Raw genomic sequence first — 288,358 nt, forward strand, 5'->3', positions numbered from 1 at the left:
TCTTTGGTCTCAGTTCCCAAAGTAAAGGAAAAGCAAGAGGGAAACAGAACCCATACGGTATATTTTGCATGTTATCTATGCTTTGCAAGATTTTTTTTTTAAATCTATTTGATTGCAACTCACAGTAAGAAATACATTTTAAATCACCACATAGGACACAAACCTTCCTGCCCCTCCTCCCACCCAACTGAAACAAAAGTTTCGCAAAGAAGTTCTTGCTAGATATTCTATTCTTATTTCGTTAAAAAATAAAATCAATTTTTGAGTCACAGTCTGAAAAGCACTGCTCTAGAAAATGGGAGACAGGTTTCAAACTGTTGACGACTTCAAAGTTACTGTAGTTGTCATAGTTGCCACTGAGCTGTCCAAGTGACTAAAAAACCATAGTTGCCATTGAGTTGATTCCAAGTGACTAGCTTTGCTGAAATATTCCCGTTCAAAGAACAATAAACTTCCCTCACGTTTGTCTGAACTACAAGTACTCAGACTTCAGAACAGAACCTGAATCTTTTCCTTATTAGAATACCAGTTCATTACCATATCTCAGATTCTAAAACTCATTGTTTTTCGCATTTTAATATCTCTGAATTCAAGAAGGGTCTTAGACAATCACTGGCGTAACATAATTTGGCAGCATTTCTTTTCTTTCTTGGGGAACATAAAATAATGGTGTGTCTTCAAGAGCATGATTTCTAAAGCTTGTATAAAATTTATTAATAATGAGGATTATATAGGCCAAACTCTATTGGTTATTCATTTCAACGTATACAGCCGATTAGAATGTCTTTTGATTTCTTGTCAAGAAAATGTTAAGAGCAGATAAGACTCACTTAATAGCCTTAGATCTGGGCAAGAAGGGAGAATGACGATCTACAAACTGAGTTTGGTTATTACAGAAAGCTGTCTCATTTGCCTTCGCTGTTATAGCAGGGCTTTATAACGATCTTTCTGCTCCTCTGCTTCCTTTCTGTATTATTACCTTTTTTTTTTTTTTTTTTTTTGGTGACTTGCATTCTACTGCTTTTCTCTCATCAACAGGGTTGGGGGTGAGAGAGGGTCTAGGAAGTGTTTCTCGAACCGTAAAGGCAAACGAGTTAAGTCCAAAAGTTGAGGTGCTCGATAAAGAATTAGGATTTATTTAATAAATGGAAAGAATGCCAAATTGCTGTGTATCTATTTAAACTGCCACCAACCTAACACACTGTAAAGCTTAATTGCTGTAAAACTGGCACCAAGGATTCCTGAACATGACTAGGAACAAAATTAAAAATAAGTTTCCTAGGCTATTTTCATCCCAGCATGACTGAAATGCACCACCCTTCCCTCAAAAATAAAAACTTTTAATGAAGAGAACAGTAATTTAAATGCCACAATTAACGTGCTACTAGAAATAGGAACAAGTAGTTACTGAAAGCTCTTCAAACCAGACATTATACACACGATGCCTTTTTTTCTTCACTTGGCTCAAGCTTTAACCAAGTGGAGGCTGGGGAGGCGAGTCTCACACTGAGGGCGCAGAGTGTGGGACTGGGGTCCTGACTGAGCCCTGACCAGTGCGTTACAGGGCAGTCTCCTTAGGTTAGCAAGGGCGCCAGACTACCGGTCCACAGGGCCTTGTCTTAGCAGGTCAGCAGGCGCGGGGCCCGTCTCCTGAGGCCGCCCTTGGGTGTGCGGAGGCGGTTCTGTAGGCGAAAGACCTCGGTAGAGCTAGGTGTTGACAGCTCCTCCGGAGCACCTCACGCGGGCCCTGCGGGGGTGGTAACCCTGCTGCCACCACCGCCCGACGTCACGTGACGGGAAGGGGGTGTGGCCGGAGCCCGCCAGCCGGGGGGCGGGGCCGGGAGGGGGAGGGCGCTAGAATGTGAAGGATCGTGGCGGCTCGGGGTGCCCAGAGACGCGGCGACGCGGCCGATGACAACATTAGGCCGCGACGCACTCCCAGCCGGGTGGCGGTGGTAGCGGCAGCCCAGGCTGCTGCAGCGTTAGCTTTGGCCGCTGCAGGAGCCGCCGCCGATAGCAGGCGGACTGTGGGAAGGAGGGGGCCCGCCCTGGCTTGTGTACCACAGGGTCAGAGTTCCCGCCCACCTCGCGCGCGGAACCGGCAGCGCCTCCGTGGCGGCAAGGCAGCGCCCTTGTTCTCCGCTCGCGCCCCAGCTGCCGCCGGCGACTGCGGCCGAGAGAAGTTGGGGTCCAACCGGACGCGTGCAGGGCCTCGAGTCCCGACGCCACCCCGGCCCCGGAGGAACCGGTCCCCTGCGCCTCTCCCCGGGGGCTCCGCACTGGTGAGTGTTGCGCCGGTCCCTGAGTCAGGTGCGAGGCGTCGGCACCCCGCTGAGGGACTGTACCCCCTTCTTCCCACCACGTTCAGAGCTCGGGCCGGCGAGGGCTTCGGGACACCCCGCACTGGAGAGTTCCTTTTTGGCTCCTTTGTCCCCTGTTGGAGTGGGGGGTTTCTAAAGGCTGGTGGGGGCGGAGTGTTGAGGCCCACAGGAGGCGCGTCTGCAGCCTTACAAAGCCACGCAGGGGAGCAGGACCGGGGGGCGTTTCGCACGTTTTAACTGCGCTAAGTGTGTGCCTCCTGCCGAAGTTTGACAGAGCGGACGGCGGGCCTCGCCGGAAGCCCCCGCGCCCAGAAGAGCGGGCGCTTTGTCTCTTGGTGTGTGCGGTTAAGGCCAGGCTCCGGTTTTCCTGTGACAGCCCCAGAGCAGGCTGTGCCGTGCACCGCAGACCGCACCCGCCTTGCAGAGCCGAGTGGCGCCGTGTTCCTCTAAAGCTCAGTTCTCCTAACGTAAGAGGAAAGGCGAAGCCTTCGCCGTGCTTTTAAATTAATATTTGTTTCTGAGCACCTCAAGAATGGGATCAGATTCCAAAGAGCTACACATGACCCACCCACTCAGGACCGACTGAAGCAAAGCAACGGTATATGTAGATATTCCATTCACAAAAGTCATTTAACACTCTTCTTTATGAGAGAGATCTGTGCTGCTCAACATTACCTAATTTCACTTTATCTAAATGCCATCCTAAATAATAAGTAGCTCGGGCTCCAGTTTCAGCAGATGGGAAAAACTTATTTAACTGATGATATAAGCATATTTGCATTAAATAAATAATTTAATGAAGTTCTGCTTTTCTGCCACTGGAAGACTTAAATAGCTTCTAAGTGGTATTAGAGTGCCCTGAGTAAGGAAGATTTATTAATTTTTATTACCTGACCAGCCTCAAATTAGTGCCACTTTAGAACTTTTCAGATACTCATTTAAAATAGATTTTTCCTTTACCAGGATTCCAGAAACAGCATAAATTGTGGGGAAACATGGAAAAATTGCTTGTTAGGTTTTCTCCATCTCACTGGGTTTAATATAAACTTGGTAGACGATTATCAGTTTTTCTGCTTGCTAGAACCTGTTTTGCGGTGAAATGATTTTAAGATTGTGCTCAGATTGGGGAAGGGTTAAGGCCATCCAATTTTAATTGTTCTTAATTTAGAAGTACAAATATTTTTAAATATTTGTTACCTATTTTTTCATAGCAGTTGTATACAAAATGCCTATGATATGCCTGTTCAGGGTGGTGGGAAGGAGAATAGATGAAACCTAAGAACTAGCTTCTAGGTCTTTAATTATGGAGATTTAAGTTGTTGAGGTCAAATTCCATGTGAACAGTTTGAGCCACAATGCATTGTACACAGGTGCTTAGAAATGCCTGTTTAATTAAAAAATGGTTCTGGTTTATTTCTCTTTCATTGAATCATAATATTGTATCTCAGATCTGTGGATAAGATGCTGCTACATTTTTTAGTTAGAATGTTATTGCATTTTAGAGGCAATCAGTATATTACAGCGCATGGCACTTGTATGATATTTCTTGGCTCATTTCTGAATTGAGAACCTTAAAATATAGTTTGGAGATAAACGTACAATTCTACGTAGTAAAATTATGTTTTAGTTTAAGAAAAACCGATAAAATTGTGAATTTACAAAATTTGCATTGCAAAAGGATCATTTTAAAGGATGAAGTACAGTATGTCTTAAATAGTGAGTGCTTCTTAGTACATTTAAATTTGGTTTATATATAATCTTTCAAGAGCAGATTGCTTGAATTGAGACATAAATGACAAAATAAAGAATTGAGATACTTAGACATAGTTTTCTAATATTATTTTGAAAAATTTTTATTCTAATGGCAATATCTGAAGAATTTCGCGTGTGTGTATGCATTTATATATATATATATATTTTTTCCTCTTCTGCCTCAAGTTGAAGACATTACAATACATTTGGGCTTACTTATAACACAAATATTAGTGATCAGTTGTGGAGAGCAGCATAGAGGTCAACAATTTAGGGCCTGAAGCCCTTCCTAAAGCTAAAAACATTCATAGATGTGATCGTGGAGCATTGGATGATGCTAAAGGAGTACACATAGGTTCTGCCTTAATCTTAAAAATAGGACCTATGAATAAGATAAAAATACCACTTGAATAAAAAAGTCTGAGAAATATACTTCTTTTAAAGAAGTTGGCTGGTGCGCAAGGAGATGAATGGATGCATTTGATTGGGATAAAATATAGTTCCCTTGTGGATGGGACACAGAAGTAGATGTCTGGGCTAAGGTTGTGTGCAGATTTCATGCCAGTATTTGGGAAACCATACCTGAGTGATTTTTAGATATATCCTTCCCTTCCTTCATCCCTCCTTTGTTCTCACACCCATACCCATAGGCACATGCGCGCACACACAGGAGAAGTTGAAGTTCTCATCTGTGTGGCATGATAGAAGGGAATTTTCTCCCTGGTAGGTGTTACCAAGTTTGGAAGGAGGAGAACTTCAGAGATTTTGTAGGAAAGGAACCTTTGTCTTACAACATCATACTCTTAAATTGTTATTTTTACCTTTGTTAACAAATTTCCAGACGATTCTCCATGACTAGCAAGGACCTTACCTGTTTTGTTCATCATTGAATCCCCAAATGTTTAGTATTTATTCAACAAAAAAATGTCGTTCCAGATACACGACTGGAGAACAAAGAGAAGTATGTGATAATGTATTCCAAACTAAACGCAAGCCCCGTAGAGTTTCCAGGGAGTGGCTGATGGATTTGAACTGCCGACCTTTTGGTTACCAACCAGGTTCTTAACCACTGTGTCACCGGGACGCCTAGATACAAGCAGTGAGGTGATAATAAGGAAGAATGTTAGCTTGGGAGGTGGGGAGCAAGTCATTCAATCTGGGAAACTTTCTTGGAGGAGATAATTCTTGAGTTAGGTCTTACTGAAGGCTGTGTAGCTGAAGATAAGTGCGTATTCTAAGGGAGTAGACAGCATAAACCAAAGCGTTTAATTTGGACTGGTTAAGTCATGTTGGGTTAAGCACAGTGAGTCTTTTTGTGTAACATGAAAAATTTTTCTTCTCCCTGCACAACTGTTGCCTCTTACCAGATAAAATATTTGGCACATATTGTAAGAGCTAATTATTTAGAGTACTTGAGTTTTGGTAGTGGTGCATTGGAGGCTAACAGCATTGAACTGGGGCTCAGAAAATTTAAATTGGAATTCTGACTCTGCACCATATATAAGCAACATGCCTTTGGGCAAATCACTGACCTTAGTTTCCTGATCTGTAAAATGAGGGTAATAATCCCTACCCTACATGGTTGTTGGGAGAATGTGTATGAAAGCACCCACCTCACTGTCTAACACAGGAGAACTTCAGCAAGTATTAAATTATTTAAAATATTTCCTTGTCTCTGGCTCTTTAAAAAATATTTCAATTCCTTTATTATGGACTCTGATCTCTACTTGACTGTTCGGATGACCCATACTGTTAACTTTAAATATACAGTATCAGAGTTTTTTTGTTGTTGTTAGGTATTGTCAAGTCAGTTCCAACTCATAGGGACTGTGCGTACAACAGAACTAAACATTGCCTGATCCTGTGCCATCCTCACAGTTGTTAACGCTTGAGCCCATTGTTGCAGCTGTTGTGTCAATCTATCTCCTTGAGAGTCTTCCTCTTTTTCCTGACCCTCGACTTTACCAAGTATTATGTTCTTCTCCAGGTACTGGTCTCTCCTGATAACGTGTCCAAAGCATGTGAGACGAAGTCTAGCCATTGTTGCTTCTAAGGTGCATTCTGGCTGTACCAGATTGTTCAGCTGGCAGTCCACGGTATATTAAATATTCTTCGCCAACACCATAACTCAAAGGCATCAGTTCTTTTTCGGCCCTCTTTATTCATTGTCCAGCTTATGCATGCATGTGAGGCGATTTTCTTTCAGGAAAACTTAACGTTTTCTAGTAGAAACAAAGCTGAATTATGTTACTCTTTAATGTTACAGACCACAAAGAATGTTAAATGCCTCAGAGTTTTAAAGCTTTAAGTAAGGGATATGTGTGGCTGAAAATCTGAGCCTTTGGGCTTTTCTTCTCCCCAGAATTTGTTTTTGGAATTTTGGAATAAGCAGGGGTTTTCCTGCTATTAAGAAAAAAACATTTTCAAAAGTATCCTCTATATGTTTTTAGTGATGTGATGATTGTAACCACGAAGGATCTCTGCTGTGTTTTTAGTATCCGTTATTTTTTTTGAGCAGGCTAATAGACTTCTTGTCTTTCTTATCTAAGCTTTTTGCTGCAGTAGCTGTTTGTTCTTTTATGAATCTCAACATTTTAATATACTTTATGTACTCTTCAGAGTGTCTATGATCCATGGAGCAGTCTTTCCATTGTATGATATTTGGTAGAGAATTTTATTATAAAAAGGCTAAGGACAGTCTTATTATAAAGAAGACAATTACCTACCATCTTCCATATTCACAAAGCACTGGAAAAAAAGAGGAAGTTGGTTTTAAAGCAGGAAGACTCTTTTCAGATAAAAAGGAGAAGCTTTTTGATTTAGGAATGTTTTATTATAGCTCTCGAAGGTGTCTTAGTAGGAATGGTTGGTCATAATAATAATAATGGCAAATATGCATTGACTGCTATGTGCCAGGTACTGCTTTAGAAGCACTTGACACGTTACTCACATTTAATCATCACCATGACCCTAAAAAAGGAGCCCTGGTGGTGCAGTGGTTAAGTGGTCAGCTGCTAACAGAAAGATGTGTGGTTTAAACCCTCCAGCTGCTCCCTGGGAAAAAGATGTGGTAATCTGCTTGAAATCCTATGGGGCAGTTCTGCTGTGTCCTATAGGGTTGCTATGAGTCGGAATCAACTTACAGCAACGGGTGTTCTTTTTTTCCCATTGCGTGACCCTAAAAATCAAGCAGTTTTCTTGTACTTTTTTTATCCAAGTGAGAAAACAGGCATACAGAGGTTAAGTAGTAAGTGATAGAGCCAGGATTTGAACTTGAGATCTAACTTGACCTTTGCCTTCAGAGCCTGTCCTTTTAAACACATTATACTTTGTTGTATAGTTTATTTACAGTTGTCCCTTATAATAAATCTTAACTTTAATTATTTGCCTTTGGGGGGGCTCAAAAGGTGAAGTGCTCAGCTACTAACTGGAAGGTTGACAGAACCCACCCAGAGGACCCCCAGAAGAAAGGCTTGGTGATCTGCTTCCAAAAGGTCATAGCCATGTAAACCCTCTGGAGCACAGTTCTACTCTAAAACACATGGGGTCGCCATGAGTTAGAATCGACTTGATGGCAACTTTTTTTTCCCCCTTTTATCTAATCTTTCTGAGTCTGTTTTGGCTGTGTAATTTGATAAAGATTCATTTTGTAATAAGATGAAATATAGCCTTGATTTCTTTTTTCCATTTTACTTGTATTTGACTGATGTCCTGTTTTTAAATCTTGCAAATTTGGAGTAAAATGAATAATTGTTTTATTGTTCTTTCGGTTGTCATTTTCTCACTGGGGAATTCTAGGCTACACTAGAAATATAAGTATGTAAGAGATACACTACTTCAGTGAATTGTTATAATTTTATAAGTTTCTTTATATATATATATTTATTGTGCTTTAGGCGAAAGCTTACAGCTCAAGTTAATTTCTCATACAAAAATTTATATACATATTGTTATGTGACAGCACACTCCCCTTTCCACCCCAGGTTTTTTGTGTCTATTCAGTCAGTTCCTATCCCTTCCTACATTCTTATCCTGCCCCTGGACAGGAGCCACCCATTTGGTCTCATGTATCTGCTTGAGCTAAGAAGCGCTCTCTTCTACATACATATATATATATATATATTTTTAAAGAATAAGATTTTTGCACAGAATTGGTATGGTTGGTTTTGATGTGGTGATATTTGAGGGATGAAATCTGTCTAACCTGTGGAGATTTCCACCATTAAAATAACTTGTCATTCGGCTGCCCACAAATTAGGAATACTTTATCAGACTAGATAGTATCTTATAAAGAAGGCTCAGGTTCCTCTGGAAATTATGGAATTCCTGTAGATACTTTTGATGGGGTGTCAGTATGGTAGATCTGGGGAGAGAGCAGTTCGGTCTAAGTAACACTATTACTGGGTGGGAGTAATTTGGTGAGAAGCCCTGGAGATGAGAAAACCAGGTACATTGTTATGTTGGAGAGTAGGTTGAGGGACTTCTGAAAACTAGCTTTGTTTACTGTGTAATTTTGCCTGTTTTTGTGACTAATTTAAGATAGCAATACAGAAATAAAGAAAGACAATGCTGTGTATCATGATATTGAGTTTGTAATAGTTCCTGGGCTGTTTTGCAAGATGCGAGTACTTTACAAATATTAATTGATAATAATGGAAGGATATTCTTACCACCTGTTATTTCAGAAATCTAGAGAGGCAGAATAGCATAGGCTCTGGAGCCGGTCTGGTTAGGTTCAGAATCTGCGCAGCCACTCACTAGTTTCTGCCCTGTATCTGGCTGTGTGCCAGCATGGACTGGCCACAGAAGAAGAAAATGGTGTCGTATAGTCAGAGAGAGGGCCAGAGATGGTATCATGTGAGTTTCCCTTGGTTCTTACATGACATGAAAGACATCTGGAAGTTCTTATATATTTCTAGTGAAGGAAATAGGGGGTAGTGAAGTGAGGGCCAGCAAGCCTGTCATGAGGCAGTTATTGTAAGGGGAGGGACCGTATACTAGATGTTGTAGGGAGTGCAGCTGTGGCAGATTCAACTCAGTGCCCACCAAAATTTATGCCCCCTCTTTCATAGTGTGTGCTTCATAGAGCTGCTGTAAGAAAATACCATAAACTGGCTGGCTTATAATAACAGCAATGTATCATTTCACAGTTCTGAAGTCTGGGAGTTCAAGATCAGGGTGTCAGTCATGTTGATTGCTTCTGAGGCTTTGAGGGAGAACCTGTGCCATACCTCTCTCCCAGCTTCTGGTAGCTCCAGGTGTTCTTTGGCTTGTAGCTGCAGGGTGACATGGTATCCTTTCTGTGTCTGCTTCTCTGTGTCTGTAGGTAGTCCTTGAGTTATGATGTGTTGGAGTTATGACGAACTGCACTTAAACAACTCTTTTTTTTTTTTTGTACATCTTATCATTAGTTATATGTTGCAAAGTGTAATTTGTTGATGTTATCATTTTCAGGTGTTCTCTCGAAGATGTTCAGTTTTATGACTTAACTTGCAAACACTGCGAGATTTATAAAGATACTGTTATTAACAGGCAATAGTAATGAAAACTAAAAAAAAAAAGAGAGGTATTCAACTTATGTCAGAATCGACTTAGGGCAGAGTCGTTGGAACGGAACTCTCTTGTAAGTTAGGGACTAACTGTATATTCCTCTTTTATAAGGACAGTACTCAAATTGGATTAGGACCTACCCTATTCCAGTGTGAACTCACGTTAACTGATAACATCTTCACAAGTCCTACTTCTAAATAAGGTCACATTCACAGATTACTAAGGGTTAAGACTTAAACAAATTTTTTGGGGGGAGCACACTTCATTCCTTAATATACAGTTTAGTTATCATTGGGAATCGCTTGCTGTTTTAGTCATCTAGTGCTGCCAGAACAGAAATGCTCAAGGGAATGGCTTTAACAAAGAGAAATTTATTCTCTCACAGTCTAGTAGGCTACAAGTCCAAATTCAGGGCGTCAGCTTCAGGGGAAGCCTTTCTCTGTTAGCTGTGGGGGAAGTTTGTGTCATCAATCTTCTCTTGGCCTAGGAGCTGCTCTCTGCAGGAACCCTGGATCCAAAGTACGCGCTCTGCTCCCAGCACTCCTTTCTTGGTAGTATGCGGTCCCCATGTGTCTCTGCTGGCTTCTCTCTTTTATATCCAAAAGAGATTGACTTAAGACACTATCTAATCCTATAGATCTCATCAATATAACTGCCACTAATCCATCTCATTACATCATAGTGATAGGATTTACAACACATTGGGAAATCACAGCAGATGACAAAATGGTAGACAGTCATACAATACTGGGAATCAGGACCTAGCCAAGGTGACAGATATTTTTGGGGAACACAATTCAATTCGTGACATTTCACCCTTTTGCCCCCCCAAATTCATGTCCTTGCCACCTGTAAAACATATTCACCCCATTATATCATAGCAAAAGTCTTAAACCAACTCCAGGTCCAAAATCCAAAAATTCTTCCGTATCTGTGAAATCTAGAATACAAATTATCTGCTTCCAAAGGTACAGTGGTGCAACAGGCAGGCACAAGCTGGACATTTCCATTACAAAGGGAAGAAATTGGAGGGAAAGAAGGCATAACAGGCACCAAGTAAGTCAGCAGAACACATTACATTAGCCCTCAAAGCTTGAAAATAATCCTCTGTTCTCTGAGACCATTTATACAGTGGCCCTGCCCTCAAGACTGTAGGTATTGGCCACACTGTCCAGATTTTGAGTGGAGACACCTTGGCCCTGTGCTTCAGCTCTGCCTTTGAGGCCCACTGGGACAGTAACTCTGCTCCCTTGGCTTTAGGCGCACCATTCTTCTAGTCCACCTGAGTGACCACTCCACCCTTAGAAACACTAGAGGCCGTGGTTATACCTTTTGAGACTGAGGTAGCTTGGCTTCCTGTGTTCTGTGTGTTTCAGCTTCTGCTCCTTGGTTCCTTGGCCCCTGGGCCTTCTGGCCTCACCAACAGCTGCCTTACTGGGGCAAGTGTTCCAAAGCTGTGTATCGCCACTGATAAGTGTCTGTAGGTACCCCACCCCTACGGTAAATTTTGGCTGGAAGAGACTCAGCTCTCTTGCTCCATGGATTGGCAAGCCTAGCTCCACTGATAAGTGCCCAGAGGTACTCCACTCAGCCAGGAAGCCTCCTGTGCACACGTACTCAGCTCTCTTACACTCTGTGGGTCAGCTTCCATGCTGTCTGGCACTGCTCTCCTGGCTCTGCTGCTGCCAGTCCTCTTCTGTTGCCACTTCTCTGTTGCTGCTGGTCCTCTGCTGCTGCCGATTTTCTGCTGCTGCTGGTCCTCTGCTGCTGCTGGTCCTGTATCCATTCAGTTTCAAACTGGTTCCACATTTTAGGTATCTGTTAGAGGAGCACCCCACTCTCGGTACTAAATTCTTTCTTAGTTGTCTAGTGCTGCTGTAACAGAAATACACAAGTGGATAGTTTTAACAAAGAGAAATTTGTTCTCTCACAGTCTAGTAGGCTACAAGTCTAAATTTAGGGTGTCAGCTCCAGGGGAAGGCTTTCTCTGTTGGCTCTGGAGGAAGGTTCATGTCATTAATCTTCCTTTGGCCTAGGAGCTTCACCATGCAGGAACCTTGGGTCTAACGGATGTGCTGTGCTCCCAGCAGTGCTTTCTTGGTGGTATGGGGGCCCCACGTCTCTCTACTGGCTTCTCGCTTTTATATCTCAAAAGAGATCGATTTAAGATACTGTCTAATCTTGTAGATCTCATAAGTATCACTGCCACTAATCTGTTTCATTACGTCATAGTGATTGGATTTACAATGCATAGGGAAATCACATCAGATGACAGAATGGTAGACAATCATACAGTACTGGGAATCAGGACCTAGCCAAGTTGAGAGATATTTTGGGGGGACACAGTTCAGTCTATGACAGTTGTTCAGCCAGGAACATGTTTCTCATTTGTTCAGTCCACTACCCCTATTTGCCCCCCCCTTGTCTAGGTGGAGCGCATAACTAGTTTTCACCAGTGGAATGTGAGTAGAAATGATGTGTTCCCACTTCTGGGTTGGTGGTAGAAAAGTGGTGTTCTTTCCATCTTCTCTTTTCCAATCTAAGAGCTGGATTCAGAAGCAGATGGTTGAACCATAAGATTGGAAGGATGTAGAGTCCCTAAATTACCGTGTGGAAGAAAACCGTACACCAAACAGGAACTCCCACAATAGATTGTTAACTTAATGAGAAACCTTAATTGTGTAAAGCTACTGAAAATTTGGGGTTTATTTGTTAAGATTTTAGCATTGCCTTAACTAAAAAAGCAGTGTAAGCCAAGCAGTGGTGTCTTAGGCTGGGTTCTCTAAAGAAGCAAAAGGAGTAAAACGTATAAATATATATATGTATAGAGAAAGATTTATATCAAGGAAACAGCTCACTCTATTGTAGAGGTTGGAACATCCCAAATCCTTGGATCAGGATAGAGGCTTTTCCCAGTTCATGGAGCTGCAGAAGCTGGTGAACCCAAGAGCGGCAGGTCAGAAAGCAGGGCTCCTACTCACAGGTTCTGAAAGTCGAGGAATACCAAGGTCAGCAGGCAAGACCACAAGGTTTCTCCTGACTGACGTAGCTGCAGGGGCTGGCGAACCCAAGATCGGCAGGTTGGAGAGCAGGACTCTTGCTAGTAGGCTGTGAATGTGAAGATTGATGAATCCCAAGATGGACAGGTAAGCTGCTAGCTCAAATCCCAAGAACTGGAGATAGACAAGAGGCAGCTGCTGGATCCAGAACGAGCCAAAAACCTTGGCAAGGCGATTAGGAACGAAGTAGGTGGGAGAAGGTGGAGAGGTGATGGCTGAGGAGGTGGTGAGCTGCCGCAGGCCCAGGCCCCACATCTGCTCATACCGCTCAGCAGATTCCATCGTGGGGGTGATCACGTAGAGATTTCAACAGGGAAGTGATCATAACATCATACAGCTGCCAAAACACTGAGAATCATGGCCCAGTCACCATCACAACTGGTTAGAGGAGGTAGTTGAGAACCCAAGAATATCCATATCAATAGGAGCTGAAGTGGGGCCAGTTTATAATATACAGGATGCTGTTCCAACATACTCACCAGCATGTGCCATTAAGACTCTTATGAGGGCCAAGGGCCGAATCTTAGAGGGTAGTTCATGGATCTGCATTCAGACCAGTATAAGACTCAAAGCTTTCCCCTAGTCACAGACACAATCATAAGAATGACAACCAGAGCTATAAAAATCTGAAGAGTTCTCTTAGCACTACTGACATTTTGGTCTTGATAATTCTTTGTTGTGAGAGGTTGGTATGGGAAAAAAAGAACTAGAAAATTCTTAAATTATCCCCCAAAAAGTAAGCGAAGAGTAGAAAATTTAAAGAAATCTCCAGAACACAGAAAGAAGGAGTCACATAATATGAAAGCAAAGATGAGACAAAAAAGGATCAATCCAAGAGAGAAAACATGTACCTACTGAAGAACAAACAGGCAAATGAGAAAATTATCAAAGGCATAATAGAAAAGAATTTCCTAAAGTTGAAGAAGAATCTGACTGGAAAGGCCAACTGAGTGCAACAAAGGAAGCTCTGTTGTGTTTAAAACACTATTTTCTATTGAATCTTTTATCCACACTTCTATTAATTTATGAGCTTTAGACTTTTATCTAAAATTTCCATTTTTTCCTTCTGTCTCTAAACTTGTAGCTACACTTCTCATTGCCTAGATAAAACACATTTTTTTTTTCCCTGTAACTTCAGCTCTCATGCCCATAGGTTGTCTTTAAATAATAAAAACCAGTAAATAGTGTTGATATCAAGACTATGTAAATATCCATGTATGTGCTCAGATTATGATTCCTTTTCTATAGATCCTTAACAAGTAGCCCCTGGGCCACTCCAAGAAAAGTGTTGGTAACATCAAGGTCCAGTGGATTTTTTTTATTCGTTGTTCAAAATCTAGTTGTTAAATTAAAAAAAAAAAATTGGATATGACTTTTTGTTTCTCCTGGTGTTTTTATTTTCCCCCTATTCTTGTACTATCTGCCTTTCTCCTGCACGCTAACTTGCCAGCATAACACCTATTGTATTGTGTTCCCTGTTTATTTGGAGTCCTTCATAATCCTGCCTAGGATCCCTGGAAGTGCAGTGAGTAAGTGCTTGGCTGCTAACAGAAAGGTCAGAAGGTTGAAACTGCTCAGTGGCTCTGTGGGAGAAAAGATCTAGTGATCTGCTCCTGTTAAGTTTACGGCCTAGGAAACACTAAGGGGCAGTTCTACTCTGTCCTATAGGGTCACTGTGAATCAGAATCGACTCAACAACATAATCCTACCTCAGTTTGGACTGATTACCTTTTAGATCTCTTCCTGAAACTTCCTTTCACTTCATTCTTGGCTTGGACCCCTTCTATTACAGATCTCATGTCTTCCTTTTTTTTCTTGATTTAATTGATCTTTTTCCTGGAGTAGATCCTCAAGTAACTTACTAGAAAATTGTGTATGAGAAGCAACTTTCTGAATTCTTCCATATACAAAAATGCCTTTGTTCTATTCTCATATTTGACTGATAGTTTGACTGAGTACAGTATTGTAGGTTGAAAATAATTCTCCTTTAGAGCTTTGAAAACATTGCTCCATTTTCTTTTAGCATCCAGGAATGCTGATTAGAGTCATATGTCAATCTAACGCACCATTCTTCTCAGGTAATATTTCTTCTTGCATTGTGGAAGCTTTTAGAATCTCTGTTTTATCTTTGTGCTACAAAGCCGTAATTAGGTATATAAGTTGTTTTGTTCTGGTTAATTTAGGCACTCAGTTGGCCTTTCCAGTCAGATTCTTCTTCAACTTTAGGAAATTCTTTTCTATTATGCCTTTGATAATTTCCTCGTTTGCCTGTTTGTTCTTCAGTAGGTACATGTTTTCTCTCTTGGATTGATCCTTTTTTGTCTCGTCTTTACTTTCATATTATGTGACCTCTTCTTTCTGTGTTTTGGGGATTTCTTTAAATTTTCTACTCTTTGCTTACTTTTTGGGGGATAATTTAAGAATTTTCTAGTTCTCTTTTTCCTATACCATTTTTATTTTATGTTAATATCTTCTTGAGTCTCAGAATGTTGTAAAGTAGATTTCAGAAAAGTATCTTTCATTTCCTGAATTATTTCACTTTCTCCTCTGGTCAGTTTTTATGTTTGTTTTTATAATCATTCTTTTCCTTATATGCTTGGTGATTTTTGGTTGTCCATTCACATTTAAGAAAGAACTGGATTACTGCTCTGGGGCTCCTCCTACCTCCCCTTCCTGGGACTGCTATTAGGCCTTTTTTAGGGGCTGGGCAGTACAGGGTGGGGCCTGTCTATTGGTAGGCTTTGTTTTAGGGTAAGAGGGAGGGGAGCTAGCTGCCAGGCCATGAGCCTTCTATATGCCATAAGAGAAGAGTTTACTCTTTGCCAGTATCCCTACTTAGCTTTCCCTAGACAGCCGTTCACTTTCGTTAGAGAAACGTTGACTATCTTTTTGCCTGGGGGTAAATGTTACATATTTAGGTGTTGCTTGGGATGGGGAATGGAAGATGTAGTTGTCCCTTATACAGTCAGCCAACAACAAAAAAAACCCCATTGCCCTTGAGTTGATTCCAACTCATAGTGACCCCTAGACAGAGTAGAAGTACCCCATAGAGTTTCCAAGGAGCGCCTGGTGGATTTGAACTGCCGAACTTTTGGTTAGCAGCTGTAGCACTTAACCACTATGCCACCAGGGTTTCCACAGTCAGCCAAGTAATATTCTCTTATTTTTAGCCTCACTGTTCATTTTCACCCTCTGCTGTACCAGTTACCGTACAATCATGCTTCCCTGGGTTCTCATCCCATCTGCACGACTCTTAAAGGGTATAATGAGAATGTAGCTTTCTCTGCTTGTTATGTTGATCAACTTATGTCTGCTTCAGTCTTTCAGAAATTTGAATTTCTTCTTTACACCCATCTTCAATTTTAATCTCTTTGCTCTTACGGTTTTATTTCTCTCTGTATGAATTGTTTTTGTTTCAGTGGGTTATCTGGACAAAATGGAGGGGAAATTTAAGTCTAGTCTGTTATCTTTTATTGGAAGTCTTTTTCTAGCTTCATTACCAGAAGATACAGAACCTAGTGAACTCTTTTTGTTCATGAAAGTTTATCCACAGAAATTATGATTATGATACTGTGTTTTAGTAGTGATGTTCCTTCGTAATTGATTTGTGTAGGTGTGTGTGTCTTCATGCCAGTTGGTCCTGTGTTCTTTTTGAATTCTTGTTTGCATCTTAGTTTTTCTGTTTTGTCTTTGTTGTTTGCTACCCCAGCTCTCACATTTCATTGTGATTCTCTTGCCATTTCTGATTTCTGCTTAGAAACTGAATGAGACCAGTTAGCATTGTACACAGAATGGTAACTTTGCTTTGGAGAATGGCACCTCAGCTTTAAGTGGATGGCCCTTGTGCTATTTTGATTACGTAGACGTCTATTTATTTTCTTTTTCTGTACTATATCCAGGGAAGGGAGGTGCTATCATTCTTTTTCATATACATTTAGTGTGTTAGCTATCTTGGTTCAGTAGTTTTTGATATTTTTTCTCTCTCTTCTATTGTATTATCTTTGGTACTTTTCATATTGTACTTATATTGTCCAGCTAGTTCATTGAAGGCCTTAATTTTCATTTTTTCCTTTCATTTCATACAAAAAAATTTCTTAGCATTCCTCGTAGTATTGTGTTAAACTTGTCTTTATTATTCTCTTTTTCATTTTCCAGCCTCTTTTCTTGAATCTTCAGACCCTGAATTGATGTTGAGCTTTGAAAAGTACCATAAATTATCCTGGGCAAATAAAATGTACATTTATTCATTTCTTTATAACCTCTTCTGTGTTACTGCCACGTTTTTAATTTAATCTTGTTCAGTTCTTCTTTCATGAGACTTTGTAGTTCTTTCTTCTGTAGCTATGGTTTTGACTGTGTGTCTCTCGTTATTGTGTGTCTCTCTCATTATTGCAGTTATTTATTCTCCTGCCATCAGAAGTTTAAAATTCTGTCAGAAGAGTTGCAACTTGGAACACTTAAACCGTCAGATTTAGCCTGATGTATAAGGTATTATAGAACTACGTAGTCATTACTTTTTTGAAATAAATTGGCTCTTGAGCAATTTATTTGTCCAAGAAAGAAGTAAAAGTTGTAAATATTCCCTAATGCATTTGACATGTATTTACTGATTATTTTATTTGTGAATTTTTTCTATATTCTGTGAAACTCTTAATTTTAGAATCCATAGATTGGAATGAAAGAGTGGTTATATATCTCTTGCTTTATACTTTGCATGTATTACCCTTTCAGAAACCTGATGTTATGATTAAGGAGCCCTGGTGGCACAGTGGCTAAAGTGCTCTGCCACTAACTGAAAGGTCAGTGGTTCAAACCCACCAGCTGCTCCAAGGGAGAAAGATGTGGCAGTTTGCTTCCGTAAAGATTTACAGTCTTGGAAACCGTACGGGGCAATTCTGTCCTGTCCTATAGGATCGCTGCATGTTGAAATTGACTCAACGGCAGTGAGTTTGGTGTTTGGTTTGGATGTCATTAATTTCCTTCTTGAGTAGCTTGATACAGTACCCTTTATTGCTTCTATTATGTTTATAATTTTGTTGTCCCTTTTCTTGCTATTCCTGAAAATTTAGAATATAACCTTCAGCATTATATAGGTAAATAGTTTGAATATTTTCAAAGGTTTGATTACTTGGGAAGTTATGGATATTATATCCTAATTTTCCCGAGAATTTCTGATTGTTGTTGTTAGTTGCTATCGAGTCGGTTCTGACTCATGGCAATCCTATGTGTGTCAGAGTAGAATTGTGCTCCATAGGATTTTCAAGACCATCACTATTTGGAAGCAGATCACCAGGCCTTTCTTGGGTGGGTTTGAGCTGCCAGCCTTTCAGGTAGTAGTCAAGCACTTAACCGTTTGAGCTACCGAGGTGCCCTGAATGTATGATTAGGATATAGGAATTAACACAGACACACACACACACAAACCCTGTCATTACTTAGGAGAAACTCCTCTGTAAGAGCAGAGATTCGCTTAAAAGGTCCATTGCTTAACATGTTTAGCATTTTAACTAGCAAAATCTTGTTTGGTTATCCTTTTGGAGTTTGTTCATAATTCACAGTAGCCATGATTAGCCTGTTTAAACTCATAAACTGAAGTTAATCAGGGATACGATTGTCTATAGGGCAACTATGATTTTAATTAAATTCACAAAATTTCTTCCTTTTTTTGTATTGAGTAATACGTTTTCATTGTTATTATGTTGATTAGAGTTTTCTTTAAGGGACAGTCTCCCATTGTAAGAATTATATCTGTAGTTTATCATTTTTGATAGTGACTCTTAACTCAAGCGTGAAAAATTGAGTTGGCTCTCACAGTGTCATATTTGAATAGGCACGTATAAGTGTAATTAAGTGTTCTGGTTACTAACATGATAAATTAGAGATGATGGGTACTTTGGTTGTAGTAATTTATACCTAGAATTCAAAACCCAGGAGTATCTAGGCCATAGCTAGGCACTCATTCATGCCAAGACAGAAAGACATTTTTAGTCTGTATCAGAATTTGAAGATATTGACTTTTTAATTGAATAAGAAAAACAGTAATACATTTTTTTGAGTCTATCTTGAAGTAACCTTAGAACTTATTTCAAGTTTTGATCCTTAAAGAGCCCTCAGTTTAAGTATGTAGGAAACTGGATAACTCTTTTGGTTTATTATAATCAGAGACTATACTTCTGAATATGGAAATTATCGAACAATACCATTAATATCACATGCAAGTAAAATTTTGCTGAAGATCATTCAAAAGCAGCTGCAGCTGTATATTGACAGGGAGCTACCAGAAATTGAAGCCAGATTCAGAAGAGGATGTGGAACCAGGGATATCATTGCTGATGTCAGAAGGATCCTGGCTGAAAGCAGAGAATACCAGAAAGATGTTTACCTGTGTTTTATTGATTATGCAAAGGCATTCCAATGTCTGGATCATAACAAATTATGAATAACATTATGAAGAATTGGAATTCCAGAGCACTTAATTGTGCTCATGAGGAACCTGTACATAGATCAAGAGGCAGTTGTTCGAATAGAGCAAGGGGATATGCCATGGGTTAAAGTCAGGAAAGGTGTGTGTCAGGGTTGTATCCTTTCACCATACCTCTTTAATCTGTATGCTGATCAAATAATCCAAGAAGCTGGACTATATGAAGAAGAAAGAACAGGGCATCAGGATTGGAGGAAGACTCATTAACAACCTTCGTTATGCAGATGACACAACCTTGGTTACTGAAAGTGAAGAGAACTTGAAGCACTTAACTGATGAAGATCAAAGACCATAGCCTTTGGTATGGATTATACCTTAATGTAAGGAAAATAAAAATCCTCACAACTAGACCAATAAGCAACATCATGATAAATGGAGAGGATATTGAAGCTGTCAAGGATTTCATTTTACTTGGATGCACAATCAATGGCCATGGAAGCAGCATCAAGAAATCAAAAGACGTATTACATTGGGCAGATCTTCAAAAGACCTCTTAAAGTGTTGAAAAGCAAAGATGTTACCTTGAAGACTTAGGTGCGCTGGACTCAAGCCATGGTGTTTCCAATTGCCTCATGTATGTGCAAAAGCTGGACAATGAATAAGGAAGACTAAAGAATTGACACCTTTGAATTGTGGCGTCGGTGAAGATTATTGAATATACTATGGACTACCAAAAGAAGGAACAAATGTGTCTTGGAAGAAGTACAACCAGAATGCTCCTTAGAAGCAAGGATGGCCACACTATATCTCACATACTGGGTCATACCATCAGGAGGGATCAGTCTCTGGAGAAGAGCATCATGTTTGGTAAAGTAGAGGGTCAGCGAAAGAGGAAGACCCTCAACTAGATGGATTGACAAAGTGGCTACAACAGTGGGCTCAAACATAACAATGATTTTGAGGAAGGTGCAGGACCGGGCATTGTTTCCTTCTGTTGTACGTAGGATTGCTGTGAGTTGGAACTGACTCTACAGGGCACCTAACAGCAATAACAACAACAACAACATGCTTAATCTTAGTAAATAAGAAACAATTGTTTTTTTGATCCCTGGAGTCAAAACAAAGTTCATATATTCTTTAGAAGGCAGCCTTTTAAGAAAACAGTGAATTGTGCAGAATTAGATACTTTTAGCTGAATTTAAAATATCTAACTTGAAAGAAATAAAGACTTAAAATCCAAGGGAGACACTTAATATATAAGACTGCACTGTTGACATATGGTTGCCAGCTTCATATTGGCAAGCACTTTCCTTAAGAGGCCTTGAGGCATTATTTTCTCAGAGATACTCCTTGAGATTTCTGCCACAGATTGCAACCTAGCATTACAGATACCAACTGATTTAGTAAATAGATTCACTGGGAAAATAAGACACCTGCCAGAAGTATTGTCTTTCGTGCTAAGTATCTGTGTGACCTTGGCAAACCACTTGGTCTCCCTGGGTCTTAGGAAAATGGAGTGTTTGGAACAGGTAACCTGTTAGGTTATTTCGAGAATTCCTTGAAGATATTAGGATCTAGAATTATAATCAGGGAATATATTATTTAATATGATCCTTATTAGAGCTCTGAAATTGATGGTGTTTGTCTTAGTTATCTAGTGCTTCTATAACAGAAATACGTAAAGTGGGCGACTTTAATGAACAGAAATATATTTTCTCTCAGGCTTGGAAGTCCAAAATAGGGCACTGGCCCTGGCGGAAGGCTCTCTCTCACTTCTGTCAGCTTTGGAGGAAGGTCCTTGTCTCTTTTCAGTTTCTGTTCCAGAGGTTCCTTGAGGATCATGTGTTGTATATCTTCCCACCTATGCTTGCTTGCTTGCTTAATCTGCTCTTTTTTTTTTAATCTCAAAAGAAATTAAGACATACCCTACACTAACATTGCCTCGTTAACAAAGAAAACCCATTCCCGAACGGGATTATCAGCACAGGCATAGGGGTTAGGATTTGCAGCATATTTTGTTGTTGGGTGCTGTCAAGGTGGTTCGGACTCACAGCATTCCTATGGACAACAGAAGGAATCGCGGCCCAGCTCTGCGCCATCCTGACAGTGGTTGTATGCTTGAGCCCATTGTTATAGCCGCTGTGTCAGCCCACCTTGTTGAGGATCTTCCTCTTTTTTGCTGGCCCTCTACAAAGCACCATGTTTTTCTCCAGGGTCTGATCCCTGTTGATAACATGTCCGAAATATGTGAGATGTTGTCTCACCATTCTTGCTTCTAAGGAGCATTCTGGCTGTACTTCCAAGACAGATTTGTTCATTCTTTTGGCAGTCTGTGGTGTATTCGGTATTCTTCTCCAGTACTACAATTCAGAGGCGTAAGTTCTTCTTTGGCCTTCCTTATTCATTGTCTAGCTTTCACATGCATATGAGGCAGTTGAAGACACCATGGCTTGGGTCAGGGACACTTAAGTTTTCAAGGTGACATCTTTGCTTTTCAACACTTTGAAGAGGTCTTTTGAAGGAGATTTGCCCAGTGTAATGTGTCTTTTGATTTTTTTTTTTTAATTTTTATTGTGTTTTAAGTGAAAGTTTACAAAACAAGTCAGTCTCTCATAAAAATTTATATACACCTTGCTACATACTCCTAGTTGCTCTCCCCTTGATGAGACAGCAGACTCCTTCCCTCCACTCTTTGTTTTCGTGTCCATTTGGCCGGCTTCTGACCCCCTCTGCCCTCTCATCTCTCCTCCAGACAGGAGCTGCACACATAGTCTCATGTGTCTACTTGATCCAAGAAGCTCACTCCTAACCAGTATCATTTTCTATCCTGTAGTCCAGTCCAATCCATGTTTAAAGAGTTGGCTTTGGGAATGGTTCCTGTCTTGGGCTAACAGAAGGTCTGGGGACCATGACCTCCGGGGCCCTTCTAGTCTCAGTCAGACCATTAAGTCTGGTCTTTTTACGAGAATTTGAGGTAAGCATTCCAGTGCTCTCCTGCTTCCTCGTCTTTTGATCTACTGACTGCTGCTTAGCAACGATACCCCCGGTTCCACGTCCTCTTCTGAATCTGGCTTGAATTTCTGGCAGTTCTCTGTCAGTGTACTGCTGCAGCTGCTTTTGAATGACCTTGAGCATAATTTTACCTACGCGTGGTATTAGTGATACCATTTGATAATTCCTCATTTGGTTGGATCACCTTTTTTGAGAATAGGTGTAAATATGGATCTCACCCGGCCAACTGACTGGAAAACTGCCTTCCAAATTTCTTGGCACAGACGAGTGAGTACTTCCAGTGCTGTATCTGTTGAAACATCTCAGTTGGTATTCCGTCAATTTGTGGAGCTTTGTTTTTCACCAGTGCTTTCAGTGCAGCTTGGACTTCTTCTTTCAGTACCATTGGCCCCTGATCATGTGGTACCTCCTGAAATGGTTGAACGTCGACCAATTCTTTTTGGCGTAGCGACTCTGTGTATTCCTTCCGTCTTCTTTTGTTGCTTCCTTTGTCGTTTGATATTTTCCCTGTGGAATCCTTCAGTATCGCAACCCTGAGGCTTGAATTTTTTCTTCAGTTCTTTCAGCTTGAGAAATGTTGGGCATGTTCTTCCCTTTTGGTTTTCTTCCTTCAGGTCTTTGCACATATTTTGGGGGGACACAGCGTATTTTAAGGGGACACAGTTCGGTCCATGACAGTATTGTTTCCATTTACAGAGGGAATCATTCCTGTTTTACAGACTCCATGTTTAACGTGTTCAGTCATGTAACTACTAAGGGGCCAAGCAAGAACTTGATTCTTGGTCTCTCTCATTCTACAGCATGTTCTTTTTCGTGTACCATACTGCCTCCCCAAGCGGTGTTGTTGTTTTAGACCATCAGATTTTATTTGTTCTTAAAATTTGTTCTGTTTCTTAATCTGTAGTTTGTAATAAATATGCTTTTGCTTTATTGTAGTCCAGTTCAAACCCCTGCTGAAAATTTGTATTTCCCACCACAGACATACTGAATCAGAACATCCCCAGGTGATTCTTACGTATAATGAATTCTGAGAACCACTGCTCTACTAGTGGAGACTGTGGTTGCATATTGGTTAAGAGTTCGGCTGCTAACCAAAAGATCAGCAGTTCGAATCCACCAGCTGCTCCTTGAAAACCCTGTGGGGCAGTTCTACTCTGTCCTATAGGGTCGCTGTGAGTCGGAATGAACTCAGCAGTGACGGGTTTGGTTTTGGTTTGGGCTTTACTAGTGGCTCTCAGAATTGGTACCTAACTAGCATCATTAGCATTGCCTGGGGCCTTGTTAGACGTGTACATTCTCAGTAGGGCTTCGAACCTGAAGGAACCTGTTCAAAGCCCTGCATTATAGCATTATCACTCACGAAAACCAGAAGTCAGGGGTAAGGCCTGTCTGTGAGTTATGCCCAACGTATTAATATGACCTGTTTTAAAATGAATAATATTAGAACTTAGGTGTTTAAGAGATGATGGATATGTTCAGAGTTATCTTGATTTTATTTTAGTAATATTACTCTGTTGTTACTGATGTTACTGATAAAGATCAAAGACTGCAGCCTTTGGTGTGGGATTACACCTCAACATAAAACCAAAATCCTCACAACTGGACCAATAAGCAACATTATGATAAATGGAGAAAAGATTGAAGTTGTCAGGGATCTCATTTTACTTGGATTCACAATCAACGCCCAGGGAAACAGCAGTAAAAAATTAAAACACACATTGCATTAGGAAAATCTGCTGCAAAAGACCTCTTTCGATTGTTATAAATCAAAGCTGTCACCTTGAGGAAGGACTAAGGTGTGCCTGACCCAAGTCATGGTATTTTCAATCGCCTCATATCCATGCAAAAGCTGGACAATGAGTAAGGAAGACCAAAGAAGAATTGATGCTTTTGAATTATGGTGTTGGTGAAGAATATTGAATATACCATGAGCTGACGAAAGAAAAATCCGTCTTGGAAGAGGTACAGCCAGAATGCTTCTTAGAAGCAAGGATGGTGAGACTTTGTCTCACTTACTTTGGATATGTTATTAGGAGAGACCAGTCCCTAGAGAAGGACATCATGCTTTGAAAAGCAGAGGGTCAGTGAAAAAGTGGAAGACCCTCAATGAGATGAATTGACAACAGTGGCTGCAAACTTAGCAACAATTGTGAGTGTGGCACAGGACTGGGCAGTGTTTTGTTCTTTGTACATAGGGTTGCTGTGAGTGGGAACCAACTCAATGGCATCTAACAACATCAATAACAGCACTGTCACTCTTATTTACAAAACACTTTCAGAATTACTCTTTTGAAATTTCTTTAGTGCCATGAACTTCGTTCTTTTAACTGTATTGTATGAGGCAAATTACATTTTATGAGAATGAATTTTGTATGTAGAAAAAGCAGAAAGTCATTCATAATCAAGTCTTATATATAAACTTAGGGATCAGAATGGGGAATGCTATTTTTAGCCAAAAATAAGTAGTGACCAAACGGATGAAACCTATTCTTGTGTCATAAGATAGCTAAGAAGATGGTTACTAAAAAGGAGTTCCAAAATCATTTTTTGCAGTGGCAACTTGGGATAGTCTTAAAAGTGACTACTTTGAATGGAGATGATGTTCATTTGGGTGTAAATTTTACTCTGTCAGTTAAGTTACATCTTAAGATCGTTACGCCTGTTCTCACTTCCCCACTTAGGCCAATGCTGTGCGGATTTATCTGTACTTTAAAGAGATGGTAAATATACATGGTAGGTATTCTTTACTTTTTAAAACAGATCAGGTTCTGTAAACTAGTGTTTGCATAATAATTTAGTTCTTGCTTATATTAATATTTATTATGTAATTTGTGATCATCTATACTAAAACCAAACCCAGTGCCGTCGAGTCGATTCCGACTCACAGCGACCCTATAGGACAGAGTAGAACTGCCCCATAGAGTTTCTAAGGAGTGCCCGGCGGATTGAACTGCCAGCCCTTTGGTTAGCAGCCATAGCACTTAACCACTACGCCACCAGGGTTTCCGTGATCGACTCTAAAAACCAAAAAACCAAACCCAGTGTCGTCGAGTCGATTCTGACTCAGCAACCCTATAGGACGGAGTAGAACTGCCCCGTAGAGTTTCCAAGGAGTGCCTGGCGGATTTGGACTACTGACCTCTTGCAAATACTTAGGCTTAATTCTATGCAGTTACCCCATCCCATTTTCTGTCATGAACTGAAACTACTTCAGTTGCAAAGCTTGAATGTACTCTCTGATGCAGGCTTACAGCTAATTAAATTTTCTTTGACTGCAGATAAAAAATAAGATAAAAATTATCCTTGGCTGCATTATAACATTCTGAATGAATGGCTTTTAGATATCAGTGCTATACTTTATTTTTGCAGATAATAAATAATGTATCTATATTTCTTGTAGCAGAGAAACTTGTTATATGAAAGTTTTATCATTTGAAGGTATTATATTTCTTGATTTAAACTCCCAAATGGTGGAATTTAATGAAGCTTCCTCATTTGTAAATATTTAAAAATACTACAAGGTGCCGTAACACCTTTAACAAAGCTTTTCCCTTTTAGGTTCTAAAATAATCTAATGTTACAAGACCATTCATTAATTCAACAGATATTTGAGTGCAAGTTACTAAGCCAAGTGCTGAAAATACAGCAGGAACTAGATAGATATGTTCCTTGACCTCATTGAGCTTTTATGTATGGGAGGGGTGGGGAACAGACAGTAAACTAATTGCAGAAAAACCATTGTCGCACGTACTAAGAGGAAGAAATATGGAGTGACATAAGTTTCTAATTTACTGGAGAGAAAGGGCCAAAGAAGGTGACTTGGGCTGGGGGAAAAAATATTTCTGGCAGAACATCTTATTTGAAGATGGACCAACATCTTCCTGGACCAGCAAGGAACTTGACTTTTGCTAGGAACTGAGAGAAGGCTACTGTGGCTGGAGTTAAAACAAATGAGGGGAGCGATAGCAGTGTGGCGAAGTAGGTAGGGGCTGGATCGTGTGAGGCCTTATAGACCATGATAAAGAACTTAATTTTTGTCTTAAGATCCTTTGGAAACCATTAAAGAATTTTGAACGAAGAAGTGGAAGGATCAGGTTTAGCTACTGATCTAAATACTGTGGATACTGGATACTGTGTGAAAATGGTTTGGCGGGATGATGAGGGTAGATGCTGGGAGACCAGTTAGGTCATGTTGAATTTAAGGGCCTGTGGCTCATCCAAGGGGAGTAGGACAGTGGTTCTCAAAGTCATTTGGGAGCTTGCTAGAAACGCAGATTCTTGAGCCCCATCCCAGACCTTCTGAATCAGAAACTCAGGATAGAGCTCAGAAATCTGTGTTGCACAAGCTGTCCAGGTGATTGTGATACATACTAATATTTTTGTACCTCTGCAGTAGGCCATTATATATATGATTTTTGAATGAGAAGAAAGTTCTAGGCTGGTATATGGATAACGGGAGCCCTGGTGGTGCAGTGGTTAAGCTCTTGGTTATTAACAGAAAGGTTGGTGGTTTGAGCTCACCAGCTGCTCTGTGGGAGAAAGGTGTGGCGATCTGCTTCTGTGAAGATTATAGCCTTGGAAACCTTATGGGGCAGTTTCGCTTTGTTGTATAGGATCACTATGAGTTGGAATTCACTTGACAGCAAAGGCAAAACTGCGTTTAGGTGGTAGTTGAGAGTGAGTGGAAGGGAGAAGAAAGCTCTACTAGAACCAAACCGTGAAGCAGCTTACTGCTTCATTGATACTAAAGTGAATTTAGTGTCAAAGTCCTAGATGGAAGAAGGGGGGCTAGTGAAAGAATCAAAAAGGATTGGTTAGAGAAACAGAAATACTGGAAGGCCAGGAGTGTCTTTGAAGAAGGAAGTGGCGAAATAAGCATTAAATTTGGCAGTTAATGACTTTTGCATGAGTAGTTGCAGTGGCATTACAGGGCTGAGTGCCAGATTTCAGCAGGTTGTAAAGGAAATGGAGAGAGAAGGAGTAGAAATAACAGTTGATTCATTTAAGACATCCTTTACTCTTGCGACAGATACTTAATATTCTCTAAATTATGGGAGATACAAGGAAATGATAACCATGAGGGGCAGCTAACCAGCATAAGATTCTATTGAGAACTATATAATAAAATATCATTGTTTGGTCTCGTTGATTCAGAAATTCATAATTTATACAGAAGACCGAACTCTGCTTTTAAGAGATATTATGCAAGGAATGCCATAGTAAAATAGTAGTTAAAGGGGTGATGTTTAGCCTATCAAGAATGCTGTTTTTAAGCATTACTAAAATCACTTTAGCAGTATATATTTACATCTAAATAATTTTTAAATTTCAAATAGTTTTATTCATTATAGCAATACTTTCTATCACTAATATATATTTAAAAGAAGATGTCTTTAAATGCATTTTATAATTCAGTCTTTTAAATTACTTTCTAACACATTAAGATGATGCTGTTCTTAAGGGAAGACCACATTTAATCTGAAGACAAAATAATTTCAGGATCAACACCAAATACAGAATAATATCTTTAGAGTTGTATGTGTTTATTTATCAGAGGGAAGCGAGGAGGGAGGGAAGGGGGGAAAATTTAGAGAGACTGAAACTTAAGCCGTTATGGGATACGTTTTTTCCCCCGTGTGGGGAAATAAGTGTTCACTTGTCTCAGTTTTTTTAATATAAAAAATATGGTTAGTACATCAATGTGTGCTCACTGTAAAATTCAGAAACACAAGAAGTTAGTTTCCATTGCCACCTGACCCTGCTTTATGTCCAAAATAGCCCACTTGTTAGCAGTTTGGTATCTCCAAAGCTTAAGATTGTGTGTCAGCTTGGCTGGGCCATGATTCTCAGTGTTTATATATGATCACTCCCACAATGGAATCTGCTGTGAGTAGCCAGTCAGTTGAAAGGGATTTTCCTTGGGGGCGTTGCCTGTATCAGAATATAAGCAGACGTTCTGCCTTTCTTGCTTGCTGTGGATCCTGCAGCTGCCTCCTGTTTGTCTGAACTCCGGCTCTTGGGACTTGAGCTATCAGCTTATCTGCCGATCTTGGGATTCGTAGGTCTTCACAGTCTGAGAGTGGGAGCCCTGCTCTCCGACCTAATGATTTTGGGTTCATCAGCCCCTGCAGCTACGTGAATCAGGAGAGGTCTTTCAGCCTTGCCTGCCAGTCTTGGGATTCGTTGATATTCACAGCCTTGAGCAAGAGCCCTGCTCTCCGTGACCTGCCGATGTTGGGTTTGCAAGCCCCTGTGGCTATGTGAATCGATACAAGTCTCTATGCTGATCCACAGACTTGGAACGTTACGGTCTCTACAATTGCATGAGCTGTTTCTTTGATATAAATCTCTCTATATGTATATTATACACTTCACTGGTTTTGCTTCTCTAGAGAACCCAGCCTAAAACAGTATCATTCTTCTGTATATTCCTCTATACATATATACTTGTATGTGTAATTTTTTAAAACCTTAACTATGATTATAATACTGTTTTGCAGCTTTTCCACCAACCAGTATATCTTAAATCTAAAAGGCTGATTCCTGATAATTCCTCTCGTTGACTATGTTTTCTTCTTAGAACATTGGACTGGATTCTGGTCTCCTTTCGCTCCATGATCTTGGACAAGTCATGCATAACCCCTTCATCTGTAAGATTTAGGAATGGTGAGAGGTTCAGTGGAAGATTCCTTTTACCCTAAAGTGCTCTTGGGAATACTTAGAATTTCAAAGGGCTGACATTTCCTTGAATTTTATCTGGAGAGGGTTTATCTCAACCCACCTGCGAACACTTAATAGAGATAAGTTCTTGCCAAGTTAAAAAATACAATGATGGGGAGAGGAGGAGTGTTAGATACAAGATTCAAAAAGATTGCTGTCATTTTTTAGTGTACTCAGTAGGCATACCTTCTGCTTTTGAGATAGCGGTGATCTAAAAGAAAGAAGCTTCCTTGAAGTTAAGTTTTTTGACTGAAATTTAGACCATGTTTTTTGGGGTGTGGGAGGTGGGCGGGCCTGTATTTGGTAGTACCCACTGACTGCTAATGGGAGGTAAGGCAGATGGGACTTATGGCCTGTTCAGCGTTCTTTAAGGAATTGTGTGTCTTAGAAAAGCTAGGGCACTGGCGATGGGAGCTATTGGTATGAGGCCAGGAGCCAAGCTGTCTGCTCTTTGGCTTTCCACTCTGTGATTATTTGCTGAGTAAAGTTTTCATGAAAAGTTTGGGAGGGCAGAGTGGCTTTAGCTTAAAGACTCTTTAGGGGAGGGTGTTCTGCTTTTGAATTATCATTGCTGTATTACTGTATTGATATTACTTTGATTAAAAGTGATTTGTTTTTGTGCTTTCACTGTCTTGAGTTGCTGATTGTATTTCATTTTTATATTCTTTTAATCTTTTCTCTATTTTAGTTGTATTCATCTTTTTTGATTGGTCCTAGGATTGTTTGTCCAGTAACACTTTATGTACTTTTTTTTCTTATTCCTAATTTTTAGTTTACTTTCCTAATATTTTCTTGTCACCTTTGTATATTTTTAAACTTCTTTGCTCTTTTTGACTTTTTGCTTAAACTTTTTTTTTTAATTTAGTTTTTATTCATGTGTGTATATATGCTTTTATTCTCTACATGGCTGTTGAGTATCATGATTCCAAGGCAGATATCTCAAAATACACTTCACAACCTAAGCAAGGGATTCAGGATCCTTTTTTCACTCCACCTATCTAATGGCTCAGTGCTTCGCATAGGAGACTTTCTTAGTTCTTTAATTTTGAACCTCACAGAGCTCTAGTCTGAGTAATGCAGATGCTGCACAGGCAGATTTCCCACTTCCAAACAAAGTTTATCTACAGTGATGAAGCCTTTCTTTGGACTCTACTTAAAGGGGCTCGTCTCTCTTGGTGCCAGTCCTTCCTTACTCATTCTTGAAGGTGTTTACTTAAAAAATTTTACAGTCCTTGTTTTAAAAAGTGATAAACAATATTTAATAGTATCAGCCTCTTAAAATCTCCTTTAAACAAACAAAAAACAGTTTTGTGGTGCGTCTTAACCAGATAGGTTTTTACTAATCTTATTAAGAACTTAAGAACTTTTTTCAGATTTGTTTCCTAAAATAGGAACTGCCCTTTTTTCATAAGTAAATATAAGTAAATACTTTGAAAAGTATTTTATAATGTAAAATACTGTCATCATGTGCAGTGTGATGGATTGCTTTTGTGTAAATTTTGTAGCCATGGTCTTGTTGCTCCCACCCAAGTGATTGGGTGGGACTATGCAAATAGAATAATTGTGGCCCACCGAGGGCATTGGTCAGTTTTGCCTTAAAAGTAGAGCCAATTCCAGAGCGGAGAGAGGATCCCACCATCACCGAGGAAGAGTAGCCAGAAGTGGCTGAAGCTTACTGGTGGTGTGGGGTGCCTCTGGGCACCTACTGGGAGGGGCTATATGAGTTTTATAACACTTGCCTGAGCAGGGCAGAGGCCTAGGGCCAGAGAGAAGTGTGCCTGCAAGCATGGCTGGGAAGAGGGTGTTCTGATGAAAGAACTGTATCCTAAGTGTTCCTGAGCCTTCCCTAATAAACCCTGTAAGTGTGAGTATTGTCTATGAGTTCTGTGTAGCCGTTGCAATGAATTATCGAACCCAGCAGAGAAGTAGAGAATGCTGTGTAACGGACAGTTGGCGTCAGAATTGGTAAACATGGTAGAGAGAGGAGGCATGTCTGACCTCCGCCTCCTGGGAATCAGCCTTGGGTTGCTGATCTTGATTCTCCTTCTCCCTGGTGAAGTTAGAGGAGGCCAGACTCCGCCCCCACTCCGTTTCTACATCATAAAAAGAAAATTTTAAAGGAAAAAATTATTCATGATTCTAATAGTATAACACACCAAATTATTTTTTATATGTTCATAAATATTTCAGCTACTATGTTGATACGATACATATGGACTCAAGAAGGTGAGAGTATGGAGATAAAGTCGTGCTTTTGCATCTACGTACTCTAAACTGAGCCAAGGCCGATTACTCTGATGTCGATGGAGCACATAACACCTTGTTAGTTTTCTGAATGTTACTACATGACAAACATCTTTTCTCAGTAAGGAGACTTGAGTTAATTTGATCCTGTAGCTTTGTTGTTCTTAGCATAGCTTTGTTGTTTCTGCTCTTTTTAAAGGTCAGTATTATTGCTGTGGAAACCCTGGTAGCATAGTGGTTAAGTCCTACGGCTGCTAACCAACAGGTCGGCAGTTCAGATACACCAGGTGCTCCTTGGGAACTCTATGGGGTAGTTCTATTCTGTCCTGTAGGGTCGCTATAAGTTGGAATCGACTCCACAGCAGTGGGTTTGGTTTTTTTGGTATTATTGCCCTTTAATATTTCATCTCTCATTGTGCATCTCATTCTTATTTTCTCATTGTAAATGTCTGTACGTTCTCTAATTTTTAGAACTAAATTAGCTCAAGTTTTTACTAGCTGTCTTGACTGTCTCTTCCCAGAAAGAAAACATTGAAAAGAACACTTTACTATATGTAAAATATAGAAAGGAATTACTCTGCTGCATGTGTAGAATCTTAAAGATTTAAGTTAATTTGAACACCATAAGAATGCTAACCCTGTATACTTTATTTAAACACTTTTGAATGTAGGACAGAGAACAGAGTAGAACTGCCCCATAGGGTTTCCAAGGCTGTAAATCTTTACAGCTGGTGGGTTCGAAATACTGATCTTCCAGTTAGCAACGGAGCACTTAACCATTGCACCACCAGGGCTCATTTGGTCACATTCCAAAAATCCCATCCATATCTGTTGCTGTCGAGTGGATTCCTTCACATTAGGTCTCTTGAAATATAATTTTACCAGTTCTTTAACTCCAGCATTGTGATACCTTTTAAGTAGTATGTCATGAGGGGGGAATTATTCTGTTAGCTGAATAGTTCTCTGAGGAGGTTTTTATATCTTGTTTTCCACGATAATAATCACTTAAGAAATCAGATTCTAGAAAAATGTAAAGGCTTTCATAATTTCAGGAGCACAGTGACAGCTGCACAGCAAGTCCGTATGTTGCCTAGCTATAATTATGTTTTAGTAATTATTTTTTCTTTGGGGGAGGAACTATGGCTAACCTCCAAGAGAGTGAAGCTGGTAATTGTAAGCATTCACATTTTCTCAACAGGAAGACAGAACTTTTTCTTTTTTCCCATTTCAAACAGTTGCATATATTTATCTTGTATGATAGCATCAACTGGATGAAGTTATTCTGGATCCTAGTGTAAAATTTAAATGAGTATTTGCATCAGGTGGGAAGATTACCCCTTTTTTTGTCTGTTACTCCTGTATATGGATCTGCCGCCACAGGCATACTGATTTTGCCGTCTCCTCCGTGTGACGTGCTCCTTTCTTCTTCACATTACCATTCCCTCTGCCTGCAGAATTCCCCTTCCTTTCTATCCGTTTCCTTTTCTTCTTTTAAAGCTGGCATCTGAAATTATTTAGTCTAGAAATTTTTTCATGCTTTACTCCACGTGACTGTTACTTATTTTCTTGTTTTTACCTTAATACTTAACATGGTTAGATACAGATTCACCTAATGTGAATTGTGTTTCTGTAACATACCAAAAATAGTGTTGAGAATAAATATCTCATTTAATTGTCACAGCTATCCATTTTACAGATAAAACTGAACAAATTTCCTCAGTTACACTTATTGTTTTGGCTGTGCCGAATTTAAACTTAGTTTTTTATTTTAAAAACATTGCCTTTTACAATATCATTCTGGCTTTTTCTATTTCTATATTCTTTCTTTCCCCGCTTTCTCCCACTCCACGCACCAGTAGCACTTAAAAAACAAAAGCTTTATTCAGATATAATTTACATAGAAGAAAATATACCCATTTTAAGGTATAGTTTGTTGCATTTTGGCAAATTATACACGCATGTAACTACCACCGCAATCAATGTATAGAACATTTCTATTACTCCCTCAGATTCCCTTATGTTCCTTTGCACTTATTCTTTCCCATTTTCCCTTTCCCCCAGGCAACTTCTGATGTGGATTTTGTCCCTGTAGATCATTTTTTTTCTCTTTTATAATTTCATATTAAGAGAGTATGTAGTCTTGTCTGGCTGCTTCTATGTCACATGTTTTTGAAATTGTTTTTTACTGGATAGTGTTCTTGGTGGCGCAGTGGTTAAGTGTTTGGCTGCTAACCAAAAGGTCAGTGGTTTGTATCCACCAGCGGCTCCTTGGAAACCCTATGAGGCTGTTCTGCTCTGTCCTCTAGGGCCACTAAGAGTCAGGATTGACTTAATGGCAGTGGGCTTGGTTTTTGGTTTAGTATTCCATTGTATAAATGAATGTGCTACAATTTGTTCATCCATTTACCTGTTGGTGGACATTTGATTTGTTTTTAGAGGTTTGGCTATTACAGATAAAGCTGGTGTGAAAATCTGGGTACAGACCTTTGGGTGGACATCATTATTTCTGTTTCTCTTTCATAAATACCTAAGAGTGGCTATACTGTTTGCATTTCCACCAGCAATCTGTGAAAGTTGCAGTTGCATCACATACTCGTCAACACTTACATTGTCAGTTTTTTAAAAAAAAGTTTAGCTATTCTGATGTTTGTACAGTACTGTCTCACTGTGGTTTTCATTTGCATTTCTCTGATGACCAGTGGTGTTGAGCATGTTTTCATGGGTTTATTAGCCATTTGTATCTATTTTTGTAAAGCATTTAAATCTTTTTTCATTTTTAAAGTATGTTGTCATCGTCTTACTGACTTTTAAGAGTTCTTTATATAATCTGGATCCTAGTTATTTTTCAGGTATATGTATTACAAGTATTTTCTCAGTCTGTGGCTTGCCTTTTCACTTTCTTAACTGTATTCTGAAGAGCCGAAGTGTTTAATATTGGTAAAAGTCTATTTTACCGATTTTTTTTTTATGGTTCATGGTTTTTGTCTCCTAACAAATTTTTGCCCACCACAAGGCTGCAGAGATTTTCTTTGATGTTTTATTCTAAAAGTTTTATAGTATTATTAGCCTTTATATTGAGGTCTATGATTCAGTTTGAGTTAATTTTTGTCTTTGGTTTAAGAGTTGAGGTTAGTTCGCTTTTTTTATATGAATATCCAGTTGCTCTTATTGAAAATATTTTCATTTTTCTATTCGATTTCCTTTCACCGTTTTTGAAAATCAATTGACATATATATGTGTGTGACCATTTCTGGACTCCCTGTTCTATTTCTTTGATACCTATGCAGTGTACCAATATCACACTCTCTTGATTGTTTTTAATAATAAGTCTTAGAGGTAGTGTAAATCCTCCTCCAACCCAGTATCCCATTTTCAAAGTAGAAATAACATCTTTGTATAATTTAACTTCTTGCCCTCATTGCTTCTGTGTGTATGTGTGTTGTTGATTTTTGTTTGTTTTGTTTTTGTTGGTTTCTGCTTTCAAAGTTCTTGCCATCAACAAGGGTTTTGTGCTTGGTATTTTCCGGGAAAGATACTGTTTGTATTAAGGAAGAAGGTAAGTACTTTCAGCTGGCCAGAAGGAATTAGGCAGCACTTAAAGTTCTTCTTTGGTATTCTTCCTTTGCTGTCATTAGTAGTAAACAACTCTAGGTTCTAATGGTATGCTATTTGATTTTTGAGAATGTCAACAAATTGGGGCTAAAAGTGTGTACCAACAGTCAAGTGTTTAAATACTGATCTGAAATTTGAGAGGAGATTCTAACATTCTTCAGTTACTTTAAAATCATAGGTTTCTGTTTTTCACTCTGCTGTCGGTAATAGAAATATCCTAGCTTTGCCTTAAGCAATCTTTTGTATAAATATTTGAGGAGCTCTGTATAACATTAGTTGCCAGAATTGTAGTGTGTACTTATTAGGAACATGTTGAATTGAAGTAAGAAAAAATGTTAGATACAGATTGCATTTAATTTAGATTTTGATTACCATGAAGTGAAAAAAAAAAGTGAAAAAAACCTCAGATAAATAAATATCATTCTTGGTTACAAAACAGCAACCAGATGCTTTCATCTTTCTTCTTGCCTTAAACTACCTTAATTTAGAGTAAAAGTAATATGGGAAAAGGTAAATGTAAGACATTCAATTATTTATTGATTTTTATTTCATGTGTAGTGTTGGTCCTCCAAATTAAACTGTATTTCCCTAGAAAGGAGTTTTATTTTCTGTTTATTTTGTAATCCCTTTTCCTCATTTTTCACATATTAGAAATGTTGATGGATTTTGGTTATGTATTTTAATTAACTTGTTTTGGTGAGTAATAAGTTCTGTGCTGTAGTAGAGATACGGGTATATTTTTTCTTCCTACTGAACTCATATTTCTCCTTTGAAAGACATTTCTAAGATTTGCACTGGACCTAATTTGGAATTTTAGAAACAGGTAGTGGTGGGGGTTAAGAATCTGTTTCTGAACATCAGTGTTTCCCTTTTTTGAGTTATTAGTAGAGGCTGATTGTGGTCAGGTGCCTTAGTGTAGGGTTGGCCATCACTTGTGTCTGCTACTGTATTTGCTTCATAAAGACTGCAGTAGATTATAAGACCAGGCAGACAAATGGAAATGTCAGTCAGCTGCTCAAGTAGATATTTTTAGATATGTCTTTCCTCTTGGTACTAATCATGCAGTTGACCACAAATCCTTCATTTGATAGTGAGAAGAAATAAAGCAGGAGCTCCAGAGGAAGGACCTTGGATAGTAGGATCCAAACAGAAATTGAGGTGGAGATGACATTTCTGATTAAACACAGTTTTTTGTCTTTATGATTCTAATAAAAACCTGATCTTGTATGTTTATACGATTGATCTTATTTAATGGAGTTAAAACACCTAGATAGATAGGAATAGAGAGGTGAATTGCTGTTGTTGACCTTTTTTCCTATAACGTATATGGTATTTTATATTCTAGATCTGACATTGACTTCACTTATGTAAATTCATTTAAAATATATTGAAATTAACTTAATTTTGTTTCCTTTTTCCAAATTAGCCTATTTTGGTTATAAATGGCTGAAAGAGTATATCCAATTAGGGTTCTTTGGTTCAAGCAATAGGAAGCTTTGGCTAACTTAAATAATTTACTGGAACGATAAACTCACACTCTTGAAGTAAAAGCTGAAGAACTGAGTGTTAAAAAAAGCAGGCACTTGAGCAGCTCCAGGGGTCTAGAGAGCAGTAAGCGATGGACAGTCTTTATGAAATTTCCATTAAAAAAAAAAAAATCTTCTGTAATTGTTTTTCCATGTGTGCAGCCATTCTGCTCACAGTTCATATTTCTTACAGTGAGACAGACAGGGACTGATTGGCTCGGCTTGGTTTTTTTGGCACTCTTTGCTAGGAGATGGAAGGGTACCAAGATTGCATACTTTGAAGGAGGGATGCTTTCTTCAAAGGAAGATCAAGCTGCCTGTTATCAGAAGAAGTGCAAATGATCTGGACAGATTAAAAAAATCCATCCACTACTGCTGTAGTTTCTGGGTTGATACAGCATTTCTTTACTCTTATAATAGAGTATTAACTATTTCTTGGCTAAGCCTTTATAGATTTGCTGTGATCATAATGTAGCATTTATTAAATGCCCATGACAACTGATCTGCTTTATATATTCTAGTTGCTTTTCCTCTGTCTTTTGTTCATCCTCTTAAATGAATAAAAGATTGAAATTTCTAGGCTTAATTACTTTTAAGAATTTTTTTCTTTGTTTCTTTTATTTAGTGAATTTTGTAAGTGTGTGCTATCTGTCAGGTACTATGCAAGATGCTCTGAGGTTTGAAAGATAAATAAGAGCTAGCATACTTTTTTCAAGAAAACATACTTTTTTGGCTATGGAATTTACTAAGTTGCTACAAAAAAGTTTAATGAGAAGAAACACTAAAAATATAACGTAGGAGATAGACAAGAAAACAGACAGTTTGTGATTTGTGAGAAGCATTAGTATAGAGGTAAATTCAGGGACATACTGAAGGATCATCTGTCCCAGCCTAGAGGGATCATCTTTTTTCCCAGAAGTGGGGATACTTGAACAAAGTCTTGAGTAACAAGTAGGCGTTAGGAAAGTGAAGAATGGGGGAACGTTTTTATGACATAGATGGTAGCATAGAAACCAGAACCCTGGAGGTAAGAGAAGGCCTCTAGGAGTTCAACATGGCTGGGGTGCAGAGAGCAAAATGGTTGTACATGGGCCAGATGACGAAGGGGCTTATGGAATAACTAAGGTGATGAGGATTCTTTGAAAGAATTTGAGAAGGGAAATGACGTGATCAGATTTGTATTATAGAAATACTGTATTAGCGGTGTAAAAGTGAGATCATGGAAGGCACACTAATCCAAGTCATAGGAACCCTGGTGGCGCAGTGGTTAAAGCGATAGACTGCTAGCTGAAAAATTAGTGGTTCTGAACCACCAGTGGCTCCGTGGGAGAAAGATGTGACAGTCTGCTTCTGTAGCAGTTTACGGCCTTGGAAACCCAGTGGGGTCGCTATGAGTTGGAATTGACTCAATGGCAGTGGGAATCCAGGTTATACATGATGGGAGCCAGAACCAAGGAAGTAGTAGTAGGATAGGTGATAAGAATCTAGGAAGTTAAAAGTAGAATATGGAGAATACAGATGAAGGAGCACATTTTGGTATAAAGAAGATGAGAGTTTCATTTTGGACAAGTTGAGTAGTAGGTTCCAAAGGTGCTTCAAAGAAGAGCGGCTCAGTGGGCAGTTGGATATATGTTGCTAGAGATAGGATTCAGAATAATCAGTCCACAATGGCAGTTAAGACCAGGGATGTTTAGAATGAGGAGAAGGCAGACGAAGAGATAGGGGGAAACAACATCATTGGGTAGAGCAGAGGAGAGCGGAGTTACTGTAAAGTACTGACCAGAGAAGTAGGAGAGGAGGAAAAAACTGGAATATCATGTGTCTTAGAAATCAAGGGAAAAGGGAGTAAATAACTTATTTAATATTATCAACTAAGAATTCTCTTGCTCTTCAGATTGGACAGATGATGACATCACTAATGAAGGAATCTGTTGCTGTTAATCTAATGAAGGAGCTCTGGTGGTGCAGCTATTAAAAGCTCGGCCACTAACCAAAAGGTTAGCAGTTCGAATCCACCAGCCATTCCTTGGAAACCCTTTGGAACAGCTCTACTCTGTTCTGTAGGGTCATTATGAGTTGGAATTGACTCAGCAGCAACAGGTTTGGTTTCTCTTAATCTAATAAATTATAATAATAGAAAATTAAATGTATCTTTAAGCACTCAACTCAACAAGCCTAATATTTGAACCTTATTTGGATAATATGAATTACAGGAATTTAATTAGTCAGACTTCAGGGTTTAGTGCCTGAAGGATGAACTGAAAGATTTTTCCCCTCTCTGTTGGTGAATTTGATAAAGAATTGAGAATTTTAAAGGTAAAAACAACCCCTAAGGAAAAGTAAAGGGTTTTAATTTTCTGTTTTTTAAAAAATAAGTAATAACTTGTGAAGGAAGGGGGAAAGAATGTTGTAATGGGAGATATATTGAACTCTTGTTATATTGCTATCATTCTATTTTTGTTTTGCTGTTTAAATTGCAGCCTTTTTAAATGATAGAGCTGTTGTACTATATATTTAAGTATATTAGTATGATAAAGGCCTGGTGATGCTTAAGATTCTGGAACCAGATAGAGGATTCTATACTATTAAGAGGAGAAATAGTAAATCTTGGTGATCAATCAAGGTATCTGGAAAACTTGATATCTATTTTAACACATCCCCTGCTCTATAATTTACTTATTTTAGCCATCTCAAAACATTATTTTTTTGAAGATTATACTGTTTCTCAGATTTTTTTTTTCCATAGATTAAGATAAAAGGTTGTCAGAAATATGTACATTGCTCTTAATTTATTGTATATATGTAGGGTGCATTTTACTCCTTTAATTCGTTTTGGGTAGCTTTAGTATAAAGGTATTGGTTAGGGAGAGAATTTTTATTCTCATATTAATGGATGTTTCAGTTCAATATCTGAGCAGCACGTATTTTATCAATACATTTATCTTCTGGATTTATTATTGTGTGATGAAGGGAGGTCATTTTTTTATTTAATATTTCATTGTACTTTTAGCCAGTGAAAGTTTACACAGGAAATTAGCTTCTCATTAAACAATTTCTGTACATATTGTTCGGTGACATTGGTTACATTCTTCACAATATGTGATGCGATTAATTACTTTTGTATGTGGCCTTTCTAGCTATGGTCTTGTAACTCCCATCCAGGTGATTCGGTGGAACTTGAATAGGGAAATTGTCACCTACCAAGGGAATGGGTCAGTTTTGCCTTAAAAGAGAGCCAATTCCAGAGCAGAGGAAGAGCCCATCACCAGCAAGGAAGGAGAGACTCAGCAGTAGGAGATGGCATGGTGGGCTTCCCAGCCCATGGAGAGAAGAAGCTGAGTGCTTTTGGACAGAGACTGAGGGCCAGGGAGAGGCGTGCCTGTGAGCACAGGTGGGAAGTGGCTATCCTGATGGAAGAACTGTATCCTGAGTGTTCCTGAGCCTGAACTGTAACTGTTGCTTCCCTAATAATTGTGGGTATGGTCTGTGAGTTCTGTGTGGCCACTGCAATGAATTATCGAACCCAGCAGAGAAGTAAAGAATGCTCTGTGAGGGACAGTTGGTGTCAGAATTAGTAATGATGGCAGAGAGAGGAGGCTTGTCTGGTCTCTACCTCATGGGAGTCAGACTTGCACCCTCGATCTTGGTTCTCCTTCCCCTGTGGGGTTGGAGGAGGTCACACACTGCCCCCATGCTGTTTTTTACACAATGTATCAGCATTCTCGTTATTTCTCATTCTATTTCCATTAATCTAGCTTCCCTGTCCCCCCTTGCCTTCTCATCTTTGGTCTAGGGTAAATGTTTACCATTTGGTTTCATCTAAGTGATTTTTTAATAATTTTTATTGAGCTTTAAGTGAACGTTTACAAATCAAGTCAGCCACATATAGGCCTATATACACCTTACTCCATACTCCCACTTACTCTCCCCCTAATGAGTCAGCCCTTCCAGTCTCTCCTTTCGTGGCAATTTTGCCAGTTTCTAACCCTCTCTACCCTCCTATCTCCTCTCCAGACAGGAGATGCCAACACAGTCTCAAGTGTCCACCTGATACAAGTAGCTCACTCTTCTGCAGCATCTCTGTCCAACCCATTGTCCAGTCCTTTCCATGTCTGATGAGTTGTCTTCAGGAATGGTTCCTGTCCTGGACCAACAGAAGGTTTGGGGACCATGACCGCCGGGATTCCTCTAGTCTCAGTCAGACCATTAAGTATGGCCTTTTTGTGAGAATTTGGGGTCTGCATCCCACTGATCTCCTGCTCCCTCAGGGGTTCTCTGTTGTGCTCCCTGCCAGGGCAGTCATCAGTTGTGGCCAGGCACCATCTAGTTCTTCTGGTCTCAGGATGATGTAAGTCTCTGGTTCCTGTGGCCCTTTCTGTCTCTTGGGCTCATAGTAATCGTGTGACCTTGGTGTTCTTCATTCTCCTTTGATCCAGGTGGGTTGAGACCAATTGATGCATCTTAGATGGCTGCTTGTTAGCATTTAAGACCCCAGATGCCACATTTCAAAGTGGGATGCAGAATGTTTTCATAATAGTATTATTTTGCCAATTGTCTTAGAAGTCCCCTTAAGCCATAGTCCCCAAACCCCTGCCCTTGCTCCGCTGACCTTTGAAGCATTCCGTTTATCCCGGAAACTTCTTTGCTTTTGCTCCAGTCTAGTTGAGCTGACCTTCCCTGTATTGAGTATTGTCCTTCCCTTCACCTAAAGCAGTTCTTATCTACTAACTAATCAGTAAATAACCCTCTCCCACCCTCCCTCCCTCCCCACCTCGTAACCACAAAAGTATGTGTTCTTCTCAGTTTACACTATTTCTCAAGATCTTATAATAGTGGTCTTATACAATATTTGTCCTTTTGCCTCTGACTAATTTCACTCAGCATAATGCCTTCCAGGTTCCTCCATGTTATGAAATGTTTCACAGATTCGTCACTGTTGTTTATTGATGCGTAGTATTCCATTGTGTGAATATACTGCAATTTATTTAACCATTCATCTGTTGATGGACACCTTGGTTGCTTCCAACTTTTTGCTATTGTAAACAGAGCTGCAATAAACATGGGAGTGCATATATCTGTTCGTGTGAAGGCTCTTATTTCTCTAGGGTATATTCCGAGGAGTGGGATTTCTGGGTTGTATGGTAGTTCTATTTCTAGCTTTTTAAGAAAACGCCAGATCGATTTCCAAAGTGTTTATACCATTTTACATTCCCATCAGCAGTGTATGAGTTCCAATCTCTCCGCAGCCTCTCCAACATTTATTATTTTGTGTTTTTTGGATTAATGCCAGCCTTGTTGGGGTGAGATGGAATCTCATCGTAGTTTTAAATGGCTAATGATCGAGAGCATTTTCTCATGTATCTGTTAGCTGCCTGAATATCTTCTTTCGTGAAGTGCGTGTTCATATCCTTTGCCCACTTCTTGATTGGGTTGTTTGTCTTTTTGTGGTTGAGTTTTGACAGAGTCATGTAGATTTTAGAGATCAGGCGCTGGTCGGAGATGTCATAGCTGAAAATTCTTTCCCAATCTGTGGGTGGTCTTTTTTACTCTTTTGGTGAAGTCTTTAGATGAGCATAGGTGTTTGATTTTTAGGAGCTCCCAGTTATCTGGTTTCTCTTTGTAATTTTTGGTAATATTTTGTATTGTTTATGCCTTGTATTAGGGCTCCTAACGTTGTCACTATTTTTTCTTCCATGATCTTTATCGTTTTAGTCTTTATGTTTAGGTCTTTGATCCACTTGGAGTTAGTTTTTGTGCATGGTGTGAGGTATGGGTCCTGTTTCATTTTTTTGCAAATGGATATCCAGTTATGCCAGCACCATTTGTTAAAAAGACTATCTTTTCCCCAGTTAATTGACACTGGTCCTTTGTCAGATATCAGCTGCTCATATGTGGATGGATTTATATCTGGGTTCTCAATTCTGTTCCACTGGTCTATGTGCTTGTTGTTGTACCAGTACCAGGCTGTTTTGACTACTGTGGCTGTATAATAGGTTCTCAAATCAGGTGGAGTGAGGCCTCCCACTTTCTTCTTCTTTTTCAGTAATGCTTTACTTATCCGAGGCTTCTTTCCCTTCCATATGAAGTTGGTGATTTGTTTCTCCATCATATTAAAAAATGTCATTGGAATTTGGATCGGAAGTGCATTGTATGTATAGATGGCTTTTGGTAGAATAGACATTTTTACTATGTTAAGTCTTCCTATCCATGAGCAAGGTATGTTTTCCACTTAAGTAGGTCCTTTTTAGTTTCTTGCAGTAGTACTTTGTAGTTTTCTTTGTATAGGTCTTTTACATCTTTGGTAAGATTTATTCCTAAGTATTTTATCTTCTTGGGGGCTACTGTAAATGGTATTGATTTGGTGATTTCCTCTTTGATGTTCTTTTTGTTGATGTAGAGGAATCCAAGTGATTTTTGTTATAACCTGAGACTCTGCCAAACTCTTCTATTAGTTTCAGTAGTTTTCTGGAGGATTCCTTAGGCTTTTCTGTGTATAAGATCAAGTCATCTGCAAATAGAGATAATTTTACTTCCTCCTTGCCAATCCGGATGCCCTTTATTTCTTTGTCTAGCCTAATTGCTCTGGCTAGAACCTCTAGCACAATGTTGAATAAGAGCGGTGATAAAGGGCATCCTTGTCTGGTTCCCGTTCTCAAGGGAAATGCTTTCAGGCTCTCTCCATTTAGAGTGATGTTGGCTGTTGGCTTTGTATAGATGCCCTTTATTATGTTGAGGAATTTTCCTTCAATTCCTATTTTGCTGAGAGTTTTTATCATGAATGGGTGTTGGACTTTGTCAAATGCCTTTTCTGCATCAATTGATAAGATCATGTGGTTTTTGTCTTTTGTTTTATTTATATGGTGGATTACATTAATGGTTTTTCTAATATTAAACCAGCCTTGCATACCTGCTATAAATCCCACTTGGTCGTGGTGGATTATTTTTTTAATATGTTGTTGAATTCTATTGGCTAGAATTTTGTTGAGGATTTTTGCATCTATGTTCATGAAGGATATAGGTCTGTAATTTTCTTTTTTTGTGATGTCTTTACCTGGTTTTGGTATCAGGGATACGGTGGCTTCATAGAATGAGTTAGGTAGTATTCCATCATTTTCTATGCTTTGAAATACCTTTAGTAGTAGTGGTGTTAACTCTTCTCTGAAAGTTTGGTAGAACTCTGCAGTAAAGCCATCCGGGCCAGGGCTTTATTTTGTTGGGAGTATTTTGATTACCATTTCAATATCTTTTTTTGTTATGGGTCTATTTAGTTGTTCTACTTCTGATTGTGTTAGTTTAGGTAGGTAGTGTTTTTCTAGGAATTCATCCATTTCTTCTAGGTTTGCAAATTTGTTAGAGTACAATTTTTTTGTAATAATCTGATATGGTTCTTTTAATTTCAGTTGGGTCTGTTGTGATGTGGCCCATCTCGTTTCTTTTTCAGGTAGTTTGTTTCCTTTCCTGTATTTCTTTAGTCAGTCTGGCCAATGGTTTATCAATTTTGTTAATTTTTTCAAAGAACCAGCTTTTGGCTTTGTTAATTCTTTCAATTGTTTTTCTGTTCTCTAATTCATTTAGTTCAGGTCTAATTTTTATTATTTGTTTTCTTCTGGTGCCTGATGGGTTCTTTTGTTGCTTACTTTCTATTTGTTCAAGTTGTAGGGACAGTTCTCTGATTTTGGCTCTTTCTTCTTTTTGTATGTGTGCATTTATCGATATAAATTGGCCTCTGAGCACTGCTTTTGCTGTGTCCCAGAGGTTTTGATAGGAAGTATTTTCATTCTCGTTGCATTCTATGAATTTCTTTATTCCCTCCTTAATGTCTTCTGTAACCCAGTCTTTTTTGAGCAGGGTATTGTTCAGTTTTCAAGTATTTGATTTCTTTTCGCTAATTTTTCTGTTATTGATTTCCACTTTTATGGCTTTATGGTCTGAGAAGATGCTTTGTAATATTTCGATGTTTTGGATTCTGCAGAGGTTTGTTTTATGACCTAATATGTGTTCTATTCTAGAGAATGTTCCATGTGCGCTAAAAAAAAAAGTATACTTTGCAGCTGTTGGGTGGAGAGTTCTGTATAAGTCAATGAGGTCAAGTTGGTTGATTGTAGCAATTAGGTCTTCCACGTCTCTATTGAGCTTCTTACTGGATGTCCTGTCCTTCTCCGAAAGTGGTGTGTTGAAGTCTCCTACTATAATTGTGGAGGTGTCTATCTCAGTTTTCAGTTCTGTTAAAATTTGTTTTATGTATCTTGCAGCCCTGTCATTTGGTGCATAAATATTTAATATGGTTATATCTTCCTGATCAATTGTCCCTTTAATCATTATGTAGTGTCTTTCTTTATCCTTTGTGGTGGATTTAAGTTTAAAGTCTATTTTGTCAGAAATGAATATTGCTACTCCTGCTCTTTTTTGCTTATTGTTTGCTTGACGTATTTTTTTCCATCCTTTGAGTTTTAGTTTGTGTCTCTAAGTCTAAGGTGTGTCTCTTGTAGGCAGCATATAGATGGATCGTGTTTCTTTATCCGGTCTGAGACTCTCTGTGTCTTTATTGGTGCGTTTAGTCCATTTACATTCAGTGTAATTATAGATAAGTATGTGTTTAGTGCTGTCATTTTGATGCCTTTTTATGTGTGTTGTTGACAATTTCATTTTTCCACTTACTTTTTTGTGCTGAGATGTTTTTCTTTGTAAATTGTGTGTTCCTCATTTTCATAGTATTTGACTTTATGTATGCTGAGTCATTATGTTTTTCTTGGTTTTTATTTTGAGTTATGGAGTTGTTATACCTCTCTGTGGTTACCTTAATATTTACTCCTATTTTTCTAAGTAAAAACCTAACTTGTATTGTTCTATATCGCCTTGTATCCCTCTCCATATGGCAGTTCTATGCCACCTGTATTTAGTCCCTCTTTTTGATTATTGTGATCTTTTACATATGGATTTCAATGATTCCCTGTTTTGAGCGATTTTTTTCTTTTTCAAATTAATCTTAATTTGTTTTTGTGATTTCCCTATTTGAGTTGATATCAGGATGTTCTGTTCTGTGACCTTGTGTTGTGCTGGTATCTGATATTATTGGTTTTCTGACCAAACAATTTCCTTTAGTATCTCTTGTAGCTTTGGTTTGGTTTTTGCAAATCCCCTAAGCTTGTGTTTATTGGTAAATGTTTTAATTTCGCCTTCATATTTTAGAGAGAGTTTTGCTGGATATATGATCCTTGGCTGGCAGTTTTCTCCTTCAGTGTTCTATATACGTCATCACATTGCCTTCTTGACTGCATGGTTTCTGCTGAGTAGTTTGAACTTATTCTTATTGATTCTCCTTTGTAGGAGACCTTTCTTTTATCCCTGGTTGCTTTTAAAATTTTCTCTTTATCTTTTTTTTTTTGGTTTTGGCAGGTTTGATGATAATATGTCTTGGTGATTTTCTTTTTGGATCAATCTTAAATGGGGTTCGATGAGCATCTTGAATAGATATCCTTTCGTTTTTCATGATGTCAGGGAAGTTTTCTGCGAACAAATCTTCAACTATTCTCGCTGTGTTTTCTGATATTCCTCCCTGTTCTGGGACTCCAATCACATGCACGTTATTCTTCTTGACAGAGTCCCACATGATTCTTAGGGTTTCTTCATTTTTTTAAATTCTTTTATCTGATTTTTTTTCGGCTATATTGGTGTCAATTCCCTGGTCCTCCAGATTTCCCACTCTGCATTCCAACTGCTCGAGTCTGCTCCTCTGACTTCCTATTGCGTTGTCTAATTCTGTAATTTTATTGTTAATCTTTTGGATTTCTGAATGCTGTCTCTGTATGGATTCTTGCAACTTATTAATTTTTCCACTATGTTCTTGAATAATCTTTTTGAGTTCTTCAACTGCTTTATCAGTGTGTTCCTTGGCTTTTTCTGTAGATTGCCTTATTTCATTTCTGAGGTCATCCCTGATGTCTTGAAGCATTCTGTAAATTAGTTTTTTATATTCTGTATCTGGCAATTCCAGGATTGTATCTTCATTTGGGAAAGATTTTGATTCTTTGGGGAGTTGTAGAAGCAGTCATGGTCTGCTTCTTTATGTGGTTTGATATCAACTGCTGTCTCTGAGCCATCACTAAGGTATTGTAGTGATTTATTCTATATTTGCTCACTGAGTCTTATCTTGTTTTTTTTTTTTTTAATATACGTAGATGGGCTACTAGATTGCGCTGTCTTGAGTGTTGTAGCCCTTGACTCACTTATGTCCTATTACCAGCTGGTTTGGGCTGTTACCAGATATATAAGCCTGAATCCATTCACTATTCTTGAGTAGAATCTGATTTTGGGTCATCAAGTGTGTGATGCAGACTGTCACCTATCCACCTCGAGAAGTAGTGGTGATAGATGTGTGCACCAGAGTCTAGTAGTAGCTGGGGTTCACACTCCGGGTGGGGGGCAGGATGCTGACAGGCTTCCCCCAAGTGTCAGTAAGGTAGGTGTGTCTCTATTCCTAAAGCACCTTGGTAGGTGGGCTCTGCAGCTGTACCTTAGGCCCCCAGTGCAAGTACCTCTGCAGATTGGTAGGTGTCACCCACCTTAGACCCCTAAGGCAGGAGGCTAGGTGGTCTGGGGGGAGCTTCAGCCCTCAGTTCCCTGTTGTGGGTCAGTGAGGGCTCTGTTGAAGATGCAGAGATATTAGATCTGGGAAATTTGTCTTTCCAGTAAATCTGCTAAAACAGTTGCAGTCAGATCCCTATCAGAAATGCCTTTGCATTATAATAGCCGCCTTGTTCCCCGTACGGATGAAAGCCCGAGACTGTGGATCACATATGCTTGGCTGGAGCTGGTTCTGTGTTTTTAGTCCAATTAGGGAAGGATTTTTGGTCCCTGGGTTTTTTGTAGCTGCTTCTCTCAGGCCAGGAGAATGGGTTAGGAAAAGACCAAAAGAAAAGAAAGAAAAACCGCAGGGTAGTTTGCTGTGTGGCTCAGAAAATTCCAATGTTAATGAAGCCGCCTGGGAAGGGGAGGGGAGGGTTCAGATAAATAGGAGAGAGTAGCACCCCAGAGTATAGCCAAAGTTACTTATCTTGCTTGGGATGAAAGTTTTTTCTGAGATTCCTGAAGGACACGTCCACTGTGTGCGCTGGCTGGGTAGAGATTGCCCCCGAGGGTCAGGCCGCATCCCGTGCTTGCGCTGTCTCAGAAGCTGCGGTTAGTTCCTCCGCTCCCAGTCCAAAGCCCCGCGCCAAGATTCCTGGCCTGGGACGCCGCACTCCCAGCTCCAAAACCAGTCACTGCCTCCTGGTGACTTCTCCTCCTGTCAGCCGCGTGGCTGTGCTGCCTGCGTGCACTGGCTGGGCTTCCCCCGAGGTCAATTCTGGGGGCTAGGGCTGTGCCCCGTGTTTGCACTGTTTCAGGAAGCCCTGCTCAGCTCCCCTGCGCCCAGTCCAAAGCCCGGCGCCAAGGTTTCCTGACTGGGACACTGGCTCCAGGCTCCGAAAACAGTCGCTCCTTCCCCGTGGTTGTTCGTCCTCGGTCTCTGTCACTGAGGTCAAGTCTTTAGATCTGAGCTTGATGGTCAGCGTTCGTAGATTGTCATATATGTGATCGATTCCCTTGTTTTTCTGAGTCTTTGTTGCAAGAGGGATCCGAGTTAGCTTCTACCTAGTCAGCCATCTTGGCCCTGCCTCCGTAAGTGATTATTTTGAGGCACACAATACTCACAGGTGATACTTATTTTATGGGCCAATCTGTTGTTTGGCTGAAAGGTGACCTCTGGGAGTGGTTTGAGTTTCAAGTTTATAGAGTATCTCAGGGCAGTGGTCTCAGGGGTTATGAAGTCTTTACCAGTCCGGTCAGTCTGGCCTCTTTTTAGGAATTTGAGTCTTGTTTTACATTTTTCTTCTGTTCTATCCGGGACCATCGATTGAGTCCCTGGTCGGAACGGTTGGTGGTGGTAGCCGGGCACCATCCAGTTCCTTTGATCTCAAGGTAGGTGATGTTGTTGTTCGTGTAAACTACTGTGGTGTTTTAGACTAGTTTCTTCTTGGAGTCTTTGGTTTTCTTTTTTCTCTTTAGGAGGGAGATCATATTTAATAAATGCAAAATGAAAAAATCTAAGTTGGCTGTGATTTTGAGCAACTTCAAATAGTTTCTCTTAATAGGTAATTTATAGTGACTTTTTCACCAGTGTAGTGTTTTCTGAAATGTATTAAATGCTCTTCTTTTTATGATACCACTTGGTTTAATTGGGATGAATATTAAAGAAATGAGAATACTACTTCAATTTTGAGAACCCAGATTTTTTTTTTACCTTTTTAGCTGCTATAGTGCCTTAGAACAGTCCAGAACAAAACAGAGATGTCTGTTTAGAAAAGTTTTAAGGAATGTATTCATCAGTCTTCGTGCTGTCTTTTGGTTAGTGGTTTTAGTGCCCAGTATTCTTTTGGCTTACACAATTACTGTACCTTCAAGGTTACTGGGTTAGATTTTAAGTTTTACTACATGATCTGCTAATACTCAGTTATCCTATTTTCCCCCAATATTGAAGGCTTCCAAGTATTCTATGTCTGTATGCACAATATTCTTTCCACATCGTTTCGATTTGATTTGCCTTGTCTTAGTAACGAGCCCTGGTGGCGCAGTGGTTAAGAGTTCAGCTGCTAACCAAAAGGTTGACAGTTTGAATCCACCAGCTACTCCCTGGAAAGTCTGTGGGCAGTTCTACTCTGTCCTCTAGGGCTGCAGTGAGTCAGAATCGACTCGACAGCAACGAGGATTTTTTTTTGTGTGTGTGTCTTAGTTAATATCATTCTCTGTCCTTACTTTCCATTTCTTGAATCCATGTAGGTTTGCCAAGGAGCTGCCTGCTGAAATGTACAAGCAATTGCTCTTGAAGGATTAGTTTTTATAACCTTATTTGGATCTAACTTGAAAGATGGAGGAAACAGTTTATAACCAAGAGCAGTTGTTGAAAATCAAGTAAAGATCATTGGCCTGCTTAAGAAGCTAGCTCAGAAAAAGGTGAATGGCATTGCTTAAGTAGCTTAGTTTCTTTGAATGGCTTTATTAGGATAACTAAGTGATAAAAGATTATAAAGTGATTTTAAAAAGTATAAGAACCCCAGCATTAAGGATCATGGTGGTGATCATAGGAGAATGAAGTACATTAGTCTTGTTTAGAAACTAAATGCAAATATGGTTTTCTAACCATATACTAAAAAACTCACTGTTGACAGCCTTGCAGGGTAATCAATTTGTATAGAGAACCTGAAAGTTTCAAACTTCTTTTCCTCTCTGAAATAATTGTTTTTATAACATAGTTTTTGATGGCTTAAAATTTATTAGGAACTCAACTGTTCCATTATTACAGAATCACCATTATAAATTTTCATGTAAACAATGGCAATGGCCATTTTTTATGTGTATAGTTGGGTTTATGTTGGTGAGAATTTGTATTGTCTCTGGTAATGGGAGATCTGGAATCTAGTCCTCCTTTGTTAGTGATGTGTCTTTGGACAAGTTAATTTAACCAGTTATAGAGTTTATTGCATTATTATACTATAAAGAACCTGCTTGCCTGAAGATAACTGGTTAGCTTCTTAGCTCTGCCAGTTCCCAACTTCTTAAGAAGCATCTGTCATGTGCCCGGGACTGTTCTAGTTGTTGTGAATATTCTTTTCAACAAAACAAACTCATTTTTATCATGAAGGTGAAATTTTACTTGGGGATACAAACAAACAATAAATAAATCTGTAATATGTCAGGTGGTAAGTGGTATGAAGAAAGTGGGTAAAAAGAATAGGAAGTTGGGGAAGGTAGGTTGCTGTTTTGCAGTTACAGCTTATATGGTCAGGGAAGATCTTAATAAGGCGGTTTCAGCAGAAAGACCTAGAAGAAATGAAGGAGTGAGACCTGGGGAAGAGTGTTTTGGTCAGAGAACAGTAGATACAAAGACCCTGTGGAAATTTACTTGACATGTTAAAAGGAATAACATGGAGGCTGGAATGGCTGGTGCAGAATGAGCAAGCAGCAAGTTATTTCACTTTTCTGAGCCTCAGTGTTCTCACCTTGAAAATGGGGCTAATATGTCAAGGTCACTTATCTTACAGGGTTGTTATAATGATTACTTGAGGTAATGCATTTAAAGCAATTAGTAATGTATCTTAGAATATAAATTTGATCATGTCCCTGCCACGCACAGATCCTTCACTGGCTTCCTCTTGCACAATGAATAAAATCCAGATTTTTTACTTGTGTGTTTCTACATCCTCCTCTTGGGCAGGTCTCTTCATTGTTTACCATGCCTTAGCCATACTGACCTTTAGCCGGGTCTCACCTTGGGCTTCTGTGGTGTGGAATTTCTTCCCACAGCAAATCCTTCAACTCTATTCTACAGAGAGGCCTTGTGTGATGTGTCAGTTCAGATATAGATTTGCTGTTTTAACAGAGAGCCAAATAAACAGAGGCTTAAATAAAGGAAAAAAAAATTCTCTTTTGTGTGGTATCAGATAGGTAGGTGATCCAGAGCTAGAATGGCATTGCTGTTCTAAGATATGTGGAAATGGTAAGTAATTTCATCTCTGAGGGTATCAAACAGTTGCAGCTGATTTTCTTAATGTGATATATCTTCTAAGCTTTTATTTTTTACGTATTTGCTCATTAACTTGTTTTTGGAAGGAGATGTTAACAAACTCCTAAAAGAAGAAAATTAGCAGAAATTCCAATTTTAATTCTTTAACAGCTGTTTGCTGAAACTTGAGCTAAGAATATCTTGTGGTTTTTATAGTATGCACCTTAATATCCTGGTTCAATTTTTGATTATAGCTTGTAGATGCTTTAAAAATTTTTTATCCCTAGGCAGAAATCCTTAGTGTAGCAGGAAAGAGCTTAGAATCCTTTAAAAACTTCACAAATTTGAATTTCACAATGATAGAAAAAAAAGTAAGGTACAATGAAATGAAGTAGTGGTATAATAACTTTGTACTGCCTTTTCAAAGAGGTAAACCATACTCCCCGCCTCTTAGACTGTGGCCTCCTTTGTGGCGCGGACATAGAATTGTGGTACAGCTTGAGAGGGTTGGGGAAAAGAGAAAATGTGATGAAGTTTAAAGTTGTTGTACTTTTGTAGGTCAATATGGGACCTTACTGTGGTGGCTTAAAGGATATCATGCTGTGTAATGGGTGATTCTACTACACTTTCTTGTCTTTAGGACTATGGGTTGAAGAGGCAGGTACCCAATTTTTACGCAAATAACACATGCCTTCTACATTTGTTTGCCAACCATGTCCTCCCTCCCTGGCAACATCACTATGCCAATTTTTTTTTTTTTTACATGTTACTGTAAAAAAAAGTTAGCACACTTATGAAAATACCTCACAGGGGTGGACACAGTTGGCGAACAAATGTAGAAGGTGTTATTTGTGTAAAAATATGGTATCTATTATTTTAGGAGCTAGTACCCTTTGTACTGCAGTCACTCAATTCATTTGATAATTCCTGAAACTTTTTGGGTGATGGTTAACTTTAATGCAGAAAGCATTCAGTAATTAAGGCTGGACTTGATAAGGTGTGAATTCTTATATTTAAATTAATTCCTTAAATTGTTTAAAAGCAGATAGAAAAAATTCTTTTCACAACTCTCATTAGCCATTTGCAAAAGGAAGTGTCTTAGGAATGGCTTGTGAACCACTGATGACTTGATCTTCTGGTACAAGGTAAAATGTTACACAGTGTTGTATTGGGTAGTAGTGAAGTAGACAAGGATGAACAGACTGTTGGAAGATCATTCCCTATCAGTCTTCTGTGTTTATGCGTATCTTGCAAGCAAAGCACTGACTGCCCTTTTTTCTGGAGCATCTTTTCAAGGATGTTTGTATAGTGAACAGCCTTGGAAGATACAGATAGTATCTTTCTCCTGAGCAAAGACAGCCATGCTTACTTATATATAAAAAAGTCTGGATTCCCTAAGCTCAGAGTTCTTCTGTTCTGTAGGTGTCCATATGGGCTCCTCATCCTCATCATTCCCTTGGGACTTGGTGTGGATAACTGACAAAAAAACAAAAACAACAACAAGAAAAAAACAAAGCCTGTTGTTGTCCAGTCGATTCCAACTCGTAGCGATCCGATAAGACAGGGCAGAACTGCCCCATAGGGTTTCCAAGGAGCGACTGGTGGATTCGAACTGCTGACCTTTTAATTAACAGCTGTAGTTCTTAACCACTGCACCACCAGGGCTCCCTAAGACCTTAAAAATCTATGTATTTAGTATATATTATACTCATCGTAAGTATAATAAATTGCTGGGTTCTATTATTAATTTTTTTTATTAATATATAACAAAAATATTTACTGAACTTTTTCTAATGTTTATTTTTCCATGTTCTAATGTTTATTTCTCCTACTACCCTCATATCATAAGTATAATGTATAACTCTAAAAATTAAAAATGTTCATTGGTATACCAGCTAAAGTCATCTCACACTACAGTACCAAATATAGGGAGACCCTGCCATAAACTGTTTCATGAGCATGTCAGTTCTTCAGGCATTCACTCTCCCTGCCCTGATGCAGCATGATAAGATACACATAAAGAGTATTAGACTTGCTGATAGTAAACCTCAATTGAAGTCCAGCCTCTATTGAAATTGACTCAACAGCAAAGCATTTTTTTTTTTTTTAATGTGTATTAGAAAAAATGAAACTTGTGGCTCAAACCAGAAAATTCTTGGACTTTATTAGGTAAGGCTAACTAAAGTTAAAATGAAAATGAGTAAATAAACTAAGTAAACAACTGTTTCTAGTAGTACATTGGCAAAAACTGTGAAATTGGTATATTAGTGATCATGACAAACCCTGATACAGAGAAAAATATTTATGTCTGGTAACATAGTTATGTGACTGGTAAAGAAATAAACATTAGAAAAAAGTTCAGTAAACACTTTTTTGTTATATGTTGGTAAATAGAATCCAACAACTTAATTAATTGCCTATTAATGGAAATGTTCTTTTTAATATATACATCTGTTTTTTCCTCTGGTTTATTTAAAAACATCAGTCATCACAATGAGACTTGTAGTATTCTTTAGCTAGGCCAGGAATTTGTTTCAAGGTTCCTTGAATTCACATTGAAGTACAGTAAAACTTGCAAAAGGTGGAATCTGTTTAAGGTGGAAACCCTGTCAGAGAAGGAAAACTCGGGTATTTCCCACTAAATAGCGATAGAAAAGTGGTGACTGCACTCTCACAAAGGCGGAAAACTTGGGAGACCTGGAAAAACAAGGCAGTTGCATCGAATTCTGGCTCTTACAGTTTTCACTGTAGTATAAACAAGAACAGTTAGCAACAGTGAATGGCAACCTGAATGAGTTAAAAAAAATTGATGTACAACATAAATACACAGATCTTAAGTGTACAGTTCAGCAAGTTTTTATGTATGTATAAACTTGAGTAACCACCACTCAAATCAACCTATAGAATATTTCTTGTACCCTACTAGGCTCTCTCGTGTCCCCTTCTGGTCAGTAATGCCCCCTGTAAGGATAATTACTGTTCTGACTCATTCTTCTCAAGCTGCTAGAACAATGGCTTGTACATAGTAAACCCATCCCATTGCTGTCGAGTAGATTCTGACTCACAGCAACCCTATAGAACAGAATAGAACTGCCCCATAGGGTTTCCAAGGAGCACCTGGTGGATTCGAACTGCTGACCTTTTGGTTAGCAGCTGTAGCTCTTAACCACTATGCCACCAGGGTTTCAAAAAAGCTGGCATGGTCTGGTCAATCCGGCTGAGTGACCCAACACACGGCACCTGAGAGGGCATAGTAGGTGTTCAGAAATGTTAGTTCAGTGAATGAATGAAGCCTTAATATCTTATATGCTTGAATGAATTCTTTATATGATGTACTTATTGACCTTGCAGTTTATTTTCCCTTTATAATTTTTATTTTTAAAAATATTTAAAATATTATATTTGGTCTTTTTTTTTTTTGCTATTTCTTATATTGCCTCAAAGAAAAGTTATTTCTTCCTGCATTGAGTAAATATTCCATTTTCAGCCTCCCATAATTTGAATTAAAATAAATCTTATTTACTTTGCAATTAATTTTGTTATGGCCCTAAGTTATTATTATTATTATTTTTTTTACAGTTTTCGAGTACACATTTAAAGTAGAAATAAATGAACTCTCTCAATTTTTAGAGCATATCTAGTGTTACCATTTGTGCATAATTGATGTTGCTGTCCCAAAAAAATTATTTATACTCTGTGTAATATACCAGTTGTTGCTGTTAGATGCCACTGAGTCAGTTTTTAATACAGCGATTCCATGTGACAAAGTAGAACTACCCCATGAGATTTTTTAGGCTGTAATCTTTATGGGAGCAGATTGCTAGGTCTTTCTTCCATGGAGCCACTGGGTGAGTTCGAACTACCAAGGGCTTAAACCTTAATATACCAGTAATTAACCTAAAATTCAGTTTTTTGAACATTTTGAACCACTACTTAAGTAATGGTGGTTGTTAGGTGCTCTCGAATCAGATCCAACTCATGGAAACCCTGGTGGCGTAGTGGTTACGAGATACGGCTACTAACCAAAAGGTTCACAGTTCGAATCCACCAGGCGTTCCTTGGAGACCATATGGGGCAATTGTTGTTAGGTGCTGTTAAGTCGGATCTGACTCATAGCGACCCTATGTACAATATAACAAAACACTGCCCGGTCCTGCACCATCCTCAAAATCATTGTTATTGTTTGAGCCCATGGTTGCAGCCATTGTGTCAGTCCATCTCATTGATGGCCTTCCTCTTTTTCACTGACCCTCTACTCTACCAGGCATGATGTCCTTCTCCAGGGACTGGTCCCTCCTGATAACATGTCCAAAGAATGTGGCACGAAGTCTCGCCATCCCTGCTTCTAATGAGCATCCTGGTTGTACTTGTTCTAAGACAGATTTGTTCATTCTTCTGGCAGTCAATGGTGTATTCAGTTTTCTTCACCAACACAGTAATTCAAAGGCATAGATTCTTCTTTGGTCTTCCTTATTCATTGTATAGCTTTCACGTGCATATGAGGCCATTGAAAACACCATGGCTTGGGTCAGGCCATCTAGTCCTTAAAGTGACATCTTTGCTTTAACACTTCAAAGAGATCTTTTGCAGCAGATTTGCGCAATGCAGTGTGTCATTTGATTTCTTGACTGCTGCTTCTGCGGGTGTTGATTGTGGATCCAAGTAAAATGAAACCTTTTACAACTTCAGTATTCTCTCAGTTTATCATGATATTGCTTATTAGTCCAGCTGGTCTGTCAGTTTGTCCTACTATGGGGGCCTGTGTGTTGCTGTGGTGCTGGAAGCTTTGCCACCGGTTTTCAAATTCCAGCAGGGTCACCCGTGATGGACAAGTTTCAGCTGAGCTTATAGACTAATACAGACTAGGAAGAAGCACCTGATGGTCTACTTCTGAAAAAAATTAGCCAGTGAAAACTTTATGAATAGCAGCAGTACATTGCCTGATATAGTGCCAGAAGATGAGCCCCTCAAAATACTATTGAGGAAGAGCTGCCTCCTCAAAGTGGAGTCGACCTTAATAATGTGGATGGAGTCAGACCTTCAGGACCTTCATTTGCTGTCGTGGCACGATGCAAAATGAGAAGAAACAGCTGCAAGCACCCGTTAATAATCAGAACATGGAATGTACGTAGTGTGAATCTGGGAAAATTTGAAATTGTCAGAAATGAAATGGAGCACATAAACATCAATGTCTTAGGCATTACCCGTTGCTGTCGAGTCGATTCTGACTCCTAGTGACCCTATAGGATGGGAGTAGAACTGCCCCATAGAGTTACCAAGGAGCGTCTGGTGAATTCGAACTGGCGACCTTTTGGTTAGCAGCTGTAGTGCTTAACCACTACACCACCAGGGTTTCCATCGTAGGCATTAGTGAGCTGAAATGGACTGGTGTTGGCCATTTTGAATTAGACAATCATATGATCTACTATGCCGGCAGTGACAAATTGAAGAGGAATGGCGTTGCGTTCGTCATCAAAAAGATCCATCCTGAAGTTCAGTGCTGTCAGTGATGGGATAATATCCATATGCCTTCAAGGAAGAACAGTTAATATGACTATTATTCAAATTTACACAATAACTGCTAAGGCCAAAGATGAAGAAATTGAAGTTTTTACCGACTTCTGGAGTCTGAAATTGGTCAAACATACAATCAAGATGCGTTGATAATTACTGACGAGTGGAATGCAAACGTTGGAAACGAAGGATTGGTAGTTGGAAAATATGGTCTTGGAAATGTCACTGGAGATCGCATGATAGAATTTTGCAAGACCAATGACTTTTTCATTGCCAATACCTTTTTTAAACAACATAAATGGCGACATACATGTGGACCTCGCCAGATGGAATAAACAGGAATCAAATTGATTAAATAGTGTTGATTAAATATGTTGGTAAAAATAATAGTAAATGCTTATTCTTTTCTTTCCCCTTTCCCCCCAGAAAATCACCTGATTGTGTTTCTTTGTTATTTCCTTTTCTTTTCTCTTTTTTAGTTACAAGCCTTAAAAAAAACCCTGCTACATCCATAAAATACCAAGAAAAACTTAATAACATCAATAGCTAGCTTGTGTTCAAATAATTGATTGAGACCTTTTTTTTTTTTTTGTAATTTGTATCAGGATCCAAGTAAGGTCTATACACTGCAGTGATTAATATACCTCAAAAGTGTCTTTTAATCCATAGATTTCCACTAATTTTTTTGTTTTGTTTTAATTTTCTGGCAGTTTATTTGTTTAAGAAACCTGATTGTTTTGTAGAGTTTCCCAAATTCTTGAGTTTTGCAGTTTCCGTACCCATGGTGTCATTTAATGTGTGTTATTCTTTTCACTTTAACTCCTGTATATTGGTTAAGAGCTTGGCTGCTAACCAAAAGGTTGGCAGTTTGGTTCCACCAGCCATTCCTTGGAAGCTCTATGGGGCAGTTCTGCTGTGTCCTGTAGGGTTGGTATGAGTAAGAATTGACTCGATGGTGATGGGTTTGGGTTATACTGGTAGTTAGATCTAGAGGCTTGGTCTAAATTAATGTCTTAGGTAAGTGCTGCTGCAACACAAATACTACAAGGCGGGGAAGAAGAGATTTATTTTCTCACAGTTCAGAAGGCTAGAAGTCTGAACGCAGGGAGTAGGCTCTGAGGGAAGACCCTTGTCTCTTTCAGCTTCAGTGGCCCCAGTGTTCTTGGATCCTGGGTGACCCTCATGTGGCGTGGCATCTGTCTTCCCTGTTTGTGCATGCATCTGTGTCTAATCTTTTCTTTTTGTAACTCAGAAGTGATTTAGTTTAGGACACACCCTATACTGATATGCCTCATTAATATAAAAAAGGAAACCCTATTTCCAAATAGGATTACATCCACAGGTATAGGGGTTAGGATTATAATACCTATTTTCAGGGGACACAATTCAATCCATAACGATTAGGTTTTTTTTTTTTTTTTTTAAGGAGAAGAAGAACACTGTGCACAGTGTTGTATACTTCTAATACCTGGTTGTCGTTCCTCTGTTTTTAAAACAAACACAGTTTTCCAAATATTATACCTGCTTTTTAGGATTGTTGTGAAGATGAGTGATGATGCATGAAAAGCACCTCACAAAGTCCTTAACATATTTAATAAATGATTATGCTTACTACTTTTTTACAAATTTTCCTTTCCAGGTTTTCCAGATTAAATTTGTAATTGTACTTTCCAGTAGTTATAGGATCTAAAAGATCAACATCAGTAAACCTATCAATTTCTAACAAATATTTGCAGTTTTTCAAAGATTGTTCTTATTATTCTGTACATAATTTATTCAGTGCAGTTTTTATGCCTGCTAGTTGTATTGCTTGGAGCCTTTGTGGTGCAGTGATAAAGAGCTTGTCTGCTAAGCAAAAGGTCAGCAGTTCAGATCCACCAGCCACTCCTTGGATACCTGTGGGGCAGTTCTGTTCTGTCCTGTAGGGTCACTATGAGTTGGAATTGACTCGATGGCAAGGGTTTGGTTTTTTGGTTTCATTGCTTGCATAGCCAATTTTTAATGTAGGGCCAAGGTTTGGTATTTATGGACATTTTCCTTCTTCATAACTTATTTGTCTCTGGTTTTATCATTATAACAGTCAGAAACACTGAGGGATTTATTTACCTTAAATACTAATTTTTTTCTGTTTTCTCTCAGTCTTTTGTTGTTTGCATATATACTTTCAATGGTACCATAACCCAAAAAAACCAAACCTGTTGCCATCGAGTTGCTTCTGACTTATAGCAGCCCTATAGGACACAGTAAAATTGCCCCATAGGGTTTCTAAGGAGTGCCTGGTGGATTTGAACTGCTGACTTTTTGGTTAGCAGCTGTAGCTCTTAACCACTACGCCACTGGGGTTTCTGTATAGTACCATAGTACCCAAATACTATATTTTGTGTTCTTAAAAAAAAAAAAAAAAGAACATTAATATTATAATATCTGTTTCATATTGCTTTGTAGTCTTTATGACCTTTTTATGAATGGAGTCAATTTTATTGAAAATATTTGCTGTATTTATAACTCTTCCTCTGTATTTTCGAGTTGAACAAAGTATAAACCTTTACCTTTTGTCCTTTAAGATATGCAATTTCAATATTTTTTTCCTTAGAGGTAGATAGTTGTGGAATCAGCTTTTTATAAAATGTGTGTTGTTTAAGCACCCTAAATATTCCTTTGATTTTCAGGGTAGCTACTATATTCTGTATGTTCAAACCAAAAACCCATTGCTTTCAAGTCAATTTAAACTCGTAATGACTGTAGGACAGAGTAGAAGTGCCCTGTAGGTTTTCAAGGCTATCATCTTTATGGAAGCAGACTGCCACATCTTTCTCCCATTGAGTGGCTGGTGGGTTTGAACTGCCAACCTTTTGGTTGGTTAGCATTCACTTAACTTACTGCATCACTCAACCCACTAGGACACCTTATATTCTGTATATTCCCTTATTTCATCCGCTTTGGTTTGGGAGAATTTTTATTAGGAAGAATAAAACAGTGAACTGTTTTCTTCCCTTTGAAATGTTTTCCTCTAGGGAAATGTAAGAATAAGTTTATGGTTAATTTTTGAGCAGATAATACAGATTGACACAGTGGCTGTGACAAAAACAAATTTTTTTTTTTTTACTGTAAACTCAAGATAGGAACCTACTGTTTTAGTATTACAAATACTTTTGGCTTAGGACCTTGTCCATTTACCTTAACCATACTACAGCTTTTCCAGTTAATATATTTAGATTTTATTTAAGTATCTTTTTCCCTTTAGAACCTTAAGAGTTCTAGAATTACTTAGTTCTTGAGCAGTGCCCATAGAAGCAACAAAGTTATAGTCCATTTTACTGGAAATATTTAACCTATTAGCAGGAAAGGGTACGGTCATTTGCGTACAAATGAAAAAAGAGATCATTAAGTTTAAATGGCTTTGTGTTAATAACTAGTACATTATGGAAAGGAATCGCAATGGCACCACGATTGATTTCTTTTTTTTAAACAGAACCAAATTTGTCATTTTTAAGGCAAGTTGACGTGTCTTGAATCTGATCTCTAATTACGGTATTTTTAAGTAGGACAAGTTCACATCACTTTTTAATATACTTCTTCTGGTAGCAGAAACATTCATCTTGTTATTTACACCCTTCACAGTTACATCATGTTTGCATAATTAGGAATTGAGCTTTGGCTACTGTGAAAACCTAAGGTGTGTGTTAAGAACAGTTAAGAATATTATCATTCACACTATGCTAAGTGCTGATTTAGTGGGCGTAAGCAAGATTTAAAAAGGAGCCCTGGTGGCGCAGCAGTTAAAGTGCTCTGCTGGCAACCAAAAGGTCCAGAAAACCAAGCTCATTCCTTTCAGGTCAGTTCAGACACATAACGATCCTATAGGACAGAGTAGAGCTTTCCCCATTGGGTTTCCAGGGAGTGGCTGGTAGATTCAAGCCGCCAACCTTTGTGATTAACAGCCAAGCTCTTAACTACTGTGCCACTAGGGCTCCAAAACATCCACGGTGTGTTATTACAGAGCCAACCCTTGTGTAAATGCTGTCCAGATCAAGAGAGGGAACATTGATAGGATTCAGAAGCCTCCTTGCATCTCATCCCAACTATTACCCCATTAATCCTCCTTAAAAGTATGCATTATCTAGATTTCTGTGCTAGATTAGTTTCTTTTTTTTTAAACCATAGATGAATAAGATCATACACTATGTGTACTTCTATGTCAGATGTCACTTAATATTTTGTTGATGATAGTCATCTATGTCACTGTAGATTTCTTCTTTTGCTATATAGTATTCCATTGTAAGAATTTACCACAGTTTTTCGGACTCTTTTTTGGTTGATGAACATCTCTCTTCCTTCAGACTTTGGCTATTATAAACAAAGTTGTTATGAATATGTTTGTATATGCTTTTTCGTGTCTTTGCTGACACGTGGAAATTTTGGTATGTTTTCATGTTCGTTTGTCTCTTAGTTCTCTTGTGATTTCTTTTTTTGAGCCATTGATTGTTTAATAGTGTGTTGTTTAATTTTTGTGCATTTGTGAATTTTCCAGTTTTCCTTTTGTTATTAATTTGTTGTTACATTCAATTGTGATTAGAGAAGATACTTCTTATGATTTTAGCTGTGTAAAAATTACTGAGACTTGTTTTGTGGCCTGACACATGTTGTATTCTGGAGAATGTTCCATACACATTTGAGAAGAATGTGTATGTTGCTTTTGTTGAGTGGAGTGTTGTGTATAGGTTTGTTGTTGTCAATCCATCTCATCAAGTGTCTTCCTCTTTTTGGCTGACCCTCTGCTTTACCAAGCATGATGTCCTTCTCCAGGGACTGGTCCCTCCTGATAACATGTCCAAAGTATGTGAGACAAGTCTCTCCATCCTTGCTTATAATGAGCATTCTGGCTATACTCCTTCAAGACAGACTTGTTTGTCCTGGCAGTCCGTGGTATATTCATTATCCTTCACCAACACTATAAATCAAAGGCATCAATTCTTCTTTGGTCTTCCTTACTCATTGCCCAGCGTTTCAACGCATATAAGGTGAATTTTTAAAAAATTTATTTATTGTGCTTTACGTGAAAGTTTGCAAATCAAGTCTCTCATACAAAAAGCCATACACACCCTGCCGTGCACTCCCAGCTGCTCTGCCCTTAATGAGATAGCATATTCCACCTCTCCACCCTGTATTTGCTGTGTTCATTCATCCAGCTCCCATACCCCTCTTCCTTCTCATCTGGCCACCAGACTGGAGTCGCCTGCGTAGTCTCATGTGTCTGCTTGAGCCAAGAAGTTCACTCCTCACCAGAGTATCATTTTCTGTCTTATAATCCAGTCCAATCCCTTGTGTGAAAAGTTGGCTTTGGGAATGGTTCCAGCCTTGGGCTAAGAGAAGGTCTGGGGACCATGAGCTCTGGGGTCCCTCTAGTCTCAGTCAGACCATTAAGTCTGGTCTTTTTAAGAGAATTTGTGTTCTGCATCCCATTGTTCTCTTGCTCCATCAGGGATTCTCTGTTGTGTTCACTGTAAGTCAGTCATTGGTGGTAGCAGGGCGACAACTAGTTCTTCGGGTCTCAGGCTGATGGAGTCTCTGGTTTATGTGGCCCTTTCTGTCTCTTGGGCTCATATTTACCTTGTGTCTTTGGTGTCCTTCATTTTCCTTTGCTCCAGGTGGATTGAGACCAATTGATGCATCTTAGATGGCCCCTTGGTAACATTTAAGACCCCAGATGTGAGGTGAATTTTTTGAGTGCTGCTTCCATGGGCATTGATTGTGGATCCAAGTGAAATAAAATCCTTGATGTTTTCTCCATTTATCATGTTACGTCTTAGTCCAGTTGTGAGGATTTTTTGTTTTCTTTACGTTGATGTGTAATCCATACTGAAGGCTGTAGTCTTTGATTTTCATCATTAAGTGCATGAAGTGCTCTTCACTTTCAGCAGGCAAGGTTGTGTCTTCTGCATATTGCAGGTTGTTCATTAAGGTCTTCCTCTAATCCTATGCCACATTCTTCTTCATATAGTCCAACTTCTCACATTATTTGTTCAGCATACAGATCAAATAAGTATGGTGAAAGGATATAATCCTGACGCACACTTTTTCTTGATTTTAAACCATATAGTATCCCCTGTTTCTGTTCAAATGACTGCCTCTTGGTCTACGTACAGGTTCTTTTTAAGCGCGATTAAGTGTTCTGGAACCCCCATTCTTCACAATGTTATCCATAATTTGTTATGATCCATACAATTGAATGACTTTATAAAACACAGGTAAACATCTTTCTGGCATTCTCTCCTTTCTCCAAGATCCATCCAACATTAGCATGATATCCCTTGTTCTGTGTCCTCTTCTGAATCCAGCTTGAATTTCTGGCAGTTCCCTGTTGATGTATTGCTGCAAACGTTTTGAATTATCTTCAGCAAAATTTTACTTGTGTGTGATATTAATACTGTTGTTCAATTAATTTCCGCATTCCATTGGGTCATCTTTCTTTGGCATGGATATAGATATGGATCTCTTCCTGTCGGCTGGCCAGATAACTGGATTCTATATTTCTTGGCATAGACAAGTGAGTGCTTCCAGCATTGTATCTGTTTGTTGAAACATCTCAATTGGTATTCTGTCAATTCCGGGAGCCTTGTTATTCCCCAGTGCCTTCAGTGCAGGTTGGACCTCTTCCTTCAGTACCATCGGTTCTTGATCATATGGTACCTCCTGAAATGGTTGAACTAGTTCTTTTTGGTACAGTGTATTCCTTCCATCTGCTTTTGATGCTTCCTGCATTGTTCAGTATTTTCTCTGTAAAATCCTTGCGCATTGCAACTTGAGACTTGAATTTTTCCTTCAGTTCCTTCAGCTTGAGAAATGCTGATGGTGCTTTTCCATTTTGGTTTTCTAACTCTGGTCTTTGCACATTTCTTTATAATACTTAACTATGACTTCTCAGGCCCCCCTTTGAAAATTCCTGTTCAGCTCTTTTATGTTGTCATTTCTTCCATTCACTTTAGCTACTTTAAGTTCAAGAGCCCCCAAGTGTCTGTCAGTTTGTGGTACTGTGGGGGCTTGCATGTTGCTGTGATGCTGGAAGCTGTGCTACCGGTATTCAAATATCAGCAGGGTCACCCATGGCGGTTAGGTTTCAGCTGAGCTTCCAGACTAAGACAGACTAGGAAAAAGGACCCAGAGGTCTACTTCTGAAAAGAATTAACCAGTAAAAACCTTATGAATAGCAGTGGAACATTGTCTGATACAATACAGAAGGAATATGAGCCCCTCAGGTTGGAAGACACTCAAAATATGACTGGGACAGAGCTGCCTCCTCAAAGTAGGGTCGATCTTAATGACATGGATGGAGTCAAGCTTTCAGGACTTTCATTTGCTGATGTGGCACGACTCAAAGTGAGAAGAAACAGCTACAAACATCCATTAATCATCAGAACATGGAATGTACAAAGTATGAATCTAGGAAAATTGGAAGTTGTCAAAAATGAAACAGAACTCATAAACTTCACCAGATGGAATACACAAAAATAAATCAACTACATCTATGGGAAGACATGATGGAAAAGCTCAATATCATCAATCAGAACAAGGCCAGGGGACGACTGCAGGACAGACCATCAATTGCTCATATGCAAGTTCAAGTTGAAACTGAAGAAAATTAGAACAAGTCCACAAGAGCCAAAGTATGACTTTGAGTATATCCCACCCAAATTTAGAGACCATCTGAAGAACAGATTTGACGTGTTGAACACGCATGACTGAAGACCAGATGAGTTGTGGAGTGATATCAAAAACATCATACATGAAGAAAGCAAGAGGTCATCATCCAGAGCCTTCAGCAAAAGAGTAAAAAGATAACCTACGTACTGGGAAGAAGTTTTTTCTATGACAAATCTGATCAGTGTCTGATCTCTAAAATCTACATGATACTGCAAAAAGTCAACAACAAAAAGACAAATAACCCAATTAAAAAATGGGCAAAAGATATGAATAGGCACTTCACCAAAGAAGACATTCAGGCAGCTAACAGGTACATGAGGAGATGCCATTAGAGAAATGCAAATCAAAACTACAGTGAGATACCATCTCACTGCAACAAGGCTAGCATTAATCCAAAAAACACAAAATAATAAATATTGGAGAGGTTGTGGAGAGACTGGAACACTTATACACTGCTGGTGGGAATGTAAAATGGTGCAACTGCCTTGGAAATAGATTTGGTGCTTTCTTAAAAAGCTAGAAATAGAACTCCCATAGGATCCAGCAATTCCACTCCTTGGAATATATCCTGGAGAAATACGAACCTTCACACGAACAGATATTTGCACACCCATGTTCATTGCAGCACTGTTTATAATAGCAAAAAGATGGAAGCAACCAAGGTACCCATCATCAGGTGAATGGATAAATTATGGTATGTTCACAAAATGGAGTACTACATAACGATTAAGAAAAATGATGAATCTATGAAACAGCTAACATAACATGGAGGAATCTGGAAGGCATTATGATGAGTGAAATTAGTTGCAAAAGGACAAATATTGTATGAGACTACTATTATTAAAAGAACTCAAGAAATAGTTTAAACACAGAAGAGAATGTTCTTTGATGATTACGAGGGTGGGGAGGGAGGGAGGGGGTATTCTCTAATTAAAAACGAACAAACAAACCCAGTGCCGTCGAGTCGATTCCGACTCATAGCGACCCTATAAGACAGAGTAGATCTGCCCCGTAGAGTTTCCAAGGAGCACCTGGCAGATTCGAACTTCCGACCCTTTGGTTAGCAGACATAGCACTTAACCACTATGCCACCAGGGTTTCCATTCGCTAATTAGATAGTAGAAAAGAACTATCTTAGGTGAAGGGAAAGACAACACACAATACAGGAGAGGTCAGCACAACTGGACTAAACCAAAAGCAGTTTCCTGAATACAACCAAATGCTTCGAAGGCTAGAGTAGCAGGGACGGGGGTTTGGAGACCATGGTTTCAGGGGACATCTAGGTCAATTGGCATAACAAAATGTATTAAGAAAATGTTCTGCATCCCACTTTGGTGTGTGGCATCTGGGGTCTTAAACTCTAGCAAGCGGCCATCTAAGAATCATCGATTGGTCTCAACCCACCGGGAGCAAAGGAAAATGAATAACACTAAAGACACAAGGTAAATATGAGCCCAGGAGACAGAAAGGACCACATAAACCAGAGACTCCCATCAGCCTGAGACCAAAAGAACTAGATGGTTCCTGGCTACAACTGATAACTGCCCCGACAGGGAGCACAACAGAGATTCCCTGATGGAGCAGGAGAACAGTGGGATGCAGACCTCAAGTTCTCTTAAAAAGACCAGACTTAATGGTCTGACTGAGACTGGAGGGACCCCAGAGCTCATGGTCCCCAGACCTTCTCTTAGCCCAAGGCTGGAACCATTCCCAAAGCCAACTTTTCACACAAGGGATTGGACTGGATTATAAGACAGAAAATGATACTCTGGTGAGGAGTGAACTTCTTGGCTCAAGTAGGCACATGAGACTATGTTGGCATCTCCTGTCTGGAGGGGAGATGAGAAGGCAGAAGGGGACAGGAGCTAGTTGAATGGACATGGGGAATACATGGTGGAGAGGAGAAGTGTGCTGTCTCATTAGGGGAAGAGCAGCTAGGAGTATATAGCAAGGTGTATATAAGTTTCTGTATGAGAGACTGACTTGATTTGTACACTTTCACATGCCTAGGACGCAGAGTACTACAACATCTACCACTCTTTTATAAAAGAAAAGAAAAAAAAACCTGATAGTGCTGCTTGCCTAGCTCATGTACTGTGGAATATGAGACAACATTACTAAAACATACATGACTGAACAGTCTGTATATTGAGTGCATAAGTTAAAAGATATTGGTTCATATTCAAGCCTCAATATTCACGACATCCATTAAAAAATACAAGATGAATAAGGAGAAATTCTATCTTAATAATCTGACAATCTTTATCATTGATATACAGAAATAAAAGGATACTAACTGTCATGCCTGGGGATAGACCTGGTGAGAAAACTGTAAGCATTCTATACTAACAAAGTATTCGTTCATGAATGGACAACCAGGTATCACCAAACATTTGAAGAGAACCAGCAACACAAAAGGCAAGGATCAAGATGAAGGAACAAAAATGAATTTAGAGAAAACAGAGAAGATTCCTTGGTTAAGAGAAGAGTGCTATAAAAGAAAATCTAACTGGTGTCCTTAGATTCAAAAGATAACTGCAACCATAAAACAATAACAGTATAATGAGAAATCAGGGAATAAGAAAGTGTCATTCTTTTTGAAATTGAAAAATCATTAACAAAAATAAGTCATGGATGGGCTGAGGACAAAAATCAGCTAAAAGGATCTGGGAAATAAAGTTGATAAAATCCTTCAAGATGTAGAGTACAAACATAAAGATAAATGGAAAATACCAGATTGAAATCAGGAAACATGAAGGTCAAACATTTGCTTAATAAAAATTTTAGCAGGAAAGAACTGAGAATGGAAAGGAAGAAATAATAAACAAAAAAAGCAAACGAAAACTTCCTTAAACTGGAGAAAGATGTGTTAAGGCTGAAAAAAATTTCCAGGATTAATCAGGATGATTCACATCTAGACAAATCCTTGTGTGATTTCATAACTAAATTTCTACATGTTTCCAACAGGGATACAAAAAAAAACCATTGCCGTTAAGTCAGTTCTGACTCATAGCGACCATATAGGACAGAGTAGAACTGCTCCATAGAGTTTCCAAGGAGCGGCTGGTGGATTTGAACTGCTGAGCCGTTAACCATTGTTCCACCAGGGCTCTGATAAGATGAATGAGTAATAAAAATGTAAGTCATTCGCTGGTCATTCTTCTGTTTAACGGTGTACGGTAGATGTAATTATCTTTTGGTTTTTTATGAATGATTTCTCAAAAGGCTGGAGAATAGAGATACAATATCAGACTGGCATAGTATTTTGTTATTCCGTGTTTGGTTTGCAGTTCTGTATTTTAAAATGTTAATCGTTTGGCAGCAGACCTCCATGCTGTCTAGTAGTCATAGTTGGACTTCTGAGATCCCACAGCATTTTGTTCGAATGTCTTATGTGGTACTTGTGTAGTAATTTGTTTACACTTAACGAAAAAAAAAAGAAAAACCCAAACCCACTGCTGTCAAGTCAATTCCGACTCTCAGTGACCCTACAGGACAGAGTAGAACGGCCCCATAGAGTTTCCAAGGAGCACCTGGCGGATTTAAACTGCCAACCTCTTGGTTAGCAGCCGAAATACTTAACCACTACGCCGCCAGGGTTTCCTGTTTACACTTAGATATCTTTTATTGCACTGAATTCCCTTCATTTGAGAGGCATTCAGTAAAAATGCGTTAAACAATTGAGCTAGCTGGGCTATTTTTCTGTTAACCAACCATCTTAGTGTCAGTGTTGCTGATTTGTGTTTCCCATTGATGTCTTCTGCATGTTAACATGTAGCTTACAGGAACTAGAAGAGAAATTGTTTTATAGAAAAACCAAGGAAAGAGCTAGAATATTGAGGTAGGTATTTTAACACTAGTAATGGCTTTTTTGGAAACCCTCGTGGCGAAGTGGTTAGAAGCTACTGCTGCTAACCAAAAGGCTGGCAGTTCGAATCTACCAAGCGTTCCTTGGAAATCGAATGGGGCAGTTCTTCTCTGTCCTATAGGGTTGCTATGAGTCGGAATTGACTCAACGGCAATGGGTTTTAAGGACCTTTTAATTTTTACATTTAATGAATGGACCCAAGATGGGATTAAATATGCTGTTATTACTTTTCCTGCAAATATTTTAATCAACCAGCAAGCTTTGGGTAGAGAAAGGACAGCCCTGTTTAGGCGAGTTACATAAGCCTGAGAAGTTCTGAAATCTATGCTTCGATAACCTACTCCCTTGGTGATCTGATTCAGTCCCATGGCTTTAAATGTCATCACTATGCCAACTCCCAAATTTATGGTCTGCTACTCAGTTTTTACTCAGTTTAGGGAGCCGTGGTGGCACAATGGTTAAGAGCTCAGCTGCTGACCGAATGGTCGGCAGTTCAAATCCACCAGCTGCTCCTTGGAAACCCTGTGGGGCAGTTCTGCTCTGTCGTAAAGGGTCGCTATGAGTTGGAATAGACTCAAAAGCAACAGGTTTGGTTTGATTTTGGATTTTTATTCAGTTTAGTATATATAGATCTACCTCATTTAAAAAAATTGCTGCATAATATTCCATTGTATGCCTGTAATAAAATTTAAGCAAGCCCTTAATCTCTGGGTGGTGCAGACAGTTAAGCACTCGGCTACTAACTGAAAGGTTGGTGGTTCAAATCCACCTAGAGGTGCCTCAGAAAAAAGACCTGGTGATCTAATTCTGAAAGGTCACATCATTGAAAACCCTATGGTGTGCAGTTCTATTGTGAAACACATGGGGTCGCTGTGAGTTGGAATCAACTCGATGGGAACTGATGTGGTTTTCTTTTTTTTTTTTTGTTTAATGATTGACATTAAGGTTGTGTCCAGTTTTTTTCCATTGTATGTATTACTGTAGCAGATGTGTTTATTCATATAGCTTTGTGCATTTGTATTACTGTGTCTGCCAGATAATTCCTGGCCTAGAAATTCCTGAATGAAAGCCTCTGTGTTTTCAGTTGTCTTCCAAAAAGGTGGTCCTTACTTATATTTCCACCGCAAAAGTTTATGAGAGTACCTATTTTCCCACATTACTTGCTAACATTTGATGATCGCACATTTTTTGTCTTTGCAAAAGCACTAGTGAAAAAATGTCTAATTTTATTTCATTACTTATAAATATGACAGATGTGAGCATTTTTTCAAACACCAAACAGCCTCACGTCTTTGATCTTGCTGTTCCTCTTGGAATATTTCTTTTGTTTTCCCATTCTTCAAGGCCTATGTCAAAATCTGTTTTCTCCATTGTTTGGTTTTTCAATAACCTCAATCTAAAATGATTTCTCCCTCCGAATATATTTAATGGGGGACCCTCGTGGCTCAGTAATTAAGCACTTGACCACTAACCGAAAGGTCAGTGATTGGAACCCACCAGCCTCTCCACGGGAGAAAGATGTGGCGGCCAGCTTCTGTGAAGATTTATAGCCATGGAAACGTTATGGGACAGTTCTGCTCTGTCTGTCCATATGGCTGCTGTGAGTTGGAATTGACTTGATGGCAGTGGGTTTGTTTTTTGTTTTTTTGGTAATATATTTAATGCTCTATTTCCCTGTGTCACAATTGTGTATCAGTCCTAATACATGTCATTTTCTTCTTTTAGGATTTCCAGATTTACAGGATGGCTGCATGTTAATGGAAAGAGAAGCATAAACCCATCATCTTTCACTATGGAGGCAGGTTTGGCAGATGGTGGAGAACCTGACAGAACTTTGGTGAGTGGTTCAAATATACCGTAATAAGGTACTATCATCAACAGCTGTAAAGTTTTATATAAGCTATGATTTTATTTTAAAATGTATTTAAAACAAACTTTAGAAAGTATTCAAAAGTAATACTTTAACTCCTCTGATGTTATGGGGATTACAAATAGTTTGAAGTATGTTGGAGCACAAACCAGTCACTTTTCTGTTATTTCTGCTGCTATCTCCTGGCTCTCTTCACCTACTCTCCCAGCTATATAGCGTAAGACATACTGATATAATAAACCCAGTGTCGTTGAGTCGATTCCGACTCATAGCGACCCTATAGAACAGAGTAGAACTGCCCCATAGAGTTTCCAAGGAGCACCTGGCGGATTCAAACTGTTGACCCTTTGGTTAGCAGCCGTAGCACTTAACCACTACGCCACCAGGGTTTCCATACCGATATAATAGTTGGTGTTTATTTTTTACCCAAAAAACTTTTTGTCTTCAGTGAAATCAGGAGAATGATTAACAGTTGAGGAAACAAAACAGCTCCAGATCTCAAATCACGTGCAGCTTTGAGCAGTTGGAGGAAATGAAACAGTTAAAATAATTAAGAATTAAGAGTGGTTGCCATGTATATTCTTTCCATAGAAATATAAAAATTTAATTAACATTGCTGCCCTACGATTGTGGTTTGTTTTCTGAAATTAAGATAAATGAGTAGGGATAGCAGTAAAGTATACCTTATCCCATAAATTAAAAAAGGGTAGTTAGGATAGATTAGATGATTTGTTACTGTACAAAAAAATTTTGCTCTGGAATATTTTCATTTTCAGTTCTTTTGTTATATTTGAGTGATTCCATTAAATGTTGATTTATAGACTATTAGGAATTTTTTCATTATGTTAAGTGACGGTGCCCTTGTGTAAGTGCTGGCAACTCTGTGATTTGTTAGGTGGTAGATTCTTCAACAAATTTATATTGTTGGAATATAATGGAGACCAACTTTTCTGTTACTATGGAGTTGAGAGTCGGATTATCTTCTTATTATGTGCTGTCAAGTTGATTCTGACTCATAATGACCCTATAGGACAGAGAGAACTGCCCCATAGGGTTTGCTAGGCTTTAATCTTTATGGGAGTAGATTGCTAGGTCTTTTCTTCCGTGGAGCCACTGGTGGATTCCAACTGTGGACCTTTTGGTTAACAACCAAGTGCTTAACCATTGCACCACCAGGGCTGCTTATATTATCAGGAGATGTTTGTAAATTTAAACTTAGTGAATTTCCTTGTTTAGGCTCAAATGTAGGAGCAGCCTAATGAATGATTGATAGCAAAATGTAATTCTGCTGACTTGTATTAACTCGGTCTCCACTGTTTTTGAATTTTTGGCTCATACTTGTTTTGGTTTCTTAAATGGTAAAAAAAAAAAAAAAAAGGTTAAACTTTAAAAATGATAACTTGTTAATAGAGAATAAGATGGGCATGGGAATAACTTAGTTTACAAAAAAGGTTGTAGTTACAGTAATTATAAATGGAAAACTAAGGATAGGTTATTTTATTTTCACTATGATTTTTTTTTTAAGTTAAGATTTTAAAGCCTTGTCTTCAGAATATGATCTTTATGTAAAATTTTCTTATTTACAGTTAATGCGCTGCCTTAAGAGATATTTTTTAGGTGAAATTTTTTTTTCCATCTCCTAGATAATAAAAATGCTATTAATACTAATTACAGCTGCTATTTTCTCGTGCGTGCTTTGTCAAACCAATCCTCTTAAGAGTCATTAAAGGCAGGTATTCGTTTACTTTTATAGATAGAGAAATAGGTTCAGGGAGGTTAGTTATCTTCTCTAAGGCCTCACAGCTTAGGTTGTGGAACTGAGTTTTGTCTGTCTCTGAATGCTTTACCCTGCCACTAAGGTATTGATGACATGCACATATTTCTGAATAGAATTGTTTACAATTTATTTTACCTTTTTAAAGTACATGTCTAATTTGTTACTATTATAATACTATTCCAGATACTTAGACTGTATAATAAAATTTAAATTACTTTTTATTTTAAATTCTCTTCATACTGAGAGACTAGATCAAAGTTATTTAAATAATAATGAAAGTCATTTTTTTTACTGTTCATTATGTTTCTTCTATTGAACATCATAGCTCATTTTAGAGAGAATAATTTCAATGTGAACTACTGAAATACTCTGTATTTGAAACTAATTTTGGGTTCTTTTATAACTATTTATGAAATAACACCTTTGAACTAAGTGGCCTATGCTAGTTCCTGTTTAGTTCTGAGAGAAATGGATAAGAACAAGAGCTCTGTAGTCGTTCGGTTACATGTTAAAATCTGAGTGCTGCCACTTAGTTTTATGACTTTATGTAATTACTGAGTTTCTCCTGGTTTCCAGTTACCTCACCTATTAAATAAGGGTAATAGTAATATCTACCTCCTGGAGTTGTTTTGAGTATTGAGATAACGCCTGTTAAAATGCTGGGCATATTATAAGCATTCAACGCATAAAAGCTGCTATTGTTATTATTAAAATAATTATTAATATTAAGCTTTCTCTCCAAAAAGATATATAATTAGAAGACAGGGGAAGCAATAAAATACATTGCAAAACTGTAGGGTGCTCAGTGACTTCGGCTCTCAGCTTTCTCTCAATCTTAGTTTTTCCACCTACAACATAGAGGCAAATATTTTACTTCAATAAAAAATATGTTGGCAAGAATACTTATCTACTTGATAAGGCTGTTAGGATCCATTGAAACCACAAAGTTTTCTGAAAATATAAAGCTGTGTGTCAGAGTGAGGGGGTGGTATGGTTGTTTTTGTTAATCTGATTGCATGATACTTTTTTGGAATGCTTTGTTTGCGTAAAGGTAATGGAGATGGCTAGAGATACACACTGTGTTCTGCCTTCATTATATTTATTTGGGAAGAATGGATAGAGGGATGGATTGTTACAACAAGAGCAGCATTTGCTTGTATAGTTGGAGAAGCTTTCTTAAGAGAACATAGACTTTGAATAACACAAGTAAGTAGGAATCATAGGATTGAAAATGACCAGGGATTTTGGACTTGATTCTGTAGTTTATGGCATGTCAGTGGATATTTTGGAGTAGGTGGTAAAATGAATCTGAAAGCAGGGTATAAAATGATTTGGAGATGTGAGTGATAAATATTTAAGAGGCTATTACAGTAGTCTTGGTGTGAGTGTGAGGTTGTGAAAACTTGGACTAACTCCGACTTTAGTGTTCATCTCTTTAATTTTCTTCTTTTCACATGAGATTATTCTTTTTTATTTTTTAATTTATATGCTCATTCATTTTTCTAGTTCTATTTTTGTGGTAGTGTTGTTTGTCTTAGATGGTCAGTACTGAAAAGATATTGTCTCTGTCTACCTATATGTAACATCAGTATACTGCAGAGCACAAGTGTACATTTAATTGTTGTTGTTGTTAGGTGCGGTCGAGTTGGTTCTGACTCATAGCGACCCTATGCACAAGAGAACAAAACACTGCCCGGACCTGCGCCATCCTTACGATCATTGTTATGCTTGAGCTCATTGTTGCAGCCACTGTGTCAGTCCACCTCGTTGAGGGTCTTCCTCTTTTCCGCTGACTCTGTACTCTGCCAAGCATGATGTTCTTCTCCAGGGACTGATCCCTCCTGACAACATGTCCAAAGTATGTAAGACACAGTTTTGCAATCCTTGCCTCTAAGGAGCATTCTGGCTGCACTTCTTCCAAGACAAATTTGTTTGTTCTTTTGGTAGTCCATGGTATATTCAATATTCTTTGCCAACACCACAATTCAAAAGCGTCAACTCTTCTTCGGTCTTCCTTATTCATTGTCCAGCTTTCACATGCATACGATGTAATTGAAAATACCTTGGCTTGGGTCAGGCGCACCTTAGTCTTCAGGGTGACATCTTTGCTCTTCATCGTTTTGAAGAGGTCCTTTGCAGCAGATTTGCCCGATGCAACGCGTCTTTTGATTTCTTGACTGCTGCTTCCATGGCTGTTGATTGTGGATCCAAGTAAAATGAAATCCTTGACAGCTTCAGCCTTTTCTCCATTTATCATGATGTTGCTCATTGGTCCAGTTGTGAGGATTTTTGTTTTCTTTATGTTGAGGTGTAATCCATACTGAAAGCTGTGGTCTTTGATCTTCGTTAGTAGGTGCTTCAAATCCTCTTCACTTTCAGCAAGCAAGGTTGTATCATCTGCATAACACAGGTTGTTAAAGAGTATTCCTCCAATCCTGATGCCCCTTTCTTCTTCTTATAGTCTAGCTTCTCAAATTATTTGCTCAGCAAACAGATTGAATAGGTATGGTGAAAGGATACAACCCTGACGCACAACCAATCAGTATCCCCTTGTTCTGTCCGAACAACTGCCTCTTGATCTATGTAAAGGTTCCTCATGAGCACAATTAAGTGTTTTGGAATGCCCAAAATTCAGACCAAAGAGAAATACAGTCTATCCTCATTATTTTCAGATTTCGTATTTGCAGATTTGCCTCCTGGTTAAAATTTATTTGTAATCCAAAATCAATGCTTGCGACACTTTTTCGGTCATTTGTGAACATGCTTTAAGGGCAAATACAAAATAGAAGAAAGAAAGAAAAGAAAAGAGGCTTCATTCTCCCTGCTGAAAAAAGGATAAGAGACTCCCCATCCTCCTAAGGAACCTTTACTTTAGAAAACTTTTAAGTTATTCTCTGCCTCTTTGAAATGTGTGTAAATCTTTTTAAAGGCAAAATAAGCTTCAAGCCAGTTTTACAACCCAAGAATGTCTCCTCAAGGACCTAGAAGCTTCTCTTTGAAATGTAATCAATAAGGGAAGATAGCAACCCTATCTCCCAGTTTCTTAAGAGGTAGAAGCCTGACCTCAGTGGGTACTTGGCTCCAAGTTGCAAACCTACCTCCAGTCACAAATATAGAAGTTTACTTTTTCTTTGGATAAGGCAGCAAACACAGGTGGATATCCCAATTACCAGGTGATTTTAGGATCACCTTTGGTGCTGTTAAGTCCTCTTACTTGAGAACTAGTTATCATTTATCTCAAGAACGTGTATGAAATGAGTTGTATCTCCTTAGCTGTGTAACAGGATAAACTTTCTTTCTATCTTTGCATTCTCTTTAGCTGTATCACATTTTGGTTTAATCCTATCCTTACTCACTAATAAAACTGTTTTTTGTTTGTTTTCTTCCTGCTTTTGTGGAGATTTTGTCTTGTTACTACTGGTTGGAAACCCCAGGATGTATTGGCCAATAATCGAGAGACCAAGGTGGGAGAACAAGAAAGGCACCCTTGTTATACAGGGAAATGGAGTCGGAGCCGCTGCTACCAAGACTGCTCGCCAGGGGCGGGCAGGCAAGTTACTTTTAAAGGGCTTTACAAGTAGGGAGTTCATAGAAGTTACATCAGCAACATTCTTAACCATACTATGCAGGCGCATAGCATAACATAAAACTTCCAAGCAAAAGCAGAGTTCACATGCAAATCTGGGGGAGGGTGGAGGCCAGCAAAGGACAGGATTTTTTAATATAGCGCTGTAGGGGAGGAAGCCAGGTAAAGAATACAGCGCTGTGGGGGCCTGTGTCTGGGTTGGCAGGAGATTTTGGTTTTAATTATGCTTCACAATGTGCAGAGCAGAGAAAGGTTTGAGTCACCTGACGGTCCCAGCTGAGGCCGAATAAGGCGATATTCTTACTTGTTTCAGCTCTTATACTGTACCCAGGTGACCCTTTTGCTGTCTATTTAGTAGTGTTTTTTGCATTTTTGTTGATTTTTCTGTTTAGAATGGCCCTGAAGTGTAGTGCTGAAGTGCTGCCTAGTTTCTAAGCTCAAGGAGGTTGTGATGTCCCTTAAGGAGAAAGTGTATATGTTTAGGTAAGCTTTGTCCAGGCCTCATAGTCCTGCTGGCTCTAAGTTCAGGGTTAATGAATCAACAATACATGTTAATTAGATGTCTTTAAACAGAAACATACTTAAAACAAGGTTAGATATTGGTCCATTGAGAAAGTGTTTTGACCAGAGGCTGGAAGGAACCTAAGTAACCCTTTATTTCCTCTAGAGCAGTGATTCAATATTTGCTAATTCAGTGTTCTCTGCTTTACTGAACATTACTGCTGTGCATACAGAGAGTCAACTGTGTGCTTTCCGGGTAAAAATAAAATTATAATATTCCTTACCTTAAAGAAAGATAAGAATTACATCCTTAAAGTATTATCTCTGTTACCAGAGGGAACTGCTTCATAAAGTTCATTAGAAGGCAAAAATCTTTTATTGCATTAAGAATTGATTATATAAATGACTTTTCAAAAGACAATAAAAGTTTTAAAAATATTTATGAATCATATAGTATATATATAGATTTTAAATGTAATATGACAAGAGGCTCTTAATTGAGGATGTCTTTGTTAAGATTTTAATTCAAATTGGGTACTTTGAATCAGAGGCTTTCTGTAGTGAAAAGAACTACAAAGATCATTTAGTTCAGTAATTCTCATACTGTAGTCAATGAGTGTCCTGACGGGCCTAGAGATTATACAAATTCCAGAAACGTTTACATATTTACTAAATGAGTTATTCACAATTACAGAGAGTTGATGTTCATCAACTAAAATTGGTGAGTTATTAAAGTTTACCTAGAGCATTAAATCAGTATTCTAAGAAGACTGACACTTGACAATATTGTAGAACTGTGTGCATGTGCCAGTTATTGGAATTGCACCAATTTTTGGTAACGTCAATTTTGGTTTGAGTGGGTCATCATTTTTAATATTGTTATTTTTGTTCTCTTTTTATAAATGCTATTAGTTTAGCCTCATCATTGTTGTTATTGATTTAGTGTGTCATGTGTTAATGATAGCATATTTGTAACAGCAGTATTTTTGGTCTGTGGTTTTCCAATAACTGGCCTTTAAGACATCCATGCTTTCAAGTTCAATTATAAATTATTCATATGCTTATTACTAAAGCAGATAAATACATAACCCTCCCAGAGTATTCTTGTACAGCGGCATTTCTTTATCCTCACCAGATTCTTTTTCCCATGGAAAGTGGGAATAGATGGAGAAGGATGGCTTTGAAGTCTCCTGTCTTATCTATAATAAGTGGACCTCAGTCAAAGCTTGAGTGCCACCAGGTTTGGTATGCTCATCTAATATCTGAATTTCTGTTGAGAACCTCCTGCTGAGTGTTCATCTGCCTAGTGTTTAAATGCTGTAGAGGCTGTTTAGTTATTTTTGGTTTAAAGATTATGCTGCAAGCAGAGCCTTTTGCAAACTTTGAGTCCTGGGGCTACTTTTTCCCCTTGGTCTTTGTGGGAAACCTAGAGATCATTTAATGTAAACTTCTGGTTAATGTAAGAATTCTATCTGCAGCATCACCTGACAGCTGGTCATCCAGCCTTGGCATGAACACATGTAGTTAGAATAACTTGGTGTCTCAAAAGGGAGCTCAAACCGTTATACTTGAGATTCTCTGTTAAATTTCAACATTGGTCGTTGTACTAGGTTCTTTTTGCTTCTGTAACAGATTACCACAAGTTTAATAGTTTAAAACAACACTAATCTTAGAGTTCTAAAGATCGGGAGACTAAAAGGAATATATCAGTGAGGTTGTGTACCTTCTGAAAAAGGTCCGAGGGTAGAATCCGTTCCCTTGCCTTTTATCAGCTTCTAGAGGTCAACATGCATTCCTTGGCTCACGGCCCCTTCATCGAATCACACCAATTTCTTGCCTCAGTTGTCTTATCTACTACTCACTTTGACCTTCTTGCCTCCCTTCTATAAGGACCCCTGTGATTATAAGGACCCACTTGGAAAATCTAAGATAATCTCCCATCTCAAGATATTTAGTTTAGTCACATCTGCAAAGCCTCCTTTACTATGTAAAGTTTCAGGGATTAAAATGTAGACATCTTACAAAGCAAAAACCCATTGCCTTTAAATTGATTCCGACTCATAGCAACCATATAAGACAGAGTAGAACTGCCCTCTGGTGTTTGCAAGGAGTGACTGGTGGATTCGAACTGCTGACCTTTTGGTTAGCAGTTGAGCTCTTAACCACTGTGCCACCAGGGCTCGGTTGACATCTTGAGGGGGTATTGCTCTGCCTACGACAGCCATTGTACTAACCTCTGGAACAGCCCAGTCTAGTGGAAGTGGGTCATAATGCTGGATGACCTAAAGTCTGTGCTTTGATGGGGCCTCAGCTAAACTGAGGTCCTAAATTATGTAAATTCCCTAAGTTGCAAAGCTCTCCCTATGCAAAGTGATAACTAAAAATTTTAGCGGCCGGTTTATCACTATGTATTTATTCTCTCATATTAAAATAGCTCCGTCTTCCCTATAGTTCTACTGTAACAGTTTATATTAAATATACATTCAAGAATGTTAACAAAAGTTATCTGTTTGGAACTTTTTATTATGGAAAATTTTTTAAAATCTGTCTTTCTGAACATGTTTATTATGCTTACTTTAAGTTTTTGATAAATTTGGTCTGTAAATTTTCTCTCCTTTGGCTAAGACTGTTCATTCTGTTGTCTTTCACAGCACTTAGGCTCCTTAAAAAAATAACCAAACCCATTGCTGTCAAAGTGATTCCGACTCATAGCAACCCTATAGGTTAGAGTAGAATTGCCCCATAGGGTTTCCAAGGAGCACCTTGGTGGATTTGAACTGCCAAACTTTTGGTTAGCAACTGTAGCTCTTAACCACTACACCACCAGGGTTTCCTGACTCCTTAGGATATTTAGTTATTTTTAATTACGTTTAAAATGTATATACATTTAATTTTTTTTATTTTAATTATTTTTGTTGTGAGCTCATTCTGTTCTGGAACTATTAGCTGCCTTATCTGATAACGTCCTACGTAGAAAGGTAAGAGCCCAGGGACTAGCTTTGGATCCTTTTGGTGAATCTGGGGAACATGTGGAGTCCCTGGGTAAGGCAGTTGATTAAGTGCATGACTACTAGCTGAAAGGTTGGTGATTCGAACCCGCCCAAAGGTGCCTCAGAAGACACGCCTGGTGACCTGCTTCTGAAAGTTCACAGCCTTGAAAACTCGTTGGAGCAGGTTTTCTGCACACATGAGGTCATCGTGAGTTGGAATCGACTCAACAGCAACTAAGAACAACAAGGACCTTGTATCTTAGGGTACAGAATCTTTTTTGTTAAAAATCTTTGCTTCACTATTTTCTCATTTGCCCCCTGCACTCATATATGTAATCTATTTCTTAGGGAACTTTTCTGTATTTCTTCTCTGTGCACAGTTATTTCCCCCAAGATGCCTCCTTAGTTGTAATCACTAAGCTTATTTGGGGAAAAGGGCAGTGGAAGGTAGTGGTCAGCCCCTTTATCTGCACCTATTATGTGCATGCTGCAACTGGACACATGCAGAGTTTAAAAACAAAAATGTTTAGAGCTGTATTGAATGCTTCTGGTTGGCACATTCTGCCCTGGTTATGAAGACAGGGTGGGCAATGATCTGTCCAGGGCACTCTTACAGAGAGAAAAGGTCATAGAAGGATAACTCCCATCTCCTGTCCCCCAGCCTTTCCACCATACTCTGCTCTCTTGCAGCTCTGAGATTGCTCCCCACCAATCCATCTTTAGGAATGGGTTCAGGGAAGGTGTTACTTCACTGATAACTCAATTCCCATTTGCAAAAGCAATTGGTTACTTTCTCATTGGGTTTGTGTGCTTTGCCTGTGGAGTGGTTGGTGGCTGCTGGAAGTGGACAGAGATTAAAAAGAATGGCAAGACTGTTGGACAATTCATTCATACTAAGATTTTTGGCAGCTGTGACATGCCCACAGTTTAAAAATCAAAAGTAGATCTGTAAAGGGACTGCCCAAGTAAATCAATTATGCCGTTTGCCTAGTGTAAACAAGTGCAGATATTTAATATGATAATAGAGAAAGCTATTTGTTTTGCTCGAATAGTCTTAAGGAAAAGTGACCTTAAAGATTTATTCTTCAGTATCCATAAATAATGTAATCATTCATTGTATGGACTGAAGACTTTTCATAAGCTTTATCACTTTCAGTTTTTCCTAAGTTTTAAGATATGCAGGTGCTTCTTGTAAGCATGCTATAATTAAAGCTAAGACACCCACAGCTCTACATTTAACTCTGAATTAAAATCATGTACATTAAGACTCTTAAAATACATTTCTTTGTCACCCGTGAGCCCCATGAAATCTCAGAAGGATATGTGAAAGATTAGAATTTTAGCTGGTTGGGGATATGTGAAGATAAATTTTTTTTTTATTAATTTTTGTTGTGCTTTAAGTGAAAGTTTACAGATCATGTCAGTCTCTCATACAAAATTTTACATACACCTTGCTGTACATTCCTAATTGCTCCCCTCTGATGAGACAGCACACTCCTTCCCTCCACTCACTTTCTCCTCGTGTACATTCAGCCAGCTTCTGGCCCCCTCTGCCCTCTCACCTCCCCTCCAGAAAGGAGATGCCAGCATAATCTCACGTGTCTACTTGATCCAGGAAGCTCGTTCTTCACCAGTATCATTTTCCATCCCATAGTCCAGTCCAGTCCCTGTCTGAAGAGTTGGCTTTGGGAATGGTTCTTGCCTTGGGCTAACAGAAGGTCTGAAGACCATGACCTCTGGGGTCCTTCTAGGCTCAGTCTGACCATTAAGTCTCATCTTTTTATGAGAATTTGGGGCCTGCATCCCACTGCTCTCCTGCTCCCTCAGAGTTCTCTGTTTTGTTCCCTGTCAGGGCAGTCATCAGTTGCAGCGGGGCACCATCTAGTTCTTCTCGTCTCATGCTGATGTAGTCTCTGGTTTATGTGATCCTTTCTGTCTTTTGGGCTCATAATTACCTTGTGTCTTTGGTGTTCTTCGTACTTCCTTGCTTCCGGTAGGTTGAGACCAATTGATGCATCTTAGGTGGCTGCTTGCTAGCATTTAAGACCCCTGACGCCACTCTCCAAAGTGGTATGCGGAATGTTTTTTTTAATAGATTTTATTATGCCAGTTGACTTAGGTGTCCCCTGAAACCATGGTCCCCTAACCGTCACACCTGCTATGCTGGCCTTCGAAGCATTCAGTTTATTCATGAAACTACTTTGCTTTTGGTTTAGTCCAGTTGTGTTGACCTCTCTTATGTTGTGTCTTGTCTTTCGCTTCACCTAAAATAAAACACCTACTATCTAATTAATGAAAACCCCTCTCTTTCTCTCCCTCCCTCCCCACTCTTGTAACCATCAAAGAATATTTTCTTCTTTGTTTAAACTGTTTCACCAGTTCTTATAATAGTGGTCTTCTACAATATTTGTCGTTTTGCAACTGACTAGTTTTTAATGGGTTAGTTTCACTCAGCATAGTATCTTCCGGGTTCCTCCATGTTATGAAATGTTTCATTGACTCGTCATTGTTTTTAATCGATGTGTAATATTCCATCGTGTGAATATACCATAATTTATTTAACCATTCATCAGTTTATAGGCACCTTGGTTGCTTCCATCTTTTTGCTATTGTAAACAGTGCTGCAATGAACATGGGTGTGCATATATCTGTTTCTGTAAAGGCTCTTATTTCTCTAGGATATATTCCAAGGAGTGGGATTGCTGGATCATATGGTAGTTCTAGTTCTCGTTTTTTGAGGAAGCGCCAAATTGATTTCCAAAGTGGTTGTACCATTTTACATTCCCACCAGCAGTGTATAAGTGTTCCAGTCTTTCCACAACCTCTCCAACATTTATTATTTTGTGTTTTTTGGATTAATATCAGCCTTGTTGGAGTGAGATGGAATCTCATTGTGGTTTTGATTTGCATTTCTCTAATGGCTAATGATCGTGAGCATTTCCTCATGTGTCTGTTAGCTACCTGAATGTCTTCTTTGGTGACGTGCCTGTTCATATCTTTTGCCCACTTTTTAATTGGGTTATTTGTCTTTTTGTAGTTGAGTTTTGCAGTATCATGTAGATTTTAGAGATCAGGCGCTGATCGGAAATGTCATAGCTAAAAACTTTTTCCCAGTCTGCAGGTAGCCTTTTTACTCTTTTGGTGAAGTCTTTGGATGAGCATATGTGTTTGATTGTTGGGAGCTCCCAGTTATCTGATTTCTCCTTTGCATCTTTAGTAATGTTTGTATACTGTTTATGCCATATATTAGGGCTCCTAGCGTTGTCCCTATTTTTTCTTCTATGGCCTATATCGTTTTAGATTTTATATTTAGGCCTTTGATCTATTTTGAGTTAGTTTTTGTGCATGGTGTGGGGTATGGTCTTGTTTCATTTTTTTGCAGATGGATATCCAGTTATGCCAGCACCATTTGTTAAAAAGACTGTGTTTTCCCCAATTAATGGACTTTGGGCTTTTGTCAAATATCAACTGCTCATATGTGGGTGGATTTATGTCTGGATTCTCAATTCCGTTCCATTGGTCTATGTATCTGTTGTTGTAGCAGTACCAAGCCATTTTGACTACTGTGGCAGTATAATAGGTTCTAAAATCGGGTAGCGTGAGGACTCCCACTTATTTCTTCACGTTCAGTAATGCTTTACTTTTTGGGAGCCTCTTCCCCTTCCGTATGAAGTTGGTGTTTTGTTTCTCCATCTCATTAAAAAGATGCCGTTGGAATTTGGATCAGAATTGCATTGTATCTATAGATGGCTTTTGGTAGAATAGATGTTTTTACAATGTTAAGTCTTCCTATCCATGAGCAAGGTATGTTTTTCCATTTATGTAGGTCTCTTGGTTTCTTGTAGTAGTGTCTTATAGTTTTCTTTGTGTAAGTCTTTGACATCTCCGGTAAGATTTATTCCTAAGTATTTTATCTTCCTGGGGGTTACTGTAAATGGTATTGATTTGGTGATTTCTTCTTCGATGTTTTTGTCGGTGTAGAGGAATCCAACTGATTTTTGTATGTTTATCTTGTATCCTGATGCTCTGCTAAACTTTTCTGTTAGTTTCAGTAGTTTTCTTGAGTATTCTGTAGGGTTTTCCATGTATAAAATCATGTCATGTGCAAATAGAGATACTTCTTTCTTACCAATCTGGATGCTCTTTATGTCTTTTATCTAGCCTAATTGCTCTGGCTAGGACCTCCTGCACAATGTTGAATAAGAGTGGTGATAAAGGGCATCCTTGTCTGGTTCCCGTTCTCAAGGGGAATGCTTCAGGCTCTCTCCATTTAGGATGATGTTGGCTGTTGGCTTTGTATAAATGCCCTTTATTATGTTGAGGAATTTTCCTTCTATTCCTATTTTGCTGAGAGTTTTTATCATGAATAGGTGTTGAACTTTGTCAGATGCCTTTTCTGCATCAATTGATAAAATCATGTGTTTCTAGTTTTTTGTTTATATGATGGATTACATTAATTGTTTTTCTAATGTTGAACCATCCCTGCATACCTGGTATGAATCCTACTTGGTCATGGTGAATTATTTTTTTTTTGATATGTTGTTGAATTCTATTGGCTAGAATTTTGTTGAGAATTTTTGCGTTGAAGATAAAATTTGATTGAAATTCCAACATATCTCTCCCGTCCAACTTTCTAGTTACACTAGAGCAGTGAAGGGATTTTTATCCAGACATCTTATCACCTTAGTAGGTTTTCATTAGCTTGTGACTGCTTTAGCAGTGGAATTTGAAAGACAGTGAATTTATATATGTATATATATTTATACAGTACATATGTGTATGTATATGAATTTATATGCACACATGTATATATGAGTATACATACACATAAAATTTAATTTTGGTCAAACATTTATTGAGTTCAACAAACTAATCTACCCTCATTGAGCACACTGTATATACAAACTACCTTGCTAGGCTCACGACAGATGTATTGTGTTCAGAGCAGATTTTAGGCCCCACAGGCAATACTGCTTGCTGCATTAGGGGAACTAAAAAAAAAATACCCAGTGCCATTGAGTCAATTCCCACTCATAGCGACCCTATAGGACAGAGTAGAACTGCCCCATAGAGTTTCCAAGGAGCGCCTGGCGGATTTGAACTGCCGACCCCTTGGTTAGCAGCTGTAGCACTTAACTGCTACGCCACCAGGGTTTCCTCAGGGGAACTAGTAGAAAATAAAGCCAGAGGAAATGTATAACAGCTAACATTTATTAAATTTTACTTTGTATCAGGAGCTGTTCCAAGTGATTTACAGATAAACTTAATTTAATTTTCACAACAACCTTGTTAGATAGTATTTTAGATAGTATTTATTACCTCCTTTTTATAGACAAGGCCACAGAGAATTAAGTTGCTCAGGGTCCCAGAGCTGGTGTACCTTTCGGCTCCAAAGGCCAAGTTTTATTCATTATCCTGTACTGTATCTCACATGTATTAAAATCAGATTATACAGGGCCTTGAAAACTATGGTTTGGGATTTTTATTTTTAAGGTAGCATCAAACCATTGAATTTTTCTGGGTGGGGAAGTAACCTGTTCAGAATTGTGGTTTAAGAAAGTTTATTTGGCAGGATTTTGGAATACTGGAGAGGCAACAGACCAAATATTAGAGTCATCTTGGGTGCTTTTTAAAATTCCTATTCGCACGCTGCAGCTCTGCTCAATTAAATCAGGATCTCTGAGTGGGAGATGCAAGGATCAGTATTTTTTAAGTCCCCTAGGTGATTTCAGTGTGTAGCTGAGGTTAAGAGCCGTTGAAGTAGAAGCTGTTAGCTTAGGGAACACGTAGCATGCTGTCTGTAATCTAAGTCAAAGGCAATTAAAACCCGTATTTAGGGTACTAGTATCAGAATAGAAAATATACGAAAGGAATTAGAGATAAAAACCAGCAGGACCTGGTGATTGGTTGGGTGTATGGTTTTAGGAAGATGCTAAAGACAAATTGTAGTGTACGGAGTACTTTTTCACATATTAAACATGTTGAATCCACACAACAATGTTAAGGTAGCGATATTCTCATTTTACAGAGGCAGAAATAGGTTCAGGGATGTTAAGTCGCTTCTCTAGAGTTCTACAAGTAGACAATGAAGTCAGGCTTTTGCATATCAAATTGTTCTTTCCACAGCTTTCTGGGCATTCATGCATTTAACAGTTAATAATGGGTGCAGTAACATGTTATAGATAATTGCATCTGGTGTAGAAGGAGCCAAAAGCGTTAGTGGTCAGTTCCATTAGAGGAGGAGGGGGAAGATGACGTCAGGAAAGTTTTCTCAGAGGCAATGCTTGACCTGGGTGTTGAAAGAAACTTAGGTATTTGCCTGCCTAATGAAGGAGAGAATGGCATTGTAGGTAGCAGGAGCTGTGAAAGTTAATGTAAGCAAGTTGTGCAGTATCGTGTTGTATTTGAAGAAGTGAAAGCAATTTGCAGTTTGTCGTGTTTGTAAAGTGTAGAATTGACGAGGGTGTGGAGGAATGCATGTTGTTAGGTGCCATTAAGTCAGTTCGGGAGGGATGCATGACATAAGATTAACCAATTTTGGAGATTCTTAAAGACGTTGCTAATTTTTTTTTTCTCTCTAATTTTGGTAGGCTGTAGGGAATCAGGGAGTCCCTGGGTGGTGATCCGCTTCCAAAAGGTCACAGCCTTGAAAGCCCTATGGAGCAGTTCTACTCTGCACACATGGGATCTCCATGAGTTGAATTGACTCTGTGGCAACTTAAAACAACAGGGAGCCTAGTGTCGTGGATTGAATTGTGTCCCCCCAAAATATCTGTCAACTTGGCTAGGTCATGATTCCTAGTATTGTATGGTTGTCTACCATTTTGTCATCTGATGAAATTTCCCTATGTGTTGTAAATCCTACCACTATGATGTTAATAAGATGAATTATTGGCAGTTATGTTGATGAGATCTACAAGGTTAGATAGTGTCTTAAGCCAATCTCTTTTGAGATATAAAAGAGAGAAGCTATCAGAGAGACAGGGGGACCTTACCACCAAGAAAGCAGTGCCAGGAGCAGAATGCATCCTTTGGCCCCAAAGCTCCTGTGCAGAGAAGCTCCTAGTCCAGAGGAAGATTGATGACAAGTATCTTCCTCCAGAGCAAATAGAGAAAGCCTTCCCCTGGAGCTGACACCCTGAATTTGGACACATAGCCAACTAGACTGTGAGAGAATAAATTTCTCTTTGTTAAAGCCATTCACTTGGATATTTCTGTTAAAGCAGCGCTAGATGACTAACACACCTACCAAGTACAAAATCATTGAAAGGGCTTTTCAGAGGAATCTCGTCATATGTATTTTAGAAGACTCCTTATGATAGCAGTATTGGAGATAAATTGCTTAGGAATAAGACTAGAGGCAGAGAGATATGATAACAGTGGAGATGGGAAAGGATAGATGAGAAAGTTTTGGAGTATGTAGAATCTTTAGGACCTTGTCCTGGACTTGGTGTTGGGGGTGGAGAGGAGAACGTATGTGGGGAGACAAAGGATTAGGGAGAAGTTTAGAGTGACTTCCAGTGTCTGTCTTATGTGATAAAACAGGAGGTGTCATTCATTATGGGAGAAAATGCAGAAACCGCTAACCACTGCCGTTGAGTCGATTTTGACTCGTAGCAACCCTATAGGACAGAGTAGAACTGCCCCATATGGATTCCAAGGAGCACCTGGTGGGTTTGAACTGCCAACCTTTTGGTTAACAGTCGTAATTCTTACCACTGCACCACCAGGGTTTTCAGCGTAGGAACAGGTTGGGGGAAAAGATGAGTTCAACTTTAGACATGTTGAGCTTGAGATACCTGCATCCACTTGGAGCTGTACAAAAGCAAATGGAGATACAGATCTGGAACTTGGTCTCAGCTAAAGATGAAGATTTGGGATTAGTCAGTATATATGGTGGTAGTGGGGATTTATAGATTAAAAGGGATTGAAGAGACATAACAACCAAATGCAATGTGGGAATCTTATGTGGATCCTGAGTGAAAAAAATCAACTGTTAAAAACATGAGAATGGGAAACTGAATACTGACTAGTTATTTTATGATATTAAGGAATTAATATAATATTTTGAAAGATGTGATAATAATACCATGGTTATTTTATTAGGAGTTCTTACTCAGTTAACAAACACTTGAGTCTTCACTGTGTCACAGGAGCTACCCGATGAATAAGATAGTACTTGCCCCCAAGTAAGGAGCCTTGGTGGTGCAGTGGTTAAAGTGATTGACTGCTAACTGAAATGTTGGTGGTTAGCTTCTGGAGAGATTTACAGCCTTGGAAACTGTATGGGGTCGCTGTGAGTCAGAATCGACTTGACAACAGTGGGTTTTGCCCCCAAATAGCTCCTGGCCTTAGATAATCGTGGTATTGTAGAGTATGCTAAGTACTGTAGCTAATGTTTGGAAAAGTAAACTTACTTTTTTGTTCATTCACTTGACATTTTAAAACTTTGTATAATTTCTTGACTTTTTGTTATGACTTTCATTATTTTTAATGAAATATTTTATTAAATTTTCATTTAATTTTGGGCTGTGGGGTGTTTCCTTCAAAGCGAACTCTTAAAAGAAATTTTATTGGATCACCTAATCCCGGAGAAGTTTGGAGAGATTGAAATCAAGAGCCTAAGTTCTAGCCCTGAAAAGAAGAGAACACACTTTTTCTGAAGTAGGAAAGGGTAAGAAATGCAGTTTGTCTCTGATAATGCCTGTTTGGCCTACCTGACGAAATGTTTTTTCCACGTTTTTATTATGGAAAATTTAAAATATATATAAAATTAGGGCAAATCATACGGTAAACACCTTCTGGAACAGATGTTGGACAGATTTGCTTGCAGCCTGTTATAAAAAGATTGAGGTTTCCTAAGCTTGGGAATGGTTCCCTCAGCTGTGATGCAAACCCACTGTGTGTGTAGCATTCATCTAGGTCTACCTGTGTTGCTCTCAGAGACCTTGAGGGGCATGAGGAACTAGCTTGAACATCAAACTTCGGCTGCCTGCTGTGCCATGAGTAATAAAGTCCTTTTTCTCTCACCCAGGAATGTCATTTCTTCTTCCAGTATTCATGAAATTGTGACAGGGTAACTTGTTAGCAACTAGGGTAAAATGTCAGTCTTTTCACAGTTGTTGACTTTTTGTTTTTTCTTAATGCATGAAAGTAATTATATCAACATTTTCTTAAATCATTGAACATTCAAAAGAACCAAACCTGAATAACTGAATAGTGAAGTGACCTTCCTTTGTACGTGTGTTATATGGGCGAGTGTATGAGGAGGGTGTATGGGAGGTTCATATAATTGCTATCAGTGTATTACCAGGAATTACCAAGAACTGTTCCTGGAGAGGATTGTAGGTAAGGAATTATCAGAGTACTATCTGAGTGCATTGAAATTGGGTTTCCAGAACTTGGAGACAGAATAATTAATATTTGGAAAGCATAGTTGTTTTGTCTTAGTGGTACTAAAGTTATTTAGTAGTCCCTTAGGTTAAATTACGTTTGTTTAGTTTTGTATCTGAAAACATGATTAGCCTTACTGCCATGGATTGAATTGTGTTCCACAAAAATTTATGTCAACTTGGTGGTCACTTGAGACTGTGTTGGCATCTCCTGCCTGGAGTGGGGATGGGAGGATAGAGAGAGTTGGAAGCTGGCAAAATTATCACGAAAGGAGGGGGAGAGCAAGAGGGAGTACGGAGTAAAGTGTATATAAACTTATATGTGACAGTCTGACTTGATTTGTAAATGTTCACTTGAAGCTCAATAAAAGTTAATAAAAAAAAAAACCTGAATAATAGTTTAGCTTAACTAGTTAAAAAAAAATCTGCCTTGAGCATTATGCTTTTTCAGGAACTATCTAAATGGATTCAAATTGACAACAGCAATTTGAAAAAGATTAGATAGAAACTTAGGGGGCAGTGAGTTTATGTTAATGATGGATGAAAAACTCAGAAAATGAGAGAGAGAATGGCTGTACAACTCGAAGAATGTAATAAATGTTCCTGAATTGTACATGTAGAAACTGTTGAGTTGCTGTATGTTTTGCTGTGTAGATTCTCAACAACAATAAAATAAATAAAATTAAAAAAAAAAATTTATGTCAACTTGATTAGGCCATGATACCCAGTATTGTGTGGTTGTCCTCCATTTTGTGATCTGATGTAATTTTCCTGTACGTTGTAAATCGTAATCTCTGTTTGTGATTAATAAGGCAAGATTAGGTTATATTAAAGAGGATTAGGGTGGAATGCAATACCCTTCCTCAGGTCACAGTTGGGGGTGGAGTGCGTCTTTTGGACCCAGAGTCCCTGTGCTGAGAATCTCCTAGACTGTGGGAAGCTTGATGACAAGGACCTTCCTCCAGAGCCAACAGGGAGAGAAAGCCTTCCCTTAGAGCTAGTGCCCTGAGTTTGGACTTCTAGCCTTGTAAACTGTAAGAGAATAGATTTCTGTTTGTTAAAGCCATCCACTTGTAGTATTTCTGTTATAGCAGCACTAGATAACTAAGACATTTACATTGTGGATATAACCATATCCCCAGAGTAAATCACTGTGGCAGGGTTGGAATTGGACTTGGACTCTCACAGCTAGAAGGTAAACAGCATGGTATTGTAGAAAAGGTAAAGGTCATATAGATCTACAGTTGAACTCTGATTTTGCCGTTTTTAGGAATATGACCTTGAACAAGTTACTTCTCTTAGCTTCAGTTTTCTCACCTTGAAGTTGGAATATTGCGGGGTTATTGTAACTATGTAACTGTATAAGTATATGAAAGGTTTAGTTTAGTATCTGATGCATAATTGCCATTTATTGAGCACTGTTATTTGAAGGGGTCATTAAGGATTACTATATGGTTCAGTCTACTAGTTTTGTAATCAAGTAACCTTAGTACTAGAATGGTAAAGTGCCCACAGGTTTTGGTAGGATTGGGTCTGTTGAATTATCCTGGCACTTCTCCCATTTCACTGCAAGGCCTTCCTCATATTTTGCTTTGCCAGTCTCTGTAGTCAAAAGTTATCCTAGCTTCAAAAGACGAGAATACAGTAAATAAGGAATGCACTGAGGAAGTACCTCATCACATTTTCCTCCAGAAATTTTTATAATCCGTAATAGTTTTCTGCACCATTTCTCTTTAGGACTGTTCCCACCTCCCCACCCCTGCCCCCCGCCCTGCCACACACTCACACACACTTTTCAGCCAACAGGGGGAAAGACTTTGCCTAGAGCTGGTGCCCTGAATTTGAACTTAGACTGTTCAAGAGCAAATTTCGGAGTCTATTCTGATATCCATTTTGGTCTTTTCTTACTAACGACCGTTTGCTTTCTTCATGTATGATGTCCTCGATGTCATCCCACAACTCATCTGGTCTTTGGTCATTAGTTTTCAATGCATCAGATCTATTCTTGAGATGGTCTCCAAATATTCCAACTACTGAGCCTTCTTCATTTCCAACTTCCACATTCCAGTTACCAGTAATTATTGATGTATCTTGATTGCGTGTTTGATCGATTTCAGCCTGCAGAACTTGGTAGAAATATTCAGTTTCTTCATCTTTGGCATTAGTGTTTGGTATACAGATTTGAATAATAGTTGTATTAACTGGTTATCCTTGTAGGCATATGAATATTATCTTATCACTGACAGCATTGTACTTCTGGATAGATCTTGAAATGTTCTTTTGGACAATGAATGTATGATACCATTCCTCTCCACCATTCCTCTCCAATTTGTCATTCCCAGCATGGTAGACCATGTGATTTTCTGATTCAGAATGGCCAATGCCAGTTCATTTCAGCTCACTAATGCTTAGGATATGCATGTTTATGTGTTCCATTTCATTTTTTATGAGTTCCAATTTTCTTAAATTCTTACTTTGTACATTCCATGTTCTGATTTATAATGCATGTTTGCAGCTGTTCCTTCTCATTTTGAGTTGTGCCACATCAGCATACGAAGGTCTCAAAAGCTTGCTTGCATCCACCTCTTTAAGGTCAACTCTACTTTGAGGGGGATTCTGGTGAAGCAGTGGTTAAGCATTCGGTTGCTAACCAAGAAGTCGGCAGTTCAAATCCACCAGCTGCTCCTTGGAAACCCTGTGAGGCAGTTCTCTGTTCTGTAGGGTTGTAATGAGTCAAAATGACTCAACGGCAGTGAGTTTGTTTTTGGTTTCTACTTTGATGAAGCAGCTCTTCCCTGTTTTATTTTGTGTGCCTTCCAACCTGAGGGGCTCATCTTCTGGCACTGTATGAGACAATGTTCTGCTGCTATTCATAAGGTTTTCACTGGCCAGTTTTTTCAGAAGTAACTGCCAGGCCCTTCTTCCTAGTCTGTCTTAGTCTGGAAGCTCTGCTGAAACCTGTCCACCATGGATGACCCTGTTGATACTTGAAATAACTGGTGGCATAGCTTCCAGTGGCACAACAACATGAAAGTCACCACAATATGACAAACTAACAGTTGAAGTTTGTATAATGTTATTAGCAGCCTTGCCTATGACTTAATAATGAACAGCATGATATACTAATCCGTGATTCTTTAGAAATGAAGTAGAAATCTAGAGGAGAGAAGGTATTTGTTACACAGTCCTTATGACCTTAATTCTGATTCTAGTAATTATTTAAAATGTAGGCTTATGTATCTGTATAAGGAATTGACCAAAATGAAATTCCAAATAAGATAAGCTCTTATTTCAGACTAAAAATAGAAATTATTTAAACCGATTATAAGATTAAGCATCATACACTGAAATATGTATGTAACATGGGATTGTCTTGTATAACCAGTTCTCATATGTTACCTGGCATGATTGTGATATGATTATATGGTTTCAGTTTGCTGTCATTATTGCATAGATTTCTTAGGCAACTGTGGTTGCTTAGGTCTGATATAAAGGAGAATGTTAATGAGGTCATGGGTTTAATTCCTTTATTGGATAGTTAACTTTTTTTCTTATACCATAGCCAAGGATTTTGGCAACAGTCTCACCAGATGCATGCCCTTAGTTGGAACTGAAAATCATATCGATTAATTTTGTTTGTCCTGTATGTGAAAACCTTGGTGAAAGAGATTGGTTTAATTATGGCAAGGGACCACCAGTACCAGAAGAAATATAGCTCATGCTCTGTTACTAAAGACTGATGGTGAATCTGTAACAGTTATATATGAAGGACAGAATTACTTAAGAAAAAGAACAGGGAATGTCAGGAAATGGAATTTGGGCATGTAATGACCAAAGACCAAATAGCGGGAGAAAAAATGAATTGAGATAATTTTCTGTATTGGATCCCTAGTGATAACAGAATTTTATCATCGTAATGGATCTCATGAGCAAATTAAAAAAAAGCTGATATTATGGTATTTGTTCAAGGTCGCCAAAGGAATATTGATAGAATTAGGCTTCAAACTCAGATTTCATGATTCTGGTCCATATTAGCTCTTTGTGTGTCTATATTGGGCATGACAGTATGTTAAGCTGTGGAAAATACAAAAATAGATGAACAAGATTTGTTTTTTTGTCATGTTGTTGTTAGGTGCCGTTGAGACAGCCGGGACTCGTAACGACCCTATGTACAATAGAACAAAACACTGCCCGGTCCTGTGCCATCTTTACAATTGTTGTGCTTGAGCCTGTTGTTTGAGTGCTGTGTCAGTTCATCTTGTTGAGGGTCTTCCTCTTTTTCGCTGACCCTCTACTTTACCAAGCATGATGTCCTCCAGGGACTGGTCCCTCCTGATAACATGTCCAAAGTAAGTGAGACAAAGTCTCACCATCCTCAGTTCTAAGGAGCATTCTGGCTGTACTTCCTCCAAGATAGGTTTGTTCATTCTCCTTACAGTCCATAATATGTTCAGTATTCTTTGCCAACACTGTAATTCAAAGGCATCAGTTCTTCAGTCTTCCTTATACATTATCCAGCTTTCATATGTGCATGAGGCAACTGAAAACTCCATGGCTTGGGTCAGGTGCACATTAGTTGCTAAAGTAACAGCTTTGTTTTTAACACTTTAAAGAGATCTTTTGCAGCAGATTTGCCCAGTGCAGTGTGTATTTTGATTTCTTGACTGCTGCTTCCATGTTGATGTGAATCCAAGTAAAATGAAATCCTGGACAACTTCCATCCTTTTTCCATTTATCATGACGTTGCTTATTGGTCCGGTTGTGAGGATTTTTGTTTTCTTTATGTTGAAGTATAATCCGTAGTGAAGGCTGTGGTCTTTGATCTTCATCAGTAAGTGCTTCGAGTCCTTTTCACCTTCAGCAAGCAAGATTATGTCATCTTTATATCACAGATGGTTAACGTGTCTTCCTCCAATCCTGATGCCGCGTTCTTCTTTGTGTAGTCCAGCTTTTCGGATTATTTGCTCATCATACAGATTGAATAACCTAACCCCACAGCTGTAGAGTTGATTCCAACTCAGCAACCCTATAGGAAGGAGTAGAACTGACCCAAAGGGGTTCCAAGGAGTGCCTGGTGGATTCGAACTGAAGACATTTTGGTTAGCAGCTGAATGAACTCTTAACCATTACATCACCAGGGTTTCCACAGATTGAATAGGTATGATGAAAGCATACAACCATGATGCACACCTTTCCTGACTTTAAACCATGCGATATTCCCTTGTTCTGTTCGAACGATTGCCTCTTGGTCTAAGTACAGGTTCCTCATGAGCACAATTAAGTGTTCTGGAATTCTCATTCTTTGCAGTATTATCCATAATTTGTTATGATCCACACAGTCAATTGCCTTTGCATAGTCAATAAAACACAGGTAGGCATCTTTTATTCTCCGCTTTCAGCCACAATCCATGTGACATTGGCAATGATATCCCTTGTTCCACATCCTCTTCTGAATCCAGCTTGTATTTCTGACAGTTCCCTATCAATGTACTGCTGCAACCACTTTTGAATTATCTTCAGCAAAATTTTACTTCCGTTTGATATTAATGAAATTGTTCAGTAATTTCCACATTCTGTTGAATCACCTTTCTTTAGAATGGGCACAAATATGCATCTCTTCCAGTGGGTTGACCAAGTAGCTGTTTTCCATATTTTCTGGTGTAGACCAGTGAGCACTTTCAGCACTGCATCCGCATGTTGAAACATCTCAGTTGGTATTCCATCAATTCCTGGAGCCTTGTTTCTCCCCAGTTCCTTCAGTGCAAGTTGGACCTCTTCCTTCAGTACCATCGGTTCCCAATCATATGCTACCTCATGAAATGGTTGAACATTGACCAGTTCTTTTTAGTATAGTGACTCTGTGTATTCCTTCCATCTTCTTTTTATGCTTCATGCATTAATATTTTCCCTATAGAATCCTTCAATATTGCAACTTGAGGCTTGAATTTTGTCTTCAATTCTTTCAGCTTGAGAAATGCTGAATGTGTTCATCCTTTTTGACTTTCTGTCTCCAGGTCTTTGCACATTTCTTTATAATACTTCAGTTTGTCTTCTCGAGCCAGCCTTTGAAATCTTCTGTTTATCTCTTTTACTTCATCACTTCTTCCTTTTGCTTCAGCTACTCTACGTTTAAGAGCAAGTTTCAGAGTCTCTTCTGAAATCTACTTTGGTCTTTTCTTTCTTTCCTATCTTTAATGACCTCTTGATTTCTTCATTTAAGTTGACCTTGATGTCATTCCACAACTCGTTTGGTGTTTGGTCATTAGTGTTCAGTGCTTCAAATCCATTCTTGAGGTGGTCTCTAAATTCAGGTGGGATATAGTCAAAGTTGTACTTTGGCTCTTGTAGACTTGTTCTGATTTTTTTCCACTTCGACTTGAACTTACATATGAGCAGTTGATGGTCTGTTCCACCGTCAGCTCCTGGTCTTGTTCTGACTGATGACATTGAGCTTTTCCATTGTTTCTTTCCACAGATATAGTCGATTCTTTTCTTGTGTATTCTATATGGCAAGTTCCATGTGTATAGATGCCGCTTATGATGTTGAAAAAAGGTATTTGCAATGAAGAAGTCATCAGTCTTGCAAAATTCTGTGATTTGATCTCTGACGTCTTTTCTGTCACCAAGGCCATTTTTACAACTACCAGTCCTTCTTCTTTGTTCGCAACTCCTGCATTCCAATCACCAGTAATTATCAGTACATCTTGATTACATGTGTGATCAATTTCAGACTGCAGAAGTTGGTAAAAATTTTCAATTTCTTCATCTTTGGCCTTAGTGGTTGATTTTTAAATTTGAATAATAGTCTTCCTTGTAGACGTATAAATATTACCGTATCACTGACAGTGTTGTACTTCAGGATAGATCTTGGTGTACTTTTTGATGAAGAATGCAACACTATTCCTCTTCAATTTGTCATTGCTGGTGTAGTAGACCATATGATTGTCTGATTCAGAATGGTCAATGGCAGTCCATTTCAGCTCATTAATGGCTAGAATATCGATGTTTTTATGTTTGATGACTTCCAGGTTTTCTAGATTCTTACTTCGTATGTTCCATGTTCCAATTTATAATGGATATTTGCAGCTGTTTCTTCTTATTTTGAGTTGTGCCATATCAGCAAATGAAGGTCCCCCCAAAGCTTGACTCCATCCATATTATTAAGATCTGAGCCTACTTTGAGGAAGCAGCTCTTCCCCAGTCGTATTTTGAGTGCCTTCCAACCTGAGGGGCTAATATTCTGGAGTTATGTCAGACAACGTTCTGCTAGTGTTCGTGAGGCTTTTGCTTGCCAATATTTTCAGAAGTCGACTGCCAGGTCATTCTTCCTAGTCTGTCTTAGTCTGGAAGCTCAGCTGAAATCAATCCACTATAGGTGACCTTGCTGGTATTTGAATACTGGTGGCAAAGCTTCCAGTATCACAGCAACAACTAAGCCACCACAGCAGGAGAAACTGACAGACACTTGGTGGTTTTTTGCCATGAAAGAACTTAAATTAATTCATTTTTATACCGAAGCACTCACTAAACTATGTATAAGAAGCTCTGCTAGGTACATTCGGCCCTCTGTATGTGAGTGTTCTGCATCTGTGGATTCAACCAACCATGGATTGAATATTTTGGGGGGAAAAAAATAAAGTTCCAAAAAGGAAAACTTGAATCTGCTGTGCATCAAGCATTACGCTGAATCCTGGCGAATGAAGTGATGTGTAGGCATACCCGCCCCCGTAGCCTCCTGCCATTTCACAGATCTCAGTCTTGCTTGCTGTCTACTTGCGTTGTGTGCACCCTTTGTTTCTGTGAAAAAATGGCTCCTAAAAAAAAATGAAGTGGCCCAAACAACCTCTCAAAGACTAACAGGGAGTGTAAAGTGCTACCTCTTGACGACATAATAAAATTCTTAGATTTTTTGAAGAGTGGCATGTTGCTTGCCGAAGTGGGCTGTCAGGTCTATAGGAACGAACTGGGCATTCCCACAATAAAGCAGAAAGAAGCTGAAATTTGTGAAGTATTAGTGCTGTCCTTACAATGGCAAAAGTGGTCCCTCTGGTTCTTGATAAAGTGCTTGCAAAAGCGGTGAAAGCATTGCGTTAAGTGTGAGCATTAACAGTTATTTACATATCATTTACATTGTGTTTGGTATTATAAATAATCTAGAGATGATTCAAAGTATACGGGAGGGTGTGCATAGGTTATATGCAAATATGACACCATTTTATGTAAGGGACTTGAGCATGTGTGGATTTTGGTATTGCTCGGGTCCTGGAACCAATCCCCTGCAGATACTGAAGGATGACTGCATTAGGGTTGTAAATAATGACTAAGACTTTTTTTAGTCATTCATTCAGAAAATATTTGTTGAGTGCATACAGTGTGCCAAGCCGTCTTCTAGCCCTAAGGGATATTACAGCAAACAGAACAAAGTTTCTCCCCCAATGGGTCTACCATTTGGGTGGAGAAAGAAAAAAATACATAAACATTACTGTGTTAGGTGATGATTGCTGTGATGAAAAAGGAAGCAGGGTAAGAAGGATGGAGGATGAGCCCACAGAGGGTAGTTCAGTGGTAGAATTCTTGCCTTCCATGCAGGAGACCTGGGTTCAATTCCCAGCCAGTGTCCCTCATGAGCAGGCATCACCTGACTGTCGGTGGTAGTTTGCATGTTGCTGTGATGCTGAACAGGTTTCATTGAAGCTTCCAGACTAAGACAGATTAGGAAGAAAGGCCTAGTGATGTACTTCCAAAAATCAGCCAGTGGAAGTCCTGTGAATCACAATGGTCTGATCCACAACTGATCACGGTGATGGTGCAGGACCAGGCATCATTTCGTTCCATTATGCATGTGGTCACCATGAATTGGGTACCAGCCTCCGTAGCAACAAACAACAAGAATAGGGGATGGGATATTGCTATTTTCTGTAATTATCATGGAAGTCTTCTTTTGATGAGATGATATTTAAGCACAGTCCTAAAAGAAGTTTTCCAGGCAGACCAGGAGCTAAGTGCAGAGGTCGCATGTCTATTAGGTAGGCTGACGGTTAGACTGTCAGTGTTGGAGGGGGAAAGAGTGAGTGAGGGGTCTTTCCACCTCAGTCGCGAAGACAGAGGTGCAGGGGTAGTGCCACTGAGATCCCATGAAGCTCTGTGGGCTCTTCCTGCAGTCCTGCCAATGGCCTGATAATAGGAGGATGCAGTCACAAAACAGATGGAGCCTCTCTTTGTTGTGCCTGGTGTGAGAGGTCAGGAAAGCCCTTACCAAAGATATGATATTTTATCTAGGATAAGAAACACGAGTTCACCAGGAAGATAATTGGGGTGGCCTTGGGGGTGGAACTTGCGAGAGGTTAAGGGGGAAACTAATTCAAGGAGTTGTCAGTGAATAAACCAAACCAAACCAAACCCACTGCCATCAAGTTGATTCTGACTTACGGCAACCCTATAGGACAAAATAGAACTGCCCTGTCGGGTTTTCAAAGCTACAAATTTTTGTGAATGCAGACTGTCACATCTTTCTCCCGAGTTGCAGCTGGTGGGTTCGAATCTCTGACCTTTTGGTTAGCAGCTGAGTGCTTTAACCACTGTGCCACCAAGGCTCGTCTTGTCAGTGAATTTAAAATCAAATCAGTGGAATCATCCAGGGAAATCATGTTGCATGGGGACAAAATAGATTCCAGGATGCAGCCTTGGGGAATATCGTAATGGGGCACCAGGGCAAAGGAGCCAAGCAGAGAGAAGAGAGGAGCAAGAAGAGAACACAGCTTGGAAGCTAAGGAAGGGGAGAAAGTTTTGAGAGGTAGGGTGATTAGCAGGAGCAAATGGTGTAGAGTGGCCAGTTAGGTTTAGTTGCGTTGGACTGAACTCTCCAGTAGGGTAACTTATAGCCACATGTAATAAATTTAGATTAAATAAATTAAATAAAAAATTCAGTTCCCCAATTTCACTTGCTTCATTTCAAGAACTCAATAGCCACATCTGGCTACTAGCTATTAGACAGCACAGATACAGAATATTTCCATGATTGCAGAAAGTTCTGTTCAGCAGCACTGCGCTAGACCATTATGTTAGGGAAAGGTTAAATAACAATTACATTTTTTAATTTATTTTTACTAGCAACAGAGAAAATGTTATGAGATAACTAATTAAGCAGTATCAAAAAACCCTGATATTAGGAAGTCAGAGCTGGGCAGAAGATAACTTCAGCTTGAATTTGGGTAGTAGAATTGGTAATTTATTTGAGTTGAGCCTTCAAGGTCAGGGGACTTTAGAACTGCTGAACAGGGAAGCAAATAGAAAGGAGGGAGAAAAGTACAGATCAATCTGAGTAGTCAATTTTACTAGACTAGGAAATTTAAGTAGAGTTTTGGAGTGTTGGGACTATTTCACAGGAGATCAAAACATTTCTGTGGAATGAATAATTGAGTGTGTGAAAATGGGTGGAGCCAAATTTTAGAAGATTTCAGTACTCGGGTTTGGGACTTATTTTCTAAAGAATGGAGTGCTATCAAATATTTTTGAGTAGAGAGGTAATATGGCCAAAGTGATAGTTTAGGAAATTAAATTTAGCTTGGTAAATTAATCACTCCCTTCCTAGTCCTTTGTTAGTCTTTGTTATTTGTTGTACTAAGCTTTAAAAAAATCATCTATAAAGTACATTCATATATGCTATTATTAAACCTCAACAATCCTAGAAAGTCATAAGACTTAATAATTATGTATTCACAGAGGAGACAAATAAAGCTCAGAGAAGTTAAGTGACTTGCTAGTAAGGGAATAGCTTGAAGAATGAGTAACATTTAGGTCAACTGGAGAGAAATTATTTCAGTGTCATGTACTGTCTTCAATATCTATGATGATCTTCTTAGTGGTAGGGACCATGCTTTTATCATTTTTTTTTTTGAATTCCAAACCTAGCATAGTAAACGAATGAGTGGGGAAGGACTGAATGCAGGGATATCTTTTGAAAGAAATGTGCAGAAGTTGAGAAATGAGATGATGTGGATCTAATCTAGGTGGTATTAATGGGAATTGGAAGAGAAGACTGCATGTAAGGTAGACATTGCAGAGGTCAAAATCATCGGAACTTAATGATTGATAAGATGTTAGGGAAAAGGAGAGAGACCTTTGAAGATTCAGAGTTTAGGTCTGAGTGATTGAAAGAAAGATGGTAGCGTTGAGAGAATTGGGAAAATCAGTGTGGAAGGTGGTTTCTCAGGAAAGGTAGGGAGTTCTATTTTTGACATAATGATGCTTTCTAATACAGACTTAGAGCTCTTTCTTTGGTAAAAAAATTTTTAGAACGAGTAGTTAATTTGCAGTAATGTCAGAACATACAGGTAGAAGTGTTTCGTACTGGTTTCGGGGCTAGGTTAGGTCTGATGAAGGAAACTTGGACGTTATCGGAATAAAAGTAATGAATGAGCCTTGAGCAAGACTGGAATCTGCAGGAAAAGAACAGGTAGAGAAAGAAAAACAAAATGGTTGAGGGCTTAGCACTGGTTTTAGCCATTTACTTATTGAAAGGGACAACAAAGTGGAGACAAGAAAAAAGGAGAGCCAGAGCAGTGCAGTATTTTAGAAACCAAGGGAGAAGAGGGCTTGCATGATTAAAGAACTGATGGAATTAAATACATGCAGAGAAGATAAACAGATTGAAAATGAGTTGCCATCAAGTTGAGTATGATTCATAGTGACCCCACGTACTGCAGAGCAGAACTGTGCTCCATAGTTTTCATGGCTGTGACCTTTCAGAAACAGATCACCAGACCTTTCTTCCAAGGCACCTCTAGGTGGGTTCAAACTGCCAACCTTTTGGTTAACAGCTGAGTGCTTAACCATTTGCGCCATTTAATAATTCGAAGGGAAGGTAAAACTGTGAAGAGGACTGAGAACATGCCAGTGACTGTCACATTGACTAATTTCAGGAAGCCTCAGGGCAGGTTTTTTTTTTTTTTTTACGGATTTGGTTTCCAGTGTAAAAGTATCATTGTACCTTTTCCCACTCTACTTAAAAGATTATTATTGTACAACTTACTTCATTTGATGAACTATGGGTGCTCTACTAGATTCAGGTTCCAAGTATGAGAGATTAAATCACTTCTGAGAAAATTGGTTTTTTTTAAGATCTTGCCATATTCAGAAGTTGCTTAAGTTCCAGAGCCAGTGAGTAATAAATGGTGCCACATTTGAAATGTTTACATTTTTTTCAGGATTCTTTCAGGATTCTTAAAATATATGTTTCACTGTATTTATGTGATTATAAGATGTAGCTAATGTGATTGAAAAGGCAAATTTTTAAAATTATGATTTCGTTTTTTCCAAAATGTAGATTGGCTTAGTATTTTTTCTATAAAGATAGTACATACTAGTATAGCATTTTTTTAGCAATCCAGAAAAAGGTAGTAAAATGAGAGGTAAAATTCTACCTCTTAAAGGTAACTACTATTCATGTCTTGGCGTATCTTTCCTAAGTTTGTTCGTATGTGTGTGTCTTACATATGAATCTTACATGACCGGCGTCATATTATACAAGCTTTTTTATTCCAGCCTACTTTTAAAAACCAGTATATAATGGATATCCTTCTGTCAGTAAAAAAATAATCACTGTATAATATTTCATTGTGTGGATATATTATTGTTTATTTAATATTCTTTTGAACATTTTGGTTTACTGTGTGGTTGTGATTAATATCTGTAGACACCTTTTTGAACATTTTCGATTATCACCTTAGTATATATTCCTGGAAATGGAATTGTTGAATCAAAAATATGATTTGGTTATACTTAAATAACCCCCTGGCAGGCTAGATCATTTTCTCTGTCTGATGGTGATAAGCTCTAGGTCCCATAAAAATATTTCCTTAAAAATCTCTTCTGTAAAAATGTAGAACAAAATTCTTATTCAAACACACACACACACACACAAAACAGACTTACTGATCTAACAAAGACCGGAGAAATCCCGAGAGTGTGGCCTCCAGACACCCTTTTATCTCAGTAATGAAGTCACTCCTGAGGTTTACCCTTCAGCCAAAGATTAAAAGATTAGACAGGCCCATAAAACAAAATGAGACCAAATGGGCACACTAGCCTAGGGGCAAGGACAAGAAGGCAGGAGAGGACAGAAAGCTGGTAACAGCAACCCAAGATTGGTAAGGGGAGAGTTTTGACGTGCCATGAGGTTGGCAACCAGTGTCGCAAAATAGTGTGTGTACTAATTGTTTAATGAGAAGCTAGCTTGTTCTGTAAACCTTCATCTAAAGTACCATAAAATATACATATATATTAAAACAGTTAAAAATCACCAAAATGTAACCCCCTACCCCCCCACCCCAAAAAATCTCTTCAGTAAAACATAGGGATAAAATCTGCACTTGTGTTTTTTGCAGAGAATTGCAGGAATATGAAAAATTCAACTAAATGTAGGAAGGACATACATATCTCAGCTGCATTATGTAACCCTCACTGAAGGTACTTACTCTAAGGGCCAAAGATAACATTAAATAGCATACTCTTGTTATGGTCTATAATCCGTTGCCCTCTTTGTGGTTTCTGGGAGCCAGCTGCAGCAGAATTGCCTCTATGAAAACAACTTGATAACTTCTACAGAGAATCAGTTGCCACCTGCTGCATCAATGCTTGATGAGCTTTTTATGGTTTCACTTAAGCTCATCCGATAGCTTGAGTCAAATCAATATGTATTTTAAGAGGGAGATGCTATATTAAAGGCAAGGGAATCAAAACTATAGATCTCATGGGATTTTTTCCTGAGGCTTATTCCAGGATATAGGGTATGTTTATGAAATTCTACCTATTCCTTTACATTTCTTAAAGATTGCATATTTTATGCTATTTGTGGATGGAATGGCAAATATTTAGAAGTCTATTAGAATAAAATCATGTTTTTTGGATAATGTTTTTTTCTAAGTTGTAGACTAAAATTAGTAGAGATTTAGATAATGGCTATAAATGTTTGATGCTTTTAATTAAAGTTTTCCGGTTGTGTACTGTTATTGTTGTCGTTAGGTGTCATCAAATTGGTTTTGACTCATAGCAACCCTATGTACAACAGAATGAAACACTGCCTGGTCCTGCTCCATTGTCACAATCATTGCTATGTTTCAACCTATTGTTGCAGCCACTGTGTCAGTTCATCTCTCAGAGGATCTCCCTCTTTTGCGCTGACCTTCTGTGTTACCAAGCATGATGTCCTTCACCAGGGACAAGTCCTTCCTGATAACATATCCAGAGGATGTCTGTCTCACCGTCTTTGCTTCCAGAGAGCACGCTGGCTGTACTTCTTCCAAGACAGACTTGTTTGTTCTTGTGGTATATTCAATATTCTTCATCCACACCGTAATTCACATGCATCAACTTTCCTTTGGTCTTTCTTACTCATCGTCCAGCTTTAGCATGCATATGAGATGATTGAAAATAACCATGGCTTTGTTCAGGGGCACCTTAGTCCTCAAGGTGACATCTTTACTTTTTAATACTTTAAAGGGGTCTTTTGCAGCAGATTTGCCCAATACAATACGTTGTTTGATTTCTTGACTGCTGCTTCCATTAGTTTTGATTGTGGATCCAAGTAAAATGAAATTCATGACGACTTAAGTCTTTTCTCTGTTTATCATGATTTGGCTTACTGGTCCAGTTGTGAGGATTTTTGTTGTCTTTATGTTGAGGTGTAATTCATACTGAAGGCTGTTGTCTTTGATCATCATCAGTGCTTCAAGTCCTCTTGACTTTCAGTGAGCAAGGTTGTGTCATCTAAGTATTGCAGGTTGTTAATGAGCCTCCCTCCAGTCCTGATGCTGAGTTCTTCTACATATAGTCCAACCTCTCAAATTATTTGCCCAACATACAGATTGAATAAGTATCATGAGAGGATATGACCCTGACACATACCTTTCTTGATTTTAAAACATGCAGTATCCCCTTATTCTGTTCAAACAACTGCCTCTTGATCCATATCCTGGTTCCTCATGAGCACAATTAAGTGCTCTGGAATTCCCATTCTTCACAGTGTTACCATAATTTGTTATGATCCACACAGTGGAATGCCTTTGCATAGTCAATAAAAAACACAGGTAAACATCCTTCTGGTATAATCTGCTTTCAGCCAAGATCCATCTGACATCAGTGAAGATATGCTTTATTCCACATCCTCTTCTGTGTACTAGTTAATAATAAACGAAAGAAAAATTTCGGGCATGTTACTATTACTGTATTATTTTCATCCTGTACCTTCTGCCAAAATAAAGTATTTATTTACATAACAAAGAAATTGTTGAGATGACTATGTGGGCGTCATCTGAGGGATAATGGCACGTATGATGAGTTACTCAAATAAATGTTTCTTCATGTTTTAATGGTCTTATTCTGAAAAAGCTGAAAAGTTCTTGAATTCTTTGAGATTCTAGCAATATTTTGGTTTTTCAGCAAAAGCCAAGAAGAGTGGCTAGCTTCTTACTCATTTCAATATCTTACATGATGCTTGTGCAGAATGTTTCTGCATCAATAATTTCATGTTGTCTTTATCCATCTGTTACACAGAGATAGTGCACAAATTAGATCCAGGCTTGAAAAGCAGGAAGAGTAAGAAGTTAGTAGTGTGCAGCTTAGCCATGTGCAGTAAACTTTAGTGATGTTAAATTGTTTGGTAAAATTGATATCTAATCCTCAACTATTTACATCCTATTTCCTATTAGCATCACTTGCAAAGAACTATGAGAGGGTGATTTTATATGCATTCCATCCCAGTTTAACACCTTTTTATTCACGTCCTTCTGGGGAATGTTTCTGAAGTCATGCTTATTTTTCATTGTTTTTCAGCTTTCCTTTGGAGTATTTCAGCTTGATTTTTAGGTCGCTTTCATTGTAGCATATGTTTTTCTGGTGCCTGTTCTTTTATCCTGCGGCATTTTTTAAATTCCTGTGATTAAGCCATTCAGTTTACGTACCCATACTCTCATACGTATCAGAGCTTATACTTTTCTCTTACCAGCCTGAACATTACCCTGAACTACAGGTTTGTATATCCAACTGTCTGCTTGACATTCCCACTCAGATATCTAACAGGCATTTGAAATTTAACCTGTCCCAAACTGAGCTCCTTATGTTCTCCCAGAAAACTAGCTTCTCTTGCTATGTTTTCCTTTCCAGATAATGGCGGTACCATCCTTCCAGGTGCTCAGACCCCAGCACTTGATGTCATCTTGACACCTCTCTCTTGCCTCACGTTTGTCTTTTTGGAAATTTTGTTGACTCTACCTTCAAAATATATTAGAATTTGGCTACTTTTTATTACCTTTACTGCAACCAACTTGGTCCAAGTTCATCTTTCCCTTAGATTATTGCAGTAACCTCCTAACTGGTCTCTTAATCCTACTGTTGTACTTCTAGTCTATTCTCAACATTGTGACCGGAATGATCCTGTTAAAATGTAATCAGATACATTACTCCTTTTCTCAGAACCCTACAGTGGCTCCGCATTTCATTCAGAATAAAACCAAAGTCCTGACAAGGCCCTACAAGGTCCTGCGTGATCTGGTACCCATTCACCTCTTTGACCTCATCTCGTGGTACTCTTCTACTTGCTCATTGTGTTGCAGTCACACTGGCCTTCTTACTCTTTCCTGAACTATCCAGATTTGCTCCCATCACAAACCTCTGCTCTGTACTTAACTCTTCCCTCTGTCTGGAGTACTTTCTGCCTATGTATTCTTATGGTAACTTGCCTTACTTTATTCAGTCAACTCCATAGTGAAGCCTTCTTAGGCCACCCTATTTATGATTTTAACTCTGTCTTAACATTTTATATGCCCTCATTCTCTGCTTGCTCTTTTCCTTAGCATTATGTTATATAATATACTGTGAATTTTTACTTGTTCATTGTGTTTTCATTTATCTCTCCCACTATCATAAGCACCATTAGTGCAGGATTTTTGTCTTTCTGGTTCACTGCTGTATTCCTTGGTGCCTGTAATGACACCAGGCTATAGTAGTTACTCAATAAAGATTTGCTGAATGGATGGTTGGGTGGATGGTAGCAATAGACAGTATTTATTATGATTATTCTTCAGCGCCTCAGTCTGAAAAAATACAGATAAAGTTAATCCAGTAGAATTCGATTTATGTGACACACTGCTTGAGGATATAATGTTGAAAGTAAGCGTAGTTGGAGATTTTTGAAACAAGTATTCAGGAGTTGCTGTACATTTTCTGAGAGTAAATAGGCAAGAAGTACAGCTGTACAGCAGTTGACATAGTGCTGTTAATCAACAAAACTTGAGAATATAACTTTAAAACAAAAATGACCATAATCTATTATTTCAAGTAGAATAACTCGACAACCTTCATATTTTACTGGCCTTATTAAGTGAAATACCCCCAAGTATATGTATAGATGATTAGAATTACTTTCTTTTAGGAAGTTACTAGTAAATCTAGAGAAACTAGTAATTATTTATATCAATAGAGGAATATTGGTTTTAGAAGATATCTGTGTAACACTTGTAGTTTGCCACAATTGTCTCTGTTAGCTTCCTAAGTTCTTTTAGTTTCCCAGTACTGTAGTAGTTACTTATTTCTACATAACAAATTAGCCAAAGTTTAGTATCTTAAAACAACATAATTTATTATCTCACAGTTGGTCAGGAATCTGAAAGCAGCTTAGCTAGGTGCTCTAGCTCAAGATTATATGTGCTTACAGTAAAGCTGTTGGTGTACCAGGGTATTGCTGCAATCTCCTCTGAAAGCAGCTGGCTTTCCCCAGGATTAGCTTTCCGAGAGAGTAAGAGACTGCACCCAAGATGGACGTCCCACTCTTTTTACAAGGCACTTGACTGTGTGGATTCTAACAAATTATGGATGACATTGCAAAGAGTGGGAATTCCAGAACACTTAATTGTGCTTATGCAGAACCTGTACATAGACGAAGAGGCAGTTACTCGAACAGAACAAGGGATACTGTGTGTTTTAAATCAGAAAGGTGTGCATCAGGGTTGTATCCTTTCATCATACTTATTCAGTCTGTATGCTGAGCAAATAATTCGAGAAGCTGGACCATGTGAAGAAGAATGTGGCATCAGGATTGGAGGGAGACTCGTTAACAACCTGCATTATGCAGATGACACAACGTTGCTTACTGAAAGTGAAGAGGACTTTAAGCACTTACTGATGAAGATCAAAGACCACAGCCTAAAGTATGGATTACACCTCAACATAAAGAAAACAAAACTCTTCACTACTGGACCAATAAGCAACATCAGGATAAACAGAGAAAATATTAAAGCCGTCAGAGATATAATTTTACTTGGATCTACCATTAAGGCCCATGGAGGCAGTATCAAGAAATCAAATGATATATTGGGCAAATCTGCTGCAAAAGACCTCTTTAAAATGTTAAAAAGATGTCGCTTAGAGAACTAATACACAGAGTCACTATGCCAAAAAGAATTGGTTGATGTTCAGCCATTTCAGGAGGTACCATATGAGCAGGAACCAATGGTACTGATGGAAGAAGTCCTTCCCCAAAGCATTGGTGAAAAACAAGGCTCTAGGAATGGATGGAACACCACTTGAGATGTTTCAGCAAACGGATGCAGTGCTGGAAGTACTCACCTGTCTATATCAAAAAATTTGGAAGACAGCTACCTGTCCAACTGACTGGAAGAGATCTATATTTATGCCTATGCCCAAGAAAGGTGATCCAACCGAATGCAGAAATTACTGAACAATATCATTAATATCACACATAAGTAAAATTTTGCTGAAGATCATCCAAAAGTGGCGGCAGCAGTATATCGACAGGGAACGGTCAGAAATTCAAGCTGGTGTCAGAAGAGGACTTGGAACCAGGGATATCATTGCTGATGTTAGATGGATCCTGGCCGAAAGCAGAGAATACCAGAAAGATATTTACCTGTGTTTTATGGACTGTGTGGATCATAACAAAATATGGATGACATTGCGAAGAACGAGAATTCCACAGCACTTCATTGTGCTCATGAAGAACCTGTACATAGATTAGGAGGTAGTTGTTCGGACAGAACAAAAGGATGATGGATGGTTTAAAGTCAGGAAAGGTGTGCGTCAGAGTTGTATCCTTTCACCGTACCTATTCAATCTGTATGCTGAGCAAATAATCTGAGAAGCTGCTGGACTATATGAAGAAGAACCTGGCATCAGGATTGGAGGAAGAGTCATTAACAACCTATGATATGCAGATGATACAACCTTGCTTGCTGAAAGTGAAGAGGACTTGAAGCACTCACTGATGAAGATCAAAGAGTATAGCCTTGATTATGAATTACACCTCAACATAAAGAAAACAAAACTTCTTCCAACTGGACCAATAAGCAACATCATGATAAAAAGAGAAAATATTGAAGTTGTCAAGGATTTCATTTTACTTGGATCCACAATCAACGCCATGGAAGCAGTAGTCAAGAAAACAAATGTCGTATTGCATTGGGCAAATCTGCTGCAAAAGACCTTTCTGAAGTGTTTAAAAAGCAAAGATATTACTTTGAGGACCAAGATGTGCCCGACCCAAGTCATGATATTTTCAGTGGTCTCATATGCATGTGAAAGCTGGACAACAAATAAGGAAGACCAAAAGAAAGTTGAAACATTTGAATTATGGTGTTGGTGAAGAATATTGAATATACCATGAACTGCCATAGTGGTTAAAAGCTCGGCTGCTAACCAAAAGGTTGTCAGTTAGAATCCACCATCTGCTCCTTAGAAACCCTATGGGGCATTTTTACTCTGTCCTATGAGGTTGCCATGAGTCAGAATTGACTCGATGGCAATATGTTTGGGTTTGGTCGGCCAGAAGAATGAACAAATCTGTCTTGGAAGAAGTACAGCCAGAATGCTCCTTAGAAGCAAGAATGGTGAGACTTTGTCTCACTTACTTCGGACATATTAAGAGGAGGGACCAGTCCCTGGAGAAAGACATAATAATTGGTAAAGTAGAGGGTCCGTGACAAAAAGGAAGTCTCTCAGTGAGTGGATTGACACAAAGGCTGCAGCAGTGAGCTCGAACATAGCAATGATTGTGAGAGTGGCGCAGGACCAGGCAGTGTTTAGTTCTGTTGTAATAGTGTTGCTGTAAGTCAGAACTGATTGAACAGCACCTAAGAACAACAACCGTAAATCTCAGAAATAATATTCTATCTCTTCTGCCATGTTCTGTTCTTTGGAAGTGATTCAGTAAGTCCAACTCATACGCAAGCAGAGGTGATTACATGAGGGCGTGAATAATAGGAAGTGGGGGTCACTGGGAGCCATGTTAGAGACTGTTGTTGGTTGCCATCAAGTTGATTCCAATTTAATGGCGACCCCGTGTTAGAGACTGGCTATCTTAAGTACTTTACTGTCTTCTCACAAGCTTGCTAGTTGTGATAACATGACTATCAGTAATAAGGTCTTGAGCACAATTAGTTCATTGTCACCAAGGCTTTATTTTTTTTAAAGTTTATATGTGAAACAAATCAGTTTTTAAAAGAATAATCTTAAATGGGGCAACCAAAGAAAAAGGAATATAGCAAATGCCTTTAAAGACATTAAAACATAATTTGAAGCATTGTGAACCAGCCATCATTTTAGGGAAGTAGCAGGTCCAAGATTTTTTCCAAGGAGACAAGCTTAAAGCTAGCAACTGTTCTTTGATTTAAAAAGAAAAAAGAAAAGTTTACTCCCTTTAAAAAAAAAAAAAAAAACCCCATTTAAGAGTCCCTCACTCTCTTTAGGTACTATACGCAATATTGTAATCACTGGGAATTTGTTGTTGTTGTTACTTTAGTTTCATACTTTTGAAAATGAAGGAGAGCTTAGGACTTTGTTCATACCAAAGAAGACCAAAAAAAATTGTTCATAGCCAACATCGAGAGTAATGTTGTATCTTAAAATGGTTACTTAGACAAAAAGGCCAGTAGTCTTTTTCCTGTTTCTGGCAGGCTTTTCATTCCAGAATTGGGTCTTCTGACTTCCTAAATACCAGTAGCTCCAGATAATGTGCTTGAGTGGGTCTTAAGAAAATTTTGTCTGACTTAATAAAGTTTATGTTTCTAATCAATTTTCCCTTTTTTGCTCTTTGAGAACAAGTTTGCTCTGTTTGTTGATGCCTTTGTAGAAACGGTTCACACAATGCTTGGTATATATATATTCAATAAATGTTAATTCCTTTTCTGTCATAAAGAAACAAACTAAATCTCTATGTAGTGTTAAATGCTTTCATAGCACGCAAAACTAATGTTTAATAGTGGATGGGCTGTTACGTATTTATAAATCGCTTAAATTTAAGGAACGAATAACCTTTGGCTATTCTTTATGTCTCTAAATAATTTTTTTACCACTCCTAACCCCTATCTTAAATTAAAATTGAAAGTAATTTTTTACTTCAGTAACTTTCAAACTGATGACGCAGTGATTAAAGTGCTCTGCTGCTAACCAAAAGGTTGGTGGTTCCAACTCACCATCTGCTCTACGGGAGAAAGATGTGGCAGCCTGTTTCTGGAAAGATTTACAGCTTTGGAAACTCTGAGGCAGTTCTACTGTGTCCTATAGGGTTGCTATGAGTCAGAATTGACTCCATGGCTATGGGTTTAATTTCAAAACATAATACTTGGGCAATTCCATTCTTCTCTTTCCACCTTCTTTTTCCAAAATTAAAAGAAGTATTTTATAATGGTTAACCCAGAATCTTTTTTGGGGGACAGGGGAAGGACAGTTCTTATAAATTACCACAATATTAGGATTGATACGCATGTGCTTTCTACTTATAAACTAATGCTGTTTTCCTTGTCCTTTTGTTTCACTGCTGCTTCCATCCTGATGCATTTTGCTTCTTCATGATTTGGACTATATTTGTTTGCTGCTCAATTACCCTGCATTAACAGCTTCTGGGTGATAGCAAAGATGCCCTTGGGCCGTCAAGTAAGTAGCTAAAGTTGGAATGACATGTCTGGGACCATGGTAACATTTTGATATGTGTTTATGTAAGGAAAGTGGTATTTCTTTTCTGATTTATCATATCTTCTACTTTTCTTTGCAGGCATTGAAAATCCAAAGTAAAGAATGTAGATGGTCATTCAGTGCTCACTTGATCTCGATAGACATATTTACATCTTGTTTATCTAAAGATGAACTACTTACTTAGCCAGTTATGTGTTTAATAACCTAGGCCCTGTTCTTTATAGTATTTTCTACCGTCATCATAAGATACGCATGCAACTACTTGCAGGCTAGATATAGTACAAGGAATTCACTGTCATATGGAAATGAAGACTATTGTTCTATTTTATCAGAATTTTTATATGATAGATAATCCGGTTAAGAAAAAAAAGTTTTTTTGTACTTCAGGAAGTTCATAAGTGACAAATATTTTGTCTCAGAGATTTAGGAAATAGTTACATACAATTTACCTCAACTAATTTTACTGAAAACTTTTTTTCTGCTTTTGGAGATACATGATGAATGAAACATGGGCCCTGTCCGTAAGGATCTCGGTAGTCTAGCTGGGGAGTTAGACCCATGAACCAAAAACCAAACCAGTCGCTGTTGAGTCAGTTCCGACTGAGTGCGACCCCATGTATGTCAGAGTAAAAACCATGTTCTATGAGGTTACCATGGCTGATTTTTTTAGAATTAAATTGCCGGCCTGTCTTCTGAGGTGCCCCCAGGTGAACTCGATCTCCCAACCTCCTTGTTAGCAGCCAAGCGCTTAACTGCCTACACCACCCAGGGATGAACAGATAGCTTCAAAACATTTTGACAGGGGCAGCTTTTGTATTAAAAATTATAAAATCACTGAAGTGAAAGGAACTTTAAAACCTATTGCCATTGAGTCGATTCTGACTCATAGTGACACTCTAGGACAGAGTAGAACTGCCCCCATAGGATTTCTGATGAGTTTATGTAATAAAGCCTTCATTTCGTACATGAGGAGCCTGAAATTAAAACTTAAAATATCTAAGGAGTTAATAGCAATTTGCTGAATTCAAATCTAACTAAATAATTAAAATTTTTACTGCTCCGTAAATCAGAGAAAGCTTTTAATTTTGTCGAACAGCAATTTAGGAAATTATATTGACTTAGGAATTTTAAGTATTTATCCCTAAATAGTTATCTGACCATACATGTTGGTTTACCACTCTGAGGCGCATTTTTGTCACTGGCCTGAGAAGGGGATTGGAAAAGATAACAGCCAAGGTTTCTGACAGTTGTGAAGTTCTTTTGTCTACCTCAGTTGCTGTTTGTCCCTAATACTGGTTACAGTGTGCATGTAAAGCTTTTTTCAAAAGAGAGATGAGTTAAAGTAATATACGAAAAGTCATTTTTTCATTCTTAGTATAATTCATAATATTTATATTACTGTATAACAAGTACTATTAGAATAGTAGAAATTTGAAAAGTAGAAAACAGTATACCAATCAGAAAATGTTTTTATGTTTTGTTGTTCAGCCTTACTTGTGTTACTTGCAGATATTTTCAGTGGATTCTTCAGTAACCTCTTATATTTAGGTGTTGACTCAGGTGAATGAATGGCACTGTTGAACTTTACAAATAGAATTTTATTTTGAGTATGAACTGAAATGGCTCTACTTCAGGAACTGTTTTATAAATGGCAAAGTCTTTAATTTTTACTTGGATTGGAATAAAAGAAATGTATTATGGTTACATATTTTAAGAATATAATAAATAAAAATATACAACATGTATTAGAGATGAGTTTCTACTGTCTTTTATTTTAATACTAAGATTAAAAAGCTAGGCTGTATAATTATTTACTACAGACCACATATCCTTTAGAGTGAAAAGTAATTTTGTAGTACTTTACTAGGGTTTGTACTATTAAATGAAAACTATGTGATATATCCTGAAATGTTTAAATTCTTTGAGCATTTAGGAATGAGGTATACCATCTGTAAGGACAGAGAAAGAATTTATGTAGAGATCGTATATGACTTAAAAAAAAAAATTACTTCATTTCATCTTATAGTTTCCACTTTAAGGGAAACAGCAGAGTTTGAAGCTTATAAAATTTGTTAACTTTTCTAGTGATGAGTTGGATGGAAGTAAAGAATGGTATTTATAAGCTCATGTTCTTCTTAGAATACACAACTGGTATAATAATTATTCCAGTGTGATTTCTTCTATACTTCAGATGAATAAAGCAGTATGAATAGGAAAGTAGGTTATTTGCTTCCACTGCAGTGTAGAAACCAGCAGAGGGCATTGTAATGCTATTTTAAAATAAGTGAGTCAATCCGAAAACATTGTGTAGTTGGGCATATATTGATTGTAGTGTCAGAAACTACACTGGGATCATGCAGTGATTTGCTCAATAAATATCAGTAGAATCATTTAGTATTTATTGACTGTTATATGCCAGAGCATACAGACAAAAACAAAGCCACCACCCTTCTCAAGTTTACATTCAGGATCTAGGACACCATAGTGATTTTTATATTATGCAGAGCCTCTTTAGTCTCTGTAGTTGTTAACATTTATAAATGAGGTGAAAGAAAACACTTAGGAACTTGGGCTTTATTTTTTTTCATTTTTTAAGAGATGCACTCTATACATTGCTGTTTCTACATACTCTCTCACTTCAAGGTTATCAGAATCAAACAGTAATATCTCAGTCAAAAACAGAATAGTGTAAGCAGAGCCAAACTTTCACTTCTTTATTTTCTTTTTTATATAGTGAAGTTATCTAAGATATACATACCTGTGAATATTAAACCAAACCCACTGCCGTTGAGTCGATTCCGACTCATAGCGACCCTATAGGACAGAGTAGAACTGCCCCCATAGTTTCCAAGGAGCGCCTGGCGGATTCAAACTGCCAGCCTCTTGGTTAGCAGCTGTAGCACTTAACCACTGTGCCACCAGGGTTTCCCGTGAATACTAAAGCATACTTTAATTGTGTTAGTTGTTCTTCTCAACGTATTTTAAATTAGCATTTATTAGCCAAAATAATTTACGTGGTACATGTAAACTATAAAGTGTAAGCATACAGTGGATACCTGTTGAACCTACCACCTACCTAAAGAACTATAAAACGACCTCACATTTATCTATGTGCTTCATCCCTCTTCTCTTCCTGTGCCTGCCCCCCAGAGACAATGACTAGTTCGTATTTTTTGTTTACTATAGTTTGCTTATCAAAAAAACCCAAAAAGGTTATTTTGTTAATCACATGTATATTACTAAGTTTTGTTTGCTTAATTTTCTAAGAATGGTATCGTGCTACATATGTAATCTTCTGTTGTTGTTAGTTGCCATCGAGTCGACTCTGACTCGTGGCAACATTATGTGTCACAGAAGAAACATTGCCTGGTCTTGCGCCATCTTCAGACTTGTTGGCATGTTTGAGCCCATCATTGCAGCTGTTGTGTCAGTCTGTCTCATAGGGGGTTTTCCTCATTTTTGCTGACTCTCTACTTTACCTTGCATGATTTCCTTTTCTAGTGATTGGTCTTTTCTGATGACGTATCCACACTAAGCAGGACAAACTCTTATCATCCTTGCTTCTAAGGAACATTCTGGCTGTACTTTGTCCAAAACAGATTTGCTTGTTCTTCTGACAGTCCATGGTATGTATATTCAGTATTTTTTGCAGCAACACAAATTCAAATGCGTCAGTTCTCCTTAGGCCTTTCTTTGTCATTGTCTAGCTTTTGCATGTATATGAGGTGATAGAAAAGATCATGGTTTGGGTCAATTGCACCTTAGTCATCGAAGTACTATCTTTGCTTTTTAACACTTTAAAGAGGTCTTTTGCAGTAGGTTTTCCCCGTGCATTAAATACATTGCTTTATTTCTTGACTGCTGCTTCCAGCGGCTTTGATTGTTGAACCAAGTAGACTGAAATCATTGACGACTTCAATTTCTTTGCCATATATTATGATATTGTTTATCAGACCAGTTGTGAGGATTTTTGCTTACTTTATGCTCAGCTTTAATCCATACTGAAGGCTGTAGTCTTTGACCCTAATCAGTAAGTGCTTCAAATCGCCTTTACTTTCTGCAAGCAACATTGTGTTCATCTGCACATTACAGGTGATTAGTGAGTCTTCCTCCGATCCTGATGCTGTGTTCTTCATACAGTCCGCCTTCTCACATTGTTTGTTCAGCATACAGCATAAAAGGTGAAATGATACAACCCTACCTCATACCTTTTCCAATTTTAAAACTACACAGTATCCACTTGTTCTCTTGTGATTACTGCCTCTTGATCCATATACAAGTTCCTCATGAGCACAATTAAGTGTTCTGGAATTCCATTCTTCATAATGTTATCCATAATATGTTATGATCTACAAAGTCAAATGCCTTTGCCTAGTTGATAAAACACAGGTAATCATATTTCTGGTATTCTCTGCTTTTGGTCTAGATCCATCTAACATCAGCAATGGTATCCCTCATTCAGTGTCCTTTTCTGAATCTGGCTTAAACTTCTGTAGTTCTCTTTCAGTGTACGGCTGGAGCTGTTTTTGAATTATTTTCAGCAAATATTGCTAGCACGTGATATTAACGATATTGGTTGATAATTTCTGCATTTCGTTGATTACTTTTCTTTGGACTAGGCATGTATATGGATCTCTTGCAGTTGATTGGCCAGGAAGCTGTCTTGCAAATTCCTTGAAGTCCACGTGTAAACACTTCCAGTGTTGAATACATTTGTTGAAGCATCTCTGTTGGTATTCCCTCAAGTTCTGGAGCCTTGTTTTTTGCACATACCTTAAGTGCAGCTTGATCTCACTCTCCAGTATCAGTGGTTCCTAATCATATGTGGTAACTCCTAAAATGGTTGAACGTAGACCAATTCTTTTTGGTACAGTGACTCTGTATTCCTTCCATCTTCTTTTGATGCTTCCTGTGTCATTCAATTTTTTGCTCATAGAATCCTTCAGTATTACAGCTCAGGGCTTGAATTTCCTTTTTAGTTCTTTCAGCTTGAGAAATGTTGATTGTGATCTTCCCTTTTGGTTTTCTAACTACAAGTGCTTGGACATTTCTCTTGGAGGCAGCGTATAGACAGTTTTTTTTTTTTTTTTTAATCCATTCTGACACTCTCTGTCTCTTTATTGGTGCATTTAGTCCATTTATATTCAGCGTAATTATGGATAGGTATGAGTTTAATGCTGTCATTTTTATGTCTTTTTTTAGTATGTTGTTGATAGTTTCTTTTTCCCATATAATTTTTTTGTGCTCAGTAGCTTATATATTGTCTTTTCCTCTTAATCGTTGCTTTGTTTTTGCTAGGTCTTTATATTTTCTTCTTGTATTTTATTTTGATGAGTAGGATTGTTAGTCTCCTTTGTGGTTACCTTAATATTTACCACTATTTTTCTAAGTTTAAACCTCTTATTACTTTATATTGCCTTGACTTTCTGTCCATATAAAAGATCTATGACTACATTTCTTACTCCCTCTTTATTGTTTTAATGTTGTTTTCTTTTACATAATGACATAGCTGTTTCCCAGTTTTGAGCTTTTTTTTTTTTTTTTTAAATTTTATTGTGCTTAAGTGAAAGTTTGCAAATCAGGTCAGTCTCTCATACAAAAATTTACATAACCTTGCTATACACTCCTAATTGCTCTGCCCCTAATGAGACAACACACTCCTTCCCTCCATTTTCTCTCCTTGTGTCCATCTGATAAGCTCCTGGCCCGCTCCGCCCTCTCATCTCCCCTCCAGAAAGGAGATGCCGACATAGTCTCATGTGTCTATTTGATCCAAGAAGCTCGTTCTTCACCAGTAGCCTTTCCATCCCATATTCTAGTCCAGTCCCTATCTGAAGAGTTGGCTTTAGGAATGGTTTCCGTCTTGGGCTAACAGAAGATCTGGGGACCATGGCCTCTGGCATCCTTGTAGTCCCAGTCTGGCCATTAAGTCTGGTCTTTTTATGAGAATTTGGGGTCTGCATCCACTGTGCTCCTGCTCCCTCAGGGGTTCTCTGTTGTGTTCCCTGTTAGGGCAGTCATGGGTTGTGGCTGGGCACCATCTAGTTCTTCTGGTCTCACACTGATACAGTCCTGGCTTATGTGGTCCTTTCAGTCTCTTAGGCTCATGATTACCATGTGTCTTTGGTGTTCTTCAATTCTCCTTTGATCCAGGTGGTTGAGAACAATTCATGCATCTTAGGTGGCTGCTTGCTAATGTTTAAGACCCCAGATGCCACTCTCCAAAGTGGTATGCAGAATGCTTTCTTGATGGATTTTATTATGCCAGTTGACTTAGATGTCCCCTGAACCATCGTCCTCAAACCCCTGCCCCTGCTACGCTAGTCTTTGAAGCCTTTAGTTTATTCAGGAAACTTGATTGCTTTTGGTTTAGCCCAGTTGTGTTGACCTCTCCTGTATTGTGTATTGTCTTTCCCTTCACCTAAAATAAAACTTATCTGCTATCTAATTAGTAAATACCCCTCGTGCTCCCGCCCCTCTCTCATAACCATGAAAGAATATTTTCTTCTCTGTTTAAACTATTTCTCCAGTTCTTATAATAGTGGTCTTCCACGATATTTGTCCTTTTGCAACTGACTAATTTCACTCAGCATAATGTCTTCCAGATTTCTCCATGTTAAATGAAATGTTTCATGGATTCATCATTGTTCTCTATCAATGTGTAGTATTCCATTTGTGTAAATATACCGTAATTTATCCATTTATCTGTTGATGGGCACCTTGGTTGCTTCCAACTTTTTGCTATTATAAACAGTGCTGCAGTGAACATGGGTGTGCATATATCTGTTCATGTAAAGGCTCTTATTTCTCTAACATGTATTACAAGGAGTCGGATTCCTGGACCATATTATGGTAGTTCTATTTCTCATTTTTTTAAGGAAGCACCAAATTGATTTCCAAAGTGGTTGTGCCATCTTACATTCCCACTAGCAGTGTATAAGTGTTCCAGTCTTTCCACAGCCTCTCCAACATTTATTATTATGTGTTTTTTGGATTAATGCTAGTCTTGTTGGAGTGAGATGGAATCTCATTGTAGTTTTGCTTTACATTTTCCTAATGGCTGATGGTGGTGAGCATTTCCTCATGTATCTGTTAGCAGCCTGAATATCTTCTTTAGTGATGTGCCTGTTCATATCTTTTGCCCATTTTTTAATTAGGTTATTTGTCTTTTTGTAGTTGAGTTTTTGCAGTATCATGTAAATTTTAGAGATGAGGCACTGATCGGAAATGTCAGTTAAAGACTTTCTCCCAGTCTGTAGGTGGTCTTTTTACTCTTTTGGTGAAGTCTTTGGATGAGCATACGTGTTTGATTGTTAGGAGCTCCCAGTTATCTGGTTTTTACTTTGGATTTTTAGTAATGTTTTATATACTGTTTATGCCATGTATTAGAGCTCCTAGCATTGTCCCTATTTTTTCTTCCATGATCTGTATCATTTTAGATTTTATGTTTAGGTCTTTGATCCATTTTGAGTTAGTTTTTGTGCATGGAGTGAGGTATGGGTCTTGTTTCATTTTTTTGCAGATGGATATCCAGTTATGCCAGCACCATTTGTTAAAAAGACTGTGTTTTCCCCAATTAATGGACTTTGGGCCTTTGTCAAATATCAGCTGCTCGTATGTGGATGGATTTATATCTGGGTTCTCAATTCTTTTCCACTCTATGTATCTGTTGTACCAGTACCAGGCTGTTTTGACTACTGTGGTGATATAATAGGTTATAAAATTGAGTAGAATGAGGTCTCCGACTTTGTTCTTCTTTTTCAGTAATGCTTTACTGATCTGGGGTCTCTTGCCCTACCATATGATGTTGGTGATTTATTTCTCCATCTCATTAAAAAATGTCATTGGAATTTGGAGTGGAATTGCATTGTATCTATAGATGCCTTTTGGTAGAATAGATATTTTTACAATGCTAAGTCTTCCTATCCAGGAACAAGGTATGTTTTCCCACTTATATAGATCTCTTTTGGTTTCCTGTAGTAGCGTCTTGTAGTTTTCTTTGTATAGGTCTTTTACGTCTCTGGTAAGATTTATTCCCAAGTATTTTATCCTCTTGGGGCTACTGTAAATGGTATTGATTTAGTGATTTCCTCTTCAATGTTCTTTTTGTTGGTGTAGAGGAATTCAACTGATTTTTGTACATTTATCTTGTATCGTGATACTCTGCTAAACTCTTCTATTAGTTTCAGTAGTTTTCTTGAGGATCCCTGAGGGCTTTCTGTGTATAAGATCATGTCATCTGCAAATAGAGATACTTTTACTTCTTCCTTACCAATCTGGATGCCCTTTATTTCTTTATGTAGCCTAATTGCTCTGGCTAGGACCTCCAGCACAACGTTGAATAAGAGTAGTGATAAGGGGCATCCTTGTCTGGTTCCTGTTTTCAGAGGGAACGCTTTCAGAATCTCTCCATTTAGGATGATGTTGACTGTTGGCTTTATATAAATGCCCTTTATTACGTTGAGGAATTTTCCTTCTGTTCTTACTTTGCTGAGAGTTTTTGTCATGAATCGGTGTTGGACTTTGTCAAAAGCTTTTTTTACACCAATTGATAAAATCACGTGGTTCTTGTCTTTTGTTTTATTTATATGCTGGATTACGTTAATTTTTTTTCTAATGTTGAACCATTCCTTCCTACCTGGTATGAATCCCACTTGGTCATGGTGAATTATTTTTTTGATATGTTCTTGAATTCTGTTGGCTAGAATTTTGTTGAGAATTTTTGCATCTAGGTTCATGAGGGATAAACCCACCCAAGGGATGCAGGTCTGTAATTTTCTTTTTTTTGTGGTGTCTTTACCTGGTTTTGGTATCAGGGATATTGAACTTTTTTATCTTGATTTGTTTTTGTGATTTCTCTATCTCGGCTGACACCTGGTTGCTCTGTCCTGTGTTCTAGTCTTGGGTCGATACCTGATATTACTGATTATATAACCAGAGAATTCTTTTTAGTATTTCTTGTGGTTTTGGTTTGGTTTTCATAAATTCCCTAAACTCCTGTTTTTCTGGAAAAGTCCTAATTTTGCCTTCATATTTGAGAGACATTTTTGCTGGATATATGATTCTTGGCTGGCAGTTTTTTTCCTTTAATGCTTTATATAAGTCATCCCATTGCCTTCTTGCTTGCATGGTTTCTGTCGAGTAGTCTGAGCTTATTCTTACTCTCCTTTTTGTTTATCCCTAGCCGTTCCTAAAATTCTTTATCTTTGGTTTTGGCAAGTTTGATTATAATATGTGTTGGTGACTTTCTTTTGAGATCTACCTTAATGTGGAATTTGATAAGCATCTTGGACAGATGTCTTCTCATCTTTCATGATATCAAGGAAGTTTTCTGCCAACAAATCTTAAACATTTCTTTCTGTATTTTCTGTTACCCCGTCCTGTTACTCCAATCACTGGTAGGTTATTTTTCTTGATAGAGTCCCAGATGATTCTTAAAGGTTTCTTCATTTTTTAAAATTGTTTTATATATGATTTTTCTTTGAATATATTGGTGCCAAATGTTTTATCTTCAGTCTCACTAATTCTGCCTTCCACTTCCTCAGTTCTGGACTTCTGACTTTCTATTGAGTTGCCTAATTCTGTAATTTTACTGTTTATCTCCTGAATTTTTGACTGCTGTCTCTCTATGGATTCTTGCAGCCTATTAAATTTTTCATTATGTTCTTGAATAACTTTTTTAATTTCTTCAACTGTGTTATCTGTGTGTTCCTTGGCTTTTTCCGTTTTGTCTGATCTCCATCCTGCTCTCGTTCCTGATGTCTTAAAGAGTCCTGTATATTAATCTTTTGTATTCTGCATCTGGTAATTCCAGGAAGACACCTTCATCCGGAAGATTCCTTGATTCTTTGTTTTGAGAGCTTGTTGAAGCGATCATGGTCTGCTTCACTATGTGATTTGATATTGAATGTTGTCTCCAGGCCATCTGTAAGTTATGTATTAGTTTATGTTTGCTTAGTGTATCCTAACTTCTTGCTTTGTTTTGTTTTGATATGCCCAAACGGGTTGCTTGAGTGAGCTAGCTTGATTATTTTCACCTTTGAAGCTCTAACATACTGTCACCAGATGGCTTGAACTGTTACCAGGTATATGAGCCTACGAGTCCATTCGCCTTTCTTGTGTGGATTCAGCTCAGCTGTCTAGGTAGTTGGTCATCAAGTATGTGGTACAGGCTCTGTCCTACAGTCTTAGAGGGGCAGGGGTGATTGGTGTAGGTAGAGGTATCTGGTTGCAGCAGGGGGTCACGCTCTGAACAAAGCAGGGGGCTGAGAACTGTCCCCTGAATGTCTGTGAGGAAAGCGTGTCCCTATCCCCTAGAGTGCCTATGTGAGTGGCTTCTGTAGACGGACCATGGGCACCAAATACTTTTGGTTGTAAGGACTGGGAGGTGCCAATTATCCATGGACCCCTGTCTTGTGTGACGTGGGTGGAGCCACCAGTCCTTAGGCCCCTGATGTGGGTAGGTGAAGACCCTGTTTAATAGGCAAAGCAGTTGCCAACATCAAACACCCATCTCTCCACCACCCAGCTGAAACAGTTGCAGTCTGCCAGCAAGGGCCTGTTTCTCCTGAAATGGGCCCACACGGGTCCATGCAGGGATGAAAGGTATTCAAAGTCCACGGACCATTTGTGAATGGACAGGAGCCGCTTCTGTCCTGAGCACCCCAGGTTAGTGGAGCTGGCAGATTATCTTTTCCCCCAATTGTGAATTTATTCCTTCTCCAAGTCCAGGAGAATGACTCAGGGGACACAGCAGGGACAATCTCAGGCCCAGAGAAATAGACAGCCACTGAAGCTGACCTGTGTGCTGGGGGCAGCGTAAAATAAACGCAAGTACTTAGCTTTTGCCAAGGGCACCGTTCTTCTCTGGTTCTGGAAGTGTGAGTAGGCTGTGCAGGTAGCTGTCTCTCCCTGAGGAAAACGCATTGAAAATGCTACAGCCAGCCCCGCCGCAGTTGCTCCATGAAATGGTGCTTGAGGGTTACCAGTGAGTCAAGTCAAGAAACTCCTCTCTGGTTCTGAACCGTCTCTCTCTCTCCCTGACGCTCAGTCTGTTTTCTGACTTTGATATTCAGGGCTCCTAGCTTGTCATAAATATAATTGTTTCACTTGTTTTTTTGAGTCTTTGTTGTTAGAGGGATCACTGGAAGCATCTGACTACTCCACTATCTTGGCCCCACTTCCAAGTCTTTGCACATTGCATTGTAGTACTTTACCTTGTGTTTCCAAGCCTCCCTTTGAAATCTTCTGTTCAACTCTTTTACTTCGTCAGTTCTTCTGCTTACTTTAACTACTCCACATTTAAAAGCAATTGGCTTATGTGTTCCTATGATGCTTAAAGCCATGCCAACATTATTTGAAATACCAGCAGGGTCACCCAAGGTGGACAGGTTTCAGTGGAGCATCTAGACTAAGACAAACTAAGAAGAAAGGCTTGGTGTCCTGAAAATTAGCCAATGAAAACTTTGTGGATAACAACACAGCATTGTCACGTATAGTGTTGGAAGATGAGCCCCTCAGGTTGGAAAGTACTCAAAATACACCTGGAGGAGAGCCACCTCTTCAAAGTTAGACTTGACCTTAATGATGCAGATGGAGTAAAGCTTTTAGGACTTCTATTTGCAGATGTGGAGTTACTCAAAATGAGAAGGAACAGCCACAAACATCCAGTAATAATGGGAACGTGTTGTCGTTAGGTGCTGTCAAGTCAGTTCCGACTCATAGCAACCCTGTGTACAAGAGACCAAAACACTGCCAGGTCCTGTGCCATCCTCAAAATCATTGCTATGTTTGAGCCCATTGTTGTAGCCACTGTGTCAGTCCGTCTCTTCTAGGATCTCCCTTTTTTTTGCTGACCCTCTACCTTACCAAGCATGCTGTCCTTCACCAGGGACTGCTGATTTTTATGAACTGCTGCAGTCTGAAACTGATGAAACACGCGGTTAAGATGCATTGATAACCACTGGTGATTGGAATGTAAAAGTTGAAAACAAAGAAGGAACAGTAGTTGGAAAATACGGCCTTGGTGATAGAAATTATGCCAGACATCACATGATAGTGTTCTGCAGGACCAATGACTTATTCCTCAGGAATACTTTTTTTCAACAAAACGAATGATGAGTATACATCTGGACCTCACTGGGTGGATTACACAACAATCAAGTCAGCTACATCTGTGAAACGAGATGATGGAGGAGCTCAATATTATCAGTAAAGACAAAGCAAAGGGCTGACTTTGGAACAGACCATCAATTACTCATTTGCAAGTTAAAGTTGAAGCTGAAGAAAATCAAAGTAAGTCCATGAGAGCCAGTGTATGGCCTTGAATACGTCTCACTTGAACTTAGAGACTGTCTCAAGAATAGATATGACACATTGAACACTAATGACCAAAGGCCAGAAGAGTTATGGAGGACATCATATGTGAAGAAAATAAAAGGTCATTAAAAAGACAGGAAAAAAGGAATGCGGTCTTCTAGGACTTGCTTTTTATAGTTAACATTTTATATCCAAGATTCAGCCATGTTTGGGTATAGGTGTGTATCGTTCCTTTTCAGTGTTGTGTTACATTGTATCCATAAATTAGTTTATTAATTTTTTTTCAGTTGATGAATATATTTAGTTCATTTTGGTTTTTGCTATCATGAACAATATTTCTGTGAACGTTCTTATTCTTGTCTCCTGGATGCCCATGTAAGAGTTTTCTGAGGTATAAATCTAGGAGTGAAGTTGTTGGACCATAGAGTCTGTTGAAATTCAGTATCATAAGAATAGCTCTAAATTGTTTTCCAAAGTGCTTGTATCAATTTATACTCCACCAACAGTGCTTAAAGATATTTCATTGATCCGGTCCTTATCAGTACCTGGTATTATTGGACATATTAATTTTTGTCATTTCAGCTAAGTGTGGAATATTTATTTCATTGTAACCTTGATTTGTATTTCCCCGATTACCAAGGAGGATGAATGTCTTTTCACATGGCCATTTGCATTTGTTTTAATGTGAAATCACTATTCAGATCTTTCCCCCATTTTTCTATTGTGTTGTTGAATTCAGAAAGTAAAGAATAGTAGTAGTTACAGAATATAAACTTCTTTTCTAATGGGTTTATAGGAGGTTTAAAAAATATATATTCCGAATACTAACACTTTGTTAATTGTATGTGCTCCCAATATTTTCTCTTGTTTTGTGCCCTTCTTTCAAGTTCTTTATGGTATCTTTTGATGAAATCAATACTTAATTTTAGCATGTTGTTGTTGGGTGACATCAAGTTGGTTCAGATGCATAGCAACCCTGTGTACAACAGAACGAAACACTGCCTGGCCCTGTGCCACCCTCACAATTCTTATCCTTAAGCCCATTTGCAGCCAGTGTGTCAGTCCACCTCATTGAGGATCTTCCACTTTTGCTGACCCTGTACCAAGCATGATGTCCTCCAGGGACTGACCCCTCCTGATAACGTGTCCAGAGTATATGAGACGTAGTCTCACCATCCTTGCTTCTAAGGAGCATTCTGGTCATACTTCTTCCAGGACAGATTTGTTCATTCTTTTGGCAGTCCATGGTATAGTCAATATTCTTCACCAGCACCACAATTCAAAGGCGTCAATTCTTCTTTGCTCTTCCTTATTCATCTTCCAGCTTTCACATGCATATGAGGTGATTGAAAACGCCCTGGATTAGTCAGGCATACCTTAGTCTTCAAGGTGACATCTTTGCTTTTCCACAGTTTAAAGAGGTCTTTTGCATCAGATTTCCCCAGAGCAATGAGTCTTTTGATTTCTTGATTGCTGCTTCCATGGCTGTTGATTGTGAATCCAAGTAAAATGAAATCCTTGACAACTTCAGTCTTTTCTCTGTTGATCATTTTGACTTATTGGTCCAGTTGTGAGAATTTTGTCTTATTTATGTAGAGACGTAACCCATACTGAAGGCTGTGGTCTTTAATCTTCATCAGTAAGTGCTTCAAGTCCTCTTCACTATCAGTAAGCAGAGTTGTGTCATCTGCATAACGCAGGTTGTTAATGAGTCTTCCTCCAATCCTTATGCCCCGTTCTTCTTCATATAGTCCAGCTTCTTGGATTATTTGTTCAGTGTACAGATTCAATAAGTATGGTGAAAGGATACGACTCTGACACACACCTTTTCTGACTTTAAATCATGCAGTATCCCCTTTTCTGTTCAGATGACTTCCTCTTGATCTATGTACACGTTTCTCATGAGCACAATTAAGTGTTCTAGAATTCTCATTCTTTGTAGTGTTATTGATAGTTTGTTATGATCCACACAGTCAAATGCTTTTGCATAGGGAATAGAACACAGGTAAACATCTTTCTGGTCGTCTCTGCTTTTAGCCAGGATCCATCTGACATCAGCAATGATATCTCTGTCTCCACGTCCTCTTCTGAATCCAGCTTGAATTGCTGGCAGTTCCCTGTTGATCTACTGCTGCAGCCACTTTTGAAAGGTATTCAGCAAAATTTTACTTGTGGGTGATATTAATGATATTGTTTGATAATTTCCACAGTCAGTTGGATCCCTCTCTTGGGAATAGGCATAAATACGAATCTCTTCCAGTCAGTTGGCCAGGTAGTTGTCTTCCACATTTCTTGGCATGGACAAGTGAGCACCTCCAGCACTGCATCCATTTGGTGAAACATTGATAGATATTCCATCAATTCCTGGAGCAGTAAACCGATGCAACAATGGAAGCACATACTCGTCTCTGCCTAGAAATTTGGAAGACAGCTCCCTGGCCAACTGACTGGAAAAGATCCGTATTTGTGCCCATTCCAAAGGAAGGTGATCTAACAGAATGCAGAAATTCTCGAACAATATCATTAATGCCATACTCAAGTAAATTTTTGCTGAAGATAATTAAAAAATGGTTGCAGCAGTATACTGACAAGGAACTGCCAGAAACTCAAGCCGTATTCAAAAGAGGATGTGGATACCTCACACCATGCACAAAAACTAACTCCAAGTGGATCAAAGACCTAAACATAAAGACTAAAACGATAAAGATCATGGAAGAAAAAATAGGGACAACCTTAGGAGCCCTAATACAAGGCATAAACAGAATACAAAACATTACCAAAAATGACGAAGAGAAACCAGATAACTGGGAGCTCCTAAAAATCAAACACCTATGCTCATCTAAAGACTTCACCAAAAGAGTAAAAAGACCACCTACAGACTGAGAAAGAATTTTCAACTGTGACATCTCCGACCAGCGCCTGATCTCTAAAATCTATATGATTCTGTCAAAACTCAACCACAAAAAGACAAACAGCCCAATCAAGAAATGGGCAAAGGATATGAACACACACTTCACTAAAGAAGATATTCAGGCAGCTAACAGATACATGAGAAAATGCTCTCGATCATTAGCCATTTAAAACTACGATGAGATTCCATCTCACCCCAACAAGGCTGGCGTTAATCCAAAAAACACAAAAGAGTAAATGTTGGAGAGGCTGCGGAGAGATTGGAACTCATACACTGCTGATGGGAATGTAAAATGGTATAAACACTTTGGAAATCTATCTGGCGTTTTCTTAAAAAGCTAGAAATAGAACTACCATACAACCCAGAAATCCCACTCCTTGGAATATACCCTAGAGAAATGAGAGCCTTCACACAAACAGATATATGCACACCCATGTTTATTGCAGCTCTGTTTACAATAGCAAAAAGCTGGAAGCAACCAAGGTGTCCCATCAGCGGATGAATGGTTAAATAAATTGTGGTATATTCACACGATGGAATACTACGCATCGATAAAGAACAGTGACGAATCTGTGAAACATTTCATAACATGGAGGCACCTGGAAGGCATTATGCTGAGCAAAATTAGTCAGAGGCAAAAGGACAAATACTGTATAAGACCACTATTATAAGATCTTGAGAAATAGTATAAACTGAGAAGAACACATACTTTTGTGGTTACGACGGGGGGAGGGAGGGAGGGTGGGAGACGGTTTTTTACTGATTAATTAGTAGATAAGAACTGCTTTAGGTGAAGGGAAGGACAATACTCAATACATGGAAGGTCAGCTCAACTGGACTGGACTGGAGCAAAAGCAAAGAAGTTTCCGGGATAAACTGAATGCTTCAAAGGTCAGCGGAGCAAGGGCGGAGGTTTGGGGACCATGGTTTAAGGGAACTTCTAAGTCAATTGGCAAAATAATTCTATTATGAAAACATTCTGCATCCCACTTTGAAATGTGGCGTCTGGGGTCTTAAATGCTAACAAGCGGCCATCTGAGATGCATCAGTTGGTCTCAACCCACCTGGAGCAAAGGAGAATGAAGAACACCAAGGTCACACGATAACTAAGAGCCCAAGAGACAGAAAGGGCCACATGAACCAGAGACCTGCATCATCCTGAGACCAGAAGAACTAGTTGGTGCCTGGCCACAATCGATGACTGCCCTGACAGGGAGCACAACAGAGAACCCCTGAGGGAGGAGGAGATCAGTGGGATGCAGACCCCAAATTCTCATAAAAAGGCCATACTTAATGGTCTGACTGAGACTAGAGGAATCCCGGCGGTCATGGTCCCCAAACCTTCTGTTGGCACAGGACAGGAACTATTCCCGAAGACAACTCATCAGACATGAAAGGGACTGGACAGTGGGTAGGAGAGAGATGCTGATGAAGAGTGAGCTAATTATATCAGGTGGACACTTGAGACTGTGTTGGCATCTCCTGTCTGGAGAGGGGATGGGAGGATAGAGACAGTTGGAAGCCGGCGTAATTGTCACGAAAGGAGAGACTGGAAGGGCTGACTCATTAGAGGGAGAGCAAGTGGGAGTACAGAGTAAGGTGTATATAAACTTATATGTGACAGTCTAACTTAATTTGTAAACGTTCACTTGAACCTCAATAAAAGTTAATAAAAAAAAAAAAGGATGTGGAGTGAGAGGTAGCATTGCTAATGTCAGATGGATCTTGACTGAAAGCAGAGAATACTAGAAAGACGTTTACTTGTGTTTTATTGACTATGCGAAGACACTGGACCGTGTGGATCATAACAAATTATAGATAACATTACGAAGAATGGGAATTCCAGATCACTTGTTTTTATGAGGAACCTGTACATGGACCAAGAGGCAGTCATTTGAATAGAACAAAGGGATACTGTGTGGCTTAAAATCAGGAAAGCTGTGTGTCAGGGTTGTATCCTTTCAGTATACTTATTCAGTCTGTATGCTGAGCAAATAATCTGAGAAGGTGGAGTATATGAAGGAGGACAGGACGTCAGGACTGGAGGAAGACTCATTAACAACCTGTGATATGCAGAAGACACAACCCTGCTTGTTGAAAGTGACGAGAACTTGAAACACTGATGAAGATAAAAGACCACAGCCTTCGGTATGGGTTACATATCTACATAAATAAAGCAAAGTCCTCACAACTGGACCAATAAGCCAAAATGATCAACAGATAAAAGATGGAAGTTGTCAAAAATTTCATTTTACTTGGATCCACATCAACACCCAAGGAAGCAGCAGCCAAGAAATCAAATGATGTATTGCATTGGGCAAATCTGCTGCAAAGGACCTCTTTAAAGAGTTATAAAACAAAGCTGTCACTTTGAATAATAAGGTGTGTCTGACCCAAGCCATGATATTTTCAATTGCCTCCTGTGCCTGCAAAAGCTGGACAGTGAATAAGGAAGACCTAAGTAGAATTGATGCCTTTGAATTATGATGTTGGTGAAGAATATTGAACATACTATAGACTGCCAGAACAGTGAACAAACCTGCCTTGTTAGAAGTACAGTTAGAATACTTCTTGGAAGGATAGCAAAACTCCATCTCCTGTACTTCGGACATGTTGTGAGGAAGGATCAGTCTCTGGAGAAGGGCATCATGCTTGGTAAGGTAGAGGGTCATTGAAAAAGAGGAAGACCCTTGAGGAGATGTGTTGACACAGTGGCTGCAACAGTGGGATCAAGCGTAACAGTAATTGTGAGGATGGCACATTCTGTTGTGCATGGGGCTGTTATGAGTCGGAACCAACTTGACAGCAGCTAACAACAACATAATGGAAAGCCATTTGTCTGTCTTATCTACTGCTGCTATAAGAGAAATACCACAAATGGATGTCTTCAACAAAGAGAAATTTATTCTTGCAGTCTAGCAGTCTAGAAGTCTAAATTCAGGACGTCAGCTCCAGGGGAAGGCTTTCTTTCGCTGTCACCTTTGGGGGAATGTTCTTGTCATCAACCTTATCCTGGTCTAGCAGCTTCTCAGGCACAGGGACGCTGAATCCAAAGGAGGCGCTCTGCTCCCAGCACTGTTTTCCCAGTGGTATGATGTCCCTACATCTCTCTGCTCGCTTTTGTTTTTTATACCTCAAAAGAGATTGTCTTAAGATACAACTTAATCTTGTAGATTGAGTCCTGCCTCATAAACATAACTGCCTCTATTCCTGCCTTCTTAACACTATTTCCAGCACATAGGAAAATCACATCAGATGACAAAATGATGGACAGTCACACAATACTGGGAATCATGGCCTAGCCAAGTTGACACACGTTTTGTGGGGGACACAATTCATTGCATAACACCGTTGAAGAGATTTCTGCATGATGCAAATACAATCTGTGGTTTTAAAAGATTGCTCTGGCTTCTGTGTAGAAAATGAGCCCTTCACAGGTAAAAGAAAGACGGTAAGCTGGGAGACCAGGTAGAAATAAGCCATCATAGTTCATGGGAGAGATAATGGTTGCTTGGATCAGGGTGGTAGTTGGCAAAGTAGAAGTGATAGGATTCTAGTCTAAAGATCTCATAGATGAATTTGATGTGAGGTGGGAAATAAAAAGTAAAATCAAAGAATACATCTAGGCTTTTGGCCTGAGAAAGTAGGAGGATAGTGATGTTAGTAATTGAGATGGGGAACAGACAGCTTTGGAGAATAAGCAAATCAAGAGTTATGTTTGGATAAATTTGATACACTTGTCATAATAATAATGGATGATTTTAAGGCAGGCAATTGGATGTATCATTTTGAGTTTAAGGGGAGTTAATGGCTCTACGATGTTTTGTTGCTGTTCATAAGGTTTTCACTGGCCAATTTGTTCAGAAATAGACTGTCAAGTCCTTCCTCCTAGTCTGGAGTAGTCTGGAAGCTCTGCTGAAACCTGTCCACCAAGGGTGACCCTACTGGTATTGGAAATACTGGTGGAAAGCTTCCAGTATCACAGGGATACCGAAACCATCACAATACAAAAAACAGACACGTCCAAGCTGCACTGGAAGCACTGGCAAAAAACAAGGCTTCAAGAATTGACGTAATACCAATTGAGATGTTTTAACAAAGGGATGCAGCCCTGGAGGTGCTCACTTGTCTATACTAAGAAATGTGGAAGACAGCTACTTGGCCAGCTGACTTAAAGAGATCCCTATTTGTGCTCATTCCAAAGATATATTCTTTGATTTTTACCTCCCACCTCACATCCAATTCGTCTATGAGATGTTTAGACTCTACCTTCAGAATTTATCTAGAATCCTACCACTTCTACTTTGCCAACTACCACCTTGATCCAAGCAACCATTATTTCTCGCCTGAACCATGATGGTTTATTTCTACCTGGTCTCCCAGCTTACCTTCTTCCTTTTACTTGTGTGTAGAGCTCATTTTCTACACAGAAGCCAGAGAAGTCTTTTAAAACCACAGATCATATTTGCATCATGCAGAAATCTCTTCAGGGGTGTTATGGAATGAATTGTGTCCTACTCATAGAGACCCTGCGTGCAGCAGAACAAAAGACCGGTCACATACTCTTGTCACAATTGTTGCTATGTTTGAGCCATTGTCGCAGCCAGTATGTCAATCCATCTTGTCAAGGGTCTTCCTTTTTTTTGCTTACTCTCTACCAGGTATGATGTCTCTTTCCAGGGACTGGTCTCTCCCGATAACATGTCCAAAGTAACTGAGACGAAGTCTTGCCATCTTTTTTTCCAAGGAGCACTCTGGCAATGTTTCTTTGACGATAGACTTACTCATTATTCTGGCAGTTGGAACTGCCTCGACTGCACCTAAGAACAACAGCAAAATTATGGCTGGAGATAAAATCTATACTCATCAGCCTGTAGATTTTTCTTATTGTATGTGTGTATGTATACATATATATATATATCCCCCATGTGTCTGTCAGTTTGTCATACTGTGGGGGCTTGCATGTTGCTGTGATGTTGGCAGCTATGCCAATGGTATTCAGATACTAGTAGGGTCACCCATGGAGGACAGGTTCCAGCTGAGCTTCCAGACTAAGACAGACTAGGAAGAAGGACCTGGCGGTCTACTTGTGAAAAGCATTAGCCAGTGAAAACCTTATGAATAGCCTCGAAACATTGTCTGTTACAGTGCTGGAAGATGAGCCTCCCAGATCGGATGGCACTCAACAGATGACAGGGGAAGAGCTGCCTCCTCAAAGTGGAGTTGACCTTAATCACGTGGATGGAGTAAAGCTTTCGGGACCTTCATTTGCTGATGCGTCATGACTCAAAATGAGAAGAAACAGCTACAAACGTCCATTAATAATCGGAACCTAATGTACGAAGTATGAATCTAGGAAAATTGGAAATCATCAAAAATGAAATGGAACACATAAACATCGATATCGTAGGCATTAGTGAGCTGAAATGGACTGGTATTGGCCATTTTAAATTGGACAATCATATAGTCTACTATGCTGGGAATGACAACTCAAAGAGAAATGGTGTTCCATTCATCGTCAAAAAGAACATTTCAAGATCTATCCTGAGATACAATGCTGTCAGTGATAGGATAACATCTGTACGCCTACAAGGAAGACCAGTTAATACGACTATTATTCAAATTTACGCACCAACCGCTAGGGCCAAAGGTGAAGAAATAGAAGATTTTTATCAGCTGCCACAGTCTGAAATTGATTGAACATGCAATCAAGATGCATTGATAATTACTGGCGATTGGAATGAGAAAGTTGGAAATGAAGAAGGATCAGTAGTGGAAAATATGGCCTTGGTGATAATAACAATGCTGGAGATCAAATGATAGAATTTTGCAAGACCAACGACTTCTTCATTGCAAATACCTTCGTTCACCAACATAAATGGCGACTATACACATGGACCTCGCCAGATGGAACGCACAGAAATCAAATTGACTACATCTGTGGAAAGAGACAATGGAAAAGCTATATATCATCAGTCAGAACAAGGCCAGGGGCCGACTGTGGAACAGACCATCAATTGCTCATATGCAAGTTCAAGCTAAAACTGAAAAAAATCAGAGCAAGTCCATGAGAGCCAAAATATGACCTTGAGTATATCCCACCTGAATTTAAAGACCATCTGAAGAATAGATTTGACGCATTGAACACTAATGATCGAAGACCAGGCGAGTTGTGGAATGGCATCAAGGATATCATCCATAAAGAAAGCAAGAGGTCACTGAAAAAACAGGAAAGAAAAGGCCAAGATGGATGTCAGAGGAGACTCTGAAACTTGCTCTTGAGTGTCGAGCAGCTAACGCAAAAGGAAGAATTGATGAAGTAAAAGAACTGAACAGAAGATTTCAAAGGGCGGCTTGAGAAGACAAAGTATTATAATGACATGTGCAAAGAGCTGGAGATGGAAAACCAAAAGGGAAGAATGCGCTCGGCATTTCTCAAGCTGAAGGAACTGAAGAAAAAATTAAAGGCTCGAGTTGCAATAGTGAAGGATTCCATGGGGAAAATATTAAACGATGCAGAAAGCATCAAAAGAAGATGGAAGGAATACACAGAGTCATTATACCAAAAAGAATTAGTCAGTGTTCAACCATTTCAAGAGGTGGCATATGATCAGAAACCGATGGTACTGAAGGAAGAAGTCCAAGCTGCTCTGAAGGCATTGGCAGAAAACAAGGCTCCAGGAATTGATGGAATATCAGTTGAGATGTTTCAACAAACAGATGCACCGCTGGAGGTGCTCTCGTCTATGCCAAGAAATATGGAAGACAGCTTCCTGGCCAACTGACTGGAAGAGATCCATATTTATGCCTATTCCCAAGAGAGGCGATCCAACCGAATGTGGGAATTATAGAACAATATCATTAATATCACACGCAAGCAAAATTTTGCTGAAGATCATTCAAAAACGGCTGTAGCAGTATATCGACAGGGAACTGCCAGAAATTCAGGCTGGCTTCAGAAGAGGACATGGAACCAGGGATATCATTGCTGATGTCAGATGGATCCTGGCAGAAAGCAAAGAATACCAGAAGAATGTTTACCTGTGTTTTATTGACTATGCAAAGGCTTTCGACTGTGTGGATCATAACGAAATTATGGATAACATTGCGAAGAATGGGAATTCCGGAGCACTTAATTGTGCTCATGAGGAACCTTTACGTAGATGAAGAGGCAGTTGTTTGGACAGAACAAGGGGATACTGACTGGTTTAAAGTCAGGAAAGGTGTGCGTCAGGGTTGTATTCTTTTACCATACCTATTTAATCTGTATGCTGAGCAAATAATACAAGAAACTGGACTATATGAAGAAGAACGGGGCATCAGGATTGGAGAAAGACTCATTAAAAATGTGCATTATGCAGATGACACAACCTTGCTTGCTGAAAGCGAAGAGGACTTGAAGCACTTGCTAATGAAGATCCAAGACCACAGCCTTCAGTATGGGTTGCTCCTCAACATAAAGAAAACAAAGATCCTCAGAACTGGACCAATGAGCAACATCATGATAAATGGAGAAAAGATTGAAGTTGTCAAGGATTTCATCTTACTTGGATCCGCAATCAACAGCCATGGAAGCAGCAGTCAAGAAATCAAAAGACGCATTGCATTGGGTAAATCTGCTGCAAAGGACCTCTTCAGAGCATTGAAGAGCAAAGAGGTCACCCTGAAGACTAAGGTACGTCTGATCTAAGCCATGGTATTTTCAATTGCATCATACGCGTGTGAAAGCTGGACAATGAATAAGGAAGACTGAAGAAGAGCTGACACCTTTGAATTGTAGTGTTGGCGAAGAATGTTGAATATACCATGGACTGCCAAAAGAACGAACAAATTTGTCTTGGAAGAAGTGCAGCCAGAATGCTCCTTAGAGGCAAGGATGGCGAGACTGCATCTTACATACTTTGGACATGTTGTCAGGAGGTATCAGTCTCTGGAGAAGGACATCATGCTTGGTAGAGTACAGGGTCAGCGGAAAAGCGGAAGACCCTCAACGAGGTGGATTGACACAGTGGCTGCCAACGGTGAGCTCAAGCATAACAACGATTGTAAGGATGGCTCAGGACCGGGCAGTGTTTCGTTCAGTTGTGCGTATGGTCGCTATGAGTCGGAACTGACTCAACGGCCCCTAACAACAACAACAAAACGGGCATTGTCCCTACTTTCCATGAAAATTAGAAATTAGAGTAGGCATTCTAATGAATGGAAAATATTGTATACTGGTGCTTGTTTGTATTTTTCTGATTACTAATGAGGTTGACTATCTTTTCATATGTTTATTGACCATTGTATCTTCTGTGAAATGTCTGTCTGTTCCTCAGTGCTCTATTGGCAAATGAAAGGAGTGAATAGTACAATGAAAGGTACATAGTAAACCATAGTACATTTTTTTTTTATCGGTTGAATATGTATTTCCATTTTTATAATGCCTACTGGTTGTACATTTGACTCACATATGCCTGTTAATTCTTCTTGAACTGATAAGAAACCAAAATTAAAAGAAAAAAAATGTACTAATTTATTAGTGAATTGGTAAGATGAATATAACCACTGGGACCATTTCAGTCATAATTCTGTTCCATAGTATTAACTGTGCAGTTATTGAAATCTTTGATTTTATTGTTAATTCTGTTTCCCTTCTTTCTTTAAGCCGTGGTAGTGAACAGTGACGAATCTCCACTTCTGACACCAGGAAAGATGAGTCTGCGCCAAGGGAAAGAATCCTATCCAACACCAACCAAAGATTTGCATCAGCCATCTCTTAGTCCAGCAAGTCCTCATAGCCACGGTAAGAAGTTGTGGTTTTTAATGTTTTTTTTTTTTTGGAGGAGCGAGAATTTAACATTTTGGATCTGTCATAATCATTAAAACGTAGTGGTATTGCATTGTACCTTTAATTTGCATTTCCCTGATCGCTTTTGAGCATCTTTTCATATGCTCATTGGCTATCTTCTTTTGTGAAGTGTCAGTTCAGGTTTTTTCAACATTTGAAAAACTTGGCTGTTTGTCTTCTCGTTATTGATGGTATTCCAGCATCATCCTTTGCTAGTGGTTTCTTTCAAAGAGCAGTTTTAGTTTTTATGAAGCCCAATTTGTCATTTTTTTCTCCTTACGTTTCAAGCTTTTTTTCCCTACCGAAAAACTCTGTCTACTCTAAGGTTGAATAGAACATTTTCTGTGATTTCTTCTAGAAGTTTTACAGTGTCAAGATTCTGACCTCTCTCTTCATTTTCTTTCTTGGAATTGGCATTTTAGGCCAGGTGCTCATCATTTCACATCTACAGTATATAATACCACCGCCTCCTAGTTGCTATTAGGACCTTGACCTTCAATATCCCAGGCTTATCTTTCTTATCAAAACCAAACAAAAGATTGTTACATGTTAAGGTAAAACTGTGATGAAATCGGTTCTTATAGATATATATGGCCAGGGAACCCTGGGATCTTATGAAGTAGGTCTCTGAGGGAAAGAGGTAATCGCAATTGTAAATGAAAATACCAATTTTTTTTTATTCAAGCTCGTAATTGAAAAACCTAGAGTCCTACATTTATGTCAGTCTTGTTTTCAAGAAAAGCAGTAGCTTACTGTTGCCTAGAGCAGTGGTTGCTAAGCCGGGCTGTACATGAGAACCACCTGGGAGCTCTGCTTAGATGCAGGTTCTACTCCAGCCTTTAGAGTCTCTAGGGTGAGGCTCAGTAACCTCCAAGTGTATCTGATGTAGCAACGTTTGGACTAGTAAGGGGAAACTAACAGCTGAAAGCATAAATTCCAGAATCTATAATCTGGCAGTCAGGTCTTTGTCTGATTTTACTCTACCCTTCTAATTTTATCTTGTGTTTCCTGTCGTGACGAATCCACCTAGATGTCTCCACTGTTCTCCAGTGGGGCTGTGCCTTTATTTGCTCTGGTCCTCCTTCTCTCTTACCCTTGCTTATCTAAGTACTTCTTATTCTTAAAAATGTAGTTTAAATTTTATCTCACTTAGTAAGACCTTCTTAGGCGATATTTCTATCACAATTCTCATAATTCTTGTGCGACTGCTTCTATGACTTCATAATATGCTACTTTGTAATGTAATTATAATATGTATGTATGCCCTTTCCAACAAGAAGTTTTCCAAAGAGAGTTACATGCCTTAAATTATATACTTACTAAGTGAAAGAATCCTTTTTGACATTTCTAAATAGGGAGTTATATATTGGACAACAAAAATAAAATGATTATTTAGCGTCTTGATGAATGAAATAAACTACTTTTTTAAGTTGAGTAATGTTCAAAGGTTCTAAAGATATCATGACTTGGAAGTACTTTCTAAATACTGTGTTCTCATAGCCAGAGTGATTTATGAAAAATACATGCCAGAATTTATTAAGCATCTTAACTTGACAATGGATTTTTTAAAAATTATTTTTAAAGTTGGAGGAAAAACATTAAATGTTTTCTTGAAACAAAATGTATAATATAAAAACTTCTTGAGTGAATACTGTGACAGATTTCAGTGAGAATTAGGTAATAAAAGTTCAATTTTGGAGAGGGTTGTTTACCTATATTTAAGGAATTACCAGTTGACTCTGATTTTTTAAAGCTAGCTCCATTAGGCTAGTCAAGGATCTTAACATTTTCTTGTTTTATTGTTAATCCTAAGAGACTTTATTAATAATTATCAACCAAAGTAAATAATTCTCCTATAGAGTTATAACGAGAATCATAAATTTGTTACATTAGGAAGTACTTTTAAGGTGATCTACCTTTATTAATCTTAAAATGCCTTTGCAGCATCCTATAGTCCTGAAGGATAAGTAAATGTAGGCTTGGCATGGAGTTGGTGAGAAGGCTGTTTTTCAGGCAAAGGGGGAATAGTATGTACATAAGTCCTGAATTGGTACTTTGAGAGAATTGAAAAAATTATTGAAGCATTGAAAGCTCTTGGGGAACAGTTGAGAGATAGGCGGGAGCTGAATCCTAGAGGGCCTTTGCCATGGTGATAAATTTTAGATTTTATTTTAAGAATTATATGTGTGATAGATTGTGTTTCCAAAAGTGATCACAACAGTATCTCCATCCTACATGGCTGGCCCTGTGACTGCTTTTACCAATAAAATGCTACGGAACTGACTTCCTGGGACTTTGAGCCAAGGCATTAGGAAAGCCTAACACCTTCTGTTTCTGTATTCTGGAGGAAACCAGTCATCATATTAAAAGTTTGACTACCCTGAGACCACCATGCTGTGATGAAGTCTAAGCCATTGATGTAGAGAGGTTACATAGAGGAAGGGAGAAAAGGAGGGAGGGAGAAAGGCCCTTTTATAAGTGTGTTCCTCTTGCCAAGACCATGAACTGAGCAATCCCCTTGGTAGACCACAGTCACATAATTTGCATAGTTATCAACGAATCCTTATGAGAGTTTTACAGCCTTATCTGCGTCTGTCCCAATCTCTTTGCAAGATTGGCCTAGCAAATTATCTTGGCAGAACTACAAAACCAGGGCTAGAAGGGCCATATATAAAGAGAAATCTGTTGCAGTGCAGAAGGAAAGTTAATAATAACTGGAGAAAGACATGGGGTAAAGAGATTTGTTAGTTTTAAGATAAGAGAAATTGAAGCGTGTTCAAATATTGATGGGACAAAGTCGGTAGAGAGAAATACAAAATATGAGAGGAAAAAAGGGAAATTAATAGGGCAAGTGCTCAGAGAAGGTAGCAGGGATGGGATCCAATATGAAAGCAGGGGGATTGACCTTGGATAGAAAAACTTCATAACTTGTCTGAACCAGGAATACACCTAGAAAGTGGAGGAACCACAATACTAGGATTACCATATAATGGTCAGGCTTCAATTAAGGTTGGTATCAGTCTATACTAGTGTGGATTTTCTTCTGCAAGGTTAGGCAACAAAAGGATAGTGGCAGAATGGTGTTTGGGATTCTGGCAAGGGAGTGGAAGTTTAATGAATGAGTTTGGTGAATTGCTCTGGGTGAAGGGGGGGAACAGGATCTGTAGGAGGAAATGTTAGAATCAGTGGACAGCTTAGAGGTTGTGGGAGCATAGGCAAGGGACCTCCAACACATGAATATTTAACTGATATCATAATTGGGGATTAAAAGGAAGAAAGTTGTAGGGAGCAAATTTCTTTACAGCAAGTACCTAAAGGGTTTATGTCTTTTTTTTTTTTTTTTAATCGTGCATGCCTAGTATGGCATCCCTAGTGGTGTGGATAGTTAAGTACTTGGTTACTAACCAACAGGCTGGCAGTTTGAATCTACTCAGAGTCCTCAGAAGAAGGGCCTGGCAATCTACTTCAAAAAAGCCAACAGCCATTAAAAACCCTATGTAGCTCAATTCTACTCTGTCACACATGGGGTTGCCATGAGTCAGAATTGACTCAACAGCAACTGATTTTTTTTTTTTTAAATGCCTTGTATAGTGCCTAAGGAGCCCTGATGGTGCAGTGGTTAAGGGCTTTGCTGCTAACAGAAAGGTTGGCGGTTTCAACCCACCAGCTGCTCCACAGAAGAAAGATTTGGCACTCTGCTCCCATAAAGAACATAGCCATGGAAACCTTATAGGGCAGCTCTGCTCTGTTCTGTAACATCACTATGAGTCATAATCAACTCAATGGCAATAGGTTTTCATAGTGCCTAGAAATATGTTTACCTGTGTTTTATTGACTATGCAAAGGGATTCAGCTCTGTGGATCATAACAAATTGTGGATAACATTGTGACGAATGGGAATTCCAGAACACTTAATTGTGCTCATGCAGAACCTGTACATAAACCAAGAGGCAGTCATTCGAACAGAGCAAGGGGATACTGCATGGTTTAAAATCAGGAAAGGTGTGTGTTGGGGTTGCATCCTTTAACCATATTTATTCAATGTATATACTGAGCAAAAAATTCGAGTAGCTAGACTATATGAGAAGAATGTGGGATCAGGATTGGTGGAAGACTCAGTGACAACCTGCGATATGCAGATGACCCAGCATTACTTGCTGAATGCAAAGAAGACCTTAAGCACTTACTGATGAAAATCAAAGACCACAGCCTTCAGTATGGACTACACCTCAACATAAAGAAAACAAAAATCCTCACAAATGGACCAGTAGGCAGCATCATGATAAAACGTAGAAAATATTGAAATTGTCAAGGATTTCATTTTACTTGGCTTAACGCCCATGGAACCAGCGGTCAAGAAATCAAAAGATACATTGCATTGGGCAAGTCAGCTGCAAAAAAACTCTTTGAAATGTTGAAAACCAAAAAGGTCACTTTGGGGACTAAGGTATGCCTGACCCAAGCCATGATGTTTTCAATTGCCTCACGTGCATGCGAAAGCTGGACAACGCATGAGGAAGACTGAAGAAGAATTGATGCCTTTGAATTATGGTCTTGGCCAAAATATTGAATATACTGTGGACTGCCAGAAGAACGAACAAATCTGTCTTGAAAGAAGTACGGTCAGAGTGCTCCTTGCAATCGAGGATGGTGAGACATCGTCTCACTTACTTTGGACATGTTATCAGGAGAGACCAGTGCCTGGAGAAGGACATCATGCTTGGTAAAGTAGAGAGTCAGCAAAAAAGAGGAAGACCCTCAACAAAATGGTTCGGTACAGTGCCTACAACAATGGGCTCAAACATAGCAATAATTGTGAGGATGGTGCAGGACTGGGTAGTGTTTCGTTCTGTTGTGCGTAGGGTTGGTATGAGTCAGAACCAACTCGATAGCACCTAACAACAGCAACAGAATATAGTGGTTGTTCTTATGTGTTTAATAAGTCTTTATTATCTTTATTGTCTGCTATGTGCTAATCCTTGCCCTGTGAAGCTCGCAGCCTCATTTTTTAATAAATAAATGCAATTTGGTGGGTGACTATAATGTGCTGGAAACCTGTTCTCTAACATGAACCTCGCGTAATATTGTTCTTGTCTGTTTTCTGAAGAGAGAGTGCTGTAAGAGAATGGATGACCATTTTGAGTGGCGTCCGGGGTCCTAAAAGCTAGCAAGCAGCTATCTAAGCTGCATCACTTGGTCTCAGCCCATCTGGAGCAAAGAAGAATGAAGAACACCAAAGACACAAGGAAAATATGAGCCCAGGAGAAAGAAAGAGCCACATAAACCAGAGACTCCATCAGCCTGAGACCAGAACTAGATGGTCCCTGGCTACCACCAATGACTGCCCTGACAGGAAACACAACAGAGAATCCGTGATAGAGCAGGAGAAAAGTGGGATGCAGACCTCAAATTCTAGTAAAAAGACCGGACTGAATGGTCTAGTGGAGATTAGAGGGACCACCCCAGAGGTCATGGTTCCTGGACTGTGTTAGCCCAAATCTAAAACCATTCTTAAAGCCAACTAACTCTTCAGACAAAGATTAGACTGGACTATAAGACATAAAATAATACTGTTTGGAAGTGTGCTTCTTAGCTCAATCAGACACATGAGACTATGTGGGCAGCTCCTTTCTGGAGGTGAGATGAGAAGGCAGGGAGAAACAGGAGCTGGTTGAATGGACATGGGAAATGCGGGGTCGAGAGAAGGAGTGTGCTGTCACGTTGTAGGGAGAGCAACTAGGGTCACATAGCAATGTGTGTGTAAGTTTTTGTGTGAGAAACTGACTTGAATTGTAAACTTTCACTTAAGGCACAATAAAAAAATATATATGTATATGTTATATATATACACACACATAGTGGTTGACTATGAAAATTTGTTTTGGTGATATGTGTTGGACGCATACTAATAGCTTTCCTTTTTGGAGCACTTTACTAAGGTTGAGTACTCTGCTAAATGTTGGGTATTCTGTGAAATTATATTTAACTCTTGAAAGAGCCCCCAAGATAGAGACACAATTATTATGTCTTATTTTACAAGTGAGAAAACTGAGGATTAGAAATATGAGAAATTTGTTCAAATTCACAAAACAAATAAGTGGCAGAGGCAGGCTGCAGACTCAGGACTGTCTGATTTCAACGTCTGTATTCTAAGTACCGAACTATACTGGGGAGCCCTGGTGACTCAGTGGTTAAGCGTTCACTGCTAACCAAAAGGTCTGCAGTTTGAATCTACCAGCTGCTCCTTGGAACTCCTATGGGGCAGTCCTACTCTATCCTGTAGGGTCACTGTGAGTTGGAATCGACTTGACTGCAACAGGTTTTGTTTTGTTTTGTTTTTATATACTATACTGGAAGAACTACAGTGTCCTTTCTCTTTGGTTTTATACATGCTATGGTATTTATGGTATTAGAGGAAACCCTGGTGGTGTAGTGGTTAAGTGCTACGGCTGCTCACCAAAGGGTTGGCAGTTCGAATCTGCCAGGTGCTCCTTGGAAACTCTATGGGGCAGTTCTACTCTGTCCCATAGGGTCGCTATGAGTCGGAATCGACTCGACGGCCCTGGGTTTGGTTTTGATTTATGGTATTAGAAATTTGTTTTGCCAGTGTTTTAAAGTGGCAGAGATTCTCATTGTTTGTTTTCTGGTGTTATCTCCTTCATGTGTATTGGTTTATACTAACTTAATACAGGCAATCCCTTAAAAACAGTTAAGTTTGTTTTTTGCAGTGTGATTTCATTCTGTCATTTGAGGATTTTTCTCTGTCTCTGTCTCTCTCTCTCTTTTGGAGGAGTTGGACAGACTCTGATTTTCAGTAAAGCCCACATACATCAAGATATTCTTTTATTTTGTTATACAATTAAGTTATGGTGATGAATCAGATTATTCCAAAATTTGTGTATTTGCCAAATTTTTTTCATATTCAAAGGCTGAGTATCAATTTACTTAAAACTAATTTTAACTTAAATATGATTAGTCTTTTAAATAGGATGATATTTGTTTTATGCTGACTCGTTTGGGCTAAATGTATTTCAATTGTTTATCAAGAAAGAAAGACATGTAGATTAATTAGGCTTGTTATCTTCCTTTTCCCCTCTACTTTTATGTAAGGACAACAGCAATAGAACCTAGAGGTGAAATTATAGCTCACCTCATGGATGGATACCTATTCCCCATGGATCTTGTTTGGGGTTATTGTCAAAGCTTTATGAAATACTATAGCTTATCTTGTAGCTGCCCTTTTAGTCTTTGTAAAGAGTTGTTTTGCATGCTTTTATTTTTTAAAAAGCATCTTTCAGTTTGTAGTGCTTTGTGAGAGAATATAAAATATGGCTGTTGCCAAAACTAAAATACCAGTTTCAAACTAATTTTTAAATATTTATAATTTAAAAAAACTTTTAAAACTATAAGTTTTACTGCTTAATAACTAGTCTGGTGAAAATTAATTTAGACCTTGCTCAGTTTATCTAGGCTTGAATGAAAATGTCCATTCTTAGAGTCATGTTTCTCCTGTCTCTTAGTAAATTGTCTCAAACCTGCAGTTCCTTTACTTGGAATGCTCTAGCAGCATTAAAAATAATATGATTGGATCTATAGCCACAGCTTAATAGAAAACTTCAAAGTAAAGGGGCATGTTCTCTAACACAGAGCTTACTGGTGTGAAGATGTAATAGAGTCCCCAGGGTGACATGTTAGACGTTGCTGGTATAACCTCAGGTGAAAAACACAGAAAAGTGCCTTCATTAAGTGGTTCGCAGACGAAAGGAGATAGAAATCAGTTTTCTCCATGAACCGAAGCAATTCCTCCTTTCTTGGTAAGACATTTCTGGGATCAATTCTGAACACACATGAGGCCATACACGGAAACAAATGTATTCTTGTTTATATGTGTCATATTTCATGATAATTAAGTGTGTCATAAACACTAAATGACCATACTTTGCCTGAGAGAACTAGTCATCCCCACCCCTGTTATTTTTAAATTTTCTTGCTGAATGCTGTTTGCTTTACAGTCATAAGTTGTTTCTTTACAAATAGTATAAACTGAAGACTACTGATTTTCGACTGCATTTTTGAGTTCACAGTGTTTTAAGATTTCTGTAATTCTTAAGGCACGGTGGTTTTCTGTTTTAAAATTTATGTGTTTTGGTAGTTGCTTTGCAGAGCTATGAAAGTACCTATTGAATAATGAAAGAGAACATGATATTTTTAAGTTAAAAATTAGAATAAAATACTTTTCTAAATATCTCTTTTGAGACATCGAGGTATCTGTGCAACTGTTCTTGTGTTCCCGTATGGGAAACTAAAATACTTCGAAAGCATTTATTAAAAGTGAGAATGAACTATAATTCAATTTTGTTTTAGGTATCTTTATCAAAGATGAGGGAACTCCATCTTATTCTTGCTAGGCCCTGTTAATTGCTTCTTTAACAAAGCAGTAACATGAACATTTAGAACACCAAAGGACATTTTTTTCCAAAAAGTGTTCTATATATGTGTGTGTGTGTGTGTATGTCAAAGTTACAGTAACACTAAAGGATAATCAAATATTTCTTACACTAGGTACTCAGCTCTCTCCTGTTGGAATTCTCCACATCTTGTTTTAAAGTCTGAGTGATTGAGATTTCCTTCTTAGCAGATGTTTCATCTACTTTTATGACCAAGTGACTGCTTGTGACCTGAATGAGTAATAGTGATGACATCAAAATTCAGTTTTCCTTTTTGTATTTGTGGCATGGAGAGGTGTGCTTCCTGTATTATTCAATAAGTGTATAACAAAGTGGTATCAGTATAATTTACCAAATAACATTTATATAATTTCTGAAAGAAGATAAACAGTAATTTCATAGAACATTTGCTGTTTCTTGTAACTTTGAACATATATACATTTAATTTCGGGATACAACATTGGAAGTTTACTAAACCCCCCTCTTCTCAGGTAAAGAAAGGATTAGTCGTGACAGCCAAATATCCCCTGGGGAGTGCAGGATTTCCCAAGAGTCTCCTCTAACAAGCTAGCCTTTATTTAGCCTACTTGGTACACAACTCTGTGCTGAAAAGCAAGAAGCAAACCAAAGGTGATATTCTCAGCCCCTGCCTGAAAGTGTTTGATTTGTAATTGGGAAACTTAGGGGAAAGAATTAGGGGAATATTATGAAGAAACATGAAAACATGTAAGTGAACTTTTAGTTCCAGTGACATGGTAAACTAGATGTTCAGAGAAAACTTTTCTAGTAACATCAAAATGCTCGATAAAATATTTTAAAATTTATTTTTCAAGTGTCACAGCGCTGTCAGAAAAGCAAGGGAAGTAGCAGGAGGGGCAGAATTATTGAGAAAGTGGGAATCCAGAAGGGTGATGAGCTCTGGAGTGAGCATTTGTCCTGACCACCGTCTACTGACTCCTGATGGTCTAAAGCTTGAGCTTTAACAAAAGAAAGAAGAAAAAGCCTGTGACTCATCTGAGATAGAAATTTGTATTGGGGACGTCTCTTCATGTATGTTTTTCTTCATATAATCCAGCTTTTTGGATTATTTGTTCAGCATACAGAGTGTATAAGTAAAGTGAAGGATACAACCCTACCACATGCCTTTTCAATTTTAAACCATCCACTATCCCCTTGTCCTGTTTGAATGACTTCCTCTTGATCGATGTACAGCTTCCACATGAGCACAATTAAGTGTTCTGAAATTCCTGTTCTTTGCAGTGTTATCCATAATCTGTTGTAATCCACATGGTCGAAAACCTTTGTGTGGCTGATAAAATACAGGCAATCATCTTTCTGGTATCCTCTGCTTTCAGCCAAGATCCATCTGACGACAGCAGTGAGATCTTTAATTCCATGTCCTCTTCTGAACCCAGCTTATACTGTTGACGGTTCCTTGTCAATGTACAGTTGCAGTCGTTTTTAAATTATCTTCAGCAGAATTTTGTTAGCATATAATATCAGTGATATTGTTGGACAATTTCCACATTCAATTTGATCACCTTTTTTTTTGGAGTGGGCACAGATATGATCTCCTCCAGTCAGTTGGCGAGGTAGCTGTCTTCCAGATTTCTTGACATAGATGAGTAAACATTTCCAGCATTGCATCCATTTGTTGAAGCATCTCAACTGGTATTCCATTAGTTTCTGGAGCCTTGTTTTTTGCCAGTGCCTTCAATGCAGCTTGAACTTCCTTCAGTACCAGCAATTCTTGATTATATGGTGCCTTCCAAAATGGTTGAATGAGGACCAGTTCCTTTTGTTGCAGTGACTCTGTATATTCCTTCCATCTTTTTTGACTATTACTGCATCGTTCAGTTTTTTACCCATAGAATCTTAGTAATGCCACTCAAGGCCTGAATTTCTTCTTCAGACCTTTAACTTGAGAAGTGGCATTCTTGTTCTTCCCTCTTGGTTTTCTAACTCGAGGTCTTTGCACATTTCATCATAAGACTTTGCCTTGTTTTCTCAAGCTGCTCTTTGAAATCTTAATTTGCAGCTCTTTTATTTCATCATTTCTTCTATTTGTTTTAGCTACTCTGCATTTGCAAGCAGGTTTCAGAGCTCTTCTGACATACATTTTGGTCTTTTCCTTTTTTCTTGTCTTTTTAATGATCTTTTATTTTCTTCATGTGTAATGTTCTTGATATGGTCCCACAATTCTTCTGGTTTTTGATCATTAGCTTCAGTGCATGAAATCTGTTTTTGAGATGAGCTCTAAATTCGAGTGGGATGTGTTATTCAGTGTTGTGCTTTGGCCTTTGTGGACTTGCTTTGATTTTCTTTAGCTTCAGCTTTAATTTGCGCGTGAGCGATTAATGGTCTGTTCTGCAGTTGGCATCTGGCTTTGTCTTGACTGATGATACTGAGCATCTCCATAGGGTTCCCCTATTTAGGAAGGTTGCCCTCTTTGAGCGGAAGGTCAGATGGGACTCATATTAATAAAGGAAGAATAGGATGCCGTCAGCCAGCCAGCTTCTCTATGGTTTCTTTCCATAGATGTAATTAACAAGGATAGATACATGATGAAGTAATGAAATGGGTAAAACAGAGTTTAGGATAATGGTTAACTTTGGTTGGAAGGGAGGGATGTGCAATCAGAGAGGGGTACATGGGAACCTTCAAAAGTACTTTTTATGTTTGTTTTCTTAAGTTGGTGCTAAGTACATAGGTTTCCATTTTTATTAATATTATTTAAAATGAATGTGTATTATATACACTCTTGTGGGTATAATATTTAAAATAAATGTTTTTTCTCTTTGGTGAGGTATAGTTTATGAACTACTGCTGATCTTTGTGATGTTTTCATAGTTACATAACTAGACCAGAAAAATAGTTATACTATTTTGAGTTTTCATTAGGTTAAATATTTTCAGTTCAAAGACTGTCCTTTATTATGAGATTATAGTCTTCTTGCTATATAGTATTTACTGTCTCTTTATGAACTGATAGAAATTGTGAATTATAGGCTCTTTTTAAATAGTAATGTCTTATCTTTAAAAAATAAAAAGATAGTAACTCTTATGGCAGTGTCACAATTTCTGGTGGTGGTGGTAGTGGTGATTTTACTGGTTTACAAAATTCAAAATCTGAGAAGTATAGGTTTATGTCATTTACCCACGTAAGGGAGTTGTGGGTGCAGGATAAAGATAAGAAAATCCTTGTATTTTCGATGAAATGATGACCATGAAGTTCGTTGGATGTGTGGTTACAACTGTGGAACCAAAGTAGCTTTTTCAGGATCTCGTTAGGCTTATCATTAAGGAATTTCTAGAGTGTAGCAGCCTGTAACTTAATTTTTGTCCAACTCCAGAGCTTCTGAAGTTGCATAGAGTCTTTGGTGGGTAAATGAAAAGATGTGAACACTTGGAGTGGAACCAGTATTTGAATATAAGCTAGAAGGGGAAATGGAGAGATCAGTAGCGATGCTTAGGGCTTGTAGGTACTTTTGGAGCACTGTAACATTTGAATGGTGCGTTAGTTTCCAGTGGCTGCCATAACAAAATACCACAAAGTGAGTCACTTTAAAGAACAGAAATTTATTGTCTTACAGTTTTGGAGGCTGAAGTTCAAATCAGAGTGTCAGCCATGATGATTCCTTCTGAAGGGTCCTGAGAGAGAAACTGTTCCATGCCTCTCTTCTAGCTTCTGGTGGCTCACAGCAATCCTTGGTGCTCTTTGGCTTGTGGCCAGGTCATCCTTCCTCTATTTCTGTCTATTCTACCTATGATAAGATACCACTCAAATGGGATTAGGACCCACCCTACTCTGATAGACCTCATGTTAACTGATAACATCTTCAAAGACTGTATTTCCAGGCAAGGTCACATTCAGAGGTATCAGGGTTAGGATTTCAACATAACTTTTTGGGGATATAGTTCAACCTGTTACCAAATGCATACAGTGAGGAACAGGATTTTCTTTATCTTTTATGTTTTGAGAATTTAGTTACATAGAAGAACAGTACCTGGAAAGAATAATAATTTTCTTCAGATACGGTATTTGGGCAACTTTCTACTAGTAGAACCTTTGAAACAGATGTTTTTAGTTTTGAGTTGAGTCCCTAATTTAAAAACTGCCATTATATATCAAAAACAATCTAGTTGGGTGACCTAAGGAACCCTTGTGGCACAGTGGTTAAAGCACTTGGCTGCTAACCGAAAGATTGGCGGGGTAAGGTCAGTGGTTCAAACCCACGTGCTGCTCGTGGAAGAAAGATGTGGCAGTCTGCTTCCATAAAGATTTACAGCCTTGGAAACCTAATGGGGAAGTTCTTCTCTGTCCTGTAGCATCGCCTTGAGTCAGAATCGACTCGACAGCAGTGGGTTTGGTTTCAATTTTGGGTGACCTAAGTCTTATAGGCATCCTATTCTTCTTCACTGTTGTTGAGATGTCCCTCATTTTCTCCCTTCTCACTGGAGACCCTGCTGGACTGGGATCGTCTTTTTTATGGTCTTAGAGTCTCACCACCAAACTGGTTGATGCTGCTGGCATCAATGTTGGCAGGCTTAGGGAAAGGAGAGTAAAGAGGAGAGGAGAAAGTAAATACCGCCCAGAGAACTGGATTTTTATTCTTGGCTCTATTGCTCATTCACTCTGTGATCTTGAGTATATGTCTCTCAAAGCCTGATTAACTTATCAATAAAACTAGGATACTACTCCATTTATATGCCACACTATTCTTTGAATCTATTGATAACATGTTAAAACACTTTTGAAAATGTATGACCATATAAATTTGCGGTGATATTGTGATGGTTAAATTCATAGGTACTGTTAGTTTAGTACATTTGCAGTTAAATAGATTTTTTGTGAACAGTCTCAGAAACTTAAGCACCTTAAAAAAACCTTACTTAACATTTATTTCTCTGGTATGACTCTGAGTTTCAAACAACAAACTGTTAATGCACAAGTATTGTCATATGCATGCACGTGTGTGCACACAGACACTTATATATTGAAACCTCAATAAGAGCAGAAATCAGTTCATAGCTCTCTTCTCAGTGTCTAACATAGTTCACAAAACATAGTAGGTGCTCACTAAGTTTTTGTTGATTGAATGATTATATGGTGTATATTACCTATTGTCATCGAGTTGATTCCGACTCATAGCAACCCTATAGAACAGAGTAGAACTACCCCATAAGGTTTCTAAGGCTGTAATCTTCATGGAAGCAGACTGGCACATCTTTCTTCTGCAGAGCAACTGGTGGTTTCAAACTGCTGACCTTTCAGTTAGCAGTCAAGTGCTTTAACCACTGTTCCACCAGGGCTTCTTACAATATACATATACAAAGAACTTTTCATCCAGAAGAAAATACCATCTTACACTTCTTGCAGTGAATATGGATATATAGGTAGGAATGCTATCTAGTCTAAAATTATTTTAAGCCATCCTTTTCATTTTCTATGTACATTTTTATATACTTTCATGTTGAGAATATATTTAATGCTGATAATGGAGAATCTCCATAGAAAATATATGATAATAAGATGGCTTTGTATAGTTTTCAAGCCATATAGTTATTGTCATGGATTGAATTGTGTCCCCCAGAAATGTGTGTCAGTTTGGCTAGGCCATGATTCCTAGTATTATGTGATTGTCCACCATTTTGTCATCTGATGTGATTTTCCTGTGTGTTGTAAAACCTACCTCTATAATGTTAATGAGGCAGGATTAGAGGCAGTTATGTTATTGAGACAGGACTCAATCTACAAGATTAGGTTGTATCTTAAGTCAATCTCTTTTGAGATATAAACAAAAGATGCGAGCAGAGAGACATGGGTACCTCATACCACCAAAAAATAAGCACCGAGAGCATAGAGCATCCCTTGGACCAGGGGTCCCTACTCTGGGAAGTTCCTAGTCCAGGAGAAGATTGATGACAAAGATCTTCTCCCAGAGCAGACAGAGAAAGAAAGAATTCCACTGGAGCTGGTGCCCTGAATTTGGACTTTAGCCTCCTAGACTACGAGAGAATAAATTTCTGTTTGTTAAAGCCATCCACTTGTGGTATTTCTGTTAGAGCAGCTAAGAAACTATCTTGGCCTATTAACCCATTGCCGTAGAGTTGATTCTAACTCATAGCAACTTTGTAGGACAGAGTAGAACTGTCCCATAGGATTTCCAAGGAGTGGCTACTGGATTCAAATTGCCAACCTTTTGGTTAGCAGCTATAGCTCTTAACTACTGCACCACCAGGGCTCCATCTTGGCCTGCTGGAGGGTGGAAATTGTTTAGAGCCTTATTATTGTGTTTTCTATTTTAAAGCAAAGGTCATTATCTCTTATCTCAATTTATATGTCCTTTGAAAAGTTATTAATAGACCTGTTTACGAAGTCTGAGCTGCTCTAATCAGTGAACGGTATTATTTAAATTGTATGTTCTATGTTTTTATGAGAGAACTTGTTTTTATTTCTGCAGATTTGCATAGTACCATCTTCAGATGTTAAATTCATTGTAAGGTACTGGCTCTATCCATGTTTGAACATAGTACTTTCTTAAATTCTTGTTGGTTAATTTTGTTTTCAGTATTTTCTCTTTCTCTACTACTTAAAAGAATTTTAAAGATCTCTTAGAGCCTCGGTTTTTTATCTTTGGATTCAGGATAAAGTATATTCTAAGCTTCACTAGTGTATTTTATCATGAGTCCGCATAAGGAATTTTGTAGAATTTAGATGAGTTTTCCAGCTACCAAATTAGATTATTTCAAAAATATCAGCTATGTTAGATGATTGCCATCCGTTTTTTAAATAGAGGTGACCTGGAATTTGTCCATAGAACTCATTTAAGTTCTAATATTGTACTGAGATGCCTTCTCCAACTGTAACCTTTTGGTTCTATAAAAAGAGAAATTATGGTTAAGCATTTCATCTGGGCGTATTGCAGGCATATCTAGAGAATCTTTATATTAGAGGCCTTTTGTGATTTTTATTTCTACTCCAAATGTGTGCCATTGTAATGTGGAAAGAGCCATTGGAGCAGAGATAACAGTCTGTTCTGTGGCAAGGTGGTAATAATATTGTATAATTAGTTCTTTTTATACAATTTAGGGAATTTCAAAAGAAATGTATTGTTTACTCCCATGTTTTCCAGTCTTCACCCTGTTCTACAGTAAGAAATATGGTTGATATCACTACCCAAAGTTTAGTATATACAGTTACATTAAAAAAACCTAAAACAAATGATTCATGAAACAGCTTACTTTTTTTTATCAGACTGTGATGCACTCTGATATTTCCTATGCAGATATACTCAATTTAATTTTTAAAATTTTCTATTTGTGACCCACTAAATTGATTTTTCAACCTTCAAATGGGCTGTGACTTTTATTTTGAAAAATAATTTAAAATAAATGTATTTATCTACAGATCAAAATCTGTTTTCAACATAAATGTCTTAGATGACACTCATAACTATAATGTGATCTTGCAACATTCTTGTAATTTTCACTTGTTTTCGTTCGTAGACAATGTAATGTAAAATGGGAGAAATAGTAGATGCAGAGATTAACCCAGATATACTTTAAGGGTGTTCAGTTTTGCTATAAACTTTCCAGTAGCTGAATCTAGCCAGCATGACAGAGCCACATATAACTAGGTGGTAGGTCTTCAAAAGAGGTAAATCATGTTTTGAATATAGTTCGATGGGCCCCTAGCCTGGCTTTAGAATTAATACAAAATCAGAAGTGAATATAAGTAATTCTGAAATTAAACAAATCACAAAGAATTTTAAAAATGTTTTAAAAACAGATCTTTGGTTTTTAGAACAATGAATCTAGATTTTGGTTTTAAAATCGCAATTGCCTTTAAAAATTAGTTTTTGTTTACAAAGTGGTATTTACTCATTACTAAATAAAAGAGTACTTGTATTTCTCTTATGAAATTAACATTCAGCAGTTTGTTATAGCCTGTCTTGAGATCTTTGTAATGTAGTGGTTTTCTCTGGAATAGATTATTAACTCGAAAAATGTAACTTAGTTGCTACTTTACATTTGAAAAATAATTTATATTGATCAAAGCGTTTACCTATATATATAAAATTTTATCCTCAGAGTTCTGTGGTGTATGGATAAGGCAGGTGTTAGATAACAAGCAACTCAGAGGTAGGACCCAGAAATGTTCTAACTCCTAGTTTTGTTTCCACTAATTCTAGTGAAATAATGCTTTTTGAGTTTACCAAATTTTTTTTCCTCCCCCCCCCCCTTGTATGTCTTTTTGTGAAGTTTTGTAAATATGGGTACCTCTCTGGCTAAACCACATTTATTTCACCAACAACCAGATGAGGTAAGAAACATGGAGTTCTTGCATGAATTTCTAGATAATTAAGCACCAGTGATCTTAGGGGAGAAGGGGTAGCTAGTATGACTTAGGATTATTCAGGTGAGTGTCAAGAAAGAATGAAAAGGTAGCAGGTGGCTAATAGGGAAGGGAAAATAAATCCTGCTATTTACATCATATTATTTAGTAATATTTAGTTATTCTTATCTTCCTTGCTTCTCTGAACTATGGAACTGAGAACGTAGACACAGTAATAGCTTACGTTTGTTGAATGTTTTCCACGTATCAGGCAACAATTCTAAAAATTTGTTTGGGAAGAAAATGTGTGTGCATGCGTCTGTGTATTGTGAAATGTTCCATGCGTGTCAAAGAATATATAAAACATTTTCAGTTGATAGATAGCTGCCCTTGAGTCAAGTCCGACTCCTGGTGACCTTATGTACAACAGAATAAAACATGTTGCTCAGTCCTGGGTGGTCCTCACAGTAGACAGCACATTCAAGTCCAGTGTTGTGGCTGTTGTGTCGATCCATCTCACCGAGGGTCTCCCTTGTCCTCACTGGCCTCTCCTCCATCAAACATGATGTCTTCCGCCAGCAATTGATCCCTCCTGATGATGTGTCCAAAGGAAGTGAGTGAGACAGTGTTCTGTTTTGATCCATAAGGTTTTCATTGGCTAATTTTTAGAAGAAGATCACCAGGCTTTTCTTTCTAGTCTTAGTCTGGACGCTTGTTGAAACCTGTCCACCATGGGTGATCCTGCTGGTATTTGAAATACCGGTGGCATAATTTCCAGTATCATAGCAACACGCAAGCCACCATACCATAACAAACTGACAGACAGGTGGTGGTTGCAACTCATAGAATAATGAAAACAACATTTATGTACCCAATCCCCTAGATTTAGAAGGACTTTAGGAGTCCTCATATGTCTGTCCTGATCCCATTCCTTTCCCCATCATAGGGTTTGTCCCAGGTAACCACTGTTTTGATCTTTGTGTGAATTTTCTTGCTCCTAATAGTGTCACCAGTTGGAAACCCTGGTGGCATAGTGGTTAAGTGCTATGGCTGCTAACCAAAGAGTCAGCAGTTCGAATCCGCCAGGTGCTCCTCGGAAACTCTATGGGGCAGTTCTACTCTGTCCTATAGGGTCACTATGAGTCGGAATCGACTCGATGGCACTTGGTTTTGTTTTGTTTTTTTGGTTTAATAGTGTCACCATCATGTATTTTAAAAAAAAAAAGTTGCTGTCGAGTTGATTCCCACTCGTAACGACCTTATAGGATGGAGTAGAACAGCAACATAGAGTTTTCAAGGAGCGGCTGCAGATTGAAACTGCCAGCTCTTAACCGGTGAGCCACCAGGGCTCCTGTCATGTATGTATATATGTAAACAATTTGTGGTTTATTTTGAAAGACTGAATAGCAAGCACAAACCTAGTTGGATAGGAAAAGGTAACATTATCACTACCTAACAGTTTCCCAGGAAAAGGTAAACTGAACAGAGACACTGGGTTATAATTTGGTTTGTTTCTTTGAGAGTTTATTAAGAGCCTCTTCTGGAAGTCTCTTCTGGGCAAGATTATGAATGAGTCCTGGGAAGCAGAGTTCACGATAACTTGTGATCTGGACAGTGGCAGGAATATGGTCAGGGCACATGAGGAAATGCTCGCGATCATCAGCCATTAGAGAAATGCAAATTAAAACCACAGTGAGATACCATCTCATACCAACATTAGTGGCATGAATCAAAAAAACAGAAAATAACAAATGTTGGAGAGGCTGAGGGGAAATTAGAATTTTTATGCACTGCTGATGGGAATGCAAAATGGTACAACCATTTTGGAAAATGACATGGCACTTCCTTAAAAAGCTAGAAATGGTAATACCACACTATCCAGCAATCCCACTTCTAGGAATATATTCTAGAGAAATAAGAGCCATCACAGGAATAGACATATGCACACCCTCGTTCATTGCAGCGTTATTCACAGTAGCAAAATGATGAAAATAACCTAAGTGCTCATCAACAGATGAATGAATAAACAGTGGTACATGAACACAATAAAATAGTACGCAATGATAAATCTGCGAAACATCTCACAACATGGAGGAATCTGGAGGACATTATGCTGAGTGAAATCAGTCAGTCACAAAAGGACAAATACTATGTGAGACCTCTATTATAAAAACTCATAAAAAGGTTTACACACAGAAAGAGATAATCTTCGATGGTTATGAGGGAGGGGAGGGGTAAGGAGGGGAAAATACTAACTAGACAATAGATAAGTGGTGACTGGTGACAGGTAAAATAGGACACAATACTGGGGAAGTCAGAACAGCTTGACCAAGGCACAGTCATAGAAGCTTCACAGACATATACAAACTCCCTGAGTACTGAGTTACTGGGCTGACGGCTGGGGACCATGGTCTCGGGGGATATCTAGCTCAATTGACATAACATAGTTTATAAAGAAAATGTTCTACATTCTACTTTGATGAGTAGCATCTGGGGTCTTAAAAGCTTATGAACAGCCATCTAAGATACTCTACTAGTCCCACCCCTTCTGGAGCAAGGGAAAATGAATGAAGAAAACCAAAGACACAGGGGAAAGATTAGTCCAAAGGACTAATGGGCCACAACTGCCACACCCCCACGAGACTGAGTCCAGCACAACTAGATGGTACCTGGCTAGCACCACCGACTGTTCTGACAGGGATCACAATAGAGGGTCCCAGACAGAGCTGGAAAAAAATGTAGAGCAAAATTCAGACTGAGAAAAAAAAGACCAAGCTTACTGGTCTGACAGACTGGAGAAACCCTGAGAGTATGGCCCCTGGACACCCTTTTAACTCGGTACTGAAGTCACTCCCAAGGTTCACCCTTCAGCCAAAGATGAGTCAGGCCTGTAAAACAAACAATAACACACGTAGTTCAACCATGTATATGAGACTAAATGGGCACACCAGCACAGGGGCAAGGACAGGAAGGTAGAAGGGGACAGGAAAGCTGGATAAATGGAAACAGGGAATCCAAGGTCAAGAAGGGGGAGAGTGTTGACACATTGCAGGGTTGGCAGCCAGTGTCACAAAACAATATGTGTATTAATTGTTTAATGAGAAACTAATTTGCTCTGTAAACCTTCACCTAAAGCACAGTTAAAAAAAAAAAAAAAAAGGACGGAGAAGTATTTTCTGCTTTTCAGTTCCCCATGGGCTACTTCAAGTAGGTAAAAAAGTAGAACACTTCAGTGTGTTGGAACTATCCCTAGCTGATCCAAACATCAGGGCAAGAGAGAGAAGAAACTCAATCAGCATATGGTCAAGATAAGCCAAGGTCAGAAAAGAATCTGGGAAAATTCGCTTACCCAAGCATTTTGTCCTTTGGTTAAAAAAAAAAAAAGAATGATACAGTAGCAGGGAACATTTTGATGATGATAGCTCTTGCATTGGATGTCTTATTTCCTGTATCTTATGTGTTTTGGCTTTACTGTGACTTTTTGGTAGAGTATATATTCTAGTATAGTGTTTCTCAACTGATCTCCTGTGACGGAATTAAGGCCTATAGAAAAATTATTTAAGTGACCATTTTCTCAATGCTCCCAAGGATGGGAGGTACGTAGTTAAGGTGCATAGTTAAAACCATTATAAATGCATAAGAGATGAAGTTAATTTATTATAAACAACAATTGCCTTAGGTCCTTGTGCATAATTCTGTTGTGGAACCCCAGTTGAGAAGGGCTCTTCTAGTAATTTCTTTAAAAACAGTGCATAGAAAGTAAAAGTTTGAGACTTTGCATGTCCAAAAATATCTTTATTTTATTTACCTTCATATGTAACTGATAGTTTGGGTACGCATAGAGTTTCTGGGTGGTGCAAGTGGTTAAGTGTTCAACTACTAGCTGAAAGGTGGGTGGCTCGAACCCACCCAGAGGCTTACTCAGGAGACAGACCTGGCAGTCTGCTTCTGAGAAGTCACAGCCTTGAAAACCCTATGGAACGGTTCTACTCTTCCACACTCCGGGTCTCCATGAGTTAGAATCGACTCAGCAGCAACTAAGAACAAAATGGAATTACAGGTTAGAAGTAGTTTTCCTTGCTTATATTTTTATCTTTCTTCTAGTATTATGGTGATATTTATAGCTTATCTGACTCCTGATCCAGAGGAACATGGTGTTACCAGTTCTGTGCCTTTTGGGGATTCTTTGGTGTAAATAGGATTGGTTTTTTGTTCTTACCTATAGCAGTTAGTGATTTGGCTTTCTTGGATCTGCAAGACACTTGTTCATATCATTCTTTCCAGTGTCCAGATTAATGTTGCTGATGTATCTTTTCCTAGTTTTCCTATGCTTGTGGGTTTATGTCTTTAAAAAAAAAAAAAAGTCCCTTTCCTCTAATCTTAGTGGAATTTTAGGAGGGAGCAAATTAAGTCCTTGTCTTGGTTCTGCCGTTTTAACCTGAAACCTTGCTAGGTATTTTACATATACTAATTTATTGTCAGCAATCTCATGATATAGGTACTATTATTAGCAATTTATAGATGATGAAACAGAAACCTAGGGAAATTAAGTAAATTGCTCAAGTTCATCCAGCTAGGACAGAACTGGGATTTGAACCTGAGCTGTTTATTTATTTAAAATCCTGCTAAGCCTTGAGTGATATTATATTCTTTATGCTTTGAAAGGCAAGCACCATTGCATGAATTAATGATAATTATTTCTCTGTTGTCTGTTACCAGTCACTGAGTCATGATGATCCCATGTGTATCAGAGTAGAACGGTGCTCCATAGGGTTCTCAATGGCTGATTTTTTCTAAGTAGACCACTAGGCCTTTCTTCCAAGGGGCTTCTCAGTGGACTCCAACCTCCAGTGTTGTGGTTAGAGCTGAGCACATTAACTGGTTGCACCACCAAAGGGCTACTGTTGTCTATATTTAATGGTAATTTATATTTTATGAAACATAGAAAATGAAAAACAAAACTTTACTGCAATTATGGGTATTAACCATAATCTTAAGAAGCCCTGGTGGCATAGTGGCTTAGTGGCTAAGCTCTCGGCTGCTAACCTCAAGGTCGGTGTTCGAACCCACCAGCTACTCCATGGCAAAAATATGTGGCAGTCTGCTTCCGTAAAGATTTACAGCCTTGGAAACCCTGTGGGGCAGTTCTCCCCTGCCCTATAGGGTCACTGTGAGTTGGAATCAGTTCGAAGGCAATGGGGATGGGGAGGGGAAGGTTAACCATACACTTATTTTACTGCTATTTGGCTTTGAAATGCCTTTGCCCAAAAAAGAATGCGTTATGTACAGGAAATCGAGTTGCTTGTTTTTAAGTGTCACTTCCAGTAAAGAGAAACAGCCTTAGATTATATGAGTTGCTGTTGTGTATGCATGGAGAACAAGTCTTGAGATTTATGCACAGTGAGGGGGTAAACTTCGAGCTTATGGTAAGTTACCTATAAAGATGAACCAATGAATAAATTATAGGTGAATTTGTTGTTGTCCAGCTATGTGTTGTCCACCTATTACCAGGTTGAAAGTAAGAATTGTCATCAGAAAAATCAATCTACGATATATAAACAGCAATTGACTAGAGCTTTTAACTTGAAGTAAGGTAGAGGATGGTAAACGAATTTGAATATAATTAGGAGAGAATTCTTTGGAATTTTAAGATTAGGTGTAAAGATATGAAATAGTGTTATCGTTTTTTGGCTATAGGTACATTTAAAGTTACTTTCCTGTTAGATTTAATAATGTGAGATCATATCACTCATTAAGTTTTAACTGCAGTACAGAAAGGTATTTCCATTTGCCTCTGTGATAATAAAGCTGTTTTTTATTGGGAGTTTTAAATGGAAAATACCCATTGGTAGATGGTATATTTTAAAAAGTTTAAGTATAATGAAGAAAAACTGTAGCTGCCTGTACCTGTTTCAAGGGAACATGTGTTGGAACATACAGCATTATTATAGTGTCATTTTAATCTTCTGTTGATTGGTTTGCTTAATGACTTACATAGTCCTCCCCACCCCAGAAAACCCCAGTGCCCTACTAGAGATAAAACTTAAATGTTTATTCTCTGCTTTAGCTGATGGAATTCATCAGAATTGTACTTGAAAGAGTATCTTCCCTTATGAATTCTTAATCATGGCTGAGGCAAGCAGTAGATAAGATATAAATCTAGAAGCTTCAGGGAAGATCAACAGTATTATGTTTATATCCGTTTTTGAAGTAAGCAAAAGCTCAAAAGGAAAGGGTTGGAAGAGGTGGAAAGTGTGGTGGATGGTATGAAAAGTAACGGATGTGATAAAAGGCTTCCATTTTAGAAGAGAAACCGATTTTATTACTCCATTCCTGCATCTCTAAGTATTGATCTTGCTTTGTTTTCTTAAAGCAGCCATTTCCTGCAGGGCGTTACTGGTTTGATAAAAGGGTAAAACACTAGTGGGATAGTGTTCTGCTTTATCAGTTCATTAAAAAGAAATCAGCATCATGGCTTAATGCATCTTCTTGCAGTCCCTCTCTCTGTTATTGCTGATTTGACAGTCTCTGGTCCTTTTCCCTTGCTGTTAAATGTGTGTGTCCTTTGTTTGTGCTGGTGGGTTTTGCTACATTTGGATGTGAGAGAAAAAAAGCCTGTCTGTGCTGCACTAGTCTAATTAGCCTTCTGGGTGAACATATACATTAAATAGACCTTCTAAGCCATGAAAGAAGAGAGCTCACAACAACGTAGATTTTCTTCATGTACTGGGGTTTCACCTGTTTTATTTCCTCCACGAATTGATGGCCGAAAGCTTGTCCGGAATGCTTCATTTGGAGGATACAATGAACTTTCTCCTTCGTTGTCAGGTTTGTTTGTTTAATCTTGCATGTTTGTCCTAATTTCTTGCAGACTTTTCATTAGAATAAATCAGGCATTTTAACCCCCTAAAATTGTTTTCCTGTAAACAAGAGTAAAAAACATTCTATATGAAAGATTAGGTTTCAGCAAGTGCTGCTATATGATTTGACTTTTCCATATTTTCTCTTACCATCTCTTAAGTTAAAGCTTGAGAACTAATGATACAGTAAAGTAGGAATGTTGAGTGCTTATAGCATGAATTTTTGCTTTAATTATAAAATAAATATTATGACCCTTAGATAAAATGAAAATATTTTCTAGATTTGAAGTAAATGCAAAATTCTGTTAATAAATAAATTGCCTGGAGGATTTTGCCAATGAATACCAAATATATAATATTAATATTTGACCGTTTTCTGCAGAATAGTAACTGCATTAAAATTGATGTTTGATGTAAGCTTTAATATCTCAAGTTCTGACTATATTGAGGTTTTTTTTTTTCTAAGAATGATTTCTGAAATACCTTACTTTTTTCTTGTTAAATATGTTTGTATGCAAACACAAAATTTTTGCTAGGAAAATAAAGATTTTTTAGGATTGTATTTATTAAATGAAATCAAGCGTTTGACAGCTGTGATTTAGGCATTAAATATTGGTCAATGAGATATATACATAAATTGATCTTTTATTGTTTGAAAAACATTCATTTTAGGAGATATTTGGATATATAAATTTAAATGTAAATAATCCTTTATCTTTTCCTTTAAAAATTTTAAACTGCTACATAATTATGTATACTCTTAAGGTTATATTTTTCTTTTAAAATATATATTCTTTAGTTCTCATGGCACAGAAAAATTGAAACTAATGCTTGGTTTAACCTTTATTTTTTTTTCCTGATATTTACATTTTGTCTAATTTAAATTATATTTACTATTTTCGTATTAACTGTTATTAACCCTTATTCTATGTTTTTTGTGAATATTCATGCCAGTAGGCATATATACAGTTTTTTGAGACAGTGAAACACCTTACAGAAAGTATCTACTTAGGCAAATTAAATAAATTATTATAAATTCACTAATTTGATATTTTTTCTATCAGTGTTTCCAAAATGAATTAAAAATATGAGGCCTGAACTTTCATAAGTAACATAAGCTTTAAATAGTGTTCATAATCTATATTTAGTCTTCATAGTGTCCCATAGTTACTATCATTCTTCTCTCTTATATTCTCAAACAGTATAAATTTGAGTATTTGTCTTTGCTCAGAAGTCGCTTTGAAAATACAACAATGAAATTTTTTATATGTTCTTAAATACTCTGTTTGCTTTTCCACTGAGACCTACCAGTAGTTCCATTTCTGTGTTTGTCTCTGTCTCCTTGGTTTTTGTTTTTTGTTTTTAAGCCAGCAAGCTTATTAGTACATGCTGTTTGTCGACCTTCATGCCATCAGGCTGTTTAATAGTAAAAATAATCATGTGACCTTGATAAGTAGAAAACTTCAATTTTTAGAAGTTTGATATTAATTTTGTAATTGAAAACAAAATTGTCAGTGTATCTGGTCAAAGAATATATTGAAGCTAATCCTGTAGAGATTTCTTTTAATGGAAAAATAAATGGTTTGCTTTGTTTTCTACTTCTTTTTTGTGTGTGTGCTTTCAGTCAAAGTTTACAATTCAAGTCAGTTTCTCATACAAAAACATACACACATTGTTATGTGACCCTAGTTGCTCTCCCTACAATATGACAGCACACTCTTTCTCTCCACCCTGTATTTCCCATGTGCATTCAGTCAGCTCCTGTCCCCCTCTGCATTCTCATGTGACCTCCAAACAGGAGCTGCCCATATAGCATCATGTGACTACACGAGCTGAGAAGCACACTCCTTACCCGTATCATTTTTTTATGCCTTATAGTCCAGTCTAATCTTCATCTGAAGAGTTGGCTTCAAGAATGGCTTTAGTTTTGGTCTAACAGAGAGTCCGGAGGCCATGACCTCTGGAGTCCCTCCAGTCTCAGTCAAACTGTTAAGTCTGGTCTTTTTATCAGAATTTGAGGTCTGCATCCCACTTTTCTCCTGCTCCATCAGCGATTCTCTGTTGTGTTCCCTGTCAGGGCAGTCATTGGTGGTAGCGAGGCACCATCTAGTTCTTCTGGTTTCACGCTGATGGAGTCTCTGGTTTATGTAGCTCTTTCTTTCTCTTGGGCTCATATTTTCCTTGTGTCTTTGGTGTTCTTCATTCTCCTTTGCTCCAGGGGGGTTGAGACCAATTGATGCATCTTAGATGGCCGCTTGCCAGCTTTTAAGACCGCGGACACCACTCAGCAAAGTGGGATGCAGAACACTATCTTAATACACTTTGTTATGTCAGTTGACCTAGATGTCCCCTGAAACCATGGTCCCCAGACCCCTGTCCCTGCTTCCCTGTCCCTTGAAGTGTTTGGTTGTATTCAGGAAACTTCTTAGCTTTTGGATTAGTCCAGTTGTGCTGACTTCCCTGTATTGTGTTGTCCTTCCCTTCACCTAAAATAATTCTTGTCTACTATTTTTTTTTTTTATCTAATTAGGGGATACCCCTCTCCCTCCCTCCTCACCCTCGTAACCATCAAAGAATGTTTTCTCCTGTGTTTAAACCTTTTTTTGAGTTCTTATAATAGTGGTCTCATACAATATTTGTCCTTTTGCAACTGACTAATTTCACTCAGCATAATGCCTTCCAGATTCCTCCTTGTTATGAGATGTTTCATGGATTCATCGTTGTTATTGATGTGTCGTATTACATTTTGTGAATATACTGTAATTTGTTTATCCATCCATCCATTGATGGGCACCTTCTTCGTTTCCATCTTTTTGCTAATGTAAACAGTGCTGCAGTAAACATGGATGTTCATTTTCTAGGATATATTCCAGAGAGTGAGATTGCTGGATTGTGTGGTAGTTCTATTTCCAGCTTTTTAAGGAAGCGCCAAATCAGTTTCAGAAGTGGTTGTACCGTTTTACATTCCCACGAGCAGTGTGTAAGTGTTCTAGTCTCTCCACAACCTCACCAACATTTATTATTTTGTGTTTTTTGGATTAATGCCAGCCTTGTTGGGGTGAGATGGTATCTCATTGTAGTTTTGATTTGCATTTCTCTAATGGCTAATGATTGTGAGCATTTCCTCATGTATCTGTTAGCCACCTGAATGTCTTCTTTGGTGAGGTGCCTGTTCATATCGTTGCCCATTTTTTAATTGGGTTATTTGTCTCTCTGTTGTTGAGGTTCTGCAGTATCTTATAGATTTTAGAGATTAGACACTGATTGGATTTGTCATAGGCAAAAATTTTTTCCCAGTCTGTAGGTTGTCTTTTTACTCTTTTGGTGAAGTCTCTGTACAAGCTTAAGTGTTTGATTTTTAGGAGCTCCCTGTTATCTAGTTTCTTTTCTGGGGTTTGTGCATTGTTAGTTATGTTTTGTATACTGTTTATGCCATGTATAAGGGCTCCTAGCGTTGTCCCTATTTTTTCTTCCATGACCTTTATCATTTTAGATTTTATATTTAGGTCTCTGATCCATTTTGGGTTAGATTTTGTGCGTGGTGTGAGGTATGGGTCTTGTTTCATTTTTTTGCGGATGGATGTCCAGTTAGTTACACCAGCACCGTTTGTTAAAGAGACTGTCTTTCCCTATTTAACGGACTTTGGGCTTTTATCAAATATCAGCTGCTCATAGGTGGATGAACTTATGTCTGGATTCTCAATTCTGTTCCATGGGTCTGTGTATCTGTTGTACCAGTACCAGGCTGTTTTGACTACTGTGGTGGTATTTAGGCTCTAAAATCAGGTAGTGTGAGGCCTCCTACTTTGTTCTTCTTCAGTAATGCTTTACTTATCCAGGGCCTCTTCCCTTTCCATATGAAGTTGGTGATTTGTTTCTCCATCTCATTAAAAAATGCCATTGGAATTTGGATTGGGATTGCAGTGTATCTGTAGATAGCTTTGGGTAGAATAGACATTTTTACAGTGTTGGGTCTTCCTATCCATGAGGAAGGTATGTTTTTCCACTTATGTAGTCTCTCTTGATTTCGTGCAGTAGTGCCTTCTTTGTACAGATCTTTTAAGTCTCTGGTTAGATTTATTCTTAAGTATTTTATCTTCTGGAAACCCTGGTGGTGTAGTGGTTAAGTGCTACAGCTTCGAACCAAAGGGTCAGCAGTTCAAATCTGCCAGGCGCTCCTTGGAAACTCCATGGCGCGGTTCTACTCTGTCCTGTAGGGTCACTCTGAGTCAGAATCGACTTGACGGCCCTGGGTTTGGGTTTTTTGGTTTTATTTTATCTTCTTGGTGGCTATTGTAAATGGTATTGATTTGGTGATTTCTTCTTTGGTATTCTTTGTTGGTGTGGAGAAATCCAACTGATTTTTGTATGTTTATCTTATAACATGATACTTTGCTGAAATCTTCCTTTAGCTCCAGTAGTTTTCTTGTGGATTCTTTTGGGTTTTCTGTGTTTAACACCATATCATCTCCAAATAGAGATACTTTTACTTCTTCCATACCAATTTGGATGCCCTTTATTTCTTTTTCTAGTTAATTGCTGTGGCTAGAACCTGCAACACAGTGTTGAATAAGAGTGGTGATAAAGGGTATCCTTGTCTTGTTCCCATTCTCAAGGGGAGTGCCATCAAACTCTCTCCACTGAGGTTGATGTTGGCTGTTGGCTTTGTGTAAATGCCCTTTATTATGTTGCGGAATTTTCCGTCTATTCCTATTCTGCTGAGAGTTTTTATCATGAATGGATGTTGGACTTTGTCAAATGCATTTTCTGTATCAGTTGAGAGGATCATGTGGTTCTCGTCTTTTGTTTTATTTATGTGGTGGATTACATTGTTTTTCTAATGATGAACCATCCCTGCATACCTGGTATGAATCCCACTTGGTCATGGTGAATTATTTTTTTGATATGTTGTTGAATTCTAATTGTCTAAAGTTTTGTTGAGGATTTTTGCATCTAAGTTCATGAGGAATACTGGTCAGTAATTTTCTTTTTTGTATATTTTCTTTACCTGGTTTTGGTATCACGGTTATGCTGGCTTCATCGAATGAGTTAGGAGTATTCCAGCCTTTTTATGCTCTGAAATACCTTTAGTAGTAGTGGTGTTAACTCTTATCTGAAAGTTGGGTAGAATTCTCCAGTGAAGTCGTCTGGGCCAGGGCTTTTTTTATTGGAAGTTTTTAAATTACCTTTTCAATGTCTTCTTTTTGTTTTCTAGTTCTTAAAATACATTTTAGATGTATTTGCTTTGATACAACACCATTGAAGGAGAGGTTCTGCATTAGTGATTTTTAGGGATAACTTTCTTACCACCTTGAGCACAAACCTTTTTCATTTTAATTTTCCTTAGGAATTTTTTTGGGGAGGGGGTTACTTCTGCCTTACAGAACTTATTGGTATAGCCTTTATCTTGATAATCAGCTGTGATATAGAGATCCTCCTCCCCACTTTCTACCCCATGTTCTTCCAGTAACACCATAGTACAAAGGTGCTGTTCTGTTTTTATTCATGTCTGCTTATTCGTTCCTTCCCTTATTCTCAGCTCTTCCTTCTAGATATGTTCATTGTACCAATCTCAAGAACAGTACCTAAAAATAGGAGTAAATAAACTTTGAGCAAAGAAATCTTCTCTAGACAAATTGTAAGTTTTAATGCATATGGGTTTTTTTTTTTTTTGGTCTAAATTTAGTTATCAGCCTCCTCCCCCCTTTTTTGGTTAGCTGAGCTATAATTAGTAAATTCTTTTTTTAAAATCTGTCTTGATGGTGGAAAGCATTTCTAAAAAGCATTAATATGTTCTCTTTTCTTATGAAGAGAATATGATAATACTCTTCTGCTTGAAACTTCAGTACTGTATCACTCTCAGCCATTTTTCCTAAGAGAAACTGAAGCACTGGGAGTTAAGTAGCTTGCCCAAGGTCAAACAGCTAGTAAACAGTAGTGCTAGTATTTAAACTCAAGTAGTCTGACTCTATAGCTTGTTCCTTTAACTACTCCACTGCCTTAACTTTATAAGCAGCTGTCTTACTGTATCATGATTTTTGTTTGCATACTTGACTTCTCACTAGACAATAGACTTTTTTATGATAGGGAACAATATCTACTCATGTTTTTATTCCTAATATCTAATTCAATGCTTGACTCATAATAATATTTAATCAGATGATTTAATCATTATCTCTTAGATGGTTGAGAAATTTGCCATCTGTCATTCTAAATATTTGTTATTGTTACAGGTCTGTCCAAAGAAAATGTAGAAGTCAGCCTGAATGTGTGTTAGAGAATGAGAATGAAGCCAGACTGCCTGGTTTTAAATCCTGACATAGCTACTTAATGGCCAGTAGGAAGGGATTTGTTTTCAATAAAATACTCAAAAGCAGCTCTTACTACTTTGATACCTTAATGGTAGTGACAAAATCATTTAGAAAAAGACTGTTAAAGTAGTGAAAACCACAGATCCTCCCTGGAGAAAGGCGTTTTCATTCTAGGCCTCAAATTATTATTACAAATAATGTTTCAAGGTCAGTGATAACCAGGTATATAAGACAATATGACATGATGAATAAGAACTAGTTGAAATAACAGATGACAGTAAAAAGGCCCACCAAGCTTTTTAGATATTAGAATAATGAGATACAGACTATTTTTTTAAGCTGTGTTTACTATGTTAGTAAAAAAAGCAAAGACAAACTTGGAAAACAGGAAGCTTTTGGAACAGGAAACTGTAAAAAATAGCCCAGCGATCTTGACAAATAACTTTAGAAATGAAACAAAACAAAATAACCAAAATTAAAAATCCAGTAGACATTAGTATCAGATTGGACATACAGATGAAGATAGAATTAGTGAAGAGGAAGATAGGTTAAAAGGTATTATCCAGTATGCAGCAGGGAGAGACAAAAAGATGAACAAAATAGAAGAGAGGCTGAGACCTGGAAAATATACAAGATCTATCATGTATATTTTTTTGGAGGGGAGGAGACATAGAAGAAGTGAAAATGATACAAAAACAAATACTTTCCTAGAACTGATCAAAGACACCAAGCCATAGATTTTCAACAAGTCCAGTGGATTCCAGCAAAATATGTAAAAAGATACTCACATCTAAATATATCATAGTGAAGCCACAGAACATCAGAAACAGAGGAAAGAAAAAACAGATTTCCTTCACAAGAGTGATATTAAGCAGGCTTCTACTTGACTTCTTAACTGAAATAGTGAAAGCCAAAAGAGAATGAAATTGTTTTTTTAATTTGCTGAAAGTAAATAATTACCAATCTAAAATTCTATGCCTCTAAAAAAAAAAAAACCCTTCAAGAACGGAAACAAAATAAAGACATTTCAGACAAATAATTGAGACGATTGCTGCCAGCAGACCCTCATTAAAGGAAATTCTGACAGGTGTACATCAGGCAAAAGGAAAGCGATTTCAGGTAGAAAGTCTTTAGTTTCAAGAAAAAATAAAATAACAAAGAAGTGGCCAACAAAAACCAACAAAAATAATGTGTTTCAGATTTAAAAATATATATATATGAGAGCTTTAAAATATGACAGTAATAGCATGTAAGCTAATAGTATGTAAGGGAGTAAACAGAAGTTCTTCCAAGGTCTTTGTATTGCCAAGGAAGAGGATAAAGATAATAATTAACTTTGGATTTTAAGGAGTTAAAGACACATATTGTAATTTCTACAGTAACCACTAAACAAATAGTGTGATTAACTGATTTTATCTCTACTAGTTTATAATAAAAGAAGACAAGAAAGGAGAAAAAAAGAAACTCAGTGTCGGAGAGACAAATAAAAATGATCTAAAGGTTAGGTTTTTTTAAATACCCAATAATATGCTATTTACAAAGATATATCTAAAAATAGAAAGATACAGAAAATAAAATAAAGGGATGGAAAAACTACAATAGAAACATCAATGGAAAGAGCTTCTATATCTAGTGATGTCAGACAAGAAGAACTGTGACTTGTGTCTGTCTTACGGTTTACACTTTTATTACCTATTGTGAAAAACTTCAGTATAAATTTGTCTATTTGAAGAGTGCACTTAGAATTTTATGTTCTGTACTATGTCAGAGGAAACCCTGGTGGCGAAGTGGTTAAATGCTACAGCTACTAACCAAAAGCTCGGCAGTTCAGAACCACCAGGTGCTCCTTGGAATACAGGGCAGTTCTGCTGTGGCCTATAGGGTCCCTATGAGTCAGAATCAACTCGATGGCAACGGGTTTGGTTTTGTTTTTTTTTTACTATGTCAGAAGCCCTAGTGGCACAATGGTTAAGAGCTCGGCTGGTAACCGAAAGGTTGCCAGTTTGAATCCACTAGCTGCTCCTTGGAAACCCTTTAGGGCAGTTCTTCCCTGTCCTACAGAGTCGAGCGCAAAGGGTTTTTTTTGTTTAATGACATTGAACATCTTTTCATGTGCTTATTGGCCATTTGTATATCTTCTTTGGAGAAATGTTTATTCAAGTCCTTTTCCTATTCTTTTATTAGGTTGTTTGTCTTTTTGTTGTTGAGTTGTAGGAGTTCTTTATATATTCTGGATATTAAATCCTTTATTTTCTCCTAGTCTATAGGTTATTGCTTTAGTTAATGAAGTCTTTTGATTTACAGGAGTTTTTTATTTTGATAAGACCCTTTTTATCTGTTTTGCCTTTTGTTACTTGTGCTTTTGGTGTCATATCTAAGAACCCATTGTATGGGTTTAGTTTGCGCATTTAGGTCTTTGATCCATTTGGAGTTACTTTTTGCACATAGTGTGAGGAATGGGTCTAATTTCATTCTTTTGCATTGATTCTCTCTACTGTTTCTCTGCTCTCTATTTCATTTGTTTCTCCTCTGATCTCGTGTGTCTTTGTCCCTCATTTCCTCCAATATTGCCATCATTTTGTCTAGTTGAGTTTTTGTAGTGAACAATTTTGATTCCCTTGTTATTCCTTTTGTGAATATTTTTATAACAACCTAGTTTAAATTGATACCAGTTTAACTTCAGTAGCATTTAAAAACTCTATTCCTATACCACTTACTGCAGTATGACTAATGATATCACTAATGACAAGGAGGTTGACCATCTTTTTTGTGCTTATTAGTTTTTTGGATGTATTTTTTTATCATGTGCCTATTCAGTTCTTTTGCCCACTTAAAGAAATTATGTCTGTCTTTTTCTTACTGATCTGTAGAAAGTTTGTATGTTTTCTGCATATGAATCCTTTTTCATACACCTACTTCTCACTTATCAGGTATCTAGTCATCTGACATTTTGCATTTACCACAATAGTAAAAAATCTATTTTTCTCATTAATGAGCATAGTTGTCATGGCAGCAGTGGCTGCGGATTCTCTCCTTCAAGGAGGGTCTCTGGATGGCCTCCAGGATGCTGGGTTCACTACTCCATGCCCTCTGCTCTCTCCTGCTAGCAGGGGTGCTGTTTCCTCCTTGGCCACAGCCCCCAGGCGGACTCAGAGGCAGCACCAAGCCAGCAGGGGCCTGATTCAGTTCCCAACTCCTATGCAGCCTGAGGCCTTGCAGCTCAAAATTGCTGTGAGGTGGGAAGGGAGGAAAGAAAGAGGCAGCAGAGAGGATGTTTGGAAGATACGCGTGCGAGTTTAATGACATCCCAAAGTGAGCTGAACTGGATCTGAAGCCTCCACCTCTGTGAGGCCCAGTGTTAGGCCAGTCTCCCTCATAGGAAGCCCCAAGCCTTGTGCCTAGGGACTCACGAGGCCCAGAGAGCAGAGCAGGCTCCCGTATCCTGAACACAGGGCTTGCAGGGATGGGAGTAGAGCCCTGGAGGCAGATACATGAGGGAAGCTTTGACCCAGCACAGGAGGAAGGTGAAGTGGTTAAACCTTGTGCCCCCTAGTCGCACAGCTGGGCTTTATCCAGCTTTGTCTCCTCCAAGCCCTCTTCTCCACAGAGGTATAACCCATAATTGGACTTGTCACAATGATGAGCGCATCAGTAAATCTTAGCTGTTATTATTTCTGTGGCCATATTTTCTAAATTAAAAAAAAATTAGACAAACGGATGGCCTGAAAACGGGAAAAAGGAAAATCCTCCATTTTTGCATATCACTCAATTTCGCATAACTACCTGGTCTTTGGAACCTAACCATGTCGATAAGTGAGGAGTGGGTATACATATTGAAATATCTTCTTTCAGTCTTTGGCTTTCTTTGTTACTCCCTTAGTGGTGTCTCTTAACGAATAAAAGTTCCTTATTGAACAAAGTCCATTTTTATCAATTTTTCAAAAAATTTCAGTAATTTTTTTCATTGGTTAGTGTTTTTGTTTTGTTTGCCTATCATATTGAAAACTAGCTTTGACAAAAAAAATTTCATCGTGTTTATATATAAATAGCATAATAATTTCATGTCCGTGGATGGTGCACTAAAGCACTCAGCTACTAGCCGAAAGGCTACTCATCCACCCAGATGCGGTAAGGGCCTGGCGATCTACTTCCAAAGGTCACAGCCGTTGAAAATCCCATGGAATACAATTCTACTCTGAAACACTCAGGGTTGATATAAGTCAGAATAGGCTTCATGGCAACTGGTTTTTGTTTGTTTTAGTGGGGAGGATGGTTGGAAGAGAAATTATTACCCAAAATCAGTACCAGACAAACTTAGTGAAAAGTCATGATCTGAAACTACCCTGTATTATTTATAATGGCCAATAATGTGTTGTAGTTTTCATGTTTTTGTGTGTAATTGTAATTTATATGGTTTTTAAAAATATAGTAGTAATTTTAAAGTAATTTCAAATGTTCATAAGTGGTAGAAATTAATTAAAGCATTTGAAGTTTTTTGATAGAGCCCTTTGGCTTCTTGTAAACATACTTTTGTGACTCACTTTTTCAAATAACAATTATTTTACACATTTTTAGGAAGCAGATTTTTACACTGTTCATCTACTTTTTTGCCCTTAGCTGCAACTCAAAGCATTTGATCAGACTTGGATATTTTAGGGAACTTTTTGCTTTATCCTTGTTTTTAAGTTACTTAGAAGTCCTCAGTGCTTTCTTTTTAAATAATTGTTTGATTTGTAAGTTTTAGGTGTAGAGAATCTTTTAAAATGGGATTCATTTATTGGATTTGACTAATAATGTACAAACAAGGTTTATGAGTGTCCTTTTCTAACACTTAGAACTTTCTACAAGACATAAAAAAACTATTCCAATTTATGCTTCCTGCTTTTGTTTTAATTCACTGTTTTATTTTTAAAATAATACGTGCATCCAGACACAGCGAATTGGGTGTTTTACTTAATCTGATAAGTGGGTTAGTTTAGATTCAACTGCAACCAAGAACCCTGAAGAAATCGAAGCAGAAGTTGTTGCTGTGAAGTAAAAAGATACCATCTTTTTTCATTCAAAATACAGATTTTTAGAAAATCTTTGTTTTCTTGCACGTTTAGAAGATTATTGAAGTAATTTATGCTAGTCATTGAGGATTACTTGTTCCAATATGCTATAAAGAAAAAAATACTTAAGAATTTTTTTATGGAGTTATGTAAACTTTTGTTTTGCTTTATACTGATATTTCAAATTCCTCTAAATCTTAATTTAATATTCCATGTTATATTTATGAAGTAGTTTTCTTTTCATGTATAGAGATTGATCCTCCTCCTTGTCCAAGAGAAAGAAAAAAATTAATATTTTTATATTACAGAAATAATTCACTAAAATCTTTAAGGAAATGAAATGAATTTATTTTTATATAATATAAACCAAATACTGAATAAAAGGTAATATCATTGGTAGACTAGAAATAGTTTTAAATGTTTCAGGCCCTATTATTACTTGACTGCTTTATGAATAATTGTGCATATGTTTTTAATATGTACATTCATTGGACTCCAAACAGGAAATCATAGGGATAAGTTAATATTACCTGTCTTCAACAGTAGGAAGAACCTCTTTAAAATGTATACTGCTCTTTTTATGCCATACAAATCTCAACCTTAACTTTTCTCTAGTTGTACCCTATGACATTAATTTGTTGTACTGTTTTACGTGATTGCAGAGGTATGTTTTCCCAATGCTCTCATATATTTTAGATTCACTGTTTTAGAATTTATGTAGCAATAGGTAATATAATGATAATAATAAGAGTTAACATCAGTTGTATACTATGTGGAAAGTACTGAGCTAAGTGCTTTACCTGATCCTTAATCTTTACAGTGAACGTGTTATTAGGTTTTTAAAAATATCTTTCAGTTGGGATTTATCCCCCCAGTGTTATTTTGCTACCAGTTCTGGACTTGTTTTTGAGTTTGGCAAGAGGTGTGAAAAGTATGGTGGATTTGTTCTATCAGTTATTTGTTTGAAACTGACAGAAACCAGTTCATTAGAATAAAAACTGTATGCTCTGGGAACAGAGAAAAGAAATGCTTAGCTTGTTCTAAGTCGGGAAGACTTCATTGCTTCTCTACTGTTGTTGGATGCCATTGAATCGGTTTTAACTCATAGCAACCCCATGTGACAGAGTGGAAATGTTCTATGGGATTTTCTTGGCTGTAATCTTTACAGAAGCAAATTGCCAGGGTCTTTCTCCTGCAGAGCTGCTAGGTGGGTTTGAACCACCAACCTTTTGCTTAGCAGCCAAGTGCTTAACTGTTGCATCACTAGAGCTCCTTATTGCCTCTCCAGGCCTTAATTCTAAAGAAGTATTATACTAAAGATGACCTCCGCGGATTTATAATAGTTTAAGGCTATATGTACAGTAGAGGCTTTCTGCACTGACATTCATCAAATATAATGTATGTTTAAAATTACATGACTTACATGAATTTGCTTTTTAGCATTAAGGCATATGTATGTTTAAAAGTGGTAATACTGATTGATACACTGCCCTTTTTTTTTTTTTTTTTTAAAAAAAAGGCTTTGAAAGAGGGAAGGAAGATGTTCCTCAAAATAAAGATGAATCTTCACTTTCCATGTCAAAGAGTAAGGTAAGCACGTTGTTGTCCCCAAATGTATTATTATTACGGCTTTCCAAAATTTAAGATGAGAGACCTAACACTTTTATCAGATTTTTTATTGGATATTTTTATGTTGGTTTATCTAAACCATGTGAAAAAAGTTCCACTGTGACTGATTTAAATGCTGTTGATGACTTGGAAATACAGTGTTAGTAACCAGTGTTCTCTCTAGAGTTATATTGTTTCTGGTATGTCTGCTACAATAGTACTTCTCAAATTGGGGTTTGAATGTTCCATTCAGAGGTATTCTCAGGGTTCATGGTTCTTTTAAAAACTCTGAGATATTTTGAGTTCACCCAGATGACAATGAAAACGTATGGATTTTATCAGTGAAAGGCCAAAGATCTCTTGTAGTAAAAGCCTGCAATTAAAAGACATTTTCTTAGACTGACAAGTTTCCTTAATTAGCTTTTCTCAATGGGGATGCTTGTATGTACTCTTAGGTCTGAGAGAGTTTTTTCTTTATGAGTACATATTCAAATTTGAAAAGCACTTTTTGATGCACTGGTTTTCCTATGAGTTTATAATTATGTAACTTTCTATAGCTTTGTAAAGGGTTTGACTTTTGACTATTTCTAGTCATATTTAGTAGCAGCTTTTATTCTTGTAGAATCAAACTTCAATGTATGTAAGAGGACCAACTTCTTAAACTGATAAAAATCTCTGCTAATCCCAGCAGTAGGCATTGCTCTTACAACCTTACATTTTTTGCTCCTGTTCATGGGAGTGGTTGAGAGGATTCCACAGTATGTTTACATGTGTGATTTTACACAGATTTTATTGACATTTAACTTTTCAAGCATTCATTTTTAAAGGTCCGTCTATATATGTGGAAGGTACCTAGGAGAAGGCTTAATAGTAGTTTGTTTTTATATAACCTATATTTGAGAAATACCTTGATCATTTTACATGATATGTGTAATTGAAGAAAATTAAAGAGGAAATAAGTTATCTTGGGCCTGCCATGGCTAGAAATAAAATGAAATTTATAGAATAAAAACCTATGTTCAAGCAATTAATATTAGAATCGGTGAGTGTATGGCATAATGGTCTTCCTACTGAGAAGTCTAAAACACCTAAGTCAAAGACCTACATACCACAGACACCTCTAAGTAGGCTTTGAACAAAGATTTTGGGGGAAGAGAGGCTGAAAAGAAACTTTGCATACCTTAAGGAAGCAGTGTACAATAACAAAAACAAAGAAACATGTCTTTCTTTAGAGCTACACTGCCCCTAGCCACTTGTGGCTTTTTTAATTTAAGTTAATAAAAATAGAACTTTAGTTCCTTGGGCACACTACCCACATTTCAAGTGCTCAGTAGCCACATACGGCTAGTGGCTGCCATATTGGACAACTCAGATATAGAACATTTTCATTATTCAGAAAGTTCTAGTGGACAGTGTTGCTTTAGAGTCAAAAAAGCTGAGTTTGGGTCTTGACCTCATCCATTACCTATGACTTCTTAGTTATTAATTACAATGATGTTAACAGTTCTTTGTATTGAGATCTTATTATTTGTCATTTTACTTTCTTAGGCCTATTTTATAAGGGAAAACAGGTTTTCTTAGTCCTGTTTTATAGGGGAACAAACTGAGGCTTAGAGAAATTAACTTTTTCAAGGGTCAAAATAATCAGTACTAGAGTTGGAATTCAAAATGGCTTTAGTTATCTGTATAATAGGAGTAAGACCTACTTCTCAGATTCTAATGCAGAAGGTACTTGACATTAATTTAAGAATTAATTTTCTTCCTTTAAATAATTATAGTGAATAAGTTAGACTCTTAGCACAGTAGCTATTTATATAAATAAAATTATACTCCTCCTGTTATTTTTCAAGAGCTCAAATTTACTGATTCTCTCTTAATGTAGGAAACCCTGGTAGCATAGTGGTTAAGTGCTGTGGCTGCTAACCAAAAGGTCGGCAGTTTGAATCCACCAGGAGCTCCTTGGAAACTCTGTGGGGCAGTTCTACTCTGTTCTATAGGGTCGCTCTGAGTCGGAATCAACTCAACAGCACTGGGGTTTTTTTTTTTTTTTTTTTTTTGGTCTCTTAATGTAGATTTAATCTAGGTTTATTCTGTCAACTTAAGAGATACATAGTCACTAGTTTGTTTCTAAATATTTTAGCAAATCACCCACTCTGTTGTTTTCCATAATTCTAAAACTCATACATTTGCCATTAAACCTCATTCTCATGGAATTCTGAATATTTCTATTCTTTCCTAAGTAAATTTGGGGAACAAAATTTTGTTATTCCTGCCATGATTGATCTGCATAACTGAGACCATCACATAATTTTAACTTTATACTTGTATGAACCTGATGTAAAAAAGTATCAGTGCTGTCATTTTGGTCTTAGTATTTGTGGCTTAGTATTGTTTCTTAAAATGCATAATTGAGTCCAGTAAGCACAGTGGAATACACCACCTCACCCTCAAAATGTTTTTTTAGTAAAGACAGTTCCTTATTCTTATGCATTCTTTCCTAACCATTTTAATTGTATTAATGAGTGATTTGGAAAAGTCAATTAACCAGATCATCCCACCTTCCTATTATGAATAAGATCAAGTGGCATATTTAAATGAACTTTTAATTGTCCATCTCAAGAAAGGAATCACCAGCATTAAATGTGTGTAGTGAATGAAAGGAATCCTCTCACAAGCATAGAGGTTTCTGAGCCCAAGTTCCTTGACTTGATTTTCTAGCCTTCAGTCTCTGTGCCTGAGGTTTTCTAAGTCATCTAATCACTTCCTGTCAGAATCTTTTTACCTAGACATTTAAAAAACCTTTCCAATCCAAAATATCTGATACAGTCACAATGACTGTAGTCACCTTATTGTTATTACTTTATATTCTGTAGTATTTTATAGTTTTCAAAGCAAGTCACAAGTATTCTCATACCTTGATGCTCCATTTACCTAAAGATCAGGTCTTTGACAGTGCCTGCAATCTGGAGTACGTTTATAAACCTAAAACACAATATATGCGCAAAGTACTATGTTAAACACTTTATGTAGGGCATTACCTCATTTAACCCATAAAGCAAACTGTATGAGTTAGTAGCAGCATCTTCATTTTATAGATCAGACTGACAAATTAAATAACTTCGCAAAGTCACACAGCCAGTAAGGGGACAACGTTTGAGGGGGAGGGGGAATAAAAATATAACATGCTCAGCATGTTTAATGAAGAGGCAAGCAGTCCTGTACACTAAACTCTGTGGTCATTATTAAGGAAGTTTACAAAGGCAGTGAAACTTAGTAAAATATTGCCACCATAAGTGGTTTATAGTATTTTGATATTTAAAAGTAAACTATTCATTCAGACAGTTTAGGTAATAATGTTTTAAAAAATTGTAGACTCGTTCACTGTTTTTTTTTTTTTTAATTCAGCACTATGCTGTGTAATAGACAAGGATGCCTTGAGATATGTGGGCTCTGATTTACCAAGTTCATGTGACACCCTTCTGGTGTGTTGGTCCCTTAACATACTGGAGTCTTTCAGGAATAACCAAACAGATCTTGTCATTTAGAGTTATAGGGGAAATGGATTTTTTCTTGCTCATGGAGATAGGCCTTAAATTTGAATCTGAGATGCTGTATGAACAGGTTTAAAAGATGAGAAATCAGTATGGTAAAGTGGCTGAGAATTAGACAGACCAGGTGCCAATCTTAGCTTACCTACTTACTGGCTGTGTGGCTTTGGGAAGTTATTTATCCATCAGTCTTGGTTTTCTCATCTATAAGAGGAAGATACTCCTACTAACTCATAGGATTAAATGAGGTAGTTTGCATAAACTGTTTAACATATTACTTGGTAAACAGTAAATAGCCATTAACTTTCGTAATTTTTCAGCTTATACTGTTAATATCTTCATTTAATAGTATCTAAGAAGTAAATTACAATTCACATTTTCTTTTTAAGCTGTGGGAAATAGAATCTGATAATTTTAAACATTCGTATTCCTCTTACAGTGTTTGTAGCATTTTTGGGTTATGAGGGTCAAGGAAAAGACAGGTCTACTTGGCTTGAGGAATTTTGTGAAATTGTTTAGGTTTCACAATATTTGCCATCATCATGGGAGCAAGCAATATGATGTTTCAAGCTTAGTTAGTTATTAAAGGAATAACTTTAACAAAGGTTTTACTAGGTTAACCTCTACCTTCTATATTGAACATTGTTTCCAGTTTCTTTCTACTTCTGCCATTTATTACCATAATCATAATAACTCCATTTTTAAGAGCAATGAAATGAGCTACAAATACTGGTCTCATTTTTATTTTGTTAATTCAGTAGGTATTTATGGAGTACTTTCTTTTCCCCAGTGAATATCATTAGTAAATTAACAAGGGACATGCCCTTATGGATCTTAAAATTGACTGAGGGAGTTTGTATCGAAAGGTTTTTTATCCTTAATCATATCTATTGGTATTATGCAGATCTGGCCATTCAACATTTAAAAGCCACTATTTGGATCAAACAGCCAGTAATACTTTCTTGGCATTAAGGGTATTGCTAAGAACTATAAATATCTTCTCTTATCTCTAGTAACAGTAGACAAAAATGTAAATAATAGGATGTTGAAGGAATATGTACAATTTAATTGTTCTGAGGTTTTACAGAAACAGCTTTTAGATTTGTGTTCTTCTACTCTGGTGAGAGAATGTGGTCTCCTTAAAAGAGCGTTGGATAAGTAGCATCTGGGATCTGAAAAGCTTGTGAGCAGCCATCTAAGATACAGCTATTGGTTTCTACTCTATGGAGCAAAAGAATGAAGGAAATCAAAGGCTGCAAGAAGAAACTAGCCCACGGGACTAAATAGCCCACACAACCACAACCTCTTCTAACCTTAGACCAGAAGAACTAGATGGTGCCCAGCTACCACTGACCCTTCTGACTGGGGACACAATAGAAGGTCCCACATAAAATGGGAAGAAAATGTAGAACAAAACTCAAATTTCTGAAAGAGGCCAGACTTACTGGACCGATAGAGATAAGAGGAACCCCCGAGACTGTCACCCTAACATACCCTTTGAACTTGGAATTGGAGCTATTTCTGCAGTTCACCTTTCAGCCAAATAGTAGATTGGCTTATAAAATAAACAGTGTCATCTGTGAGTAATATGCTTTCTTAAACAATTAACTATATGAGACCAAATGGTAGACAGTTACCCAGAAGCACAGATGAGAAGGCAAGGAGGGGAAGGGAAGCTAGATCAGTGGAAACAGAACAAACAGAATGGAGATAATGACAATGCTAACACATTGTGAAAATTGTAACCAATGGCACAGAACAATTTGCATAAAAATTGTTAAAGGGGAACCTAATTTGCTGTGTAAATTTTTACCTAAAACATAATAAAATATTATTAAAAAAAAAATTGGACTAGGAGACCCAGGCTCTGATGTTTTTGATCATTAGTTTGGAAAACCAACCTCGCTGAGCCACCCTTTCATGATCTCAGATGAAGATAAAGCCACTTGTTATACCCATTTCTCAAGGTTTTTATAAAGACCAAATAAAAATATAAACTGTAAGTCTTAATTTAAAGCATTAGAGAGCTAAGAAGTACATGTTAGGAATACTGGTTTTTAAAACCTGTACAAATAAAGTGGTTTAATACTAGTTTCAGAGAATGTTTGTATTTACATTCAAGAAGGAGTAGCAGCAGGACAATGTGTACAGTAATTTGCTAGAATTTACATGGTTTGGTTTTTTATTTAGAATATTTCAACTGTTAGAAAATTATATTGCTCCACCTACTTTTGTCCCAAGAGTAACTAAATAATGTATATGTTCCTTGAAAATATTCTGGAATAGAGAATTTAATTTCATATTGTAATTTATGGACTGGTTTTTGTTTGTGTGTGCATGTGGGCTTACTGTATACGCCTACTCCTCACTTACCAACTGTCTCATCTGACGTTTCACATTTATGACAATAGAAAAAAAAACTATTATCTGACTGTTTTGAGCATTAACGATGTAAGTCTACAGTAACAAACACCCAGATGCCGTGCAGGCTCTGCAGTATCTCATTCACTTGCTTGGGACCACACTCAGCAGTGTCTCACAGAGGAAGGACGAGTTGACCTGGGCCTTCTCAGCAGAGACAGCTGTGTGGAGAGAGGGAGGAGGGAGGCAGGTCTCCATTTTTTCCATGTGGCTGACTGAGGGATGACGCACTGAGGAATCACGTCAGTTGATGGACAATGATGCCTGTACACCACCATGCCTGGGCTGATGAAGGCAAGGGCCCCTCCTGCGCTCAGGGCTGCCTTCTTCCAGACAGGGGTGACACTCCCTTACCTATGCCCACGGCCCCCTCAGAATGCTTGCCAGCCCTGGTCTTGAGGGACATAGCTACATTCTGTAGTTTGGGTGACTGGCTGAAGGTATGCAAGATGCTGCAGGGTTTTGCGGGGCCCCTGGTCAGCTGGCTGGAGGCGTGTAGCTCAGCCCGTTAGTCTAGTTGCAGGCCTCTCCTAAGCAAAATGCTGCCTTACACCAGGCTTAATAGCCTGCTTGAGTGCAGGGTGCAGGGGCTCAGTGGTGGCCTTTTACTTTTTAAGTCCGTTTTTGCATAACGCCAGTTTTGCATAACAGCCTGGTCTTTGGAACCAAACCATGTCAATAAGTGAGGAGTGGGTGTAGTACTTTTTAAAGAAATGCAATATAGAAAAAACCGGTATTTGACAATTGAAATTTGCATAAATCACAGCATTAAATGGGAAGAATGTCACAAATAGCTTTAACATTAACCTTTATATGCCAGGTATGCAGAATAGGTAATTATTAATTCTGTTCATTTCTATGTGATTTCAGTCTGAATCTAAACTTTATAATGGCTCCGAGAAAGACAGTTCAGCTTCAAGCAAGCTCACAAAGAAAGAATCTCTTAAGGTTAGTTTCCACAATTATTTTTAGACAGTGACTGGTGCTTTGCATGTGTTTTTGAAAGCAGACTAATAGTCTAAGAACCTATAACTTTCCTAAAGAAAGGGGGGGAAAAAAAAGTCCAGAGAGATAGAGTGACAGTCATACATGGAAAATGTGAGTATTTATATGGTACACTGGGTCAACTGGTAAGGCTGCTTGGTGGTGGTCCCAGGGCTACTTCAGGCCCCAGCTGGCCACTCCATTGGCTAAAGACTTGAAATCTTTGCATACTTGTACTGGAGTCTGGCATGTCTGTATGTTGTGGGGTGCCTAATGGGACGGTCTGGAGCCTATTGAAATTAGTTTGCTAACTCCTAGGTCACAGGCTGATTTTAGCCTATAGGTAGATATGTTTTGTTTGGCCTGCGTAATATTTAAAAATTTTGAGCCAACAATTAAAAAATCCAAATTTCCGCCCATCAATGGATGAATGGATAAATAAATTATGGTATATTCACACAGTGGAAATACTACACATCGATAATGAACAGTGATGATTCTGTGAAACGTTTCATAACATGGAGGAATCCGGAAGGCATTATGCTGAGTAAAATTAGTCAGTTGCAAAAGGACAAATATTGTATAAGACCACTATTATAAGAACTCAAGAAATAGTTTAAACAGAGAAGAAAATATTCTTTGATGGTTACGAAAGGGGGAAGGGAGGGAGAAGGGTATTCACTAATTAGATGGCAGATAAGTTTTATATTGGTGAAGGGAAAGACAATACACAATACAGGAGAGGTCAACACAACTGAACTAAACCAAAAGCAGAGAAGTTTCCTGAATAAACTAAAGGCTTCAGAGACCAGCGTAGCAGGGGTGGGGGTTTGAGGACCATGGTTTCAGGGGACATCTAAGTCAATTGGCATAATAAGATCTATGAAGAAAGCATTCTGCATACCACTTTGGAGAGTGGCGTCTGGGGTCTTAAACGCTAGCAAGCAGCCACCTAATATGCATCAATTGGTCTCAACCCACCTGGATCAAAGGAGAATGAAGAACACCAAGGACACAAGGTAATTATGAGCCTAAGAGACTGAGAGGACCACATAAACCAGAGACTATATCAGGGTGAGACCAGAAGAACTAGATGGTGCCCAGCCACAACTGATGACTGCCCTAACAGGGAACACAACAGAGAACCCCTGAGGAAGCAGGAGAGCAGTGGGATGCAGACCCCAAATTCTCATAAAAACACCAGACTTAATGGTCTGACTGAGACTAGAAGGACCCCAGTGGTCATGGCCCCCAGACCTTCTGTTGACCCAGGACAGGAACCATTCCCAAAGCCAACTCTTCAGACAGGGATTGGACTGGACAATGGGTTGGAGAGGGATGTTGGTGAGGAGTGAGCTTCTTAAATCAGGTGGACACTTGAGACTATGTTGGCATCTCCTCCCTTGAGGGGAGATGAGAGGGGAGAGGGGGTTAGAAGCTGGCGAAATGGACACGAAAAGAGAGAGTGGAGGGAGGGAGTGGGCTGTCTCATTAGGGGAGAGCAATTGGGAGTCTGTAGCAAGGTGTGTATAAGTTTTTGTATGAGAGACTGACTTGATTTGTAAACTTTGACTTAAAGCACAATAAAAATTAAAAAAAAAAAAAATCCAAATTTCCAACTTCCCTTAAGAATTTAAGAAATATGTAGTGCTGGGCCTGCTTTTCTGAACGGCCACAGAACCTGGAGCCTAAGGAGCACATGCTTTCTTGTTGGCTGTGGTCCCCGTCTATCCTGTTACCATTTTGTGTTCCATGCCTAGGCCCTGTATGCAATTTTATTTGCAATCCCATGTTAAATCTTTTGTTAACCAAGATATGCATATTAATGAAGATCAGCAGTCAAGTTTTCTGATTGTAGAATTATTAAAATTTTGTTGTTATGCTTATGTAGTCTCTTTACCATTAAATGCAACTTTTCTGGTAGAAAATTTTGTGTTAAAGTTTGAAAAAAAAAATGTAGTCACTGATAGGTTATTACCACTCTTTCCCTGCCCAAATCACAGCCACAACAAAGTAATAAAACTATTAATATGCTGCTGTCCCACATTTTCTCAGAAGTGACTTATGGAAGTAAAACAAAGATAACATTTTGAATGAATCAATTCCTTTATATTATTTATATCTTACATAAGTATCAGGAAAGAGAGCAAAACTCTAAATGCAAACAATTGCAGCGTTGTTTGTAATATGGAAAAACTGGTAACAAAGATTTCCATTAGGAAGAGAATGCATTAAGAAAAATTGTAGAAGCAGTACAGCATGGTGGTTAAGAGTATGGAATTTGGAGCCAGTCTGCCTCTGTTTAACCCTTCCTCCACCACTTACCAGGTGTGTGATCCTGGACAGATTACTCATCTGTGAAATAAGAAAATACTCTAATTTGCAAGGTTACTGTGGGGATTAAACGAGGTAATACATGTAAAGTGCTTAAAACAGTGACTGGTACACAGTATCAACTCAGTATTACCTCTTGTTGTTTTATTCATACTAGAAATCCTCTGCAGTGGCTAAAAGAATGAGGCAGACATGGAAAACTCTCCAAAAAATATTGAATGGGCAAGCATTTTTCATGCATTAAAAAAAAAAAAAAGCCATGTTTTTCTATAGATTATATACGTGTTTATATATGTATAGAAGAGATCTCAAATGATATTTTCTAGGTGATTAACAGTGGTCATTTCTAGGAATTGGAATAGTGAAAGGGATATAATAAAGCCTATGTTTAGGTTTATTTGTGTTGTTTGAAATTTTTCCATGCGATAGTATTCATATATTGTATAATTAAAAAGAGGTTAAATTCTTTTAAAAAGATACAGAGAACTGGACTGGTAAGCACAAAAACTAGATTCTTAACCTTGGTTCTTTACAGGTTTCTTTCAGTCTAAAAAAAAAAAAGTGTTTTTTTCTAAGATGCTAGAATTCTAAAAAAGTTTAGAATTTTGTACTCTACATTCTATAGACCTAAAAAATTGGAAGAGAAACACCCGTTCTTATTGAGTTTTTTTTATTATTCCTATAAAAATAGGTGCAAAAGAAAAATTACCGAGAAGAAAAGAAAAGAGCCACGAAGGAGTTACTCAGTACCATCACAGATCCTTCTGTTATTGTTATGGCTGATTGGTTGAAGGTCAGTTTGTATTGAATCTTGAATTCAAATTGTTGGATGTTTACCTACTGGAATAGGAAAACCCGAAGTGTACCTAAAGCCCACAAGACAAAAAGCAACTCCTAAGATGCTTGTTTGCACTGGCAAAGAAACTGTTAATTGTATCCCAGAGGTTCTGTGTTACAGCCTTAATGGGGAGGAGGAACCTTAATGGTGTTTCACTTGACAATAACATCAAGTATGTGTAGCAGTTGTTTTAAAAAGTTCAATATATGTAGCATTATATTGTCTACTATAGTAACTGTAAAAAAATTTTGCTTTCTATTCAAATTATCCTTAAGTATTATTGTAGATTGGTATATGCATTATTAAGAAGAGATGAGACAAAGTTACTATAAAAGTTGTTGTTTGAAAAGCATTTATTGTCAATTATTGCTCTCTCCATGCCCTGTTCTTTTGGTCTCTAGTTATTCCCACTTAATATTTCTTTTTCTCTTGTCCTGGTTACTCTATTCTCTTTCTCACTCTTCTCTGAAGAATAGCTGGTAGGAATCTTTCAGACTTAATGCTGACTTTAAGAGTGATCTTATAAAAACTCTGACTCCCAGGAAGGTTTAGCACCTGACATTCATCTAAGAATCACCCCAGCCGGGAAAGCTTGCCATTTTCCCCATGAATTGGCAAAAGCTGCAACCTCATAACCCTTAGGAGATCTGTCATAGATGTTCTCTTGCTAAAAATAGTTTCCCTGGCCATCCTGGTAGTACTAGAATCTTCTTTAATCTTGTGCTGAAAACACCTTCAAACTTACTTTTGGCTCCACGTTGCACTTGGATTTTTCAGAGCTCTACCTACTCTTATCTTTTAACATTGGATTTCTCCAAACTGCCACTACCCTCCTAGTAGTATTCCAGGACATCCCCTGGCTGACTTCCTAAACTTTACCCTTATTCTGAAAATTTACCCTCTATGTTTTCTACTGTCACATCCCCAAGATCCAGAATGTTACCTCAAAAAGAGTAACACCCTTCCTTTTCACTTGTCTGTCATTTACATACTCACGTAACTCTTTCTTAAACATTTTCTCTCCGTTCCTGGCTGCAAATTCCTCTTTTCTACGTTTTTCTTTAGCGTTACTATGGTATGCCTACTTCTTGGGTAAGGAGACCCTACATTTATTTCACAGTACATCTTAGTACATTGAGAAAACAGATGTTTTACAGTAAATAAAAGAAGATAAATCTTATATTTTAATCTAAATATTAACATCCTTTTCACTATTGTGAAGTTAGTGACTTGCATAGAAACAATTTTAATAGATTACAGAAATAGAAATTTATAGGAAAAAGTAGTTTTAGGCTCCTTATTGGTATAGGGTTAAGTCCTAGGATTTAGGAATATTTTATGAGAGGAGAGAGAGAGACTCATGTAATTTGTGTTTTAAAATTTACCCCAAGAAATTTATATGGCCCATTTTGTAATAACTAAGAATTAAGTAATCTAGGGAAGGTAATTTTAGGGGTAGGAAGTTCTTTCCTCTTCCCACCATTCAGGGGATACCTGATGGGTGCCAAGTAGTGTCTTCGCGCTGTTTATGCAATGGTGAGGGGGAGAAAATTTAAAAGGCAGAATAATCATATACTCACACTAGTAAAATTACTTCTGTGGTAAGGTGCTATGTGGAAAACAATATTGGTACTAAGATAGTATATTTTAATGGTCTGTAACCTGGTCAGGGAGGTGAGGAAGTCCATTCTGCTTAGTACATTATTTGAAACTGTTTACCCAGGTCTCCTATTAGAATTTAAGTTCCTCAGAGGCAGGAGCCATGACATATTTGCTGTTTAGTAGCAATTTAAAAATAGCTATTGAATCTAAAATGTACATTTTATAAAAATTTTAAAATAAAGCATTCATTTTGCCTTTATTTGATTTATATCTGTGGAACAGAGAGAGAAAAACAAATCCGTATTTCTTAAATAAACTTACCTTTTTGTAGATTCGTGGTACTCTGAAGAGCTGGACCAAGTTGTGGTGTGTGTTGAAACCCGGGGTGCTACTGATCTATAAAACCCAAAAAAATGGTCAATGGGTAGGAACAGTCCTCCTGAACGCCTGTGAAATTATTGAGCGTCCATCAAAAAAGGATGGCTTTTGTTTCAAACTTTTTCATCCTTTGGAACAATCTATTTGGGCAGTGAAGGTAAGTTATTATAAGCATTTGTTATAAAGGTAAAAAGGTAAGAATGACAAGCTATGAGTAGGTCATAGATAAAACCAGTATCAAAATAATCGTAATCTAATAATTGATGCCCTCTGCCAGGACTCCTAAATTTGTTTCTGTTTCAAGCACATTATTCTACTTTCTGTCTCTACCCACAATGAAATGTGCCCCAAAAGGCTTTGTTTACCTTTAAGATCTAACTTTAAAAATTTCTCCAGGAAATTTTTCCCAGTTTCTACTTATTTATCTGTTTTGTCTCTGGGGATCAATTTGTACTGTGTTGTCTTGAATTTGTAATTACTAACTTTGCTTTGTAACATTATGTCATGTTTACTGTTAATGTTTTTTCTTTACCAAATTGTAAGATCCCCTAGAGTAGAAATTGCCTTTTTTTTTGAGGGGAGGAGGCATGAGTCTTTCCTATAAGATACATAAATGTGTGATACTAAGCCTTGTAAGCAGAAGTGGTCATACTTACTCTAACATAAGCAGTTTTCTTTAAAAATGGAGGCCTCAATTGGTATAACAGTTTATAAAGAAGATGTTCTACATTCCACTTTGGTGAGTAGCATCTGGGGTCTTAAAAGTCTGTGAGTGGCCACCTAGGATGCTCCACTGATCTCACCCCTTCAGGAGCAAAGAAGAATGAAGAAAACTAAAGACTCAAGGGAAAGATTAGTTCAGAGGACTAACGGACCACATCTACCACAGCCTCTACTGGACTCAGTCCAGTACAACGAGATGGTGCCCGGCTACCACCACTGACTGCTCTGACGGGAATGACAATAGAGGGTCATGGACAGATCTGGAGAAAAATATAGAATGGAATTCTAACTCAGAAAGAAAGACCAGACTTGCTGGCCTGACAGAGACTGGAGAAACCGTGAGAGTATGGCCCGGTCACCCTTTCAGCTCAGTAATGAAGTCAATCCTGAGGTTCACCCTTCAGCCAAAGATTGGACAGGCCCATGAAACAAAACGAGACTAAAGGGGCACACCAGTCCAGTGGTAAGGACTAGAAGGCAGGAGGGGACAGGGAGGCTGGTAATAGGGAACCCAAAGTTGAGAAGGGAATGTGTTGACATGTCATGTGCTTGTTAAATAATGTCATAAAATAATACTAACTGTTTAATGAGAAACTAGTTTGTTCTGTAAACCTTCATCTCAAGTACAATAAAAAAAATTTTAATGGAGCTGTACTGTTTTTATGACTAAACATTGTGGTGACTCATGTGTTATAAAAGCAGACATAAGCAGGAGAATAAAAGTGCCCTATTTGATTAATTTATCAAGAAATTGTACAAAGAGTAGGCATATACTAATGCTAACTGAATAAATGAGTCTAGTTTTTAAGTTTTTACAAAGTGATAATTGCTTTAGTTTTTAAGCTGGTCAGTTAAACTTGAATAAAGGTTTAGATTTCCTCATTTTAGGAAAACCAGCTAACTGAGATTGTTGATGTTATCTGCTGTTGAGTTGATTTTGACTCACAGCGACCCTATACTACACAGTAGAACTGCCCCATAGGGTTTCCTAGGCTATAATCTTTACGGGAACGGATTGCCAGGTCTTTCCTCCTGTGGAGCCACTGGTTCAAAATGCTTTTAGTTTGCAGCTGAGCATTTAACCATTGCACCACCAGGACTCCTTTTAACCAAGACTTGTTGTTAGGTGCTGTTGAGTCACTTGTGACTCATAGGGACCCTACGAACAACAAAACGAAACACCGCCTCGTTCTGCGCCATCGTCACGATTGTTGCTGTGTTTGAGCTTGTTGTTGTAGCCACTGTGTCAGTCCATCTCGTTGGGGGTCTTCCTCTTTTTCACTGACCCTCTACGTTACCAAACATGATGTCTTTCTTCAGGAACTAGTCCCTCCTGGTAAAATGTCCAAAGTACGAGATTAAGTCTCGCCATCCTCGCTCCTAAGGAGCATTCTGGCTATACTTCTTCCAAGACAGATTTGTTCCTTCTTCGCTGATATCGTAATTCAAAGGTATTAATTCTTCCTCAGTCTTCCTTATTCATTGAGCAGCTTTTGCAGGGATATGAGGCAATTGAAATTACCATGGCTTGGGTCAGGCACACTTTAGTCCTCAAACTGACATCTTTGCTGTTTAACAGAGATAAGGAATAACTAAAAGCAGCTTCAGCCCCACCCCCCCCATATTGTATAATAAGACATTATACATACACATAGAAAAAGACCTGGGATTTTTACCTTTGTTTCTGTAGTTTAGAGTCATAGCAGGAATACATTTAGGATTGTAGAATGCATCCCATTCTAAGTTACTTCCCACAAACAAAAGAGTTGAACCCACAGCACCTGTGATATATATCATGTGATTCTCAAGTAAAAAAAAAAAAATTACTTTCAAACCTTTTCCATATAGTATATATTCTTTATACTACTGATAGAAATTTCACCACGTTTGTCAGTTTGTCATACTGTGGTGGCTTGGAAGTTGCTGTGATACTGGAAGCTTTGCCACCGGTATTTCAAATACCAGCAAGGTCACCCTTGGTGGACAGTTTCAGTGGTGCTTCCAGACTGAGACAGACTGGGAAGAAGGACTTGGCAGTCTACTTCTGAAAAAATTGGCCAGTGAAAACATTATGAATAACAGTGGAACATTGTCTGATATAGTGCCCAAAGATGAGCCTCCCAGGTTGAAAGACCGTCAAAAGATGACTGGGGAAGAGCTGCCTCTTCAAACTAGAGTCAGCTTAATGACATGGATAGAATCAAGCTTTCGGGACCTTCATTTGCTGATGTGGCATGACTCAAAATGAGAAGAAACAGCTGGAAATATCCATTAATAATCAGAACGTGGAATGTACGAAGTATGAATATAGGAAAATGGGAAGTTGTCAAAAATGAAATGGAACGCATAAACATCAATATCCTAGGGATTAGCTGAAATGGACTGATATTGACCATTTTGAGTCAGACAATCATGTGGTCTGCTATGCTGGGAATGACACATTGAAAAGGAATGTCATCAAGTTCATCTTTAAAAAGGACATTTCAAAGTCTATTCTTAAGTACAATGCTGTCAGTGGTAGGATAGTATCTGTATGCCTACAAAGAAGACCAGTCAATAATAATATTCAAATTTACACACCAACCACTAATGCCAAAAATGAGGAAATTAAAGATTTTACCAAATTCCACAATCTGAAATTGATCACATGCAATCAAGATGCATTAATAATTACTGGAGATTGGGATCCGAAAGTTAGAAACAAACAAGAAGGATCAGTAGTTGGAAAATATAGCCTTGATGATAGAAAAGACACTGGAGATCACATGGTAGAATTTTGCAAGAACAACAACTTATTCATTGCAAATACCTTTTTTCAGCAGTGTAAATGATGACTATACACATAGACCTCATGGAATGGGAAACACAGTAATCAAATCGACTACATCTGTGGAAAGAGATAATGGAAAAGCTCAATATCATCAGTCAGAACAAGAGCAGGGACCAACTGTGAAACAAACCATCAGTTGCTTGTATGCAGGTTCACCTTGAAGCTGAAGAAAATTAAAACAAGTCCACGAGAGCCAGAGTACAACCTTGATTGTATCCCACCTGAATTTGGGGACTCTCTCAAGAATAAATTTGATGCCTTGAATGAACCTAATGACCAAAGATAAGACGAGTTGTGGAATGATATTGAAGACATCATACATGTAGAAAGCAAAAGGTCATTAAAAGACAGGAAGGAAAGTAACGACCAAAATGAATGTCAGAAGAGACTTTCAAACTTGCTCTTGAATGTAGAGTAGCTAAAGCAAATGGAAGAAATGATGAAGTAAAAGAACTGAACAGAAAATTTCAAAGGGCAGCTTGAGAAGACAGTCAAATATTATAATGAAATGTGCAATGACCTGGAGTTAGAAAACCAAAAGGGAAGAACATGCTCAGCATTTCTCAAGCTGAAAGAACTGAAGAAAAAATTCAAGCCTCGAATTGCAGTTTTGAAGGATTCTGTGGGCAAAATACTGAATGATGAAGGAAACATCAAAAACAGATGGAAGGAATACACAGAGTCACTGTACTAAAAAGAATTGGTTGACATTTAACAATTCCAGGAGGTAGCATATGATCAAGAACCAATGGTATTGAAGGAAGAAGTCCAAGCTACACTGAAGGTGTTGACGAAAAACAAGTCTCCAGGAATTGATGGAATACCAGCTGAGATCTTTAAACAAATGGATACACCACTGAATGTGCTTACTCATCTATGCCAAGAAATTTGGAAGACAGCTTTCTGGTCAACTGACTGGAAGAGATCCGTATTTGTACCCATTCCCAAGAAGGAGCTCCAACAGAATGCAGAAATTATGGAACAATATCATTAATATCACACGCAAGTAAAATTTAGCTGAAGATGATTCAAAAGTGGCTGTAGCAGTATGTCAGCAGGGAACTATAAGAAATTCAAGCCAGATTCAGAAGAGGACATGGAGCGAGGGATATCATTGCTGATGTCAGAATGATCCTTGCTGAAAGCAGAGAATAAAAGAAAGATGTTTCCTTGTTGTGATTTCTGTGTGAATCATAACAAATTGTGGATAACATTGTGAAGAATGGAAATTCCAGAACACTTACTTGTGTTCATGCAGAACCTGTACATAGACCAAGAGACAATCATTCAGACAGAGCAAGGGTTTAAAATCAGGAAGGTGTGCCTCAGAGTTGTATCCTTTCACCATACTTATTTAATCTGTATGCTGAGCGCATAATTCGAGAAGCTGGACTATTTGAAGAAGAACATGACCTCGGGATTGGTGGAAGAGTTATTAACAACCTGCGATATGCAGATGATACAACCTTGCTTGCTGAAAGCAAAGAGGACTTGAAGCACTTACTGATAAAGATCAAAGAATACAGCCTTCAGTATGATTTACACTTCAACGTAAAGAAAACGAAAATCCTCACAGCTGGACCACTAAGCAACATCATGATAAATGGAGAAAATACTGAAGTTGTCAAAGATTTCATTTTACTTAGATCCACAATCAACACCCATGGAAGCAGCAATCAGGAAATCAAACAACATATTACATCAGACAAGTGTACTACGAAAGACCTCTTTAAAGTCTCAAAAAGCAAAGATGTCACTTTGAAGACTAATGTGCACCTTACCCAAGCCGTGGTACTTTCAGTCGCCTTATATGCGTGTGGAAGCTGGACAGTGAATAAGGAAGACTAAAGAAGAATTGACATCTTTGAAGTATGATGTTGGTGAAGAGTGTTGAATATACCATGGACTGCAAGAAAAATGAACAAGTCTGTCTTGTAAGAAAGGCAGCCACAGTGCTCCTTGAAACCAAGGATGGTGAGACTTAGTTTCACATAATTTGAACATGTTATCAGGAGGGATCAGAACCTGAAACAGGATGACATCAACCATATTAAAGTAGAGGGTCAGCAAAAAATAGGAAGACCCTCAACAAGATGGATTGACACAGTGGCTGCAATAATGGGTTCAAGCATAGCAATGATTGTGAACATGGCACAGGACAGGGCAGTGTTTTGTTTTCTTGGACACAGTCACTATGATGCCCAACAGCAACAATACTACAGTTAGAAATTATGAGAATTATAATGAATTTTAAATTGTTAAAAGATATTTTAAAGTATCATATTTAATTCTAGATATTGGGGAAAGGGAGGAGAAATTCATAGAACTATATGAATATCACAATATTCATTGCTAGCAAAACCTACTTATGGCATTGTTTAAACATTTTCCAAGTCATTGTCTAAGATTAAGAAATAATTATGTTTATGAGTTTCTTACTATGTGTCAGATAACATTTTGAGCATTTTGTATGGAGTCTTTTATTTTCATACCTGTAAGGAGAATACTTTTTTCTCTCATTATGCAAATAGCAGATATCGGCTTAAAGAGTTCACTTAAGTAATTCTTCTAGCGGGGAGCAAGAATGGAAACCAGAAAGTCTGATTCCAGCACCTACTCTATACTAGTTCTAGGAATTGAGCCATAAATTATGAAGCTAGTTGAAAATACTTGGGAATTCTACAGGATTAGTGAAAGGCATATTGATCTTTTTCATACTTCTTTATTTTAATATTCTTTATGTTTCTTAAAATCCATTTATTCTTTGATATGATAACCTTAAGAACCCTTTGAAAACTACTTCTAAAAAATGATGCTTTTTTTTGTTTAATCAAAATTCTGTAAATTCAATCCTCAGATTTTCTTTCCAGTTAATGGCTATGTCCACCTAAGTTTGGCCTTTGCAATAATAATTTCTGTAGAGGTCTTAGTGTTGTATACTTTTGAAACAAATAGCCATGGTCAGTAACAACAATAAAATTCCTCTTTCTTTCCTGTTTCTGAAAAAGTAAAATTAGCTTTTATAATTATTCTTTTAAAAACAAGTATATTATTGGTTGTAAAATGGGGAAAGATTAATTTTCCCTAAACCCAGTCAAAATTCATTCATCTTTTCCTTGTAAGTTATATTTCTGGCTGTTTTCTTTACGCCTGTAGAAATTTAATATTTATTTTCTAGTGGTATCTGTGAGATTCATACTCTGGTAAATTCTAGCCTCTTATTAATATATGAGCAATATGTAGAAATAATATTTAACTGATTACGATGATTTGTTCAGTTTTCTGTTAAAGAAGTAGATTTGCTAGAAGAGGAAAACTCCTTAATACTTAACATTTACTTTCTCAAGGACGAAATTAGTGAAACCCAACTTGATCTTTATTAGCTTGTTTGTTTTTAAATTATAGCCCATGCCTGATTTAGATTATTGTAAGTAATAATGAATAATACAAAATTGCAATCTCATAATACTGTGCACCATTTGTTTTGTTTATTTTATTATTAAGGGCCCAAAAGGTGAAGCAGTTGGTTCCATAACTCAGCCCTTACCTAGCAGCTACTTGATCATCCGAGCCACTTCAGAGTCAGATGGTAAATACAGGTTTTTGATGGATTGGATTTTGTTCCTCATTTTTAAGGGTGTATTTATATACCACTTTATATTATCCTTTGGGAAATTTGTTTTTAGTATGGCATTTGTAGCAGAAGTGTTCTAATCGTGAATTGCTTAGAACACCAAATATTGTATAATTGAGTATGTGTGGGAGTGTTAGGAGTTAGCAGCTTAGAGTTTTCATCTCCTGTTAACAGATTTTGACTTGGTTAATGTCCTTTTTGGTAACTCATTTAAGTGTTATCATTTTACAGATACATTTAATACTACTTATATTTAGTAAATATTACAATTTATGAGGCACATATGCCCTGTTTTTTATTGTTTTGTTGTTGTTTTACATAAGAAAACATTCAGGTACAAATGCTTTTATTCCACACCCACTAATGTAATACTTAATTCATGAGGCAAATGTCAGAACTGCAAAACTTACTTATCTTGAAACAAGGTAACTTAAAAACCTTAACAATGGATTTATTCCCCACTTTCATGTTTCATAGTTTAGCCTAGGGAATGTTGTAATCTCCAGAAGTGTATTTTTACCAGATGATTCTTTTCAGCATTGAAGTATCATAAATACAAGCTTTTAGTGTGAAAATGTTTTACTTAGCTAATATTTCCAGCAGATGTTGAAACAAATATATATGAATTTTAAAAGCTACTAACATTTTTCCTGCTAATGCAGTTCTAATTTTTAAATCAAAAAAATTATTAATGTTTCTATGAACTAATATGGTAGTTAATGACAATATTGTGCAGGGATTTCCCTGACATTAAAAATTTTCATACATATAAACAGAGTGGATGTTAAACCTGGAGGTTGATCTCCTGTAAACAATGAAATATTATTCAGATAATTTGTTTATAGTAGAAATATACTCCTTTTAGTATGTTTTGTATACTTTTTTCTATCCTTAAATTATGCTACCTGTATTAGTCCGTTTTAAAAATAAAATATACATTTCTTTTAGGTTAGGTTGTACTTTTCTGGTGTATGCTGTACAATATTCATTTATCAGTATCTAATACCTTAATATCTAATAAGCATTTTTTAAACTGAAAGATTGCATTAAGAAGTCCTACCAAGTTTACCTTAAATCTCTTACACTGTAGGAGAAAATGAGCTGTTTGATTCCTTCTTATACCTATTCATTCCAAGAAAGAGAATTTTTAACACTATTTCTATATGAGATTTTAAATAAACACCTATGTAGAACATATTAAATAAAGATTTTTAATGTTCAAAATTTTTCAAAAGTTTTGTTCAGAAGTTTTCCAGTGTGTATTTCTGGAATAAATGAGTAATATGTTTAAAGTTAACAGTGCTAAATTAAGACAAATGCTAGTTTTTATAGTTTCTTGAATCATACCGCTTATGAATCTATGTTCTTCTAGGCAGGTGCTGGATGGATGCTTTGGAGTTGGCTTTGAAGTGTTCTAGTCTTCTTAAGCGTACCATGATAAGAGAAGGCAAAGAGCATGACCTGAGCATTTCGTCAGAGAGCACACATGTGACTTTGTATGGCTTATTACGTGCTAACAATCTCCACAGTGGTGACAACTTTCAGTAAGTATATATTGAAACTAACTAGGTAATTATTTTAGAGACCATGTCATTTTCTAGGTTAGTTGGCGGGCCTTGAATTTAGCAGTGTATCTAGTATTGAAACTGTCTTCTTCCCAGGATATGGCCTAAGGTCTGCTTTACAGTTTATTTAGTTGCTGTTATAGAAAGCAAGTAGAAATTTATTTACTTGATTCCAGCCAACATGAATTACTTGTTCTTTCCCAAATACACCCATGCTCACTATCCACCATCCCTTTGTGCACAGTGTTCCCTCCATTTAGCTTCTGTTTCTCATTTTTCTTTTCTTCTGTCATAATCCTATATACTTTTCAAGATAGATCTCAAATATTACATCATGTGGGAAGCCATTCCCACCTCATAATAATGAAATGTAATCTATCCTTCTCTTGCTATTCAATAGTGCTAGTATTTTAATGGCACTAGTATTTGTGGAATTCTTCTGTTCTAAGTGTTTAGAGAGTTGGGACTGTATCCAGTTTGTGATTTTATCCCCTAAATTGTGCTTAATACTAAAAAAATATTTCTCTGGAAAAAGTCGGCAGCAGTATAAATGCTTTGTTGAGGTTCATATCTCTTTTGCTCCTTTGTAAGAAAAACATTAGACTTCTCCCATTTCTCCCCTCTCCCAGCCCTCAACTGCTGCTCTGCAGCCACTTATTCCCATCAGCACTGAAGGTACTCTTCTGAAGGCTACACTGCTCCTGTCCTCCATGTAACCTGAGCTGAGCCTTTTTTTTCTTTCCTTTTTTTGGCTCTTATTAATTTATGTTCTTTTTTGAAACCTCCATTTCCTGAACTTTGCTATCATTTCTTTATATACCTATCTGGAGATTGATCTTAGTCCCAAGTACCTGGAGTCTGAATGGGATGGGATTGGAATGAGGAGAGGTGAAGGGGGCAATGGATATAGGAATTGATACTTGTTGAGGCCTCTTCCCAAGATTTTTTTCTTGTATTAGATATCGAAACTCTTCAGCTGTGACGTTTATTGTTTTTGTTGAATACCAGGCAATCTTCAAATGTTCTTATCTTGGGATTTTTAAAAGATTTATCTGCTTTGTATATTTATTCATTAAATTTTTAGACTCTTTTCTATATCAGACACTATACCAGGTGCTTCTCAAATAGGGAGATAAATCAGTTATGGATCCTAAATTTGAATCTGGTACCACCATTTATTAGCTGTGTGATCTTGGAGGTATTTTTGTTTTGTTTGAAACCTGTAAAGCAACAGGCAAATGTAAATAATGGGAAGGTAATAAGAACAAAAACAATCAAAAGAGAAATGCTTCAAAAGTAAATGCTTTAAAAGTAAAGGGTCAGCAAAAAAAGAGGGAGACTCTCAGTGAGATGGATTGACTCAGTGGCTGCAACAGCGGGCACAAACATAGCAACGATTGTGAAGATAGCACAGGACCAGGCAACCTTTCGTTCTGTTGTACATAAGGTCGCTGTGAGTTAGAGCCAACTCGATGGCACCAACAACAACAACAAAGTATAGAATTGGAGAATTTAGAGGAGGAAAACATAATGTCTGGGTATGAAATTAGGGGAAGCGTAGCGTGAAGGTTGGCGTTTGACCTGACCCTTGCAGGATGGTTTATTTTTTATTTGTTTGCTTTTGTTTTGTTTTGGTTTTGGGTATTTGAAGAAGAGAAGTTATTAAAGGAAAAAGAAACAGCATGCCATAAAAATTAGAGAAAACCTGGGAACATGAGGGGTAGTAGATACGCACAAAAAATCAAATCCATTGCCATCGAGTTGATTCCAACTCATAGCAACCCTATAGGACAGAGTAGAACTGCCCCATAGGGTTTCTAAGGAGCAGCTGATGAATTCAAACTGCTGATCTTTTGGTTAGCAGCTGAGCTCTTAACCACTACGCCTGCCACCAGGGCTTCGTAGATATGCACAGTAGAGAATAATTCGATTTGACTTAAGTGCCAACCATAAGAAAACAAGGGTGGAATAAAGGCAGTTGTAGAAAATAATGATGGAAAGGTAGGTTTGGACCAGGTCACAGGAATCCTTAATGCACCGCTGAGGAGTTAGTATTTTATTCTGTGTGGGTAGTGGAAAGTGATATAATGAGGAAGATTAATCTATAACATTGTTTGAAGACTAGTAAGACCCGAAGGAAGACTTATATAGTCCCAGATGACTGCTAATGAGGGTCTAAAATGGTGTAGTGACTGTAAGAAATGAGAGGAGGGTATTGATATAATAAGAGGTTTTACAAAAGTAGAAACAATATATTCTTTCAGTTATGTGACAGAAAACAAGCTAGAGCTAATAATACAGAGGTAAGAGAGAGACTCTGCCCTCTAAAAACTTACAGGAGACTTAGATATAAGGAACCAGGGCATGGGTAAAGTTAAAGACATTTCTCAAATTTGGTAAAAGATGATGGTAAAATGGAACAAAGGAGTACATTTGAGAGGTTGTATGATTATTTGTTAAATATTGTACATGTTCAAGATAAGGTGGTCCCAGGACATATAAGTGATGTCAGCCAAGCATTTAGATACAGGGGTCTGAAACTTAGTGCTGCATGCCTGTTTTTGGAAATCATCACATAGAAGTAATGGTGAAACCTTGAAATTAGAGAGTTTGTCAAAGGAGAGAGAAGATAGAAAAGGCCAAGGAAGATGAAGCTCTCTAAAGGATGGGAGGAATTCAGAAGAATCAGCTCAAAAAGTAGAACCATAAGAACCTAAAACCTAAGCACAGAGACAGTTTCAAGGAAAATAATTATCATCCAAGTCCAGTGATACAGAGAAGTCACAGGAGCTAAAGCTTAGACAAGACCATTGGATTTGGCAACTAAGCCGTCGTTGGTGACCTTTCAAGGGTACAGGTTCAGCGGCCTGAGGAACATGATAACTAGACAGTGATAGGTTGGGAGACGCTAGACGGTAAGGAAGGGGGGCGTTGGTGGTTTCCGTGATAGAATGCTTGCTTTTCCCATGGGAAACCTGGGCACGATTTCCACCAGATAAACCTAATGTGCAGCTCCGCTCGTCTGTTAGTGGAGGCTTCTGTGTTGTTACGATGCTGAACAAGTTTCAGTGGTGCTTATAGGCTAAGACGGACTAGGAAGAAAGGCCTGGCAATGTACTTCCAAAAATTAGCCAATGAAAACCTGGTCGTTGGGGATGGCACAGGACCAGACAGTCTTTCATTCTATTGTGTGTGGGGTCAACATGCTCAATGACAGCTAACAACAACAGGTGGGAAGGAAACAGAACAGCAATTTAGACTATTTTTTAAATATATATGACTGTAAATAGAAAGGAAACATTAAGATTTTGGAAAACAAGAACCAAAATGGACATCTTCTCTGCTGTATTACCTTTTTTGGCATTGTTAAAATGTCAAGTTATGTAATAGCAGCCATTATTCATTCGTAAAGTATTTGAATGTTCATCCCTGTAAGACTTTTATGCTAAATGAAACCCACAGATACTTCGTCAAATAAGAAATTTCTGAAAAATATTTGATTCTGGAAGTGCAGTTTCTGTTTTTTGTTTGGTTTTGTGTTTTGCTCTCCTTTTGTAAAAATTTATTTACCGTAATCACTTTAAGTAATTTAAGAGTAGATATAGCAGAACTTGTCATTGTCAGTTTTAGGCTACCAGCCCATTTCTTTAAGTTGACATTTCCAGTTTTGATCCTCCCTGAATTTTTGCCCCAAGATTAAACCTACCAGTCAATTATTAGATGGAATTGACTTCAGATCTATGCTAGAATTCTTTGCCTTTTACACTTTCCATCTTATTCTTGAACTTATTTTGGGTGACTTTGGAGACCTTTGTAAGTGGAAAGTCACAGTTCATTTAAGTTCACATGAGAATCTGGTGATCTTGGCTTGAATTTTTTTCTTTAGACCAAAAGTGACAGTGAGACTGATTCAAGCAATGATGTTTGTGAAACCATTTAAAAGAAAAATCTAGCAGGAGATAGTCTAAAATTTTGCTTTTGGAAAATCTTAGCCCCACATGGTAGAGAAGCAAAGAGTTCAGTGTGTCATTTTTTAATATTTCCCCAGGTTTTTATTTTAACTTCTCTTTGCCTCCATTTACTAATCTGTAAAATTAGGATAATAATATTATATATCTTATAGGATTATGTTAAGGATTGAATGAGTTAAACAGTATAAAACACTTAGTGTCCCACACATAGTAAATTCTCAGGAAAGTTACCTTCATTCTTAATTATGGATTAAATATTCTTAACCTTATCCTGATTTCTTTCCCCTAAGATTAAATGATAGTGAAATTGAACGACAGCATTTTAAGGACCAAGATATGTATTCTGACAAATCTGATAAAGAAAATGATCAGGAGCATGATGAGTCTGACAATGAGGTGATGGGGAAGAGTGAAGAAAGTGATACAGATACATCAGAAAGGCAGGATGACTCATATATTGAACCTGAGCCTGTTGAGCCTTTAAAAGAGACTGCCTACTATGAACAGAGCCATGAAGAGCTTGGAGAGGTAAAAATCTGTTCTTTTCAGAGATTTTGATTTTCTAATTCTGGGGAATTTTCAAAAGACAATATTCATATGCTATCCATTTTATTTTAAAATTTGCATACTTTTATTAGAATTTATGAACAGCTAAGCATATGTACTTGTACACATGCCAATATATTTTATTAAATATAAAGTTTACATTTTATTCAAGTTTGCCGTTAAAATAGGATACCTCTTCATATCATAACCAGGTACAAAGTAAATTGCAAGGAAACATGAGTTTTCAACTTGCTTATTACTAGTCCATAGAAGTATAGTATATAATAATACAGCATAATGTTTTTTTATAATGAATCTTTTATACATATTCACTTTGTCTCTTGCACTATCCTTTTTACTTAAATTTCATAGCTATGGACTTTATTAGTTAATGGGTTATTTCTGTACTTTAAGAATGCTTGGAATAGTCCTGTGGAAAATACGTACTTTAAACATTAGTTGTCTTATCTACATATTTTTGTGTCTGAAATAAATAATATTTCATTATTTTTTGTTACTTGATAAAGGCAGGTGAGGCTTCTCAAACAGAAACTGTGTCTGAAGAAAACAAAAGTCTTATCTGGACATTGTTGAAACAAGTCCGTCCTGGCATGGACCTGTCCAGGGTGGTTCTGCCTACATTTATTTTGGAGCCTCGTTCTTTCCTGGATAAACTTTCAGATTACTACTATCATGCAGATTTCTTGTCTGAGTAAGTAGCTTCTTCTTATTTAAAACAGAAGTTACTTTTTGACTTCAGAGATTCTCTTAAGTGCCATTTTCAATGATTATGCCTTGCCAAAATCAGGCGCTAGTGATAACTGCTCCCTCTTCTCTACTGCTTCTTTAATTGAAACGCATAAGAAACATACTTAATACTTTACTATAATGTTTGCATTTATGAAATTGGCTTGAGTGATCACAAGTTTGAGGAAGATAGGAACTCTACCCCTCATGAACAACACTGCTTTCACAGCCTGCCTTAACCTATTCACTGACCTAACATGGAAAGAGGTAATTGGTTTCATTTGTTCTTCTCTGCCTAAGCCCTCATTCAAGTTTCATCCTGGAGTTTGTGTTTCTTTTTATACTTATCATCTCTGCATGCTTGGACTATGTGCAGCTTCCCGCAACCAGAATGTCCCCTGCTTGCTGACTCTTGACATAACTCTCCTCTCTCCAGTCTCATCTTCACTTTTCTTCCTACCAGCTAATCCCAGACCTAATTCTAACAGATGCAAGCATAAAGGAGTTGGGGGAGGAGCTGTCCACCTCTGTCCCAAAAGTTTCTTGGAGAAACAGTAAGAGATAATAACTTTTCAAGTCTCACGTGCTGCCTCATTCCAGTGGCAGTGGTATGTCATGGCACCATGTTTTCTAAAATAGGAATTCCTGGTACTGTGACCTGATTTTTTAGAATCTACACCAGTTTCTGTATTCAGCTTCTCTCTGTTGGTCGCACTGATGAACATTACAAAAAAAAAAAAATAAGCCGAGTCAAAGGACAATTGATAAATGTAAACCTCACTCAAAATAAGAAAAGTGTAGATACAAGCTACAGTAGGATACATTTGTTCATTCATCACATTGACAAGTAATCCTAAAGCTTTTATACCCCAGCTCGGCCTGGTGTCTTCTTCAGCTCTTCTTTCTTTTGTCTGTCTAGAAATTTATTTCTGTCAGAATATGAGATCAGTTCCTCTGAACTGCAATAAGATCTTGCATCTTCCCAAATTGAAAGTTGCACTTTTCTAGCAACAGACACTGCTGCAAAGGCTGTGTTGGGCAGCAGGCACTCTCGTTCACTGCTAATAAGCAGTACAGAATAGCACGAGGCTTTCTTTGAAGGGGACCTGGCAGTATTTACCAAATCATAGATGCATTCATTCTTTGATCCAGTAATTTCACTTCTGAGAATCCTACAGCTATAACTATTCATATACAAAATGACATATATGTAAAATTGTTGCAGCATGGTTCTTGGTAGTAAAGAATTGGGTATAACTTAAACGGCTGTAGTGGACTGGTGAACAAAGTATGGTGCTCGATTCACACATGAGGAAGGACTCTATAAACTGAAATGGAGGGACCTCCAGGATTACATGTGTGATGGTGTGTATAGGATGTTAAACTTTTTTTTTTTTAAAGAAAAGTAGGTAAGGCTACATACTCGCTTATGTTTAAAGAAAATCATTTAGAAAAGAGTAAGAAGCTAACAACGATGACAAAGTTAACTGTAGGAACAGTGTGGAGAAATGGGGTGATACCGAGACATGGTATACTTTTTTGTGTTGTTTTTTGAACTATGTGTATGTAAAATTTAAAATAAGATTACGTAGGAAGAAAATTTAAAGATAGGAAGAAAACAAGTAGAGGGTTGTTAGTTCAGAAAAGTACAGCCTTTCAGTTTGGGAAAGTCAGCATCCTTCACACTGTGACAGTTGTCAGTAGATTTGGGCCTAGCCTCTTCATCTCATACCTCTTCCTCAAAAATCACCATATTGGACCATGAAACACGCTTATGAAATACAAAACCTTTTCATAAATAAGGACATAATAACAACTAAATTGCAAAAAAAAAAAGAAAACTTCACAATAGAGTTACTTCTAACATACACAGTGTTTTCTAAAATTTACAATAGCAAAATGGCAGAAGGGGAAGCTAAGTCACAGCTCCTGAAAATTTCTCTGGTAAGATGAAAATTATGCCCGAATTATCTGTTATACTGGTTGAGTTCGTTCATTCTGGAAGATCAACTGGTAGCATGTATGGGAGATGGAAGGTTTGATTGATGTAAATATTTTTAAATGTTCCATATTTGTAATTTGAAACTTCTTTGTTTTTTTACTAGAGACTGAGAAACTATATAATCGTATACTTGGCGAGGGAGGTAGTTTTCACGGGAGAGGCTGACGTCAGCCTGCGGTTCTCCCCTCCATGTAATACAGTACACTCAGCAGTTACCATCAGCCTCTAACTAGCATCAACATCTGAAAACGGACTTAACCAAGTGAACGTGGTTCTTCACTGACATATGGGGCTGAACACCTCTAACAAAATTGTAAATGGGGCTTCTTGGCCACTGTAAATCATTGCGAGTGCTAGGCATCACACAGTACATAAATTTCAAAATCTATATGGGTTTTTTTTCCCCCGAATCACGTTTCTCATGGAACCACTAGCAACATCTAGGGTTCTACAGAACCCCAGTTGAGACAGCTTGGTTTGGAGAGTTTCCAAAAAACTGCTTTAGCAAAGACCTGGGTAGTATGTCAAATAATGTGAAAAATGGGGAGAAAAAAACCAGATTATGAAAAATGATTCTTGGAAATTGATTTACATGGTTTTTTGGGTCATCTTTTTTAAATACTAGTTGTTGGCTTCATAAATATAAAGGAATATTCATGATATATTTTGTAATATTTTATGTTTAACGTTTTGTTTTCTAGGGCTGCTCTTGAAGAAAATCCTTATTTCCGTTTGAAGAAAGTAGTGAAATGGTATTTGTCAGGATTCTATAAAAAGCCAAAGGTAATGTTCTTATTTTCTTTAGCTTTGTATGTTCTCTCCCAAAATATGCAAAATGTTGATGTTACCAAGGATTTCATTTTACTTGGAAACACAACGCTCAAGGAGGCAGCAGTCAAGAAATCAAACAACGTATTGCATTGGGCAAATCTGCTACAAAAGACCTCTTTAAAAAAGTGACGATGTCAGTGTGAAGACTAAGATTTGCCTGACCCAACCCATGCCATTTTCAATTTCCTCATACGCATGTGAAAGCTGGACAGTGAATAAGGAAGGCTGAAGAAGAATTGATGCCTTTGAATTGTGGTCTTAACAAAGAAATTGAATATACCATGGAATGCCAGAAGAACAAAAAATCTGGCTTGGATAAAGTACAGCGAGAATGCTCCTTAGAAGCGAGAATGGCAAGACTTTGTCTCACTTACTTTGGACATGTTATCAGGAGGGGCCAGGCCCTGCAGAAGGACAGCATGCTTGAGAGGAAGACCCTCAATGAGATGGATTGGCACTGTGGGTGCAGCTGTGGGCTCAAGCATAACATGGATTGTGAGGATAGCACAGAACCAGGCAATGTTTTCGTCCTGTTGTGCTAGGGTCACTATTAGTCAGAATCTCCTCAGCAGCACCTAACAACAACAGCAACAGCTTTGTGTATGTTCCTCATTTTTTGTTATCTTTAGGTACCTCTTCAAGTTAGCAAAATTGCCAACTGTTTGATTATTTTAGACCTGTTTTTGGTTGAAGTCATTTAATTCTATTTCACGTCACTATTGTGAAATTTTGTAAAGGATGCTTCCTACGTGACACAGTTAAACCCGTTTTGGCTGGTTTAAATTATTTTGAGTCTTCATCTTTGTAATTTGAAACTTGTATTTTTTTTTTACTAGGGACTAAAGAAACCGTATAATCCTATACTTGGTGAGATTTTCCGGTGTTTGTGGATTCATCCCAGAACAAACAGCAAAACTTTTTATATTGCTGAACAGGTATTAGAAATGCATGTTGCTGTAGCAAAACTGATTTGGCAATTATTGGGATATTTTTATAGATAACATTAGCTCAGTGAACTCAGTCTTGATTAACTGTATTTATTAGTGAATATTTGGTAAGCATTTAACCTTTTAGTACTGAGCACTATGAAATACTATACTCATAAGTATTACTATTGCAGTCATGGAATCTCTTCACAGGAAATAAAGCTATATTTTTTCCGCCTTTTTTCTTGTTTACCCAAACATATTTTTAAAACACCTTTTTGATCATATTCAAAATTCTCCAGTGGTTCCTCAGTTCTAAAATCAAATTTAGACCTGTTTGTCTGGCATTTAAAGTCTTCCATAACTTTTTCCAAGTTTATCTCAAGGTACATGCCTTTCTGAGCCCTCTATTCCTGGCTCAGTATTTTTAAATTTAGTTTCCCACCCTAGTATTTATTCACAGCTATTCTTCACCTAAATAAACCCTCACCTGCTCATCCTTCCTGATTCAGATGGCTGCAGCTCCTAGGGATCTGTCCTATCTCAAACGTGTGCGTTGTCTTTTTTTGATTATCCATTAAGCTGTTACTTTATTTTAGCACTTGTATCATTTAACTTTTTAAATTTATTTCCCAGACTGAGTTGGTAGCTCCTAGAAGACATGCCACGTCCCGCACCTCTCTTTTTGTCGCACACATAGTAGGCAGTCAGAAAATATTTCTTGGTTTTTAATTTTTTTGTTTGTTTGTTTAAATTTATGTACATGTGTATCTATGGTTCCCAACCTTTGTCCCATGCACAGAAACCTGAGGAATATGACATTCTATCTCAGTAACAGTGGTTCCTTAATGTAATAATCCTTACCATAACTGTAAGGAAGATGAGAACACCATGTGTCATTTAAAAATCTTTTCCTTCCCCTAGGGATTTTGATACACTTTCAGGTTGAATCTGCTAATCTGTATTAATGTTTTAAAAATTAATGATTATACTACCTTGTGTTTTGGTTCATAGTAATTCTTCACAAAATTAAAAAGCTCGAGAAGAGTTTCATTTTCATTTTGCCTCCATTTCAGAAAACATAAGGTGTAAATATATATGAAGATATTATATTATTAAAATAACATGTTTTTCACAGCTTCTGTTAGTTTTCTGCAGCCTGTTCAGTAATCAATATGAAGAATAACCATTGTATTCATTACCTATTGCTGAGTAACAAACTATCACCAAAACTTATTAGCTTAAAATGCAAATATTACATTATCTCATACAGTGAGCTTCTGGGAGATGCTTAGCTGAGTGATTCTCTCTCTTGTGGGATTGTGTCAAGATGTCAGCCAGCTTTTCAATCATCTGAAGGCTTAAGTGGGCTGGAAGATTCACTTCCAAGCTCACTCACATGGCTGTTGACAAGAGGGCTGAGTTCCTCACCACATGAGCCTCTTCATAGGGTTGCTCACGATATGGAAGCTGGTTTCCCAGAGCTAGTGATCTGAGAGAGACAGACACTAAGATGGAAGCCACAATGTCTTTTATGATCTAATATCAGATGCGATGTACCATTACTTCTGCACAACACAAACCAACCTTGATACAGTGGTACACAACAGTGGATTTTCTTGGGGGATATCTTGGAGGCTGTTTACTACAACATCAATGTTTAATTTTACTACTTAACCATATATCATTTATTACTCATTATTAGAGTATACTTTAGAGAATTCAGCTTTTGATAATAGCACAATAATATGCTTATCTTACTTTTTTTCCCCCTGTGTTTAATAGGTGTCCCATCATCCACCAATATCTGCCTTTTATGTTAGTAACCGAAAGGATGGATTTTGCCTTAGTGGTAGTATTCTGGCTAAGTCCAAATTCTATGGTGAGTTTCACCCTGTTCCAACCCATACCTTTTACTGAGAGGTGGTACTTTCTGGTAAGTTTTTACTTAGACAGTGTCTCAGGCTGTTTTCAGAAGGGAATTTATATTTCATTTTAAGTACTATATTTACTTGGATAATGGCCTTTCTCTTGCAGTGTTTTTTGCCCATTCATAGAGATATGATTATTCCATATTTCATCACATATGTGTAAATTCATCACAAACATCACCTGTCAAAGACAGAATAAGGATTATTCACTGTAGCCCTTTTAGAGCATAATGTCTTTCTTTTTCCTTTGGGCCTACCAAGTTTTTTTCTTCTGTCTCAGTGAGCCTCAGGGGTCAGTCTTTCTATTTTAGTCTTTGAATAGAGAGAGAGAATCCAAATACAATTAGAATACCTCAGTGGTCAATCAGTAATGACATTTAACTTTGGACCAAAGTATATGATAAAAACTTTTGTAAGTACAAGGGAAAATAGGCAAATATGGTTACAGTAGGAAACTTTAATACAACAAAAACTGTGGCAACTTTTTAAATTTTTAAGTGGAGAAAAATTGAATAATTAAATTTCAACTAAGGAATTTTAAACCTTGGAGGAAAAAACAACTGTAAAATAGGAAAAATAAAATATATAAACAGAAATCCATGTTCTGATTACTTTAGGGGGTTGGGAGATACCATAGACAAGTCTGTGACAGGGAAATCTAACAAAAAGTTTTTGATCCAGGAACATTTCTTCAAGATGTCCTTTATTTCCCTTGATGTTTGTTTTGCTTTGTTTTTGTTCTTGCGTTTTGTTTGTTTTGGAGAGTGATTGCTTGTTTTCTTCTCAAGCTCACGTCTACTTCTCATTTGGATTATTCCTTCCCAGACTATAATGTAAATGGCTTTTGTGAGTGTATTTTCTACCCCTACAAGACATTTTTTATTGAGTACTGGCTACAGCTCACTTCTGGGATGATGAGCAGTTGGTCTTGTTTTTTCTCTGTTATAGTACAGTTTATGTGTGTCACAGCCACCTGTTCCTTTATGATTTGAAAGAATGCTAAATTCAGCCTTTGCGGGGGCACTGTTTTGATAACTTCCTCATTTCTTCTTTGGTTATTGGTTTGCTCGTATAGAAACTTCTTGTTAGGTCAGTTTTGATAGTTGATTATTGTTCTTGAAATTAGTTCATTTTCTTGAGTTTAAATTAAATGCATCTGGCCAGAGTATATTCTTTTAAAAAAGTTATCTCTTTCTTGACATTTTGATATAGCTAACTATCAGCTTTTCCTTTTATGGTTTTTGTTTTTAGGGTCATGGTTAGAAACCCTTTCTCACTTTATATAGTAATTGACTTACACATTCTCATACTTTTTATTTATGTTACTTTCTAATTTGGAATTTATTTCTATGTATATAGTGTGTATGGAGTGAAGTAAGATTATAGCTTAACCATTTCTTTATGGGTTGAAAAATTTATTATTTGGAAGAACTTCTTATGTTTCTCAAGTAGTATACATGAACCATCAATTTCAGAATCACTTAAAGTATTAGTTAAAATTTTGAAATCCTGTATTCCATTCCTAACTTATCAAATCAAAATTACTGGGCTTCGGAATATGCATTTTTACAGTTTCTTCAGGTGATTCTAATGCACACTAAAATATTATATTGAGTGAAAACAAGAATACGAATCGTATATGCAGTTAAGTCTCAACTGTGCTTTTAAAAATCTTTACACATATGTATAGGAAGAAAAGTTACAAATATTCTCTTTCAAATAAAGGAAAAATCTACTTATTTTAAGATATACTATGCTTATGAATAAAAGAAATGATTTTATGATATACTGATAAATATATGAAGTGGGATTCAAAAGACATGTAGTTTAACTGTGTTAAAAATGTATATGGACAATAATGCCAGATTAATGGCCTACTAGACCCAGCCCTCCTCCCTGTACATCTCGGCTTAATACAAGAAGCAATTACATGAAGACACTGTTAAGAGTACAATTGTAGACACGTTGTGGTGAGGAATCCATGCTCACAGGAGAGGAATTATACAAAGTCTATCACATTTTCACAACTTTTAGCCTGGGACCAGGTACAATTAGCATGATACATCAGTGAAAACACTGCAGTCCCTCTGGCCTGGGCGACCAAAAGATTAAATTTGGAGAAACTGTGGCTACTGGCAAGAGAGCAGGAATCTCAGAAGGGAAAGAACCAAAGACTCTACCTATCCACCTCTGAATGACCCTGGAACAATATATGTCCAGAACAGTTGCTACTCCCAAAAAACAAATTTTGTAATTCAAGTCCAGCCAAATAATTGCCTGCTAAAACAAAAGGGACAGCCCTAATTGGCGAACAATTATAGAAGCTAGAGTCACCACAACTTAGTATTAAATTACTGAACTTACGAAGACCCAGGAAAATGGAATGTATTCTCAAGGGAAAAGAACATCAGTTGGGACCAACTCCAAGATATCTAGTGTTGGAAGTAGCACACAAAGGTTTGAAAGTGGCTGTTACAAGTACCCTCAATTAAGTAAAAGATAAAATGGTTAAAATAAAAGAAACAATAGGAGTGCTTGGCAGAAAAATGGAAATGTTAAGAAATATCAGATAGAGGGAGGGCAGAGCCAACATGGTGCTATAGACAGAAGCACAATGCTGTCCCTCCACAGCGAAGACCCCAAAAAACTAAGTAAAACAGAGACGAACGACAATCCTAGAAACCTAAGCATCAAATGAAGAGATAAGGAACTCAACCAAGCACCGAGTGGAATAAGAAACTGACAGAACAGAGAGGAAAGAGAGATATGAGTGGAGGTCCCCTGTCTGCTAACACAGTACAGATTAGCCATCTTGGACTCCTGTCAGAGACTGGCAGACAGGGAGTACGGGAAAGCAGCTTCATGGAGCTCCCAGCAGGAGACAGAGCACCCAGTAACCAGCAATACATGCTTTCTCGCCTGCATGGGTTGAATTGTGTCCCCCAAAAATGTCTGTCAACTTGGCTAGATCATGATTCCCTTGCATGATTGCGTGATTGTCTACCATTTTACCTTCTAATGTGATTTCTGTATGCATTGTAAATCCTGTCACCATGATGTAATAAGATGGATTAGTGGCAGTTATGTTCATGAGGTCTACAAGATTAAGCAGTGTCTTAAGCCAATCTCTTTTGAGATATAAAAGAGAAGCAGTCGGGGAGACATGGAAAGCTCATACCACTAAGAAAGCAGCACTGGAAGCAGAGTGCATCCTGTGGACCTGAGGTTCCTGTTCTGAGATGCTCCCAGACCAGGGGAAGACTGATGACAAGGACCTTCCTTCAGAGCCAACAGAGAGAGAAAGCCTTCCCCTGAAGCTAGCACCCTGAATTTGGACTTGTAGCGAACTAGACTGTGAGAGAATAAATTTCTCTTTGTTAAAGCCATCTGTTTGTGGTATTTCTGTTATAGCAGTACTAGGTGACTGAGATACTACCCCACCACCTTTCTTGCCCCTGCTCAGCTTCTGCCACTTCCCAGCAGACTCTGGTCACTCAGCTGGGAGGCACCAGCTCCATGCCACTTGTATTCACCCCGCCTACACCAGCCGGCACCTTCAGTGCTATTTCTTTGCTGCTGATACTGCTTTTTTTTTGCTTCCTTTGGTTTCTTCCCTGCCTCTCACCTCCTTTCTCTCGAACACCTGGCTTCATATGCCATATTTACTTCTTGACAGGCTGCAAAGCACTGCGTGGCTCGGGAACTGCTTCCCCAGTCTGCCACCACGTTGGTGGGATCCCTGGGGCCTTTTCTTTTTTTTGTTTCTTTTCGTTTTTTTTTTTTCCTTTTTGTTTACCTTCATTTCTCAGTTTCTTGTCTCTCTCTACTTACCTTCTTTTCCTGTCTCTTGAATACCTGGTGCAATGTGCCATCTCTACCCATTCTAGCTAGACTGTACTGAAAGGTATGGGAGCCACTTACCTGGTTTGTACAGCTGCACCAGTGGGATCCTTGGGGGCATTTCTTTTCTTTTCTTTTTTTCTTTATTTTTCAATTTCTCATCTCTCTCTAATTAACTTCTTTTCCTGTCTCCTGAATACCTGGTGCTGCGTGCCATCTCCACCCCTTCTAAACAGGCTGTGCAGTAAGGCCTGAGAGCCACTTCCCCAGTAGCCAGTGGGATCACTGGGGGCATTTCTTTTTTCTTTTCTTTCTTTTTTCCTTTTAGTTTTTCTTCATTTCTCAGTTTCTCATCCCTCCTTACTTTTCCTGTCTCCTGAATACCTGGCACTTTGTGCCATCTCCACCCCTTCTAGACAGGCTGTGCCCGAGGCCTGGGAGCACTTTTGCGGTTGCCAGTGGGATCTCTGGAGGCATTTTTTTCTTTTTTTAGTTTTTATTTATTTATTTATTTCTCTTTTCCTTTTTGTTTTTCTTCATTTCTTGGTCTCTTGTCTCTCCACTCCCAACAGCAGGCTCCCTCAGCACTTTATTTATTTATTTGTTTAGGCTCCTGTTTCTCTCCTCTCTCTTCTTTCCCACTTAGCTCCATGCATCACAGCCTCCCCCCCCCACCCACCTGCACCATGTGCTGAACATCGCATCCCCAAGCAGCATGGGCACCGCCTTCCAGAACCTGTTCTGCACTGACCCCTAGCCTGCCCTGTTGACTCCAGCACGTGTCATGAACAACCCATCCCAGCCCCTCCCCTTCAGCTGGACCTGCCCAGCTGCACCATAGCTAAGTGACTGGCCTGTCCATTGGGCAAGGAGGTAAAAAGTATAATGCTCACACATGATCAAACAGCAAAGAAAGCACAGCTGACCTGCTGAGACGTAGCCAAATAAAACAAGAAAGCAGGATGAAACAAGCAAATCTACAATCAATAAATGAAGAAAATAACTACTGAATGTCCCAAAGATAGCAGACAATATCAACACACATTAAAAAAGCAGGACAGAATGGTTCCAGTAGGCATACAAAATTCTACACCAGATAACTTCCCAGTAGGAGAAAAGGCACTGGAACTACCAGATAAGGAATTCACATCTCTAATATTCAGAGCTGTCCAAGAGCTGAAGCAAAAAGCAGACGAAAATGAGGGAAAAATAGACAAATTCATGGGAGAGACAGACAAAACAATGGAAGAACTTAAAATAATACAGGAAAATGTCAAAATAAATTCACAACTAGAAATCATACAAAAACAGCAACTAGAAATCTAAAAGATAAACAACAAGATTTCAGAAATGGACAGTGTCGTAGAGGGTCAGAGGAGCAGATTTGAAACAATGGAAGACAGGATCAGTGAAATTGAATACAAATACTTGGAAGCCACATTGAGGAAAAATCAGAAAAAAGATCAAAGAAAAATGAAGAAGCCCTGAGAATGATGCGGGATACAATGAAAAGCAAAAATATGCAAGTGATCGGAGTTCCAGAACAGCGGGGAAAAAAACGGAAAACACAGAGAGGATCATTGAACAATTGCTGACAGAAAACTTCCCTAATATCATGAAACATGAAAAGCTAGCAATCCAAGAAACTCAACGAATCCCATATAGGATAGACCCCAAAAGAAAATCACCAAGGCTTGTCATAATCACGCTCACTAAAACCAAAGGCAAAGAATCCTAAGAGCAGCTCTAGAAAAACGAAAAGTCACATACAGAGGGGAGACAATAAGACAAAGCTCTGATTACTTGGCAGAAACCATGCAGGCAAGAAGGCAATGGGATAACATATATAAAATCTTGAAAGAAAAAAATTGCCAACCAAGAATAATATATCCTGCATAACTCTCATTCAAATATGAGGGTGAAGTTAGGACATTTCCAGATAAACAGAAATGAAGAGAATATGTAAAAACCAAATTTACAAGAATTATTAAAGGGAGTCCTTCAGTGTGAGAACAAACAACATCAGACAACAGCCTGATGCAGGATCGCACCAACCTGATACTGACCTAGGAAATGAACTCTCAAGGACTATTCAAAACCAAAAGATTTACAACAGGGAGCCAGAGAGATTAGTCTGTAAATGACAACAAAGTCAGAACAATAAAAGCAGGAATAAATGGTGTAGATATAGAACTTTCTGATGGAGAGGAAGGCAAGGCGATACCAAGTAATGATAGACTGGGTCAAACTTAGGAAGGTAAGGGTAAATTTCAAGGTCACCACAAAGAAAGATAACAAACCTACTCATCAAAATAAAGAAGAAACTCATTAAAGTTTCAGTAAACACAAAATCTACAAAAACAAAAGATTTGGAAAAAAAAATCCACAGACAAAAGGAATTCAATGCAGGAGAGCAAAAGGAACAAAGAAAATGTCTGCATCACAAAAAAAGCACTACAAAATGAATGCAGTGAACTCACACCTGTCACACCTGTCAATAATTACACTGAATGTAAATGGCCTAAATGCACCCATAAAGAGACAGAGAGTGACAGAATGGATTAAAAAAACAAGACCCATCAATATGCTGTCTATAAGAGAGACACCTTAGAAGCAAAGACATAAATTTATTGAAAATCGAAGGATGGAAAAAAAGAAGCAAACAGCTACCAAAAGGCAGGAGTAGCAATACTAAACTCAAATAAAATAGACTTGAAAACAAAGTCCACCATAAAAAACAAAGGCATTATATAATGATTAAAGGGATGATCCATCATGAGGACATAATCATAATAAATATCTACACACCCAATGACAGGGCAAAAACAAACTCTGACAGCACTGAAGAAGAATTGACAGCTCCACGATAACACTGAGAGAATTACAACACGCCACTCTCAGTAAAGGACAGAATACCTGGAAAGAAACTCAACAAAGATACAGAAGATCTAGAGGCCACAATCAGCCAACTTGAACTCATAGACATATAGAACACCCCACCCAACAGCTGCAAAGTACACATTCTTTTCCAACCCACATGGGACATTCTCCAGAACAGACCACATCTTAGGCCACAGAGCAACCCTCAACAAAATCCAAAACATTGAGATAAACAAAGTATCTTTTTTGATCACAATGCCATCAAAGTAGAAATTAACAACAGGAAGAGCAAGGGAAAAAAAATCAGTTACATGGAAACTGAGTAACACCCTGCTTAAAACCACTGAGTAATGGAAGAAATAAAAAACAGAAAAAAAAAATTCCTAGAATCAAATGAGAATGAAAACAAATCATACCAAAACCTTTGGGTCACAGCAAAAGTAGTGCTCAGAGGTCAGTTTATAGCAATAGATGCACATACCATAATAGAAGGAAGGGACAAAATCAAAACATTAGCTACACAACTCGAACAAATAGAGAACAGCAAAAGAAGCTCACAGCCACCAAAAGTAAGAAAATAATAAAGATCAGGGCAGAAATAAATAGAAAAACAATAGAAAGAATCAGCAAAGCCAAAAGTTGGCTTTTTGAAAGGATCAACAAACCACTGACCAAACTGACAAAAACAGGACAGGATGCAAATAACCCAAATAAAAAATGAAATGGGAGACATTGCAACAGACCCAACTGAAATAAAAAGGATCGTAAGAGGGTATTATGAAAAATTTTACTCCAGCAAATTTGAAAATCCAGAGGAAATGGACATATTTCTATAAACACACTTCCTTCCCAAACTAACACAAAATGATGTTGAAAACCTGAACAGACCCGTAACAAGAGAACATATTGAAAAGGTTATATATAAAAAAAAAACTTAACTACAAAAAGCCCTGTCCCTGATGGCTTCACTGGAAAATTCTACCAACTATTCAGAGAAGAGCTTACACCAGTACTACTCAAACTATTTCAGAACATAAAAAAGGAAGGGATATTTCTAAATTCATTCTGTGAAGCTAGCATAACCCTGATACCAAAACCCAGCAAAGACACCACAAAAAATAAAACTACAGACCAATATCGCTCATGAATATAGATGCAAAAATTCTCAGCAAAATTCTAACCAGTGGAATTCAGCATCATATCAAAAAAATTACGTACCATGACCAAGTAGGATTCATACCAGGTATGCAAGGATGGTTCAACATTAGAAAATCCATCAATGTAATCTACCACATAAATAAAAGAATGGCATGATCACCTTAGTTGACACACAAAAGCACTACTGAAGAAGAATAAAGTAGGAGTACTCACACTACCTGACCTCAGAACCTACTATACAGCTACAGTAGTCAAAACAGCGTGGTAGTGGTAAAACGACAGATATATTGACTAATGAAACAGAATTGAAAACCCAGACGTAAATCCACCCACCTGTGGTCACCCGATCTTCAACAAGGGCCTGAAGTCCATGAAATGGGGAAAAGACAGTCTTTTTAACAAATGGTGCTGGCAAAACTGGATGTCCATCTGCAAAATAATGAAACAGGACCCATACGTCACACTGTACACAAAAACGAATTCTAAATGGATGTAAGACCTAAATATAAAACCAAAAACTAAAGATCACAGAAGAAAAAAATAGGATCAACTCTAGAGGCCCTAATACATGGCATTAACAGGGTACAAGCCATAACTAACAACACACAAACTCCAGAAGATAAGCTAGATAACTGGGATCTTCTAAAAATTAAACAGTTATGCTTATCAGAAGACTTCACCAAAAGAGTAAAAAGAGAACCTACAGACTGGGAAAAAATTTTGGCTGTGACAAATCCCACAAAGGTTATTCCTAAAATCTACAACAAAATCCAATTAAAAAATGGGCAAAGGAAATTAACAGACAGTCACCAAAGAAGACTTCCAGGTGGCTGATAAATATGAAGAAATGGTCACAATCTCTAGCCATTAAAAAAAATAGAGAAGTGCAAATGAAACGACAGTGAGATACCATCTCTCCCCATTACTGGCACAAATCAAAAAAAAAAAAAAAAAAAAAACATAAAATAAATGTTGGAGAGGCTGTGGGGAGACTAGAACTCTTATGCACTGCTGGTGGGAATGCCAAATTGTATGGCCATTTTGGAAAACAATATGGCACTTTATTAGAAAGCTAAAAATAGAAATACCATATGATCCAGCAACCCCACTCCTAGGAATATATCCTAGAGAAATAAGAGCTGTCACACAAATAGTTACATGCACACTCATGTTCATTGCGGCATTGTTCACAGTAGCAAAAAGATGTTGTATGAGACCAGTACTATAAAAACTCATGAAAAGGTTTACACACAAAAAGAAACAATCTTTGATGGTTATGAGGTGAGGGGAGAGGTGGGGATGGAAAAACACTAAATAGACAATAGATAAGTGATAACTCTGTTGAAGACAGTACACAATACTGGGAAAGCCAGCACAACTCGTACAAGGCAAAGTCATGTAAGGTCCATAGACAGATCCAAACTCCCTGAGGGACCAAATTACTGGGCTGAGGGCTGTGGGGATCATGGTCTCTGGGAACATCTAGCTCAATTGGCATAACATAGTTTATAAAGAAAATATTCTACATTCTATTTTGGTGAATAGCATCTGGGGTCTTAAAAGCCTGTGAGCTGCCATCTAGGATACTGCACTGGCCTCACCCCTTTGGGAGCAAGGGAGAATGAAGAAAACTAAAGATCAAGGGAAAGATTAGTCCAGAGGACTAATGGACCACACCTACCATGGCCTCCACCAGACTCTGCCCGACTACCACCACTGACTGCTCTGACAGGGATCACAATGGTACGTCCCAGACAGAGCTGGAGAAAAGTGTGGAACAAAATTCTATCTCACAAAAAAAGACCAGACTTACTGGCCTGACAGAGACAGGAGAAACCCCAAGAGTATGGCCCCCAGACACCCCTTTAGCGCAGTAATGAAGTCACTCTTGAGGTTCACCCTTCATCCTAAGATTAGACAGGCCCATAAAACAAAACGAGACTAAAGGGGCACACTAGCCCAGGGGCAAGGACTAGAGGGCAGGAGGGGACAGGAAACTGGTAATAGGGAACCCAAGGTGGAGAAGGGAGAGTGTTGACATGTTGTGGGGCTGCTAACCAGTGTCATAAAACACTGTGTGTACTACCTGTTTAATGAGATGGTAGTTTGTTCTGTAAACCTTCATCTAAAGTACAAAAAAAATGAATAAGATATAATAATAAATCCAAGAGACTTTTAAATTGAAAAAAATAATAATCAAAGGACAGCCATTGGGTTAAAAAAAGAAGTACCAAATGTAAATTGGTAAACTGAAAAATGCAATGTTTGAAATTAAAAATGCACAGAACTTTGTAACAGAATGGAGATGTCAGAGGAAAGGGTAAGTGGATTTGAAAATAGATCAATAGAAATTGTCCATTGTCCATACAAGAGAAAATTATTTTAAAAAATGAATAGAGCCTCAAGAGTCTGTTATATCCCATGATTTAATGTGTGTAATTGGAGCTCCAATAAGAGAGAGAAAATGGAATCAAAAAAGTAATTAAAAACTAATGGCCAGAAATTTCCCAGATAAAGTAAAAGGCATAAATTTATACATAATAATAAATGTGTTTGCACTTAATCACAGAGCTTCCATATATTTGAAGCAAAGAATGACAGAATTAAGGGAAGAAATTCATAATTCTATTAAGGTAGTTAGAGTTAAAACCCTTTCCAGCAAATAGTAGGACGTCCAGACAAAATACAGTGAAACCTTTGAGAGCCAGACCTCAACAGGACTGCTGTGTTTACCTGAGTCTCGCAAGTTTTCTGCCTTTGACAGGGTGCAGTCTTACCACTTTCCTGTCGCTTGTTTTAGTGGAAAATAGTTTTCCTTCTCTGACAGGTTTCCATCTTACACAGATTTCAGCTTTTGCAGGTTTTACTGTATCAGTAAAGACGTTCAGAAGATCTGAAGATTACCATCAACCACCTTAACCTAATTTCTATTTTAAAACACTACAGTCAACAGTTTCACAATTTTCGTGATTCTTCAAATATGTGTGGTGTCCTCACAGGATAGATTATATGCATAGCCGTATAACACATCTGAATAAATTTTAAAATATCGAAATTATACAGAGAATGCTCTGCAACTACAATGAAATAGAATTAGAAATAAATAGTAAAATAGCTAGGATAGCCGTAAACATTTGGAAATTAAGTTACACACTTATAAATAATCCATAGGCCAAAGAAGAAATCACAAGAAAAATTAGGAAGTACTTTAAACCTAATGATAATGAAAACACAACATGTCAAGATTTGGGGGAAGCAACTAAAGCAGTGCTTAGAGGGAAATTCGTAATTGTAAATGTTAACTTAGAAAAGAAGAAAAGTCTAAATTGGTGACCTAAGTTTTCACCTTTGTAATTTAGGAAAAGGGGCTAATTAAACTCAAGTAGAAGAAAGGAAATGAAAAGCAGAAATCAACATAGAGAGTGTCAGACAATACAGAAAATCAGGGAATGCCAGAGTTGATCCTTTGAAATGATCAATGAAATTAATAAATGTCTAGTTAGACTGATCAAGAAAAGGATACAATTGCCAATTTCAGGAATAAATGAGGGGACATCACTACTGATCCTACAGATATTAAAAGGATAATAAGAGAATATTATGAACAATTTTATGCCAATAAATTTGACACCTTAGAAGAAATAGCCAACTTTCTCAAAAGATACAAATGATCAAGACTGACCCAAAAAGAAATATAAAATTAAGGAAATTGAATTAGTAATTAAAAAGTCTTCCTACAAATATACTCCAGGCCCAGTTGTATCCAGCAGTGAGTTCCTCTAAACATTTAAAGAAGAAATAATACCAATTTTACACAACGTCTTACAGAAAATAGGAGGAAATACTTCTCAACTCATTTTATGAGGCCAACATTATCCTGATCCCAAAGCCAAATACAAGAAAATTATAAGTCAGTATCTCTCATGAATGTACATGCAAAAATCCTTAAACTAGTAATGAATCCAACAGTATATAAAAAGGGTAATATATCATGATCAAGTAGGGTTTACCTCAGGAATACAAGATTGGTTCAACATCTAGTAATCAGTGTGAGCCACCATAGTAATCTAGTAAAGGAGGAAAAATACTATTTCAGTAGATGCAGGAAAAGTATTTCATAAGATTCAATAGCCATTCATCACTAAAAAAAAAAAAAAAAAGCTAGGGCTGGAGTAAAGCCATCTACAAAAAATATATAGCCAACTTGATACTTTAAGATGAAAATTGAATAACTTCAACCTAAGATCAGAAACAAGGCAAGGATGTTCCTTTTCACTACTACTATGCGATACGAAATAAAAAGCGTTAAAGAAATAAAAAGCGTTCAAATTGGATAGGATGAAGTTAAACCATCTATTTACATGATCCTTGAATATAGAAAACCTTGAACATACGAAAAAGCTACTACAACTAATAAGTGTATTTATAAGGTCACCGGATACATGGTCATAATACAAAAATCAGTGCTGTTTCTACATATATAAACTAGAAACAAACACTTGAAAAATGAAATTTAAAAATTATGGTATCAAATACTTAGGAATAAATTTAATGAAAGATATGTTTAAGACCTGTGCAACTGAAAACTACATAATATTTTTGAGGAAAATTTAAGACCTAATTATAAGAAGAGATATACTATGTTCATATAGTGGACTATCCAATTTGTTAAAATAGCAAATCTCCCCAAACCAATTTATAGATTCAGTGCAATGCCAATCAAAATCTTTTGGAGAAATTCTTCACACTTCAACAAAGAAGCTATATGGATTGCAAAAAAGCACATGAAAATATACTCAATCTCCTTACCCATTAGGCAAATGTAAATTAAAGCCACAATGAAACATCATTATACATCAATTAAAACGACTAAAATGTCAAAGTCTAGCAATACAAAGTGTTCATGAGGATGTGGAGCAATTGGAATTCTTACATATTACTAGTAGGACTAGAAAATCGTATAACAACTTTATTAGAAACTGGCAGGCTGTTTTTCGAGGTTAAACATATTTACTCTAAGCCAGAAATTCTACTTCTAGGTATTTTACTCATGAAAAATGAAAATATATGTCCACACAAAGATTTTCGTAGCTGAATGTTCATAGCGACGTTGTCCGTAATAGCCTAAGACTGAACACAACCTAAATGGCCATCAACTGGTGAACTGATAACTTGTGTTATTTCCACATTATGGAAATACTACTCAGCAATAAAAAGGAATGGAAAATTGGTGCACACAACAGTGCCGGTGAATCTCAAAAATATGCTATATGACAAAAGTCAAACACAATAAACTATACAAAATGATAGGCAAAACCAGATGGAAACCATACCAGTTGTTTCCCGGGGCTGGAGGAAAAGACTCACACAGGGCAACCTTTTGGGGTGATGCAAAGTTGTATACCTTGATTTTGGTAGTGGTTATACAGCTGTATACAATTGCAAAACTATCAAACTGCACACTTAACTATCAAACTGTCACTTTTATTGTATGTAAATCATATTTCAATAAAACTTGGAATGGAGAAAAGTACATAGGAGGAAAAGATTAGAAGAAAATACCATGAAATTTTATTATTGATTGCATTTTGAGGAGGTATGCACATTTTTTTTATTTCAAAAATAAGTGATGCTTAGGACTTAACTAAGTAATGTAAGTTACAGATAAGAAATAGAGTTTTTATTCAAAATAGGCAAATTAAGCTGTATAGTTAGTGTTTTATTAGTCTACGTGTTTAAGATTTTTCTTAAGAGTCTCATATAAAATGGAATAAGCATATAACTAACTTTTTAAAAGTACTCATTTTGTAAGAACAGGAATACAGATGAAATGTGTTTTAGATACATAATAATGCAGACATTTTGGGGCACATAGAGATTGAGACATTTTTAAGACATTCTACTGTAAATGGTAGGTGTTCTGAATATATATGTGTGTATTTTTTGTTTTGAACTGGTTCAATTTGTGAAAAGTAATAAGTGATACTCATTTCAGGAAACTCATTATCTGCAATACTAGAGGGAGAAGCACGGTTAACTTTCCTGAACAGAGGTGAAGATTATGTAATGACAATGCCATATGCTCACTGTAAAGGTAAATATTTTCCATATTTGAGTTAAATGTTTCTTAAACCTTTTTAAGTATACTTTATAGAGTCATGAATTGCTGTTCTTCAAGATTGATGGATTTTGCTTTATATTTTGTTTGAAAGTATCCTTAGTTTATAAACACTTAAGATTATTGCTACCATCTGCTGAATTTTTCTTTGTTGAATTAGTTCACCTGTAGTAGACTTTTTGTGATATATACTTCAGCCTGAAGAGACTGGTTGACAATGTTGAAATTTCTTTCTATTTGCTTAATGTGCAGGGTTTGAAATTTGCTGAAATTGCCCATTATTTCAGAATCTCCCCGGTGGCACAGTGGTTAAGCGTTCAGCTGCTAGCCAAAAGGTCGGCAGTTCAAATTCACCAGCCGCTTCTGAAAAATCCTATGGGGCAGTTCTGTTTTGTCCTGTAGGGTTGCTATGAGTTGGAATCAACTCATCGGCAACAGGTTTGGTTTTGGTTTAAAGGTGATTTTCATCTTGTGGTACCATCCCTTTTGAAATTTTAATTTACTGCTTTTTGTTTTTCAGGGCCTTTTAATTTTTTTTTTTATTATCATCAGTTGACGATTTCTTAAGTTAATGAAGAATGCATTTACCCTGTTATTTAGAATACAGATGAGAATATTAAACACTATCATTTACTACAGGGCAGGTACCCAACTATTTTGTGTATCTCACATTTATAAACTTATTTAATAGTTCCAGCAGCCCTATAAAGTTGGCAATACTCTTGTCCCCATTTTATAGATGAAGAAAATGGGGCACAGAGAGGTTAACTAATTAGCACAACATCACACAGCTAGGATGTCGTGGAGTCAAGATCTGAACTCAGGCAGTCTACTTTTGCAGTCTGCGCTTTTAACAACTATACTGTACTGCATCAGCCTAAACACTCAGCTTGGTCATTATCAGTTCCCTCTTTCCATGTAATTTCATGAAAATAATTTTTTTGGGTTATAATCCTCTATTTTAAGAAGTGATTCATGAAAACATAAAAATTATATAGTACGTCCTCATTTCACAATTGAGAAAATGGAGAGGGTTAAGAATCTTATCAAGACCAACTCAGCTAGTTAGTAAGAAGGCTGAGATTAAACTCTAGGCTTTCTGACTTCCATTCACTATACCATTTAGATACCTACTACCAGGTACAGGAGTGGCCAGCTTGTAGCTTCAGGCTGCATAATTCTTGGAGCTTCATGTGTGGTTCTTGAAATAGCCATTAAGCAAAATACCTGAAATTGTGGTTCAAATTTGTGAGAATATATATGATTAAATTTTTTATCATTTGAAATAAATAAATAGATTTGCAGTGTAGACACCCATGGCATATCCAACTAGCAGTAGGGGAGAATGTTTTCGTAGCAACATTTCTACTGCAGGGAAAAAAAAAAAAAAGATGACCGTTTGTAAATGAGAGTTGGAAATAATTATGATTTTTATCAGGTTCTCCACCCTTATGACTATATTTTTCCTAGGTGTATTCCCTAAATCACTAGTCCCACAAACTTACAAATAAAGAGTTCAGTAGCCAAATAAGTATGGGAAACATTGCATACTTTGTTCCTGTCTTGGAAATTAACACTGTTCCTTTGCATATTAAAGGTTGCCTTAACAGCTTCATCCAGTGATGTGCGTGCATGCTCACGTGCATATACACACACACAACACCTGTTTAATTTTGTTAAACCCAGGATTTCTCCAGCATTTAACCACAAAATCTATTTTGGGAGCTGTTTGTTTGATTTATATCCACTACATCCTGTAGAATGAACTTTATGTCTATGTTAACGATTTTTATTGGGTGGGACAGAACACCCTTGAGTTACAGACTTCTAGAAGGAAATTATATTACAAAGCTCTGATTATTATTAGCTAGTGTCCCTCTCTCTTCAGCCTTTGTCATTTTTTTCCCCCCCTTTAGGAATCCTCTATGGCACAATGACACTGGAGCTTGGGGGTACAGTCAGTATTTCATGTCAGAAAACTGGATACAGTGCAATACTTGAATTCAAACTAAAGGTTAGTAGAGACTGATAGAAGATGTCACCTAATTAAAGGGGAGCTATGCTATAAATGAGGAGCCCTGGTGGTGTAGTGGTTAAGAGCTCAGCTGGTAACCAAAAAGTCAGCAGTTTGAATCCACCAGCCACTCCTTGGAAACCCTGTGGGGTAGTTCTTCTCTGTCCTATAGGGTCACTATGAGTCGAAATTGACTTGACGGCAGTAAGTTTGGTTTTTGTTTGTCGTACTATAAATATTGAACAAAGAGCACTATTTAGTTCCTGATTAAGGACTAAATAGGAACACAGAGCTCATACAAGATCAGGGATATAAGGAATGAGGTCAAGGCTGAGTGAAAAACTTGGGATAGCTTAAAAGACAGCAGCCTTAGAATTCAAATCAACACAAAGTTACCATTCTTTGCTTTTAATTTTAGTTAATAAAACTGTTAGTATTATATAGGATATGAGTTTTAAGAAGTGTTTGGATAGAAATTTCTCAGTAAATTAAAACGTTTTATACAATACCAAAAATCATGAATCAACTGAGTTTGCGATATGTACACTAAAGTTTTTTACACTAAAGTTTTATTAGTTCCTATTTCTGCATAACAAATTACTCTAAAACTTGCAGGCTTAAAAACAGCTGTGTTATGATCCTCATGGTTTCTCTGATCAGAAATTTGGACAAGGCATATTGGGGATGGCTTTTCTCTGCTGCATAATACCTGGGGCCTCAGTAAGGAAGCCTTTCAGGCTAGGAGATACTCCACATTTGGGATCTGGTATCTTTGGAAGGGAGCCCTAGAGGTGCAGTGGTTAAGAGTTCAGCTGCTAACCAAAAGGTCAGCAGTTCGAATCCACCGGCTGCTCCTTGGAAATCCTGAGGGACAGTTCTACTCTGTCCTGTGGAGTCTCTATGAGTCTGAATAGACTTGATGGCAGTGGATTTGTTCTTTTGGTTTTTTCTTATGATTTGAAGACTCATCACTTCATGTCTGGTGCCTGGGCTAGGGTGACTCAAAGGCTAGGACTGCTGATTTGAGCACCTGTAAACATACCCTTTACATGTGGCTTGGCTTGCCCACAGCATAGCAGCTTCAAGATAGTTTTTTTCACATGGCAGCTTAGGGCTCCAAGTCCAAGTATACTAGTGAGCAAGGAGGAAGCCACATCAGACACCTTTCATGACTTGTCCTTAGAAGTCACAATATGTCCACCATTGTCTCTTAGTTGAAGAGTCATAGCCTACCCAGATTCAATGGGGAGGGATATAGACCCCATTTCTCAACGGAAGAGTGGCAGGGTCTTATTGAATAATAAATAAATATCACATGGACTGTGGGCGGGGAGTGGGCATATTCTTTGGAAAATACTGTTTGCCTTAGAGTGAAAAAGGGAAATTTGAGACCTTCATAGTGTTAATTGTTGGCGTGGAACAGTGCTTTATGTTCAGATAAAAATGTCTGTGAACTATTTAGTATTTATTACTGAATTGCTTCTGTATTGATATCCAGCTGATGAGCGACTTCATTTCTAACAAAAAAGAGCTCTTTGAAGTATTTGGTGCAGTACCCTTTGTATGGTATTTTTTTAATCTTAGCAAATTATTGGATGTTTGAGAGTCATGACCAAAGAGGTCTTAAGTAATTTATGACACCTTTAAGGGTTAGATTGAAGCGTCAACATTTTGTCTCCAAGGAGAGACATCAGTAAGGTAACTCAAAGTATATTCCTTCTAATTTTATTTTTTTGGAGTTTTTTTTTTTGTTGTTGGGTATCATTTTACTTTGTTTTGGCTTGAAGGCAGGTTACTCTTTCTTTCAGTACATCAGTTAAATCCCTTAGGTTTACTGAGCTGTTATGGCTTAACATATTGCCCCATTGATAGGGTGCAATCTTGAGAGCCAGGAGAGCACAGCACTTGAGAAGGCACGGGACATGAGTCAGTTATATCGTTGTGATCTTTCTCAGTATGCTTATTTATTTGGATTTTACATAGTCTGTTGTTACCTTTTTCCACAGCAACAAATTCAAATTTCCTCTTATTTAACATTCCTGGCAAAATTTCAATCAATGTATCACCATTTGGGTACTATATATAATGCAAGAGCACTATGACTGTAAAATTACTTTTTTTTGTTTGTCTGCATTGCATGTAAATATAAGTTAAAATTAAAATATTTCTTCAACATTTTCTTTCTTAAAAGCCATTTCTAGGTAGTAGTGATTGTGTTAATCAAATATCAGGGAAACTTAAATTGGGAAAAGAAGTCCTAGCTACTTTGGAAGGTCACTGGGTAAGTATTTTTATATGCTAGCTTTTCAAAACGAATTTCATTCTGTGAAAAAAAAAAATAAAAAGCATATTGTAAAATTAAAAGCATACTTATTTCATTGCTAAAAGCATTACTATTCAACATAAGCTTCAGCTTAATAACATATTTTGGTCTTGGTGGTGTTTTAAAATATTCGGTTTTGTATAATTTTTTTTCTTTTCAAAACTTTAAAACAATTAAAATAGCTAACACTTACATATCACTTAGTATGTACTGTATTGTTTAAAAACTACTCATATAACTCATTTAATACAGCCCTCTGAGGTGGGGAGAAGTATTATCCCCAGTTCACAGAGGAGGAAACTAAGGTACAGAAACTTTAAAAAAATTTGCCCAAAGTAAGTTGTGGAGCCAGAACTCCAGCCGAAGCACTCTGGCTTCAGGGCCTGTAGTCTTAGCCATGGCACTATATTGCTTCTTTCTCAGAAGGAAGAGGAGTGGTTCCATGTAGAGTTAGGTTTTCTTTAGAGAAACATGGAAAAGGAATAGTGGTTTATGAGATCAGTAGCTTTGGTTGATTTCACTGCTGACCTAAACTTAGTATGTAGTTTTATCAAGAGCAGCTTAAATAACTAAAAAGTATTACAGTTATATCTAGATGCACCCTCACTGTAAACCCTGACTATATGCTATTTTCTTTATGATAATTATGAGGAAATGAGAAATATGAGAAGATGAAGCTAAATCTAGGGACTCACTTAAGAGGCTAGATATGATCTCTAAAATTTTTTGTTAACTGACTTATATGTGAATGTCATTTGGGGAAAAGATAAAGCTGTCTTTTTCCAAATGAAATTTCTAAGATTATGCTCAAATTTTTAATATTAAGAAAGTTTCTTTAAAGTTGTCCTATCCATAAATTAAGCACATAGATAGTAAACAGCATCTCATTTTATCTGCAGCAAATACTGTGCTCCACTTTGATAAAGGATGGCTACTGAGGCTTTCTTTGCATATAAAAAAATATAGTTATTTGAAATTTAAGTAAAACTTGTGAAGTCTTATGAACTTTTGGTGTATTCAGGCAGCTTTCTTTAAAAGTTGAATTATGTGTTTAATCTTAATGAATATTTTTATTAAAATGACAAGAAATTGAGGCTTTTGAAAAAGCACAAGTTATATTTGTTTTAAAGAAATGTTTAACTCCAGGTAATTAAATAGCTGGACGAAAGTTTTGTTTTTGTTTTTTTTTTTAATATACTGTACTATGTAATCTCCTTCTAAATAAAGAGAATTCTTTATGTTAACTTTTAATTTTCTTACATATAGGATAGTGAAGTTTTTATTAATGACAAAAAGACTGATAATTTAGAGGTTTTCTGGAATCCAACACCTGACATTAAGCAATGGAGATTAATAAGACACACTGTAAAATTTGAAGAGCAGGGAGATTTTGAATCAGAGAAGTAAGTATATTCTTTTTTCACAGGTAACTTCCTGAAGATGAAAGAGCATTTTTTTTAATTCCTTAATACTGTGGTTACTTTTCTCTGTTGTCAGTTATATTTGAACCGAGCAACATATTGTTTGTGGGATATGACAGGATTTCATTTCTGTATGCATGAATGTCAAATGGAATACAAATCACCCTGCTTTTGTGCAGATCAAATATAAAACTTCCCTCATTTCCTTTCTCTTCTCACCTGTTCCAGGACCTGTTTAAAAAAAAAAAAAAAAAACTTTTGTTTACACAAAGCTATAGGACTTACTGATGACTTTTGGTATCTACTTGCCATCTGTTTTCTAGCCTGGTTTGTGCGTGTAGAATTCTAGGTGCAGGGAGTGGTACTGAACGTCCTTTTTATTCCGTTCTGTAAAACACAAGAATTATGCTATTGGATGGGCTGGCTTCTAAAGGACTTGGCATTAGCTCGGTAATAACTAAGGCCATAGTTCCTCTTCTTGAAGTCCTGAAATTCTTGCTAGATAAGACATTTATACTACTGAGCCAGAAATATTGTATGTACATTATATGTTTTATCCTTACTATATCTTTTTGTGTTAGGAGAAGGGTACTTCTGTGTAAAAGATACTATGCTAGGTACTTTATATACATCATTCAGGTTAGTCCTTGTTACGTCCTCCCACATGGGTATGATTCTCACTCATGAGGATTCAGTCCCTTCTCCCCTTAAAATTGAGGTTGTCAAAGGTGGAAGAATATGTATGCACCAGTTCTAAAAAGGCTATTTCAGCCCTAGCCACATGATGCTTTCCATCCAGAGCTAAGCTTTGCCCAGGTATGTAGAACCGTTTTTATGGTGTGGGTATAATTCAGCATATTTTAAAGATGAGGAAACAAGACTCAGACAGGTTAAAATACTTTAAATTCACTAGCTGCAAAGTGAGAGATCCAAGATTCAACCTAAGTCTGTCTGATTCCAAGGCTTTTTGTTCCTTCAATCTCAACATGCTGTCTTCTCAGGTGGGTGAATATAGGTGTGCGTATGTATAGTATAAAAAAATCTTGTTGCCATCAAGTCGATTCCAACTCATAGCGACCCTGTATGGCAGGGTAGAACTGTCCCATAGCGTTTCCAAGGAGCAGCTGATGGATTTGAACTGCCAACCATTTGGTTAGTAGCTGAGCTCTTAACCACTTTGCCACCAGGGCTCCAGTTGTGTGTGTGTGTGTGTGTAAAACTTTTTTTTTAACTGAAGAAAAAACTTAAAAAAAATCAAACCCATTGCCATCGAGTCAATTCCAACTCATAACATTCCTATAGGACAGAGTAGAACTGCCCCATAGGCTTTCCAAGGAGCAGCTGGTGGAGCAGCTGAATTTTTTTTAGCAACTGAGCACTTAAGCACTGCACCTTCAGGGCTCCAGTGGTCTTTCCTGTTAGATCAGTGGTTCTCAGCACTAGCTGAGATTAGAATCATCTAGGAAGTATTTTTTTTTTTAATTTGTTTAAATACCAATACATGATTTGCAATTTTAAAAGCTCCTTGATAATTTATACATCTAGGGTTGAGAATTGCTATGAGTCAGAACCGACTCAACGGCACCTAACAACAGTTGAGAAGCACTGCATTACACTAATGGATCTGCATAAGGTCACTGGGTCTTAAACCTTAATGTACATTAAGAATCACATGAGGGGCTTGTTAAAAATGTAGATTCTTGAGCCCTACCTTCTCCTTGGCTTAACAACATTCACTGTCATATGTTAAAGAACCTCTATAATGTATTTCTCTTACCAAGAAAAAAATGAGTCCCCAGTTAAGAGTGGGTACCTCTCTAACCAAGGCTCCAGTTTGTTCTTTTTTGTTTTGTTTTCAATATTGACTCATTCTAAGCATCTGATTGTAACCTTTTTTAAAGCCAGAAACCTATCTGAGCATCATTTTTTCCCAAGGGATTCAAGCCTATTCTATAGAGATTTGATTCTCTGTCGCTTTTCTTTAAAAATGTGTTTTGATTGTGGCAATTATATAACAAAACATATCCTTCAGTAATACTATCTTTGTACATCGCGTAGACTCTGGCAGCGGGTAACTAAAGCCATAAATGCCAAAGACCAAACTGAAGCTACTCAAGAGAAGTATGTTTTAGAAGAAGCTCAAAGACAAGCAGCCAGAGATCGTAAAACAAAAAATGAAGAGTGGACTTGCAAGTTATTTGAACTTGATCCACTCACAGGAGAATGGCATTACAAGTTTGCAGAGTAAGTAATTAACAACATTTTATTACAAACAATATATTGGCATAGTTTGCTGCTGCTTACATTTCAAGAATTACAGTTGTTAGAATTTTTTTTTTTAATTCAGCTGTGTGTATTAGTGTGAGATTTTAAACTTGATGTTCCATTCATGATAAACTTGACTCCGTGATAGTAGTTACCCTACAAAATAAGCTGAGGGTCAGTAGATTAAATATGGGCAAATCTTAATCTTAGAGCTGTGTTTATAATCATTAATGAAAATTTAATATAAAATAGAAGGTTTCTGAGTTCTTAATTAGTCATTAAACTAATGGTGTTCTTTTTCGTATATGTAGTACCCGACCATGGGACCCACTTAATGATATGGTACAATTTGAAAAAGATGGTGTTATCCAGACCAAAGTGAGACATCGTACTCCAATGGTATGTGATAAAAAAAAGTAATTACATCCATTAGGCATATAAATTTAGTACATTCTCAGAATCATTGGCAACAAACATTCAAATTAGCTTCTTTAACAATTCTAACATAATAGATACACAAGCCATCTGCATTTAGGAAGAGTTACCGATCACAATACATCTTTGTATATCCCTAGTTGTATTGCTGATGTCCTTTGTCATTTTAAATAATCTTCTCATCAGTTTTCATCAGTCTCCAATTTGAACCTACTCTGTAGAGTAATACATAGCTTACCTGAGAATGGGGATTTGAATTCTAAATGTTATAAAATTTTATATCTCTAGGACTTGAATATTTATGATGCTGTTTCTTTTTTAATTTTTCTAGATCCTCAGGCATCTAATTTGTTTTCTGTTTTTTGCTTGCTTGTTTCCAAGAATGAAGCTTGTAGGGAAGGAAAGATAACTAGAATGTTTAAATTCATTTTCTCAACTTGGAAATAAAAATTCTTCTTAATAATTCTACTTATTAGATTAATTGATTCACTTATTTTGGTTATTTATGCAATAGACTCTTAAGAGTCTGCTCTGTTTCAGGGGCTGCTTAGTAGTAGGTTATGAGCTAAGATTCTGTCCAAGATGCTAAACAGATGGGTAAGAAAATTCATTAGCCCTATTACCCATTTGTACTATGAAATATATTAGTAGTAGCAATGATAATGGCTAACAGTTATATAGCAAATATAGAGCACTGTTCTGAATGCTGTATACCTATTCTTTAAATCTTCTCACTAGCCCTATGAAGATCAATATTATTATTTTGTACTATTTCCAAAGCTAACTCTTCAGGCAAAGATTAGACTGAACTATAAGACATAAAATGATACTGGTGAGGAGTATCCTTCTTAGCTGAAGTAGATACATGAGATATGTGGGCAGCTCCTGTCTGGAGGTGAGATGAGAAGGCAGAGGGGGACAGGAGCTTATTGAGTGGACATGGGAAATACAGGATGGAGAGGAGGAGCGTTCTGTTACATTATAGGGAAAGCAGCTAGGGTTGCATAACAATGTGTGTATAAGATCTTCTGTGAGAAACTGACTTGAATTGTAAACGTGGATATAAAGCACAATAAAAAATATAAAAATATTTTGGAACTCAAAAAAAAAAACATTATTTAACATTTGACAGGTGGTACTAACTAGTGCAATTAGAAAAGTGAGGGGGCATATATGTTGATAAGTGCTTGAGCATGCATAAAATTTCACTAGACACACAGACTAATAGCAGTGGTTACCTGTTTAGTGGGGAAAGACTAGATAGATAAGGGGTCAGGAGTGGGAGCAAAATCTCTTCATTGTATACTTTTTGATATTTTTGATATTTGGGCCAAATTAGTTTCCTGTTAAAATTAAATAATTTCATTGCATAAGTGCATCATATCTTATATGTGTTTTAACTCGACTGTTTTATTTTTGTTATTATTTCTGAATATATTGCCCATGAACAAACAGTTTTGACAGTTGTACAACAGTGGTCTTTAATTACAAAATATAGTACAAATTCATACAACGTGGAAATTTTTTTTTCAGGTCAATGTCCCAAAAATGAAACATAAGCCAACCAGGCAACAGAAGAAAGTGGTGAAAGGCTATTCTTCCCCAGAACCTGATATCCAGGACTCATCTGGAAGTGAAAGTAAAAATATTTATTGCACACTGTTCACTATAGGAGTATAATTTTTTAAAAAGATACTACTACACTATGATATATGAAAATGGTCTTTCATAATAACTCAAGAAAATATGTAAGAGTTTTGGTGGAGGCAGGAGTAGATGCAAAAGCTATTTTAGATTATAGGTAAGTTTCGAGACCAAGCCACAAGGTAAAGGCATGGGAAATGAAAAAAGGAAGACATGCAAATCAAGAACCACACTGTAGTACTACTCTTTGCACCTTGTTAGCTTCTGAAAAATTGTTGGTGGTTTTCTAGATTCAATTCAGAAAGCATTTTTGAGCTTTGAGCTCAGTTCCATGCTTCAGAAAAGTTGTTGATTCCCAGAATGAAGTTCTGTAGTATTTAGAAGTCACAGACAAGTAAAAATATAACTGTATCAACATTACCCCCCATGTATCTGTAGGTTTGTCGTACCATGGGGGCTTGCCTGTTGTGTTGCTGGAAGCTGTGCCACCAGTATTCAGACACCAGCAGAGTCACCCATAGAGGGCAGGTTTCAGCTGAGCTTCCACACTAAGACAGACTAGGAAGAAGGACCTGTCAGTATATTTCTGAAAAGCATTAGCCAGTGAAAACCATATGAATAGCAGCAGAACATTGTCTGATATAGTGCTGGAAGATGAGCCCCCCAGGTTGGAAGGCACTCAAAAGATGACTGGGAAAGAGCTGCCTCTTCAAAGTAGAGTCGACCTTAATGACGTGGATGGAGTAAAGCCTTCAGGACCTTCATTTGCTGATATGGCACAGCTCAAAATGAGAAGAAACAGCTGCAAACGTCCATTAATAGTCAGAACCTGGAATGTATGAAGTATGAATCGAGGAAAATTGGAAATCGTCAAAAATGAAATGGAATGTGTAAACATCGATATCCTAGGCCTTAGTGAGCTGAAATGGACTGGTATGGGCCATTTTGAATCACACAATCATATAGTCTACTAAGCTGGGAATGACAACTTGAAGAGGAATGGTGTCACATTCATCGTCAAAAAGAACATTTCAAGATCTATTCGGAAGTACAGTGCTGTCAGTGATAGGATAATATCCATATGCCTACAAGGAAGACCAGTTAATATGAGTATTACTCAAATTTACACACCAACCACTAGGGCCAAAGGTGAAGAAATAGAAGATTTTTATCAGCTACTGCAGTCCGAAATTGATCAAACATGCAATCAAGATGCATTGATAGTTACTGGTGATTGGAATGTGAAAGTTGGAAACAAAGTAGAAGGATCAGTAGTTGGAAAATACGGCCTTGGTGATAGAAACAATGCTGGAGATCGAACCAACGACTTCTTCATTGCAAATACCTTCTTTCACCAACATAAATGGCGACGGTACACGTGGACTTTGCCATATGGAACACACAGAAATCAAATTGACTACATCTGTGGAAAGATACAATGGAAAAACTCAGTATCATTAGTCAGAACAAGGCCAAGGGCCGACTGTGGAACAGGCCATCAATTCCTCATATGCAAGTTCAAGCTGAAAATGAAGAGAATCAGAGTAAGTCCACGAGAGCCAAAATATGACCTTGAATGTATTGCACCTGAATTTAGACACCATCTGAAGAATAGATTTGATGCGTTGAACACTAGTGACTGAAGACCAGACAAGTTGTGGAATGACATCAAGGACATCATCCATGAAGAAAGCAAGAGGCCATTGAAAGGACAGGAAAGAAAGAAAAGACCAAGGTGGATGTCAGAGGAAACTCTGAAACTTGCTCTGGAACGTCGAGCAGCTAAAGCAAAAGGAAGAATTGATGAAGTAAAAGAACTGAACAGAAGATTTCAAAGTGCCTCTTGAGAAGACAAAGTATTATAGTGACATGTGCAAAGAGCTGGAGATGGAAAACCAAAAGGGAAGAACACGCTTGGCCTTTCTAAAGCTGAAAGAACTGAAGAAAAAACTGAAGCCTCGAGTTGCAATAGTGAAGGATTCTATGGGGAAAATATTAAATGACACAGGAAGCATCAAAAGAAGATGGAAGGAATACACAAAGTCATTATACCAAAAAGAATTAGTCAATGTTCACCCATTTCAAGAGGTGGCATATGATCAGGAACTGATGGTACTAAAGGAAGAGGTCCAAGGTGCTCTGAAGCCATTGGCAGAAAACAAGGCTCCAGGAATTGATGGAATATCAATTGAGATGTTTCAACAAACAGATGCACCGTTGGAGGTGCTCACTCGTGTATGCCAAGAAATATGGAAGACAGCTTCCTGGCCAACTGACTGGAAGAGATCCATATTTATGCCTATTCCCAAGAAAGGTGATCCAACCGAATGTGGAAATTATAGAACAATATCATTAATATCACACGCAAGCAAAATTTTGCTGAAGATCATTCAAAAACAGCTGCAGCACTATATCAACGGGGAACTGCCAGAAATTCAGGCTGGTTTCAGAAGAGGACGTGGAACCAGGGATATCATTGCTGATGTCACATGGATCCTGGCTGAAAGCAGAGAATACCAGAAGGATGTTTACCTATGTTTTATTGACTATGCAGAGGCATTCAACTGTGTGGATCATAACAAATTATGGATAACATTGCGAAGAATGGGAATTCCAGAACACTTAATTATGCTCATGAGGAACCTTTACATAGATCAACAGGACGGAACAAGGGGATACTGATTGGTTTAAAGTCAGGAAAGGTGTGCGTCAGGGTTGTATTCCTTCACAGTACCTATTCAATCTGTATGCTGAGCAAATAATACGAGAAGCTGGACTCTGTGAAGAAGAACGGGGCATCAGGATTGGAGGAAGACTCATTAACAACCTGCGTTATGCAGATGACACAACCTTGCTTGCTGAAAACGAAAAGGACTTGAAGCATTTGCTGATGAAGATCAAAGATCACAGCTTTCAGTATGGATTGCACCTCGACACAAAGAAAACAAAAATCTTCACAACTGGATCAGTGAGCAACATCATGATAAACGGAGAAAAGATTGAAGTTGTCAAGGACTTCATTTTACTTTGATCCACAATCAACACCCGTGGAAGCAGCAGTCAAGAAATCAAAAGATGCACTGCATTGGGTAAATCTGCTGCAAAGGACCTCTTTAAAGTGTTGAAGACTAAGGTGCACCTGACCCAAGCCATGGTATTTTTAATCACATCATATGCATATGAAAGCTGGACAATGAATAAGGAAGATCAAAGAATTGACACCATTGAATTGTGGCATTGGTGAAGAATATTGAATATACCATGGACTGCCAGAAGAACAAACAGATCTGTCTTAAAGGTACAGCCAGAATGCTCCTTAGAGGCAAGGATGGCAAGACTGCGTCTTCCATACTTTGGACATGTTGTCAGGAGGGATCAGTCCCTGGAGAAAGACATCATGCATGGCAGAGTCCAGGGTCAGCGGAAAATAGGAAGACCCTCAACGAGGTGGATTGACACAGTGGCTGCAACGATGAGCTCAAGCATAACAATGATTATAAGGATGGCCCAGGACCAAGCAGTGTTTTGTTCTGTTGTGCATAGGGTTGCTATGAGTCAAAACCAACTCGACGGCACTTAACAACAACAACAACGTTAACATTATGGACTACTAGATTAAATAATGTGCTGTTCTTGTTCAAGTCAGATACTATGTAAACTGGCTTGAGCCACACTGATAATATAATCAAGAGAAGATTAAGGCCTTTGACATTACGAGAAAATAAAAGAACTTTTAAGAAGCCATAGTCCCTACTAGGTTTACACTAAGCTGAGGGAGCTCTTATTTTTATGTACACAGGTAACACTAGAGATGAATAAATTATAAATGCCGGGTAATTTATAGATGACAAATGGTAAAGGAGAGAGAGCTTTATTTAGTTTGAGGTGGTCAGAGAAGGTTATTGGAGGAACACTGATCTTAAGATTTCTGAATGGATTACAATACAAAGAACTGTCAGACGAGTGGGTGCCAGGGGCTGACTGCGGATCAGACCATCAAATACTCATATGCAAGTTCAAGTTGAAGCTGGAGAAAATTGAAACAAGTCCACAAGAGTCGAAATACGACCTTGAGTATATCCCACCTAAATTTAGAGACCATCTCAAGGATAGATTTGATGCATTGAACCAGACAAGTTGTGGTATGACATCAAAGACATCATACTTGAAGAAAGCAAAACGTCATTAAAAAGCCAAAGGAAAGACCAAGATGGATGTCAAGCCCATCAATGGATGAATGGATAAACAAATTATGGTATATTCATATAATGGAATACTACACAACGATAAAGAGCAATGATAAATCTGCAAGACATCTCATGAATGAATCTGGAAGGCATTATGCTGAGTGAAATTAGTTACAAAAGGACAAATATTGTACGAGACCACTATTATAAGAAATCAAGAAATGGTTTAAACACAGAAGAAAGCATTCTTTGATGGTTAAAAGGATGGAGAGGGAGGGAGAAGGGTGTTTGCTAACTAGATAGTAGATAAGAATTATCTTAGTTGAAAGGGAAGACAACACACAATACAGGGGAAGTCAGCACAACTGGACTAAACCAAAAGCTAGGAAGTTTCCTGAATACAACCAAACACTTCAAGGGACTTAGTAGCAGGGACGGGGTTTAGAGACCATGGTTTCAGGGGACATCTAGGTCAACTGGCATAACAAAGTTTATTAAGAAAATGTTCTGCATCCCACTTTGGTGAGTGGCATCTGGGGTCTTAAAAGCTAGCACATGGCCATCTAAGATACATCAATTGGTCCCAACCCACCTGAAGCAAAGGAGAATGAAGAACACCAAAGACACAAGGAAAACATTAGCCCAAGAGACAGAGAGGGCCACATAAACCAGAGACTCCATCAGCATGAGACCAGAAGAACTAGATGGCCCCTGGCTACCACCAGTGACCACCCTGACAAGGAACACAATAGCCCCTGATTGAGCAGGAGAAAAGTGGGGTACAGAACTCAAATTCTAGTAAAAAAAAAAAAAAAACAGACTTAATGGTCTGAGACTGGAGGAACCCTGAAAAACATGGCCCCTGAACTCTCTGTTAGCCCAGAACTGAAGCCACTTCCGAAGCCAACTCTTCAGGCAAAGATTAGCCTGGAGTATGAGATGTAAGTTGATATCTGTGAAGAGGATGCTTCTTATCTCAAGTAGATACATGAGACTAAATGGGAAGTTCCTGTCTGGAGGTGAGATGAGAAGCAAAAAGGGACAGGAGCTGGTTGAGTAGACATGGGAAATCTGGGTTGGAAAAGAGGAGTGTGTTGTCACGTTATAGGGAGAGCAGCTAGGGTCACAAAACTGTATATAAATTTTCGTATGAGAAGCTAACTTGAACTGTCAACTTTCACTTAAAACACAATTAAAAAAAAGTCAGAAGAAACTCAAATTTGATGTTGAACATAGAGTACTGAGAGCTAATAGAAGAAATGAAGAAGTAAAAGAGCTGAACAGAGATTTCAAAGGGCAGCTCAAGATGACAGTAAAATGTTTTAATGAAAAGTTTAAAGATCTAGAATTAGAAAACCAGAAGGGAGGAACCCGCTCAGCATTTCTCGAGCTGAAAGAACTGAAGAAAAAATTCAGACCTCGAGTTGCAATGTTGAAGAATTCTATGGGCAAAATATTGAACGACACAGGAGGTGTCAAAAGCAGATAGAAGAAATATATATAGTCACTGTGCCAAAAAGAATTGGTCGACATTCAACCATTTCAGGAGGTAGCATACGATCAAGAACCAATGGTTTTGAAGGAAGGAGTGCAACCTGCACTGAATGCGTTGGTGAAAAACAAGGCTCCAGGAATTGACGGAATACCAATTGAGATGTTTCAGCAAATGAATGCAACGCTGGAAGCGCTCACTTATCTATGTCAAGAAACTTGGAAGACAGCTACCTAGCCAACCAACTGGAAGAGATCCCGATTTGTGCCCATTTCAAAAAAGTTAATCCAACAGAATGCGGAGATTATTGAACATTATTATTAATATCACATGCAAATAAGATAACTCAAAAAACCATTGCAGCAGTACATCTATGGGGAGCTTTCAGAAATTGAAGCTGGATTCAGAAGACGACGCGGAGCGAGAGATATCAGTACTGATGTCAGGTGGATCTTGGCTGAAAGCAGAGATTACCAGAAAGATGTATACCTGTGTTTTATTGACTATACAAAGGCATTTGACTGTGGATTATAACAAATTATGAATAACTTCGCAAAGAATGGGTATTCCTGAATATTTAATCACGCTCATAAGGAACCTGTACATAGACCAAGTTGTTCGAACAGAGCAAAGGATACTGCGTGTTTTTAAATCAGGGAAGGTGTGCGTCACAGTTGTATCCTTTCACCATACTTATTCAGTCTGTATGTTGAGCAAATTCAAGAAGCTGTCCTACATGAAGAACATGGCATCAGGATTGGAGGAAGACTAACAACCTGAGATATGCAGATGACACAACCTAGCTTGCTGAAAGCGAAGAGGACTTGAAGCAATTACTGATGAAGATCAAAGTCTTTAGTATGGATTGCACCTCAACCGAAAGATAACAAAAATCCTCGCAAATGGACCAGTGAGTAGCATCACAATAAACAGAGAAAAGATTGAAGTTGTCAAGGATTTCATTTTACGCCCATGGAAGCAGTAGTCAAGAAATCAAACAACATATTGCATTGGGCATTTCTTTTGCAAAAAACTTCTTAAGTGTTGAAAAGCAAAGATTTCACTTTGAGGACTAAGGTGTACCTGATCCAAGCTATGGTATTTTCGGTTGCCTCGTATGCATGTGAATCCTGGACAGTCAATAAGAAAGACTGAAGAAGAGTTGATGGATTTGAATTATGGTATTGGCAAAGAATATTGAGTATATCGTGGACTGCCAGAAGAACAAACAAATCTTTCTTGGAAGAAGTACAGCCAGAATCCAGAATGCTTTTTAGAAGGGAGGGTTGTAAGACTTTGTCTTATATATTTTGAACATGTTATCTGCAGGGACCAGTCCTTGGAGAAGGACCTCATTCTTGGTAACATAGAGGGTCAGCAAAAAAGAGGAAGACCCTCAATGAGATGGATTGACACAGTGGCTACAACGATGGGCTCAAACATAGCAACGATTATGAGGATGATGCAGGACCAGGCAGTGTTTTGTTCTGTTGTACACAGGGTCGCTGTGAGTTTGAACAAACTCAACGGTACCTAACAACAGTGGATTGATTACAGCATTCTAGGCTTGAGTTGGGAGGAGTCTTCTAAATCCACTCTTTTATCTACTTGACTATATTAATATAATGTATCAGCTGACATTTTTTGTGCCGGATTATGTGTTAAACACATTTTACTAGAACCATGTAAAATTTGGGTATTATTATCCCTATTTTATAAATGAGAAAGCTGAGACTTAGAGAGGTTAAGTAAAATCGGAACAGAATTAGAAGGAAGGAATGAATGTGAGAAGGGATTTGAAAAATCAGTATATCTTGCTGGTTGGCACTAAAAATTTTTAGAGAAAGTATCAAAATTGACTAAGTTTTAAAGATTAAATGACTAGGGGAATAAACAAACATTAACAATGTAAGACTGAAGAGAAGGTCCAAAGCTGACTTCTTCAGGTGTAGGCAAGTGGGTAAGGGACAAGAGAGTAACACCTTCCCCAAGCTAATATATATTTTAAATGAATTATTTTTGATGCCATACAAAATTTAATTTGTGGTTCTTCTAAATGCATTGTAGTGTTTTAGTTTTTGAATGATATATTTGAAACTTCAAATATTCAGAGTATTCGTCTTATTATGCTAATTTCTGATTTTGAAAATAATACCCAGGAAAATTTTTATATAACACGGGAATCAGATTGTTACGTAAATTGTTTTTACAATTAATTATGTTCACTATTTTCATCAGCTTCATTCTAAATGTCTCTTTAGCTCAATCATTGAAACCAAATACAAGAAGAAAGAAAGGGATAGAACTGGGAGACATTCAAAGTTCCATTGAATCTATAAAGCAAACACAGGAAGAAATTAAAAGGTAATATTACTGATGGTGATAGTACAGTAGTTAAGAATCCTGTTACATAGGAAATCATACACAAACTTGACATTTTTATAACATTGCTAATCTAAAATAGAACCTTAGCTTCTATCACCTGATGACTAAATCCCAAAATTTCTCTTAACACTAGCATATTGGAAGAGCTTTATTTTTTTTCCTAAATTCTGATTTATTGGGCAGTGGCATCTGTGAAGTTAGAATTGGATTTTCTTTCTTATTTGGTTCTGTTGTACATAGGGTCACTATAAGTTGGAACCAACTCAAGAGCATGTAACAATAATAATTTTAAGAATGTAGCTGAACTGGGTGTGGGTGTGGGATTGTTGCTGAGAAAATTAGTTAAGAAGATCCGCTTCGTGCATGACTAATATTTAACTGAAATGTTCCAGTTGTTGAAATATTGCAATAATTCTATAACAATGGGTAAGTAACCACTGCTTTGAGACCACTGAGTGCTCCCCTTGTGGTCCCAGGCCCCTCCTTACACACCCCTCCCCATGATCCAGCAACTGTTCACACTTGGGGAGTTCCCTTAGGGGAGAAGCGGTCCTGATCCTGCTAATGATAGTTGAGTTCAGATTGCTTGCTTCCCATTGCTTTAGTTGTTAATTTTTCTTTTCGTATTAGCCCATTTGCTTTTTTATATTCAGCATTCAGTGCTAGGTGTTCAGGGGGATTTTTTTTTTTTTTTTGTCCTCTGCTCCTGGAGACCTTATGGCTTACGTTTAGCTATTATTTTCTTATCTTCTGCCAATCCCTTGTACCCGCCCAATGCCCCTAGTCGTATAGAACTCCTTATTTCTCTCAGAATGTACTGTACTGTCTCTCATCTCTGGACCTTTGTCCACATTGGATCTGCTTCCAGGAATGCCTTTCCTCCCACCGTGCGCATCAAGAAAACCCGTGCTTATCCTTCAGAATTTAATAGGAAATGCGACCCTTTTTGTAACATTTCTGATCACTTACCCATGCCCTGTAGAATTAGTTATCCCCTCAACTTGGCTTGCATAGCTCCTTGTAAGTACTTCTTTTGAGGCCCTGTGACACTATAGAGCTGTTTTTGTATGGGTCATTTCTGGCCACCCCATTGGACTATGTCTTCCTTTACAGCAGAAATCATGTCTTGTGCATCTTAGTATCCTCAGTTGTTATATATAGTAAGTGCTTAAGAAATGTTTTCTAATTTAATTATAATTGATTTTCATTATTTGTGGTAGTTCTATAAAGTTGCCACAAACACTGAATTAGTGAATTCTGAACCACTGCTCCTAGGAGAAATACAGGGTTAGGTTCCTGCAATCCCCTGGTCATAGCATTTTCATCAACTGATCAGCACGTAACTTTCTTTAATGCTTGCTTCTGTTTAAAGACACCTTATTTAATATATATATTATTAATTCATTAACATTGAACTCATGGCTTATAGCACCATAGCATAAAAGTTTATCTAGCACACATATTTTCTCTATAAGGCACATCACAGCTTTCTTGCACTTAGGAACACTAGAAAGCACTTCAGCACTATGCTTGGGGGCCATCTTAAACAGCAAAATCACCAACAAAAAATGCAAAAAACATGACAGTAAATAGACTACGAAAAGAAGACTTGTTTGCAGTATGAGAGCTGAAACAAGAAGGCAGAGCGTTACCTTGTTCAATCTCAGCTGGGAGGTCAGGCGACTCCAACTTTTCATTGCTCTGTGCATTGTTGGGGAAGCATAATTATATAAAAAAAAATCTGCCAGCTGAGACAAACTCTCTGCAGATGTAGAAGAAAAAAGTTTTATTATTGAATGATTATTAAGCCAGAATGTGATTGACATCACAGTCTGCTAAAGAGAGATTGCAAAGACAGAGGGGAATTCTATCCTTTTTATATAGCCAAGCAGATGCAACCCATTTCATACATGTTCTCAAGATTAAAAAAAAAAAAAACGTCGTTGTCGAGTCAATTTCGACTCATAGCAACCCTATAGGGCAGAGTAGAACTGCCCCATAGGATTTCCAAGGAATGGCTGGTGGATTTGAACTGCTGACCTTTTGGCTAGCAGCGGAACTCTTAACCACTACACCACCTGGTTTTCCATTCTCAAGATAAAGGATAACTAATCCTCAAGGAAGAGAACTTGACAGCACCATTTGTTCATCCTAAATTCACCTGGGATAGCTACTTGAGTTTGCTAATTTCTCATATCTTTATGACTGGAAGTAGGTTTGCACCTGGGAACCGAGGGCCAGCGGAAGATAGACTCCTGTCTTCCCAGGAACTGAGAGGAATCTTCCTTGATTGATTACATTTCAAAGAGATGGCATCCAAGTCCTTGAAGAACCATTCCTGGGTTATAAAATTGGCAGGAGGCTTATTTACTCTTTAAAAAGACTTTCATACATTTCAAAGAGCAGAGAAAGAATTTACAAGTTTTCTGAAGTAAAGGCTCTGAAAAAAGGGAGGAGAAAGGAGGAATTAAGCTTCTCTCGCTTTCTTTTTTCCTTTCTTATTTCTAATTTGTCCTTACAGCATGTCCATGAATGACCAGGAAAGGGCTACAAGTATTAATTTTGGAGTTAAAGATAAATTTTAGCTTAGGTGAATTTGCAAACACGAAATTTGCAAATAACAAGGAACAACTGTATATGCCTTTTACCGAAAAGCATTTAGGATGGCATGAGGTAATCTAAGCTCACTTCGTGTGACTAAAGAAAGGAACATTTTCCTTCTTGTTAGCATATGAAATACCTGTAGAACATTATTCTAGTCAGGGATGTCGTAAAATCTGTGGTATTCATTATTTCCTAGGGAATTTAGGATTTTTTTTCTCCACCTCCACCCCTATTTCTCTAAATATAAAATTTTAGTGGGCTAACTAAGAAGCAACATTTTTGTTGTTTTAAAACCACTGTTGTAACAGAAGAGGCAATATGTTTCTTCATCATCATCCTTTAATAATTATATTTGATACATATCATTAAGTAATATGTTTGATGCAGGATGGACAATAGATTTAGGTAAGACCTAATAATGGCTTCACATAGCATAATCAGCCTGTCTGTTCAGGCTGTAGTAAAAGGTTGGAGTAGTTAGTGTAATTAAGTGCTCTATGACTATATAATATCAAATTGTGAATTTTGTGCTAACATTTGTTATTGCTTATTTTTGTAGAAATGTTATGGCTCTTCGAAATCATTTAGCTTCAAGTACACCTGCCACAGATTATTTTCTGCAACAAAAAGACTATTTCATCATTTTCCTCCTGATTTTGCTTCAAGTCATAATAAACTTCATGTTTAAGTAGACATTCTTTACAATTGAATCAGTGAACTGGAATAATCAGATTTGGCTTGGGACCGATGTTCAAGTTGGTTTGGTCTTTATTAAGACACCACAATATTTCTAGAACAAAAAACCTTAGAGATAAATGTAGAGATGTTGACCTTTCATACCTTTTATCCTTAACCTGAAACAGAAGCTATCCTATTTGGTTATTAAAGTGAGCTACATATTAAGTGCCAGAACATTTCTAGCTTTTGTGAGCGTGTCTACATGTGAATATAATAAGTCCACATGTATACACAATGTCACTTACATACTCTTATCTGGCATTAGTCTTTGTATTCTATAGTATGTTCTGAGATATATCGTTAACATTGTTCGTAACAAAGACGCTATCAATCTTATAAATAGATGTAATCTATTTCCTTCACAAAACTTTTATCAATAAAGAATTACAGAATGGGAAATGATGGATTAATAGACATAAATAATTCAGTATGCTGTACTGTTAAAAAGAAATCATTTTCAAAACACCCAGCTAAATTATCGAGAAACAGTGAGAAAAAAGTGTGAATGGTCAAAATTGATATATTGAGAAAGATGGCAAAATGTTTTTGAAAGTTTAAGATTTTTTTGAATCTTTTTTATATGTTCATATGTGTATATCAATGTAAAAACTGGTATTCAGCTACTTGGATCGATTGATTATATCTTTATCATACTTACATGATATCACTTTAAGCACTTGTTGTTAAAAAAGTATGAATGGTCGAAGTATATTGCTGTTCTTTTTTGTTATTTTTGTTTTTTTTTAAGTCATCTGATCCATAACATAGGCCAAATTCTAGAGTAGAGCATATGAAATACTGATAATTCATGCTTTCTCATTATGATCAGCTTATTCTTGCTTTCATTTAGATCTTAGTGTGTCAGTAAATGAGTAGAAAAATTATAACCAATATTTTACTTCAAAAGCCAAAAAGAGAAAGGCAAGAAGAAAAAGTGGTAGCATTTATACGTACATTATAATTGGTTTCTTTAAAATGTGCAATAAGTTGAGCGTGTAAGAAGAACATCAAGTTCCCATGTTTAATTCTTCATTATCCCTCTCTGTTCTTAGTAACTTCATTCTGTGGCAAAACCACAAATCTCCCTGATTCCTTTTGTTCAGGATCAGGCATACTTTTTTCTAAAGTTCTTTTTTTTTTTTTTTTTTTCAATTTAACATTTTGACTTCATGTTTTTTGCGTAAGTTTTTATAATCCTCGGTAGCAATTTTTGCAAATGTAGTTAGCTTTAGGAATGTAAGCTATATCTTATAATCCTGAAAGCATAGATTTTGAAATGGTTATTAATGAAAATGAAGGTCAGATAGTAATTGCTCTGACCACATTTGCCTTTGACAAAGAAGAGACTAGAAGAAATTACAGTCAATTTTATACCATGATAAATATAAAACCAAGGGATGATTGCTAAATTACGAAAATTGAAAATGATAGAGCCTGTTTTTTTTTTTCTTCCTCTAACCAATATAGCAATGGCTTTAACGAATATAGCAACCTTAAGTATATAATTTATGTGATCTTTAGGTTTCTATGAAGAGCCATTTCCCATGTATTGTTGGCAAAACAATACTGTATTCCAAGTGTACATGTAAAAATATTTTTTAAGTTGATTAAAGCATAAATAAGATGTACCTATATCCAGTATTTTCATGACCTCACTAGAACGGGTGATTTTTTTGGTTGCATTTCATATTTTTGTCAATACAATTTTTGTACTCACATTCTGTTACCCATGTAATGCTCAACTGCATACTCATTGATATATGATATTTTGTAAATATTGTACAATTAGATCTTTTTTTATGGTTTAAATTAGTATTAACGTGTCTGTATTATATATAATTTGATGGTCTGATCACAAAAATCATCATTAAATCCTGAAAAAATATTTTGTTGGTGACCCAACTTGGGATTTTGGTCTTACCCCGTGTGTGTTACATTCATTTGGTCTACATAGTGTTTTATCTATATAGGTATCTTCTAAGACTGGAAAAGTAGTTTTTTCTTTATTTTTTATTTTATTTTATCATTTTTTTTAGGGTAGATGTTATGGTTCTTACCCAAGGAGTCAAAAACTATTTCATGAGAAAGAGCAGGGCTACTGTTATAGATTGAATTCTGTCCCCCCAAAATATGTGTTACAAATCCTAAATTCTATGCCTGTGGTTATAATCTCATTTGGGAATGGGTTGTCTTTATCTTGTTAATGAGGCAGGATTAGTGTAGGGTGTATGTTGAGTCAATCTCTTTTGCAATATAAAAGAGATTAAACAAGCCAGCAGAGCAGAGATGGGAGAAGAGCGATGGTAAACCACATGAAGATTGCCCAGGAGCAGAACTTCAGAAGAGACGAAGACCTTTCTCCAGAGCTGACAGGAAGAAAACCTTTCCCTAGAGCTGGCACCCTGAATTGAATTTGGACTTCTAGCCTCCTGAACTGTGAGAAAATAAACTTCTGTTTGTTGAAGCCATCCACTTGTGGTATTTCTGTCATAGAAAAAATAAATAAATAAGACTTTCTTATACACTAAAAGCATATACCTATTCTGATAGTCCTCTTATGCTTTTAGCTGTATGAGTTCCTTTCTGTGAACTGAACACAAAACTCAGGTATTGGTGGCTTAGTTCTAGATCAGTGCTTATCGTAAGTAGGCTTAGGGTATGAATCCTTTAAAACACATAACTTTGTATTTAACCATAATATGTAATTAATTTTACATGTTTTATACCTGAGTTTAATCTTTCTTCACACATGGATTCATAAAAATTGTGATTTAGTGCTAGTTGTCTGAGAGCCTCATGATGGTTTCTAGGATTTAAGACCTACCTTATGACCAGTTTTTTTCATTTGATCAAAACATTTTCTCATGAAATTTTATATAATTATTGATATGTGTGCATTTCTTTTTTAGCTGTTAAATGTATTATGCCTTCAGTTATCCACCATTTAGTGAGATGTAACTTTACATGCAGGAAAAGTAAATAAATAAAACCTGTTGCTGTGGAATTGATTCCGACTCATAGCAACCCTACAGGACAGAGAAGAACTGCCCCATAGAGTTTCCAAGGAGCACCTGGTGGATTCCAACTGCCGACCTTTTGGTTAGCAGCCATAGGACTTAACCACTATGCTACCAGAGTTTCCAAGTAAATAAATAAAAAAAAAAAAAATAGGGCATGTGAAATGTTAAGTTTCAGCAACAGCTATTTTTCTTGTATTTCTTGTCACTATTTTTTGTATCACTTATAAAGGTACAGTGTAGTCTTTGTCACAACTCAGTTGGCAACTTCATTCCATTGAAAAGCTGGCCTTATGAAGTATAACCTTCATGTAGTATTCACACTTTTGTGCCTTTAAGAAAATCTTTTTTGTCATCTTTGTGTTACAGAACTTTAACATGATTCAGAGTGTTTATAGGCTTGTCATTAAAAGGTCATTTATTTGTGTACATTTTATTTCCTTTTATATAGCAAATAATAATGCTGTACTTTTATAAGGGTTTGTCTATTTCCCTATTTCAGATATGTTCTCTACTCTCAGACTTCATTGAGATAGACTTGGCAGATTATCTGAGTATTGTAAACTGTGCCTTTTTGATGGAATTCACACTGTTTGGTATCATCTTGTGCCATATACACAAAATTTTGTGGGAGACTGTTTTAACTTCTTGAAGAATATCTTAGTCAAGTATGTAAGAAAAAAATGTTTAAAATTCCATTTTTCCAATGTTAGCATTCCTAGTGAGTGAGCAATGAATATTTTCTTGTTTTTGTTTTTTGTTTGGCATATAGTGATGATGGCATTATTGATAAGCCACATGACACTGCAGATTATTTGAATTATGTTAAATGTAAATAAAACATTAAACTTAAAATTTATACCAAATTTTTTATTTTGAGCCAATGGAGGAAAATCCTACAGAAGTCAGTAACTTTACACTTCAGTTTCTATCTTATTTGACTAACTGGAAAAGAGATTCTTTAAAATGTATAACCTGCCACTATTACGTAATTTGGTTTTGTTTCGTTCTACTTAGTGTGAATTTATCATATTTACTTTTTGTTAGTCTTAACATACTGTTTGTTTTTGTTACAGTTTTTAATTGAAGATGGACTATTCAAATTGTATAGGACCAGTGTCAATATGATTAACATATTTAAAAGAGCCAGAAGAAACCCATGACAAAATGAATGTGAATTTACTTTCTAAAATATTTTGAAAATTTTATCCTTCTGCACTTATCATGTAAAATTATTTTAGTTTTACAATATTAAATTTTTTCATTTAAAGAAAAATGCCATGGAACATTTGAACTGATGAGCCACAGAATTTCAGTTTTTTGTTTTGTTTTGTTTTTTTAGCATGCTACCTGTATATCTAAGTTAAACCTTCTGCTTAGTGGCTATTTATAAATTCAGGCACTACCACTGGTCAGTTTTGTATAACAGAATGAAAGTACGTTATCTACAGTGTAAGTATAGCACGCTGTCAAATTCTTTTCCTTAAGGTGCATAGTATAATGTACAATAGTCATAGGTTACTATTTTGTAATGTATTAATTTCTAATCTGTTATTGCTAACCTATTATAAATGTTTGCAGAGACAAAAGAATTGAATTTTTTAAATGATCTGTATAATTATGCTGACTTCTACAAGGAGGCATTCTAAATAAAATTTTAAAAAAGAGCAAACTGATCAAAAAGACCGTTGACTATAAATATGGTGACTAAATTACATAGTGCTAATTTTTATTATTATTTTAATTTAGTTTGGAGTAATTGCAAAGAATGGTGAAAGGTTTTGGAATGGATTTAACAGAATCTCTACTATAAAAAAATTTTTTTTTTTCTACTATATGCTTTACTTGGTGCTTTAAATCCTTCTTGAATCCTATAACAACCTTAAGTGGAAGTTAGATTTTATAGATAGACTTGAAGTGGACGATAGCTGGATTTTTCTAGGTTTCTTGGGTACTGTGGAATCATTTTTGACTCAGGATGACCCGAAGTGAGAGCAGAACTCAATAGGGTTTTCTTGGATATAATCTTTAGGGAAGCAAATTATCAGGCTAAGATAAATGACTCTAAAAGCTGCACAGTAAAAGTGATACTGAGCACAAATTTGAACTTGTCAGTCTGTGTCTGACTCGTGCCCTTGCTCTTTCCACTGTACTCTTAAAGAACTCTGATCTTAGCACTTTATTTTCAAATGTTAGGAATACTCCACTGCTCAAAGTAACGTAACCCTTTTGTGATGGGTACCAATAAACCAGTTGCCATTGAGTGGACTCCTACTCATGGCTACCCCATGTGTTTCAGAGTAGAACTGTTCCATAGGATTTTCAATGGCTGATTTTTCAGACACAGACCACCAGGCCTTTCTTCTGAGGTGACTCTGCGTGGACTTGAACTTCAACCCTTTGGTTAGCGACTAAGCGTGTTAACCATTTGTTCCACCCCAAACCAAACCATACTGAATGCACTTAGATGAGTTCCAAGAAGTCATTCCTCTCTGGTTTCCCTCCCTTTTTCGACTGCCCCCCCCATTCCATTCTTGGGCTCCCCATTCTTGCTTCTGGCTGATAGTCAGTTGGTTCAGTCTTATTAATTGGAGGGGAAGAGAAAAGGAGGGCCTAAGATTTCTCCTGTTCTGTGCTGAGGATTGAGGGGAAAGGAAAACAGGTTGTTCAACCTCAATGCAACACCTACAAAATAAATCATTTTCTTGCTAATATTGGTCACATGCTGTATCTCGAATAGGTGTTGTGCTATTATGCCAATCTTAATCTTCTCCACCTTACAAAATGTATCCTTTCTTTGGATGGTGAGCCAGGAGAGTAGTGACCTGCCAGAGTAATTCTGTAGGTATGCTAGAAGTATTTGAGTGTTACTGTATGGTAAACATTCTCACCCTTCTCAAAACCCTGTGATTTTTCTTTTACATGTCTATTTTCTCATGGAGAGAAGTGGGAACCAAGGAGATTACTTCCTGAATGTCAGAGATAAGTAAATGGCAGAGAAAACCCAAAGCCCCATGTTCTTAACCAATTCATCCTCAAGAGAGTGTGTCTACCCTTTAATGTATGAAACAGTGTGGTCTTTGTGCCTTTGAATGTACCCAGTAATCTTAGGGCACTATTTTATTAAAGCTTACCGATGTAGTTAAATGACTTAAGTCTTAACATCTATCACCACTGCTAAAGAAAAAATAAATGGTGGTGGCTGAGGTTTTATAGTAATACCTGAGCCCAGGAAATGTGGCAAAGACCCGTGCGGAAAGAACAAAACCTGCAGCTTATAACCGCTTTCCATCTGTCCTGCATCCTGAAACTGCTTTCGAAAATGGGAAGCGTGAAAGCGACTGATGGGGTGTGGACAGAGTATGCGGGAAGCCAAAGTAGAGCGTCTGCTACAAAACGAGAGTCCCTTTACTGGAGGGGAGGGCGCGAACCACCCATGCTGTCCATTCCTTCCCTTATAGGCTGTTGCGCGGACTTCGGAAGTAAGTTTCTCGCAAGACGGCAGGGATTTGGGGGGGCGCTGAAGCCAAAGGAAAGGAATTATTTCACCTAGCGAGCCCGGAGAGGGTTTACGGTTTTGCTGCAGGGATTGTTCCTAGGAAGTTACAGCTTTTTTCTATCTTCGCGGGCTACTGGCCTCACTCCTGCGACTGGCACAGCTATGAACCCTTTTCCGCAGAGCGGAAGGAGAGGAGAGAGGGACAGCCCGCTCGCCCAACCAAAAAGCCCCGCTGCCCCAGCTTCCGACGTCGTTTCCGCCCTTTCCGCTTCCAGCAACGCCGCGTCCCGTTGGTCTTGGCGTTCCGCAAGTTGGCGGCTGAAGAGACTGAGACGGGAAAGCTATGGCAGCCGCCGCATCTGTGAAGGCTGCGTTGCAGGTTGCCGAGGTGCTGGAAAGCATCGTAAGCAACTGCGTGGGGCCTGAAGGGCGGCAAGTTCTGTGTACGAAACCCACTGGCGAGGTGCTGCTAAGCCGGGACGGAGGCCGCCTCTTGGAGGCGCTACACTTAGACCATCCCATAGCCAGGTACACGCCCCTTACACTATACAAGCCATAGTCGGGCTCCTTAGACTAGCACCCGGCACATCTTGTCCCATCTTTAGGCCATGCTCCTGGAAAAAACTGATTCTATTTGAGACCAGTATCAGCTCAGGGTTAGAGCACTGCCCAGGGGAACGCTCCTGGGCCCCAAATCTTAGCAGCTCTCAAGAACACTTCTCACTCCTATACTCTCCGTCTGACCCAACCCTAGAATTATGGAGTAGAACAAGGTGTAACTTGAGAGAAGAAAAATTGAGAACATATATTCTGTGGAAACATGGTTTTTATCTTGGTTCAGGTACGAGAAGCCAGCTTTTTGAAAATCTGAGCTGATTCATTTCTTTTTTGTACAGGATGGTGGTGGCATGTGTTTCCAGTCATCTCAAAAAATCAGGAGATGGTGCTAAAACATTTATTATCCTTCTTTGCCATTTGCTCAGAGGACTCGATGCAGCCACAGACAAAGAAGAGGATTCTTTGATTTCTGAAAATATTCAAACCCATGGAAGGCATTGGAAAAATTGTTGCCAGTGGAAATTTATTTCTCAAGCTCTTCTAAGTTTTCAGACACAAGTCTTAGATTACTTTATGCACCAGTGCTTAAGTAGACACTTTTTGTCCATCTTTTCTTCATCCACTCAAGAGAAAACGTTGTGTAGGAGCTCTGTAGAGTTGCTTTTAGAAGCATACTTTTGTGGAAGAGTGGGAAAAAATAATCACAAATTTATTTCACAGTTGATGTGTGACTACCTTTTCAAGTGTATGGTTTATGAAAGTGGGATTGAAGAAGTATTTGAATTAGTGGATGACTGTTTTGTGGAGTTGAATGTTAGTGTCACTGGCCTTCCTGTTTCAGATTCCAGGATCATAGCCGGACTTGTGCTTCACAGAGATTTTTCTGTGTACTGCCCAGCAGATGGTGACATAAGAGTGGTGATAGTAACGGAAACCATTCAACCTCTTTTTTCAATTTCTGGATCAGAGTTTGTTCTAAATTCAGAAGCACAATTTCAGGCATCTCAATTTTGGATTATGGAAAGGACGAAAGCAATAATGAAATATTTACAAAGCCAGAACATAAAATTGCTCCTATCTAGTGTCAAACAACCGGACTTAGTTATTTATTATGCAGAACTGAATGGCATATCAGTAGTGGAGTGTTTGTCATCAGAAGAAGTTTCTCTCATTCAGAGGATCATTGGTCTTTCTCCTTTTGTACTACCACAGACCTGTTCACAGCATGAAATCTCTAACACTGCTTTGGTGAAATTTTGTAAGCCCCTTATCCTTAAATCCAAAAGGTATGTTCATCTTGGCTTGATTAGCACATGTTTGTTTATACCACACTGTGTAGTTCTTTGTGGACCAGTGCAGGGTCTTGTTGAACAACATGAGGATGCTTTACATGGAGCATTTAAAATGCTACGGCAGTTATTTAAAGACTTTGATATAAGTTACATGACACAAGCCAATGGCCAAAATTATACATCAAGTCCTCTTCTTCATAAGAATAGTAGAGAAAGTGATCTGTTACCAGAAATTGGTAATGACTCAATGCAAAGGTCATATCAGGGCACAGTTGTAAAGAACGAAAATGAACTGACAACCATTCGAACACGTTTAATAGTATATTCGAATCCGGAGATTCCAGGTGTAGAATTAGAAACATACATTCCATGTTCAATATCAAAACTGACACCAACAGATACATACGAAACAGATTACACACTAAAATGTTTATCTCAGAACAAAACCAGGGTAATTGATGACCGTGAATCATTAATTGAGAGTAAGTTCACTGCTAATTCAACAGCAGAAAACACTAGAATAGGAATGTCTTATGAAAATGTACAGGTCACAAAAAGTGTTAGCAAAGGGAACACGTTACCTGTGAGTTATAAGTCACTGAAGAGTTATTGTTCCTCATCTATCCCAGCAGGTTGTGTTTTGCCAGTGGGAGGTAATTTTGAGATTTTGTTACATTACTATCTTCTCAACTATGCCAAAAAATGCCAACAATCAGAGGAAACCATGGTTAGTATGTTAATAGCTAATGCACTTTTAGGCATTCCTAAAATCCTTTATAAGTCTAAGAAAGGAAATTACAGCTTTCCACAAATATACATAAGAACTCTTCAAGCACTGCAAACCAGTCAACCCATGGTAAGCACTCAGACAGGCTTGGAATCAGTAGCTGGTAAATACCAGTTACTAACTTCCGTTCTTCAGTGTTTGGAAAAAATTTTAAGCATCGATTTAGTAATCAATATTAAGAGACAACCTCAGAAAGTTTATGATCAAGATTTAGAAGATGAACTATAAAATTGTAAGTTCTTTTTTAACCAAATTTTTAATCCAATTCAAGCTATAAAATTGAGCGGGTATGTGACCACTGATTTTCACGTCAGTTCAATCTGGTTAGACAAACAGCATGACTTAAAACTTCAGTCTTTAAAGGTAAGTAAGGCCACTGAATGGGGGAAGCCAGTTCTGGCTAAGCGTATCTTTTTCTTCCCTCTTACATGTCTCTGTGTTGTACCTCTTTGTTAGTCTGTGTGTTTTGGGGGATTGTTTCTTTATACTTCTTCCGTTTTACTTTTCTGTTTCTTTTTTCACTGTTCATCTCTCCACCTTTTTGTGTTTAACTCAGAATCTTTTATCTCAAATGTGGGCAAGGTCTTAAAATGCCCTCCTATTTTAATTGTTTATAATTTAAAACATATTATCTGCTTCATTTAAAATGATTTTTTTCCCTATTTGTAATTTCTAAAGCAGTGAGTAAAAAGTCTCAGTTCTTTTTCTCAAGAAGCATAGAAATTAAATTAGTTTTTACTTTTATGTGGCCCTCAGTTTATTTGCATTTCATGTGGAAACACCTGGATAGATTCTCCCTATCTTTACACCTTACACCATTGAATATATGTCACCAGAAATACGATTTTATGCTTTGTGAACTTGATTCTGTAGTTAAAAGTCAGTACCAGAAAGGATATGAAATCCATGCTTTCATTTTCTGTCCCCTAAAAGCTTGTAAAGATAATGGATGTACTTGCTTGTTTTTCTTGTTTTTGGTACACAGCTAAGAGTTCAGTAGTAGCAGGTAATTTAAGAACTACTATTTCTCATGTGAACTTACAAATGTATGTATTTTACTTTACAAGTTTATAAATGCAAATTTAACTATGCATATAGCCATGGGTAAGGACAATGTCTCCTCCTTTTGTGTTCTCTGGTAACATCTAAAACAGTGCTATATTTATACCAAATATTCAAAAGTGCTTGTTGAATAAAACAGCATTATCTTTAATCCACTTCTCCAAAGACATATTTCCAATTTACTAATTGAACTAATTCTTACTGAGTGCTTACTCTGTGCCAGATACAATGCCAGATGCTGAATATACAGTGCTGAACAAAATAGACATGATTCTTGTCCTCATGTACCTTTCTCAAAGGTTAATAGAAAAAAATAACCCAATTAAAAAATGGGCAAAGGATATGAACAGGCACTCTTTTGAAGACATTCAGGCAGCTAACAGATACATGAGGAAATGCTCACCATCATTAGCCATTAGAGAAATGCAAGTCAAAACTACAATGAGATACCATCTCAGCCCAACAAGGCTAGCATTAATCCAAAAAACACAAAATAATGAATGTTGGAGAGGTTGTGGAGATACTGGAACACTTATTCACTGCTGGTGAAAATGTAAAATGGTACAACCACTTTGGAAACCAATTTGGTGCTTCCTTAAAAGGCTAGAAATAGAAGTAGCATATGATCCAGCAATCCCACTCCTTGGAATATATCCCAAAGAAATATTGCAGCGCTGTTCACGGTAGCAAAAAGATGGAAACAACCTAGGCACCCAACAATAGATGAATGGATAAACAAATTATGGTATATGCACACAATGGAATACTACTCAACGATAAAGAATGATGAATCTGAGAAACATCTCACAACATGGATGAATCTGGAAGGTGTCATGCTGAGTGAAATTTGTCGCAAAAGGACAAATATTGTATCAACCACTATTGTAAGAACTCAAGGTTTAAATACAGGAGAAAGCATTCTTTGATGGTTACAAGGGTGGAAAGGGGAATTCACTAACTAGATAGTAGGCAAGAATTATCTTAGGTGAAGGGAAGGACAACACACAATACAGGGGAAGTCAGCACTACTGGACTAAAGCTAAGAAGTTTCCTGAATACAACCAAACACTTCGAGGACAGAGTAGCAGGGGCGGGGGTCTGGAGACCATGGTTTCGGAGGACATCTGGTGTAACAAAGCGTATTAAGAAAATGTTCTCCGTTCCACTTTGGTGAGTGGCATCTAGGGTCTTAAAAGCTAGTGAGTGGCCATCTAAGATTCATCAATTAGGCCCAACCCACCTGGAGCAGTGGAGGATGAAAAACACTAAAGATACAAGGAAAATATTAGCCCAAGAGACAAAAGTGCCACACAAACCAGAGACTTCATCAGCCTGAGACCAGAAGAAATAGATGGTGCCTGGCTACCACCAATGACCGCCTTGACAAGGAACGTAACAGTCCCTGAAGGAGCAGGGGAAAAGTATGGTGCAGAACTCAAATTCACATAAAAAGACCAGACTTAGTGGTCTGACTGAGACTAGAGGAACCCTAGAAGACTTGGCTCCTGGACTGCCATTAACCCAGAACTAAAACCAATCCCAAAGTCCACTCCAGACAAAGATTAGACTGTACTATAAAATATAAAAATAATACTGGTGAAGAATGTGCTTCTTAGTTCAAGTAGATACACAAGACTAAATGGGCAGCTCTTGTCTGGAGGTGGGATGAGAAGGCAGGGATAGGAGCTGGTTGAATGGACACAGGATAGAAAGGGGGAGTGTGCTGTCACAGGGATTACAACTAGGGTCACAAAACAATATATAAACTTTTGTATGAGAATTAACTTGAGCTGTAAACTTTCACCTAATTATGATGGAAAAAAAAGGGCTAATAGATATGTGTAAATTTACTTGGGTTGGAATTGAATTTAGGAAAATTGATGAAGTTGAGTAAGTGGTGACTAATAATGTATTTACCACACACAATTTGCACTGGACTACTAACCCACCCACCAGCACTACAAAAGAAAGACCTGGCGATCTGCTTCCATAAAGATTATAGCCAAGAAAACCCTATGGAGCAGTTCTACCCTGTAACACATGGGGTGGCCGTGAATTGGAATTGATTCTGTGGCAAGAGGTTTGGTTGTTTTTTGTGGTTCTTTTTGTTTGTTTAATAATGTATTTAAAAACCGACATCCTATCATGCAGTATTGCATCATCTTTTACATTAAGAATAATTACAGATTTTTTTTAAGTTTATATCATGAGACACATTATTTCATTTCTGTGAAAATGGAGAGAATAAATTAGCTGTTTCTTATATTGAATTCACAGGATCAACCTACTTTGAAATAGTATTGTTTAAAATTTTGTTGTAGTTTTGTTAAAAACTCCTCCATCTTCTAAAGCATTCAGACTTTTTCAGACACGCCCAGTACCTTGCATGTGGTAGGCATTTAATAACCATAAATAGTCATTAGTCCAGGAGCCTGTTTGTAAGATGGAATTGAATCTTCACATGCTCAGCACCTGGTCCAATATCTGGTACACAATAGGTATCTAATAAATGTCTGTTGACAAACTGTTCAGTGATTATTCAGTCATGATTATTTTTATCAAATTTTCACGGACTAAGGATATATTTTGTGGAAAAGGAGGATAAAATGTAGACCTGTTCTACACAACGTTTTTTCTTTAAAAAAAAAAAAAATCCCTTTAATATGGTGATAAAGCTTTCATGGGTTGTTCTTATCATTTACAAGATAACACTGGGACATTTACATCACTGTATTAGATAAGAGAGCACCTTAAAAATGTAATTACTTTGCAGTTACAATACCCTGTCCCACAAAGGATTTGAGGTGACCTACTATAAGAACAAACAAAATTGTGGTAAAATGTCAGTAAAAAAGAATCAAGAAAAGGAAAATGTAAAGACAATTAGAAGTCAAGACCGTGTTCCTGTTTTCTATTTCTACACTCTGAAGCTGATCCTTCTTTGTTTCCAACTTTCGCATTCCAATCGCCAGTAATTATCAATGCATCTTGATTGCATGTTTGATCAATTTCAGTCTGCAGCAGCTGATAAGTCTTTTATTTCTTCATCTTTGGCCCCAGTGGTTGGTGTGTAAATTTGAATAATACTTATATTAACTGGTCTTCGTTGTAGGCGTATGGATATCATCCTATCGCTGACAGCGTTGTACTTCAGGATACACCTTGAAACGTTCTTTTTGACGATGAATCTAACACCATTCCTCTTTGAGTTGTCATTCCCAGCATAGGAGACTATATGATTGTCTAGTTCAAAATGGCCAATACCAGTCCATTTCAGCTCACTGACGCCTAGGATATCGATGTTTATGCGTTCCATTTCATTTTTGACGATTTCCAACTTTCCTATATTCATACTGCGTACATTCCACTTTCCAATTATTAATGGATGGTTGCAGCTGTTTCTTCTCATTTTGAGTCGTGCACATGAGCAAACGAAGGTCCCAAAAGGTTTACTCCATCCACATCATTAAGGTCGACTCTACTTTGAGGAGGCAGCTCTTCCCCAGTCATCTTTTGAGTGCCTTCCAACCTGGGGGGCTCATCTTCCAGCACTTTATCAGACAGTGTTCCGCTGCTATTCATAAGGTTTTCACTGGCTAATGCTTTTCAGAAGTAGACTGCCAGGTCCTTCTTCCTAGTCTGTCTTAGTCTGCAAGCTCACCTGGAACCTGTCCTCCATGGGTGACGCTGTTGGTATCTGAATACCGGTGGCATAGCTTCCAGCATCACAGCAACACGCAAGCCCCCCACAGTATGACAAACTGACAGACACGAAGAAGGATCAGTAGTTGGAAAATATGGCCTTGGTGATAGAAACAATGCTGGAGATCAAATGATAGAATTTTGCAAGACCAATGACTTCTTCATGTGAATACCTTCTTTCACGAACATAAACGGTGACTACACACATGGACCTTCCCAGATAGAACACACAGAAATCAAATTGACTACATCTGTGAAAAGCTCCATATCATCAGTCAGAACAAGGCCAGGGGCTGACTGTGGAACAGACCATCAATTGCTCATATGCAAGTTCAAGCTGAAACTGAAGAAAATCAGAGCAAGTCCACGAAAGCCAAAATATGACCTTGAGTACATCCCACCTGAATTTAGAGACCATCTGAAGAATAGATTTGATGCGTTGAACACTAGTGACCGAAGACCAGACGAGTTGTGGAATGACATCAAGGACATCATCCATGAAGAAAGCAAGAGGTCATTGAAAAGACAGGAAAGAAAGAAAAGACCAAGATGGATGTCAGAGGAGACTCTGAAACTTGCCCTGGAATGTCGAGCAGCTAAAGCAAAAGGAAGAATTGATGAAGTAAAAGAACTGAACAGAAGATTTCAAAGTGCCTCTTGAGAAGACAAAGTAAAGTATTACAATGACATGTGCAAAGAGCTGGAGATGGAAAACCAAAAGGGAAGAACACGCTCGGCATTTCTCAAGCTGAAAAACTGAAGAAAAAATTGAAGCCTCGAGTTGCAATAGTGAAGGATTCCATGGGGAAAATACTAAGCGATGCAGAAAGCATCAAAAGAAGATGGAAGGAATACACAGAGTCATTATACCAAGAAGAATTAGTCGATGTTCAACCATTTCAAGAGGTGGCATATGATCAGAAACCGATGGTACTAAAGGAAAAGGTCCAAGCTGCTCTGAAGCCATTGGCGAAAAACAAGGCTCCAGGAATTAATGGAATATCAATTGAGATGTTTCAACAAACAGATGCACCGCTGGAGGTGCTCACTCGTCTATGCCAAGAAATATGGAAGACAGCTTCCTGGCCAACTGACTGGAAGAGATCCATATTTATGCCTATTCCCAAGAAAGGTGATCCAACCGAATGTGGAAATTATAGAACAATATCATTAATATCACACACAAGCAAAATTTTGCTGAAGATCATTCAAAAACGGCTGCAGCAGTATATCAACAGGGAACTGCCAGAAATTCAGGCTGGTTTCAGAAGAGGACGTGGAAACCAGAGATATCATTGCTGATGTCAGATGGATCCTGGCTGAAAGCAGAGAATACCAGAAGGATATCCGCCTGTGTTTTATTGACTATGCAAAGGTATTCAACTGTGTGGATCATAACAAATTATGGATAACATTGCAAAAAATGGGAATTCCAGAACATTTAATTGTGCTCATGAGGAACCTTTACATAGATCAAGAGGTGGTTGTTCAGACAGAACAAGGGGATACTGATTGGTGTAAAGTCAGGAAGGGTGTTCTTCAGGGTTGTATTCTTTCACCATACCTATGCAATCTATATGCTGAGCAAATAATACAAGAAGCTGGACTCTATGAAGAAGAACGGGGCATCAGGATTGGAGGAAGATTCATTAACAACCTGCTTTATGCAGATGACACAACATTGCTTGCTGAAAGTGAAGAGGACTTGAAGCACTTACTGATGAAGATCCAAGACCACAGCCTTCAGTATGGATTGTACCTCAACATAAAACAAAAATCCTTACAACTGGACCAATGAGCAACATCATGATAAACGGAGAAAAGATTGAAGTTGTCAAGGATTTAATTTTACTTGGATCCACAATCAGTAGCAGTCAAGAAATCAAAAGATGCATTGCATTGGGTAAATCTGCTGCAAAAGACCTCTTCAAAGTATTAAAGAGCAAAGATGTCACCTTGAAGACTAAGGTGGGCCTGACCCAAGCCATGGTATTTTCAATCGCATCATATGTGTGTGAAAGCTGGACAGTGAATAAGGAAGACTGAAGAAGAACCGATGCCTTTGAATTGTGGTGTTGGCAAAGAATATTGAATATATCATGGACTGCCAAAAGAATGGACAAATCTGTCTTAGACGAAGTACAGCCAGAATGCTCCTTAGAGGCAAGGATGGCGAGACTGCATCTTACATACTTTGGACATGTTGTCAGGTGGGATTAGTCTCTGGAGAAGGACATCCTGCTTGGCATAGTACAGGGTCAGTGGAAAAGAGGAAGACCCTCAACAAGGTGGATTGACACAGTGGCTGCAACAATGAGCTCAAGCATAGCAATGATTGTAAGGATGGCTCAAGACCGGGCAGTGTTTCGTTCTGTTGTGCATCGGGTCACTATGAGTTGGAACTGACTCGACGGCACCTAACAAGAACAACACTGTGAAGCACCCCCAAAATTTAGTAGATTTGAAGCATTTTATTACCTATCATGCTTCTGGGAGTTGTCTGGGTTCAGCCGGACAACTTCCACTGTATTCTGCTGGTTGAGGCAGTCACAGAGGCCTGCCAAGATTCAAGGGGAGGGAACCCAGGCTCCCTCACTTGATGGAAAGTGTCAGTATCACGTAAGAACATGTGGGATGAGATATACTGGGGCAGCTATCTTTGGAAAATACAATGTGCCATGCCATAGAAGGGAAAAAAGGACAAATATGCATTAACTTCTCAGCTAAGTTTTTTATAATTGTTTTCAGAAGTTGCATGACAGTCCACCTTGCAGAAACCCTTCTTCGCCAAATAACCATTATGAACCTCCTTATTTTTTCTTATTGGATCAGCACAAGCCATTTTTGTGTGCTTCCCAAAACAGTAATAAGCATTAAATAGTTGAATTTTTAACATCCTTGAACTGTTTCAGCCAGGGGAGTTACTTGGTCATGTTATGTAAGAAGTGGCTTGGTGTCCATGTCAGACTTTTTAAAAGCGAGGGAGATACAATTTGAGCATGAACTTTCATCAGAAATTATTATCTCCTCACAAAAGAAGTAGAATATTTGCCTTTCCTGTCCTCACAGCAGAGAAAACAAAAACTACAGCTCACCAAGGTAGGACCCAACACTAAGCTGTGGCCATGTGGCACAGTGCCCAGCAAACAGGTGCTCCAGGGTGTTAAGTTCTTTGTATCAGGAATTTTACAGAACTTATTGGAAGGATTTGAAAAAGAAAATGAATAGCACAGTTAATATAGTTCAGTACTTAGAATGAACGTAGAAAATGACATATTTATAATAGTGAAAGGCTGGTAACAACTCTAGATGGATACACAAGCTGAAAGGAGGGGCTAGCATGGAGAGGAACAGATGGATAGGGAGGTGGTTGGAGGAGATTTCTCACTGTATACTTTTTATATTGTTTTGATTTTTGAACCATTTGAATATTACATATTCGGTAATGAAATAAAAACTTAAAAAATGATCTAGAGCAAACACATAGAGAATGTTCCACAAATAGTAATAAAGTAATGCAAAACATGGCCTCACAAAATGCAAGATCAACAGTGAAGAAAAACTATGTACGAGACACAGAGATAAATCAATAGAACTTTGACAATTGAAAAAAAGGGGGGCGGGAATACAAGCAAAAGAGAATATTCTCACTAGTTCCAGAAATGTGTGAACATGCTCATTTGGGAGGTTCCAAAGAGATGTGAACTCAGAATTTGGGCCAGGAGTGTAACATCCTCAGGGGAGTTCCACAGTCCCAGGTCTAACTCCCCTTTATGCAAACTCATCATCAGATTTTGTCAGTATGCTGAGAATGGCTCCATTTCAGCAGCTGACTCACACTAACCAAGCATGTGAGTGTGATCAATTTATTTACAATGAGAACTGTCCCAAGAACTAGAATATTCAAAGGCCGTATGACCAATACATTCTTTCCTTATGGGTAGACCTGTATGGGAAGTCAAGTAATAATCAGATGATTGCTCAAAAAGCATGGAATCAGAAAAGAAATCATAAACTGCAGGATAGCTTCCCAGTCTGTTCATGCTCCAGTTCCCCAGGGCTTAGTACTGGCCCTCTTCTCCACCTACAGTTCCTCCCTAGGGGATCTGTTCAGCTCATGGCTTTGGATGCCATCTAGATGCTGATAATTCCTAATTTTATATTTATAGCTTCCACCACTTGCCTGAACCCCCAACTCATCCAACTGCCAATTCAGTCTCCACTTGAATGCTAAGAGGCAGCATACCCTTTATCATGTCCAAAGTAGAATCATGATTTCCCATCCTCTAAATCTACCCTTCCACATGCCATCCTATCTCAGTTAATGGGATCACCAGTCTCCCACTTGATTGGGACAAAAACCTAACTGACACTCTTGACTCCTCACATTTCCTTCACATCCCACAGCCAGTCTATTAGCAAATCCTGCTGGCTCCACCTGCAAAATAGATTCCAAATCCACCTATTTCTCACCACTGGCTCCACTGACACTCTCACCCAAACCACTTCTTCTCATCTGCATCAGCCTCCTAATGGTTCCTTGCTTCTATCTCACCTCCTAGTTCTCTAGTAATTTTTCCCCAACTTTTTAATTAAATTTTTTTTAATCCACAGAAGAGTTGAGAGTGGAATGAACACTTCCATACACTTCATCTGGATTCACCAATTTTATCACCTCTGTGCGTGAACATACACACATTTTACCGAACTATTTGAAAATTAGTTGTAGGGTTTATTATACTTTACCCCTAAATATTTCCGTACATTTTTGCTCTGTACCAGGGCTTTCCTCTACATGACTGAGTGATTCCTTTTAAAATCATGTCATTACCCTGCTCAAAGTCCTCCAAAGTTTTTTCTTCACACACAATAAAATCCAGACTTAATGATCTACAAGACTCTGCATGATCTGGCCCTGCCTATCCTTTAGATTTCCTCTCCTACCACTTCCTTTAGTGTACTCCTGACCAGTTACACTCTATCAGTCAGGCTAGGTTTTGCTATACTGAGGTTAACAACTCCAAATCTAAGAGGCTTAAAACAATAAAAATGAATTTCTTGCTCATGTTATGTATCAGAGATTAGCTGAGGGCTCTTTTCCCACATTGTTTTATTCCTTAATCCCAGATTGAGACTGATCCTAGATCCAGGCTGATGGAGCAGCCCCTTTCTAGAGCATTACCAGTCATCATACCAGAGGGTAAGAAGAGTTCTAGAGGCTCTTGGATCAGCAATTAAATGCTCTGTCTCTAAATTGTACATGTCATTTCTGCTTATGACTCACTGTGCAGAACTAGTCACATGGTCCTACCCAGCAACAGACGAACAGCTAGTGAAATCCTACCTTATACCTGGAAGGAAAGAACCAGAACATTTGGCAAACAGCACTAACGTTTACCAAACTGGCTTGCTTTCTGTTCCTTGAACACTCAAATTCATTTCAGCCTCTGGGAGTTCCACTTGTTATTCTGTTTATAACTGTCTTCCTTTTTGATCTTCATGTGGCTCACCTCGTAACTTCATTCAGGTATCTATCCTGTAATACTTCCTCTTCAGAGATGCTTTCCTTCACCACTCAATCTAACATAATGCCACACTCCCTCCCCAAGACCTCCTCTCTTCACTCTATCTTCCTACTTTGTTGAGCTTTCTTTGAAGCACAAATTTGATGTTATTATAGGGTGTGTGTGTGTGTGTTTATCAACCATTTTACCCAACAGAATGTAAACTCCATGAGGACCTAGACTTACTCACTTTTGTATTTTCAACATGTAGGATAGTGCCTGGCATAGTAGTCACTCAAAAGTTCAGTGAATTGAATAGGACTGGATTTAATTGAAAGTCTGGCTAAGGCTCCCTTCTCCTGAACAGTAATTGGATGAAGCAACCAACGTTTGCCTCAGGGACTTTATTTTTGTGTGTTTCCCATGCCGTGTAAGCCCTGATAGACACAGTTTTTTCTTAAAATGCCAAATCACTGCAAAATCCCATCCTACAGAATGACCTAGAAGCCATTCTGTCTCCTACAGATGACTTAGCATGTCTCTGTCCTAAACAATTATTTGTTAATTTTGAAGTGTGTAGCTCTCCATGGGAAATTTTATTTCCCCATATTAAAGTTTGTACTGAAAGCCTTCCTGTAGCCCTGTGTACTGAATCCTATTTATGCTTAGGTTAAGTCTATGGTAAAATATCAAATGCATTGCATTGGGCAAATCTGCTACAAAAGATCTCTTTAAAGTGTTAAAAAGCAAAGATATCACTTTAAGGACTAAGGTGAACCTGATCCAAGCCATGGCGTTTTCAGTCACCTCTTATGCACGCGAAAGCTGAGCAATGAATAAGGAAGAACCAAGAATTGTTGACTTTGAATTATGATGTTGGCAAAGAATATCGAATATACTATGTTTGTGTTTTGTTGTGCCAGGAGAAGGAAACAGTGTTTTGGAAGTGGTACAGCCAGAATGCTCATTAGAAGCAAGGATGGCAAGACTTTATCTCACGTACTTTGGACATGTTATCAGGAACAACCAGTCCCTGGAGAAGGACATCATGCTTTAGTACAGTAGAAGGTCAGCAAAAAAAGAAGACCCTCAATGAGATCTGTTGACACAGCAGCTACAAAAATGGGCTCAAACAGCAACGATTGTGAGGATGGTGCAAGACTGGGCAGTGTTTCGTTCTGTTTTACATAGAGTCATTATGAGTTGGAACCTACTCAATGTCACCTAGCAACAGCACAACATGGTAAAATATGATTTGTAATTCTTACAGTCTTCATCATTCACAGCCACTCCTTTGGGTATTTGTATTTACACAAAATAAAAGACCTCCTTTATCTCCTCCATGGCCAGTTCCAGATTTTATTATAAATAGACATCTGGGTGAGAACCTCTCTGATCATTGCAGTCAGGGTTCTTGTGCCCAGATTAAACATGCCTAGTTACTGACTGAGTGTGCTCATAAACTATTCAGAGGAGTTTCTAGTTATGATGTGCCCCATTACCCGTACCACACTGTATGGAGACCTGTGTTGCGACAACAGAAATATCTGTGTTCTTTAAACAGGGAGCCCCCATGGCGTATTTAATCATACACTTTCGAAAAGTACATATACGCTAAACTTCTTGGGAATTCATTTGTATTTCCTCCACAACTTTCACATCCTTATGCATTTAATAAACTTTTATGTTTAACTCTTCTAATGTGTATGTCTTACAATTTATATTAACTTGCTATATAATTAGTCTTAATAATTAGGTTGGGACTGTTACTCAATCCCCAGATAGTAATTCCCACATGAGCATTAACAAGTGACAACTTGGGCATTAATATGTACAGAGTTATCTAATGTGCTGCTTGAGAAGGTTTTGTTGATTGGTTTAAAAAATTTTTCCATTTATACATTTCTATTCTTTGCAACATTTTACTCTAGCCCTTTTGAGAAGTAAAAAAGACATTTGTATGTACATCAGAAAAAAATAAAATGAACTGAATAGTGCAAACAAAATGGGGACATTTTCCAGATTGCATTTACATTCCACACATTAGGCATGATGTAGTGAAAACAGCACAGTCTTTGAAGTCAAACAGATCAATATTGCCACCCTGGCTCTGTCATTTCCTGGTTATGGAACTTTGGACAAGCTACTAAATACCTCTTCTGCCTTCATTTCATCATCTGTAAGATGGTAATAATAGTACCTACTTTACACAACTGTGGTGAAGATTTAATAAAGATAAGTGCCTAGCACAATGCCTACCATATTATTAAGTGTTTAATAAATACTGACTGTTCCTTTGGTTAACTATAAATTTTTAACTTTTTCCCCTTTCCTCCAGTCTTTTAGTTGTGCTAGTTAATGTATATCCTAAGTGTGGCATTATGAAAACAATAGGAAAAGTGACTCAACCCTAGTGATATTTTTAGAAAATTAATCTGGCAGCTCTGTGTAGGATGGATTGTACTGGGTGTTAATAAAAAGCAAAGAGACCACTTAGAAGATTATTGCAAAGAATTTATGTAATGTAGAGTCTGAATTAGAATATCAACTAGTAATGGAAAGCAGGTATGGGCATGGAACAAAGACTAACTGGAATTGGCAATTGATTAGGTGCAGGGGAAGAAAGCCGGGAAACAAGTCAAAAATAATAAAGTAAAAAATGACTGAGATACAAAGGCTGAGTAGGAAAATATTTGCCTCATTTTTTTGTCTACTTTTTTAGTTCCCCTCACCCCATAAAATGTCAGATTTCCTTCCTTAGCCTTCTCATAAAATTTTCCTGGGTAACATTCAGATTCATGGCTTTGAGTCTAACGTCTCGGCTAATTCTTTCCAAATCTGTTATCTCTAGCCAGAATATCTGTAAAAGTGAGCTGCAAACCCATTTATTCAACTTCCTACTGAGTGTTTCCGAGATGACTCACACATCCCTCAAACATAGGATCTGGTTTAAAGTTCGATTTTACCCAACTGTGATGGTTAAGGTTGTCAACTTGGCTGGGCCATGATTCTCAGTGTTTTGCCAGTCATGTGATGTTGTGGTCACTTCATTGTTGTTATTTGATATGTGATCATCCCCATGATGGGATCTGCTATGAGTAGCCAGTCAGCTGAAGGGGAGTTTCCTTGGGCATGTGGCCTGCATTGAGTGTGGGCAGATGTTCAGGTGGAGTTCAGGGGCTTTTGCTCGTTCTGGATCCTATGCTGGTTCCTGCTCACCTGACCTCCGGTTCTTGGAACTTGAGCTAGCAGTTTACCTATAGTCTTGCCTGCTGATCTTGGGATTCATCAATCTTCGCAGCCTGTGAACAACAGCCCTGCTCTCTGACCTGCCAATCTTGGGTTTGCTGGCCCCTGTGGCTGTGTGAATCAGGAGAAGCCTCTATCCTGACCCATGGACTTGGGATATTACAGCCTGTATAACCATGTGAGCCATTTCCTTGATATAAATCTCTCTCTCTCTCTCTCTCTCTCTATATATATTTATACACTTTACTGGTTTTGCTTCTCTAGAGAACCCAGCCTAAGATTTTTGGTACTGAGTGTGGTTCTAGAGAAAATTTTAAGGATGAACTTTCTGAATTGGTTCTCAAGTCTGATTAGTCTTAAAGATGATGACTCTGCTTCCAGTAGTAAAGAGGGCACCACTAATCCATGGCATGAGGTGGCAATTCAAATATGCAAAATATCACCACCAATAGATTAGGTATTGGCAAAAGATGAGGCTGTGGGGAATTGCATGTATGATAGCCTTTCAACAATTTTGTTGTAATGAGAAGTATAAGGAAGCTTGTTTGTTGGTCCCACTTTCACTGGTGAAAGAAAGAGATGAGCTCAGGGCTTCAGAGTCAAAGCTCAAGCACCACATAAAGGACCTCAAAGTTTCCACTTGTGCCTTGAAAGAAAGCCTTATTTCTTGTAGTAACAGAGCTGACATTGCCAAAAGCCAAACCCAGAGTATTATTGTGAGAGTGGCTGAATTACACTGCCAACTCAACTGCCAACCTCGAGAGATGTCTGAAGTTAAAGTGAGGGCATTCATTGGGAAGAAATGGGATTCTGAAACCTGAGATGGGAATATATGGGCATATAATCAGGAAGCTGGAGACACTGAGGCCCTAAATTCCATTGAATCACTTCTGCCAACAGAACCATTAGCCCCTCTACTCCCTCTAATGAGATTAACCTAGCTGCATCTAAAGCACCTTTGTGAGTCATTGCCTGGGACATCGGCTGAGGCAGATGCTTTACAAGTCAGTGCTGAATGTTCTCAAAATATTTCCCCACCAATTTTGGCTTCTAGACCTATAACTACACTTAAGCCCTAGTGAGTCCCAAAAGGTGAAGTACAAAGTGTAACCCAGGAAGAGGTATGCTATACCCCAAAAGAAATGCTTGACTTTTCTGATATGTACAAACAGAAACCTGGGGAATATGTGTGGAGATGGCTATTAAGGGTGTGGGATAATGGTGCAAAGGAACATAAAGATGGATCAGTTTGAGTTTAGTGATATGGGCCCACTAGCACAGATTCCTCATTCAGTTTTTCAGCTTAAGAAGTTAGGAAAGGATCTAATAGTTTATTTGGTTGGGTTGCTGATGCATGGATTACTTGGTGGCCTACACTAAATCAAGTTGAAGTACCAGACCTGCCTTGGTATACTGTAGAAGAAAGTATCCAAAGGCTTAGGGAAACTGGCATGCTAGACTGGATTTATCAGGTTAGACCCAAAGACCCATACATGGAGTGCCAAGAGGACACACTTTTTACCACAACACTGAGGAACAAATTTGTAAAGGGAGCCCCAGCATCCTTGAAGACTGCTATGCTTGCTCTTTTATATAAGTCAGATTTGACAGTGGAAACTGCCCTAACTGAATCAAGACATCTAACTACAATGGGGACTGATTGGAGCCCATGGTGGTAGAGGCCAAGTGGCTGCACTCAATCGATAAAGACAAGGTGGGTGTGGCTACTGTAATGGACAGCAGAGTCAAAACGGTAATCAAAATGGTCTGACTTGTGTGGACTTGGTTTTGGCTACTTAGTCACGGTGTCCTTAGGAGTGAAATAAGTAGGAAGTCTACTAAATATTTACTTGATCTGTACAAGCAGATGAATCCTAGGTCAAATGAACAGCAGTCTAACCTGAATCGCCAGAATAGAGAGTCATGGCCCCTCAATCAATTCCAAGACTTGAGTGAGTTTATAGACCTGCAACCCCTTGATTGGAGGTGAGGCTGGGTCCTCTTGAGGAAGGACACCAATACACTCCCCAACTTATACTGTTAATCTTTCTCCCAGCCTTCCCCAAAAGGATCCACGGCATTTTACGAGAGTAACTGTTCATTGGAGAAAAGGAATGATGAGACTTTTCAGGGATTACTGGATACTGGCTCTGAACTGACATTAATTCCAGGAGACCTAAAATGTTACTGTGGCCCACCAGTCAAAGTGGGGGCATATGGAGGTCAGGTTATTAATGGAGTCTTAGCTCATGTCAGTCTCACAGTAGGTCCAATGGATCCTTGAACCCATCCTGTAGTGATTTCCTCAGTTCCAGAATGCATAATTGGAATACATTATTCCACTGGCAAATCGTCTACATTGGATCCCTGACAAATGGAGTAAGGGTTATTATGATAGGAAAAGCCAAGTGGAAGCCATTTGCCCCTACCTAGGAAAATAGTAAATTGAAACAATACCACATTCCTGGAGGGATTGTAGGGATTATTGCCACCATCATGGACTGGAAGGATGCAGGAGTGCTAACTTGCATCATATCCCCATTCATCTCGCCTATTTGGCCTGTAAAAAAAAAAAGATGGCTCTTGGATAATGACAGTAGATTATCAAAAACTGAACCAGGTGGTTACTCCAATTGTAGCTGCTATTCCAGATGTAGTTTCATTGCTTGAGCAAATTAATACTTCTCCTGGTACCTGGTATGTAGCTATTGATTTGGCTAACGCCTTTTTCTCCATACCTGTTTCGAAGAACCATCAGAAGCAGTTTGCCGTTAGTTGGCAAGACCAACAATACACCTTCAGTTGCCTACTTCAGAGCTACATCAACTCTCCAGCCTTATGTCATAATTTAGTCCACAGGAAACTTGATTCAGCCTCTACAACCACGTGAGCCATCTCCTTGATATAAATCTATTTAAAAAAAAAATTTTTTTTAAATATATATTTATACACATTACTGGTTTTGCTTCTCTAGAGAGCCCAACCTAAGACACCCACCTTCAAGCTAATAAGTTAGCCTGTTACTGTTTGTTGGATGCAGACAGAAGACACAAGACTTCTGACCAGAGACAGAGGATCTTATTACTCACAGCACAGCAAGCAGCATGGGTATCAGCATGTTGAGATAGGTTACCCTTGCACCCTAAGTCTTACAGGGATGACATGGAGGGCCCAGGTGGATGCATACACATGCTGTGGGTTTTATTACAGGAAAGGGACACTGAATTTGAGGAACCCACTGTTTTTATAACGATCAGTGAGCAAGTCTGCTCTTTGTCCTAGTAGGAATCTTTTAAGGTTGCTCACTACAAAAACCAGCCTAAAAAATATCCCTGGTAAAAACTGGTCAGGACCTTGCATTCTTGGCATACTCAGCAAGATGTGTAGGAGTTCAGGAGACCCATGGAAGACTCTCTGTCCCAACACTCAGCATGTCCAAAACTCAACTCACCAGCTTCTTCCCTAAACCTGCTCTTCTGTTTCCAGCCTTAGTGAAAAGCACCACCTTCACCAATCACACTAGGCAGAAACTGTCAGCTGTCTCAGGCTTCTCGGGAAGGAGCCAGTTACTTTTTCCCTATATCCAATTAGCCACTGTTCTTGTGGCTGCTGTAACAAATCACCATAAACTGGGTGGCTTAAAACAACAGAAATTTATTCTCTCATAGTTCTGGAATCCAGAAGCCTGAAATCAAGGTGTCAGCTGGACTGTGCTTTCTCTGAAGACTCTAGGGGAGAATCTATTCCTTGCCTCTTCCACCTTCTGGTGCCTCCAAGTGTTCATTGGCTTGTGACAATTGCTTCAGTCTCTGCCTCTGAGGTCACATTGCCTCCACCTCTCTGTTGAATCTTGTTCTGCTTTACTTTTATAAGGACACTTGTCATTGGATGTAGGTACCACCCACATAATCCAGGATAAGTGCTTCCTCTCAAAACCCTTAATTTAATCACATCTTTTGCCTTATAAAGTAATATTCACTCTTTTACCATATAAGGCAATATTCACAAGTTCTGGGGATTAGGATGTGGAAATACCTTTTGGGGGCCACCAACTTCTCTAAAGGATCTAACAGTCATTTTTGTACAATAATTGTGAACTGAATTTTCTGCATAGAGGTAATGGTTAAAAATAGATGAGTCTTGACTCAGCACAGAAAATTAAGTGGAACAAGGACACTATCAACAACACACACACACAAAAAGATATCAAACTGACAACACTAAACTCATACCTATCAATAATTACACTGAATGTAAATGAACTAAGTGCACCAATAAAGAGAGAGTAGCAGAATGGATAAAAAATACCATCTGTCTATATACTGCCTAGAAGAGACACACCTTAGACTTAAAGACACAAACAAACTAAAACTCAAAGGATGGAAAAAATAAGCAAACAACAATCAAAAAAGAGGAGTGGCAATATTAATCTCTGATAAAATAGACTTTAAAGTAAAAGCCACCACAAAGGATAAGGAAAGACACTATAATGATTAAATGGTCCATATACCAGGAGGGCATTACCATAATAAATATTTAAGCACCCAAAAACAGGCCTCCAAAATACATAAAACAAACTCTAACCACATTGAAAAGAGAAATAGACAGCTCCGTAATAATAATAGGAGACTTCAACACACCACTCTCAGTGAAGGACAGAACATCCAGAAAGAAGCTCAATAAAGACACGGAAGATCTAAATGCCACAATCAACCAAATTGATCTCAGACATATACAGAGCACTCCACCCAACAGAAGCCAAGTATACTTTCTTTTTCAATGGCCATGGAACATTCTCCAGAATAGGCCACATATTAGGCCATAAAGCAAGCCTTAACAGAATCCAAAGCACTGAAATATTACAAAGCATCTTTTCTGACCATAAAGCCATAAAAGTAGAAATCAATAATAGAAAAAGCAAGGAAAAAAAGTCAGACATATGGAAACTGAACAACACCTTGCTCAAAAACTGCTTGGTTATAGAAGAAATTAAGAACAGAATAAAGAAATTCACAGAATCAAATAAGAATGAAAACATCCTACCAGAACCTTTGGGACACAGCAAAAAGCAGTGCTCAGAGGTCAATTTATAGCAATAAATGCACACATCCAAAAAGAAGAGCCAAAATCAAACATCAGCTCTATGACATGAAAAAATAGACAGCAGCAAAAGAAGCCCTTGGGCACCAGAAGAAAGCAAATTTTAAAAATTAAAGCAGAATTAAATGAAATAGAAAAACAATTGAAAGAGTTAACAAGACCAAAAGTTGGTTCTTTGAAAAGATCAACAAAATCGATAAAGCATTGCCCAAACTGACAAAAGAAAAACAGGAGAGGAAGCAAATAATCCAAATAAGAAATGAGATGAGCGATATCACAACAGACCCAAATGAAATTAAAAGAATCATAAAAGAATACTATGACAAATTATACTCTAACAAATTTGAGACCCTAGAAGAAATGGACAAATTTCTAGAAACACACTACCTACCTAAACTAACACAAACAGAGTTAGGACAACTAAATAAACCCATAACAAAAGAAAAGATTGAAAAGGTAATTAAAAATCTCCCAACAAAAAAAAAGCCCTGGCCTTGACAGCTTCACTGGAGAATTCTACCAAACTTTCAGAGAAGAGTTAACACCACTGCTACTAAGGGTATTTCAGAGCATAGAAAAGGATGGAATACTCCCAAACTCATTCTTTGAAGCCAGTATAACCCTGACACCAAAGCCAGGTAAAGAAAGACACCACAGACCAATATCCCTCATGAACATAAATGAAAAATCCTTAACAAAATTCCAGCCAATAGAATTCAACAACATATCAAAGGAAAATTCACTGTAACCAAGTGGGATTCATACCAGGTATGTAGGGATGGTTCAACATTAGAAAAACAATCAATGTAATCCACCACATAAACAAAAGACAAGAACCACATAATCTTATCAATTGATGCAGAAAAGGCACCTGACAAAGTTCAATACCCATTCATGATAAAAACTCTCAGCAAAATAGTAATAAAAAAAAAAAAAAAAAAAACAGTGCCGTCGAGTTGATTCCGACTCATAGCGACCCTACAGGAGAGAGTAGAACTGCCCCGTAGAGTTTCCAAAGAGCGCCTGGCAGATTCAAGCTGCCGACCCTTTGGTTAGCAGCCGTAGCACTTTAACCACTACGCCACCAGGGTTTCCATAAAATAGGAATAGAAGGGAAATTTCTCAACATAATAAAGGGCATTTACACAAAGCCAACAGCCAACATCATCCTAAATGGAAAGAGTCTGAAAGCATTCCCCTGGAGAACAGAAACCAGACAAGGATGCCCCTTATCACCACTCTCATTCAACACTGTGCTGGAGGTCCTAGCCAGAGCAATTAGGCTAAAAAAAGAAATAAGGGGCATCTGAATTGGTAAGGAAGAAGTAAAAGTATCTCTGTCTGCAGATGATATGGTCTTATACACAGAAAACCCAAAATAATCCACAAGAAAACTACTAGAAGATTTCAGCAAAGTACCAGGATACAAGATAAACATACAGAAATCAGTTGGATTCCTCTACACCAACAAAGAGAACTTTGGAGAGAAAATCACCAAATAAATACCATTTATAATAGATAAATCCAAGAAGATAAAATACTTAGGAATAAATCTAACTAGAGACGTTAAAGACCTATACAAAGAAAACTGCAAGACACTACTGCAAGAAACCAAAAGAGACCTACATAATTGGACAAACGTACCTTGCTCATGGTTAGGAAGACTTAACGTTGTGAAAATGTCTATTCTACCCAAACTGATCTATAGATACAATGCAAAACTGATCCATATTCCAATGGCATTTTTTAATGAGGTGGAGAAACAAATCACTAACTTCATATGGAAAGGGAAGAGGCCCTGGATAAGTAAAGCATTACTGAAAAAGAAGAACAAAGTGGGAGGCCTCACACTACCTGATTTTAGAACCTATTACACCGCCATGGTAGTCAAAACAGCCTGGTACTGGTACAACAGATACATAGACCAATGGAGCAGAATTGAGAATCCAGACATGAATTCATCCACCTATGTGCAGCTGATATTTGACAAAGGCCCATAGTCCGTGTCTTAGTTATCTAGTTCTGCTATGACAGAAATACCACAAGTGGATGGCTTTAACAAAGAGAAATTTATTTTCTCACAGTCTAGTAGGCTAGAAGTCCAAACTCTGGGCATCAGCTCCAGGGGAAGGCTTTCTCTCTCTGTAGGCTCTGGAGGAAGGTAAACCCCAAACTCACTGCTTTTGAGCCAATTCCAACTCATGGCAACCCTCTAGGACAGAGTAGAACTGCCCGATAGAGTTTCCAAGGAGCACCCGGTGGATTCGAACTGCCAACCTCTTGGTTAGCAGCCATAGCACTTAACCACTACGCCACCAGGGTTTTTCTGGAGGAAGGTATGTGTCGTCAAGCTTCCCTTGGTCTGGAAGCATCTCAGTGCAGGAACCCCTGCTCCCAGCACTGCTTGCTTGGTGGTGTGAGGTCACCATGTATCTCTGCTCGCTTCTTTCTTTTATATCTCAAAAGAGATTGGCTTAAGGTATTGCCTAATCTTGTAGACCTCATCAATACAATTGCCACTAATCCATTTTATTACATCATAGTCATAGGATTTACAACATATAGGAAAATCACATAAAATGGTGGACAATCACACAATACTGAGAATTGTGGCCCAGCTAAGCTGACAGATATTTTGGGGGGACACCATTCAATCCATGACAGTCCATTAACTGGGGAAAAGACAGCCTCTTTAACAAATGATGCTGGCATAACTAGATATCCACCTGCAAAAAAATCGAACAAGACCCATACCTCACACCATGCACAAAAACTAACTCAAAGTGGATCAAAGACCTAAATATAAAATCTAAAATGATAAAGATCATGGAAGAAAAAATAGGGACAATGCTAGGAGCCCTAATACGTGCCTTAAACAATACAAAGCATTACTAACAATTCACAACCACCAGAAGAGAAACTAAACAACTGGGAGCTCTTAAAAATCAAACACTTATGCTCATCAAAAGACTTCATCAAAAGAGTAAAAAGACAACCTATAGACTGGGGAAAAAAATCTGGGGTATGACAAATCTGATCAGCATCTAATCTCTAAAATCTACAAGATACTGCAAAACCTCAACAACAAAAAGACAACCAAATTAAAAAATGGGCAAAAGATATGAACAGGCACTTCACCAAGAAAGACATTGAGTTGGCTACCAGATACATGAGGAAATATTCACGATCATTAACCATTAGAGAAATGCAAATCAAAACTACAGTGAGGTACCATCTCACCCCAACAAGGCTAGCATTAATCCAAAAAACACAAAATAATATTGGAGAGGTTGTGGAGAGACTGGAACACTTATACACTGCTGGTGGGAATGTAAAATGGTACAACCACTTTGGAAATCAATTTGGCACTTCCTTAAAAAGCTAGAAATAGAACTACCATACCTTCCAGCAATCCCATTCCTTGGAATATATCCTAGAGAAGTAAGAGCTGTCACATGAACAGATATATGCACACCCTTGTTCATCGCAGCACTGTTTACACTAGCTAAAAGATGGAAACAACCTAGGTGCTCATCAACAGATGAATGGATAAACAAATTATGGTATATTCACACAATAGAATACTACACTATAATAAAGAACAACAATGAATCTGCAGAACATCTCATAACATGGATGAATCTGGAAGGTATTATGCTGAGTGAAATTTGTCACAAAGGGATAAATATTATATGAGACCACTATTATAAGAACTCAAGAAATGGTTTGAACACAGAAGAAAACATTCTTTGATGGTTACAAGGGTGGGGAGGGAGGGAGAGGGGTATTCACTAACTAGATAGTAGATAAGAACTATCTTAGGTGAAGGGAAGGACAGTACACAATACAGGGGAAGTCAGCACAACTGGACTGAATCAAAAGCTAAGAAGTTTCCTGAACACAAACACTTCAGGGGACAGAGTAGCAGGGGAGGGGGTCTAGGGACTATGATTTTAGGGGACATCTAGGTCAATTGGTGTAACAAATTTATTAAGAAAATGTTTTGCATCCCACTTTGGTGAGTGGCATCTGGGGTCTTAAAAGCTAAGTGAACAGCCATCTGAGACACATCAATTGGTCTCAACCCACCTGGAGTAAAGGAGAATGAAGAACACCAAAGACACAAGGAAAATATTAGCCCAAGAGACAGAAAGGGCCACATAAACCAGAGACTTCTTCATCCTGAGACCAGAATAACTAGATGGTGCCCAGCTACCATCAATGACCTCCCTGACAGGGAACACAAGAGAGAGCCCCTGATGAAGCAGGAGAAAAGTGGGGTGCAGAACTCAAATTCTGGTAAAAAGACCAGACTTAATGGTCTGACTGAGACTGGAAGGACCCTGGAAGACATGGCACCCAGACTCTCTGTTAGCCCAGAACTGAAACCATTCCCAAAGCCAACTCTTCAAACAAAAATTAGACTGGACTATGGGACATAAAATGATATTCGTGAAGAGAGTACATCTTAGCTCAAGTAGACACATGAGACTAAATGGGCAGCTCCTGTCTGGAGGCAAAAATGAGAAGGCAAAAGGGGACAGGAGCTAATTGAATGGATACAGGAAATCCAGGGTGGAAAGGAGGAGTGTGCTCTCACGTTATAGGGAGAGCAACTAGAGTCACATAAGGTCACAAAACAATGCGTGTATAAATTTTTGTATGAGAAACTAACTTGAACTGTAAACTTTCATTTAAAGCACTATATATATATATATATAGATGAATCTCAGTACAGGAAGAAGAAAAAGAAGGAACTAATATTTACGGAGCCATGCATTCTGGTATACTTATAATAATCATAACTCTTGTAAAGGAGGTATTTTATTCTCATTTTACACATGATGGAACTCAAGTTCACAGAGGTTAAGGAATTTTCAATATCCTGGTAATAAGTGATAGAGTCAGGATTCAAATCCAGGTTTGAATAAGAGTAAAATTCATCATTTTTTCTATTGTATCACTCTTTATCCTGCAGCCTACTTTGGGGGACATGGTGGGCCCTCAGTGTGCTTGTTGAATATGTGAGTGAGCAAGTGTATGTGGATTTTCTGCAGGAATTGTGGCAACATAAATTCTTAACAAATCCTTGGAGCTCAGATAGTAGGACAGGCCAGATAGGGAATGCCCAGGATGTAGCATCTGGAAATAACTCCTGGAGTACAGCAACTTCTTGAGGACAGACTCTTAGAAGACTGTGGAAGGAGATTTGGACTAGCAGGAAGTACATAGGATAGAGCTAGAGTGGAGAGGGGAAAACAAGGCAAGGCTGGAAGAATAAGAGTACCAGGTTAAGAAGAGTTCTATACTGTGTGGACAGCCGCCTACACAGTGAGGCCAGGGCACAGGAGAATAGTCCCAATTTACAGAGCTGGGGCTTCTGTTTTATCACATCAGGAAGATAATCATCCAAAGTTTGAAGCAGGTTGGTTATGATGTTAAATGACTTTACTATGGCAATTAGACGGGAGAGTAGGAATCATGAAAGTGCTACCACTTGCTGAATTGAACTTGTGTTCTCAGGAGTGATTAAATTAGAGACCAATCAGCAAAACCTGCACCTGATATTAAAAAATAACAATGTTGATGATAATGATGACAAGGATGATGATGATTGATAAAAGATAGACTCTAGATAGATAGCTAGAAAGACAGTTAGCATTTATTGAGCATCTGTGTGGCAAGCATCTATCAAGCATCTCATTTAAACAAGCAATAAGCCCTATGAATGAAATAATAGTGCATATTTTATAGGAAACCTAGGCTCAAGAAGATAAAGTAACTTTCCCGGTGCCACACATCTAGCTAGTGAACTGCTATGTCAGATTCATACCTAGGCTGTATGACTCCAAAGTTCATACTTTTAATCACGAACCTATGCTGTCATCTTCTCACTTTTTGGGGAGGGTGCAATATGTTCAGAAATCAGCAGCTGTAGAAAGGAAGTGCAGGCTTACCTTGCACCAATATCCCTTAGATCCTGGGGGTCAGGGTTTCCAAGGACACAAGAGGCCCTGTCTGTCATCCCCACAAAGGATTACCCATTGCCATCGAGTTGATTCCAGCTCATGGCAACCGTATAGGACAGAGTAGAAGTGCCCCATAGGGTTTCCAAGGAGCAGCTCGTGGATTCAAACTGCCGACCTTTTGGTTAGCAGCCAACTGCTTAACCACCATGCCACCAGGGCTCCCCACAAAGGATTATCCCTACTGCAAAATTAAGATGGTGCGTGGGTGACCTGCCCCTGAATAACCAGGAAAGTTGATTTCTCCTTCTCGCCGCTTCCTTTGGATTTGCAGTCTCATGCCCAGGGTTTCAGTCTGGGAAGTAAAAATAACCATGGCAATCATCTGCCTTCCCAATGAGTGCTCTGAGGAGAGTTTGTGCAATCTAGTGGGAATCAGTATTGATGATGCACACATGTTTCAAGAGAACAATGATGCAGGAAAAAGGAGGGAACCTAATATGTGATAGTCTCAGGATCTAATGCCAGCTCAACGATCTTAGGAGAGTTGCTTAACATCACTTAAGCATATAACTATAACAATAAGCAATAAGTATAATTATTTCATAGGCTGTTGAGGGGATTAAATGAGATGATGTACATAGAGTACTGAGCACAATGCCTGGCTCATATTAAGCATATAACAAGTGGTGTTCCATTTGTAATAGAATCGCAGCTCATTCTTCTATAGGAGACCCTGACCTAATTTGGTCCAGTTCCAACTTGGACAGGTAGGAGACTTCCTTTCATGCCACAACCACACTTGCAAGAGTTTAGAGCCTCACTTTCCATTCCTGGGGTGTCCTGCTTGTGCATATAGGCTTTTCCAACCAGGATGGGTTAGATGGGAGTGCAAGTCACAGAGGAGCATCTTTTTCGCTGGACAGAGGACAGGCAATGTGCAGCTAGATGGAGTTTTCTTCTCCAGGGGCTTGTGGTCATAAGATCTTGCCCACTCCTATCTGAGTGATCTCTCCCCTTCTCCTTTGTCAGCATTAGTTATGTTTTAGCTAGCCAGCAAGTGGGGAAACTACACCACAGATTCATTCATACCCTCTGTCCTCACTTAGATTGTCAGGTTTAGAATTTAATAATCAAGTGTCCAGAACTTTTCCTATATAAAAGGCCTTGGAATTGCACCTAAGAAACTTGTAGTGGAAAGACTGCTGCCTGGTGTGTTCAGTTTTCTTTCTACATTTTATATCCTGAGACTTTATTTGCATTTGAACAGTAGCTCTCGGAATTTTATAAAGTTGCTGCTATTGGTCTATTCTTCAAGCCTCAAGCTCAAGTTTAACTTCATGCTCAAGTCACAAACTTGGAGCTCCTCAAAATTGTAGATAAAACAGCTAGCAGGTTTCCAGGCCAAGATGTCAAACTGCCCTTCCTCCCAAGGGCCTATTGAAATGACAGAAGTAATTTTAAAGTAATGAATCGATGGCACTGGAAACTAGGAAAAAGCCTTCATGTTGAGGAAGAGCCGGAGGATAGAAAGCAGAGGAATTGGGAGACGCTTCAAGCCCTAAATCAACATATGTACACTCTACTTCTATTTTTCAGCTGGGTTGTTTGTTTTCTTAACGATGGGTTTAAAGAGTTCTTTGTATATTTTGGATGCAAATCCTTTATCAGATATGTGTTTTTCAAATATTTTCTCCCAGTCTGTGGCTTGTCTTTGATTCTCTTAAGTGTCTTTCACAGAGCAGAAGTTTTCAATTAAGCCCAATTTACCAATTTCTCTTTCATGGATTGTACTTTTGGTGTTGTACTTTAAAACTGGTTACAATTGTGCTCTTTTAAGATCTATCTATATAGGATCAAATTAATGAGAAAACCCATTAAACCCATTATCATCAAGTCAATTCCAACTCATAGTGATCCCTATAGGACAGGGTAGAACTGCCCCATAGGGTTTCCAATGAGCAGCTGGTGGATTTGAAGTGCCGACCTCTTAGTTAGCATCCAAATTTTTAACCACTGTGCCACCAGGGCTCCAAATTGATACCAGTAACTCAAAAGACTAGATAGGAAACTTAGGGGGCATGAGTTTATGTTAATAGGGGAGGAACACCTAGAAAAGGAAGATGAGAATGGCTGCACAACTCAAAGAATGCAATCAATGTCACTGAATTGTACATGTAGAAATTGTTGAATTAATGTATGTTCTGCTGTGTATATTCTCAAGAACAACAAAAATAAGATAAATTATATATTAAAAAAAAAAAACTCACCACTAAACCTAAGACCACATACATTTTCTTCTAGAAGTTTTAGAGCATTGCAGTTTACATTTAGGCCTATGAACTTTTTTGAGTAATTTTTATGAAATCTATTCTATTTAAAAGGGAAAAAGGAGGAGGTTGAGGAGGAGGAGATGAAAGAGTCCAGCAGAGAATTCTGTTCCAGGCCTAATTAGAGCATTGGCGCATAAATCCTTAAGACTTAAGGAGCACTTTATATTTCTTAAGCACTTAGCTAAAATTAATAATCCAATTCATCTCCGAGGATGACAATCAAGTGACTTCCTTTAAAAACTATCCTAATTTATTAGCAGATGAGAAAGCCGATCAAGAGATTTTGCCTGAGTTTCCACAGGAGAAAATGGAGTCACAGAGCAACCAAATTCCAACCCCTTCAAAGTCTATCAACTGAAAAACAACAGAACCCAAACTCACTACAGCAAACGGGACCCACAGAGTGGAAAATTGCAGTTAGAGTCTGAACTTTCCTGTCTCACTGTGTGATATTCATAAAGTAACCAAACTCTTCCAAGCTTCTATTTCTTACTGTTAACCACAGCTAAAAGTGTTCTGCCACTACTTATTTTGCTGAGGTGGCACGGTGTTGAGGTCTTGACTGAAATAAAAATTATTTATTTGGGGAATGTTTATTTAATTGTATATTAAATTAATTCAAAATAAGTTGTAATTAAGTAAGAACACTTTCAAATCATAGATCCCTTAGCTATTATTATTATATAACTGGGTTTGCTGGTAATAAGAGAACAAATATGTTGTGACTGAGAACTCAGGATTTCACTTACTACTTGGGTGACTTGAACAAATAATTGCCTCAGTTTTCTTTTCCATAAAATGGGCATAATAGTAGTACCTACTGGATAGAGTCATTTGGAGGGTTAAATGAGTCAATATGTGTAAAACCTCTTAGCCTGGTTCCAGGTACATGGTAAGTGCTCAATAAATTATATCTACACACCCGTTTAGGAGTCCCTGGGTGGCCCAAACAGTTAAGTACTAGACCACTAGCCTAAAGGTTGGTGGTTCAAACTCATTCAGAGGCACCTTGGAAGACAGGCCTGGCAAACTGCTTTCAAAAGGTCACAGCCTTGAAGACCCTACAGAGCAGTTCTACTCTACACACATCAGGTCGCCATAAGTCACAATCGACTCGACAGCATCCAACAACAATAACAACACAGCCCATTAAGAACATGGAAATTTTATTTAACAAAAGGAGGACATGAAGGTGTCCTCCACAGCCTCTGATCAAGTGCATACTGAACAAGGGTCCAGCAGGCTAACACTGCTCAAGTCCCTTCTCTTCCCCTGACCCTTTCTGTCTATCTTTCCCTGTCTCTCTCCCACTCTGTTAACTTTGTCTCCCTCTTCCCTCTACCTCCCGTTCTCTTTTCATCCTCTTCTTCATTTTCTTCCTACCATTCAGGACAATGATGTACCCTACAATTGGCTGGATCTACTTAGGGAACCATTTGGTCTAAGTATCAGAGAAAAACTACCAGGCCTCTGAATTCACTGTCTTTGCTGAACTGGCTGTCTGTGTTTGTCTCAAATCCACTCTTTATTTCTGTTTCTGTCTACTTGCATCTCTGTCTCTGCTTCTCTCTGCCTTTTTTGAAGTCCCTTACATCGCTTCCCATCTCTCCCCTTGTCTCTTGGTTTATGTGTGTTTCTCTGTATCTCTCTGTTGCTGTCTTTGCTGTCATTGTTTGTGTGTGTCCTCTCAGCTGTGGAAGGTAAGCTCACTTGGTACTCTGAAGACCTTCTGGTGGGGAAGAAGAGGGAAAAAGACATCAGATCATTTGTGTCACCACCATCCCCCGCCCCCCAACATTGGGATATGATTGAGAGGACTGTTTTCTCAAACTGGAATAATTATCAACACCAGGGACTTGGGTCCCCCTGGATAGCCCCAGAAGTAACAGGGACTGTAAGCAATATAGCTCTGAGCAGGTGTCTTTGCAACATAAACCACAAACTGAATTCTGAGCAGAATGTGTAAGTTAGAGCTGAGTTGATGATTCTAATCAACACAACTTATATGAAAGTTAACTGGGCCATATTTAATAATGCACATGATTATGATTGTGCTGCACAATAATTAAGCATAAATGGTGAGGGGTTCATGTAAATGACTGTAATTAGTACTACTTTTTCACAGCTAAGCCAAAATTTCATTTCCCCTTTCCACAATGCTAATTTGCCAGAATCTGTAATCAGTGTCAATGTTGATAATTTCCTGATATCACATACTGTTTAATCATTGCACCCCATGAACATACACAGATCCAGACACACAGACACACATGGATGCATGCACACAAGTCTCTGTCTCTCTCATACACATATACTCACACTCACGCATATACACACACTGTCTCTCTTTCTCTCTCATGTACAAACACACACGACTCACATTAAAAGACCAAGATCCTGGACCCAACACCTGGAAATGAGGGCTCTCTTGGCTTCACTTACCCCATGAACCCCTACTCCTGTTCCCCTCCTTCCCAGGAGTGACCCTGGTCCTGGAGGAATTGAGATAATATGCTACCTCTTTAGAAAGGCAACCGCCTGATCATCTGGCTGAGATCACCTGTGAGCTCCTTTCCATTCCTGAAATTCTATTTTAAAAATAGTAATAGTAATGGGTGAGTGGAAACTAAGATGGGCAGGTTTCAATCACCTTCAGAATCATCACCATCATCTTCAACATCACAAGTGAATTATTATTTATTGACTCTTAATAATATGGTATGTACTTTACATAAACAATCCCATTAAATTTTGAGGTAGGTGTTATTAATGTTGGAGCCCTGGTGGCATAGCGGTTAAGAGCTCCATTTGCTAATCAAAAGGTCAGCAGTTCTAGCCTACCAGCTGCTTCTTGAAAACCCTAAGGGGCAGTTCTACACTGTTCTATAGGGTCACTATGAGTTGAAATCAACTTGATGGGAATGGGTTTGGTTTTTGTTTTGTTATTAGTGTTAAGTATTTGCTTAGGGTCATGGAGCAATTTAGTGGGAAGTCAGGATTCAAATTCCAAGGGTTTTGACTCTAAGGTAACCACCTTGCTCTTCTAGCAAAACGTAAATAATGATAGATATTTTCTTTCCCTAAATCTTAATTTTTTTTTTTTTCTAATTATGTTCTTAGGACAGATCTGTCTTATTTTTATAGGTAAGAAGGGGTTAATGGACACTGAGCACATGAAGGGGATTTTGCTGCCAAAAAGGACAGAGAAAACAATGAAAAGGCGTGGAAGACTGCCAATGTTGGGATGTTTATTAAAGCCAAACCTGTTTATCTTCTCTGTTGCACAGAGTGTCTGTGGTGATAATTTAGAAAGTTCTAATGATTTCAGAAGGAGAAATCTGGGATCGAGTCTGGGTCCAGCCTTTCAGCAGTTGGCACTGAGGGCTGCTCCCAGAAGAGGATTTCACTTCAGCTGGGTTTGCTCTCCATGCTTGTTAGGCTGAAAGATCTCAGGATAGACCTCCAGCAGTGTTCCCTTAGGGAGATTTACCTTGAAGGAGGAGAAGGTGGATTTCATTGACACAACTAGGGATGGGGGTGGGGGTTGCCCTGTTCACCATGATGCCCCTTAAGCCAGGTCTGAGTACCCTTCTTGTTGGAAGCTGCTCCTTCCCCTCCTCCAATCTTTGGGTCTGGCTGGGAGCTGCCTCTTTTTTCTTGACTGTGCCTTGTTGACTACAGTAAGTGGTCCAAGGAAAAGAACATGTTCCAAGTCAGATCAATCAAAATCGTTCCTTAGAATTTGGCTAACTGAAGGTGGGGAAAGGGCTTCTATGGGCCTAGGAATGTAAGGTGTAAGAGACACTGAAGGACTGAAAATTCTCCACTGTGGCCCAAAAATGTCTTTGTCCACTGTGGCTGTTCCTCCCACCCCCGCTTGCACATGACCTTAGCCCTGAATTGAACCTTCCAGTCCTCTTGAAAAAATCCAAATTGTCCAAACAATGACTGCTAATTGGAAAGAATAATTCCTCCCTTTTTTGAGAACTATCTTTGAACAAATATTCTTGAAGTTAATTGAACTTCAGTTGACCCTGCCTGCTAAAAAGTACTATAAAAAATTCCACCCTCCTTCCCAAGTTAAAATACTTATTCTCATGCCAGCATTTTCAAAAAAAAGTTTATGCTAATAGTGCTCTTGTTTTCTTTCAAAAAAGGATATGAGTAAGAGATGCTAGCAGCTGGTTCACAACTTATGGAGAAACCAGTCTGGGAAAATGAAATTAATATGCAGACAGGTAAAGAGATAAGTGCTGGAGATAGAGAAGGGGAGAGAGAAAGATGTATAAGAAAGGGGACTCTAATGGTGTTCAGTTTTCCATCCTGTTTCTCTAAGACTAGCACATCTGTTTCCCCATTTTTTGGTTATATGAGTGAACAAGTCAAAAATGTAGGATCCAAAATAAAAATAATAAAAATGCAGGAGCCCTCAAATTTGACTGTGCAAAAATATAATGTTTTTGTAACTCTATACTGAAATAGGACCCCTGATGGCTCAGTGGTTATGAGCTATGGCTACTAACCAAGAGGTCAGCAGTTCTAGTCTACCAGCTGCTCCTTGGAAAACCTATGGGGTAGTTATATTCCATCCTATAGGTTCTCTATGAGTTGGAATCAACTCAACAGCAAAGGATTGGTACTGAAGTAAGCTCAACTCTAGAGCCTCTATGCTGAAGAATGACAGTAAACATTATCTTGCTCTTTCAAGCAGCTCAGTCAATTCAGTCTCTCTTCTAGGTAGTTCTCAGTCAGAAACTCAGGGTTATCCCCTCAGCCTTTGCCAATCCCACTTATGTGGATAACCTAAGTTTTGGGGGAATCAGGATGCTAAATGCTAATTAAAAAAAAAAAAACTATGACTCTCATATAAGTATAAAATGAACGTGTCAAATGTTTTCTTTCACACATTATTTAATGAGGAAGCCAGTAAAAAGTACAAACTGGTTCAAAGGAGAATCCAAAGGAAAAACACACATATAGGCAATCAGGAATGCTAAAACTATTTTGCTGATAGACGCCTGTTCCACAAGGTAGAAATTGATACATCTTCACTGGACAAAATTCATTTGTATTCCTATGAATAGAAATAATTTACTTCTATTTCTATGGATTTGCAAAATAGTCAAGGAAATAGTCAAGAGTTATAAGTCAGATAACCCTTGAAGAGTCCTTTATAGGCTGTGCTGTCCACGTCCAATTCAGTAGCCACAAGTGGCTGTAGAGCTCTTGAAATGTGGCTAGTCTGATTAATATATTTTATAAGTAAAAACGGAGCATAGTTCTACTTTTCAACACATGGATTCACTATGAGTTGAAATCAACTCAAGAGCAACTGATTTTTTGGATTATAGGTATAAAATACACGTTGGATGTTTTCTGGGTTAATATTTAAAAAAGTGAAATATCTCATTACTAACTTAAAAAATGGCAACATGTTGAAATGATAATATTTGGACATACGGAGTTTAATAAAAATCATTATTAAAACTAATGTCACCTGTTTCTTTTTACTTATTTTTTAATGTGCTACTAGAAAATTCAAAATTACACATATGCTCGCATTTGTGACTCACATTATGTTTCTATTGGACAGCACTGCTCTAGACAATGTCTAGCATTCCGCTGATGAGAAACCACCCCAAAATCTTTTTGCTCATTTCAAAGAATTTCACAATTTTTCTTAAAAAAAATTTTTTTTTTTTTTTTTAGAGTAGGGCTAATGCTTTCCTACATCTTAGTTAGGGCTTGCTAAGATTTAGCTGACCTCTTCTGATCCTTCTCATTGTGTCCTGATGCTTACGGCTTTCAGGCCCATCTTGGGGAAATGAACGAATCCTGGCAACAAAGAGCATCTCAATACAGATACAGAAGAGAGAGAGAACAATATTTATAACTGGATATTAACAGATTTGCATGAATGCAAAGGTAGCCTGAGAGTGACTACAATGTCTGGACAGAATTTCATACAGTAAAGTAGAAAAAGGAACAATGAAAACTTATCTTCTCGAAAGGGGCCCTCACAGTCTCCTAACTCTTGAGAAACCCCTAAGCTAATCCTAAAAGTACATTTTTATATATCTAGAAGTTATTCAATCTGTATGCTGAGCAAATTATCCAAGAAACTGGACTATATGAAGAAGAACGGGGTATGAGGATTGGAAGAAGACTCATTAACAACCTGAGTTATGTTGATGATACAACCTTGCTTGCTGAAAGTGAAGAGGACTTGAAGCACTTACTGATGAAGATCAAGGACTACAGCCTTCAGTATGGATTACACCTCAACATAAAGAAAACAAAAACCCTCACAACTGGACCAATAAGCAACATCATGATAAATGGATGAAAGATTGAAGTTATCAGGGATTTCATTTTACTTGGGTCCACAATCAATGCTTGTGGAAGCAGCAGTCAAGAACTCAAATGATGCATTGCGCTGGGCAAATCTGCTGCAAAAAAAAATCTCCTTAAAGTATTAAAAGGCAAAGATGTCACTTTAAGGACAGATGCCTGACCCAAGCCCCAGCCATGGTGTTTTCAATTGCCTCATAAGCATGTGAAAGCAGGACAATAAATAAAGAAGACTGAAGAAGAATTGATGCCTTTGAATTTTGGTGTTGGTGAAGAATATTGAGTATACCATGGACTGCCAAAAAAACAAACAAATCTGTCTTGGAGGAAGTACAGCCAGAATGCTCCTTAGAAGCAAGGATGGCAAGACTACATCTTACATACTTTGGGCATGTTATCAGGAGGGACCAGTCCCTGGAAAAGGACATCATGCTTGGTAAAAACAAAAAAAAAAAAAAAAGAGGGTCATCAAAAGAAAGGAAGACCCTCAATAAGACGGACTGACACAGTGGCTGGGACAATGGGCTCAAGCATAACAACAATTGTAAGGATGGTGCAGGTCCAGGCAGTGTTTGTTGTGCTGTACATAGGGTCGCTATGAGTCAGAACCAACTCAAGAGCACCTAATAATGACAACAGAGGTTATTTAATATTTGCATTGGGCAAATCTTCTGCAAAAGACCTCTTCAAAGTGTTAAAAAGCAAACATGAGGAGGCGGAGCCAATATGGCAGAATGGACAGACGCTTCCGTCGAGCCCTCTTTACAACAAAGACCCAAAAAAACAAGTGAAACGAGTATATTTGTGACAAGCTGGGAGCCCTGAGCATCAAAGGCAAGCTTAGACTACGAACTGAGGGGCAGGGGAGGAAGAGACCATTCAGAAGTGGAGAGGAATTACCAGACCTGAATCGCGGTGAGCCCTCAGGCACCATTCTCAGAGCGACAGCGGGCTAGTACTAGCGTTAGGCCGCAGTTTCCTCAAGGAGAAGCACCCAGCCACACAGCCTACTCACACCTTTGGAACCTGAGGCAAACGGCGTGCTCTCGGCAAAAGCCAAGTACTTGCGGATATTTTACCGCGCCCCTCCCCCCACCCCCAAGCTGGCTTCAGCAGCTGAATCCCCAGGTCTGAGATAGACCCTGGTGAGCACCTAGAGCCATCCTCCCGGCCTTGGGGAAGGAAAAAATTTGCAAATGGGGGGAAAAGATAATTTGCTAGCTCTGTTAACTGGAGGAGCTCAGGACAGAAGCAGCTCCTGTCCAGGCATAAGCTGTCCGTGGACCTTGAGCACCTTTCCCTTCTGTGTGGACCTGTTTGGGCCTATTTCAGGAGAATAGACCCTTAATGGCAAACTCCAACCATTTCATCTGTGCGGTGGAGAGACGGATGTTTGACGTTTGATATTGCTTTGCATATTAAACAAGGTCCTCACCTACCCACATCAGGGACCTAAGGCCTGGTAGCTCCACCAGCCACCTGCAATAGGGGTCCAAAGATAACTGGTACCTCCCAGTCCTTACAACCAAAAACTTTGGGCGCCCATGGTCTCTCTGCCAGAACCCGCCCACCAGCATGCTCTAGGGAACAGAGACGCGTTTTCCTCAGAGACACTTGGGGGTCGGTTCTCAGCCCCCTGCCGTGTTCAGAGCCTGAACAAGATACACGCTGCAATCAGATACCAGTATATATGGCAATCACCCCTGCCCCTCTAACACTGTAGGACAGAGCCTGTACCACACACTTGATATCAGCTACCTGAAAACCTGAGCTGAATTAATACAAGAAAATTGAATGGACTCCTAGACTGATATTCCTGATAACAGCTCTAGCCAGCTGGGGACAGGACACCAGAGCTGCAAATGCGAAAATAATCAAGCTAGCTCACTCAAGCAACCCATAGGGGTATACCAAAACAAAACAAAGAAGCTATGACACAGTAAGCAAGCATAAACTAATGCAATAACTTACAGACGGCTCAGAGACAACAGTCAATAACAGGTCACATAAAGAAATAGACCATGATCACCTCAACAGGCTCTCAAAACAAAGAATTCAGGGGTCTTCTAGATGAAAGTGCATTCCTGGAATTACCAGATGCAGAATACAAAAGTTTAATATACAGAACCCTTCCAGACATCAGGAAGGAAATGAGGCAATACGCAGAACAAGCCAAGGAACACACAGACAAAGCAACTGAAGAACTCAGAAAGATTATTCAGGAACATAATGAAAAGTTTAATAAGCTGGAAAAATCCATAGACAGACAGCAATCAGAAGTTCAGAAGATTAACAACAAAATTACAGAATTAGATAACTCAGTAGAAAGTCAGAGGCGCAGAATTGAGCAAGTAGATGCTAGAATTTCTGAACTCGAAGATAAATCACTTGGCACTAATATATTTGAAGAAAAATCAGATAAAAGAATTAAAAAAAATGAAGAAACCTTAAGAATCATGTGGGACTCTATCAAGAGAAATAACCTACGAGTGATTGGAGTACCAGAACAGGGAGGGATAACAGAAAATACACAGAAAATTGTTGAAGATTCATTGGCAGAAAACTTTCCTGATATTGTGAAAGATGAGAAGATGTCTATCCAAGATGATCATCAAACTCCAAATAAGGTAGATCTTAAAAGGAAATCACCAAGACATATTATAATCAAGCTTGCCAAAACCAAAGATAAAGAGAGAATTATAAGAGCAGTGAGGGATAAAAGAAAACTCACGTGCAAAGGACAGCCAATAAGAATAAGCTCCAACTACTCGGCAGAAACCACGCAGGCAAGAAGGCAATGGGATGACATATTTAAAAAATTGAAGGAAAAAAATTGCCTGCCAAGAATCATATATCCAGCAAAACTGTCTCTTCAACGTGAAGGTGAAATTAAGTCGTTTCCAGATAAACACAAGTTGAGGGAATTCGTAAAAACCAAGCTAAAACTACAAGAAATACTAAAGGGAGTTCTTTGGTTAGAAAATCAATAATATCAGGTATCAACACAAGACTAGAACACTGGGCAGAGCAACTAGAAGTCAACCCAGACAGGGAAATCCAAAAAAACAAAGCAAGATTAAAAAAAAAAAAAGCCCAACACAGGGTGACAGCGACGTTATTATATAAAAGAAGACAACATTAAAATAACAAAGACGGACTAAGAAATGTAATCATATACCTTCCATATGGAAAGGAAGATATGGCGATACAAAGAAATAAAGTTAGTTTTAAATTTAGAAAAATAGGGGTAAATAATAAGGCAACCACAAAGGAGACAAACTATCCTACTCATCAAAATAAAATACAAGGGAAAAATGGAGACTCAGCAGAAACAAAATCAACAACAACAAATATGAGGAAAGGACAATATATAAAGAAAATTTACTCAGCACATAAAATCAAGTAGGAAAAAGAAACTGTCAACACGAAAAAAAAAGACATCAAAATGATAGCACTAAATTCATACCTATCCATAATTACCCTGAAAGTAAATGGACTAAATGCACCAATAAAGAGACAGAGAGTGGCAGAATGGATTAAAAAACAAGATCCATCTATATGCTGCCTACAAGAGACACACCTTAGACTTAGAGACACAAACAAATTAAAACTCAAAGGATGGAAAAAAATATATCAAGCAAACAACAATCAAAAAAGAACAGGAGTGGTAGTATTAACTTCTGACAAAATAGACTTTAAGGTTAAATCCATCATAAAGGATAAGGAAGGACACTATATAATGATTAAAGGGACAATACACCAAGAAGATATAACCATATTAAATATTTATGCACCCACTGACAGGGCGGCAAGATACATAAAACAAACTCTATCAGCATTGAAAAGTGAGATAGACAGCTCCACAATAATAGTAGCAGACTTCAACACACCACTTTCGGTGAAGGACAGGACATGCAGAAAGAAGCTCAGTAAAGACACGGAAGATCAAAATGTCACAATCAACCAACCTGACCTCGTAGACATATACAGAACACTCCATCCAACAGCAAACAACTATACTTTCTTTTCTAGTGCACATGGAACATTCTTTAGAATAGATCACATATTAGGTCATAAAGCAAGCCTTAGCAGAACCCAAAACATTGAAATATTACAAAGTATCTTCTCTGACCATAAGGCCATAAAAGTGGAAATCAATAACAGAAAAAGCAGTGAAAAGAAATCAAACACTTGGAAACTGAACAATACCCTGCTCAAAAAAGACTGGATTATAGAAGACATTAAGGATGGAATAAAGAAATTCATAGAATCCAATGAGAATGAAACACTCCCTATCAGAACCTTTGGGACACAGCAAAAGCGAAGCTTAGAGGCCAATTTATATCAATAAATGCACACATCCAAAAAGAAGAAAGGGCCAAAATCAAAGAATTATCCCTACAACTTGAACAAATAGAAAGAGAGTAACAAAAGAAACCCATAGGCACCAGAAGAAAAAAATAATAAAAATTAGAGCTGAACTAAATGAAATAGAAAACAGAAAAACAATTGAAAGAATTAACAAGAACAAAAGCTGGTTTTGTTGAAAAAAATCAACAAAATTGATAAACCACTGGCCAAACTGACAAAAGAAAAACAGGAGAGGAAGCAAATAACTCAAATAAGAAATGAGATGGGCGATATTACAAATGACACAACTGAAATTAAAAGAATCATATCAGATTACTATGAGAAACTATACTCAAACAAATTTGAAAACCTAGAAGAAATGGATGAATTCCTAGAAACGCACTACCTACCTAACCTAACACAAACAGAGGTAGAACAACTAAATAGACCCATAACAAAAGAAGAGATTGAAAAGGTAATCAAAAAACTCCCAACAAAAAAAAGCCCTGGTCTGGACGGCTTCACTGCAGAGTTCTACCAAACTTTCAGAGAAGAGTTAACAGCACTACTACTATAGGTATTCAAGAGCATAGAAAAGGAGGGAATACTTCCAAACTCATTCTATGAAGCCACCATATCCCTGATACCAAAACCAGGTAAAGACACCACAAGAAAAAGAAAATTATAGACCTATATATCCCTCATGAATGTAGATGCAAAAATCCTCAACAAAATTCTAGCCAATAGAATTCAACAACATATCAAAAACATAATCCACCATGACCAAGTGGGATTCATACCAGGTATGCAGGAATGGTTCAACATTAGAAAAACAATTAATGTAATCCACCACATAAATAAAACAAAAGACAAGAATCACATGATTTTATCAATTGGTGCAGAAAAGGCATTTGACAAAGTTCAACACTCATTCATGATAAAAACTCTCAGCAAAATACGAACAGAAGGAAAATTTCTCAACATAATAAAGGGCATTTATACAAAGCCAACAGCCAACATCACCCTAAATGGAGAGAGCCTTAAAACATTCCCACTGAGATCGGGAACCAGACAAGGATGCCCTTTATCACCACTCTTATTCAACATTGTGCTGGAAGTCCTAGCCAGAGCAATTAGGCTAGATAAAGAAATAAAGAGCATCCAGATTGGCAAGGAAGAATTAAAAGTATCTCTATTTGCAAATGACATGATTTTATACACAGAAAACCCTAAGAAATCCTCCAGAAAACTACTGAAACTAATAGAAGAGTTCAGCAGAATATCGGGATATAAGATAAACATACAAAAATCAGTTGGATTCTTCTACACCAACAAAAAGAACATCAAAAAGGAAATCACCAAATCAATGCCATTGACAATAGCCCCCAGGAAGATAAAATACATAGGAATAAATCTTACCAGAGATGTAAAAGACTTATACAAAGAAAACTTCAGTACGCTTCTGCAAGAAACCAAAAGAGACTTACATAAGTGGAAGAACATACCTTGCCCATGGATAGGAAGATTTAACATTATAAAAATGTCTATTCTACCAAAAGCGATCTATACATTTAATGCAATTCTGATCCAAATCCCAAGGACATTGTTTAATGAGATGGAGAAACAAATCACCAATTTCATATGGAAGGGTAAGAGACCCCGGATAAATAAGGCATTACTGAAAAAGAAGAACAAAGTGGGAGGCCTTACTTTGCCTGATTTTAGAACCTATTATACCACCACAGTAGTCAAAACAGCCTGGTACTGGTACAACAACAGATACATGAACCAATGGAACAGAAGTGAGAACCCAGACATAAATCCATCCACATATGAGCAGTTGATATTTGACAAAGGCCCCAAAACAGTTAAATGGGGAAAAGACAGACTTTTTATCAAATGGTGCTGGCATAACTGGATATCCACCTGCAAAAAAATAAAACAAGACCCATACCTCACTCCATGCACAAAAACTAACTCAAAATGGATCAAAGACCAAAATATAAAATCTTAAACGATAAAGATCATGGAAGAAAAAATAGGGACAACGTTAGGAGCCCTAATACATGGCATAAAGAGTATACAAAACATTATAAAGAATGTAGAAGAAAAACTAGATAACTGGGAGCTCCTAAAAATCAAGCACCTATGCTCATCCAAAGACTTCACCAAAAGAGTAAAAAGACTACCTGCAGACTGGGAAAAAGTTTTTAGCTATGACATTTCTGATCAGCTCCTGATCTCTAAAATCTACATGATGCTGCAGAACTCAACTGCAAAAAGACAAATAACCCAACTAAAAAATGGACAAAAGATATGAATAGACACTTCACTAAAGAAGACATTCAGGTAGCTGACAGATACATGTGGAAAAGTTCACGATCATTAGCCATTAGAGAAATGCAGATCGAAACTACAATGAGATTTCATCTCACTCCAACAAGGCTGGCATTAATCCAAAAAACACAAAATAATAAATGTTGGAGAGCCTGTGGAGAGATTGGAACACTTCTACACTGCTGGTGGGAATGTAAAATGGTACAACCACTTTGGAAACTGATTTGGCGCTTCCTTTAAAAGCTGGAAATAGAGCTACTATACGATCCAGCAATCTCACTCTCGGAATATATCCTAGAGAAATAAGAGCCTTTACACGAACAGATATATGCATACCCATGTTTACTGCAGCACTGTTTACAATAGCAAAAACATGGAAGCAACCAAGGTGTCCATCAATGGATGAATGGATAAATAAATTATGGTATATTCACACAATGGAATACTACACATCGATAAAGAACAGTGAGGAATCTGTGAAATATTTCATAACATGGAGGAACCTGGAAGGCATTATGCTGAGTGAAATTAGTCAGTAGCAAAAGGACAAATATTGTATAAGACCACTATTATAAGAACTTGAGAAATAGTTTAAACTGAGAAGAAAACATTCTTTCGTGGTTACGAGAGGGAGGAAGAAGGGAGGGTGGGAGGGGCATTCACTAATTAGGTAGTAGATAAGAACTACTTTAGGTGAAGGGAAAAGACAGCACACAATACAGGGGTGGTCAGCACAATTGGACTAAGCCAAAAGCAAAGAAGTTTCCTGAATAAATTGAATGCTTCAAAGGCCAGCGTAGCAGGGGCAGAGGTCTGAGGACCATGGTTTCAGGGGACATCTAAGTCAATTGGCATAATAAAATCTATTAAGAAAACATTCTGCATCCCACTTTGAAGAGTGGCGTCTGGGGTCTTAAACACTAGCAAGCTACCATCTAAGATGCATCAATTGGTCTTGACCCACCTGGATCAAAGGAGAATGAAGAACACCAAGGATGCAAGGCAATTACGAGCCCAAGAGACAGAAAGGGCCACATGAACCAGAGTCTACAGCATCCTGAGACCAGAAGAACTAGATGGTGCCCGGCTACAACCGATGACTGCCCTGACAGGGAACACAACAGAGAACCCCTGAGGGAGCAGGAGAACAGTGGGATGCAGACCCCAAATTCTCATAAGACCAGACTTAATGGTCTGACTGAGACTAGAAGGACCCCGGTGGTCATGGCCCCCAGACCTTCTGTTGACCCAGGACAGGAACCATTCCCGAAGCCAACTCTTCAGACATGGATTGGGCTGGACAATGGGTTGGAGAGGGATGCTGGTG

General features: G+C 38.0%; 2 protein-coding genes across 9 annotated transcripts; both read left to right on the forward strand.

Moving 5' to 3' along the window:
• Positions 1-1,893: 1,893 nt before the first annotated feature.
• OSBPL8 (oxysterol binding protein like 8) lies at positions 1,894-240,390 on the forward strand. Of its 8 annotated transcripts, none has more exons than XM_023559101.2 (24): positions 1,894-2,282; positions 69,565-69,676; positions 109,861-109,897; positions 133,813-133,950; positions 170,521-170,591; positions 177,449-177,526; positions 180,588-180,689; positions 182,668-182,871; positions 189,772-189,856; positions 191,274-191,445; positions 195,728-195,965; positions 196,511-196,695; positions 199,434-199,515; positions 200,400-200,498; positions 202,275-202,371; positions 216,294-216,392; positions 218,333-218,430; positions 220,622-220,711; positions 222,020-222,156; positions 224,233-224,418; positions 224,751-224,838; positions 226,408-226,513; positions 234,459-234,561; positions 237,746-240,390. In XM_023559101.2, exons 2-24 carry the CDS (start codon positions 69,632-69,634, stop codon positions 237,876-237,878), a joined length of 2,673 nt encoding a protein of 890 aa, XP_023414869.2. In that variant the 5' UTR covers positions 1,894-2,282; positions 69,565-69,631; the 3' UTR covers positions 237,879-240,390. The 8 variants fall into 8 exon arrangements, with proteins under 8 accessions (XP_023414869.2, XP_064139867.1, XP_064139868.1 ...); XM_064283798.1 differs by lacking the exon at positions 1,894-2,282 and adding an exon at positions 87,115-87,237 and having other exon boundaries at positions 69,584-69,676; XM_064283799.1 differs by lacking the exons at positions 1,894-2,282; positions 109,861-109,897 and adding an exon at positions 87,115-87,237 and having other exon boundaries at positions 69,584-69,676.
• Positions 240,391-241,924: 1,534 nt separating this feature from the next.
• On the forward strand, positions 241,925-255,930 carry BBS10 (Bardet-Biedl syndrome 10). The gene is made up of 2 exons (XM_003405599.4): positions 241,925-244,968; positions 245,337-255,930. The coding sequence occupies exons 1-2, from the start codon at positions 244,784-244,786 to the stop codon at positions 247,303-247,305; spliced, it is 2,154 nt and encodes a 717-aa protein (XP_003405647.1). The 5' UTR covers positions 241,925-244,783; the 3' UTR covers positions 247,306-255,930.
• The last annotated feature ends 32,428 nt before the right edge of the window (positions 255,931-288,358 follow it).

The sequence above is a fragment of the Loxodonta africana genome, chromosome 4 (assembly GCF_030014295.1).
Source record: "Loxodonta africana isolate mLoxAfr1 chromosome 4, mLoxAfr1.hap2, whole genome shotgun sequence".
Lineage (NCBI taxonomy): Eukaryota > Metazoa > Chordata > Mammalia > Proboscidea > Elephantidae > Loxodonta > Loxodonta africana.

Bases quoted from the DNA above. Each gene is read 5' to 3' on its own strand.
- BBS10 (XM_003405599.4), top strand. From the start codon at position 244,784: ATGGCAGCCGCCGCATCTGTGAAGGCTGCGTTGCAGGTTGCCGAGGTG. The intron at 244,969-245,336 runs GTACACGCCCCT...TTTTTTGTACAG, and splicing joins TTAGACCATCCCATAGCCAG to GATGGTGGTGGCATGTGTTT.
- OSBPL8 (XM_023559101.2), top strand. From the start codon at position 69,632: ATGGAGGCAGGTTTGGCAGATGGTGGAGAACCTGACAGAACTTTG. The intron at 170,592-177,448 runs GTAAGCACGTTG...ATGTGATTTCAG, and splicing joins TTTCCATGTCAAAGAGTAAG to TCTGAATCTAAACTTTATAA. The intron at 199,516-200,399 runs GTAATGTTCTTA...TTTTTTTACTAG, and splicing joins GATTCTATAAAAAGCCAAAG to GGACTAAAGAAACCGTATAA.